The sequence below is a fragment of the Salvelinus sp. IW2-2015 genome, linkage group LG4q.1:29 (genome assembly GCF_002910315.2).
Source record: "Salvelinus sp. IW2-2015 linkage group LG4q.1:29, ASM291031v2, whole genome shotgun sequence".
In the NCBI taxonomy this organism is placed as follows: Eukaryota; Metazoa; Chordata; class Actinopteri; order Salmoniformes; family Salmonidae; genus Salvelinus; species Salvelinus sp. IW2-2015.
The window spans coordinates 59,466,891-59,755,248 of NC_036842.1; the positions used below are offsets into that span (position 1 = coordinate 59,466,891).

The 288,358-nt window shown below is 43.3% G+C and overlaps 5 protein-coding genes and 1 long non-coding RNA gene across 16 annotated transcripts in view; 2 read left to right on the plus strand and 4 right to left on the minus strand.

Annotated features, from left to right (window-relative positions):
* Positions 1–4,633: 4,633 nt before the first annotated feature.
* mespbb (mesoderm posterior bb) lies at positions 4,634–5,521 on the minus strand. Its single transcript, XM_023983250.1, has one exon. It carries the CDS (start codon positions 5,473–5,475, stop codon positions 4,642–4,644), a length of 834 nt encoding a protein of 277 aa, XP_023839018.1. The 5' UTR covers positions 5,476–5,521; the 3' UTR covers positions 4,634–4,641.
* A 3,867-nt stretch (positions 5,522–9,388) lies between these two features.
* On the minus strand, positions 9,389–39,116 carry sv2bb (synaptic vesicle glycoprotein 2Bb). Its single transcript, XM_023985209.2, has 13 exons — positions 38,978–39,116; positions 18,512–19,245; positions 14,816–14,996; positions 13,609–13,760; positions 13,000–13,133; positions 12,705–12,794; positions 12,462–12,575; positions 12,265–12,353; positions 11,900–12,064; positions 11,322–11,455; positions 10,802–11,002; positions 10,310–10,469; positions 9,389–10,143 (listed from the first exon to the last, which is right to left on the minus strand). The coding sequence occupies exons 2-13, from the start codon at positions 18,972–18,974 to the stop codon at positions 9,960–9,962; spliced, it is 2,067 nt and encodes a 688-aa protein (XP_023840977.1). The 5' UTR covers positions 18,975–19,245; positions 38,978–39,116; the 3' UTR covers positions 9,389–9,959.
* An 18,887-nt stretch (positions 39,117–58,003) lies between these two features.
* akap13 (A-kinase anchoring protein 13) lies at positions 58,004–152,018 on the plus strand. 9 transcript variants are annotated; one of them, XM_023985212.3, is made up of 39 exons: positions 58,004–58,355; positions 78,620–78,663; positions 89,510–89,663; positions 93,654–93,977; positions 98,193–98,379; positions 101,349–101,544; positions 101,861–104,177; positions 106,823–106,902; positions 120,484–120,571; positions 124,210–124,334; positions 126,221–126,597; positions 127,358–127,414; positions 128,188–128,247; positions 129,295–129,466; positions 129,652–129,751; positions 132,168–132,278; positions 134,115–134,157; positions 134,280–134,394; positions 136,727–136,883; positions 138,984–139,051; positions 139,368–139,431; positions 139,837–139,990; positions 140,235–140,347; positions 140,720–140,866; positions 141,103–141,356; positions 141,477–141,602; positions 141,816–141,933; positions 142,114–142,365; positions 142,589–142,665; positions 143,189–143,370; positions 143,811–143,893; positions 144,001–144,201; positions 146,680–146,844; positions 146,964–147,034; positions 147,594–147,638; positions 147,868–147,918; positions 148,048–148,512; positions 148,782–149,115; positions 149,251–152,018. In XM_023985212.3, exons 2-39 carry the CDS (start codon positions 78,631–78,633, stop codon positions 149,307–149,309), a joined length of 7,725 nt encoding a protein of 2,574 aa, XP_023840980.1. In that variant the 5' UTR covers positions 58,004–58,355; positions 78,620–78,630; the 3' UTR covers positions 149,310–152,018. The 9 variants fall into 9 exon arrangements, with proteins under 9 accessions (XP_023840980.1, XP_023840982.1, XP_023840983.1 ...); XM_023985214.2 differs by having other exon boundaries at positions 147,871–147,918; XM_023985215.3 differs by having other exon boundaries at positions 139,368–139,425.
* Positions 152,019–169,035: 17,017 nt separating this feature from the next.
* On the minus strand, positions 169,036–184,019 carry LOC111961156 (uncharacterized). 2 transcript variants are annotated; one of them, XR_011476524.1, is made up of 4 exons: positions 183,670–184,019; positions 172,232–172,313; positions 170,266–170,459; positions 169,036–169,621 (listed from the first exon to the last, which is right to left on the minus strand). It is a non-coding gene; the product is annotated as an uncharacterized lncRNA (long non-coding RNA). The 2 variants fall into 2 exon arrangements; XR_002876959.2 differs by lacking the exon at positions 170,266–170,459 and having other exon boundaries at positions 183,670–183,977.
* A 7,322-nt stretch (positions 184,020–191,341) lies between these two features.
* enc2 (ectodermal-neural cortex 2) lies at positions 191,342–234,594 on the minus strand. Of its 2 annotated transcripts, XM_023985219.1 has the most exons (4): positions 234,479–234,594; positions 229,670–229,787; positions 213,831–215,690; positions 191,342–192,359 (listed from the first exon to the last, which is right to left on the minus strand). In XM_023985219.1, exons 2-3 carry the CDS (start codon positions 229,731–229,733, stop codon positions 213,871–213,873), a joined length of 1,884 nt encoding a protein of 627 aa, XP_023840987.1. In that variant the 5' UTR covers positions 229,734–229,787; positions 234,479–234,594; the 3' UTR covers positions 191,342–192,359; positions 213,831–213,870. The 2 variants fall into 2 exon arrangements, with proteins under 2 accessions (XP_023840987.1, XP_023840988.1); XM_023985220.1 differs by lacking the exon at positions 229,670–229,787.
* Positions 234,595–250,446: 15,852 nt separating this feature from the next.
* The window catches only part of LOC111962261 (cytosolic carboxypeptidase 4), a 141,188-nt gene continuing 103,276 nt past the window's right edge, over positions 250,447–288,358 (plus strand). Inside the window, exons 1-9 of the mRNA XM_070442990.1 lie at positions 250,447–250,612; positions 263,711–263,781; positions 267,454–267,517; positions 267,718–267,864; positions 269,350–269,481; positions 271,299–271,392; positions 278,328–278,365; positions 287,345–287,553; positions 287,853–288,012. Coding sequence (XP_070299091.1) covers positions 250,537–250,612; positions 263,711–263,781; positions 267,454–267,517; positions 267,718–267,864; positions 269,350–269,481; positions 271,299–271,392; positions 278,328–278,365; positions 287,345–287,553; positions 287,853–288,012 — 991 coding nt within the window. The 5' untranslated portion in view covers positions 250,447–250,536. The remainder of the gene's footprint in view (positions 250,613–263,710; positions 263,782–267,453; positions 267,518–267,717; positions 267,865–269,349; positions 269,482–271,298; positions 271,393–278,327; positions 278,366–287,344; positions 287,554–287,852; positions 288,013–288,358) is intronic.

Genomic DNA, 288,358 nt, shown 5'->3' on the forward strand with positions numbered 1-288,358 from the left:
AATTGATACTGTTACATATTGATACATAGTTGATACTATACATAGTTGATACATAGTTGAATAATAGTTTGATACATAGTTGATACTCTTAAGTAGTTGATACTGTTAATGTTTGATACATAGTTGAATCATAGATGATACATAGTTGATACCTGTTTACATAGTTGATACATAATTGATACTTGTTACATAGTTGATACATAGTTGATACTGAACAATAGTTGATACATAGTTGATACATTGTTGATACATAGTTGATACATAGTTGATACTAGTTGATACATAGTTGGATAATAGTTATAGATATGTTGATATAGCTAGTATGTATGATACATAGTTGTAACATAGTTTGATACATAGTTGATACTGTTACATAGTTGATACATAAGTTGATACTCATAATTGATCATAGTTGATACATATTGATGCCATAGTTGATAACATAGTTGATACATAGTGAATAAAGAATACATAGTTGATACATAGTTGATGCATAGTTGTACATAGTTGATGCATAGTTGATACATAGTTGATTACATAGTTGATACTGTTACATATGTTTTGATTACATGTATGATACTGATAAATGAGTTGATACATAGTTGATACTGTACATAGTTGATACTGTTACATAGTTGATACATAGTTTGATAGTGTTACATAGTTGATACTGATACATAATTGATACTGTTACATAGTGATACATAGTTGATACTCGTTACATAGTTGATACTGATACATAATTGATACTGTTACATAGTTGATACATAGTTGATACTGTTACATAGTTGATACTGATACATAATTGATACTGTTACATAGTTAACATAGTTGATACTGTTACATAGTTGATACTGATACATAGTTGATACAATACGTTGATACATAGTTGATACATAGTTGATGCATAGTTGATACATAGTTGATACATAGTTCATACTGTTACATAGTTGATACATGGTTGATACTGATAAATAGTTGATACATAGTTGATACTGATACATAGTTGATACTGTTACATAGTTGACTACATAGTTGATACGTAGTTGATACTGATACATAGTTGATACTGTTACATAGTTGATACATAATTGATACTGTTACATAGTTGATACATAGTTGATACCTCTTACATACTTAATTTGGCATACATAGTTTGAATCATAGATGATACATAGTTGATACTGTTTTACATAGTTGATACATAATTGATACTGTTACATAGTTGAACATAGTTGATACTGATACATAGTTAACTATTGATACATGTTGATACATAGTTTGATAAACAGTTATATACATAGTTGATACTCTTACATAGTTGATACTGTTACATAGTTGATACATAGTTGAATCATAGATGATACATAGTTGAATACTGTTACATAGTTGATACATAATTGATACTGTTACATAGTGATACATAGTTTGATACTGATACATAGTTGATACATAGTTATACATTGTTGATACATAGTGATACATAGTTGATACATAGTTGATACATAGTTGATAAATAGTTGATACATAGTTGATACATAGTTGATACATAGTTGATGCATAGTTGATACATAGTTGATGCATAGTTGATACATAGTTGATACTGTTACATAGTTGATACATAGTTGATACATAGTTGATGCATAGTTGATACATAGTTGATACATATTGTAAATAGTTGATACATAGTTGATACATAGTTTGATACATAGTTGATGCATATTGTGATACATAGTTGATGCATACGTTGATACATAGTTGATACAAGTTGATTACTGTTACATAGTTGATACATAGTTGATACATAGCTTGATGCATAGTTGATACATAGTTGATACATAGTTGATACTGTTACATAGTTGATACATGGTTGATACTGATAAATAGTTGATACATAGTTGATACTGATACATAGTTGATACTGTTACATAGTGATACATAGTTGATAGTGTTACATAGTGATACTGATACATAATTGATACTGTTACATAGTTGATACATAGTTGATACTGTTACATAGTTGATACTGATACATAATTGATACTGTTACATAGTTGAACATAGTTGATACTGTTAATAGTTGATACTGATACATAATTGATACTGTTACATAGTTGATACATAGTTATACTGTTACATAGTTGATACTGATACATAGTTGATACATAGTTGATACATAGTTGATACATAGTTGATGCATAGTTGATACATAGTTGATACATAGTTCATACTGTTACATAGTTGATACATGGTTGATACTGATAAATAGTTGATACATAGTTGATACTGATACATAGTTGATACTGTTACATAGTTGATACATAGTTGATACGTAGTTGATACTGTTACATAGTTAATACTGTTACAAGTTGATCATAGTTGATACTGTTACATAGTTGATACATAGTTGATACTGTTACATAGTTGATACTGTTTCAAGTTGATACATAGATGATTAATAGTGATACTGTTTCATAGTTGATACTGTTACATAGTTGATACTGTTACCAAAGCATGATACATAGTTGTTTAGTTGATTACTAGTTGATACTGTTAGCATAGTTGATACATAGTTGATACTGTTACATAGTTGATACGTAGTTGATACATAGTTGATACATAGTTGCTACTTTTACATAGCTGATACATAGTTGATACTGATACATTGCCGAAACATAGCTGATATTGTGACACGTGTGTGGAATGGCAGCACTTCCAGTCTCTGCCACATAGTGGCATACTGACCACGACATGGCACTTGATCCAAGCTTGATCTACCTGTATATCGCTACAATATAGTCAGTTCTACCAACAGGTTACCAGCAACCATGGTTTCAGTCAAAGTTAAAGATTCTAGATAAGTGAAGGAGTTCATTAATTATCCTCCATGCACCTGATTTATGATCCAGGGCAAAAAATAGCTTGTTGTTTACTATTGCCCACCAGGGCTCTAACCAGTACTCTCTCATCCTTGTATTAGCATGGGAGTGCTAAGCTCTTTATCTGGACTAGGATAAGAGGGGTCATTAGAATGCTAATGTCAGAGAGGAGTGTGGGTCCTGACTAATAGCTTCTCTCTGAAAGATAAACAGTGTTCCGAAGTTAAGGAGATTGTGTGGAAGCATACAATAGACCAACGATTGAAGCTTTGGTATGTACAGATGTAGGATCTTAATTTGATCACTCCTTTGTAGCTGAGAGTTTTCCTGCTGAGCAGGAAATGCAAACTTGTAGTGTATTTGAGTTTTAAAAAGTATTCTAACGTTTGTCATTTCCACTTTCAGATGTGATTTGCCCTAACGAAAAATTGATCAACCCCTACAAAAATGTCCATTAATTATAATCCACATAATGATTCACATTTCCTGTTGTTGCAGGATTATTTTCCTGCTGTAGCTCAAATTAAGATCCTACATCTGCATAGTAACTATTTAATGGAGTCAAAAGTTTAGTGAACTTATTGATGGCCTGTGTTTCATAGTCATTCTCGATGATGTTATTCTTTCCTCAGTGTGTGTACTGATGTGGAAGGTATAGGCTACTAATGCATTTAAAATATTGGTTTGAAAATGACGTTTTTGACCAACAGAGCGCTCGCTTTCATTCAATTGGTGCTGTGGTAATGTTAGCTGGCAGCCGGACTGTTTGAGTTTATTTCTATCAAAGCAGTTATAATGCTGGCAAGTCTGCCATGCTGTGTTCCATAATCACAAAATGCACTCCGTGTCATATGCCTCTGTAAATGTCTGGTGGTGTGGGCTGACTTATATGGAGGAAGTAAAACTGTCTAGACAGAAAAAGTACAGAATATTCCATTAATATTTAAATACTGTTACTTACATTTTTAAATGCTTATTTACTTACAAACGTACTACTTTACTTACAAAACCCTTAATAATCAAATACAGGAATAGCCAAAGACACAGTAGTTAGTTATTAGTTCATATTTTATTATACATTTTAGAATACGTTCTGTATTTACAATGATCGTTGTATAAAATCTAGAATTTGAAAGTAAAATAAACTAGCTATATTAACATATAAATACTCTGTAGATTGAAATGTCTATGACTGGACAGTAGATTCTCTTAAAAGTACAGAATATTCCATTAATATTTCAATACTGTTACTTACAAATTAAAATGCTTCTTTACTAACAAACTTACTAATTTACTTACAAAACCCTTACTTTTAAATACAGGAATAGCCAAAGACACATGAGTTAGTTATTAGTTAATATTTTATTAAACATTTTTTTAAAGTTTTGTATTTACAATGATCGTTGTATAAAATCTAGAATTTGGAAGTAATAGAAACGAGTTATATTAACATATAAATACTATGTAGATCAAAGTAAACGCCTATGACTGGACAGTAGATTCTCTTGATGAGGACTTCTGTTACATCCAGAAGTCTTGAGGAATGTTCTGATAGTGGACATCTTTTCTGTATATCTGAAGGAGAAAAAAAATATTTAGTATTTAATATTTAATATTTATAATAGTTCAAACAGATTTTCTAATTTCCTTAAAACCATCAAACTGAAAAATTGCAGTGAGTGATACCAATTATTGTGAGTAAACTAAGTTAACAGCAGTAAAACTTGTCATTGACCAAATAAATTAACAAATATTTGAACATCTAAACACTGTACATTGAATCTGTACATACCTGACATGACTGTGCAGCCTCTGCGTACTCTGGCGATTCCAACAGCGAATCCATACTGGAGTTGAAGCTGTTGTCGTAAGCACACGTGTCCATCTCACTGCTGAGTGGGTGTCTCTCCATTCCAGTGTTGTGGAGCGGGTACGTGGGCGTAGCTGTTTGTAGGATCTGTTCCTGCCCTGCACGTCTCCCCACCTCTGCCTCCTCACCCCAGCAGTACCCTGAGGAGGAGGTGTTGAACTGGCACAGGCCCACAGAGTCTTGTTGAGGTGATACGTGGTGTCCCGACACGTTGAGGTTCAGCTCCTTCCTCTGACACACAGCCTCCTCGCTGAGCTCTAGCTGGGCCGACAGGTGGGAGATGTAGCCGATGGTGAGGCGCAGGGTCTCGATCTTGGTCAGAGTCTGTCCAGCCGGAGCCACAGAGGGGGGCAGGTAGGTCCTGAGGTGGTTGAGGGCTTTGGTCAGGTCTCTCATCCTCAGCTTCTCCTTCTCGCTGGCACTCTGTCTCTGCTTGCTGGGGTTCTTGGAGCGGTTCTTTCTAATCCTCCCTCCGGAGAGTCCTCCCTCGTCGCTGGAGGATGGTGAAGCGGATGCCTTGGCTCCTCCAGAGTGTGTGGACCTGTGAGGTTCTGTGGCGGTCCCCCGAGGCAGGCAGGAGGATGAGAAGTCCATATAGGCAGAAGGGGAGAGGATACAGGTCTCTGGAGAGGAGACGTTATAGAACTCAGAGTCCGAACTGGGATAACTCCAGTGGTACTGAACACCAACACCATAGTTGCTGAGAAGAGGGGCAGAGATATCCATGCTGTCTGTCTGTGTCCTGTCCTGCGTGTTGAGCGGTAGGACTGAACTGAAGAGCTTGGCCTGTGGGCTGGTGAAGAGGAGAGCCCTGGTTTTATGCAGGAGTCGGAGGTGTGAAGTGACACCTCTGCAGGCCCTCTCAGGCCATCAACATGGCTTCCCAGAGCTTCTCAGAGCTTCCCAGAGCTCAGCCCTACTGGACAGAGAGAGGCGCCACCATGCAGTCCTCTGCTGGGAAATAATACAACTACTGCTGCTCAGAGATAGACGTGTCAAATTTGACCCCTGACCAAAACAATAAACATTTTTGCTCTCATAATGTTTTTGCCATTGTGGCCTCAAGTCATCTGGTTTTGTAATCATTTCCATCATGAGATACATCAGCCAATGATTTGAAAAAGGCCACTGTTCATAAGTTATTCATTTAGACCATAGTGGTTCAGAGGCTGAATTTTCAGATTCATTGACTGCCTTAATTTTTCATGAGGTGGGAAATGTTTGCTCCAATCACAATGACTGAAACAAATGTTTATGCATATAGAGCCATTATTACACATTAAATGAAATATTATTTAATATTTATAATAATTGTCAATCAATCCATCACTTGATCATTAATCATTGATATAACATAGGGGAAATTTGAAAGACTGCTGCGTAATATCATTTTTAACAATAAAAGTCAGTTACAGCATACCATCTCCTGGGCATGGCATTATGTGTACATTTTGGTCATCACAGCCCACTATGAAAGGTCCTAATTATGTTTGATTATCTCTTTAGTCCCAGTTACACGTGTGGCGTGACTTTCCATTACTGGTTCACACAGTGGTTGTGTCTTTAGCTGAGCTCATTAGAGGTGCCAAGTGACGCCTTGGCTGTGAGAGAGTCACTCCTGACTCTTCTCTGAACCTCTAAACTGACCATCGGTGTACTCTGTGACCGGTTGACCTGTCATGTTGTGGTTTTAGGTTGCCATAGTAGATATGTACATTCACCCTGAATGACACATCTGTACCCCTCCCATACCAACACACACTCTTATACATTGACATGAATTCAAATATGAGCCAAAGAGAATGTTATTGATAGTTACGCAACCACTAGTAGCACCATCAGCTATGGATGAGTTGCCCACCTGATGCACTGGGACTGAGACTGGGGGAGGTCCATGGGGGTTTTCCTCACACGTTTATGTTTATACTGAAGCCTGGTTTTGTTAACTCGTGAACATCTCCATGGGAAACAGTGCAGGATTAGGAATTACATGACCCATTTTGACCCTTGGTGAACAGGTCAAGATCACTGAATTTCCCTCTGTAGATAGATCAAGTATATAACTGTGAATAGAATGTCTAGATCTGGACATTGTGGGAGAAAAAAATGACCTACAGCACTGTGCTGTACACACAACTTTGCATTTCCTTATGTGACTAAACATTGAATCCAACAAAAGAAAATGTGTTCATTTCATTTGAGAGTTGAGCTACCGGATACTTGAACATGCTTGCCAATCATTCTCAGTCACATTTCTAAGTGGAGCCAGTAGTGTATCTGTATTGCTGAGTTCCATTATTGTACACATTGTACAACGGTTGGCATCCATCCCCATCCCCAGCTGCCCTGGCCCTGAGTGACCCTAGGCTCACCCTGGTCAGGGTGAGAGGGGCCAGTGGGTCTGCGGGGGTGAGGCCAGTGGGCCTGTGGTGGCCTTTGGCACCTCAGAGTTACAGCTAGAGACAGAGCTGGCACCTGTCCTGTCCGCCCCCCACGCAACCAGAAACCTCAGCCTGCCTGACATGGTCCAAGCCTTCCCAGGTGCGCACACTCAGCACTCCACAGTTGTTTAAAGCAGTGAGTCTAGTTTTTGCCTTAGAATCCAGTTTGTGGTTTTAGAGAAGAGCTGTGATGGATTTTCACCAGATTCATATTTGTATAGCAGTTAACCTCTATTATGTCCTGTATAATTGTTTACAATTCCTCATACAATATGCAGACCAAGGAATATGATTGATTCACTGTTAGTATTCTGTCCTGCCCTACCTATAAATATCCACAGCTCCCATTTTTACTCTTGTATTGGACCTGGTGTCCTGATGTTGTCCATGGGGAAGTGAGTTGTTTCACACCTCTGGTAGAGTAAACATCACCACCCACAAATCTACCCCCCCCTTCAATGCTCTCTGTTGAGGACCATCCCCCACGCCTCCAATGTCCCCCCACTCAAAACAGGTGAAATGACGGGAAGCCCTGAATGGGTTCTATGTCTGACTCAAAACATCTCAACCAAGCGTAAAGAGAGCATGTTTGCAACTCAGAATGAATGCGTTATGAGAGTTGTGTAGTTCCTCATGCTCATGTTTTACACCTTTCATATCACTGGAGAAACCTGAACCAACCAGGTCTGTCTATCACCGAGTGACGTATTACAGCCCTTAATGCCAAGTAGAAATCAGACATCGCTCACAGTACACTGATAGATTGATTTAATTTTTTTTCACAGTCAAAAAACGAAACATGTATGTGAAATGAATGTCTTTTACCGTGACAGACAATATTTTGAGATCAAAATAGAAAAATCAAAGAACAAGGCTTTTTCTGTTTTACAATGACGGACACACAAACTAACTCAGGAAAACAAACCGCCTAAGAACTGTATTCATAAGCCGATCCCTTGATAACGGTGGTGATGCAGTTCAAACATATGCTTGAGAAAAAACAAGGTTTATTGAAAACACTGTGTACCTTACGGCTCGACAGAACCATTGCATTCAGGTAAGGCGGGTAACTTCCTGCAGCTCAGTTGATAACAGATCAGTGTATGTTTTCAAGAGAGGTATAACAGGTATTAATTACTACATAATGTATCGGCAATAATGTGATAGTGTCTACCTATGGAGGATGGTACAAGTGCTCGATAGACTAGCTAAAGGAAACCAAAGCTACACTTTGAAGAAGGATAATTCAATATCACCTTCATTCTTGCTTTGTAACTTTCTCTATTTAAAATGTCTTACGTTATTGTGTGAATATAGTGTAGATACAATAACGATAGTCAAATGTAAAATAGTGTTTCAACAGCAAGGCGTGTAACTGTTTGATTGTTAGTATGACAGAAATAATTGGAAAAAGTCTTGTTTTGTATTGGAAAAGAAATGCAATTGGCTCCTCAATACTTGACAAGAAACAGCTTATGAATGCTTAAACTAACTAAAGTGATTGTTAATTCAAGCCGGTACAAGCTACAATCCAGTCAGTTATTTACATTGACACAGACAGCAAACATCATTCAGACTACTTGCTTTTTGAACAACACATGAAAAAGACACAGAAACATTACCTGGTAGGTAGATAACACACACACACACACACATGCAACTCAGTCGACAGTTATCAGTAACAGCACTGTGTGCTTCAGTGAATCCCCCATCCCCAATACAATAAGAGCATTTCCCCCACATATTGTAGAACACATTTTCCTTCATATTTCTATGTGGTACCACTTAAACAGAAAAACTAAAGATGTCGTCGCATAGACAACACAAATAAAGCAGAGCATCATGTGCAGTAACATGGAGGCTGAAACTGATAACATTTACAAGCAAGCACACAAACACACTCTAGGACCAACCAGTTTGCTAAATGAAGTTGCTAGTTAGATTCAATTGTGAAGTTGGACCGCAAAAATCGACAAATAAATTGATTTATTGTGGTTTCCAAGGGCAAATACTGCAGTAAATTTCAGTTCTATGTTGTTTCTCTTGTGGCGACCTACTGATGGACTATAACTTCTTAACACTCAACTAAAGTTAGAAATTCAAAAATACAGTACAGATGTGGTGAAGGATATTTGCTGTTCTCCCACTCCATACTGTAGGTTGATTTTAACACAAGACAAGAACAGGGAGGGAGTGCAACAGTCTACAGAGAGTATACATTTTGGCGAGAAGGTAGAGGGTGTGAGTTGAGAACTATTCATTGAGGCAGGGCCAAGATAAAAAAACGTCATTCTGGCAGAACAAAACAACAGTACGTGAATTCAAAATGGCACTGGAGAAAGATTTCCATGACCAGAAATCTGTTTCTGGTTACCAAAGTCTCCGTCGAGGTTTATACATTTTCAGATTTTTCATCTCGTCTCAGATGTACAGTATCATACATTAGTAGGGCAAATTAGGATTCATAGACTGATACATAAGCGATTGAATTTGAGAAAATGTCCATTTGGTCCCAAGAATAATTTATATACGGAGTAGATTTTAAAGCATTTCACTCCAAACACGTCATAACTGGGGAGACAGAACAGACAATGAAGCACACTGTTAGTTAGCATGTTATTAAAGGTTCTCAATATGTTGCTGGAACAAACTCCTGTCAATTCCTGTTGGTTAAAGCCAATCTTGCTTAATGCCTGTGTGTCTCTCAGAGTAACTCCGCCTGTAAAGGTTGCTCCTGGCACCTTTGACCTTTTGGCCAGTATGACCACCTCACTGGAGGATCTTCTCCCGGGTCTCGGGTAGCTTGAGGGCCACCAGGCCTCCGCACACCAGAGCAGCACAGGAGAGGAGAATGGGGACGACTTTGGTGACCCCCACAAAGGAGGCAAAGATGGAGCTACCCAGGATAGCAGCCAGTTTACACAGGGCATTCAACACCCCAAACGCTGTGGCTCTGTGGGAGGAGGTTAGGGACACAGGTTAAGTAACCACAGGAAACTAACTTTATAACTTTCTAATAATGGGTTGACATAGTTCTAAGAGTATAAAAATCAATCATACGATTTAGTATAATCTAGCTATCTCCAATAGGCCTAATCTAAGAAATTGCTGTACTGTACCTTTTGGAGGCTGGGTAGAGTTCCACTGTGATGACCTCGATGCCGTTCCATGCTGCCACGCTGACCCCACAGAACAGACACTGCCAGGCTATGATGGCCGCCTGACTGAAGCTTAGGAACAGGAAGAAGGTGCACCCAGCTGAGATTAGCATGGAGAGGCCTGCAGAGAGAGGAGCAGAGCGGGCTCACGGTAGAATGTCGCTTAGCTCAGTGGCACGTCGTATGCAGAGGGTGATGTAGCCGTGAGGTGTGCTGTACGATTAATTCACACTTCAATGTTCCTTCATATTTCAAGGCTCACACCCATAGATATAACTCCATAACACATTTCTCATCTGACAATTGCAGAGCAGAATCCCAGGAGGTTCAATAGCTGAGCTGCTGCTCTACACAGTATCTGCACTTGTCCTACCTGTCCATTGTAAGAGCTAATACAGCTAAAATGAAAGGAAGCTTTTACCATTGTACTTTGTCCAATGCAGACCTACTCACCTATGATTTTGACCCTGCCTATCTTCTCCATGAACAGAGCTGATATAATGTTGCCGGGCAGAACAGCCAGGGACCCCAGGAAGCTGACCAGGTAGATAAGCACGTCGTTCTCCTCGTCGATGTCCAGGTGACAGCCCCTCTTGTTGTGGAGGAACGTGGTGTTCTCCAGCTTACAGTCTATGAACTTCTCCTCATACAGGTCTGGAGGAACCGTGACAATGGCATTGATAATACATAAATAGGATACATGGAGCAACATGCATGGCTTTGCAATTCTTAGTCCATTGGTCAATATGTACTGTCTTTTTACAGTGAAACATGGCAATAGTAATTGATGATGCTGGCATGCATTAGATACTGTATGGTCACAATGTTTCATTCATATTGAGCAGGACTTGATTATTGCAAAAGTTCAATCTCCGTTTAACCTTTTCTTCTTTTGGAAACTTTCCAAAGGGTTAAACTTGTTAACAATGTGATGCATTGGTTGGCCTACTGTAACACCTCCAGCGGCCCCCACCTGTGTTATAGAAGACGGTGGATCTGATGGTGCAGTTCTCAAACATTGTTTCAGTGGACTTGATGTCCTCAAAGTAACAATCTTCAAACAGTGAATCCTCAAACTTTACAGACTTCATCTCTATGCTGATGAACCTAAAGGGATGGAACACAAAAGCATGATTCCTGACTTTTTGACCAAGTGGCACACAGCTAACTAATGGTTACATGCTAGAATGGCAGACAGCACTATCCCTCTTCAAAATTGTCTGTCGAATTTTGAAAGAAATGATACGTTCCATCAGGGGCACAACTTTCACTGGGGATGGGGCCCCACATTCTGAAATAGCTTTTTTGCTTTTTAGGCTGTTGGGAGTGTTTATCTGACTGGATAAAAAAAAAAATATTATAATTATAATTATGTCCACCCGACGTCTAAAACCAAAGTTGCGCCCCTGGGCGCCATACTTACATAGAATGATATGTTACATTGTCATATTAAAGAGACATGATAATGAAATGACTGTTGTAATATTACTACCCGTGGTACTGTGATGTAGTAGTGAGAATGGCCAGAAGGGGACGATAGAGGTGACATACTTGTCATTGATGTATTCTCCCTCTCTGTGGATCTGATTCTCCAGGGAGAAGTTGAAGTGGAAGCGTTCTACTCTCTCTCTATGGAACACCTTGACTTTGGACTCATACTCCTCTTGCTGCAGGTATTTGATCATGTCAGGGAACCACACACCCAGTCCATAGTAACTGAAACACAACGGTAACAAGAGTTATTGGACCAATGTAAAAAGGAACATTGACAACCAACGTTAGAATACACATACAGTATTTTTGCATCCTGATTGGATACCATTTGTGATGCAGTCTTGATACATTTACAATCAGCTTCACACACTATATATACACTCTTACCTCTTTGGCATCACATATATTGTACATATATTTACCTGAAGGCCATGGTGAACCAGATGATGGCCATGAACAGTGTACTCAGTCTCAGCTCAGGTCCCAAGAGAGAAGCAACGTTCTTCAGCATCTGCAATGAAAACATGGCATAGTGACACGTCACCTACTAATAGCCTGTTACTGTTAATGTTGGTCTCATTAGGTAACACGTTTGTTTTCAGGACATTTTGGGGCCTACCAGTTTGCACAGAGTGAGGGTTCGAACGGCCCATCGCTGTATAGCCGTCCCTGTGGCACTCTGGATCTCAATGAACTCATCCTCATTGGTCTTAGGAGCCTTGATGTGGGTCACCTGACGGGAATGAAATGATGTTCACTCCTCTAGTTAGGTTTCATTATATTCTGTGATGCTGAGAAACGGCAAAGCAGCCCTTCAAGAGCGTGTTATTTATTGTCAAACTGTTGTCGTGTCTCCACTCACCTGGAAGACCTTCTCAGGCTGGCCCTTAGCCCTCCAGTTGGTGTCATGAACATTCTTCAAGATCATCCAGGCCTCGTCATGTTTGGCATTCTGACAAAGACAATCACATACTCTGAGTGAAACCTTAGGATAGTAGTCCACACACTTTTTATCGATCAGTTTTGTTTTATTTAACAAAATCGGTGTTGATTTATGAACGTAAAAAAATTATCGACACAATATGTTAAACCCAGAGTATGACGTTCCTGAACTGTTCATCTGTGAACAATCATTAATTGGAGAAAACAGATCTTACTTCCAGGAGGAACCTGGGGCTCTCAGGCATGAACATGAGTCCCACAAGGGAGGTGATGGCAGGCAGGGCACAGACCAGCACAAACACCCTCCAGCTGTGGAACTGGAACTCTGTCCCCATGCTGAAGCCCCAGCCTGGAACACAATACAGCCACAACACAATCCTTATTCATTCTCTACGTCTAGACTCAAGAGCCTGGAACACAATACAGCCAAAATCTCTCAATGTGTCTAGAAAACAATCACAGTAAGATATACTAAAAGGGCATTATGATCATTTTCACAATTTCACAGTATTATTCCAACCTCATAGTGTGGAAATATAAAACACAGCAAAATCACATTTTGGACTGCACTGAGATGTATTTCAATGCAAACCTAGAGAGTAAATGACTGGTACTGAAATATATTTTACTGTGCGTTTACAGACTAATATCTTTAAAAGATCTATCAGCCAAGTAATGAACTCAATACATATGCTATAATTTGGTTACATTTACACAACATCCAGTACACGGACCACTGTAGCTAAACTTGCTTATGTCAGCAAGATAATATTGATCCCAGGTCATAGTAAGAGTTTCCTGTGAGTGTTTAGTGTGTACTATACCGTAGCGAGGGATGATGCCCCAGGCAGTGAAGGAGGCGTAGATGCCCCCCACCATCCAGAACATACACAGCCAGCTCAGGTGCTCCCCTCTCTTATCCATCTGCAGGAACTCTGAGAAGTAGGAGTAGACTATGGGGACAGAGCCTCCGATGCTGAAGGGAGAAACACAGGATTAGTATAGGAACTCACCGAGATTGTAGACTACACAACAGATGTGTAATCTTGCAAGTATTATCTTTATTTAATGGTCCAATGCAGCCGTTTTTTGGGTAACAATGAATTACCTTACTGTGATTGTTTTCAATTAAAATGGTCAAAAAGAAAGAGAAATAGCTTCTTAGCAAAGAGCAATTTCTCAAGCAAGAATTTTTGCTAGGACTATATGTGAGTGTCTGAGTGGGAGGGGACAACTGAAAACTGGCGCTTATTGGCAGAGAGGTTTGGAACACTCTTTCTTATTGGTCTATTAAGTAATTGACTGCCTGGTGATGTCACAAGGCAGGCCAGAACTCCATCCCACCATAACAGGCTGAAATTTCAAACAGCTCTTACACTAAAAGGGCATTATCATAATTTTCACAATTTCACAGTATTAGTTCCAACCTCATAGTGTGGAAATATAAAACACAGCAAAATCACATTTTGGACTGCACTGAGATGTATTTCAATGCAAACCTAGAGAGTAAATTACTGGTACTGAAATATCTTTTTGGAGCAGGAGACATAAAGGAAAATAGTATTTTTTTGCAGATTTTTGTCAGTAGTTTGAGCTTCCACAAATATCCAAACATACATGGATACACACGGAACTAATACAGCTTTTCTTTTTACACAACAGCTTTTCTTTTTACACAACACAATGTTTTTGCATACTGTAGCTTTGACCTGATTCTGGAGTCAGTAAGCATAAGCTTACATCCCTGTGGAACAACGCTATTCTGAGACAGCACTGTGCTGCGTTGTTGTAGGAGGAGGAAGGCTCTGAATGTGTTGTCCTGCAGTAACTATTTCTTCTTTGTTGTAGTTCTTTAGAAGCTGTGTAAGCGTCACGTCGTGCGACACATACGTAACATTGTACAGCACACATTTTATCAGGTGGAGAGGATCATGTTCAGGTTAAGCCCCAATCCCAGTGACAACCCAAATTCCTTCGAGTAGCAATTCATCCCTTGTTTCCACTTTCTCTATAGACGGGGGTCTTTCTTACCCGATGCCAGAGAAGAGCCTAAAGAAGAGGAAGAAGCCGTATCCCTGGGCGAAGGAGGAGAGGAAGGCGAAGACACAGTTGACGGTGAGGGCCCAGATCAGACACTTCCGGCGGCCCAGTTTGTCTGCCATTCCACCCCAGATGAACGCCCCAAACATCATGCCCAGGAACACTATCAAACCTGCAGAAGAGAGGCAAGACACAGTCAGAGGCCAGCACAGCTACAGTTCACTAGCAGACATGTATCTAGTGATTTGAACTCTGTGAATAAAGTGAAAGGCAGATTCCACTCAACACACTGTTGAGATGACCATACATTCTGGTTGTGACCATACGTTATGGTTGTGACCATACGTTCTGGTTGTGACCATACGTTCTGGTTGTGACCATACGTTCTGGTTGTGACCATACGTTCTGGTTGTGACCATACGTTCTTGGTTGTGACCATAGATTCTGGTTGTGACCATACGTTCTGGTTGTGACCATACGTTCTGTTTGTGACCATACATTCTGTTTGTGACCATACGTTCTGGTTGTGACCATACGTTCTGGTTGTGACCATACATTCTGGTTGTGACCATACATTCTGTTTGTGACCCTACATTCTGGTTGTGTTTTTATGGATCCCAGCATTGTATTTTAGGGAACATACAATTTACAGAGTTGTTCTTGAATTGCTCAACTACTAAAAGAGCCCAGTAGCCCCAGCACATCGTGATAGCTGGGCATTGGTGACACTTTGATGTTGTCCACCGTGGGGCAGGCTTGTCCATCTCTCCTGAGAGATGACGGCCTAACCCGGCCAAAATGCAGGACAATGTCCTATGGACAGTATTCAGAAATCTCTCATTAATGAAATAATTTGTGTAATAAAAAACATGTTTAGTTGGACACACTCAAACAAAATTCTGTTAGGTGAGAATTATCTGTTAATTGAATGATTAGAATATTCCGCCCTGAAACATATAATTGTATGGAAGTGATTAGAATGTATAAAATCATAATCAATAAATGTGTAGTCCTAGTCAGAATTAGGGTAAAACAATATGTCTTTATGGTATTTTAAACACAGACTGTCTGAGCTTGGTGCCGACCTGACTAGAGATTTGGGAGAGAACGGGGAGTAAGTCTCAAGGACAAGGTCACTAATCTCTGGCGGCTGGGTAGCAGGACATGTGTGTGCGTCTGTGTGTGCGTCTGTTTGTGTGTATGTGTGTATGTATGTGTGTATGTGTATGTGTGTGCGTATGGTTGTGTGAATGTGTGGGCGTGAGAAGTCAGTATAAAATGAATTGTTTTGTATTCTTGATTGGAGAACGTTCCCGTGAATAAACCTTTTTGACTATTTAGCTGGGCCTCCGTCTGTTTCATTCGACCAGGATCTTACAAATTCTGGTTCGCAGACTGAGTAATATAATTAAATTGGGTTATGAACCTGGAGAACAAAATTCTCTTATCACAAACATTTATTGGAATAATTGTACATGTTTATACCCATTTTTTGTACTCTGCATTCTTACTCTCTCAAGGGCTAGGTCAGAGAGGTAAAATTGTGTTTCTAAGGTAACAACAGACTAAGTGTTTTTGGTTAAATTAATAGCCTTGAGTGGTCCTTTGTAAAGCCTTAACAATGGTAACAGGTATGCTATTTAGATGTCATAATGATTTTTTTGTGTTTTTACTTCTCAGTGGGGTGTCTCTTTTTAGAACATACCGTTTAATGTGTACCTTTGTCCTTCTTGCAAAGCTTGGCTGGAACAAGTATTTTTAGCATATAATGAAAGGCTGCGTCAAGTATAATTTTCTTTTAGTTCAAGTAAATGCTGATATTTGATAGAATCCTGTAGTTGGCTGTGTTTGTGCCTCAGCAAGCAAGTACAGTATTTTCAGATAAAGACTATTTAAGCCCCAGATAAGTACCTATAACGTATGTGACCCTTCTAGTACTTTTCTGTGACACTTTTCTATGCACTGTACTGTATATGTACGCCTAAAGCTTCCCTCAGCTTACATGTAGCCTATCAACCATACCCATCTATCACTGGGGAAGAATCTTCCCAAAATAACTAAATGTATCAATGTGCCTAGCGCCAAAGCCTGGTATCACGCTCTGGGCCACGATGTCACTGCAGATGGCACTGCCATGGGGGGTGTGGGTGATGACTGGTGTGAGAGCGAAGGCCCGCCCATCACCGGATAAGGAGAAGACGACCAATCCCCCACCCTCCTTTCCCCGAAGGTTAGTGACACTGCTGCCACTCTGCCTTCTGATTGGACAGCTTCCACCCATTGAGTCAGAATGTATGCTGTGGTGATCACAGTGAAAGTGTGGATTAGAGGCAGCTCATATTTCAGTCCCATTGAAGCTGATTGCTTATAGTTAAGGAGTGAACATATCAACCCTTGAGGAAAAACCAGAGTGCATTCTGTAAATTTGGACTAAAATATGTAGATGAAATTACTGTAAAGAGCAGCATTCATGCCACACCAAAACAGAACATCTGCTAACTTATTCCTTTTAAAAGGAGATGCTACATGAGATGTTTCACTGTGATCAAGCATACCCTGTTTCCTCCGAGTACCTAAAAGTACCCTGAAACCACCATACCTATTCAATGTAATTCAATTCAAAACATTATTTATACTCGAAGTGCCATTACTTTGGGCATGTCAGTCAGTCTGAGATGTGAGGGCTGCAGAATGTACAGTACCGTGAATAAAAGTTGATTGTGATTGTGATTGTGATTGTGATTGCTGCAGCATAAGTTAGCCGAAGGAAAGTGAAGCAGCAGGCGAACAGTACGTATCCTAGACGCAAGGTCAGTAGAGTAGCTATCGATCTCCTCTCCTCAGCTACCTGCTGACTCAGTACTATCAGTACAGCCTGCTTGTGGCCGCTGGGAGGAGGCTGTTGGCTGGAGAGAGGGAGAAAAAAAAAAGCCCTCTCATCCCAGATATTTGTCTCCTTGGACAGCTTCCACCCACAGGCTTCAAAGTGAAGGACTTGTCTTGTATTGTTAACTCTGAATTACTAATTCACCACTGCACTAGAACAATGTGTCCCACTCTTCAAAGATGTCGTATTCTTAACCAAATTTTCCCATGTCCAGTTTGATTTATCTCCGTCAGTTATTTTAGATAGGCCAGTTCTTTTATCAAGCCTTTGAGAAGAAAACCTTGAACATTTGAATGCCCTGTTATGTGTTCAAATATTCTACGTCTGTCTCTGAGAAGAACCGTTCAGAAATGTTGTGAACTCGTCTGATGTGCTTATTTAGCTAGCTGCTGTTGTTAAGGTGGAATGGAAAGAGGGCCCATTTCCCTCAGACATGGACCTGCAAAATGCTGCATGGTCTCAATCAGTGTGATTGGTGGCGTGCCTCAGACCCGTTCCGGTTGCCAAAAATAATGTGTTATTTGCTGTGGGGATACAGATCATAAATTTCCCACCGGCTTCACTAAGCAGGAATATATTGACGTCCAGTAGAGCATGACAAGCAAACAGATTAATCTTGAAATCGACTGTGCCATTAGCTAATTTGAGAGCATTTCTAATTTACGGAGTACTTAAGTACCTGCTGGCTAGTATTGATTGCCAGGCTGCTATTGGCTGGAATCAGTTGACCCAGACATTGTAAACGTGTTAGTATGGGCTGTATGTCTTCTAACAAGTAATGGCATTTATCCATGACTCACCTAGCATGCCTTTCTCTCCATTGGATAAGCACATGTCCTTCTCCGCACTGGGCAGCACGAACCCCACCACAAAACACTCCACCCCGTCAGCCATGAGGGCCAGGCCCAGCACTATAAACAGGGTCCACTGGAACCGTCCATGCCCACAGTCCTCCATGATATCCTCATACTGCTCAGCCAGCTCCTCCAGCTCCGTAGCCCCTGCCTGAGCCTGCCTGGCCTTGGCCCTCGCTGCCCTCTGGGCCGCCTTCACCTCGTCAGGGTGGGGGATCCCCTGGTACTCCCCCTCGTACATCTGGTCCTCGTCATCATGGCCCTCCGTGGCATCGCTGGCTGCGTCCTCCTCCTGAGGGTAGGACTCGCCCTGGTAACCGTAGCCCCCCTGGCCTCCTCCCTCTCCGTAGGTGCCGTAGGGGTCACCTCCTCCTTGGTGGTACACGTTGTTCTGGTAAGGGTCAGCCATGATGCCGCTGAGACGCTACAGCCAAGTTAGCACTGTTGCAGTGAAATCCTTCAGATGATTCTAGACTAGACTGGCATACTCCTGGACACCTTGTTCCGGTGCTTTGCTCCGTGTGTGTTCTTGTATTCCAGATGCAGTTGTTTCTTGTTCCTGTTCTGAGGAGGTTGTTGTTCAACTACTCTTTTTAGCAGTACCTGTATTGGAACAATAGTGTTTTTTGTCGAGTAGCTACTTTCGCCTGTTCAGTTCTTCACAAGGCCTCATGCTGAACCTGAAAGAGAAAGTGTATTCGGTTATGCTGTTCATATTTCTTATGATTGATAACAAAATCAATACTCTGTTGATTTACTCAGAACACTTGGGAATGTTTCATCCATTTTGTATAGATTTGACTGGGAGCTGAAACTAGACATATTGTAGATCATTGGGATCTACTGCATCTATCTACTGTAGGGCCTTTTCCCAGTTCTAATGGACTCAGTACTGAAACAGCTGGATGCAGTTTCAGATTGCATGAAAATGTCACCGGAGGTTCACTGGCATGATAAATGAATTCCTTGAAATGATCCATTTTAATAGGTTCCTTAGAGAATTCCTACCGCTACCTAAACATGTCTGTAGTAATATGCTACCTTAGGCCATTGCCTTGATGTATAATGTCATACCCTCTCAGATCATTCAGCTCACACTACAACACAAATGGAATATTGTAGACAACAATATTAACACACACCACACCCAATGAGACGTAGAATTGTGTAATTATTGAGCGTATAAAAACATATTTTTCTTATTTCTTGGATACGAATCACTTGCTAAATAAATTCTGTTAATTTGTTTCACATGGTGCAGATTGAAATCTAGATTCTAGTTTAAACCTCTAAACCTATAGATCACATCTTGGTAATTCTGTATCAACTCTTTGCCGAGCAAACAATACAATTTGAAGGGTAATTATTTTATTTTTTATTTTGTCTTCTTTTTTCTATTGTTCCATTTCAGATGAAGCAGTTTCACGTCTTTGACAACTCTGATAATGACATAACCAGTCGAACAAATCTCCCCCACTAATCCACCCCATAACAGTTCTCTTTACATCTCTACAGCCTGAGCGTGGTAAAGGAGGGAAGCCACGCTGTCACATTCACAAGTAAGCCTTTTCTTCAGCCCTCTCACACACCAAAGAGCCTGGTAATGCTGAAAATGAGATTTGTCTCGCCCGGGTTAATGCTGCCTGGCTGTCACTAGTCTCTACTGGCTCTCTGGATGCCTCAACTACACCGCATCGCCCCCCCCCCCTCTCTATCACTTACTACCATTGTGTCACTACACTGAGAGGACACTGTGGCTGCTGTTGAGGAAGTGGAGTTACATGGGTATCATAGTTTAATCATTAATCCATTAGAAGGCAAACGTGTCTCACTGAGAATAATCAAAATGTTTAGTTATTCCTTATTCCTCTAAATATTCTATATCAGCCAACCTTTGAGAATGTAATAGCCTACATTCTGTAGTGTAGTAGTATACATTTGGTATTCCTTTGTAGGGATATGATCACACTTAATTTGAGCCAGTTTTTTACAGCAGGAAAATAATCTTGTAGCAACAGGCAATGTGAACTATTATGTGGGTTATAATTGATAAAATTATTATTTTGTTAGGGTAAATCAAGTCTGACATTTTAAAGTGGAAATGAGTAACTTTAGAAGCCTTTTTAAACCTTGAATACACTACAAGTTTGCATTTCCTGTTGTGCAGGAAAATTCTCAGCAACAAAAGAGTGATCAAATTAAGATTTTACATCTGTATACGAGGGACTAAACTTTAATTAACATTCTAATTTGAATCATGGTGTAAAGAGAGACACTGTGAGGGACATTAGCATGTTCTTGGATTCATTAAACAAATAAGGAGACCCAGGAGGTATGCAGCCAAGCCAGGTGCTAGTGTGTGCATGTGTGTGTGTAACTCTCCAGGATCTCTGTCATCTTCTCTGGCATCTCATTAACGCCTCCCAACCTCCTTCACACTCAGCCTGCCTGCCTTCAGCCATACGTCTTCCCAAGACTCCTCCACAGCATACCGCAGCCTTCCCTCGCCAAGTACACTACTTCTGTTGTACACACAGCTCTTACCAAGGGCCTTTTCACTACAAAGATGAAATGGTAATTCATGGTAATTTGGATGAGAACAGGCTGGAAGGTTGTCTTGTGTGACACAATCATCCTGAGTGAATAGATTAGGGGGTCAGGGGAAGAAGACTGTGAATATGCCACAAGGTATGGTATCATTAGTAATGCACGGCTCCTCAAGGCATTGGTCCCACTGCAATCCAGTTTGAAGATGGTTGTCTGAGTAAAATCAATTTGTAATACATTTCAAAGCAGCTGTTCCCCCTGCCTAATTCCATAGCTCTCGGAATGATGTTTGTCCGTCTATGTTAAGATTAAAGAATGCAACACAATCAGCTAGAGTTGTTGAGATGGATTCACAATGGTACAGTACACATCTTCTTTTCTTTCATATTGCAGAGGCAAGACTATTAAAAGCATACGATATGGGCCTTGAAGTTCTGCAGCGATGCTGGTTTTCCTCTTGTCCCGCTAGGTTCTTAAGGGACAGATACAGCGGTCCTGCATGGCTCAGTTGGTATAGCATGGTGCTTGCACCGCCAGGGTTGTGGGTACGATTCCTGGGGCCAACCATACGTAAAATGGATGCACGCATGACTGTAAGTCCCTTTGGATAAAAGCGTCTGCTAAATAAAATATATTTTACCATTGGATGATACTGTACTCTACAGTATGTCTATCAGGTAGAACTGAAAACCAGCAGCTCTGCAGACCTTAAGACCTGCATTTCAATAACCCTGACATCATCTATTTCCCTTCATAAAGTGTGAAAATGCAGCACTTTTGTCCTGAAAGCCGTGACCATGCCTGAAAACTGCTGAACCTGCTCCAGTGCCACTTTTTATATGTTGACTAAGACAAGTGAAGGTCACAGATAGCGTCCATATAGACTTGGCTCAGGGAGGGAATCACTTTCAGCATGTTTACCAACTCAACCTGATACCATGTACTGAGAACCCAGAGACACAATGAGCTCCTTACTGAGACAGAACAGAGTGGGACAGAGAGAGCGAGAAGGAAGTCAGAGAGAAGTATTAACCTATGCTCTGTTTTCCAATTCACTGCTGACCAGTACAACGAGGTGTAAATGGTGGAATTCACTACTGTATAAAGACTGTAGGCTGTGTTTTGCAACATAGTACAGTCAAAACTTTAAGTAATCACAAATGCATGGCATGTTTAACATACAAATATCAAGGCACAAGGCGAGACCCAGATGCAGATGTTTGGAGACTTACAATGTTTAATAATCCAAAGGGGTAGGCAAGAGACTGGTCGTGGACAGGCTAAAAGGTCAAAACCAGATCAGAGTCCAGGAGGTACAGAGTGACAGACAGGCTTGTGGTCAAGGCAGGCGGGTACAAAGTCCAGAAACAGGCAAGGGTCAAAACCGGGAGGACTATAAAAAGAGAATAGAAAAAGGAGTACGGGGAAAAACACACTGGTTGACTTGACTAAACATACAAGACGAACTGGCACAGAGATACAGGAAACACAGGGATAAATACACTGGGGAAAATAAGCGACACCTGGGGGGGGTGGAGACAATCACAGGAATAGGTGAAACAGATCAGGGCGTGACAACAAAAGGCATATAAGGAATTTGATCAGGCATTTCACTCGTGGTTAGAGTATTGGGCCAGTAAGTGAAAGGTTGCTGGATCAAATCCCTGAGCTGACAAGGTAAAAATCTGTCATTCTGCCACTGAACAAGGCAGTTAACCCACTGTTCCTTGGTAGGCCGTCATTGTAAAAAAGAATTTGTGCTTAGCTGACTTGCCTGGTTAAATAAAGGTTACATTTAAAAAATATATATATACTATATGTATGTGTGATAAAGTTGTGGAGGGTCCAGTACTCTAGGTACTGGCCCTTTCCTGTTTTCGTTTGGAGCACCATGCAAAGAAAACTTACATTTCAGGCTTGCCGGAATCTTACCACATAACTACATTCAATCTTAATGAATTCTTCTTTGTTCTAATATTAGTGATGCCGTGATAAAAGGAAGGAACTCTGAAACACCAGGAGAGGATACAGCCCTGGAGGGGTTCCACTAGCAGCACCAGGAGAGGACACAGCCCTGGAGGGGTTCGGCTAGCAGCACCAGGAGAGGATACAGCCCTGGAGGGGTTTCACTAGCAGCACCAGGATAGGATACAGCCCTGTAGGGGTTCGGCTAGCAGCACCAGGAGAGGATACAGCCCTGGAGGGGTTCCACTAGCAGCACCAGGAGAGGACACAGCCCTGGAGGGGTTCCACTAGCAGCACCAGGAGAGGATACAGCCCTGGAGGGGTTCCACTAGCAGTACCAGGAGAGGATACAGCCCTGGAGGGGTTCCATTAGCAGCACCAGGAGAGGATACAGCCCTGGAGGGGTTCCACTAGCAGCACCAGGAGAGGATACAGCCCTGGAGGGGTTCGGCTAGCAGCACCAGGAGAGGACACAGCCCTGGATGGGTTCGGCTAGCAGCACCAGGAGAGGACACAATAGTGTCATAATGTGACAAAGGAAGCTTGACACAGGAGGCTGTCCATGGGAATCGAATCGTTCCTTGAACGAGGTAGAACATTTTGCAGGTAGCATAGAGATGTGCTACTCAAACAGGGATTCCTTTTCACTAACGATACAAAATAAATAGGCTTTATGTTGGAAGCAGCAACATTGTATACATTTACAGAAGGCAGACTAGTAACCACAGTGATGATCAAAACACAGAGTGGTGTATTATTCATTACTGTCCTGTAATTGACCCTGAATGGAGATCTGTTTTTAGGCATATAGACACTATTAAAGAAAAAAGTACATCGTGGTACTTTGAGTTATAGTTCACTGAACATTTCAGTTGCGTGGTCTGCAGTTTCTCCTGCCAGGTCACCAGTGGATATCAGGATTCAGGCTTCCACAGTGGGAATTGTGTAGCGACATCGTAACAATGTGTTCTTCCTTTCCCCTGAAATCATTCCTACTCAACCCTATCTCTCTTCTCTTCTTTCCTCCACTTGTCGGAGAGTGGATGATAATGATACATAGCTTCTTGAATCTTTCATGGTCCACAGCAATAAATTGCAATAAAGATGTGATGAGGAGCAGTGAGCCCACCCAGTCCTGCGCTATTTAGTTGAACGGATGTTTATCAAACTGATCTCACTGCCATTTGCTTTCAAAACATCTGAAGCTCGTTATTTTGAGGCGAGCATGACACGAGAAGTTTCTTTACACAGACATAATTTCACGCATATTAGGCCTCCTTCCAGAAACAGAAGGAAAATGTATTTTCTATAGTGAAGGAGAGTATGGTGGAAAATAAAGGGCCATTGCTGATGACCTTGATGCTGATTACTGTGTACAGTGGGATTGGAAGTCTGGTTCTGCTTCATTAACAGCAACTCAGGAAAGGTGTGTGTGTGTGTGTGGGCGCGTATTCATTGTGTGTGTGTGTGTGTGTGTGCATGTGTAGACAGCAGAGAAGAGAATAAGGAGCTCACTTAGATCATAGGGGAATATCCAGCTAAATGTATTTTCATTTCAGCTTCATGAGTTCTATGCTCATCCATATGAATTCATATAACTCGGTCAGGAGAATTCGAGCGTGAAATATGAGGTTTATTATATATTGTGGTGTCTTCTGACAGAGTAATTCAACGGAGTGAGAGAGGCAGACACTCTCAAGGCTACAGACTAAATATGTATTACTTTTCCTTTTCAGTAAAATCTCAATATTTAACACACATAGGCATAGATTTACTACATTTGACGAAGCTGGCGTAAACAAACAGACAGGGTAAACTCATATAGCCTCCTACAGTATTTCTCCACCAGACATTGTTGTGAAGGCAATTCGATCGAACTGAACTGGACCCGATTACCACTACATTGATGCTTGCCTTGCAACACCATTTTTTTCCTGTCTGTTGTCTGTGAGTGTATGCCAGACCCCCCTGTGTATCCTCATCAGTGAGCACAGCCTCTGTTTCCTGGCACAGTGTGTGGCGTACCCTGACAACACCAGGTAGAGATATCCTGAGGATGGCATTCTGGGCACGAGTCACAACCTGATCTTCAGATCTCTGAGTAACAACGGCGATGCCAATAGTCTCTGCGGCAAGAGCTCCATTTTGTTTGGGCTCTATAACATCGTAACACTGTAATGTTATCAGCTATACTAGATGAGTCACCAGGTTACGCCTGGGCAGTGATTTTGATCAGCTGGCGTCTTGACAAAATGAAAGATGTGTTCTGCCCAATCTGCTCAATCAATCAAGTAATGAGATGATGTAGCGATTTCAGCCTGCATCAGATGCATCTGTAACCATTAGGTTTTACCTTTCTCTACATGTGTAGGGGGGCTGGCTTCTTCATACCAACGTACCTAGGCTATGGACCGTCACTCCCTTGGCATCCGCTCCGCGTAAGCTACATCTAAGGGAAACTGCAGGTGGTTTTGCAGGCATAAATCTGGGTCAACCTGGTAGAAGTGGTCTTTGTTTCTGTAGTCAGGTTTCTCTCGGTTTCGCCTGGATCTGTACATCCGGCCAGCGGTTCATTTTCAGTGCCTTGCATCTGATTGTCTCCCTCAATATAGCTGGTTCTGTGTTTCTAAGGAGTGTATGGTGATGAGGTGGTTATTTCTGAGACGGTAGTACATCATGACTACTTCAGTGATCAAAGGAACAGAGACTGGCATAATGCAGGGGATCCGGTAGAAAGACACAGGAGAACCATTAGGGAGCTAGAGTACGGCGAAGAGCACCAGGGTGCTGCATTAGGCCTGCGGTACACTTACGTAATTGCTGAACCTGTAATAACAGCAACCTCTGTAACAACCCTTCGGTCTGACCTTGACCTGCCACGCTGTTATTCGAGGAAAAGTTTAGGCAGCTAACATAAACCGTGGAAAGCCTAATGTCATACATGACATATTCATGAACAGGGAGAAAGGCGTCACATTTCCTGATAGAATTCTCAGTTTGTAATTATAACGAGCTTCAAAAAGTTAATTTGAGAGGTCAGTTGCTAATTGACAGGCCCAACAGACCCCTATTCAATCAAACCAGGAAGACATGAGAGGCTGTGAGTCATGGTGATTATTGGCATTGCTTGATGGAATACATGTTGAGCAATGAGATCGGCGGTTGGCCGGAACTAAATGACATGCAGTACGTGCTGTGCAGTGTTCAAACACAATGAACAATCTGTAATCCCCTTGCACTGAGATTAAACCTCAACCAGCCCCCCGGCTGATCTGATCTGTGTTCAGGCTGGTCAACAGCACCTCTCCATCTCCATCTCACTCTCTCTATCTCTCTGTATCTCTCTCTCTCTCTCCACAGGGAAGGGCCACACCCTTACACTAATGCAAAGAGGGAGAGCGAGTGTGTAAGAGAGAGAGAGAAATCAGCCATTGAGATCGACTGTCATCATGACAGATGCAAGCCGCAATTTAATCCTGCTTCAGACTGCAGAAATTGCATTCCGTCCAGAGCTGTTCCAAAAGCTTTAGATTACTTTTTCAGCCGGCAGAGAAAAAGGGCCAAATATAAAAAAAATCAGTACTCCATCCTCCCTTGCCCTGTTATAGTACGACCCTCACACAGGACACAGCACTGATAAAGTCAGGATTGAAGGATAGCAGGAGGAGACCTGGCTTTTATTGATGTGTATGAGAAGGAAATGAATGTCTGGCTGAATGAAGAAACCCTCCTCCATTTCCTTGGTTTGCTTTTCTCCGTGTGAGTGAGGAGGCTGGTTTTATGAGACAATGTTGACATCTCTGCTTCTTGACTGGATCTAATCTAGGCATTCGTTGTCTGGAAAGGAGGATAACACAGTATAAATGTAACCTGGGAAATGTGAAAGCTTTCCCTGAAAGGTGACATAGGAGGCCATTCGTAACTTATCTCTAACCATGTGGTCAACTTTGAAAATGTTTCATTGTATATCTCTGAAAACATACAATCGAAACAATGTCTCATATGAACATCCCTCTCGCTCTGGTCAGAGGGCAGCACTTCTCCCATGATCCTGAGGGTTTCAGGTCACTGCCCCACCCATCCTGCCGTGGTTCTCTCTCTCTCGCTCTCTGATGATGTCATGCCCAGCTGTACATAACGCCAGCCTGTACTTCTCACATGGTAAGCACTCTTTCTCAAGCCATATATATCTATATCTATATCTATGGCTCTGACTCTATCTATTACTAGACCATAGAAAAATACTGAGGACACTACATATACTCTACTATTATGACTATGAAGTTTGTTTGGTTCGAAGAGATGCAGTACTTTAATGCTTCCGAAGTTCATTTGAAATGTCTCGCTCAATTGTTAATGACGTCTTGTTATTTTTCACAAGTTGAAAGAGTTCTCTTCACGTCAGAGAGTAACTGGCTGTCTTGTCCTGTCATCTCTTCTCATCCCCTCTTCTCACTAATTGGGGTCTCACTGTGCTCTCTATTAGAGATACGTATCTCTTTATTTTGGTCTTAATTAGGGCTAAATCAAACATCTGGTGTATCAGGTTGAGATCTGATGCTCAAGTAATTCTTATTATAAAGGGAAGATTACCTGCTTTTCAGTGTTGTTACATCATTGTGGGCTTCTTGCGAATAAAGGCAATGACTAATACTCTAGTTAAAAACAGAACTCAAGCCAAAACCAAAATCATTTAACATCTGTTCAAGACACCGAACAGTACAGTGTAGTCTCAGCAAGTGGAATTGGCCCACATGTGTACTGCTTTGTCAATATTGTTTTCAGCTATCACTACATTGCAATGTAGAGGTAACTGCCAAAATAAAGGAAACACCGTATTTTGAAAGCAGGTGCTTCCACACAGGTGTGGTTCCTGAGTTAATTAAGCAATTAATATCCCATCATGCTTTTGGTTATGTATAAAAATACCCAGTTGCCCATTATTTTGGCTATCATGGCTAGAGCGGGCGGTAGGTAGCCTAGTGTGTCGGGCCAGTAACCGAAAGTTTGCTAGATCGAATCCCCGAGCTGACAAGGTAAAAATCTGTTGTTCTGATCCTGAACAAGGCAGTTAACCCACTGTTCCTAGGCCGTCATTGTAAATAAGAATTTGTTCTTTTTTAATTTCTCCCCAATTGGTAGTAGTTACAGTCTTGTCTCATCGCTGCAACTCCCGTACGGACTCAGGAGAGGCGAAGGTCGAGAGCCATGCGTCCTCCGAAACACAACCCAACCAAGCCGCACTGCTTCTTGACACAACGCACATCCAACCCGGAAGCCAGCCGCACCAATGTGTCAGAGGAAACACCGTACACCTGGCGACCTGGTCAGCGTGTACTGCGCCCGGCCCGCCACAGGAGTTGCTAGTGCGCGATGAGACAAGGATATCCATGCCGGCAAAACCCTCCCTAACCCGGACTACGCTGGGCCAATTGTGCACTGCTCCATGGGCCTCCCGGTCGCGGCCAGCTGCGACAGAGCCTGGGCTCGAACCCAGAATCTCTGGTGGCACAGCTGCCTTAGACCACTGCGCCACCCGGGAGGCCCAGAATTTGTTCTTAAATAAAAAATAATAAAAGAAGAGATCTCTGACTTTGAAAGAGGCGTCTCAAAGGAACATAGGGGGTTTAAAAGGTTTCTGTGTCTCAGTCACTAAATCTCAACCCAAATGAACATTTCTGGGAGATTCTAGAGCGGATCCTGAAACAGCGTTTTCCACCACCATCAACAAAACACCAAATGAAGGAATTTCTCATGTAAGAATGGTGTGGCATCCCTCCAATAGAGTTCCAGACACTTGTAGAATCTATGCCAAGGTGCATTGAAGCTGTTCTGTTTATGTTGGCGTTTCCTTTATTTTGTCAGTTACTTGTATTTCATCAACATCTCACATACAAGTAAGATACAGACACATTCTGATACGTCCCTTGAAGATGTCACTGTTTAGGTGGTATAGTAAATATCAGAGATACACTACACGACCAAAAGTGCTCGTCAAACATCTCATTCCAAAATCATGGGCATTAATATGGAGTTGGTCCCCCCTTTGCTGCTGTAACACTCTTCTGGGAAGGCTTTCCACTAGATGTTGGAACATTGCTGCAGGGACTTGATTCCATTCAGCCACAAGAGCATTAGTGAGGTTGGGCGATTAGGCCTGTATCGCAGTCGGCGTTCCAAATCATCCCAAAGGTGTTCGATGGAGTTGAGGTCATAGCTCTGTGCAGGCCAGTCAAGTTCTTCCACACCGATCTCGACAAACCATTTCTGTTTGGACCTTGCTTTGTGCACGGGGGCATTGTCATGCTGAAACAGGAAAGGGCCTTCCCCAAACTGTTGCCACAAAGTTGGAAACAGAATTGTCTAGAATGTCATTGTATGCTATAGTGCTAAGATTTACCTTCACTGGAACTTAGGGGCCCAAACCACGAAAAACAGCCCCAGACCATTATTCCTCCTCCACCAAACTTTACAGTTGGCACTATGCACTCAGGCAGGTAGCGTTCTCCTGGCATCTGCCAAACCCAGATTTGTCTGTCCATCTGCCAGATGGTGAAGCGTGATTCATCACTCCAGAGAACTCGTTTCCACTGCTCCAGAGTCCAACCGCGGCAAGCTTTCCACAACTCCAGCCGACACTAGGCATTGCGCATGGTGATCTTAGGCTTAGGCTTAGGCTGCTCAGCCATGAAAACCCAATTCATGAAGTTCACTACGAACAGTTCTGGTACTGATGTTGCTTTCGTTCTGTGAGCTTGTGTGGCCTACCACTTCGCGGCTGAGCCGTTGTTACTCACTTCACAATAACAGCACTTACAGTTGACCGGGTCTAGCAGGGCATAAATTTGACGAACTGACTTGTTGGAAACCTGGCATCCTATGATGGTGCAATGTTGAAAGTCACTGAGCTCTCCAGTGTGGGCCATTCTACTGCCAATGTTTGTCTATGGAGATTGCATGGCGGTGTGCTCAATTTTATACACCTGTCATCAACGAGTGTGGTTTAAAAAGTCGAATCCACTAATTTGAGGTGGTGTCCACATATTTTTGTATATATAGTATATAAACCAAGCCATCCCTACAGATTTAGGTTCTTTGTTTGTTTAGTTATGGAAACTTGTAGTGTATTCAAGGTTTCACTTAAAAAATGTCAGACTTGATTTGCCCTGATGTAAAATGCATCAACCCCTACGAAAAAGTACATTAACTTTAACTATAATCTACAAAATAATTCACATTATCCTTATAGCTGCAGGATTATTTTCCTGCTGTAGCAAACTCGCTCAAATTAAGATCCTACATCTGTAGGTAGGAGAATATAGCATCTCTTTAAAGGCCTGTCGTGCCAGTCAGGGCCCAGACTGAGGGATGACAGTGTGCTGGCAAATAGAGAGGGATAAATACAAATGAGAGGTCCATTAAATGGAGAGGGGGAGGCCAACATCTAGCACTTGGCCCTGCAGTGAGTACAGCTTTGCTTCAAGGCACATAAAGCAGATCACACATTAGCTTCAAGAATGTTTTGTTATCGATTCCCTCTCTGGCCCCTAGTTATAGCCTGTTGCTCATTGAAACCACTGTTTATTTCCGGGCAGTCTCATCAGTCTCATTCAACAAGTCTCCCAATGACATTGCTGTGTGAACAATGCTTCAGCACAGGAGACAGGATATACAGTACATGTTAACAATGTAGCCAACCAGTCACTTTTTATGTATAAACCCACCTCAACCACTCCAGTACCCCTGCACATTGAACAAGGTAGTGGCACTGACCTGTATATACTCGCAGTATCGTGTTTCTTTAACTCACATCATAGTTCCTGTGTGGTTTTTATTTGTACTTTTATTTTATATTGCACATTTTGTTGGGTTATAGCCTCAATTCAAAATAGATTAAATCGTTTTTTCTCTCACCCATCTACACACAATAACCCATAATGACAAACTGAAAACATGGTTTTAGAATTTTTTACAAATTAAATACAGAAATATCTCATTTGAATGCAGGCTGTAACACAACAAAATGTGTAATAAGTCAAATTAATTATTATTACTCTCGTATTATTACAATCTGAGATAATAGCCTATAACTGTAAGTCGCCGTGACTATTAATATGTTGTCCCACAGCAGCGGCTGTAGGGAGAGATTAATCACTGTGTGCATGTTCAGGCACACAGAGGACATGTCTCCTATGACCAATATGCCTTGGCAGCTAACATTCAAATTGTCGACAATTAAAATCCAACGAATCATTTGGGAAGCCTGAGCTGCGAGACATGTGTTATGAGAAATATGATGGCACGGAACAGCCTTTGTGACCCGAGGAGGGAGAGCAGAGGGTCTGCTGGAAGAGGTTCAGTGATGCCAGCCGAGCCGTCGGTTTACGATGAAGTGGGAGATCTACTGTGTCGTTAGGAGAAGTGCCGCTGTGCTTCTGTAACTCATGTTTAAATATTAAAGCACCCACTGGCATCTGACTTCACATTCTATTTACTGCGTCCTGTAACCATCCATCCTAGAGCAAGAGACACTTTCTCTGAGATGGGTCTCAGGAAGGACATTGCTATGCTATTTTCATTACTGGTATTGTTCTGGAAGACCATTTTGTTGTAATTATGAAAATGTACTTAAATTATGAGAAACATTAGGAATGGTGTCAACAGATAAAATGTAACAACAAAGCCTCAAAAACACACCTTGAGGTGTTCGATATGAGAGAGATAAATGAGAGATGAGGAGATGAGGAGAGAGAGAGAGAGAGAGAGAGAAGAGGAGGGTAGATGAAGATTAGAAGTGAGAGTGAGGATTGACGATGAGCAGGAAGAGAGAAGAGAGACGAGAGATTTGCAGCAGAAGATTAAGAAGAAAAGAAGAAGGAAGAGGGAGAGTAGAGATGGCAACAACGGGCCCAAGAATCGATGAGACCGCAGTAGGACTGGAGATGAGAAGATGAGAGAGAGAGAGAGAGAGGCTTTAAAGTGCAGCATATTAAAGATTCATACCTAGGGACAGTCTGTACAAGAGTATTTTCAGCCGCCAAACCTCTCGGCTGTACAACTAAATAGCATCAATAGACTCTTAAGCAATTAGCATTCGAGTACATTTTCAACCATTTTGAAATGTTTTGATTTAGAGGATAGAGCTCTAATGTATACCATCATTAGTGTATCTTTTTTTTAGTTGTCCGCTTTTCATTGAAAATTGATATTGACCAACTTGCACTTCTTTTCTTGTTACACATGCAATCTTCTGCGTAGATTGCAGGAAGTGATTTTGTATGTGTACAAGCATTAGCATAACATATCAGTCAATTTACTCCCTCTATCAGACACTTACTGTGGGAGGGCCCACTTTAAAAACAAACTACTGGTCCTGGTTCTCAACCCCCAGTATATTGAACTAACCACATAATGCCCCTGGTACATTCAAAAAGCATTGTGTAAGTATTTGGCTTTTAATTCAGCTATTTGTTTATGAACAATCAACAAAATAGATTGACCTGAAATTACCTCTATGAATATTTCATATTCATCTATTTAGTTCTATTTGTTTGTGGTTTTTACTTTATGCCTGAAGTATTCATACCTGATTTTACCATAGTCCTGGTATTTTCACTTTTTAGAATCTACATATTGTCCCTGTATAGACCAACAGTGGAGAAATCGTCAGAGTGAAAGTAGACCTTGGATTGTGTGATTTCCCTTGGGCATCTAAGTTAACTACAGAACTTGTAGCAGCAAAGCATTGATGATTTGTCCTATTGCTCAGTCTGGAGTCTCCAATCAAACTGTCTATTTTGATCTAACATACATTTCCCCGGCCAGACTATGTACTGTATTGGTACAAACCATATAAGCCCTATCTCAAAGCACACCAACCATCCTAGAGATACAATCATCTAAGTGACCCTGTCAACATCTAAAATGTGGAGCTATTGCTCTGGAGGATTTCATGTAGCTGTTACCCACATACTTTTTTTTTATTTTATTTTTATTTAACCTTTATTTAACCAGGTAGGCAAATTGAGAACACGTTCTCATTTACAATTGCGACCTGGCCAAGATAAAGCAAAGCAGTTCGACACATACAACAACACAGAGTTACACATGGAGTAAAACAAACATATAGTCAATAATACAGTGAAAAAAAAATAATAAGTCTATATACAATGTGAGCAAGTGAGGTGAGATAAGGGAGGTGAAGGCAAACAAATATATGTATAAATAAATAAAAATATAAAAGGCCATGGAGGCGAAGTGAGTACAACACAGCAAGTAAAATAAAAACTTTAAAAAAACAATGGAATGGTTGGTTTGCAGTGGAAGAAAGTGCAAAGTAGAGACAGAAATAATGGGGTGCAAAGGAGCAAAATAAATTAATAAATAAATACAGTAGGTAAAGAGGTAGTTGTTTGGGCTAAATTGTAGATGGGTTATGTACAGATGCAGTAATCTATGAGCTGCTCTGACAGCTGGTGCTTAAAGCTAGTGAGGGAGATAGGTGTTTCCAGTTTCAGAGATTTTTGTAGTTCGTTCCAGTCATTGGCAGCAGAGAACTGGAAGGAGAGGCGTCCAAAGGAAGAATTGGTTTTGGGGGTGACTAGAGAGATATACCTACTGGAGCGCGTGCTACAGGTAGGTGCTGCTATGGTGACCAGCGAGCTGAGATAAGGGGGGACTTTACCTAGCAGGGTCTTGTAGATGACCTGGAACCAGTGGGTTTGGCGAGAACGAGTAATGAAGTCGAGGGCCAGCCAACGAGAGTGTACAGGTCGCAGTGGTGGGTAGTTATGGGGCTTTGGTGACAAAACGGATGGCACTGTGATAGACTGCATCCAATTATATTGAGTAGGGTTTTGGAGGCTATTTTGTAAATGACATCACCGAAGTCGAGGATTGGTAGGATGGTCAGTTTTTAACAAGGGTATGTTTGGCAGCATGAGTAAATAGTGCTTTGTTGCGAGAATAGGAAGCCAATCTCTAGATTTGACTTTGAATTGGAGATGTTTTGATGTGAGTCTGGAAGGAGAGTTTAACAGTCTAACCAGACACCTAGGTATTTGTAGGTTCCACATATTCTAAGTCAGAGCCGTTCCAAAGTATTGATGTTGGACGGCGGGCAGAGCAGGCAGCGATCGGTTTGAAGAGCATGCATTTGGTTTATCTTGTATTTAAGAGCAGTTGGAGGCCACGGAAGGAGAGTTGTATGAATTGGAAGCTCGGCCTGGAGGGTTTGTTCACAAGTGTCAAAAGAAGGGCAGAAGATATACAAAAGAGTGTCGTTGCGTAGAGAGGTGGATCAGAGAAATCACCAGCAGCAAGAGCGACATCATATTGATGTAAACGAGAAGAAGAGTCGCGGTCCAAGAATTGAACCCTGTGGCACCCCATAGAGACTCGCCAGAGGCCCGGACAACAGAACCCTCCGATTTGACACACTGAATCGATCAGAGAAGTAGTTGGTGAACCAGGCGAAGCAATCATTAGAGAAACCAAGGCTGTCGAGTCTGCCAATGAGGATGTGGTGATTGACAGAGTCAAAGGCCTTGGCCAGGTCAATGAATACGGCTGCACAGTATTGTTTCCTATCGATGGCGGTTACGATATCGTTTATGCCTTGAGCGTGGCTGAGGTGCACCCATGACCAGCTCTGAAACCAGATTGCATTGCGGAGAAGGTGTGGTGGGATTCGAAATGGTCGGTAATCTGTTGTTGTTGACTTGGCTTTCGAAGACCTTAGAAAGGCAGGGTAGGATAGATATAGGTCTGTAGCAGTTAGGGTCAGGGTGTCCCCCCTTTGAAGAGGGGGATAACCGCAGCTGCTTTCCAATCTTTGGGGATCTCAGACGACACGAAGAGAGGTTGAAGAGGCTAGTAATAGGGGTGGCAACAATTTCAGCAGATAGTTTTAGAAAGAAAGGGTCCAGATTATCTAGCCCGGCTGATTTGTAAGGTCCAGATTTTGCAGCTCATTTAGAACATCAGCTGACTGTATTTGGGAGAAGAGAAATGGGGAAGGCTTGGGCGAGTAGCAGAGGGGAGGGCAGTGCTGTTTGTGCCGAGGTAGGGGTAGCCAGGTGGAAAGCATGGCCAGCCGTAGATGCTTATTGAAATTCTCAATTATAGTGGATTTGTCGGTGGTGACAGTGTTTCCTATCTTCAGAGCGGTTGGAAGCTGGGAGGGGTGTTCTTATTTCCATGGACTTTACGGTGTCCAGAACTTTTTTGAATTTTGTGTTGCAGGAAAGATTTCTGCTGAAAAAGCTAGCCTTGGCTGTTCTAACTGCCTGTGTATATTGGTTTCTGGCTTCCTGAAAAGTTGCATATCACGGGGGCTGTTCGATGCTAATGCAGAACGCCATAGTGATGTTTCTGTTGGTTAAGGGCAGTCAGGTCAGGAGAGAACCAAGGCTATATCTGTTCCTGGTTCTAAATTTCTTGAATGGGGCATGCTTATTCAAGATGTGAGGAAGGCATTTTAAAAATGACCAGGCATCCTCTACTGACGGGATGAGATCAATATCCTCCGGATACCCCGGCACGGTCGATTAGAAAGGCCTGCTCGCTGAAGTGTTCAGGGAGCGTTGACAGTGATGAGTGGAGGTCGTTTGACCGCTGACCCATTACGGATGCAGGCAATGAGGCAGTGGATCGCTGAGATCTTGGTTGAAAACAGCACAGAGGTTGTATTTGGAGGGCAAGTTTGTTAGGATGATATCTATGAGGGTACCCGTGTTTACGGAATGGGGTGGTACCTGGTAGGTTCATTTATAATTTGTGTGAGATTGGAGGCATCAAGCTTAGATTGTAGGGTGGCTGGGGTGTTGAGCATGTTCAAATTTAGGTCGCCTAGCAGACAGAGCTCTGAAGATAGATGGGGGGCAATCAGTTCACATATAGTGTCCAGAGCACAGCTGGGGGCAGAGGGTGGTCTATAGCAGGCGGCAACGGTGAGAGACTTGTTTTTAGAGAGGTGGATTTTTAAAAGTAGAAGTTCAAATTGTTTGGGAACAGACCTGGATAGTATAACAGAACTCTGCAGGCAGTCTTTGCAGTAGATTGCAACACGCCCCCTTTGGCCGTTCTATCTTGTCTGAAAATCTTGTAATTGGGGATGAAATGTCTGAATTTTGGTGGTTTTCTAAGCCAGGATTCAGACACGCTAAAACATCGCGGGTTGGCAGAGTGTGCTAAAGCAGTGACAAAACAACTTAGGGAGGAGGCTTCTAATGTTAACATGCATGAAGCCAAGGCTATTACGGTTACAGAAGTCATTAAAAGAGAGCGCCTGGGAATAGGAGTGGACCAGTTACTGCAGGGCCTGGATTCCCCTCTACATCACCAGAGGAACAGAGGAGGAGTGGATAAGGGTACGGCTAAAAGCTATGAGAATTGGTCGCCTAGAGCTACTAGAGCAGAGAGTAAGGAGGTTTCTGGGGCGATAAAATAGTTTAAAGGAATAATGTACAGACAAAGGTATGGTAGGATGTGAATACAGTGGAGGTAAACCTAGGTATTGAGTGATGATGAGAGAGATATTGTCTCTAGAAACATCATTGAAACAGGTGATGTCATCGCATATTGTGGGTGGTGGAACTGAGAGGTTGGATATGGTATAGAGAGCAGGGCTAGAATCTCTAACAGTGAAATAAGCCAATAAACACTAACCAGAACAGCAATGGACAAGGCATATTTAACATAAGGAGAGGCATGCTAATCGAGTGATCAATAAGGGTCCAGTGAGTAGAGGTTGTTGGGGTCGTGGCGATCCAGACAGCTGGCCGGGTATATGGCTATCGGTAGCAGCATAGGATGGAGGTCTGTTTGTAGATACCTCGTGCGTTTCCGTCGGTAGGTTAGTGGGGTTCCGTGTAGTGGGGTTCCGTGTGGTAGAGGGGATCAATTCCAAATTGGCAAAATAGATATAGTGACCCAAGGAAAAAATAAAATAAATAAATAATAATAGTTGTCCAATATACTTGTTCAAAATAGCAGCCGATAAGACAGCTAACGATTAGCGGGCCTCAGATGAGCGTTCAGGTAACGTCGGGACGGAGGTGCCAGTTGGAATAAATCCTCGGGCAGATAACGTCGGCAGTCAGTCGCGGCAGTCAGTCGTGAAGGCCCGGTGGGGTTCCGTATCTGCAGCAGCAACAAAAGAAACGGGTCCGGATGGTGATGGAACTCCTCAGCTGGCTAGCTCCAGAATGATTAGAGTTTGCTCCGGGGTCGACGTAAGCCAATAGTCACACGGTTTGCAGCTAGCTAGCTGCGAAATCAAGGTCAAGTGTCCAGAGCCTGCGGCTGGAATCCGGGGAAACTGAGAGAAAAAGAGTCCCGGAATGCTCCGGTCCGAGTCGCGTTGCACAAAAGTGCGGTAGATTATCGAGCTAAAGGAATAGCTGATGACCACTAAACGTGGGCAGCTGAAACACAACGCTAGCCAGCAAACCGGCTAATTCGGTGGCAGTACAGATTAGCTTCTGGCTAGCTATCGGAGTAGCTTCTGGTTAGCTTTCAGGCTAGCTTCTGAATTAGCCCCTGGCTAGCTTCCACGATGGATTTTCAGATTGAGGTAAATAATACCCTTTGTAATTGGTGAAGCGGGTTGCAGGAAAGCTTTTGCAGGAAAGCTTTTGTAGTTGAGTTCTTGGATAATAAAATAGATAAAAGATATGCGAAGAAAGGTGTAAATATATATATATACAGGACACGAACAATACGGAACAGAAAAAGACGTCTGAACTGCTAAGCCACCTTGGACGAGCTACCATCTTCTGTCTGATCGTGATCAAGATTCATGTGGAATAGAGACAAAACCTGACTGGATTACCTAAGGACCACTGGGCCCACTGGCCTCTGTGACCTGGCATGGAGAGTCCTTATGATGGGTGTCCCATTCCACTCCCATCTGTCAACACTCTCCTCATGACAGCAGGATAAGATAGAATGGAAGTGGGATCTCTGGCTGTTGTCTCGTTAGGAGGGGGATGACGTGCTAACAGGCCGGTTCTGGCTGTGGGATCTAAAGACAGTAACTCACCGCCACGCTTGGCTTTTGGCTTGCGTAGGCAAGACATTTATTATGGATAAGTACTACATGTTCCTTTCCAGTGCAGCAAGAACCCTGCCCCCTCACACACACTTTCATGCACACTCTCTCACACATACTCTCTAAGTACAGCCCAGCTAAGTAGAGCAGCCGAATCTACACTCATTTAGACGCAGCATCAAATCACTTCTGTGATCTATGTAGCATAGAACACATCAACAAACTACTGGTACATTATTTGACTGTAACATCAAAATGCTCTCATCCATAGCTATTTTTAATGCACACTACAGTGAAAATGAATCGTGCTGGAATCTATGGCAATCCATCTTTCATGAGTATCTTTGTGAAACTACAGTACAAAAAAGGTCAATGGATGTATCTCCCTTTAGACTTTGTTTTCCCATCCTTGCTATTCTGGTCATCATTTCTTACCCTTACAGTGGTATCAAATACATTTTCATCGGCAATGCTACATTGATGCATCAATACATTTCAGGGCAAAGTGTATCTGAAATGTATCTATTGATTGTGTAATATCGCCCGTAATCTATCTTGATGAAATTGGAGTTTCATGCTCGCGTGTTAAAAATGCATGGTCCTCCTCATTCATTTACATTTATATACACTGTTAACTGCATTTGCTTATCTTTTAAGGTTTCTCAAAAACACCCCTGAGATGATTTCTGTTTTGAGACATAAAAAGTTTGCTGAAACGCGCAGGGCTCTTTGAGATAGCATCTTCAGCCTTTTCCTCTGTTTTTTAACGGATGAAAACACCATGAATTATTTTTGTCAGAATCTATTTTAAAATCAAGAGATTAGAATGCAGAAATCTGTTATCTTACCAGAGTTGCCATCAAAACAGTTATTCCTCCTTTTGATAAAGACCAAAGCAACCCATGAAAGGGGTCAAACCCAGGACCGGGGCCTACGGTAGTTAAGTAACACAGAGGATGCCTTCCTCTAGCTCCAGTATACAGCTCAGGAACAGATTAGGGTCTGCGCCTGTTATCCGCCCCACTCATCAAAGGAGGAGCTCCCTATCCCTGATCACGCCCACCCCATCACATTCACAATGGTATGGTAGCATCCACCCAGCCTCTCTGCAACAACAAGCTCCACCCCCCCGGCAGGAGGAAGAGACACACCCCTGCGCTGATCTGCGTGTTTGTGTGTGCGTGATGGAGTGAGAGTGAAAATGAGGCGAGAGCAGAGAGCAGAGATGGGGAGGAAGGATAGAGGCTGGCAGATGGGGGACTTGTGGGGAAGAAGGGTGGGTGGTGGGTAGCCCGCCTCTATGACAGATGCGTTGATTTAGGTCAAAGTGGAAGTGGATGTTGCTGCTGTACTTCTACAATAGACAGCGGGAGGAGAGGCAGCTCAGAGGTGCTGCTGGTCTTTTGACACTTTGAGATGGGTTTTCAGGAGCAGGGACTCCACAGTGTCACACAGGACAGGTGAGTTACTGCAGACTGTCTATGCTGCGCCAGCTCCTCTCAAAGATGGAGTGATTTTACACACAGGAGGATGCAACAGGCAGTGTACTGTCAAATACAACTGTAGGCTTCCACACTCCACTGTACCTTGAATGTTTCACAATAGCACCTAAAAACACTGTAATCTTTGAGCTGTTTGTATGATAAAATGACAGGTAATTGAAGCAACCCTGTCATACTCCTCGTTCATCTTAATTGATGAGAGTTCCTTGGGTGGAATTGTTGAGTGATAAATAACCTGCTATTATAAATGGGATAAAAGTTTGCTGTCAGAATTAGATTGAACAGCCTCGCTCTCCCAAAGATTTCTGTCCAGAACTGTTTACCTTCCCCAAATCAGCAGTGAAGACATGGTTCAACGGCCCTCTATTATCTGCTGTCTGTCTTCCTGAGTGTCTGTTTGTGTGTGTGTTTTATTTCAACTTTATTTAACTAGGCATGTCAGTTAAGAACACATTCTGAATGACGGCCTACCCCGGCCAAACCCTAACGACGCTGGGCCAATTGTGCGTCGCCCTACGGGGCTCCCAATCACAGCCGGATGTGATACAGCCTGTGTGTGTGTGTGGACGTGTTTAACTATACTTGTGGGGACTTCTGGTCCCCACAAGTATTTGACCAACTGGGGACATTTTGTTGGTCCCCATAAGGTTAAATGCTATTTCTAGGGGGTTTAGGGTTAAGGTTAGAATTACTATTAGGGTTATTATTAGGTTTAGGGTTAAGGTTAAGGTAAGAGTTAGGGTTAGGGGTTAAGGAACATAGTATTTTGAATCGGACTGAATTGTAGGTTGGCTGCGCAAGACTGTGTGTGTGTGTGTGCTGGTGCGCGTGTGTGTGTGTGTGGATAAAACACCAAGGGCAGTCCATAAGGAGCACCACCTACTGTGCTCATTAAAAGGCTGGGCACAGGGGGACCCTGGACTTTCACAGACAGATGCTGTGGCTGTTGTTTACTCTGCCAAAGGCACTGTACTGAAAAAGGTGGTTGTCTTCCAAAATTAAAAAAGTTGACTTAATGATATACACTGCTCAAAAAAATAAAGGGAACACTAAAATAACACATCCTAGATCTGAATGAATGAAATATTCTWATTAAATACTTTTTTCTTTACATAGTTGAATGTGCTGACAACAAAAGCACACAAAAATGATCAATGGAAATCAAATTTATCAACCCATGGAGGTCTGGATTTGGAGTCACACTCAAAATTAAAGTGGAAARCCACACTACAGGCTGATCCAACTTTGATGTAATGTCCTTAAAACAAGTCAAAATGAGGCTCAGTAGTGTGTGTGGCCTCCACRTGCCTGTAWGACCTCCCTACAACGCCTGGGCATGCTCCTGATGAGGTGGCGGATGGTCTCCTGAGGGATCTCCTCCCAGACCTGGACTAAAGCATCCGCCAACTCCTGGACAGTCTGTGGTGCAACGTGKCGTTGGTGGATGGAGCGAGACATGWTGTCCCAGATGTGCTCAATTGGATTCAGGTCTGGGGAACGGGCGGGCCAGTCCATAGCATCAATGCCTTCCTCTTGCAGGAACTGCTGACACACTCCAGCCACATGAGGTCTAGCATTGTCTTGCATTAGGAGGAACCCAGGGCCAACAGCACCAGCATATGGTCTCACAAGGGGTCTGAGGATCTCATCTCGGTACCTAATGGCAGTCAGGCTACCTCTGGCGAGCACATGGAGGGCTGTGCGGCCCCCCAAAGAAATGCCACCCCACACCATGACTGACCCACCCCCAAACCGGTCATGCTGGAGGATGTTGCAGGCAGCAGAACGTTCTCCACGGCGTCTCCAGACTCTGTCACGTCTGTCACATGTGCTCAGTGTGAACCTGCTTTCATCTGTGAAGAGCACAGGGCGCCAGTGGCGAATTTGCCAATCTTGGTGTTCTCTGGCAAATGCCAAACGTCCTGCACGGTGTTGGGCTGTAAGCACAACCCCCACCTGTGGACGTCGGGCCCTCATACCACCCTCATGGAGTCTGTTTCTGACCGTTTGAGCAGACACATGCACATTTGTGGYCTGCTGGAGGTCATTTTGCAGGGCTCTGGCAGTGCTCCTCCTTGCACAAAGGCGGAGGTAGCGGTCCTGCTGCTGGGTTGTTGCCCTCCTACGGCCTCCTCCACGTCTCCTGATGTACTGGCCTGTCTCCTGGTAGCGCCTCCATGCTCTGGACACTACGCTGACAGACACAGCAAACCTTCTTGCCACAGCTCGCATTGATGTGCCATCCTGGATGAGCTGCACTACCTGAGCCACTTGTGTGGGTTGTAGACTCCATCTCATGCTCCCACTAGAGTGAAAGCACCGCCAGCATTCAAAAGTGACCAAAACATCAGCCAGGAAGCATAGGGAAGTGGTCTGTGGTCACCACCTGCAGAACCACTCCTTTATTGGGGGTGTCTTGCTAATTGCCTATAATTTCCACCTGTTGTCTATTCCATTTGCACAACAGCATGTGAAATTTATTGTCAATCAGTGTTGCTTCCTAAGTGGACAGTTTGATTTCACAGAAGTGTGATTGACTTGGAGTTACATTGTGTTGTTTAAGTGTTCCCTTAATTTTTTKGAGCAGTGTAGTTTTTCATAAGATGGTCAGTCAGAATGCCAAGTGTTCCAGCAAATTTAGATTACATGATGTACTTTGTTCAATATGAATGGTTTTAGGATGAAATGGCTGTAGTGGCCTTCATCTGTGAGATGAACTGGCCAGTATGTCAGTGCTCACTATCTGTTTCCTATTGCCAGTGACATTTAACTGAACATTTGCCAAAATGATCAAATGGATAGAATGACATTCTCTCTCTGATGAGCCATGAAAAGCGCAGAATTAGGATGAAACTTCTGGTACTTCCTGTCCTCAGACTATCCTCAGATTGCGCATCAATAATTCAAACATCAGTGTTAAAAACCCTCTCTCCTTAACCCTCTCTCTGGCCTTGGGCCCATATATTTATATGTACATATTCTTATTCCATCCCTTTAGATTTGTGTGTACTAGGTAGTTGTTGTGGTATTGTTAGATTACTTGTTAGATATTACTGCACTGTCGGAACTAGAAGCACAAGCATTTCGCTACACTCGCGTTAACATCTGCTAACCATGTATACGTGACCAATAAAATTGGATTTGATTTGATTTGGAAAGACACAAACTTTGGTGCCTTTTACTGCTGAGGTTGGCTACCATCCCCTGCCTCATCAGACCCTATTGTTCAGTGGCATAGGGCACTTCACACCTATGTGTTAGGGACTAGTTTGCTAGGGAACTCAGTCAGCTGACCAAGGCCAGCCAATCACAGGCTCTACCTGCTGGGGGGTAACAGACCACCAGTCCTACTTGTGCTTTCGTTGTTTTCAGGAGGGCAGGTTGAGAAGGTCTCTGTAAACTCCTGTCCTTCATTACAACTCATTACTGGACCTTTCCTGAATAGACAAGCCTTCCTTGGACTTCCCCAACTGTGTGTTAGTGCGTCACTGAACATGTAAGTGGACTTTTTTAGGGGTTAGTGTGCATTTGATCCGTATACATGTTATCAAATCAAATTTTATTGGTCATATACAAATGGTTAGCAGATGTTATTGCGAGTGTAGCGAAATGCTTGTGCTTCTAGTTCCGACAGTGCAGCAATATCGAACAAGTAATATCTAACAATTGCACAACAGATACCTAATACACACAAATCTAAGTAAAGGAATGGAATAAGAATATATAAATATAAATATATGGATGAGCAATGACAGAGCGGCATAGGCTAAGATTCTGATGGCCTTGAGATAGAAGCTGTTTTTCAGTCTCTCGGTCCCAGCTTCAATGCACCTGTGCTGACCTCGCCTTCTGGATGGTAGCGGGGTGAACAGGCAGTGGCCTGGGTGGTTGTTGTGCTTGATGATGTTTTTTGGACTTCCTGTGACATCGGGTGCTGTAGGTTTCCTGGAGGGCAGGTAGTTTGCCCCCGGTGATGCGTTGTGCAGACCGCACCACCCTCTGGAGAGCCTTGCGGTTGTGGGCGGTGCAGTTGCCGTAACAGGCGGTGATACAGCCCGACAGGATGCCCTCAATTGTGCATCTGTAAAAGTTTGTGAGGGTTTTAGGTGACAAGCCAAATTTCTTCAGCCTCCTGAAGTTGAAGAGGCTCTGCTGTGCCTTCTTCACCACACTGTCTGTGAGGGTGGACTATTTCAGTTTGTCCATGATGTGTACACAGAGGAACTTAAGACGTTCCACCTTCTCCACTGCTGTCCCGTCAATGTGAATAAGGGGGTGCTCCCTCTGCTGTGTCCTGAAGTCCACGATCATCTCCCTTGTTTTGTTGACGTTAAGTGAGAGGTTATTTTCCTGACACCACACTCCGAGAGCCCTCACCTCTTCCCTGTAGGCTGTCTCGTCGTTGTTGGTAATCAAGCCTACTACTGTTGTGTCGTCTGCAAACTTGATGATTGAGTTGGAGGCATGCATGGCCACGCAGTCATGGGTGAACAGGGAGTACAGGAGGGGGCTGAGCACACACCCTTGTGGGGCCCCAGTGTTGAGGATCAGTGAAGTGGAGATGTCGTTTTCTACCTTCCCCACCTGGGGACGGCCTGTCAGGAAGTCCAGGACCCAATTGCACAGGGCGGGGTTGAGACCCAGGGTCTCAAGTTTAATGATGAGCTTGAAGGGTACTATGGTGTTGAATGCTGAGCTGTAGTCAATGAACAGCATTCTTACATAGGTATTCCTCTTGTCCAGATGGGATAGGGCAGTGTGCAGTGTGATGGTGATTGCATCGTCTGTGGACCTATTGGGGCGGCAAATTGAAGTAGATCTAGGGTGACAGGTAAGGTGGAGGTGATATGATCCTTGACTAGTCTCTCAAAGCACTTCATGATGACAGAAGTGAGTTCTATGGGGCGATTGTCAACCTTTGCGTTCTTGGGTACAGGAACAATGGTGGCATTGTTCCTTCTATTGTTTTGTTAGTATGCTTATATACTTATATACTGTATGCTTCCTTAAGATGTGTATATGACAGGATTGCCTCCTTCTGTAATCCCATGTTATATACTTCACACAGTTGTCCCTTTAGCATAGGTCTGTGTACCTTTATTTTCAGCCATTAGGGAAAATCTCAGCCCATTGCGTTCTATGAACCAAGATGGCTGCCAGTCATGTCATTGTAGATCCTCACCTAAAATGGCCGACCAGTGACATCATCATGGCCCGGTCACTTCCTGATATGGTCATAGCCACATTAAACATGGCCGCTTGTTAGCATGTTTGCATCCTAACCTTTATAGCCGCCAACACTGATCCTAACTTGCCCTGATGCTAACCTACAGCCTTTGGCCTACTAGCTCTTGGCCTGCTAGTTTAGCATGCTAGCTCCCCCTGTATGTATTGTATACTGTGCTAGTCACTAATTGCAGCCTGGTTTATACTGCCTATGCTATTCTATCCCTTACTACAGTATGCTATCATTTGTGCTATGTGGCTTGTTGCCCTGCATTACTACTCTAGCAGTTTAGCCTCCTAGGCTCTGTGTATTACTGTATATTTATTACCAGCCAATAGTATCACCATACTAGCACCGCTAACGCTACTATAGCCATTACTATTGTGTGTGTGTCTGTCTTGAATGTGGCAATAAACGTGTGTTCTGTGCACCGGTCTCCTACTGGTCATTTCTGTCTTCTTACTGGGAAGTCAGAAGTTTACATACACCTTAGCCAAATACATTTAAACTCAGATTTTCACAATTCCTGACATTTAATCCTAGTAAAAATTCCCTGTCTTAGGTCAGTTAGGATCATCACTTTATTTTAAGAATGTGAAATGTCAGAATAAAAGTAGAGAGAATGATTTATTTCAGCTTTTATTTCTTTCATCACATTCCCAGTGGGTCAGAAGTTTACACTCAATTAGTATTTGGTAGCATTGCCTTTAAATTGTTTAACTTGGGTCAAACGTTTCAGGTAGCCTTCCACAAGCTTCCCACAATAAGTTGGGTGAATTTTGGCCCATTCTTCCTGACAGAGCTGGTGTAACTGAGTCAGGTTTGTAGGCCTCCTTGCTCGCACACGCTTTTTCAGTTCTGCCCACAAATTTTCTATAGGATTGAGGTCAGGCTTTGTTGTCCTTAAGCCATTTTGCCACAACTTTGGGAGTATGCTAGGGGTCATTGTCCATTTGGAAGACCCATTTGCGACCAAGCTTTAACTTCCTGACTGATGTCTTGAGATGTTGCTTCAATATATCCACATACTTTTCCTTCTATGTCATCTATTTTGTGAAGTGCACCAGTCCCTCTGCAGCAAAGCACCCCCACAAGATGATGCTGACACCCCCGTGCTTTACGGTTGGGATGGTGTTCTTTGGCTTGCAAGCCTCCCCCTTTTTCCTCCAAACATAACAATGGTCATATGGCCAAACAGTTCTATTTTGTTTCATCAGACCAGAGGACATTTATCCAAAAAGTCCGATCTTTTTCCCCATGTGCAGTTGCAAACCGTAGTCTGGCTTTTTAATGGCGGTTTTGGAGCAGTGGCATCTTCCTTGCTGACTGGCCTTCAGGTTATGTCGATATAGGACTCGTTTTACTGTGGATATAGATACTTTTTGTACCTGTTTTCCTCCAGCATCTTCACAAGGCTCCGTTGCTGTTGTTCTGGGATTGATTTTCACTTTTCACACCAAAGTATGTTCATCTCTTGGAGACAGAACGCGTCTCCTTCCTGAGCGGTATGACGGCTGCTTGGTCCCATGGTGTTTATACTTGCGTACTATTGTTTGTACAGATGAACGTGGTACCTTCAGGCATTTAGAAATTTCTCCCTAGGATGAACCAGACATGTGGATGTCTACAATTTGTTTTCTGAGGTCTTGGCTGATTTATTTTGATTTTCCCATGATGTCAAGCAGAGGCACTGAGTTTGAAGGTAGGCCTTGAAATACATCCACAGGTACACCTCCAACTGACTCAAATGATGGCAATTAGCCTATCAGAAGCTTCTAAAGCCATGACATGATTTTCTGGAATTTTCCAAGCTGTTTAAAGGCACAGTCAACTTCATGAACATAAACTTCTGACCCACTGGAATTGTGATACAGTGAATTAATAGTGAAATAATTTGTCTGTAAACAATTGTTGGAAAAATTACTTGTGTCATGCACAAAGTAGATGTCCTAACCGACTTGCCAAAACTATAGTTTGTTAACAAGACATTTGTGGAGTGGTTGAAAAACGAGTTTAAATGACTTCATCCTAAGTGTATGTAAACTTCCGACTTCAACTGTATCTAAACCGTTTACGATGTATCTAAACTGTTTACGATGAAATATGTATATGCTTCTCAAATGGTGTAGTAGGATTTCTGCTATAGTCCTAAAATGGAGTTCTGCCCTAACTGCACAGCTGTGACGTGGGTGATTCCCCCTAAGCCCCTCCCTGTGGCCAGGCAGGAGGGCCCACCCCTGGAGAGGGCCAGTTGGTCTGTCCTGCTGCTGTCTGCTAGAACATTTTGGAGAGTAGATGACCCACACAGAACAGTGGGGAAAGATCCCTAATCCCCATGCCATATAATTCTGCTCAAAAGAGGATTACTCCCACAAATAGTCATCAGGCAGAAGAACCATCATCAACTAAATATAGGTCATAGACTATCTGTCTTCATCATCACTGACCATTACTATAGTACCACTTATCCTCCTCCATTCACCAATCCCATTCATATCTGTCTGTTTAAGACTTAAATTAACACACACACCCTTAGAATCCTTGCACTGTGAAGGTTTGGTGACATCAGTAGGCATAACTGAAGCATCCAGTTGTTGTAACCGTCAACACAGGATCGATAAGCTTTGATTCCAACTGACCCAGTGTGTGTGTTTGTGGTTCAGGGAGGAGGCTCTCTGAAGTAGATAGAGCTAGGGCTTCCACTAGGCTCGTGGAATAAAGCTGTGTTTTATCATTGTCTGTGATGTAATTTTGTTGAGTTCAAATCATAAGCCCTGGCTGGTTTATATTTCTCCAGTGGCCATCCAACCTCCTTTGTATGCATAACCACTTTGATTATATCAGTGCGGCTGCATTTCATTAAAGGGCAGCTGAACTGAAACAGCGAATTCTCTGGTTGAAAACGGCAAATGCTTCATCGATAGTCAGAAACATTGATTCTAGTGTAAAAATGGACTACAATGTGTAAATAGACACATTTTGGCCATAAAGTCAGTATCATCCTAAATTGATACTTGCGGGATTTGTGGAAGCTGTTACATTCCTAAAGCTATTGGACATTTGAGGGTTGGGTTTTGGTTACGATCATGCCCACTAACATGGAATGTTAACACCTATGTGAGAAACAGCTGCACTGATTGTGTTCTATTCCGATTGTATGGCAGAACCTACAGACAGTGAGACAGACCAGCCCTTTATGGAGTGGCCACTTGATGATGTGTTTGATAGGGATCACACCAGTCTGCCACTGTTTTGGGCAAAATACAATTTTTGAAAATGCACACTTGTACCCCAAATGCCACCAAAATTCAAAACCCATTGACGAGCATCTTGTGTCCCACCACAACCTGCTTTGTGACATGATTAACATGAAACACTGCCAGACAGACACACACCAGTAAAAGATGGTGAGAAAGTTGTAAAAACAAAAACAACACTGAAGCACTTTAGCACTTTGCTAGTGACTTAAAAAACTGATTTAGCTAACATGGCCTGCCTGCTCAATGTGCCTGCTAGCTACATTGTCAAACACAGAGATGGAGCTTACCAAGCTAGGTCTTTTTGTTACTGATAAACAGTGTATAGCTTCTGCTTTATTTATCATATTTTGACAGCTTGCTGATGAAGTTGTAGACGTGTTCTCAGAAATCAGTCCTGCGCAGCAGCAGCTGACACAATACTGTCTGCAGTGAACTACCCGTTTTCATGCACATTTCTTTACTTGAGAAATACTGGGGAAAAAACACCTTACCTAAATCGAAAATTGCGCAACTAAGACCTCTCCATTACAGATTTCTTGATGTATCTTCATTAATTAACTTGATTCGTTCGGACTATTTTGAGGGCGAGATGTTGCTACCGTGGCTCAAGGGGGGCAAACAACAATAACTGCCTGTGTAAGATATAGTGAACATAACACACCCACATCGAACCATGATGCAAATATTGTTCTTCTTAATGAGCTGCAGAAAAACACGTGGAATCGGTGAGTTCGGCCGATCTTTAAACCTTATATAGATTGCCCTACCCACCACCTCAGGATTTTCTGCCATAGAACAGGGAGTGAATTTCCCATGCGTTTATATGCAGATGAGAAAATGCTGCATTGCTTGAGTGATGGTACCTCTCAGCTCCCTCTATCAGTGACTGGTTGTGCACTGTAAGGGAGGGCCCTGGAAGAATGGGATGGATGGGCCCTCTGGCTCTCTCTTTCCCTCCCTTTCTCTCTCATAAATCAGCCTGGACCCAGAGGAGTGTCTCTCTCCATTTTTCTGCATAGCCTGTCATCTCTCCTGGATCAACCGTCGCTAAACAGGGATAATGTATGCTTTACTACCGTGGGCTGTAGAACACACTCACACAGTGGCACTGTACCTCCTTCCCAACATATGATAATTACCTACAAACAGATGGCAGTTACCAGACAACACAGGCTCATTTGGCATCAACCCCTGAACACAGGATAATTAACACCCACCACAGTATTTATCATTAATTAACACAAGTTCATTAATATCCACGAATAAACGATGACCACTAAACGCAGTACAGACAATTTAGATTACATATCCTACACTATGCTAATAGTGTTTCTCTGCTAGAACACAATTAATTACCTTACCTAACTTTGAATAATTTTCCTGGTTCATAACCCTCTCTGCACACCACAAAAATAATTATCAGGGCTTGTGTCTGCCTCCCCTTGATCTAGCCCAGGGAATAGAGGGGGATGCTTAAAACCCCTAAAGGAGAACAAAGGATAACAGAGAGCTGGGTCATTCCACGAAATGAGTGCCTCTTTGCGTCCCTTTAATATTTTAAACAGAAATTGTGCACCAATATGCATTTTACAACCCTGTTATATTCAATTAAGTGCCCTTTAATATAGATCTCATAGAGAATTCAATAAACACAGATTATTTAGATAATAAAGACTTGCTAAAGAGCCAAAATTCAGCATTTTAACATTTCCCTCCGTGCACCCACTGTGACTTCCAGGAAAATGTAATTGTAAAGCTCTAGTTATGTTGTAGCTTTGACAAAGTAATTTCTGAAGATTATTATTTATTTAATTTGATTAGTGATTCATTTACTGTCTCTCATTCAGGTAAAGGTAAAAAAGGTAAAAAAGAAAACGATGTCCCTAACCTCTACAGGATCGATCCCCCACCCACGGGACGGTGGCTAACATAATATATGATTCAAATAAAACAATTAGGCATATTTGGGCAGTCTTGATACAATATTTTGAACAGATATGAAATGGTTCATTGGATCAGTCTAAAACTTTGCACATACGCTGCTGCATTCTAGTGGTCAACATCTAAATTGCGCCCGGGCTGGAATAATACTTTCTCTTGCATTTCAAAGATGATAGTACAAAAAAATGCATGTTTTTTTCTTTGTATTATCTTTTACCAGATCTAATGTGTTATATTCTCCTACATTCATTTCACATTTTCACAAACTTCAAAGTGTTTCCTTTCAAATGGTAGCAAGAATATGCATATCCTGGTTCTGATCTACAGGCAGTTAGATTTGGGTATGTCATTTTAGGCGAAAATTGAAAAAAAGGGGCATATCCTTAAGGTCAACCCTGTTACGATAACTGAACTCTCATTTTAATATGGTGAAAATATTCCTTTAAAAATATTTTTATGGTTGTTATGGTCAACCCTGTTACTTTATTTGGCACTTAATAGGCACTTACTATAGTCGTTTGTTTATTTAACCTCTTGAGATGGGAAAGCATGTTTTTTATTATGTTAAACGTGCTCTTTATGACGGAATGTTAAAATTAGGTGAAGCCAAAAGTTTTTTTCCCACCAAGTTACACATCTCAAAAGGCACCGAATTGGTGGAACAACCCAGCTACCTGTCTGGCAACCATGATGGAAGCCAGGTGTCGAGGTGTGGGGGCGGAGTGTCTATTCTCCTGCTCTTTACACAGTTGAAAGGCACTGTGGCAGGCAAATGTATGACATCACCCACTGCATTCACTGCAATGGCTACACAGTAAGGGACACCCGCAGTCATTTACCTTCAACCACTACATGTTTAAGTAATGTATAAGTAATCTTTGATATAGTACAATGGCAGCTCTTCCTAATACATATTATGTCATGCTTGTCAAATACTACTAGTACAGTACCAAACGTACTTCTGAAACATGTTAGGAGAAACAGGGAGCACTCTCACAGGCCCTTCATTCTTATATCAAAACCACTTCAAAAACCTATTTTGAATCGTGCCCATGTCACTAGGATCTTGTTATAGCGTTACTCTGATATACATTGAGCATACCAAACATTAGAACAAAGCATCAAAGCTGGGACCGAGAGACTGAAAAACAGCTTCTATCTCAAGGCCATCAGACTGTTAAACAGCCATCACTAACACAGAGCGCCTGCTGCCTACATACAGACCTGAAATCATTGGCCACTTTAACAAATGGATCACTAGTCACTTTAATAATGCCACTTTAATAATGTTTACATATCTTGCATTACTCATCCCATATGTATATACTGTATTTTATACCATCTATTGCATCTTGCCTATGCCGCTCGGTCATTGCTCATCCATATATTTATATGTATATATTCTTATTCCATTCCTTTACTTAGATTTGTGTGTACTAGGTAGTTGTTGTGGAATTATTAGATTACTTGTTAGATATTGCTGTACTGTCGGAACTAGAAGCACAAGCATTTCGCTACACTCGCATTAACTTCTGCTAACCATGTGTACGTGACCAATAACATTTGATTTGATTTGAACCCCTTACTAATATTGAATTGCACTCCCCTACGCCCTTTTGCCTTCAGAACAGCCTCAATTCGTCAGGACATGGACTCTACAAGGTATCGAAAGCGTTCCACAGGGATGCTGGCCCATGTTGACTCCAATGCCTCCCACAGTTGTGTCAAGTTGGCTGGATGTTCTTTGGATGGTGGACCATTCTTGAAAAACCCAGCAGCGTTGCAGTTCTTGACACCTGCTACCATACCCAGGTAGCCTAGTGGTTAGAGTGTAGTTGTTAGAGTGTAGTGGTTAGAGCGTAGTGGTTAGAGCGTAGTGGTTAGAGCTTTGGGCCAGTCACCGAAAGGTTGCTGAATCGAATCCCCGAGCTGACAAGTTAAAATCTGTTGTTCTGCCCCTGAACAAGGCAGTTAACCCACTGTTCCCCGGTAGGCCGTCATTGTAAATAAGAATTTGTTCTTAACTGACTTGCCTAGTTAAATAAAGGTTAAATGTAAAAAATCGAAATATCCCGTTCAAAGGCACTTACATATTTTGTCTTGCCCATTCACCCTCTGAATGGCAGACATACACAATCCATGTCTCAATTGTCTCAAGGCATAAAAATCCTTCTTTAACCTGCCTCCTCCCCTTCATCTACATTGATTGAAGTAGATTTAACAAGTGACATCAATAAGGGATCATAGCTTTTACCTCGATTCACCTGGTCAGTCCATGTCATGGAAAGAGCATGTTTTGTACACTTGGTGTATTCACTGCGCTAAGCATCCTGAGAGCATAACCCTTCATCACTAATGGGATGTAAGGATGGACCACCAGTGCCTGCAGCTCTTGCCCTGTTCTTGATTGGTAATCCCTATAATTATACTTGGCCATATCCCTGGTGATGTTATGGGGCGTGTGTGAGTAATGAAAGCTATGATAATGATGTGCTGCGTATCTGTGAGTCGTGTTAGCTCCCCTGTAGTGTCAGTGCCTTCTGTGTCCCCGTCTTAGCCTTCAGCCCTCATTACTCTGATGAATTACCTTGTACTGACTGACCTAGACCATGGGTAATGGCATCATAGTTACACCTGGGCCAACGTCTGCAGAGAACAGGGAGGGAGGGCGGGCTGGAACTCAATAGACAGTTCTCCCAATTAACTCTAGAAAAACAACTTGGGAACAAATGAATTGTATATTTGTATTATTTGTATATTTGTACAAATATATTTGTATATTTGTATTAGTTTTGTACATCCAAGTGGGTATCATCAATCCATGTCCACACCCTTTGTCAGAATAGTTGGCTGTGGATGGAATATTTTCTTCTGAAAAATGGATATGGTTCATTAATTTTCCTTTGAATAAATGGGAAATTGTGGACGCGCTGAGGAAATGAAGGCTCTAATCACAAACGTCATTATAATCTCAAGGTTACCACACTTCTTTCAATAAATATTATTTTCAGACACCTCTGTAATGTTTAGAGAAAGTGACAAAGAAACTTCACACTGTTTTAGTCTAAGTATTTCCACAATCATGAGATGGTAATGTTATAATGTGAAAATCAACAAACAAAAAAATGATCAAGATTCGTGAAATGCTGAAATACTGCAACCCCAACCCTACTGCATCAGAGCACAACCAACACCACAACTAGATGGAGAGCTTTGCAAGACTGAAAAAAGGACTATTCAAAAATAGAATTAGAATACGAACAGAGAATAGTAACAAATCAAAAGTTGCAATAAGCTACAGGTGCAGCCCCACCGTAGGACGGTCTAAGTAGGAAATTGCTCATCTCATGACCAACTGTAACAGCACCGTCTTTATGTATCATAAAGTCTCCTTTTCGTTAAAAACTAACAATACATTAACATATGTATATAAATACCTGTTCACCTATCAATTTATCACATTATCTTTCTGGGGAGTCAGTGTTAAGTCATTCAGTAATGCTAATAGACTAACAGGACAAGAGGGAAATCTTCAAAGACACTGTATTATGCTGTAGCATGTTTTCCATATAAGTACACTGATATTCCCACAGCAGTTATGTCATGAGGATCCTCTGTAAAATTAGCATGCAGAACTTAGTGTACACCCAGTGAGACCAACAAGTATTGATTTGCTTTTTAAAAACCCCTACAATAATCTCTGAGTTCAGCCAAGTTGTAAAAGCAAGGAAGATGGAATTTTGTTTACCTTCATCCTGGAGACCGGAGGACCCCTGCACGGCATTCCCTTTGTATTGGAGGGTCCTCCCAGTCCAGCAGAATGATGCAGAGAGAGAGAGAGAGAGAGAGAGAGAAAGAGCGCAAGAGAGCGGAAGAGCAAGAGAGAACAAGAGAGAGAGGGAGCAAGACAGAGAGAGAGCGGGCGAGAGAGTGAGTGAGAAAGAGGAGTACGGGAGGGAGTGTGGTGTGGTGTGTGGAGCAGCGGAGTTTCTTGATGCAGTCTGGGTACTAGCTGAATGCTAATCAGATAGTGGAGGCCTTTCCCCAGGAGTGGAGGAGTGCAGAGCAGACTCCCTCCATATATCTTGTCAGGCTCCCTGCAATACCCACTCACAGCCAGGAACCAGCACAATCAGCACTATCCACTAGCTGGATCAGACTATAGACCCACCGCCAGCCTGCCTCTAACTCATGACTGGAGGGGCTGTATGTATCGTATGTTAGGTAGCCAGGCAACCTGCCCCAACAGAGCAAATCCTGCTGTATGGGAACAGACAGGATCCAACCAAAACCATTCACACTTCCATCAGCACACTTATATTTTCAACTAATCTGAAAATGGTATTGTGCAAATGAAAAATAAATACATCTACAGTATATTATCTAACTGTTGTTCTAGTGGACAAACCCATGTTTTGTTGTATTACCACCTCCAGAAACCCATTGTCTCTGACTGCATGCAGTTCACAGCTAAATAATCTACCAATATCGACGTGACATTACACACTGGCTGCTGCCTGTCTAGGCTGGCGTCTGTCATGCATTATTGCAGAGCGCAGCTTGCAGCAGTCCTTTCATATTTTATGCAGCATGGGCAGACATTCCACCCCACACACCACCACCATACTAAAGAATGTAAATATGTGGAAATGTCTGTGGCACACCCCTTATCTTGTAATTTTTTATTATGATTCTTGGGCCAATTTCAACTGGTTTCCTGTTTATTACCATGTTATAGCCACTCTTCTGTAATGTAAAGTGTTATCAAAATAAGTTACATAGTGTAGTCTCTGAAAGAAAGACTGTTGTTTGAGAACAGATTCACTTCATTAACTTAAGGTGTATGCTGCCTTTTACACAAAATATGAAATGTGTGCAGTCTTGTGTAGGCCCTTTTATAGTATTGCAGCAACAAACTATATTAGATTAATTGATCATGGGTTGATCACTTGAATAGAAGCAATATAAAATGCAATGTGGCAAGCCAAAAGATGTAGATTGTGGTTTTTAAATTGCCCTTTGTTCATTCAGCCAATACATCCATTGTAAATGTGTTTTAATTACTATGCCAACAGTGCCCTCTACTTGACAAATGAAGCAATATTATTTCACTGGTAATGGCCCCACCATCTGGATAAACAAAGTTTCATTTTATTTTACATATATCTACTTTGCAATGTCCAAAACTTGACGTATTTATATTGCTTAGAAATACCTCATGTGCATTGGGCTTGAGAGGATTACCACTTCCAGGTCATGCAAAGTCCTAGCAATTGATCAAGTGTGGTCAAAGTAATGCTGATGCTAAAAGATTCCAGGGGAAAGAATCTCATTGTTGTTAGGGTCAGCATATTGTAAATGAACCCACATTATAGATCCTGCAGGATTAGAGCAACTACATTTACATGTTTTCTGACCTCTGTCTGTCAACCTCAGTCGTTACTGCCTATTGGTCTTGGCAGGAATCTCTGTAACACATATCACGGGAGTTCCTTCCCTGTAGGTCTCCTGCCTGGTGGGTCTTTGAAGGTGATATGCAATGGATTCAAGTAAGATGTTTTTCTTAATTATCTGTTGAAAGTACACATTATTGCCTATGTATAAGTACCATACTATAAAATGTATGATTGAAAAAACTACAATGCAATTTTATACACATGTACTCCGTATCAAGATGTAATCTAACCTAAAATCACTGGTGCAGTAACACAGAATCTACTTGTCGCTTATTTGTGTCCTAATGGGTCAGTGGCCCCCTGTGTCTCTCTCTATCCATCCATCCTCCCAGCCAGCCTACAGTAGCAGCGTCCTACAGCACCGCTGTTGTGATTCCCTCCACGCTCCTCCAACCCCAGCATCATGCCGGATGCAGCCCTGGACAAATGTGTTTCAAGCAGCCCAGCGTGACAGAAACCCGAGCTGCACCTCCTCACGCCCAGCCTCCATATTTATCTAACCTCTGGGTTTCTCACTGAAGAAGCAGGCGAGAGAGGAAAAGAGACAGCAGAGCATTCTCAGCCTAGAAAAACATTAGAGTTCTTCAAAGCCCACTGACACGTGGTAGCTATGGAACCAGAATGGACTCCAGGGACCCTGCTCTTATTTTGGGGGGAACGGTGGAGGAGAAGAGGGCGGAGGAGCAGGAAAAGGGGGAGGGAGAAAGGGAAGAAAATGGCAGAAAGAGCAGACCCATTCACCAAAATAATATGACATATTGCATCATACTACAGCACACTAACCTGAGACTCTACACTCTAAGACAAAAAAGTGCTATCTAGAACCTTAAAGGGTTCTTTGGCTGTCCCCATTGGAGGACCTTTTGAAGAACCCTACACAGCGGGTTCTACATGGAACCAAAAAGAGTTCTACCTGGAACCAAAAAGGGTTCTCATACGGGGACAGTCGAAGAACCCGTTTGGAACACCTTTTTCTAAGAGCGTAGACTTTAATTCATGACCTTTTAAACAGTATGCTATAACAGCAGCATCCAACATAGTGCTGCAGTCTTCAAAAGACAGACCTGCTTTCAAGCGGACACCCTGGATGAATAGACAATGGCTAGGAGGTACACTGTACACTGATGTTAGTGTAGTGCTCTTTATATGAACTCAGAGGCCCCAAATCTATTCATCTAACCCTGTTCCTCCTCTCACACTCTCTCCTTCATCCCTAGTGTGCAAGACCAGTGTTCAAAGTTCATCACTCCATATAAAACCTAACCCTGTCTCTACATTATGAAAACCCCAAATATGAACAATGTGCAGTACCCTACCTATACTGAGAGCCTCACTCCCACCTACATGCAGGGTCAGGTCCACACAGATAACAATATTTATTATCTGCTAAACCATTGAGGATGCGTGATCCACTTCCAGTTAGATGGTCCTGGATGGTATGAACAGGTCTCAGCTGAATGAAATTCTTCTAACTCCCAAAACCCAAACATATACTGATGATTATAATGTGGTTATTGTGGCTATGTCTTGTAGCACCCCGGCCGTGTTTGAAATGACTATACGGACGTCTCAAGGAGGATTCACATGAACAGTTATCCCCTATAGGTGATCAAATAGAGGGGGCCAGTGTTCCTGGAGAGCGGGCCTCAATCACCTGTTTTCTGACAGACTGCCACACTTCCTGAGGACATAAAACTGTGGTGTATTCTCAGAGTGACCACCAAGCATTCACACCATCTCTCCGCCACCGGGATGAATGACGTGTGTCACTGTGCACAAGTGGACATCAGTGAATGGTAGTGTGTGTGTGTGTGTGTGTGTGTGTGTGTGTGTGTGTGTGTGTGTGTGTGTGTGTGTGTGTGTGTGTGTGTGTGTGTGTGTGTGTGTGTGTGTGTGGACGGTGTTGTTTTAGCTTGGGAGCAGCTAAGCCTCTGTTTGCCCTCCTCTCCGGTTCCAGGAAAAGGACCAAAGTGCTACTGGGTAGCTTGCACGCGGGCTGCTAAAGACCTCATTCTAGGACCTGCTGCTAGATCTACTGGTCATGCAGAGCAATGCATGGTTGCCATATCAATCACAGTGCTGCTGAGCCTATGTATTAATAAGTTAGAGATATTAGTAAACCATGTCCCTTCGCATAGCCACTAGAGGTCCACCTTACCCACATGAAGTAACCTACATTATTGCCTAATAAAATGCAATGTGTTTTCCCTTAACACATAATGCTCTTTGGTTGCAAAGCATATTCTACTACAGTCTTATGCATTGATGCTGCCAAAAGGGTTTATGTGAAAATGACCAAGTTGACAACTTTATATACAGTTGTTTCATCACCTGTAATGTCTGCATGTCAAAATATGCCTTGCATAGACAGACACCCGTTACAATTCCGACGCCCACCCCATTATCTCAGGGGAAAAACGTCAACACAAACAGAACGTAATATTGTAGGGATGGCTGAGTGACAGCTTGTTGGACCGGTGAGAGAAGACAATGGAACATAGTTCCAACTAAACCTCGTCTCCCAAGTGACGGTATAGCCCGCCCTCTGATGCATGCTTTGTGGACTGATTCGGAAGAATAGAGTTGTTGTCGTGAGCAACAAGTGGGTGCTCTGCGAACTATTTAGTAGGCCTACTGTATTGAGTACTAGCGGCCATTCATTACGCTGAGAAGAAGGGGACTTTATATGAAGATTAGATGCTCAAGTGATCCTCTGGACTTCTCTCTGCAGATCAATTAGTACAGATAGGTGCGGTTTGTGTCCCGATAACTTGTGTTAGACCGAACAGGGGAATGCTTCGGAAAGAGGAAAGCACGCATTAAACACCACAAAGTTCGAGGTAAGATACATTGTAGGCAATAGCACGAGCTGAGTAAAAGGACAGTGTGGTTTTGAAACAACTCTCTTTGGTCTATTTTGTACAAGATACAAAATTACATGTTTCAGATTAGCTATGGCACATTATAGCCGTTTTGAATTATCATCTACGGGTCTGCCCTCATGATAGTAACAATGTAACACATGTTGTAGTGACACGGAGGTGGCCTTGCTGGTTAGAATCCAAAGAATCAAAGCTTATTCCGTGGTAAATAATGCGGCACACCTCGGTAGTGGGTTACCCTGTCCCAGTCACCCCTCTAACTTCGGATCGGATTTAAATCCTAGCGGCCATCAAAAAAACATGGGGGATTGCACACCACTGTTGTGCCACTAAAAATGTGACCGGAATGAATAGAATGACCTCCTAAAAGTCATCCCCAGACCCCTGCCATATTAATAACATGGTTGCTTTGATGTAATTACATGTAATTGTGATGTTAGTTCATGTGGTTATTATTACTTTGGTTCAATAGCTATAAATTACCAAAGTACAGTAGCTATTATTGTTAGGACTAATGGTGCGCTGATTGTGGTCTGAAACAAACAGCCACATTGAATCAACTGTGACGTAATGTAACATTTATTAGTTCATTGCATTAGGGTTGTGATAATAACACATGTTTCTGAACAACATATTGTTCATTATAAGCCATCTGGGTGTTTAGAAAAATACGTTTATACCCAATGTGCAGTTATTAACATGCATACCTAGGCCAAGATATTGCTTTTTGCATGCCGCATCTAAATGGGTGTGGCCAGCGCTACCGACTCCTGTGCGACTTCTCTAAAGGGCTTGTGATTGGTAAAACATGCCAAGGCCTGGGAGCCAGCCTCCGGTACATGTTAACGGGGACTCATGGATTTCCTGTCTTGAGTTTGTTATTGTTTTGAATTTTTCTTTACTTTTAACCCCCCTCTGATTACATACAGCCTTGAGTTTGTTGTTGTTAAGACTAGGAGCAGTGGAATTCCCAATGTATGCTGGGTGTTGGGTCTCCGTTTCCCACTGTAGCACCACCATGCATTAGAGATCACACACAGTTGGACTGGCTGTCTGGCACACATGCATGTTTTGTGTTTCCCCCTCAAGGCTCTATATCTGACTCATTTGCGCTAAGGTCTTGTCCTAAGGGTTTGGCCAATTGTCTGCAAGCTATCATGCCTGTATTCATATAGGACTCAGGTATAGTGGTTCATAAAGACTGATACAGTACTTTGATAATAGTCCTAAAACCAATCGCTGCACTGCATTCTGTAAATAGTGTGTCTTGTGTATGAAGCTCAAAGCAAAGCAGCCATTCTTGTGAAAAACTAAATCAGGGTCACACAGAGTGTTTCTTGGTTTTGAAACAAAAGTATACACCTCACACACATGGTTATGAGCTTAAAAAAAGAAGACACATGTACCATGTCAGATATGGAGTTTAAATGTATTTTTTTGTTTGCATCCCAGTAGTACACTTTATATACATCACAGAAGACTGAAATATAACAAAACTATTTGCCATAGAAACACCAGATTTTTGTCTGTTACATTTTTTTAAATGTTGATTAATTATGAAACTATGCAAGATATGAATAACGTTCCACCCATGAGGCCACTAGTCATTTGACTGCAGGACAGGGCTACATGTGTTTTGCAGCTCTGGAAATAGAACTGTCAAACAGGAGAAAGTGGTGGCTAACATTCCTTACAGTGGAATACTCTGTTTAATGAAACTTAAGTGGGTCCATCTGCCACTTACTGCCTGGGTTGGAATTTCAAATCCTTATGAGAGTGGTTCCTCACAGACCACAGGGCCTGCACAGATTGACCTGAAAGTTATTTCGTTGGGGTAACATTGGGGTATAGGGAATTATCCTGTCTGAGTTTTAGCAATATGTCTTGTTTTCTCGCCGATTTTATCACTCGCTGATCAAAATATGACCTTTTTCTCATTGAAGTGTGATTTTAAGGACTGAGCTGCTAAAGGAAATGGCGTCCTGTCATCTTGTCAGCAGCAGTAGAATAGTAGGTGTCCCCGGGCTGTCTAGAGGACATACAGCATACAAATCAAATCCATGGGAGGTCTTGGCATGTAATGGATGATTGGAGAATGCGTTCACTGCCTGAGTTTCCTCCATTTTCAATGTGGTAAGGCAACATTAAAGACCTCTATGAACATAGTAGTGGGCCCCACAGGCCTTTCTGACTAAACACCCATGACGCACCAACTGGGTAACCTGGTAGAGAGAGGACCAGTGACACAGGAGGGAGACCATACCACGCTTCTGAATCATCACCACCTCTGGGGATAGTTTTTTATATTTCAGTTTTTCAATCTTAATAAACTTTCATCTGTTCCTGTGGCTGTTGGGCTGTTTCACAGGGAAGTGATCTTTTGAGCGCAGAGCTCAGTGGCCTACGCTGTCTTCCCTGCCCAGTGATTCGTTTTCTCTTCACTCCCCTTATATGCCTGTGGTTTTGCTGCTTTGTAAGCATGGTCACAATTCCAATCATTCCTGCTTTTCCGGTTTTAAGCTTCTCTCCGACTTCAGAAGTGGTTTTCCAGTGCCCAACTGTCTCGGTGTGATACGAGGCATGCCTGTCTTAGTGCTAACTGCCCCTCGTGAAAGGTTGCACACAGAACTGTTGTCGCGCCCTCAATCGCAGCGCACATTTCTTCCAACAAAGGGCAGGACAATAGAAGGACAGTACTTCAGATGGAAGCTGTGTTGGAAAATGTTGAAAACATGATGGCAACAGATCTATTCATAGCACTGAGTCAAGTATGGATTTAGCTAACCAAATTAGGCTTTTTTTGTGTTGAGTCATCGTGTCTCACTTGGACTGTACAATGTGTTCTAGTGGAGGACATTGATTGCAAACAGATAGGTCTACCTCGGACATTTTGCTGCGTCGAATTAAACTCTGCACTTCCGGGATCTGCTTGATTACTACAGTATCATCATAATAAACATGAATAACTCTGTCCAGATCCTCTGTATCAATCTTTCATTTCTAGCATTCTAACTACAGCTGGGTTTACAGAAGTGCCCTCAACTGTTCAGAAGGGAGCAGGTGTTAACCAAGCCAAGTCTGCTCCAGAGAAGGCAACCAACAGCACATGTCCCAGACACTCCAGTGCTGTTGACACACCTGCCTGTGGCTGGCCTGCTCTCCCCCTCTCCCCTGTGACATCACAGCATTTATCTCCCCCTCATCACCATCGACATATTTATCCCTTCTGTAAACAGAGTATAGTGCGGCCTGGTCGGCCAAACACTCACATAGGTTCCTCTGGAGTCAGAGCCTGCTTCAAACACTGCCTGGCTTCACTGCCTGGTTCCTTTTTTTGTTTGCTTGTTTAATGGGGAAGTTAAGTCTGCGTTCGATATGTGTATTTCAAATACAGTAATTTCCGTTGAGGTTTTTGTGTAAATGGATGGAAAACAAGTCATGAAAATCACTCACTCAGACTTGCCAGTGGCCAGAGTTTTAAAGTGCAAAGATACTGTCAAAGCAGAACCTTGCCATGAACTTTAGTGACCTTTAGTAACCCCTGAGAGGAAAGGCTCTTCGTCCTCCTTCCCGACTTGTCATCCCTTGTATGAGTTTATCCCACATCTGCACTTATAATGACGATGTGACTGCGTGTGAAGAGAGCAGCAGTGTGCGAGCTGGGCCTGTCCTATCCAGGTCCACATCATTACTGTAGCCTTCACCTCCATCTGCTCAGCCTCTATCCGCCTTTGTCATGCACTGCGGCGGTGGGGAGGGGGGGGAGGGGGGGGGATCTCTGTAGCTAACATGAAACTACTTAGTCCTAATGTAATCATAGGTCATGATATATTTGAGAGAAAATAAAGTCGTGTTGAAAGGGGTTGTTGCTATTAGTTAACAGTGTCCCTTTTGTAGCCAGTGTGCAGTGAACCCCGTAGACATGGCCATGTCTGTTGTGTTATCAGTAATAACACTCATGTTTCTACTTTTCTTAAAGGTTAGGTCAGTAAAGAGCAGTTTCTTTGTTGTCTTTTTGATTTGGTATGATATGAATTCACTACACCCACTTTGTTACTTAATCTGCAGCAACACAATTTCATATTTTTACAGTATAAATATTTGTATTGATTTTGGTGTCTTTTTGGGTATGTCCATTAGAACAGAGGCCATATTTAGCGTTTGGGCGTGGGCATGGGCTTAGTAAGAGATTTCAGATTACTCTCCTCACAGGAAATGGCTATGTGTTGATAATTACTTTTAATTAGCACTATTTCATGGTCCACTGTGCATCATAGTCTCATATCAGGAGTTTGGAGTGTTTAGTCATGTCCTTCTGGGAAGTCAAATCATTCATCCAAATGACCTTTGTACATCCTGTGAACAACATTGGAGTTAACTACTGATGTGGACTATAAATGGATGTTTAAGCCTTGGTTAACTAGTAGTGAAGATACAGTGTAAATACCGTGGCAGGTTTGTACAATAGGCCTTTTCAGGGCCTGATAGGCTGGTTTGATAAGATGAACCAGCAGCAGGTGATAAAACATCCTCTCCTCTCGTTAAAGATGTAAGACTGCCCTCTACCCCAGCCTTCAGGTATTATGGTCTCAGTCAGGACCCGTAATAGAAGATTGACCTCTAATAGAACATCTTTCTTTCTTTAGCCTCTCTTTCCCACATCTCATTAAGCCACATTTAAGAAGGCAGACAGACAGGCAGACAGACAGGCAGACAGACAGACAGGCAGACAGACAGGCAGCCAGGGCTCAGTTTGGGGCACCATGTTATGGCTGGCTGACACTTGTATCAGTTACTAGAAGCTTTTAAATTCTGATACCAATGTTTTATTTTTGACCTCAGACTGATGACAGTCAGTGTAGAGAGGTGGATGGGGATTGTCAATCCGGCCCCCTGCCTGCATGTCTGTGCTTCTCTGTCTGTCTGTGAATGAGCTGCAGCTCTCTGTCTTTCTGCCAGAGTGTTGCCTATGGAGCGGCCTAGCTGCCTGGGACTGACTGGGAGGAGTGTCATTGTGTTATCAGGCTGGGTTTGTTTACAGACAATACTGCACTAAGCCCTGTCTCTAAACCCTCACTACTCACACTCCGGGTCGGCCCGCTGTGCACATTGATTTGGTTCCCTAATATCTGGTTGTTGTGCTGCAGTGTGATGGTGTTACTGTCATAGTTGTGGTGGATGGAGCTGAAGGACCCTTTCTCCTGCTAGAACCAGTGGTTATACACATCCTGGTGGGGAGCTGCCGTTCCTGGGAAATGATCTAGCAAAATGTCATTCCTGTGTAGAAAGTGATAATGAAGTTATGACGTTGTTTACCGCACTTTGACCGGACAGGTACTTTTTAACAAGGCATTTGAGATTTTACAACTAGGCTATATGCAAATGAAGAGCTTTGTTTTTCACAAACAACAGGCCATATTCTGATTTAGTTCACTACTTCTTTTCAATAGGCCAGTCTTCCTGCTTGGCTAAATGTATCGCTCTTGGGACAGGGTTTTCCTCTGTGTTTATCGGAGCAGAATGGTTGCTAAGAGCAAGGCTCAAGTTAAAGCCTGGAAGTTTAGTTTCAGGGAAAAATGTGTCTCTCCCTCGTGTCCTAAATTTTCTCATCCACAAATGTTTTGATTTCCTGCTGTGGAGGGAGTCTCCTGATGGGGGGGTTGTTTTGTGCAGACTGCAGAGAAAGGCTGTGTCAGCTTCACATAACTGCTCATTATAACAAGTTGTGTAAACCTGGACCCCCCCTCTGGGTCTGTGAGTTGTTCTGGCTCTGCTTGTCGGTCACAGCTGTATCTGTGGAGGCCAGGTAAAATGTTGTGGTATATATCCTGATATCTATTAAAGCAGGGCACAGGCAGGCTGATCCTCTCATCCAATAGCAAACCTCTATTGCTCCTCGGTCCTGCCGTGAGGAAAACCGCTGAGTGTTACAGCAGGAGAGCTATGTTTTGGATTGTTTAAACTGCAGTTTAAATCAGGGGCTGATTCTTGTCTTAGTTCCCCCACCTCCTCTAGCTTCCCCAGAGTCTCGCTTTCTTTAGTGCTCCTCACATGCATGAAAACCTCTCAACAGGCTCTTAGCAATCTCTGTATTTGGGCACCGCCATCTTCAGGGCCAAGCTGTTATCAGGCCCCTTAAATGCTCAGTCTGCTCTGAGTGTTCTCCATCCTTGGTATGCATTCCACCAGAACCTTTCACTGGTTCAGAGCAGCCACTCAAATGCCAAACCCTTTTAAGAAGGTTTACTTCAAAAGATGTCTCAGTTTATTTTTACAGCACGTTATAAACTAAAATTGTTTTTTAATTTTTTTACACTGAATGCCCGCCATATAAACATGAATCTTTAGAGATAAGGTGAGCCGTTGAGGGGAGCATTAACCGGGCCTCTGGTTAAACTTCCACTCGATCATACCACCCTCCTGACCTGAACACATGCCTGTACCCCACCCCCATCAGAACACACACAGTCACACACAGTCCCTCACCCCAAACTGAGAAGGCTTGTTTAGACAGATTTAGACAGATTTAAACGCAGCGAGCGTGGGGCTATTTCTGCTCGACTCTTATCTCCGTGGTAACTGGCTGTTTCGTGTTTTTATGGGGCTATTGATGTGAGGACTGATTAGACACTATTGTTTTACAAAACGCACTCACAGCGCAGCGAGATGAATTACCAGTTGTTGGGTAATTTTGAAGACATTTAATGTATCTGAAACCACTCTTGGCCTTTCTACATCATAATACCAACCCAGCTGTAGCCATAAGATATTCCCTTCTGATTTGCCAGCAGTTCAGTTCCCTAACCCTCGGAATGACTTGAGCTCCAATTAGAAATCCCGGGGATTGACTTGCAGCAGGGATCTCCAAACAGTCAGTTATAATGTCCGAGCTGTTTTTGTTTGTCTGTCGGCATGGAGACTTCAACAATGAGACAGCTGATTGGTTGAGCTCCATGATAAGTGAAGTGCAATGTTCCCTCTAAGCTGCGGACTGCCACACAGAAGAAATATCAACCCGTGCAGAGAAGCACGAGATTGAACTTCACTCAATTTTCTAGAGTTTTCCCCTTTAGTTAACACCATCAACGTTTCGCTCAACTGTGGGAATTGTGCTCGAATTAACGCAATATTAGCCACTTTCAATGAAACATTCCGAAACAAAATGAATTATTCAAGATTTAGTATGCAAAGCTAACTGTGCGTGAGATTTTCTTGTAGGCAAAGCGCATTGGAGTAGGATTCTTTTGCATTGACAGGCAGGACTCAGGCCCGTACTCTACACAGGCCGGTGTGCCATAACCAATTAGAGCTGCAGTAGGCCTTTATGCTAATAGCCGTTGCCATATATGGATCTATGCCATTCACTTTGAACTGGACTGTGTTTATAGCGGGAGTATGTGAGCAGAGTTGAGTGATCAGAAATCCCGCTCAAGCGGTGTTTGCGCAAATGCTCAGGCCAACTGCTCCACTAAAAACCACTCCACGCTCACAGGGGAAAAAACTGCCGCTCAAAATTGAGATTAAAAAGTATTTGAATAAACTTGAAAAGGTGAATGTAAGAAGCGCTCATCAATTCAAATAGGATACATGTTATATTAAACAGCATATTAACAATCTAAATAGACAGGGAGCCTAAGAAGGAACTACAATATTTTAGGCTATATTATTTCAATTATTTCAATGCTATAGCCTACAAAGAAATGCATTGTGAAATACATTGGCGAGTGCAACACACTAGGCTGGTAGGGAGTCAGGGACATTAAGCGCTCAGCATTTCAACAACATTTTGTTGTATTAAATCATTATAGTCTATAACTTGCGCACATAGGCTGTGACTTACTTAAGCAGTAAGGCACGAGGGGGCGTAGTATATGTCCAATATACCACGTCTAAGGGTTATTCTTATGCACGATGCGAAGCGGAGTGCCCAGCCCTTAGCTGTGGTATGTTGGCCATATACCACAAACCCCCAAGGTGCCTTATTGCTACTATAAACTGGTTACCAACGTAATTAGAGCAGTAAAAATAAATGTTTTGTCATACCTGTGGTATACGGTCTGATATACCATGGCTGTCAGCCAATCAGCATTCAGGGCTCGAACCACCCAGTTTATAATTACAATTAAATACAAATTAAACAAAAACATCCTTATTAGGTTCAGTATACAGTGCCTTTGAATACTTAAAAAAAAAAAAAGTGTTTTGCCAGAGTCTGTAGCTTCAGGCTCATGCGATGGTGCCTGGAGAGCAGGCCAGCAGCAGAGAATATCCTCTCCGCACCTGCAGAGCCACTGGGGATGCTAAACACCCTTTTGGTCACTCTTGCCAGGCTGGGCAGGGATGCAGAGTTGTTATTTCTTCTATACGTAGGCCTTAAGGTTTTTAGGCAAAATAACCCATTCAAAACAGAAAGCTCCTTGAAAGTTGGAAAATGCCAGGCCTATTGGGCCAAAATCAATTATGGCTTATTGTATAGATAATATAACAAACATGAAGGAAACTTTTAAGAGATCTAATTTTTTGTTTATAAAAACTTTGCAACAATGACACACTTAGTTATCTACCCACCTCGTTCCTTTCTTTTAGCATGTGCATGCAGTAAGTACACCATCATGCTTTGGGGATAGGTGTTTTTTCAGATTCCACAATGATTCTTTAGTTGTGGACTCTACATCACTGCACTCCCTCTCTTGCTCTTGGTCCTCCTCACCTTTGTAGGTCACCTTGATTTTGCACCTGTGTGTTCTATCAGTTTCTCTCTGAAAATATTTATATTGGAGTGGGCGAGAAGGCCGACGCATCAGCCTTCGGGAATCTCGCTCCAGCTCCGATCCTTGTCACATACTCTGATTTTTAAGCATTAGTGGTCGCAAATAGATGTGCATGTTTTGATATCAAAGCCAGAGCTGCATCTACCCACCTGTGCACATTTGTTCATATTCTTTGCTAGTTAGTGAGTTATTAGCCCAGTTATAGGTCGTTTCTAGTCAACAATTAGGGAGTGGTTGCTTCCTGCAAGAGCGCAAAATGTGTGTATTTCTAGTCATCTTTGAAAAGCGAGTCAGGTAAAGAGCTTTTTTTTAATGTCTTATGGAATGTAGGCCTACATTGAACAACACACATTTGCTGCCTCTAACAGAACAGCTATTTCCATGTTAAAATGTTATGGGATTAATTTATCTCCATAGTTTTTTATTTTAGTTCACTCTGGTAGTCCTACATGATGATCAAATAGTCACAGCAGCCTACTTGGCCACTGTTAACCTCTACAGGACCCCCCCCCCCCCCCCCCCCCCCCACCACTGCGCGGGATGGTTAAGCTAACGTAGGCTAATGTGATTAGCATGAGATTGTTAGTAACAAGAACATTTCCCAGAACATAGACAAATCTGATATGGGCAGAAAGTTTAAATTCTTGTTAATCTAACTGCACTGTCCAATTTTCAGTAGCTATTACAGTGAAAGAATACCATGCTATTGTTTGAGGAGAGCGCACAGTTATGAACTTGAAAATGTATTAATAAACCAATTAGGCACATTTGGGCAGTCTTGATACAACATTTTGACCAGAAATGCAATGGTTCATTGAATCAGTCTAAAACTTTGCACATACACTGCTGCCATCTAGTGGACAAAATCCAAATTGCGCCTAACCTGGAATATTACATTTTGGCCTTTCTCTTCTATTTCCAAGATGCTAAAAAAAAATTGAGATGTTTTTTTCTTTGTATTATCTTTTACCAGATCTAATGTGTTATATTCTCCTACATTAATTTCACATTTCCACAAACTTCAAAGTGTTTCCTTTCAAGTGGAATCAAGAATATGCATATTCTTGCTTCAGGTCCTGAGCTACATACAGCAGTTAGATTTGTCATTTTAGGTGAAAAAAAAAGAGAAAAAAAAGGGTTCGATCCTCAGGAGGTGTATAAAACTGTAACTTAAAATGGGTACAGCCACAATGTTCACAGTAAACACATTTTCACAATAATCAAGTTTGCGCTCGGCAAACCTGAAATTTGCTCAGTGCTCCAAAAGATTTGAGGAAACTTTGGTGACATGCAGTCTCTGTCCTGTCATAATTTAATCAAAATAGCTGTTATGAAAAGCCAAATTTCACAATGTTCACAGTAAACACATTTTCACAATAATCAAGTTTGCGCTCGGCAAACCTGAAATTTGCTCAGTGCTCCAAAAGATTTGAGGAAACTTTGGTGACATGCAGTCTCTGTCCTGTCATAATTTAATCAAAATAGCTGTTATGAAAAGCCAAATAAAAAAGAAAATGATATATAAATGTTAAATAGTTTTTTCCTCAATGATTCTGGTGGTCGGTATGCTCAAAATCCCCATATTTGCTAAAACTGCATCAAAACCTCAGGAGGGGCAACAGGCAACATTGCCGATTGCCGTATGCAGTGCCTACCTTCCCCTTCATTGAAATGCATAAAAATAGTTGGTGCACATGCACATTCCTGACTCCTACATTCATTTAATTGAGCGATTTCATATTTTGCGCATGCGTGTAGCCTTAAAAAGGTTGGTCGTCAGAGATACTCGGCTCTTCCTCTCAGTGGTCATGGGCGTCTCTACATAGTTTGACGCTGGCATCCCCTGAGTGTCAACTAACATTAACGAAGCTAGCTTCCCACTGGGCAAACACTGGTTGCACCAACGTTGTTTCCACGTAATTTCAACAACAACAAAAAAATAGATCAAATGACTTTGAATCAACGTGGAAAACGGATTGGATTTGCAAAAAGTCATCAACGTAAAGGAATTTGGTATTTTTTTTCACGCGACTTTGAACATAAATCCAATAACATGGTGAAATGTTTTGTTGATTTCACGTTGAATTCACGTTAGCTGAACCAAATGTAAATCAAAACTAGAGGTTGAAATGACGTCTGTGCCCAGTTGATATTTGTGCCCAAAAAATCTGTGCCCAAAATTGATATTTGCACCTCAAACAATTTCCCCTTCATCCAGAAAAGTAGACGAATGGATTTAATTTACATTTGCAATTAGCAGGTCACAGGTGAATGAACATGAGAATAACTGGTTTATTACAAATGTGTAAAACATATGTAACTTGCTCTGTCATTAACAGGACCACAAAATACACATTTAAGCTCTGTATACTGTAGAAAAGAGAAGATGTTAAGCTTCGTAACGATATCCAAACTCTCTGATCAGCTGCTAAGAGAGAATCACAGAAGTTTGCCGTCATTTTTCAGCCCGGCGCCGTTTGCATGCTGCTTGCAGCAACGCAAGTGCCACTGTAGAATACATTGTATGTCTGTCTGTTACTTGGTGCGTGTGCGTGTTAGAAAGATGACCTTGCTATTACCTGGGTCACAGTGGTGCCAGTGGTATCAGGTAAGGCTAGGGAGTCTACTTTCCGAACATGAAAGTTTACATGAACTGTTAGCTGCTTCAATATCTCTTTGAGTGACAGACAGACGCTAGTATAGCATTAAGGAGACTGTGAATCCCACAGTCTATGGTAAACAAGTGTAATAGATAAAAAAGTTATTGAATGCATGAAACATTATTTGCCAAAATTGGAAACTTGTCATAGTAGAGTAGATAAGCTGGAGAGCTATGAAGATGTTCAGTTCAGCTGGTATTTCCCTAGTGAATGGTTCCTTAATGTAACCATTACGTAACTTAATGGTGTGTTCCTACCGCATGACTGCTTGTTCATAGAGACACATCCAGGCTTTGATTAAGAAAAACACAAATAGCCCATATCCTTTGTCATGCCTGTTTTCCTTCATATTGGTATAAGCTACGTAACCAGTTGTGTAATGCTGCTATCTATCTGCCTTCAGGGGATGACCTTAGCTGCACATGACCCCTGACCTCTCAGAGGGCCTGACTGGCCAGTACAAAGGCTTTCTCATGTTCCAGGGGGAAGTCCCTTAGAGACTGTCCCACATGCTACATCCTGTTGGTGCCACAAGGGGTGTGTGTGTGTGTGTGTACGCGCACCAGCCCTCCATGTACTGTTATCCCTCTGAGTCAGCTCTGTAGCCACACACACACACACACACACACACACACACACACACACACACACACACACACACACACACACACACACAACACCACACACACACACACACACACACACACACACACACACAGAGTTCAAAACCACCAGGAAGGGGACATTGACATCCAAACTATTTCTGCAGGCCCTTGTGAATGAGCATCAGCCCCTGTAGCTCAGATTGTTCACGCATTCCTCCACCGTGACGGAGGCATGCACATATAACAGCATGAGAGTCTCCACCAGGGCTCCAGCCTTGCTCTGACACCAGGATACCTCATAGCTGCCATGCTTTTCATATAATTACTACGTGTGCAGATGACGGAGGGTTAAAGCTAATCAAATGCAATGTAATGAATGGGTTAGCATTAGCCAGCTAATCCGTAATCACCTTATCCTATTTCAGGCTTCATGTCATTCATGGTGCAGTCTTAGCATCATCCACATCCACACAATAATATCCTTCCCTGGTAATTGTGTGGTGCAACAGGGAATTGGCTTACCTAGGCTGGAACTACACTACATTAATGCTGTCTCTTCTCTCTAGACTTACTACTAGGGTCCTCCCTCGCCTTTGATTTGCGGTATGTTAGTTGTGAGCCAGAACTGTTGTGCTTGATGATTTTATTAAGAGGAGACAGTTTAAGTGCAGTTAATTCCCCCCTAACAGAGACCAGAGAGCCGAGGTAGAGCTGAAGAGTGTGTTTTGACGAATTTACTCAGACTAAGCAAATGGGTGTTTGGCTCTGGCCTTAGCTGCTGAACTCACAGTTCTCCACACGTTCTGCGATTGACCATAGTTCTCCATTTTTGTTTAGTGGAACACTCTACTTCTAGGTTTCTAACCTGACAGACTTTGCAACCTGCCCAAACAATCCGTGTTGCTGCTTTGTATTTCAGCAGATAGCTAAAGGAAGTTGAACTCACTGACCTAGTTCTTGTTGCGGACCAGCTATTCTTTCTACCACACTGAGGTATGTGTCCTCTGTTTACTGATTACCCATCCAGTTCACCACCACCACCACAGTCCATCAAACTAAAGTTCTTATGAGGCCATTGAGGCTGTGGTTGCAGAGCAAATCAACTCCACACACACGCCTCTCATCCACACAGACTGAGACAACAACCCGAGGATGTACACAAACACAGAGTTAATATGTTAGTTGTGTCGGGGTTTGTCAGACTGCCCGCTCCTTGTCGTCATTATCACCAATAAGCACTCTCTAGCCTTTTGCTAAAATGTTTTCGAACGCAGAACGAGTCACTGGTCCTTTTTTAATGCCGTCGCTAATTTTTGGGATGAGAGACTGCAAAACCAAAAGTACAAGCATAATTGTTGTGTTGACAAAAGCATTGCTTGCATAACTGTAGCAGCCATTTTGATTGAAAACAGTACTGGTTTGCTTGGGCTAAAGGCTTCTGTGTTCTGTGGTCTATTGCGCAAAAACTGCAGCCCGTTGCCCAGCCAGGCCCTCTCCCCTCTCTCCCTTTGAAGATCAGAGGATGTTGTTGCTTAATAATGGGTATTTTTCTAGATATGTAGAATAATCCCCAGGCAGTGCTCCGTCATGCACCATAGGTACCCTGGCCTGTTTTTAAGGATTAATCAGGGGACATACGACTAATGTGAAACATGTTACAGTGTTTCTTGATACAGTGGAAATCGTGCTGCTATTGTACGCTATCATCACACTCTTGTTCTAGCTATACTGTATGTGCTATTTTGACGTAGTTTTAACTTCAGGATTTTTTAACAAAAAGATTCTGCATGGTACACTCTTAGGAAAAAAAAGGTGCCATCTAGAACCTAAAATGGTTCTTCGGCTGTCCTCATAGGAGAACCATTTGAAGAACCTTTTTTGGTTACAGATAGAACTCTTTTGCATTCCATGAAGAACCCTTTTCTCAGAGGGTTCTTCATGGAACCCAACAGGGTTCTACCTGGAACCAAAAAGGGTTCTCCTATGGGGACAGCCAAAGAACACTTTTGGAATCCTTTTTTCTAAGCATGTAGAGTGTGAAATTCTGAAAGACACGCTTGGCTAGCATCTCCTTTCCTCACAGCTTTTTGACAGCCAGGGGATGTCCAGATGCTTTATAGGTCAGAGTTCAAGCTCTTTGTGGGAGTCAGTCAGTCGGTATATAGGGCTGTGTGTGTCCGTCCCTCTGTCTGGCTGTGAGGACTTAGAGCGTCAGGGTGAGATCAGTGTGTATAATTAGAGGCAGTTGATTATCCCTCTCCCGTCTGTATGTCTGACTCCAACAGTAGCCCATTTACTGAGGAAATAACTAGAAACTGATCCAGGAATAGAGAGCATGACCTGCCCCATGATGGATTCCCCCTTACTCCTCCTGATTTATTCATGATGCTGAGCTGACTCTGAGCTTCCTGTTGTCCATACCCCCTATTTGGACCCCCACTTCCTGTTCTGTCCTGTCCTCTCCCCAATTAGAATAGTGTTTTTTTGTGGGGGTTTTGGAGCCGACCAAATGTACAGGTCGAGTTTCAGCGGTACCAAAGAGCTAGCCAAGGCACACAAATCCCCCCCCCCTTTTTTGTGAATGCCTTAAGAAATTGATATGGTGTGGAAAACCTCAACCGTAATGCTGATTCTGCAGTTCGCTGCTACAGTCGCTCTCCTGGCCCATCCTAGAGGTTTTTTTTGTCCCTTTTTGCTTTTTCTTTTCCTTCGTCATTCTCAATCTCCCCTCTGTAGCCATGTTCAGCAGTACACTGTTCACCACTCTGCCTTCCTTCCACCCTCTGTCCCTGCCTGGTCCTGGCTGCTGGTAGAGATTGAGATGCTCCTCGCTAATGGTGATCACTTCACTGCTCAGTAGGTGGAGAAGATGATGATGTATTTGGACCAAGTTACATGTTAAACCAGCACCTGCTTAGTGTGAGGCCAGCAGCAGCAGGCCAGGCTGTCTGGTTTCTGTCTGGGGCTGATGGTTGGCCTGGCGCTGAGGCTGGGGATGAAGTTGGAGCCTAGAGCTGGGGATAGAGCTGGGGCTAGAGCTGGGGCTAGAGCTGGGGCTAGAGCTGGGGTTGAGGCTGGGGCTAGAGCTGGGCTTGAGGCTGGGGCTTGAGGCTGGGGCTAGAGCTGGGGCTAGAGCTGGGCTTGGGGCTGGAACTGGGGCTGAGGCAGAGCCTGGGACTCAGGGTGGTTGGGGTTAAGCTAGGACTGGGATGTGAGCTTTGACGAGAGCAGGGGTAGAGTGGGGCTGGGGCTTGAGCTGCAGAAGTGGCTTATAGAGTGGGGGTTGGGCAGAGTTATGGTCTGTGTAGTTGTGCTGGTGGTTGTTGAAGGGAATTATAGCTGGAACTTTGACTTCACAGTGCAGGATTAGCGAGCCCCTCTATGTGACTGACCGGCACCTGCAAGACTGCAATTCAGTTTAAAGTCTGTTTAAATCCGTTTTTCATTTTGTTGGTGGACATGGGTACACCGTGTGACTTGAGACTCAATAATCAGATTGCCTCTTTAAACTCCCCCCTGCAGAATGTGACTTGAAGCTGATTTCTAAACAATAGTGGGGGTGGATTATCATCTTAAGCAGACAGAAGGTGGACAAGATAACAATAAGTAGGATGGGTTTTCTATTTACTCAGCTCTAGGCTCCCATTGAGCGGTTGCTTCACAGATGAAATGGACGCTGTAATGGATTGACAAGGGCGGACATTTTCCCCAATGACACAATAAAGAGGTTAGTTGTGACTAGTTCATTGTTGTTGTTGGAGTCTGAGTAAGGCCTAGTGTGTGGTGCCGAGATGTTTTAATGCCCGGGTAGAGCTGGTTAGACCCCAACGCCCTGTTACAGGTGGGTATCACGCTCGGCAGCTCTCGGGAGATTCTCCAGCATGGCAAGGGCGAGCGTTGGGCCAGAGCGTTGGGCCAGAGCTTTGGGCCAGAGCGTTGGGCCAGAGCGTTGGGCCAGAGCGTTGGGCCAGAGTGTTGGGCCAGAGCGTTGGGCCAGAGCGTTGGGCCAGAGCGTTGGGCCAGAGCGTTGGGCCAGAGCGTTGGGCCAGTAAACGAAAGGTTGCTGGTTTGAATACCCGAGCCGATAAGGTTAAAAATTGGTCGAATGGCCATTGAGTAAGGCACGTAACCCTCATTTGCTCCATGGGCACCATACTACTGTGGCTTAGCCTGTAAAACACATTTCACTGCACCTACCTGGTGTATGTGACAATAAAACAAATAGGACACTGTCTCAGACCTGCTCTGTTCTCTCAAAACATAAACCTGTGGTGAGGCGTGTTTCTGCGTCACTCTGCACAAAAGCAGGCAGCCTCAAGCGTGTTTGTGTGGTTTTATGCATTGATCAAAGATAAAATAATAACAAGTTCAAAGTGAGTTCACAGTACATGATGAAATAAAGTTAAAGAGGAAGTAAGTATTGCAGTTGGAAAAGTAATGTGACTGTCTCCTTAGAAGATATTCATTGCTCACTGTAGCAACATTGTCTGTTGTGCTCAGTGTCCCTGCACAGTTGCTCTGCCTGTCTTCCTGTTCATATCTATGGGACTCTACTTGTAATGCAAAGTGACGTGTTTGGGATGAATGGCAGGGCTCATGCCAGCCAGGACTGTTAGGCCTTTCTGTTCACTTCTCAGTGGAGACACTTCCTGTTGCTGCTTTGAACAGAGCCACATCACACAGACCAGCTGACTTTGGATCAGGGTATTACATGATTAACGGTGATGATTTTGTTTTCATTTTACACTTCAGTCAGGCCCATAATTATTTGCACCAATGATAACGATGAGCAAAAAAGATTAAAATAAATAATACACATACTGAGCAATATTATATGATTGAAAAAAGTATATTTTATATTTTTGATCACATTTTTGTAGCATACAGTATAGATCAGTAGTTGTATTATTTATTTAATAGTCTTTTTTGGTCATCTTTATCAAGGGTGCCAATCATTTTGGATCTGAGATTTTACAAGAAACTTAGGCAAAGGAATCGGCTGCTCAAAGGAGTGAAGTTCCACCACATCTACACAGACATTTTTTAAACCTCCAGTCCATGAAAACAGTAGCCTGACGACTCACACTAAATTCTTCCGCTGCTCTGTCGTTCGCTACATTCACTACATGACCAAAAATATGTGGACACCTGCTTGTCAAACATCTGTCCAAAATCATGGGCATTAATATGGAGTTGGTCCCCCCTTCACTGCTATAACAGCCTCCATTCTTCTGGGAAGGCTTTCCACTAGATGTTGGAACGTTGCTGCGGCGACTTGCATCCATTCAGCCACAAGAGTATTAGTGAGGTCGGGCACTGCTGTTGGGCGAAAAATGCCTGGCTCCAGGCATTCATCCCAAAGGTGCTTGATGGGGTTGAGATCAGGGCTTTGAGCAGGCTAGTCAAGTTCTTCCACAACGATCTCGAGAAACCATTTCTGTATGGACCTCGCTTTGTGCACGGAGGTATTGTCTTGCTGTAACAGCAAAGGGCCTTCCCCAAACTCTTCTCACAGAGTTGGAAGCACAAAATTGTCTAGAATGTCATTGTATGCTGTAGCATTAAGATGTCCCTTCACTGGAACTAAGGGGCCTAGCCCAAACCATGAAAAACAGCCCCAGACCATTATTCCTCCTCCACCAAACTTTACAGTTGGCACTATGCAGTCAGGCAGGTAGTGTTCTCCTGGCATCTGCCAATCCCAGATTTGTACATCGGACTGCCAGATGGTGAAGCGTGATTCATCACTCCAGAGACCGCGTTTCCACTACTCCAGAGTCCAATGGTGGTGAGCTTAACACCACTCCAGCTGACACTTGGCATTGCACATGGTGATCTTAGGCTTGTGTGCGGCTGCTCGGCCATGGAAACCCATTTCATGAAGTTCCCGATGAACAGTTCTTGTGCTGACGTTGCTTCCAGAGGCAGTTTGGAACTCAGTGGTGAGTGTTGCTACAGAGGACAGACGATTTTTACGCGCTTCAGCACTCTGCAGTCCCGTTCTGTGAGCTTGTGTGGCCAACCAATTCCACTTCACAATAACAGCACTTACAGTTGACTGGGGCAGCTCTAGCAGGGCAGAAATGTGAACAAACTGACTTGTTGGAAAGTTGTTATCCTATGACGGTGCAACACTGAAAGTCACTCAGCTCTTCTGTAAGGCCAATCTACTGCCAATGTTTGTCTATGGAGATTGCATGGCGGTGTGCTCGATTTTATACACCTGTCAGCAATGGGTGTGGTCCACTCATTTGAAGGGGTGTCCACATACTTTTGTATATATAGTGTACTTTAGTCTGAGAGTGCCAGCCTTGAAGTTGTGTGTGCTGACGAGGGGCGTTGTAGAAAACAAAGTCATCATCGATTGGATCATCTCTAACCTATCAAAGCCATTGACACATTTTCAAACCACTGCTTTACCCTTGTGTGTTTTGCTCTGGCCCAACCCATCGTTTTCTGGACCAATCAGATGGCCCAGAAAGTGTTCACATTCGGTGAAGGGTCGGGAGGTACTCAGATCCAGACTTATTGCCGGAGAAGAAACTAACGTCCGTGGGCGCAGTGTAGTGTTTGGCCGGAGCAAGGAGTCTGGATAGCCAGGCAATAAAAACAGCACAGAAATCAACAACAAAAGCCCATACCTCAGGAGTTGTCTCTCTCTCATTCTGCAGCGTTCTACACAGAGAAAGAAAGCAGGGTCGTTCCATATGATTTCATTTACTTTCTGACTGCACCCCTTTTGATTTGAATTAAACCTTTCATACGTTTGCTCAGTGGTAGAAGTGGTCAGGAATGGACTTTTTGGACCTGAATGCCAAAACATTCAGGAGATGGAGAGCCTCAATGGACCCATTTTGCATAAAACCCACCCCACATATGACGTCCATGTTACGTCGTCTGAGGTGTTTGTGTTGTGACCGTCAGCGGTTGAGACGCAGCATACTCTTGAATTCAAGGTGTCATTTCAGTCTTAGAAATGTAAATCTTAGAATGGCCCTATCCCTTCAGACCACTGCAATTTTGCTGGTACACCATTGAAATATAAATTGAATTTTACATTTACATTTAAGTCATTTAGCAGACGCTCTTATCCAGAGCGACTTACAAATTGGAATTGAAACTTTTACTTCCAATTACTACCGGAAAGATGGCCGCTGGTCCATCCACCATCAAATGCCAAATTGAATGGAAATGTCTATTCTATTATCTATATTTCTGTGATTTCAATACGGTTCCTGTGGAGGAGGGACGGTTTGATTTAGAAACAATGGATATTCCCACTTGAGTCAACATTCTCTGATGTGTGGACCTCCAACCATCTTTGTGGTACCATTTGAAAGTTGAAACGTTTATTCACATGTTAGTACATTTATCAGCCAATACATGACACCCACCTTGTATTCAAGAGTATGCTGTGTCTCAACCGATGGAAGGCACAACACAAACACCTCAGATTATGTAAAATAGGGTCTTAGCCACAACATGCTAATTATGAATCATTTTATTTATTTTTAGATAATTTACGTTAAAGCTTTAAAAAATTACACAATATTCATTAAAACAATTTATTTTTCAATAAATCATCAAATAGTTTGACAACCCTGTTTGTAAGCTTTCAAATTGATATCAGACTCAACCGTTTATCTTTTTCTGTGGTGAAGACATGGATGTCTAATGGTGGGGTGGGTTTTATGCAACATGGCCTAACTTTGAGCACCTCAATCTCCTGAATGTTTTAGCAGTTAGGTTCAAAAAGTAACTTTCTGACCACTTCTACCATGGTCAAACATGTATGGATGGTTTTGTTTCGAATCAAAAGGGGTGCAGTCAGAAAGTGATTGAAATCATATGAAACGACCCACCAGCTAGATGCCTTAGTTTAGAGAAAAGGGAAAAAGGAGAAACAGGGTGGCCATTAAAGGCCCAGGCAACTAAGTTACTGTAATGTGCTCTTAATTATGGTTATTAGGCCTGATTTTTGTCTGTTAAATGCCTCGTCTGATCCCAAGCCTGGTGTTGCTGCAGGCCAAACCGCTATCCGTGGTCTGACTCAGCCTGTTGTGTGGACTGATACAGAGAAGTGGTAGTGTGAGGCTGTATAATGGCTGCTTACCTCACGCTGCCCTCTGCTTCTGGGTTTACTACTGCATTTATTAACGCTGATGCTCTCTCTCCTCTCTCCACAGTGTCCAGTGTCATGAAACTAAATCCACAGCAAGCTCCGCTATATGTAAGTACTCCACTTTAATCCCAAATCTGTCTGGTGCATCTGAGGAAATGGATTCAAAGCATCAAAACATATTATGGCTATTTTCCATTGCTAATTAAAAGTTTTATTTTGGTGACATGTAAATTATATAGTGTTGTTGAAATATTTGGATGAAAGGAACCTAAGAATAAAAGAGAGAATTGCATTCATTATATAGATAGATAGTACATCGGATGTATGTGTACATAACATTGGGTTGAGTGAGTGATAGATAGAGGCCTGTCTGTTCTCTGTGACGGTGAGGGTGGGTTGTAGGGCTGTGCTGGATAATTGCATGTTGGTGCTTTGTTTGGGTTCGAGCATGTTTCATTCGATTTACACAGGGTATGAGGCGCCCACGTGTCACAAGGGTGGCTGGGCTGGAGACATAACACTGTTACTAGATTATGTGGCAAACCTGTTAGACACTGTTTAAACATGCAGGCGGTACCTCCCGGTAAAGCTGGTTGTCCATGTTCACCCTGTGTGTTAAACTAGACCATCTGGTTTATCTGAACATGGATATATAACGGCCATGTGTGCCTGTGCTGGTGGCGAGGTCCTCGCCCTATCGTCTTAGTGATACCAAGTCTGCTTTGTAAACATAGTTTAGTATTGCTGCTCATATCCTAGAACCGAATGTGTGGGTTAAATAAGTTAAAGATTTGCTTTGACTTTGTTAAGTTGCTCTTTTTATTTTTTTTAAATGACAAAACATGTTGATGCATCCAGGCAGGGAGTGAAATGTGACATGTGAACCATCTCTGTAAAGTAACCAGTGCTTGACTTGGACTGAAATAGGTGCCGGTACTCATTTTGGGTGCTGTTTATATTTAGGTGCAGGAACCCCACAATACGTTTGAGCTATTATTCTATAAGAGGTGCAGGAACTCAAGAAGTAGAACATTTGAGGTGCCAGTACTCAGTTCCCGGTAAGCTCCTGCCCAAGTCAGGCACTGAAAGTAATTCCTAAGTGGGCCTTAAAACTGTAAACAAAACACTTTGTGACCCTTTGACTTGGCAGTGCGACACCATTTTTAGGGTGCCAGTGAATGTTTTTAGCTGGTCATGTTCGTTTTTGCTTCACAATTAGCTTTTTGAAAGTGTATTATTATCGAGGTTTATTCAAAAAACAATGGGTATGCAACAATGGGTGTGGTGTGCAAACCAGGTATTCAGAAAGTTGGTTGAATATTTGCGATGCGCAATTTAGTCATCATACTCTGTTTGAAAGAACGTTTCTGAAGGCTTTCCCAGAAAACCTTCCCAATGAAATGTTGACCAAAAAGTAGGACTACCCAACACAATGATATCATGATGATTTGAACCAATCGCGGGAGGCATTTGTTTCGCAAACTCTGCCATCATATGTAACCTACGCTGTACATTGTACAGTACAGCTAGCCAAACACAACAGTCTCTTACTAGGTGAGCAATTGAGTGTAAAGGGCAACTACACCCTCCAATTTCTTATGATGATTGTTCCCAGACCTCAAAAGTGGTCTTCTGATGTGGGCGTTGTGGATTTAGAATGTCCCATTTTTTGACATTGCGCAAATGTTACATTTTTTTTCTCCCTCCAAACAATCAAGGTAAATATGATATTGTTAAGTTAATTCAAATGTAATTATTTGTATATGGAGGGTAGGCTATTATAGGCTGTAGGCTACTTGCTCATTCCGCAAATGAAAGATAACGTTTAAATGTTGCGGACATCATCCATTTCCCGGGCATGCTAATTTAAAAGACGGCTAGTCATAAATTAGCCTGGTTCTGTATGGAATGCGGGTACGTTATGGGACACAGGTCAGGTCATTATTGCTGCGCAGCGCCGGGAAAAATTGGTGCCACCAAATCCTGCTGGTGCCATCAACTGAAAAAGTTGGTCTAGAACCCTGCTCATAAGTGGAGTCAATGGACAATGTTATCTGTGTGACAATCTGGGTGATGAGAATGGGAGGCCTGCGTGAGTTATATATCTCAACCATCTCCGTGGCCTATTGTTAGTGTGTAGCATGAGTTAGCTCTAGAGGCCTGTAACTGGGGGAGTGGGAGTGGCTTTGGATGGGGCCTGGCTTCAAGTTGCCATTGGATCCCTGAGCTGAGCTTTCAGCTCGGCCTGTGGAGCGGAAGCGGGTAGACTAAAGAGACGGGGAAGGAGGGGGTTGTTGCTGTGTGATGTGTGGCCCGGCAGCGTCTGATTTCAGTGAGCAGCCGCATGAAGAAGGGGATCAGCTGGGCTCAGTGCACACAGCTAGGTCTGGGCTCTCCTCTCCTCCCGGCAGAGCCTTCTGAGCATGCTCAGTACACAAACAGGAAACCCAGGGCCATCAGACATATAGTAGGAGCAGGCTCCAGTCTTCCTCTGACAGCCAGGGGTTTTAATTGGGCAGAGGCAGGAGACGTCTGTGTCAAATCAGCACTCTAGATGAGGTTTAGGAAGGAGACGCCGTTTATACAATATGTGCTGATTCATCCTCATTAACAGGGAGGAAGGCAGAACCTGATCACTCTGAGGATCCGATCCCAGCCCTCCTCTCCACCACAGATATTCTGCTCTCAGACACAAGATCAGCTATTACGACTCTGATCTAATACATTCATACAGTCCTTAGCTAGCCTCAGATCTATGGCCTGCTGTATTACCAGGGCTGGAAAGAGTACTGAAGTATTGTTACTTTAATTACATTTTATTCAAGTAGAAGTAAAATTACTGGAGTAAAAAAATTACTAAAGTAAAAGTAAAAAGTAGCATTTAAAAAGTACTCAGGGTAAAAGTAATTGAGTTACTTTTAAAATAAAAACATTGACCTTGATAATTAGCTAATTTCGCTAAGGTTACCTGAATGTTGTTACACGTGATCTTTTCCATACATTCAACTGAAAAGGAAGAGAGGAAATTAATGTGCAGTACTAATTTCACAAACTCCCTCTTTCACTCACTCACCAGGAGTGGAAAGCCTACTGAAATATCCTCATCAAGTAGAGGTACTGTTACTTCAATTACATTTGACTCAAGTAGAGGTACTGTTAATTCAATTACATTTGACTCAAGTAGAGGTACTGTTAATTCAATGACATTTTACTCAAGTGAAGTAAAATTACTAATTTGGAAAAATACTCAAAAAGGTACTCGGAAAAGCTACTCAGTTACAGTTACAGTAGTTACAGTAGTTGTAATTAGTACTTTACACCTCTGCGTATTTCCTCGTTTTGCAGCTCAGCACTTGCTTTAAAACTCTACTTGGCTGATTTACTGACGTCAATCAAGACTGACGTGTATCTCGTGACTAAAACAGTGTTCTCTGGAAGCATGCGACCTATCCCTTTTTGTGCCTGTTGTGGTGGGCCATGCTAACTAGAGGATTCTGTCAGGAGAGGGGAACTCTTAACATATTGTCTAGGAGTACCTCTCCTACACTCAGCCAGGTGTTGTCTTACCTTCCTCAGAACTAGAAAGCTGCAGATCAACGTGACTGAGATGTGCTGCGGTCTGTGATTACGTTTTTTGCTACCTTCCTGCCTGTGTGTCTGCTGTTTCCTGTGCATTACGTGACGCCTGCCACCTTTCTGTTCTAAATATTGAACAGGGAACATTAAAAAAACAAGTAGCAACTGAACTCAAGTAACCTCTTGTTCTAAAAGAACACATTATACGTTAAGTGGTTTGAGAGCAGTTGATACGCTTTGAAACACATGGCTGGTTAGGCCCTGGGGGTTGCAGAACGAGAGAGGGAGTGACTAACTACACACATGGAGAAGTTCATTCCTTTTCCTCTGTTGGTCTCACTCTCTCTTTCTCCATCTGTTCCTGTCTCCTCACCTTAGACAATGAGACGGTGAGCTCAGAGTTTGCCCCCTGGCCCTATGGTCCCCTCGCGCTGGGTGTGGTGTGAGTAGAGAGTCAGGAATGTAACAGGGCTGGGGCAAACCTCAGCATGTCGGCCACTCGTGACAGTGACTCATTCACATGTGCGAGGTGCGCTAGTGTGGCTGGGTTGTGTCTGTACAGGGACCCATTTCAGCAAGGGATCCTGCACATACAAGCTCAAGAAAAAGCTGTTTTGTTCACCTGATAAGTGTGTTGTAACTTGTTTCATTTGAAGGCTCTGATTTTCAGCCGTCAGGGACAACTCTGGTCATGGCCTTGGTTAAGTACTAAATAAGTTAAGTGCTAAATAAGCAGGGGAACAGTGTGGCTAATTCAATCAGATGCCCTGCCCTCCGTGGATTTGATGTAATTGTTCCAGCCAAGAGAACAAATGTTGGAATACAGAGTCTGTGTCCTGCCCTTCTAGAAAGCCTGGGTGTGTGCTGTCGGGATACTTTATGCCCTTGGAGTAATACAGCTGTCTCTGAAGAGGAGGAAACACACACGCACGCACGCACGCACGCACGCACGCACGCACGCACGCACGCACGCACGCACGCACGGTGCACGCACGCGCACGCGACACACGCACATCACACACACGACACACACACACACACCACACACACAACAACACACACACCACACACACACACACACACACACACACACACACACACACACACACACACACACACACACACACACACACACACACAGAGAGAGAGAGGGTGGCTACACTGGGTCCGAGAGCCACCCAGTTTGTTTTGGTGCGAGTGGTGTCAAGGTCAGTCTGTCATTAGAGTACCTCAGTAGCAGCCAGGCAGGATGAGCTCCTCCTTGGACTGTCTCTCTCTGGGGTTATTTCCAGTCAGGAGCTCCTCCCTGGACTGTCTCTCTCTGGGGTTATTTCCAGTCAGGAGCTCCTCCCTGGACTGTCTCTCTCTGGGGTTATTTCCAGTCAGGAGCTCCTCCTTGGACTGTCTCTCTGGGGTTATTTCCAGTCAGCATTTAGAACTACCTCTGATGTAGATCTCTGGAACAGCATCACAAACAACCCAAGAATGCCTAAGAACATTTTAGACTAGAGGCAAACCACTCCAGACCCAAGAGCAGTGGAACCGTTGCAATCTTAATGGAATGGTTGGAACATTTGTTCTGTGAACTTATCTTTCAAACTTCTGGTATGCATGTAGTTTACATAATTTGGAACTCATAATCACGTTTTCAAATACATCAAATGTATATAAAAAGGAGGAAGGGAAGCTCTGCTAAGGTACACAATAGTAGATTTTGGTAGACACAAGGTGCTCTTTGGTTAACAAAGTTTAAAAACACCTACGGGTTTCGCCTGCATGGAGTACGCCCTGACGAAGGCCATGCAACCGAAACGCGTCAGAGTTTTTAAACTTTGTTTCCATTCCATACAAATAAAGGCCTTTTAATGAAGAGTGCCTTGGTCCTCCTTTCTTTTTGATACATAAAAAGTATATTTCACAAACCCCTGCAGGGTGGTCTGTTGGCAAATGTTTTGGTTTAGTTCTCTTTTTGCTCTTGCTCGCTTTCTTTCGGCTTCAACACCTGTTGTCTATATTGGGCTTTTACAGTAGAAGTGGCCCAAGGCCCAGTTTACCATTAGTGTGCATGCTCTTGCTCCTGAACAGCACTGCATTTTACTCTCATGTTGTGATTCATTCTTTTTTCCAACTAGTCTTTTTGTTGTCTTCAGCCTTTTGTCATTGTTGAGAAGCACTTCATGGTTTCACTTTGTATTGCTTGGATTTGTTTTAGACTGTGACCTTTTGATTGCTTGAAATAAAATATTTGTCCTCAGAGGCTTTCCGATTGCCTTTATATTGCTGATGACAGTCCTAAATCCTTTTCCAAACAAGTCATACTGGCTGCTCAAATGATTTAATAGCTTTGTGTCACAGGATTTTGTCATTCGACCTCGGTCTAAAACCTGTCTAACTCCCTAGCCACTTTTACATAATGGAAAAACCTTTTGACTGTTCTAAATGAGAAAAATGAAAATGAAGTCTACTTCTTTCTCCCTCATCACGCCCAACTAGCATCTCCAAATAGAAGCCTCTGTTCAGAGTACAGGCTCCAGTAACCCAATCAGCAAGCCACATCTGCCACCCTAGGGCCATGTCAACACCACGGAGTAGGACACATTAAGGAGGTGTGTCCTCCACATCAATCAGAGCCGAGTCGAACACAAGACAGTAGCAGGGAGGGAGGGAGCTGCAGACAGACATGCTAGCTCCCCTCCTCTTTTTGTGTTGCCGTCGGCTACTCATGTAGAAAATGGCTGCTGCAGTTACAGTAGAAAGATACCATTACTAATCTCTTACTGTAAAACAAGGGTCTTTCTTTCAGATGATCTGCTCTACCACATAGACAAAAACAGACTTTTAAGATACATACATGAAGGTAAAGAGCTCCAGGCCAAATACGTTTTGCACCTACACTATATATTCAAAAGTATGTGGACACTCCTTCAAATTAGTGGATTCGGCTATTTCAGTAACACCCTTTGCTGACAGGTGTATAAAATCGAGCACACAGCCATGCAATCTCCATAGACAAACATTGGCAGTAGAATGGCCTCACTGAAAAGCTCAGTGACTTTCAACAGGGCACCATCATAGGATGCCATCTTTCCAACAAGTCTGTTCATAAAATGTCTGCCCTGCTAGAGCTGCCCCTGTCAACTGTAAGTGCTGTTATTGTGAAGTGGAATTGGTAGGCCACACAAGCTCACAGAACGGGACCGCCGTGCTAAAGCGTGTAGCGAGTAAAAAATTGTCTGTCCTTGGTTGCAACACACACTACCGAGTTCCAAACTGCCTCTGGAAGCAATTTCAGCACAAGAACTGTTAGTCGGGAGTTTCATGAAATAGGTTTCCATGGCCGAGTAGCCGCACACAAGCCTAAGATCACCACGCACAATGCCAAGCGTTGGCTGGAGTAGTGTAAAGCTCACTGCCATTGGACTCAGGAGCAGTGGAAACTTCTCTGGAGGGATGAATCACGCTGCACCATCTGGCAGTCCAACGGACGAATCTGGGTTTGGCGGATGCCAGGAGAACGCTACCTGCCCGAATGCATAGTGCTAACTGTAAAGTTTGGTGGCGGAGGAATAGTGGTCTGGGGCTTATTTTCATGGTTTGGGCCCCTTAGTTCCAGTGAAGGGAAATCTTCATGTTACAGCATACAATGACATTCTAGATTATTCTGTGCTTCCAACTTTGTGGCAACAGTTTGGGGAAGGCCCTTTCCTGTTTCAGCATGACAATGCCCCAGTGCTCAAAGCACGATCCATTCAGAAAGAGTTTGTCGAGATTGGTGTGGAAGAACTTGACTGGCCTGCTCAGAGACCTGACCTCAACCCCATCGAACACCTTTGGGATTAATTGAAACATTGACTGGGAGCCAGGCCTTATCGCCCAACATCAGTGCCGACCTCACTAATGCTCTTGTGGCTGAATGGAAGCAAGTCCCCGCAACAATGTTCCAACATCTAGTGGAAAGCCGTCCCAGAAAAGTGGAGGCTGTTATAGCAGCAAAGGGGGACCAACTCCATATTAATGCCCATGATTTTGGAATGAGATGTTCTACAAACAGGTGTCCACATACATTTGGTCGTGTGGTGTATAGAAGATGAACCATAGGATGGCTGGGGGGGTTTCTGTCCTCAGGCAGTTGGTTCTAAGCACAGCTGTATGTTAAACAGTGCTAGCATACACGGTGCAAGAGTTTTCCCGTTGATTCTAAGCATAGCTTTATGTTAAAGTAAGTGCTGCAGTGTTAGCCTATATGGTGAGAGAGCCTCCTCTAACCGCTTGGCATCAGCCACAGACAGACCAGCTGACTGGCATTCAGCACTGAAGGATGTGGATTTTACAGTCTGTCCAAAGTCAACAGTCGTGTCTACATACGCCCACTGTACGTCATTGAACACCCACTATACTAAGCTAGCTAGCTAGCCGCCCCAAAGGCTACAATTGGTAGCTCCGGACACGTTGCGTGTATTTGGGAATAGTTTTTTTGCGTGTGACTGAGTAAGCTATGCATTCTTCTTACCCATGACATCTATGTTTCCCACATGCATTTTCTATCTTCAGTGTTTATTTCTGTATGAAAAAATCCTGCCACTGAAGGAGAGAGAGGGGTTATTTGGACTAGTCAGTACCTTTCTGTCCCCCTATCTGTTATTCCTGCTGCATGTGATAAGGTGGATATGATGTGGACCTGTGAGGGAAACAACAGAGGGCAGGCAGACAGCTCCAGCAGTACAGTGCTTTGTACCGGTACACGGGTAACCTAGAATTAAGGAAACAGGAAACACAGTCGTCCTCCAATCTTACCTTCTTCCTCTCAGGCTGAGGGTCTTGCTATGTGCAGCTGGCTGTCACACTGGACCATGCGCTGGGTGAAGCAGAATGACAGGTAGTCATGTGTTTACACTGGGTCCCTCAATATAACAGACCTGTCAGAGAACTGCGAACAGCCTGGTTGTAACCCCAGGCTGGGGGCTCTATCAATTTGAAGAGTTCTTAGTATAAAGAGGTCTCTAAAATAATTATCATTCATTATAACACACACCGATGCAAGAAGACACACACACACACACACACACACACACACACACACACACACACACACACACACACACACACACACACTTGTGCAATACACTGTAATTAAATAAGGCGGGGTAATTATTGTTTTAGCAGGGTTTGTTTTTATGTATTCAGTAGAGTATTCCACCCTACATTATGGGTTGATAGTGCTATAATAAAACACAGCCTCTTCCTACCGTGATAGACAGGTGTTGATACCTGCCCGTGGGTCTTTTTGTTCTCCTATATTTCTGTGTTGGTTTCTCCTCTGGTTTAGAATAAGAATGGGGGCGAATCAATACAGTAGAGCAGTGTTTCCACTGGAAAATGTGTTAGCTGTGGGGGACAGTTAGGGGTTGCGGGGTCCTCCCCCCCCAAAACAAAATATGTATAAATACTGAAAAACTCAAATAAACCATCTAAAATATAATTTCCACCCCCAGAAATGAGCTCAATAACGTATCAGTAAAATTATTATAGTATACAGTCTGCAATTTAAGGTTGAGTGTTGCAGCTATCTAAAGAAACACAACAGAGACCTTTCTGAAATAATAAAGTTTATCTTGACAAAATTAACAGAGGAACATTTGACTGAACATGAATTAGAGCCCACTAATTCATGTTCATCACAAAAGGAGAGCGTTGGAAATGTCTTTTCAAGTTCTGACAAAAGCCTTTGTCAGAGCACTTTATTCTTCTGGGCTTTTGGAAAAAGATTTCCAACGCCCTCCTGTAATTGAGCTCCTTGATGGGGGGGGGGGGGTTGTTGATGGAGAGCCGGCTGGATGCTCTCCCTGCAGTCTGTTCCTCAAGTCTGTTTTGACCTGCAATAACAAAAATAAAAATAAGAGAAGGGAGAAGGACAAAGAGAATCGATCAACTTTCACATTTAAATGTTCTTACTCGTTTCATTGCAGAGAAGTCCCTCTCAAAATTAACAGAATACACTGATATAGTCAGGGGTAGACTGCTCCCACTCATCAAACTGCGAGGCCAGCTTTATCATTGCCGTCAGCTGGTCCAACCCCTAAAATACAGGTGTTTATCCTCTCACTAGAGAACGCAGCCTGAGGTCCCAACACACCCCCGAATCTCCAGGGGTTGAAACCTCCGGTCTAGGCTGTCTTGGAGCCCAACAAGATATGGATCCATGACCTAATTAGTTTATCCAACACACATGATGTAACATTGGTTTCATCACAGCATTTGAAAACACACCTCCTCTCTGAACCAAGCCCAGAACTGCTCCCTGGTCTTGATCGTCTCCACCTGGCCTCTCTCTCTCTCTCGCTCTCTCTCTCTCCTCCGCCTCCTTGATGTTGAATGCGCCCAGACCCATTGGGTCGAGGTCCTGGTGGAGTTAGCTCAGAAATAAACACATAATGCTGTAGACTAGTACAGACTAAATATGCACCATTGTTTTTTAGCCCTTAGCCCCTAGCTAGCTAACATTAGTCAAACAAACAAGCTAACGTACCTTTCTTGCAATTTCTCACGCAGGAGCACTCTGAGGTGATTCAAGTGAATTGTGTTTCGCGCCGCAGAGCGTCTGTATAGAGCACTGGTCACAGGCGCGCTGTGTTTCTTGGGTTGCAGGCTGCCTGCAACAGCTCACAGAGCTAAATAACCTTCAGAACTGTGTTGAACCCAGAATGGATTATCTATTTACTAAGAAAAGAGAATGTGCTTTACAGAACTTTATTGAAACTATGTTTGGTAGAAATATATTATGTTTCTTTTGGTGTAGCAGGAATGACTCTGCCGTGGTGCAGCGCCACACTTAAATGAACGCAGAGGAAACACTGCAGTAGAGTATCGCAATATAATCTTTGCCGATTTTATATCGATACTGTGACTCCCAAGTATCGATATGTGAAATCCCAAAAATAAAAACCATACTTTGTTTTAGCTAGCGCTAGTCAGTTATAACTATAGGTTATCCTCCATCTTATTTTGAAATGTTTTAAAGAGTGTGCCAACATGTTTTGAGCACTTTTATCCCCAAAACTGATTTCCTCACGCTCTCGTCTTTCTGCCGCAGACATATACAGAGCAATATGTTTGGAACATCGAATCACAATCAAATCGCAGTACTGAATTGCAATACATATAGAATCGCAATACATATCGTATCAGCACCTATGTATCGTGATAATATCGTGTCATGAGGTCATGAGGGCTGGCATTTCCCAGCCCTAGTTTAGAGAGGTCATGTTCTTTGCCATTCTGCTGCGAGCTCTGACAATGTAAAAGTTCAACCTATGTCAATCAAACTATGTGGCTCAAATGTATAGTATAACTGTATTTCCATTTGTCTGTCTTTTTCCAGGGTGAGTGTCTTCTGACGGTGCAGCTTGGTGATGAAGATAATTTGGAGGATGAGGAGGATGTAGAGTTCTACCTGCTGTTTGCTGGCACCAACCAGAGGCACCTGACCAGCACCTTGAGGATCAGCCATGTCACCCTGCAGGCCGTGTGCCCAGGTAAGTCCCACAATGCACCACAGGGCGTAAAGGTCCCAAACATTCCATTGAACTGGCCAATGGAAAGTACAGTAGTACTGCCACACTGCAGGCCGTCTGTCTTCACAATACTTAGAGTCGTATTCTATCCGTTGCCACACTGTACACCACACATGGCTACTCAAGCTCACGCAATCCCACACACCCGCAGCCCAATGACTTACCATACCACCAGGAGTCCTGGGAATATGACTGGCATTTCTCAAAGTGTTCCAGATTGAAACTAGACTAATAATTCACTCTGAGACAGTCAAACACACACTGCACTTATGGTTAGAGACCTCTAATTGCTGTTGATGTTCGGAGACATTCCATCTTAATGTAACGGATGTCGGAAGTGGAGGAAAAGCTGACAAGGCTTTAGAGAAGTAAACACAGATATATTCAGCTCCTGAAAGCCTTGCCCCGAGCGTGCGTGCATATTGACCCTAGGTACCTGTATAAGGACATGTATTTCCACTCCTTTCCCTTAGTATTAAACAGAATGGAATAACTCAATCCTAATCTCTAAAATCCCTTTTCCCAAAGTAGTAAACACACCTTAGCCTAATAAATACCTCCACAAGCCTTGCTATCATCAGTCAGCCTTACAGTGTGTGTCCGCGTGCCAATCCAGTAAGCCATTTTCCCCCAATGTCGGGATACCTTATCTAGCCTATCTACAGTACGGTTCATCCCTGCTGTCGCAGCGCTAAATTAGGTGGAACTGGATGTGCTGCAGACTGTTTTTAAAGTATTCCCTCTGTGTGGTTTAGTGGCTATGATGTCATCTACATAATATAAAATGACCTCACAGCGTAGCTACGGTACATTTCTTCGTTCCTGTGGAAATAGCCACAGCAACAGTAACCGTGTGGTTGACTTGTTGATATACACACAACTCCACGGCTCAGTGCGGTGCCAGACAATTAGGGAAGACACGGCGTGAAAGTGAAATGAATGTCTGTGCGTTCTGACAGATGGACGGCTAGTTGACGGAGAGGGTCCTAATGAGGCCGGAGGAGGGGAATAGAGCGGGGTGGAAGATTCCAGTGGAATGGCTCCATGTGCGTCCCAAATGGCACCCTATTCTCTATTTACAGTGGTGCACTACTTTTGACCACGGCCCACAGTATAGGCAGTATGGTGCTGTTTGGGACAATCTGACTGTAACACATGCCACTGTGCAGCAGCAGCTCCTTGGCACGGCCTGTGTAATCATTCCAGTGTAAGAACACTTAAAGGATTTTGGCCAGTGCATCAAGACCTTCAAATGAAGAAGAGCTTCAGAAAGCTCTGTCATTCTCCTCAGGTGCACTTCTGTCTCCCTCACAGAGCTCTGCCGCCGCCGGTGGTCCCGGCTCTTGTTTTAGTGAAACTGATGGTTGCTAGGACGTTTTTATCAACAGGAATGACACATTGACGTTTTTTTTTTTACCCCACGGGACAGTCAGACGAGAGATGGGGTTTTAAACAACATTCTGGTGCTGGATGGTGGTACTGGTTGTGTGTTTGTCCGTTTGTCTGTGTGGCAGATCCGTTTGGATTAACCAAGTCTTTTATAGTTACACGAACGCACGCACACACATACACGCACACACATACACCACTCTTCATGGGCAAATAGAGACATTGTACATGGATTTTCAGCTAATGATGTTTGCTTTTTGCTTCCACTGAAATGGGACAAGCCTCTTGGCAGCTGACACAGGAATGTTGCCTTTGTTTATGACTGCTTCTCTGCTACATGTACACCACTCTCCCAGTCCTTGGAAATACATTGTCACAATGTGAGAACTTTGCTCCATAATTATATCTGTCTCAGTCCAGTCATTGGTAGTAAACCATGTTTTCATCCCCCGGGTGTTTATGTCTAGGCAGCCTTACCAGAAGATGTCCTAGAGATAAATCCAAAATATATTTTTGTCTGACAGAAAAGTTGTTTTTATATTTAACCCCGGCTTCAGTTATCATCCTGATCACCATGCATGGTCCGTGTAAAAACATGGCTGACATGTGGCATATTGATGATGGCGTGATGGCTGCCCCAGCTCGGATGTATCTGTGTTTGTGTTGTGTGTATGGACGTCAGCAGAGCCATGAATAGGAGTGGGTGGGCCTCCTGAATGTTTGCGTGCTGTCCCCCCTGTCCTGTGTCATGACTAATATGAGCTGTCAATAAAATATGGCTCTCACGTGGCCTTTTGCTGTGGAGTCCATTCATTTTCAGAACAGGGAGGGACATAGTAAAGGAACAGAACAGTACATCATGTCACTAGGCCATGTCTTAACCCTTTACACTCGTGGGAATTGGCCTATACGTATGGGGCTACATGGAAATGTTTCTTACAGAAGAAATAGGAAAAGCATAGCCATGATAGCAATTGAACGTTTGGGAAAATGATTAGACCAAAGTTGAGGACACAGCAGTTCACCTGACTCAAGACTGAATCCAAACATTACACTGTTGATTTTACATTTACTGTACTTTTCGCCACATTCTGAAAATACTCTGGATACATACAGTTACATGATACGACTATTCCTGGAAAATGTGGGGTCAGTTAAACATAAGACCAAGAAATGCTAAGGATTTGAGTGAGAGGACTAACTGGTGTCACCACGTGGCTACACAGGCGCACACCTCTCCAAAGTGTGCACAGTTCCAAAGTCATTTCAATGCACTTTTGTGACTCAACATAGAGTCTTCAACTACAGTATAAGGTGCCTATTTTTTTATCTCCTAGCTGTGCCGTTGAGGAACTAGAGCAAGCACACTTGCCACTGTTTTGATTGGAACACAGCCCTGCATCACACAATCACTGTTGTTTACACAGTCCAGAAAACGGACCATTATAAATGTTCTATTGCCAACATGACCAGCTAAGTTCTAAAATACGATATTACAGTGTTAGGCCTTCACAGTGCAATTCAGAGAAACAGATCGTACTGTTGGTGCGCATGGAAAGGAGTGGTGTACATTCAGGTGGTTGTTTTCTTCACAGTAGACAACCAGGCTCATTCTGTTCAGGACAACCCGGGGTATGACGCCATGTCATCTTGTAACTGTTCATCAAACAGTGATCATAAACGTCGACACTGTATATGACATGAGTTTTATGATATGGAAATGTGAAGTGTTTGGCTTGCTCGCATGACATCAAAGCAGTATTTATTATAATCCTCACCGTCTCATCTTTCAGAATACATCGAGTCCTCTTAATTTACAGCATTTCCCTCACTCAGACAACAAAACATTTGCAAAAGTTGCACTATTACCAGGAGGGATTTTCAAGCCGTATACGGGTACGAGTGTAAAGGGCTAGACACTTTTCATAGATGCTAACAGGTTTTGATGGTTATTACCCCTGTTTGCGACACCTGTAGCTAATGGATATTCCTCTGATTGTGAGAATAGCATATTTACCTGTTGGTTCACAGGCTTCTTCAATAATACACCTTTAAATATAAAAAAAATGTCTGTTTAAAGGTCCACTGGGAGGGAGGGTAGATTCATGTTAGTCCACTCTGAAACCTGTTGACACCAGCCAAGTTATTTGGGCAAGCTAAGTGGTATTTCGCTTGCTCTGTCACTTCTACCCGTATTAGCTGACGAGAGACTTAAACGCTGAATGTTTCCTTTTCATTCCTCTGGGGTTTTTAAAACTATTCATTGTCAAAGAGGGTTTCATGTTTGGACCTTGAGCATCTTAGCAACCAGAGAGGTCACAGAAATCTCACGCCTGCATTGCAGCGGGACAGTGGAGCTTATGCCTCTATTTTTCTGTTCTTTTTTCTAGGCTCAACTGAACTGTATAGGCCGATACACGCTGTAAACTCACCCTGTAAACTCACACTGTAAAGTATTTTGGCATGTCTGAAGCATGTGTATGTACAGTAACAAACGGGTCCCTCAGCCCATGCTTGTATGTAAAAAGTAAACTAACCCCTTCTCCTCCTTCTCTTTCCTAGCCCATGACTGCTCTGAGTCGGTGCAGGTCACGCTGTGCTCGGCGCGGCCCGGTGGCTCCGTGGATCCCGTGGCTGAGGAGCGCTTCCAGTTCGTCCAGGACCTGGCCTTTGACATGGCCCAGTTCCTGGTGAGCGCTGCGGGGCAGGCCGACGGTCTGGAGGGGGCGCTGCTGCTGGACGAGTGCCAGATCCCGCTGCAGGAGTGTGAGCGGCTGGACGACAGCCTCTCCCTGGCCCTCAGACACCTGGCCCTGCCCCAGGGGTGGAGCGTCCTGGGTACCAACATGGGCACACCACCAGGTACCAACCTGGACAACAGCATAGGTGAGTTAGGGATAGGGTCTCCGCTTTGTGCGTCACTGTGGACCTATTTTTGAGTGCTTCTCACGGTGTAGTCTGCTTTATTCCCTCTTAATGTGCCTGTATATTTCATACAGTGTGTGCTGCTGTGTTCGGTTCACGCCTCAGTGAGGTAATTAAGTAGACTGAGAAACATTTGTTCCTTTCCTCCCGAGCTGAGAGATGATTTGGCCGGGTTCCCGTTCTACTGAATGAGTAGTGGAGCGCGCCCACCGGGTGGTTCACTAACGATACTCCAGCTCCGCCTCCCGGGCATAAAATCTGCTCCAGCCACTCACGGCCTCCGGAGAAAGAGCCGGTCGTGGTAACGACCAATCAGAGGTCACTTTGTTGCCTTGTGTTTTTTTGGGGGGGGGGGGGCTCTGACATTTCAATCCCACTGCAGTGATTCTGTTAATTGGCACACAGGAATCCTGACAGTGAGAGGAGTGAGAGTCTGACCAGAGAGGTCTGCACTAGTGAGGAGAGGAAGGGCTCTATCTGAGAGAGGGAGGTTGCGTAGCCATGATAGCAATTGAACGTTTGGGGAAATGATTAGACCAAAGTTGAGGACACAGCAGTTCACCTGACTCAAGACCTTCACATGGCAATTCAGAGAAACAGATCGTACTGTTGGTGCGCATGGAAAGGAGTGGTGTACATTCAGGTGGTTGTTTTCTTCACAGTAGACAACCATAGGCTCATTCTGTTCAGGACAACCCGGTGAGAGGTGTGAGAGTCTGACCAGAGAGGTCTGCCTAGTGAAGAGAGGAAGGGCTCTATCTGAGAGAGGGAGGTTGCCATCATGCCCCAGTGTCCCCTGGGATAGCTCCAGTCCTCCCTCCTGATGTTCTTGGCTGGACTCTCCGGCTGAGTTTAGATCCACTTTATTTCCTCCTGTGTGTTTCTGTTTTCTGCTCCTATTGGGTCGTCATAAGTCAGGAACGCAATGTCAGATATGCTAAAAACAAACATTCCCACCCAATGAAGAAGTGGGCAGTAACCAACAGTGTTTATTTGGTCTATTAACCAGAGCCTGGGACTTGTTCTGGAGCTCAAAGGGGATTGTTGGGATACATGTCGGGGGCTCTGGTCACAGCTGACTGATGCTTGTTACATTTGGAGCCTGTACGCCTGTTCTTGTCAGTAGAGTGTTAGTGTGCTCCCCCCCACACCCCGCTCTCTCACACTTTCTCTCTCTGTCTCTCACTTTCTCTCTCTCTCGCGCTCTCTCTCTGCACCGGGAATTAAAGACTGTATGAATTAAGTTTCATACAGTCATGGTAGAGGTCATGAACCCACTTGAGGCAGACCAGACAGACAGACAGCACATTCAGCCACTTGAAAGATCGGTTGGAATGTATGGCCCTATAGAGCCATTTAATAGTACAGGACCCATAGGTCATCATGAAAACTATAGGCTCCTGCAGGTCATTTGGAACACCAAATTGAAGGAAACAGATTTGAACAGGACATTTCTGTTTTCCTTGAGGCATTGTTTTCACTAGACCATTCCGTTTACCACTGCTTACCAATTCTAACCCATCGTCTATAGTTGATTAAGAATGTAAATGCTGGGCTGATTTGATAGTTACAGAAATACTAAATCAGGCCATATGCAGGACTGTTCAGTCATCTTTGCCTCAGGTCCCCTTTGAGTAGTCTGTTGTTGAAACATACGGTCTCATTCCAACTCACTGAAATCTAGAACCCACATGCTTTTTATGCATGTCTGCGTCTAGGCGTCTACTGTCTTTGTATTTTGCTTTGACTGATGACAGATTGTCATACTAACAGAATGTGTTTAATGCTTTAATGTTAGTTACACATCGTGCATGCTGTCAGAATGTGGAGGATGGAGGCCATGCTGAGCCACTGACGGCTGTTATGGCTAGCAGATGTCCTGTTGTGATGTTACCATGTGCCTCTGTCAGGCATAGATAAGAGGAACACAAAAAATGCTGAGCTTAAAGACTGAGAGTGCCCCTCCCTCAGCCTTTAAAACATTTTAAAATCCTATCAGCCTCTTTAAAGGACTACTTGATCTTGGCCTCTCAGTGAAAGATATATCCTATTAAACCTTTTGGGATCTTTAGTATCTCAATGACGTCTGTCCCTTTTTGCTCAGGGATTGAGCTTGTAAGAGCTCAGTGATTTGGCAGAGATATCTGCCCAGCAACAATGTACAGAACTAGCCAACAATGTATGGCGAGCTAGAAACACCTGTCAGATTGACTGGTTTATATGTTTCAAGTGGTTCTGGGCCTGACGTGCACTCAGATGAAAGCACTGCAGTCCTTTATGAGGTGGGACATGTGACTCTGTGCTTATTTCCTCTGTGCTTCGCATCTCCTCCGGTTCCACTGTTACCTGAGGCCCCTGATAATATTTGATTCCAAAACTCTCTGATGTTTGAAAAAGGGGGGGGGGGTCTGTTAGAATAGATGATCCTGCAGCCAGGTTAAATTCCTCCCCCCAACGGTTGAGTGGGCCAGCTGTGTAATGCCTTCTCCAGCCCTGGCATTTCCTGAAGCTGGTCCCGGGTACCTGGACGACAGGCGGTGAGCCCTGGAACTAGCGGGCCTTAGGTCCAGAGGCTCTCTCTCTCTACTGGCTCTGCTGGCACTGCCCGGCCCCAGTGCCCAGCCCCAGCCCCAGCCAACAACTCATTCTGGTTGAAATAAAGCACAGAGGGCCATTATTATCATGAAAAAATGCAGTAAAACTCCTAAAGGCATATTTTATCCCTTGTCACATCGACTGCCAACACTCTAAATGCCAACAGAGGATCTGCTAGCATTCCAGCGCTTCGCGTAGCAGTTATACTGAGGGTTTGTGGGAGAGAGGCAGCCATGAGAATCCAGCGCTGGTGGAAAATCTGATTTGTTAGGGTCTCTCCCTACTCCTGTAAGTGGCTGTTGGAGTGAGTACGCTGAGTCCTACCATAGAATGTGGCTGACAGAGAGGAAATGGCGGCCCATGCTCATATTGTCTCCGTGTTTCTACAAATCAGATGCACTGAACTGAGTCTAGTAGAGGTCAGGACAAGGGTTGATTTTCCTTTTCACATTGGATAGTTTCCCATCAATGTTACAAACCAGCTAACCTGCCATTGTATGCACGTTTTGTATTGTATTGAGTATGTCTGTCAGTGTGATGCAATAGAGTACGTGTTTCTTCTTTTAGTTCCTTTTTCTCTGACAGCATTTCACAGGAAAATGAGACAAGAAAACCTTCTACTCTGGTCTGCTCTGATGTGCAGCAGTCATTCAAATGATCTGCTTCAAACATAGACTCCTGGTGTCAGACCTGGTGCAAACGGTGTTAAATTAGCACCCTCAGCTCCGCTACGACTTAATCCCCAACTCCTCAGTACCGGATTACGTTTCTAGTAGGACTCCTTTTTGTGCAACACCTCTTTTTATGGGGGCTCCAAATTGGTTTGTTGAATTCCCAGTGGGCCGTTGAAACCAGGGCAGTCTCTTTCCCAGCCTCTCATTAACCAAAGTAGAACAATCCTCCCACTGTGTGTCCTCGTACTGCTGGGATAGTAATGGCGACCGCCCGGTCGACAAGGCTCTCTGCTCTCAGAATAGAGCCTTCTGTAACATTGCAGATCATCTCCTAATACACCATTGTGAGTTGTCTTGCGTTGGGAGAAAGTCTCCATACGACTTAATTACCCACACTGAAATGGGACTGTAGCTGTATGGTTTGTAGTAAAAGACACACCTCCATGTCAGGCCTTCCTGCTGGTTCAGTGTGTATTGAAGCAGAGGATCAGCAGTCTGACCAGTGGGAGGGGTGAGAGGGAAATAGGGGGCGGGGTTATTAGACACATGACTCAGACAGGACGGTGGGTCACACAGGTTAGGAGGGCGGGACTCTGACAGGGCTATCACTTCAGGCTTATAGCAAAGGTGGGAGGAGTTAGGGAGAGGGGAGAGAGGGAGGCGCTCGGCCCGTGCATGCCTGAAAATGCACTTAGGGATTTACACGTGAACATACTGCACTGCCAAACAGGTTACTGATCACAGAGTGGCAGAGTAAACACGTCGGCTATTAAGCAGAAGCTGGAGTGTTGTTGGATGCCTGCTGGCAGCACATCGTTGCATGTGTGCCGTGTTCTAGTGAGAGGACTGGAACTGTTGACCGTCGCTGAGCCCAGTGTAAACCTCCCTCCCTGTCTGTCGTGTCCAGCTGAGCCCGGTCCACACGAGACCCTCCTGCACTTTGCGGCTCGGCGCGGGCTGCGGAAGGTGGCCTTGTTCCTTCTCCAGCAGCCAGGAGGTAGAGAGGCTCTCAGACTGCCCAACAAGCAGGGCTCTACACCAGTCAGCGTGGCAGAGAAGAGGGGCCACGACCAGCTACAGCAGCTCTTCACTGGGTAAGTACTCACCTGGGTCCCATCCTATATACTTCACACAGGGCCTACATATGAACAACCTTTACTACAGTAGTGATAACCTTCAGATACACGATTATTATGCTTCTATAGGAGTAAGCTAGCTAGCCAGTCATTTCTACTACCTCGGGGACGTGTGAAAGAAAAGCAGAAACCGTGTCTTCATAATATATTCTGCTGTTTTCAGAATGTTATCTGTGAATGAAATGCACAACCCTCTCCACAGCATTTAATTGCTCTCAACATGGTCACGTCGTTAGGTAGCTCTTCGCCGCCCTTTTCGTTAACACATACCCTTGCATTCCTACAGATGAATAGGCAAGAATTTCCTGCGAGCTCATTAGGATTTGGGATCCAAACCAGCGAGAGGTGTCTTTATGTAACCGTGGGAATGGGAACAGCTCTGGTTAGTTAGGAGCTGGGGATGTTGAAATGTGTTTGGAGTGTTTGGGGAACACAGAGACAAGCAGACAGACCAAGGATGAACTCTGCAGCTTCGCTCCGAACTGCTGCTGTCAGCACAGAGTCCAACGCTATATGCACTTTGTTAAGTACGTCAAGCCAGACCAGTATGGCTCGTCTTCCTGGGACAAAAATCACAAAATGTACCTAGCTGGCGCCTCACGATGGCATACATTTGACGTCCGTTTTTTAAATTTGTACTGTTTTAGAATCAGGAGGGAATGTTAACGTGTTAGATGACAGCTCGTATGCTACTCTGTGTTCTCACAGGCTGTACCAGCTGTATTGGATTGGTTACCAGTGCTCTCACACATCTGAGCTATAAAATAACACAAGAAAAAAAATCGCCCAGCCAACATTTTGGTTTCAAAACTATACCAATGTTAACTCAGCAGCCCCAGTAGGTTACTTCCCCCAAACACAGATGACAGATTTACCACTGAAAAAGTCGTAGTAAAGATGGTGGGAAACAGTGGTTTCATGGAACTACTATACAATCTGCATTTCCAGTTTATCTAATAGAGATAATTTGCTCCCAGCCACAGCCTCAACTAGCACCTCACCAAACGAGTTTGCTTACCTGCTTACCATCAGTGTCGTCCGTGACACAGTGGTGATTTGTTCTCCATCTGAGCGCATACGGTTGACCTCATTACAGAGTTCACCAGAGGTCACTTATCACTCTCTATGACATTGAGGTTCAGATGTCACCCAGTCCCAGACAGGGACATGCGTGGAACAGTAGTGACCGGGTCATAGGGACACTCTCAGGCCCCAACACCGCATGGTGTCTCTCTGTCTGCGTCACACAGACTGCTTTGCTGTCCCCTAGGTCAACGCTCTGTCGGGTCTCTTTCGGCCTGGTTTGGTGGAGGCTTTGACACCCGATCACCGTCAGAGAGAGAGAGAGAGAGAGCAGCACTGGCGGGAGCTCCTCAGAGGCACTGTGTGTGTTACAGAGGAGAACAAAGCAACTGTTTTCACTAGACTAGACCAGGGATTTCTCCTTACCCACTCTTCCTGCTCTTCCTCGTCTGAATGTAACAGTTAGACCAGTCACATAGACACCAACCCTGTTGTTGTTGTTCGGTGTAGTTTTCGGGAGTGTATTTAAAGATTCCTGAAATGAGTTAAGCTGGGAGTGGAGAGATTGAGTCACCTGGCTTCTGACGTTAAATGCTCTGAGACAGGATTAGTTCAGGTCAGGGACAGCCGGCGGTTTATTTGGCACAGGAGAACAGTTAGGTGTCATGGCTGAATCCCAACAGCATAGTTGTGTACATTCCACCCGCTGGCTGTAGAAATAAGCTGGTTAGGTCATATACCATTAATAAAGAAAAAAATAAATTATAGTACAGTTATCTTCATGGCAACTGTGTGTTGTTAAAAGCTCTCTCCCCTGGCTCCTGAGATTGAGGCTGGGTCCTGGCTGCATTCAGGTTCCCTACTCAGGTCCCACAACGTGGCTCTGTTCTGTTCTTCCTCCGTGCCGCCTTTCATTCCCCAGTGAATGATGTTAGGATGTTGCCATGGAGACCCATTCAGCCCTGTGCTGGCACCGAGCGCCAAGAGGCAGGTGAGAACAGCCTCTGATCTCATCGCTCCTGCAGACCAAGGCTCAAATACTATTTCCAACCATTGAGTTTTTGCTCTAGCCTGCTTGGAGTGGGATATGGAGCAGGGTTTTGGAACTATTCTATTGGTCCGTTAAGCCAGGCAAGCTCAATCAAGCACGGCATAAAGTATTGGAAATGATTTCAAATAGTATTTGAACCCAGGTCTGCACTCCTGTCCCAGGGGCTGCATGGGGCTAGAGGGGTACGATCTTACTCATCCCATCCATTTACTGAATGACTCCCTCATGCCCTTTGTTTCCATCAGATTGTTTTGGTTTTGTGTCCTTCTCACCGGAGCTTACCAGTGGTGACATCATCACCCCTGAGTCGATTAGAGTCAGTTCCACTCATTGTGAGAGAGTAGAACAGATGACTCAACCCAGGCAGAGAGAGACTCACACCCAGAGCCAGCTCAACAGGACAGTACACTACTAAAGTCCCTCCCAGGATGTTGCCATTACAAGAGGCGTTTAGAATAGGTTCATGCAGAAAACGTCATTTTAGCACGGCTATGATTGATCTCTTTGTTTTTTGTTCCTCTTTGTAACTCAGTAGAACTGGTTTCACTGGTGGAGGAGATTAGAAAGGGAGAAGTGGTGTTTACTTTTTCAATTCCACCGATATCATAGAACAATTCATTAAATACCAGTTCTCTGATTGAGATAGAAGTAGCAATGAAGCTGACCAGCTTGGTGGTGAGGTCGGCGGTGGAATGGTGAAAGGTTGGTCTCCGGTGCCTACCCTGGGAATGAACCTGTGGGTCACAATAGCTGATATAATATGGGCGTAGGTAGTGCTGCTGAATGCTGAGTCAGTGCTGAGTGCTTTGGCTACCTCCGCTCTGACCAGGTGTGTTCTGTTTGTGTTGAGCAGGGTTGAGACCTCGCCGGACACCCGGATAAAGGCAGAGGAGAGGCAGTGTTACCCAGGAGGCCGAGCGCTGCAGCACCACCCTAGACTGAACACCTACACCCTGACGGTGGACACGGTGCCAGGGAAAACTCCGCCCAGCCTGCAGGGAGAGGTGGAGGAGCTACAGAAACTCATCCGCTCACACAGAGACAACAAGGTGAGCTATAGAACTCTGCATTTAACTCCGTCTGCTTTCAACTCTGTCTGCTGTCTCACTTTGTTGCTTTGAACTATGACTTACTTGCCGTATTCTCATACACTAAGTAATCTCAGAACCCAGAATCAAATCTTCTGGCCAGCTAGCTAGCCTATTGTAAGTTACCTGTGGGTTTTGTTTGCTCTGAACATTTTGTGCATGTCTTATCTTGACATGAAGTGAAGATCTCTGTGTGTAATGTGTGATGTATAATGTGTGTATTTGACGTTTAATTAATGGGACAATTATTCACCCTGCATTTCTGTTTGTACTGTAGGGAGATCATGTGTTCCAGCAGCAGTCACCAGACGAGCTAAACAGTACAGCAGGATCCAGCGACATCAGCAACACGTCAGCGCACACAGCTTTACACCCCCAACACAGCCATGCCCACCTCGCGGGAGGGGCGTGGCCTTGTCCGAACGGCCAGCCAGAGGAAGGGGAGGCGGGCCCTGCTCAGGCAGCAGTAAAGGACTCTGTGAAGGCGTTAGATAAAAGAAGTGAAGCTGCAGCACAGCGGCGGAAGAGGGAGGGTGAGACTCAAGCTTTCAGCACACCGTCCTGTGGAAACCAGCAGGAGGAAGCTGATAGAGAGAGGACAGGCGTAATCACTGCCAGGCAGAGCAGCAAGGCAGGGCGCCGTAAAAGGAACAAGGAAGAGAGAGAGAAGAGGAGAGCAGAGACTGAGACGGGCGATAAGGCTGCTGCTTTTCCGACGACGGTTACGCCAGCCATGGGCCACGCACAGTCCCAGGAACACCCGGAACACCCGGAAGCCAAGCATTGGCCCCTGGAGACTGGGGAGAGTACAGGCAACAGCAGTAGCAGCTGTGGGGACACGAGGGCTCAAAAGACTATGGAAAGGCAGGGGGAGCCTGACAACATCGAGGAGATGGATTGTAGAGCACCCTGGGCTCAGATAGTGGCTGAGGCTCCTGTGGAGAACGGGCAGCACGGCGGACATGGCGGCGAGCTGGAGGTGGAGTACGCGGAAGCCGCCTCTGAATGTACTCTGCAGACAATGACAGGAGCTGTGAGCCGCCATCAGGCACAGGCTGCACAGTCACAAGACCCCGAACAAAGACAGGAAATCACCACAGCGCTGACGAGTTATTCTGAGGAGCAGGATTTGGCCAATAACAGGAGCCAGACCCGGGGGTCTGAGACTGAAAGAGGTGGTGATTGTGGCGGTACACACGAGAGAAAGAGAGAGGCAGGAAACCCCGGCCAACAGACTAACTGTAGCACTGAGTCAGCCAGCAGCCGAAGTGGAGAGACTGACACAAACAGCATGAAGCAGAGCCCCAGTATGACAGAGGGAGAAAGCGAGAGCAGCCGTTCACACGGACCCAGTAGCGTTACAGCACCAGAGCCCAGTGAGCAGGTCCTGGATCAGACGGCGGAGGGCACAGTGGAGGTAGTGGTACCACCACCACAGCATAACCAGGACGGTGCCCACAGCCAGGGCCACGAGGCTGTGCAGGAATGGGAGGAACAGGCGTCCACCGACTCAGCCAGAAGGACAGCTGAGGTTGTAGAGAGGCCGAGCGTAGAGAAGTGGACCATGGGGCCACAACACTCTGATGATGTCACAGACCTCACACCCTCTTGTGAGGAGGAGGAACTCGTCCAGTCGGATAGTTGCTCCGCAGACAAACTGTCTGAAGAGGGGACAGTCACAGGAGAGGAGACCCCTGCAAAGAAGAAGGTGTCTGTACAGTGGGCATCGTTAGAAGAGGCAGACTCTCTGCCGTGTAGGGAGGAGATAGCAGCTGCAGCTGTAGCAGTGGTGGCCATAGCAGTAGCAGCTGCTGTAGCAAACATAGAACAATGCAACTCCAACTCAATGCTGGAGGCAAGCCGTGTACCGGAGGCTGTTGACAGCCAGAGTGAGCATCAGACTGGACCCAAAGACACTGCACCAAGGTCAGCGGTCACTGTGTCTGAGGCCACTGAGACCCTTACCTTGGACGGGGGTCCTATTGTCTCACCTGGAGAGTTACAGGGGGATGCGATGGACAAGAACCCCTCAAAGGGAGAGGATGAGCCTCATCTTCTACAAGGAGAGGAGAGCAGTCCGAAGCTATCCGAAGCCAGACCTGGGAATGAGAATGAAGTTGAGGCCAGACTAGCAGGCCTGAGTCTGACCCAGGGAGAGAGTGTAGAAGCCAGCAGAGAGTGTGGAGACTCCCACCCTCAGACAGACATGTTGTTACATGATGAAAGGGCTGTGGGCAGACAGAGCGATGAGGTCATCACATCCTCCTCCACTATCTCCCCAGAGAGATCCTCAGAGCTGACACATCAGGAGGCTATTCCAGAGAGACCGGCCACACCTGCAGATTTACATACAGCCAGTGACTCTGACAGTGGTACGGCCCAGAGTCCAGAGCTGACTTCCCTCTCGGAGCTAGACAGTAAAACAGGCCCGGGTGAGGAGAAGCACAGCTTCACAGTGGAAGTAGACGGTGGATTGTCCTTGGGCCTGCAGTCCCCAGACACACTGGCCAGCCTGGATGGAGTGAGTGAGAGAATGCTGGATACTAAAGTGGAGTGTTCTGAAGCTTTGAGACCACTTGACAAGTCTGTGAAAGGTAAGGCCACACAATGATAAAACAATGGTAACTGCCCATGGCCCTTTTATAGCTTGATGTTGCTATGCTTTTGCTTTGCTCACCCGTAGATTCTTTAATATAGATGATGAAGAAGAAACCATTTATTTGAAACATTTCATTCAAGGATTCATAAGTAGGCATTTCACAGTAAGGTCTATAGACCTGTTGTATTCGGCGCATGTGACAAATACACTTTGATTTGATGAGTTAGTAGAGTTGGGACGAAAAAATGAAAATTGCAGACATCGACACTGCCTTCTTCCTACCGAAGCATTTCGCTTATGTCGGGGATTTCGCTACACAATGCTCCTGTGGATTGTTCTAAAACCATTATTTGGTCAACGGTAATAGCCTATGCATTATGTCGACTCATGTTCTGAAAGTATCTGTCCCAGTTCAGCTGTCGGAGGAGGGGAGAAGCTCAAGCATATGACCGTTACTCAAAATACAATTGCGGGAAAAATACCGTTTTCAAAAGCAGCTACTGTTGTTCTAGTTTTTTTTCCCCCACAAGGAAACTGGTTAGGGGATTGTGGATCTGTTTCCGTCCGTTAGTACGTTAGCATGTTTGTACGTTAGCCACAGACAACATCTCAGACAACACAGGGCCGATTTTGTTAAAATTTAGGTGAATGACGTGTCGTGCCATAGAGAGCCGGCATTTACAAAATGATACTGCTTGGCCCAAGGGGGGCGCTGCATCATTCGTGGGAGATAACATGTTTACTGTTGTTAATTTATCATTATCGCCAAAGAATTTTCAATTTATCCATTTTTTGGGTTCATATCGTCCAGCTGCACTAGTTAGTACAAGCTCAAATTCAAGTAGATTTGGGTCATGAGGAAAATCTGAAGCTCACTTTTCATGTACATAAACCCTTTACTATATATCCTCTACTTTATATCCCAGCTGCTAAATTCAGGCCTGGTGTGCATGTTTGGCTTCTTTCTTAACTGTACCGTCTTTTCTGTGTGAGCACACTGTCGTATGATTCTGAGCATGTGACCATTAGTTCAGCTATGCCTGAGCTTTTACTGTTGCTAAAAGGGGATAGGCTGTCATTTGTCATGGCATTCTGTGGAGGTTGAACCACAGAATATTTACCTCAAAACAGAATGTAGATTATATTGAAATGTAACTTTTAACACATTTTGTCAGCTACACCATGTAAATTATAGAAGCTTGATTTTCAGGAGAAACATTATATGAGACTCTCTGGCTAGGCTTGGGCAGTATCCAGATTGTCATACCTTCATACAGACCTTGTGCCATACCGGGATATTCCGTAATACCTGCACTGAACAAAAGGGGCGTTATTTTCAAACAACACTTAGCGTCTGTATTCCGAAGGTTAGCAATGCTAACAAGTACATGTAGAATTACATAGAGGATGCTAACTAAATGCTAACGAGCGCAATGTGAACATTTTATACAGTCTCTGACCTAAACTAATTGCAGGACAGACATCCCAACTCATAAAGTTTTACAGTGAGCTCAGAAATGCTACTCGCAGTTTACTCCAAGCACAAAACAAATATTAGACAGCAAGGCTCTTGATCCAGGAGGGGATTTTCTGCTGTTAGGATTGTGGAAGAAGCTAACCAACCACTTAGCTAGATAGCTAACTAGATACTAAATTAGCGAACAAAATGCACAACTGCCGAGCATTTAGCACATTTTAACCCGTTAACTTAATAGTTATAAGATATCTAGCTGGCAAACATTTAGTTGTGAATTCCATACGTAAGTAGTTCACCTGCCGTGTGCTGCACAACAGTGAGAGACTCACAAGGCTCCGGTCTTTCGTCGTTGTGTCATTAAAGAAACACCACATGACTGGGGATTACCGGTAAACTTCATAATGAAAGATTATGTGGTAGATGTACATTAAGATTGCGATCTTCTTTATTTCCTAACCTATATAACAAGTTGACTGAAGGGATTTACTTTAAGTACAGTAGCTTTAAATATGAGAATTTATTCAAAAACTTCAGAGAAATTGTTTAAACGGTATTGAAAAAACATCCTGTGGCTATTTCCAAATACCCCGGTATATATGGTATACCACCCAAGCCTATCTCTGGCCTCTCGTCCCTGAGTCAGTCTGAAAAGGTCAAAGGCTCCATGTCAGTCATCTAGAGAGCTGTGTGATTGTGAATGGGGTTGTGTGTGTGTATTTACGTATCCAAGCAGCAGTACAATGATCTCACCAGACCTTACAGTAGGCTCTGAAAATAAAGGTATCCTTCCACTCAGAGCCTTCCCTGTCTTGGCAGTCTGTGAGCACATGGCTACACCCAGGCCTTTTCCTGTCTGGATGGGAATATGGAGCAGAATAGATCCTCTGATTCTACACTGATGTAGTATAAATAGAGATCATTGTCCTCTCTTCATGCATGACAGCTTGTTTATTGTTGCTTTTCTAACGGTTGTCAAGGCATATACTGTTTATACATTAGATACTACTGGTATGATTCATTATTTTGAGTTCATATTTTGAACTTGAGTTGAAATGAAGTTTTCATTTACGGAGAGGATTCTGTGTTAGTTTGTTCATAGGGTCAAAGGGTTAGGTTCCGTATTTGTCTGTGTCATACCTGTGTCATACTGTATCACTCCCCAGACAAAGACACGGTCTGTCCAGCCCAAGGAGAAGAGAAGGGAAAGAAGGAATCTCTCGAATACACGGAAGACTCTACACTGGTGAGTTAACGTTTCAAGTGTCAAAGTTTATTCTCCACGTGCACACGTGGAAAACAGTACAGGGAAGTTGATACTTTGAGAGCTCATTGTCAACAATGCAGTGATAGTAATAATAGTATAGACAATAATAGAAAAAATATAAAATATATAAAAATTAAGACATAAATTAACAGACGCCTCACAAGTCCTCAACTGGAAGCTTCATTAAATAGTACCCTCAAAACATCAGTCTCAAAGGTTAACAGTGAAGAGGTGACTCCGGGACGCTGGCCTTTTAGGCAGAGTTGCAAAGAAAAAGCCATATCTCAGACTGGCCAATAAAAAGAAAAGATTAAGATGGGCAAAAGAACACAGACACTGGACAGAGGAACTCTGCCTAGAAGGCCAGTATCCCGGAGTCGCCTCTTCACTGTTGACGTTGGTGTTTTGCGGGTACTTTTTAATGAAGCTGCCAGTTGAGGACTTGTGAGGCGTCTGTTCCTCAAACTAGACACTCTAATGTACTTGTCCTCTTGCTCAGTTGTGCACCGGGGCCTCCCACTCCTTTTTCTATTCTGGTTAGAGACAGTTTGCGCTGTTCTGTGAAGGGAGTAGTACACAACGTTGTACGATATCTTCAGTTTCTTGGCAATTTCTCACATGGAATAGCCTTCATTTCTCAGAACAAGAACAGACTGACGAGTTTCAGAAGAAAGTTCTTTGTTTCTGGCCATTTTGAACCTGTAATCGGACCCACAAGTGCTGATGCTCCAGATACTCAACTGGTCTAAAAAAGGCCAGTTTTATTGCTTCTTTAATCAGCATTACAGTTTTCAGCTGTGCTAACGTAATTGAAAAATGGTTTCCTAATGATCAATTAGCCTTTTAAAATGATGAACTTGGATTAGCTAACACAACGTGCCATTGGAACACAGGAGTGATGGTTGCTGATAATGGACCTCTGTACGTCTATGTAGATATTCCATTCAAAATCAGCCGTTTCCAGCCTAAATAGTCATTTACAACATTAACAATGTATTTCTGATCAATTTGATGTTATTTTAATGGACAAAAAATTTGCTTTTCTTTCAAAAACAAGGACATTTCTAAGTGACCCCAAACTTTTGAACGGTGGTGTAGATGTAAACAGGAGTAGTAGTGACCAGTAGCAGAATAAATAAATATATACTAAATGTAAAAGCAATCCATAATCAATGAACAGCAGCGTAATGGTAGTAATACACCTAGTCAATAATCATTATTATCATTATATCACGTTTATGTTTTTATCAATTTACAGATCGAAAAACTCTTGGTACTCTAATGATTTGAAACAGAAGTAAAACTCTGACTCCTGTCCCCACAAATCAGTTGAAGTCACATATAGTCTGATTAATGTAACATTTTTCATGACAGGGAGATCATTTGTTTCTGGGAAGCGATTATCTTATCGCTGTTCCATGCCAAGCATTCCCACCTGACCTCACTAAATAAACCCTTTTTTTTTCATGTTGTTAGCGTTCACTTTTGGGAAAGTCCGTACAAACATGACGCACTTCTCGGCCTGACAAGCTGAACTCTGCCTTCTAAAGGTCAGGTGGGCAGATATGGGAAAGCTGTGGCCGTGTGTGTGTGTGTGTGTGTGTGTGTGTGTGTGTGTGTGTGTGTGTGTGTGTGTGTGTGTGTGTGTGTGTGTGTGTGTGTGTGTGTGTGTGTGTGTGTGTGTGTGTGTGTGTGTGTGTGTGTGTGTGTGTGTGTGTGTGTGTGTGTGTGTGTGTGTGTGTGTGCGCGTGTGCGTGCGTGTGCGCGCGTGCGCCCTACCTTGTTTAACCAGGAGGAGAGAAAAATAAAAGATGACCTCACCGTCTCTTCTCTCCCCTGAGAGGAGTGATATGAGGGGTGAGAAACAAGCCGTAGAGAGGGAGGCAGAGATAACACAGTCCCACTGACAGTAGCTGCAGCAGCAGTGTGAAGACAGAGAGGAAGGAAGGAAGTGTCTGATTAGCAGCAGGAGACATCCACACCAGCAGGTCAGGGCACTGCTCTCCCACGCATCTCTAGAAGCCCACCTTTTCCAATGGGAAGCCATATTGTTTCCTACCGTTGTCATTCTCTGTTTCTGACTACCTGGTTCTGAAAGGTGACCTTCTATTGTATAGTAGGTCTTGTGTTATGGTGAGGGACTGACCGTGCAGTTGTGGGCAGGCATCCTCTGTGATTTTCTTTGTGATTCTCTATAATTTTCTTGGGTTGTTTTGTGTGGTGCGGAATTGTCAGCATAGTCCACAGGGCCTATGTGACTGAGATGATGTCATACTGTATGCTTCAGCCATGTCATATCTCTGTTGCGATCACGCCGCAATCTGCAGGCAACTTTCTTCTGGTATGATAATTGTCTTCATGCAAGAAGGATTAGGTGTATTGTTCAGCGGTGATTTAGTTCTGCAATTCACCCCCCTCTTGTGAATGTGGCTAAGCTGTGCTGCTTATCTGGAGAGTGGCATGTAGACAGGGCCACTGTCACCGCTCTCTCTTGGCCAGACTCCCTCTGTACTTCATTGTTAGCCTTTGAGAGGAATTACACTGTAACTCTGGAGGACTGTCTTATAAGAAGCTCACCAGGTAAAACACAACAGCCAGCCAGACAGCCTGCCAGCCTGCCAGCCATCCAGCCAGAAGTCTGTGGCACGTAAACCACATACGTCTCAGAGGAGAAGAATGTTTCAAAACTCTTTTATGAAGATCTTTTTCAGCGTACTGAGTCTAGTTTCAGTTAGAGAATTAAGAGGCAATGTAGTGTACTCTTTGAATGTCTATCAGAGTCAGACACTGGATGGAACCAAGGCTGTGGGTACCACAACACTTAGTACGAGGATCAGGGTACATCTGATTTTTAATGTCAGTTAGAAAATAGAAACAGAGTTTGTAGACATGATGTATACAGTAACTGACTGATTGGCTCTGAAAAGCCAACTGACATTTACTCCTGAGGTGCTGACCTGTTGCACCCTCGACAACCACTGTGATTATTATTATCTGACCCTGCTGGTCATCTGAGCGTTTGAACATCTTGGCCATGTTCTGTTATAATCTCCACTTGGCACAGCCAGAAGAGGACTGGCCACCCCTCAGAGCCTGGTTCCTCTCTAGGTTTCTTCCTAGGTTCTGGCCTTTCATGGGAGTTTGTCCTAGCCACTGTGATTCTACATCTGCATTGCTTGCTGTTTGGGGTTTTAGGCTGGGTTTCTGTACAGCACTTTGTGACATCGGCTGATGTGAAAAAGGGCTTTAGAAATAAATGCGATTGACCATGAGACAGCTGAAGATTGGGTGCAGTGCAGGACTCATTCATGTCTTCCTATTAGCAGCTGTTGAAGGTCCATGCCGGGGCCTGCTCCGCTCAGTGGTCTTCCACCTGAAACAAATATCTGCCAGTGCCAGCCAGTGAGAGTGAAAGCAGATGCCATTTCTCAGATCCTTTCAGTCTAATTCAGTTTGCTCCAGCAGTGTTCCTCATTGTTCTGTTGATGGAATCACGTCATTGATGTCCGCCTCGCTGATTATGACAACCTGTCAGAGAGACAACCTGTGAGCTGTTACAGAGTGGAGGAGCTGCATGGAATAATAATTTGGTGCTAACGTTAGTCGCCAGGAGAGGGCAGTCTAACATCAACTGGAGCCGCATTTTGGTCGACGGACTCCACACCAGAGGTCTGTTTGAACGTGTTTGATGGCCGAAGTTTTCAACGATAAATAGAGAATGTATACAAAACAACGTAGAGCACTACAGTTCAGAATTAGCCTCGACATTACATTGCTATAAAGTGTGATGCAGAATGTTTGGTTAATTGATTTGTATGAATGCAACACAGCTTTTAGTGTCAATGAGTTTGTGTGAGGTACAGTTGAGTAATCTTCGTAAAACAACTGCGAGTACTGCAGAGAGCAGCCAGGAAAGGAGGAAGTCCTGACAGACTGTGCTGCTGCTGCCTGCCAAAACCATAATGAATGTTCCTGCCAGCTCTGTGTGTCCTCAGGCACCCTCTAGTGTTGTGTTCTGGTATAACTACCTCCCGATGTGTACTGCATTTCAAACGGTTAACAAGAAAAATACAGATTTGGTTTGGTTCAGTAATATATTGCCTGTCTTAATCTTGCAGAGGCATGCTTAACAGCCTGCATTCTAGTCAGGTATTGTGATGGTTTATGATTTTTGAGTTTTCACAGGTTACCAAACCAAGCATGATGAGACTGTTATAAATCTGCCACTCCTACCTACTGCAGTGGAATGGGCTGCCTGGGCACTGTAGGTCCTGAGGCTGCTCGGTGCATAAAAGGAAGGATATTTTCCTCCATATTGTTTGGTTTGGGGGAAAGCAGGGGGTAGCTAGTTGCGGTGAATTCTTCAGTGAGTCTGTTCATCGCTCACTGAATCTGACTAGGGTGGGTCTGGCTGTCTGTGTGTCGCTTTACCCACGTCCCTATTCTTTCCCATTCATCCTCCTCTCTGGTATCTCTTCCCCTCCCTCTGTAGTTGTACAGCAGGATATGAGGACACACGCAACCGTGCAGTTTGTTCCTCTCTCTCTCTCTACCTAGGTGCTGTTGACTACAGGTCCGATACCAGCCCAGAACTCCATAGGTGCCCAGTCTCAGACCCTCTGTGTATGAGAATAGAAGCCAGTCCTTTGTTAGCACAAAGAGAGGCTGGAAGAAATCATAAAGTATTGATCAAACCACCCCCCCCCGCCCCTCCGTAGTGGTTTTAACCAATGAGAATTGCCATTCTAGAAAAGTCCCTAACACATGATTAGCATGTCACGTATCTGGGTCTGTTGTTTTCCTCCCATAATGTTACAAGCCGTGTGCCCTGGGGAATAAGGAATTGGGGCAAGTTGCTCTTGTTTCCAGGGGTTGTGTTTCGTTCCACTCAGCTGCCAGACGTGTTAAGACCGAGGAGCCCCAACCCTCTCTTTCTCTCTCTCTCTCTCTGTCCTCTCTCGTCCCCCCCCCTTCTCTCTCTCTCTCCCTCTCTTCTCTCTCTCTCTGTCTCTGTCTCTCGCTCCCCCCCCCCTCTCTCTCCCCCCTCTCTCTCTCTCTGTGTGTGTGTGTGCGCGTCATGTGGACAGTTTGTAATGGTTGCCATGGTTCCAACTGTTTGTCCGTTCCATTGATGACTGTCTGCAGATGTGGAGTTTTTTTTCCCTGCTCAAGTGTTTCACACAGAGGACACTTCTGCTTTCTCCTCAGCTTCGGCACCCAGGGTTTGAGAACATGTTACACGCATTGAGATTCCAATTCTAAGTGATACGCTTGGGGTGTTTTTGATCACGAGGACCATGTTTGTACTTGAATAAAGATAGAAAACATATGATTTTAATTCCTAAAGATATTGTCCTTATTAGCAGTGTTATTACATCAAACCTATGGGACAAGCTACAGCAGTTGACTATGTCTCTAGTTATAGTTTATCTTATCTGTTCCTCCTCACTGCACAGTATGTAGGAGAGCATCCCTCTTCTGGAGCCAGCCAGTATGCAGGTCATGCATCACAGTGGCTTCTCTCGTGGCTGGCTGCCTTATCAGCCTGTTTCCATAGACACTCTCTCCCTGCCGCTCAGCATCACAGCACCCACTGGGTACAGCTGTTCAACTCGTCGCCACACGGAGAAACGGGGGGGAGAGGAAATAGATGCAGATTGACGAGAGGATAAGAGGAGTTGAAATTTAAGAATTGGAAAATGGAAAAGAGATGAATAGGGGAAAGGAGAGAGAAAAAACGGCAGTGAAAGAGAGGAGAGGAGGGAGGAGTGTGTGTGAGAGAGGGAGAAGGAAAAGAAGGGAGGGTCAGACTGAGGGGCTGGTTCTGCGAGCAGATGTGGGAAGAGTTGCTCATTTCCCCCAAACTTCACAAAGGACTCCACAAGCCTGAGCTTCATGTTGGAATCTAGCGCCTTTCTGTTAATAACCACTACTTTTCACTGCCTGGAAAGATGTACGAGCGACACAAGCGGAGGTATAGTCTGCGTGGAAAGGGGGAGAGAACAGTGGATGTCGTTTTGATAAAGGTACGAATGGACAGAGAATCTTTTTACTTGCCACATGTGTGAGAGAGCGCTCTACGCCTGTGGATGTGGTCATGGAAGAGAGAAAAAATACAGGCTGTAGGTTTTCTTAGCAAATTTCATGACGTGTTTTCATCTAGCCTTTCTTCTCTGCTGTATCCGCGTGGTAACAACTGAGATTTCACATCTACACTGGGAAGATGACTGTCACCTTTCGTGTCACGGGAGAGTAATTTACTCTCTTTGTGTGTGTTAGTATTTGTCCGGATGTGTCTAATTTTTAGCCGTTCTTCAGTGTGTGTTCAAGAGGTGTGGAGTGTTTGTGAGCCGTTATTAGGTGGGCTCACTGACAGCCTTGAGGAGTGTGCTCTCAGGGTGGACTTTGTCTTTGGATGGAGAATGAAGGCCTGCTGGCCAGATCTCAGGAAGTGGTCCATGCTCTTCTCTTTCTCTCTCTCTCTTTCTTTCTTTCTCGCTCTCCCTCTCTCTATCTTTCTCTCTCTCTTTCTCCCTCTCTCTTTCTTTCTCTTTCTCCTCTCGCTCCCTCCTCCTCTCAATCTCTTTCTCTCTCTGTTTACTTTGGATGACACTTCGTCTGTGTGCAAAGTGTGAGTCACGGCATACAATGCTAGGATTCTGAATGTGATGCATATTCTGCTGTCTGTGCGTGTCGGGATTGTATATAATTTATGTAAACTTTGTGTAAATTCCTCTGTCTGTGTTCTGTCTCCAAATGTTGTCTATTACTAGTGGCACCATATCTGATTTTGATCGGTTTTGCCTCAAGTATCACGTCAAAGCCTGCCTCATCTAGCTCAACAGATTCATTCGATCAGATCCTGTTTTTCCACAAAGACACACAGCTACAAGCTCCGAACTCAGGAAAACCCTGAATTTGTGTTCTGCGAAACACAATGGCACGGCGGTGCTTTCAGCATAAGGCAAGGGAGGTGTATCAGTGACGTGACAAATCAGTGCTCCACCAAACCGCTCAGGTTTAAGTCATATTTTCAGCATCTCTTCACCACCACTTTGAGCATCTCTCTGTACTTTAGCTTGGTGGGACTGGGAACAGCGCTGTAATTCCAGTGGAATGTGGCATGTGGGCTCTGGGTTGGTGAATATATATATATATTTATGTACTGGTAAGGAAGGACACTGTATCTATCTGAGAGAGCCCAGACCAAAGCAGAACAGCAGAGCATGTTGGAGCGCTTGGACAGAGTAGAGTGGCCTGTGGATTTGAGGTTTGTGATAAGAGGCCAGGCTGCATCTCTGGGGCCAGGCGTCAGGCTCTATCTTTGGGCATGGGACCTGGGAATTCTCCCCTCGGCTCTCCATCATCTCTTGGTGTCAGAACCCAGGCCAGACTAGTTTTGGACAGGCATGAGGCTGGACTAGATTGGGATGGCTTCAATACAGAGGGGAAGAGATCTGCTTAGGAGATGACTTCTTCCTAAAGGATGTCATTATGCACAGGTTTGTTATATTTCAAAGGGAATAGACAAGATGGTCCATATTAGATGGCCCTATTGCAATTCCACCCCAAAAATGAAGATGAATTGTGGTCAGATCAAATCTCCCCTTCCTTAGCCTTGGTCCTCCCTCTCAGGCTGTGTGTTGTGTTCCCTGAAGGGCGAGGAGGGCAGAGTGAACTTGGTGACAGATAGACCAGGGTAGAGCGTCTTTCGAGTCCAACTCCTTGGAGAAAACATGTCTGAAATGTTTTTCTCCAGTTATGTCTCTGCTTCAGAATAACTCCACCTATTCCAAGGGCGTGTATTGATTGTTTGGGCCTAAACTAAGCTTGGCAGTGTTGTTGTTTCTGTCTGCACTGTAAGTACTGTAGCAAAGCACTTAAATATAGCTCTCTCCAAGGACATTCCTCTCCCTTGCTGTGCCTCTGAGTCATGCCAGACATTGGCTGTCACTGTGGAAAGTGCAAGTCTGAAGTCTGCCATTCGTTATATTGGGTTTATTTTCACCAGGGACTTCCTTCTCAACCCACATGTATCCATTTATAGCTGATCATCTCCTTTTCCCAGGCAGCGCAGGAGACTGATCTACTAGGCAGCGCAGGAGACTGATCTACTAGGCAGCGCAGGAGACTGATCTACTAGGCAGCGCAGGAGACTGTTATTCTACTAGGTAGCGCAGGAGACTGATCTACTAGGCCGCGTAGGAGACTGATCTACTAGGCAGCGCAGGAGACTGATCTACTAGGCAGCGCAGGAGACTGATCTACTAGGTAGCGCAGGAGACTGATCTACTAGGCAGTGCATGAGACTGATCTACTATACAGCGGCAGGAGACTGATTCACTAGGCAGCGCAGGAGACTGATCTACTAGGCAGCGCAGGAGACTGATCTACTAGGCAGCGCAGGAGACTGATCTACTAGGCAGCGCAGAAGACTGATCTACTAGGCAGCGCAGGAACTGGAGACTGATCTACTAGACAGCGCAGGAGACTGATCTACTAGGCAGCGCAGCAGACGGATCTACTAGGCAGCGCAGGAGACTGATCTACTAGGCAGCGCAGGAGACTGATACTACTAGGCAGCGCAGGAAGACTGGAGACTGATCTACTAGGCAGCGCAGGAGACTGATCTACTAGGCAGCGCAGGAGACTGGAGACTGATCTACTAGGCAGCGCAGGAGACTGGAGACTGATCTACTAGGCAGCGCAGGAGACAGGAGACTGATCTACTAGGCAGCGCAGGAGACTGATCTACAATATAAATGCATGCGCTCATCTACGTTTGTACCAGTGACAATTGTAGAATAGAATAAAATAGATTCGAACAAAAACAAACTATTATCCATTGTTGGATAAGAAGGGAAATGTGTCCATACCTGAACATGTTGTGTACGATATGTACACGTGTTCTATATTGTACGTTACATGTGTTTGTCTGGTGTGTGTGTCTGCTGGGCTTCTGGAGGATAAGAGTGTAGTGTTCTCCCTCCGCCCAGCGCTGCAGGGCACACAGAGGCGGCTCAGTGCTGCACTGGGCTGTAGGCAGGCCCATCAATGAGGCCTTGTGCATTGTCCACTAGCCACTTTAAGACTGTACAGAACCCTGGTAAAGAAGCCCCCTGCCCCCACATTCTACTAGTGGGGGAAAGACAATTAACCACAAGCCTGGGGAAATCCACATGTTTTCACATTCCCTACAGAGGAGACACATGTACACATAGACTTTGTTCTCTCACCCACTCCTTCTCTTTCCCACTCCTCCCTCTCTCTCTCTCTCTCTCTCTCTTACACACACATAACAAAAATGCGTATGGTCTTTAATGAGTTTAATGCTTTTAAATATAATGAACTTTTACAAGTTTTACAAGACTCAATCAGTTCTGCCATCAAGTCAGTTGTCACTAATAATGAACGTCAGTGCACTTGTCTTTATTGCTCAAGAAAGCAGTGGAATTACTCCATAACTTAATCGTCAAGTCATAAATCAAAGTAACCAATGGATCCTTTGTTCAGGGTTTCTTAATAGTTCCATTGTACTGTCTGTTTTATTCTCCGGCCACTCTGTCTGCTAAACCGTTTAGTCCAGACAGATAACTGACTGACTGATATATTTCCACTATAACAAAAAGATCCCAACCTTCTTGAGCTTTCCTTTCTTGGTGGTGGAAACCAAATAGACAATGAACTAGAATTTTCTACTTCATCATGTTTGACCCCGTAACCTACAAGTCTGTCCTTTTTGAGAATGTACTGTATGGTGTCTGTTTGAGCCTTCGGAGCGGAGATATACTGAGCTACCTCTGAGGTTTATGTATTCTGTATTCGATATCTCTTGATTACCGTCACTCTGAAAATTAGCACAAACTAATTGCAAAATCACGTGTACGCTGTTAGCTAAATGCTAACGAGATTAAAAACAAACATTGCAAAGACAGGCAAATCCATCTCATAAAGTTATATATAAGCGTAGCTTGTAGCTACCGAATGTAATTTTCGGTGAGTGGGGACATTTACAAGCGAAAGTGAAATTGTGCAAAGTTGTGATGTAAGCTTTTCTGAAGGAAAAAAACACGAAGAAAGCACAGGGAAAAAATGGCAACTGTAGAGAGAACTGATCCAGAGGTCTTTGACTTCTGGCAGAAAGCCATTATAAGACATCTGATGGCAAACATTTAGTTGTGAATTGCATACAGCACAATTGTAACTTCATCACCTTCTGCGCTCTGCACAAGAGACTCGCCAATAGATATAGAACGCTATGGACGTTCTCCCGTTGTGCTAACGCTTTCTCCCGTTGTGCTAATGCTTTCTCCTGTTGTGCTAACGTGTTCTCCATAACGTGTTCTCCAGTTGTGCTAACGCTTTCTCCCGTTGTGCAAACGTGTTCTCCAGTTGTGCTAATACTAATGCTTTCTCCCGTTGTGCTATTTACAAACAAACACGTGACTGGCTCAACTGGGGAACTACAGTAAGCTTCATAATATTTGTGACAGGTGAAATGAAGAACGAAATCTGCTTTATCTCCTAAGAAATTGCACAAGTTGACTGCTGGTAATAACTTAAAAAGTAGCTACAAATATTCAAATGTATTAAAAAACTTAAAATAAATAGTTTTGACGCTATTTACATTTTTCCAAATAACCCGGTATACGGTATATACAGTATACCTCCCCAAGCCTAGTCAACACTAAGGCCATCTATAGGTGATAAAGGAATGGTAAAGGCCTTAAAGTATCCTCTGTTTTGTGATAAACTATACTTATGTCCTGACGTGATCTGTAAGTGATAAAAACATGTTAAGGAGAATACAAGATCTGACTGTAGGCCATCTGTAAGTGATAAAAACATGTTGAGATGTGACCGTGGGTGGTCTGTCTATCTGACCATGGGTTGTGTATTGTGATAAAGCCATTGTGTGGTCTGAGAGGACAGTATCTCTAGGTCACTTGTCCTTATTGTCCCCCTGGTCTGGTTCTGAGCAGCAGCAGCTGTGTGATTGGACGGACACAGAGAGGGGCGACGCCCACACACCCTTGTGTCACGACACTGAGACCCTGTCCCCCTGAGCAGGGGCGGAACAATAAGGCCCTGTATCAGCAGCCGTGTGTGTGAGGGGAGAATTTCCTGGATACACACACAAACACCTCAACATACACACACACACACACATGCAGTCACACTTGCATGCACGAGTACATTCGCATATGCACTCATGTAAACACACTCGCACACACACACGCAAGCAGGCACACACACATTTATTACAAACACACGTACATGAACACATGTACAAGGCATGGGGAGATTGGCTCTGTAGTTGGCGACCTGATCACATGATGAATGGTCTGCCAATGGGTGTGATGTCTGGGGCTGATGATGGATGATGAGGAACAGACGGTGAGCTGTATGAATCTACTCTCTGTCCTCATGGAAGTCTCCATGGCCAAGTTCTCAATAAACCCCTCCCTGGAGAAGTGTAAATGTTGTTGTTAGAGAAGTGTCGTTGTTGTAGTTAGAGAAGTGTAGTTGTTGTAGTTAGAGAAGTGTAAATGTTGTTGTTAGAGAAGTGTAAATGTTGTTAGAGAAGTGTAAATGTTGTTGTAGTTAGAGAAGTGTTGTAGTTGGAGAAGTGTCGTTGTTGTAATTAGAGAAGTGTAAGTTGTTGTAGTTAGAGAAGTGTAAATGTTGTTTGTTAGAGAAGTGTCGTTGTGTAGTTGGAGAAGTGTCCGTTGTTGTAATTAGAGAAGTGTAGTTGTTGTTAGTTAGAGAAAGTGTGGTTTTGTAGTTAGAAGAGTGTAAACGTTGTTGTTGTTAGAGAGTGTCGTTGGTTGTAGTTGGAGAGTGTCGTTTGTTGTAAGTTAGAGAAGTGGTCGTTGTTGTAGTTAGAGAGTGTCGTTGTTGTAGTTGGAGAAGTGTCGATTGTTGTAGTTGGAGAAGTGTCGTTGTTGTAATTAGAGAAGTGTCGTTGTTGTAATTAGAGAAGTGTAGTTGGTTGTAGTTGAGAAGTGTAGTTGTTGTAGTTGGAGAAGTGACGTTGTTGTTGTTAGAGAAGTGTCGTTGTTGTAGTTAGAGAAGTGTCGTTGTTGTAGTTAGAGGAAGTGTCGTTGGTTTTGTACTTAGAGAAGCAGTGTTGAGTTGGAAGTGTTGTTTAGTTGAGAAGTGTAGTTGTTGTAGTTGGAGAAGTGTCGTTGTTGTAGTTGGAGAAGTGTCGTTGTTGTAGTTGGAGAAGTGTCGTTGTTGTAGTTAGAGAAGTGTGGTTGTTGTAGTTAGAGAAGTGTGGTTGTTGTAGTTAGAGAAGTGCGGCTGTTGTTGTTAGAGAGGTGTAGTTGTTGTAGTTAGAGACGTGTAGTTGTTGTAGTTAGAGACGTGTAGTTGTTGTAGTTACCATATTGTAACTCTTGAAATCTTCAACTAATGTATTTTGGTTTTAATAAGGGCATCTACTAGAAAAAGTAATAGTTCTTCTCTGTTCACTCTCTTTGTTTTAATCTGAGGGTTGGGTGGTGTTCTTCCTCCTCCATTCTGTTCTTACTGCCATCTGAACAGTGAACACTGATCATGAGGCGGCAGGTAGCCCAGCGGTCAGAGAGGCGAGCCAGCAACCTGAGGGTTGCCAGTTTGAATCCTGGGTCCGCCTAGATGCCATTGCCTGCTGTTGTACCCTTGAGCAAGGCACTTAAGCCCCCACAACAACCGCTCCCTGGGTGCCCAGTGTGGCCTAGAGCCTCAGACTGCTAGCAGCTGTCAGCTGAATGTCAATCAGGCCTGATGTTTACATGTGGGCAGAATTCCTCTCCGACTCCCGGTCCAAATTCCCAGCAGCAGCACGTATGGTAAGCAGCAGCTAGAGCTCAACACAGCCAGTTCCAGACACAGAGAGAGAGAGCCTACTGAAGGCTGACTGTAGCAGATCTGGGCCCAGGGGATAGGCCAGATGTGGGCCTATTGAGTCAGATCGAGGCACAGTCCCAATGTTTATGGTCTTTCATTCACTTGATTAGATTCTCTCTACCTGTAGGAATGTATTTTCTTCTCCTATGCAAAGCTGTGTTCTGTGGTAGGTCTTCTGTGTTCTGCGGTAGGTCTTCTGTGTTCTGCGGTAGGTCTGCTGTGTTCTGCGGTAGGTCTGCTGTGTTCTGTGGTAGGTCTGCTGTGTTCTGTGGTAGGTCTGCTGTGTTCTGTGGTAGGTCTTGTATGGTAGGTCTTCTGTGTTCTGTGGTAGGTCTTCTGTGTTCTGTGTTAGGTTTTCTGTGGTAGGTCTTCTGTGTTCTGTGGTAGGTTTGGGTCTTCCAAAGTAAAGGCCATCAATATTAATGTCCTGAGACTAATACTGTTGTATATCTGTCTGACTGTTCTATAACACCAACCTGCCAAGACAGCATGGTTGAGAATACTAGGAATTCTTCTCGGATTCTTAGGTTTTTGAAGATAAAAAAATACTGTGTATATTCAGTAGTAATTTTGTTTCTCCACCCCAAAAATATGCTTACCGCTACTTTACTAAAGACATCTGTTGTATAAGTTCGGTCTTGTTGATCCCAAATGTATTTTTGTTTCTAGATCCACAGAGAGAAGGAGACATTCTACCCTGTCCAGCCCTGCACTGATCCTACATTACAGGTGAAGACCACCATAACAGAATCCACAGGTAAGTCAAAATATGATGATGAAAAAAGGTGCTATCTAGAACCTAAAAGGCTTTCTCAATAGGAGCACCCTTTGAAGAACCATTTTCTGTTCTGTACCCTTGTGGTTCCAGGTAGAACCCTTTTGGGTTCCAATTGAACCCTTTCCACAGAGTATTCTACATGGAACCCCAAAGGGTTCAATCTGGAACCAAAAAGGGTTCTCCTATGGGGACAGCAGAGTAAAATAACTATTCAGAATAATTTGCATTGACCAATACCAGGCATGGCATGGCCAATGCTGAGTTTATTTCTGCCAGGCAGTCAGTTATCATACAGGTTATATGAGATAGAGAAGAGCAGAAATGAAGATTAGGAGGGTTGTCAGGGGTATGGAGGTCCTTGCTTAGATCATGGAAGAGCACTTGTCAGAATATATTTTGATTTCTGGAAGATCTCAGTTGGAAAGACCAGGTTGTAACTTAATTTCAGAGGATTGAGATGTACTGTAGAGAAGAGAGCAGCGCTCTGTAAGAGTAGTGAAAGGCTTAAAATGGTAAGGTCATTGATTCAGATAAGATGGGGATGGCATGGACCTGCTTTCATCTGAACTTCTATCCCTACTGTACCATGTGTCCCCATAGTATCAATCAATGTATCTCGTACATGTAGACTAGGTTAGCATGTTGTGCAACCTACCACCTTTGATGTCTGAAGAAGATAGTGTTCACATCTGTGCAGAGATCAGTTTGAAGAAAATACCTTATGTCATAGGAATTAGACTAGTGTTCACATCTGTGCAGAGATCAGTTGCCATCATAGCTTAAAAAGGTATCCATATCACTGCATTGTCCTTAGCATCTCTGTATCTTTGTCCCCTCCCTTTGAGACGCTTCCAGTCCCACCGTTCTGGTTGCTAGGCCAAACAATGACAAAACAGCAACCCACTCATAAACAATAAAATCCTTCTTGTCAAAATAAAAAAAGAGCTTATCATTTTTTCTGCATCTGACGTCATCAACATCATACCCAAGAGGACCGCAACTATCAATGCAACACAGCTTTGCAGCACGTTTTTCTTCCTGATCATGTGAAAGGAAGACAGGGAAAAATGTTAGACTCCAGCCACCCAAGCCATAGACTGTTCTCTCTGCTGCCGCACAGCAAGCGATACCGGTGCATCAAGTCTGACACCAACAGGCCCCTGAACAGCTTCTATCCCTAACTTAATAGCTAACAAAATGGCTACACGGACAATTTGAGTTGACCCTATTTTTCACTGTCTTTATGCAGTCAAACTCCATGTGACCGTTTAGTCACGGTAATAAGGCTTCTCCAAGCTCTGATGCTGCATTAGTAGCCTACCAAACTTGCTAACTGCCTGGTACTCAGCACTCTATTGTCCCTCTAATCACTCTGATATCAATGCAAATGTAATCAGAAAATCTAATCAAACACTTCATGAGAGCCCATGAGCTCATGTTGCGCAAGGTTTCTGTCGGCTGTGCAATTGCGTGAGAAAACAGAGTGATGGCCTCTACTAAAAAGAGGAAAATCCCATCAGCTTTCTATAGGCTAGATTTATTTCTCAACTTTCCTAATATTAAGCACATTGCTTCTCTTTACAACAGGAGTGTAGCCTACCTGGCTGGCATGAAAATTAACCACAGGAAAAGCGTCCTCCATTCGCTATTTAAGTGCATAGATTACATTTATGTTTCCGCTGCTCCTGTTTCGATACAGGTGAATGATAATGGTCCATTCTAAATCATAAAAAAATGTTTACACATATATTATTTAGTATATGTAAAGACAAGATTAAATCAATAATAGTTTGATGGGTGACAATATTAGCCTATCAATTGTGAATTATATATTATCACTTATGAATGATGCCCAGCATAAGAAAATGCCTTTTTTTGCGACTTTTTCTAATCATAGTCACACACCTCATGTAGCCTAGCCCATAGGCCTATACGTTTTGATAAGGTTTGTATCTAAAGTAACTAAAGTGGCCAAATAACTTCTTAAAATGAAGCCTAAAAGAGCCTAACTGGCATTTATAAGCAGCGCATGAGTTAAGTTTGGGGAAGATCATTTTCACCATTAAAATGCACCTTTTATAATAAAAGCATTACAAGAATAATCGCATTTGCGGTCACTTTTGATAATGGTGTTTTCCTGCTAATGGAACATTCGCGCTTATAGCCTACTACCATATGCGCATTGCTGCGCTTATAATGTGAAGAAATAGTCTAATAGTTTATCAACATTTTAAGCTAAACGTTCTGATATGTTGCGTCAGCTACATTGCGTAAAAAAAATGTTTGGGATGCTCGTGGTTGTATTAATTTGGGATCTATCGCATCCCATAACTGTCCCAGACTATGTTTTTAATATTTATTTCTCTCAGAGAACAGAATAGGTTGATTTTTGTGCTATGGGGGATAGTAGATTGACATAGGCTAGTGCTTTTGCTGTTCGTTAGGCCTACTCATCTTGTTGGCTGACGAAAGTAAATGTGGACAGTTCTTCCAATTTCTTCAATATGCGCCTCAGAATTGGATTAGGATGCGCTCAGTTGCGTAACCGATGTGTCTGTCTTCACTTGTAGCCTGTGAGAAAGACATGATCACGTGACGGAGAGCCATGTGAGTGAGAGGTGATTCGGAGGGCACAACGGGTGCAAAAGGCAAAGAGTTTCTTTAGGGCACATTATGGCCACACACAGGGGATGCCGGCGTGAAACTGTAGGCATCATCAAGTGCTTGTCAAATTGTGAATGAGTGACTGATGTAGTGTGTACAGCCTGTGAAAAAACAAAGCAGAGCTCATGCCTTTCAAGCGACATTTTTCAAATCATCATTGGAGTCTCATCATGCAGCCTTAGAATGTATTAAAAATCAAAACATATAGCCCACCATTTGTAGAACAACTAAAGTTACATTAATAACTTAAATTAAGTATATAGGAGTACCTATTTTCTATTAACTGCTCAACACAGGATAGCCACATTCCCTCAAATCATTTGGAGAAAATATCCTTTCTATTTTATTCAGCTTTGTTCAGTTGTATTCTTCATAATATAAAATAATGCCACGGAACTCTAAGCAAATCTTGTCTGCTTAATGACCTAGTGTAGCCCACAGCCATATGGCATAGCAAGATCAGGGCCTAACATAAGGACAACTCATAGTATGCTATTCTGTTCTTCTGAAATAGACTACATTTTCTTCATATCATGTTTCTTTAGAACTGTCTAAAATAAATCATGGATTCATTGTGATGGTGTAGGCTATATTACATGGATTTATTATACTTTTTAATATGTAGATGTTCCAAAGGTCTGCATCAGTGGCTTGTAGGCTGTGCGTTGAAGCCAGGAGATGCTAAATGTGTTTGTTAATTAACGGTAATTTCCCGTGAGACAGACAGTTATTTGCTTGACAATCACCGGCTGATGAATTTTCAGTGACCGCCACAGCCCTACACACAAACACACACACTGACACTCCAACACACACACTCACACACACACACACACACACACACACACACACACACACACACACACACACTGACACACACACACTGACACACAAACAAGGCAAGGCCATGGTGAATATCTGACGCTCATCTTGATACCCCTTTTCTCTCACAGAATTCCCTGTGTCCCCGTGCTCTGAGAGCTCTGAGAGTGTTGGAGGCTCTTTGTCGACCACTGGTGCCCTGAGAGACTCAATCAGTGATGTGGACAGTCTGGGAGAGGACAGTGTCTTCAGAAAGGTGAGCACAGCACACTGGACTGGACCCAGACACTCGCTTTTAGTCACAATACCATGGAAGAACAGGAGTAGGTGTCTTCATCGGCTATGACATGATAGCATATGAGTACATTATAAGTCAGTTCTAGAAAACAAGCAACACGGTCTATGTCTTCCCTGTTGTATGTTTTTGGTGATGTAGTTCCATTGATTTCCCAGCTAGTCTGTTTGTTAATGCATATTCAGACCACAGCAGACTGGTTAGCTTCCTCTACCATGTGACATCAGCAGGCTCCCATGAGCCCTCCTTCCTGGGCCAGCAAACCCCATTATGACCTCATCCCCCTCATTTTCTCCTTTACCGCCCTTCCTTCCCTGCCCTGTCCCCCACCCTTCTTTCATAGTGTACACTCAGTGGAGGGCGGTTGAGGCATAACGGCACTCCAAAGCTGTTTTTCCACTACAGCCTTGGTCCTCATTTCTTTGGTTTCAACAGGCTTTGGTTTCTCTGCCCTCATGAGGTCCTTTCCTCTCCGGGCATCTACTTAGCACTCAACCACACATGCACATGCACACTCTAACTTCAACTCAGTCTGTAGGCTACATGGTTTATTTCATTAGGTTTTCATGTTGGTATGTAGAAAAAAAAAAAAAAAAAAAAAGAGTAAGTTAATGAGTCAAATGTAAGAAACGTTAACAAATGTTTTCTTCCTGAGAAGCTACACAAGTCCCTTCTAACTGCTCCTCCGCCTCCCTTCTTGAGGTTTGTCATTACGCAACAGGTTTTGAAACTTCGGGTGACCTCAGCACTTTGGACAGAGACAGGCAGGCAGTGACCAAAAAAGGACCTGAATAACATGACTCAATTCTACTAGTCTTTTCATTCCTCGAAGGCTCTTTTAAAACGATCCTATTCCAAGTCCAATTTTCTCTAGAGCATATTTTCGAAATGTGCGTTTGTGTGTGTACGTGACTGCGTCACTGCGTGTGATTAGTGTAGGTGTGTGTTTGTGTAGAGAGTGTTAGCTGGCTGACTGCTTCCCTGCTGCGTGATCTCAGGCAGGCTGAGTCATTTGTTCTGGAAGTTAATTTTCCATAGCCTTCTCCTCATAAAGAGGCCTGTATGGTTATTATGCTCCGAGCCACTGCGGCCGACCGTTAGCTTAACACCCGCCCAGCGCTGGCACTGCTAGAGAATGTGAAAACTAATGATACACTCCCAATGAAGATCATCTGCAGCCTGCCTCCCTAAAGGGTGTGTGTTTCAGTTGTTATGTAACCTTTATTGGGCTGGAAAAAACTCTCTCCCATCAGCATGTCTCTCTCCCTGCCTTGCCCTTTCCTCTCGCCAGTCTGAAGCCCGCAGTAAGCTCAGACTAATGGCAGCTCTGATCAGTCATCATCAGGCCTAACCTCCCAGGCCTGGCATGTGTGAGAAACAGCCTGAGAGACAATGAGACAGGACATTTTTGTTTTGACATTTAGGGACACATTTGGCATCATGCTTACCATACATGTTAGATTAGGTTATAATGTGCAATTCCAGCTAAAATAAGTCTGTTCCAGCAAAAAAGTCCCCTACAGACTTTCCCAACCTTAATATATAATATATTGTGCACACTGAAGATCTGTGAGTCGTGACATGTTGGTCCGTTTTATTTTTGAATTGCAATATCCTCTAAAATAAAGTTACCTTGGATGGTTTTGAAGTATGATGTTTTCACACAGCTACTACTTAATTGTGTCACTAAGTCATACCCCGTTCTCCCATGACCACCTCTCTTTGTCTTCATACTTGATGCAAAAGAAGCTCTCCCTCTTTTTTGCACCCAAATATAATGCCTTTGAGTTGTGTTGACTTTTACTCCAGTGGTTAACAGGGTCTCTCTGGGTCCTCTCTGTCCCCAGGCTGTGGATGGGCCAAGGGATAGCACCAGCGGGGTGTCAGTGTCCTTCTCCTCCATAGACGACGTGGCCAGTGTGGGTCCCCTCAGTGCCAGCTCTCAGGGCAGTGTAGGTCCCCTAAGTGTCTCCTCCCTGGGCAGCGTGGGCCCTCCTTGGGCCGTGGCGGGGGCGGTGGGAACTCGGACCAGCTGGAGCTCTGGAGACACCTGGCAGACGACAGGGAAGGGAGGAGAGGAGGAGGAGAGGAAAGACAAGCTGACAGAGGTGCCTGTATGCTCTGCCGTCATGCGCCCGTGTATCCGTTCGCTCTCTCCGTTCCGCCGGCACAGCTGGGGCCCGGGGAAGAATCCTGAAGGAGAAACGGATGTGAACCAACGCAGGTGAGTCCTCTTAGACCCAGACACTGACCTCTTACATGTACCCCACACACACTCACATAAACATACAGTACTCCCCAGGAAGGATAGCTATGGTGGTAAAACGTCATCATCTGTGTGAACCATACACCGCCAACTCCTACAGTATTCTGACTAGTCCTCAGTATGATTATATCTATTGTGGAGTCACTTGAGACTCTGGTAGCCTGGGAAGTACAGTGTACAGGGATGAGACTAGGACAGAGACTGGCTCCCAGAGGAGTGGTCCTCATACGGCCGTGTGTGTGTGTGTGTGTGTGTGTGTGTGTGTGTGTGTGTGTGTGTGTGTGTGTGTGTGTTGGTGTTGTGTGTGTGTGTGTGTGTGTTGATGTTTATGTCTTTGTGATCTGTGCTTGTCCCTCAGAGGGCCTGTGTACAGTATAGTCAGCCTGGAGGCTCCTCTGTGTAAGTGGACTTTGTGGGAAAGACCTGGTCCCAGTCAAAGGTTAAACACTGACCTCTGACCTCTTTCAACAGCTGCGCGAGCTGTTTGCGAAGTACTGTACCATCACTCCTCTGACATCATCACTCATTCTGCTCAATGTTTCAGTCTGCGAGACACTATCCAGAGGCTTGCCTTGAATAGCCTTTGTTTTTATTGCTACCAATTCCTTCTTACTCATTTTCACCCATTTGGTCATGTATTGTACTGTCAGTGCTCCCATCACTCTCTGTCCGTCCCACCTTTCATGTCTTCTGATCATCTCTCCATTCATCTTCTCAGTTCGTTGCGAAGTCAAGGGGAGGGGAAGCCTCGAAAGCCAACGTTTCATAGGAGAAGGTACCACACAGTTATTTCTCAATGTTTCCATTCTGACTCTCCCCGGTGTGTTGCAATTACGGGAAGAAAATGCTAAACCTACTTTTACCTTTATCACACGTATGCTATGGAAAAGTCATTTCTAAAACGGTATGAGAGTACTGTCAAGTTATGTCTGGAGAGAGTGGAAACCAAGCAAAATAGTATTTTCCTCCAATAAAATACTTTATCAAACCACTTCAATAGGGGGGAAAAAGCCTACATTTTACTGCAGTGGGCTAAATCATTGTCATTGTAAATAAGAATTTGTTCTTAACTGACTTGCCTAGTTAAATAAAGGTTAAATAAAAAAATAAAAAATATTAATCAGGGTCACAGAGTTTTTCTTGGTAGTCTTAAACAAATCTACTTTGAAACAAAAGTCTACACCTCACACACATGGTTGTGGGCTTAAAAAGAAGACACCTGTACCATGTCAGATATAGAGTTGAAATATATTCCATTTTGAGTTTGCATCCCAATATTATACTTTATATACATCACAGAAGACTGAAATATAACAAAACCTTTTGACATAGAAGAAACATCAGATTTTTGGTGTAAAAAAAAAGAAAATAATGTTTATTAATAATGAACAATATTAATAACATCCGACTGCAGGATTAATCGTTAACCCACCACTTTCACCTTTGACCCCCCCTTCACCCTGTAATAACGTCACCCTGTTTCTCCTCCCTTTGTCCACCCATCTCTCCTGTCCCTCTCCATCCCTCTCCCTGGCATCTCCCTGTCAGTATGAGCTGGTGTCCCTCCAACGTCCCCCCTCCCCACCCGGAACAGATTGATAGCAGAAGGTATGCCATCACTGTGTGTCAACTAACTGCCTAGGGAGAGAAATAAAGATGGAAAGAATGCACTGACAGTATAGGAGGATTAACAAGATGAGAAATAAAAAAGAGAGAGGAGCCCCTGCATGTTCTGTGCTCTGTGCGGGATGTACTGTATCTGGCTTGGTGTGCGCTTTGTCACTGCTGCTTTCACTGTGGTCTCTTTGTCTTTGTCACTTTGTTGGTCGGTCGTGGTCGACCTCAGGGATGCAGTCACTTCTCTTCTGCCTCTCTCTCTCTCTCTGAGACAAGGAAGCTAGAATTTAGAGAGGAAGCATCATGCATCTTTAGAACAATCATATTTTACTGCTACACTGCTAGTTAACTATGGCAAAGCTTAAAACAACCAATATAAGCATCGTCATCAGTGAGCCATACATGTGAGTTATGGTTTTACTTCAGTTACCTCGCTTGGCAGCTTCAGTGAGAGGACCGATCAATACACAGCCGGGAACGAGGTGCAAGTTATTTTGTACACCAATACTGAATGCTGATTTCTTATACATTCATGATCTCAAGTGTGTTATTTGATAGTTGTTATTTAACATGAATTGTTCTGTTGTCTTAAATGTTCTACATCTTTTTAATCAACTAAACTTTAGGTTGCCAACCTGAAATTGAAGCTTTGGGGGGGGGGAAATATTTATTATACTTCAGTTATTTCCCCTTTATATTATGTTTAGGTTTGCATGTATGTGCTCCTTCCTGTTTGTGCTGGTGTTCATTTATTCCTCTTTGGCTATACATGCTTTCCTTCCTTCCTCCCATCATCTCCTCACTGCCGTCCTGCAGGGATCTAGTTCAGTGTCTACATGTGCATGTACTTGTGCGCTACATGTGTCTGGTTTCAGTTTTGAGCCAGCTGATTGATCATCTGCCTGGAGCATGAGGATCTGCTGGGTGTGAGTTCACTGCCTGCCTCTGGTTTAAACATCTCTCGGGGCGTTAGTATCTATTGTCCCGAAGCAAAATGCTTTCAGTAACTCACACAGTTTTGTTGTGTTGTGGCTGCAGTTACAGTTTGGAGGGCCTGGCTGGAGAGGAGGATGCTGGGAAGGCTTCCGCCAACGTGGGGAGCGCTGGACGTGTGACACGCCTGGACAGTGAGGAGAGAGGCTCGCTTCTGTCCCTGACAGAGGAGCAGGAGTCAGACCTTGGCGACTACTGCAGCAGCCTCGACAGCCAGGTATGTGTCCAGGCTTATCTTTACCATATGGGTCCTGTGTCTTGCTTGCGCAAAGACTTGCGCAATCGCCGAATCTTTGTAACTTCCCGTGTAGAGTGGCTCTCTGTATGCACAGTAGTTGAGTGATTCGTGTTTTATTTGATTGCAGACAGCTCACTGATCACGCTCTCTCTCCTCTATTTCAGCTATCAGGGAGAGTTATGCCTGTGAGACGTCCCCTCATACCTCACCAAGTGCTCACCAAGTCGGTGTCCATGCTGGCCATCAGTCACAGAGACCTGGACGGTGAGGCTCACTCTAACACGTTAACACTTTCTCTGGGTTCCCCTCTACAGCACACGTGTCAAACTCATTCCACGGAGGGCCGGGTGTATGCGAGTTTTCGCTCCACCCTTGTACTTAAGGTCACTGATTAGTAAGGAACTCCCCTCACCTTGTACTGCAGTGGGCTACATCAGTGTCACGCCCAGTGTTTCTTGGTAGTCTTAAAGAAATCTACTTAACTTCTCTGGGATAAGTGGGACGGTAGCGTCCCACTTGGCCAAAATCCAGAAAAAATGTAGCGCTATACTATAAAAATCAATCTTTCATGAAATCACACATGAATGACACCAAATTAAAGCTACACATGTTGTGAATCCAGCCAACATGTCTGATTTCAAAAAGGATTTACGGGGAAAGCACACCAAACAATTATGTTAGCTCAGTACATAGCCACAGAAAAACACAGCCATTTTCCCAGCAAAAGATAGTAGTCACAAAAACAGAAATAGAGATAAAATTAATCACTAACCTTTGATGATCTTCATCAGATGACACTCATAGGACATCATGTTACACAATACAWTTWTGTTTTGTTCGATAATGTGCATATTTATATCCACAAATCTCGGTTTACATTGGCGCCATGTTCAGAAATGCCTCTAAAATATCCGGAGTAATTGCAGAGAGCCACGTCAAATAACAGAAATACTCATCATAAACTTTGATGAAAGATACATGTTTTACACAGAATTATAGATACACTTGTTCTTAATGCAACCGCTGCCTCAGATTATTTATTTTTTTATTACGTAAAAAGCACACCATGCAATAATCTGAGACGGCGCTCAGATATAACAACATTTCTCCGCCATGTTGGAGTCAACAGAAATACGAAATTACATCATAAATATTCCCTTACCTTTGATTATGTTCATCAGAATGCACTGCCAGGAGTCCTAGTTCCACAATAAATGTTTGTTTTGTTCGATAATTTCCATTACTTATGTCCAATTAGATACTTTTGCTAGCATGTGTAGTACACGTGTCCAAACGCTCGCGCAGGTGCAGGCAAACGTCGGACGAATACTTCAAAAAGTTATATTACAAGTCGAATAAACTGGTCAAACTAAGTAGAGAATCAATCTTCAGGATGTTGTTATAATATATATCCAATAACGTTCCAACCGGAGAATTCCTTCATGTCTGTATAAGTAATGGAACGCAAGGCGATATCATGAGGAAAACGCGTGAGCAAGAACTGTCAATCTGCCAGACCAATGACTGAAACACCTCCCATCCAGCCCCAGATCACACTAGAGGCTTCATTCAGCGTTCTACAGACTGTTGACATCTAGTGGAAGGCGTAGGAAGTGCAAACAGATCCATATATTACAGGGAATTGAATAGGCGATGACTTTAACATCGACCAGTCTCAGAATTCTCACTTCCTGTTTGGATTTTTTCTCTGGTTTTTGCCTGCCATATGAGTTCTGTTATACTCACAGACATCATTCAAACAGTTTTAGAAACTTCAGAGTGTTTTCTATCCAATAGTAATAATAATATGCATATATTAGCATCTGGGACAGAGTAGGAAGCAGTTCACTGTGGGCACGCAATTCATCCAAAAGTGAAAATGCTGCCCCCTATATCAAGAAGTTAAAAACAAAAGTATACACCACACACACATGGTTATGGGCTTAAAATAAGATGTTGAAATGTATTCAATTTTGAGTTTGAATTGCAATATTACACTTTATATACATCACAGAAGACTGAAATATGACAAAACCTTTTGACATAGAAACACAGGATTTTCAGTGTTAAAAAAAACGAAGTTGATTAGTTATACAATTATGAAAAATATTAATAACGTTCCACCCATGAGGCCACTAGAGGGCGATTTGGTCAATTGACTGCAGGAAAGGGAAACATTTTTATACCTGTAGACCCTGCCCTCCGTGGAATGAGTTTGACCCCCCTGCACTACAGCCTTCTCTCTGTCTGTGGTGGCATGGTGGCACAAAAGGCCAGGCCTCTATCTATCCAACAATCAAGTCTCCTGTCATCTGCTGTTTCCAACCTCGTCCTTCAGGTCCATTTTCCCTCTGTACCTCTGCTGTGCATTTTCCAGACAGTTGACAGGAACAGCATCCAATCAGGTGGTTAGTTCACCCCTCTCAATCCCAATCTCCTCTGGGGCTAACCGAGGCTACTGTTACAGCTTCTCCTCACTATCACTGGGGTGGTGATTTCTCCCTTCTCTGGTTTCCCTGTCCCTTTGTGTGGGGTGTCACTCATTCAATCACTTGGAAGGGAATGAGGTCAAGTCTGTGTAGGGCTCACTTGATCACTTTGAAGGCATTGAGGTTCCACCCAGGTTCTTGTGCTCATTTAACGCGTGATTTGATGTCTTTTGTACCCTTGAACTGGATAGCGAGCGGACGGACTCGACCAAAGAGACGCATCTCCTTCTCCTTCAGCATCCCCAAATCTAGAACATTATTTTCTATTGGCTCTTCCTCCAGTGATGAGGAGGAGGTTGTGAGTAAGTACTGTACAGCTCCCAGAATGCCCTGAGTGCCCACCTAGCCCCTGGCTGCTTCCTGTGTAGTGTGCCTCTTCTTCTGCCCGTGTCACTAAACGGACGTCACATCCCGCTAAACTCTAAATCCAACCCTAATCTCTGTTTGGTCCCCTCCCCTTAACAGGGTCAATGTCTCTGAAGTTGTAGACAGGTCATTTGGTTTGAGAGAAATTCAACATGTACATAGCTTTGTTTTCAAACAAGTAGGTTCTCATCTGCAGTCACCAAAACTGAACAGGTGATCAAATATGCACTGGTAATGAAAGTCGATTTAGTGAAAATTCAAGCAAAGTGTTTATGAATAGAATAAGGCAATTGCTTCCACATAGACTATTAGTCTTGTAAATTGGGCGAGTCTGACCAGTGCACTAATTGTGTCTGTTGAGTTATTGTGCTCTATGTTATTTTCTGACTATTGCTTCATCTATTTTATGAAAGCAATGCCTACAGCTTAGTTCTGAAAATCTTGGTTACCATGACAAGAACTGAAGAAGAATGAAAGGATTATGCCAAACCATGTCCATGTTTTTCATTTCAGTCTAATTCAAAATAAATTTAAAAAATCCGCCAAGATGTTCACATATTTATTAAATGTTCATGAAACAGTCAAGGACAAGATTGACTCTTTTGTCCTTTTAAGAGCGTTGTATTTATGAACGATTTGTACATTGCTGAAAACCTAGCAACAGCAGCAGACTCAATGAGATCTTTTATAAGAATAAAAACTGCAGCTTCAGAGTAGAAAGCCCTCTGCAGTCCAGTCAGCCATCTGGAATCATCATCATCATTGATTCTGCCCTTATTGAATATCTGCAGGAGACGCCCATGACCCCACAATCTATTTCCCACTATTGGTATCGAACTGAGACTAAAGAATCAGCTTTCTCCTAGCACAGATTTCCCCAGGTCCCCAAGTAGCCCTTTTCCTATTGTATTTGACATGGCTGCCATGCATATTATGTCCCTCCTGTGAGTTTTCCACATATTTCTTCCCCTTTTTCTTTCCATCACTTCTATTTATTCCCCCTAGCCTCCATTCTTTGAAATCCACATAAACACATTTCAAAGTGTTCCTTTTGGGCTTCACAGCTGCTAAAAAGGATTGAGTTTCCTTTAGGAAATTTCACTGCTGCTTTCACACTCCTTTGAGCCTCGTAAGAACGGCTTGTATATTATTTTGGGGGCGAACGATAGGAAGAAAATCCCTGGCCGTTACTGGGGGATGACGTTTCAGAGGGCTTTCGCTGCTCTAGCATTTCAGAGCTACATTAAGAGCTGTAAGAGATGTTGCATGGCAGTTTTTGAAAGTGTCTCTGTGTTTGTCACGTGATGTGTGCCTTATTGAGCTTTGCTGGAGGACTGTGTTTGGGCCCTAGTAACTTTCTTTATTACTGTCCGCCCATGACTACTACTGGAAATATATGATGTCTTATGTTCACATTCCTTAGTGTATGTATTTTTTATGTTAATTGGCTATGTCCTTAACCATATTACCCAGTGTGCAATTCCACATGTAACCCGTCCTACCAAGTACCCACTGGTTCAGTTGGATGTTTGTACAAACGTGTTATGTGATATCACCTTTGCTTGGAAATGTCTTGTAATGATTATGTAATATGTCATTTATACATGTACTGAACCACAATTCTGATAAAAATATGACAAGCCTGTTTCATGGTTATATACTGTAAGTCTATGATTTTATACAGAGGAATTCCAGTCTGTAATTTCAACATGTTATTTTAACATGCTTCCATTGGTCCAGCTCATCACCCCCTCTCTCTATTTCTACCGTAGGATTGGGATCCTACTCCAGCACCTCTGGATCACTAGAGTACAGGTACGACAGAGACTTTCTTTTCAATGGGGCTGTTCTTACAATGTGTACTATGATTGCTATTTCTCCAGCAGAACAAGTGTAAATGGCCGTATGTTCAGTGCATTTTTCCTTGTCTGGTTCAGCATCTCTGAGGAGGACCCGGGTCCCCTGCGGAGTTACACTGAGGGGAGACAAGGGACCAAGGTCAGCCGCACTTTCAGTTACCTCAAGAGCAAAATGAGTACTAAGAAGAACAAGGTGAGTCTGTCCATTCAGCATTTCCACCTCTCCTCCTCCTGCTTCTCTTCCTTTCCTCCTCCATTTCCTCCTCTCCTCCTCCTCCTGCTTCTCTTCCTTTCTTCCTCCATTTCCTCCTCTCCTCCTCCTGCTTCTCTTCCTTTCCTCCTCTCCCTCCTCCCTGCTTCCTTTTCTTTGCCTCCATTTCTTCCTCTCCTCCTCCTGCTTCTCTTCCTTTCCTCCTCCTCCGACTCCATTTCCTCCTCTCCTCCTCCTGCTTCTCTTCCTTTCCTCCTCCATTTCCTCCTCTCCTCCTCCTCCTGCTTCTCTTCCTTTCCTCCTCCTCCTCCTCCTCCATTTCCTCCTCTCCTCCACTTCCTGCACTAGCAGAGCACAGGGACTGGCTCAGAATTGTATGTGAGAGGATAAATCAAGTTGTATTGGTTAATTGAATTGAAGAAGCCCCAGTAGTACATTTTCACTCTGACCCTAGCGCTATTGTTCCCTCTTGGTCTTTCTGACGTTAAATCAAATGGATTATTAGGTGTTCAAAGGCTTCTCAATACATACAGTTCTATGGATACATTTATACAGAGTACATGTATTCAGAAGGGATTTAGAGTATCTTTCTGTTAGGTAAGTGTATCCGTCTGTGAGTTGTGAGTAGCAGAGCGAGGCGCCTGTTCTGCACGCAGTAGGGAAGTCAAACAGGAAACAGAGGCATGCTGTGGTCTTTCTCAAAAAGCCGTCTGTATGGCATCACTGCTTCTGCGAAAACAAACCACTCTCTTAGGTTTAATTCAACAAAGAAAATCAAAATAAAATTTATTTATATAGCCCTTCGTACATCAGCTGATATCTCAAAGTGCCGTACAGAAACCCAGCCTAAAACCCCAAACAGCAATCAATGCAGGTGTAGAAGCACGGTGGCTAGGAAAAACTCCCTAGAAAGGCCAAAACCTAGGAAGAAACCTAGAGAGGAACCAGACTATGAGGGATGGCCAGTCCTCTTCTGGCTGTGCCGGGTGGAGATTATAACAGAACATGGCCAAGATGTTCAAATGTTCATAAATGACCAGCATGGTCAAATAATAAACATCACAGTAGTTGTTCTCCCATGTTTCCTGATAACATTACAGTAAAAAACAGTAACGCCCAGACCATGCATCAGCACAGTTCTCATGTGATTTTATTTCCCTGTGATTGTATCCCCAAAAATATATTTTATTTTCATTAAGACATGTTCATACTTGAAGTATGTACAGTGTACATACTGTAGAAAAATTTGCTGAGATTGCGAGCTAGAGGCCGGAAGCTGCAGTGGGGCGGGTGTGTAACAGAGACGGCAGACTACAGCAGTGCAGAGGCACAGATCCTACCTCCACCACCCCCCTCATCCTACACATGGTATCTCACTTCCTCCTGTTGAGCTGATGGCTGGCGTCATGGGAACGCCAGTGTTCTGTCTGTAGAGGCTGTAGCGCCTGTTGTTCCAGACCAGCGAACAGACTGTTACTGTAATGTTGTGTAGACGTCTCCTGGCACACGGTCGCTCCCTGAAGCTGAGGGCTGAGGCAGGACAGGATGAGGTAGGGGATATTGGTCATTTGGGAATTCTGGGAAGAAACTGGGAGTTGTTAGTCACCATAATGTACTTAGTCACTAACTACTGCATGTCGAAGGTGTGCCTCGCACTTTCCCAATGTAACTTTGTACTGTATTTGTTTATCATATCTACTAGTTTATTTCTATGACGTCGAACGGTGTGGAGTCTTCGTTGGCAGCCTGTGACTTGTGTTTTGATGAGAAGTGAAGAAGTGTCTCCAGCTTCGTTGTTTAGAGTTGACTAGTGCCTGGCTCACGGCACAGCGCTCAGATGGGAACACACCATGATACTCTTCTCACCACACATTCTTCCCTCTTTCAGGAGAATTGATTTTAGCATCGTATTTAGGTTGAGTCAGAATCGTAGGATATTGGTTGTTTCCTGTACCCATCAACAATTAGTGTCTCTGTACAATACACCTGATTGTGTGTTTTCTGTCAGCCCGGTGTATTGTCTGTGGTTACGTTGATATACTGTAACCTTTTGTCTGAATTAAGTTTCTGTTTGTGAATGAGACTTCTAGATCGGAAATATTAGGAAGGGGTTTTTGACTAGTGGTCAATGATGTCGGCATACTTCCTCAGTATATCTTTGTGCAAGTGACTCATGCATCTCGTCTTTGGCTAACTATTATCCAAGCGTGAGATCTATTTGTAAGACCTTGATTGCTTAACTACCGAAAGCATCACTGTGCTTTGACTCAGATAATTGATGGCGGTTTTTCTTTGTGTCTCTAACCCCTTGCAGGAGAAAGACAAAGATAAGGGTCAGGGTAAGGAGAAAGACACCAAGGAGAAGAAGACCCTGAACGGTCATCTCTTCAGCTCTGTGAACCCAGCCCCCTCCACAACCTGCCACCAGTGCAACAAACCCATCAACACTAAAGAAGCGTTCCTCTGTACCAGTAAGACACCCCCTCCTCTTCTGTAAACCACTTCCTCCTCCTCCTCTTCTTCCTCCTCCTCTGTCAACCAGCCCACGTCAGGTGTTATGAGAGAGCAGATTCCACAGTACACAACTATTCATTTTTGTTCCAGGGTAGGAGACAGGGCTCTAGTTTTATTAACCCCTCAAAACCCCTATTTCTTTACATGGTGGTTATATAGGCCTATGATTGGTGCTGCTCTGGACAATTACTTTGGGTTTCTACCTGTAGGTTTTCAGGGGCCCACGCTGTGTTTGCAGTCATTGTGTAATGTCTGGTGATGGAACGTCTTACTTTGGTTCCAAGCCATGTGACAAAATGGTGACTACTTACTATATTCAGTTCCCTGAAACGGCCTAGTCAGCTTGTCTAGTTGAGAAAGTCCATACTAAGCAAAACACAGGAAATCCTACATGGCGAGGGTCTGTCTGAGGAGAACTTAAGAGGATGTTGTTTATTTTGGGGCCAACAGAAGTGGACGTATAGAACCTCTCTGTCACGGCAGTATGTACATTCCTCCCACCATCTTTGTATGGACAGCAGCTTGCATTAGAACAGCAGAGTAGCCTACTCCCAAGCCTAGTTCTCAAACTCTTTTGTTTGTTGTCAGTCTGTCTGAAGCGTGATGGACTGGGTGGGTCTGTCCCAGTGAAGAGGGGGTGGGTGGTTAGATGGAACCAGGGACGGGACGGATGTGGCCCCCGGCCCAGCCAGTCCACTCAGTCCCCTCAGTCTTTCACTGAGTTGCATCACCCTGCCCCTGACACAGCTGGGAGACGTCAGCTCTGCTCTTACAGCTCGGTTCTGTCTCTCTGCACTTTGCTGTGTGGAGACGAACATCCTGCCTCTCTCTCTCTGTCTGTCTGTCTCTCGGTCTGTCTGTCTGTCTGTCTGTCTCACACACACTAGCGGAGGATCTTGTACTGTAAGCCCTAAGTTAGGTTTCCGTGGCACATTTCTTAGAAGTGACGTAGTTATAGACACGCAGTGTTTCACAGCATTGCGGCCCACATAGGGTTTGACGAGCACGGACCTAGATTTGAAACAAGCCCTTAGTTTTGACAATTTACCTAGTTATTCAGAGGTACCTTGATCAGTGACTGATCCTTATCTCTCTCCTAGCTAGAAAGTCAAATAGGGCTTTGTGGAGAGTGAGGGAGTTTTGTCTGAAATATAAACGAATAGTGTTTATTCTAATGGACACCTGCCTCCTCTCTCTGTTCTCTCAGCTTAACTTTGAGAGATTCAGTCTGTCAGGATCTGTGTTTGACACACAATCAAAACAACTCCCACAAGCTGGCCACGGAAAAATTGAAGGGCACACACCCTGTTGCACAACACAATCCCCTCTCCCTGTTTAAAACCTCCATCTGGGAGAGCGCAACAGCCTGTTCATTGTTGTCTTCCTTCCCTTCTGTTCCCTCCCTGAAGTGTTGTTGTGTTTGTTGGATGGGCTTGACTGGAGGTGCAGAGGAACTCTTTGAACTCAATGGCCTTTTCATACTCCACATTAATCCCTGATTCTTCTGTTAGTCATTGTGTTGCTTTTATGTGGTTAGATGAGCAGTTTTTTGATGGCGCCTGCATTTTCTCCGCGTTTTCAGATGAGAGTTTCCTGTTTCTATAGTTTAGGGTGGTTCAAAGAAGCAGTGTTGATTTGGTATGAGTCACGTGATGCAGGTAAACGAAGCAGTGTTGATTTGGTATGAGTCACGTGATGCAGGTGAACGAAGCTGTGTTGACTTGGTATGAGTCACGTGATGCAGGTGAACGAAGCTGTGTTGATTTGGTATGAGTCACGTGATGCAGGTAAACGAAGCTGTGTTGACTTGGTATGAGTCATGTGATGCAGGTGAACGAAGCTGTGTTGACTTGGTATGAGTCACGTGATGCAGGTGAACGAAGCTGTGTTGACTTGGTATGAGTCACGTGATGCAGGTATAAGGTTGTATTTTTTCTACTTACATTAGAATCACAGTATTCTGTCCTGTGAGATGAGTGGAAGCTTTTTCTGCAGTGTTTGACCGATTGTTCGACCAACTCTTTGTCCTAATGTTGTTTTTCTTCTGATTGTTTCAGACTGCAATGCACAGGTCCATAAGGGCTGCAGAGACAGTCTTCCTGTGTGTGTCCAGGTCAAAATGAAGGTAACGTTTGGCTCTGCTCTGTCTGTCCGCTGTCTACAATGCGTCTTCACTCACATCTACAATGCGTCTTCACTCACATCTACAATGCGTCTTCACTCACACACACAGGAACAGAATGTGCCTGTCCTGTTGGAGCTAGAAACACAAGCATTTCGCTACACCCGCAATAACATCTGCTAAACATGCGCATGTGACCAATACAATTTGATTTGATTTGATCGGTCTCTGTCTAAAGTGTGAATGAATGGGTAACAGGCTTGTTATTGGCATTGATTTAGCGTAATATGTGATACTGCATTTCCGTTGTGTTTTTCAGCAGCAGAAGCAGCAGACCGTGGTAGATTCTGCGTCCGTGTCCGGAGTCATGTTGAGAAGTAAATGTAATACATTCTTCTCTGTCCACTAATTCCATGTCTGTCATTCTGAGCAAACCTGTGTCTGTCTGTTTCTATCTATGCAAATGTGTTCTGGCTCCTGAGGGGAGGACGGCTCACAATAATGGCCGGAATGCGGTTAATGGAATGGTATGAAACGTGTGGTTTTCATGTGTTTGATACCATTCCATTCAGTCCATTACGAGCCGTCCTCCCTTCAGCAGCCTCCACTGATTCTCAAGTACTGCATGTATGTATTCTCAAGTACTGCATGTATGTATTCTCAACTACTGCATGTATATTTGTAAGTACAGTACGTTTGTGTCCATGTGCAGTAGGCTGCCTGTGCATTTATGTGCACCCACACCTCTACGAAATATACTATATACTAATTTCTGTGTTTGTGATCAGCCACGTCGGCGGCGTCTCGGGAGCGTCCGTGGTCTGCCATCTCGCCCCCTGACGACCAGGCCATGGTCATGGTGGCGCCGGTGGTGCCTCGCAGGAATACCAGCATCCTCTCCAGCAACCTGTCCAAGAGCATCTCCATCAGCAACATCGCAGGGTGAGACACAACACCACTCAACCAGCAACCAGCTCACCATCGCCCCCTTCACATACTCAGCTTGTACATTCTCATGCCGACGCGCTCATCAACACTACTGGACCTGTTGTATCACAAGTGTCGTGTCCAATGCATTGTACCGCAATTGTGCAGCCGGAGTGTGTACGGGACTTATGTTTTCACTCTAATAGCCCCTCCTTCACTAACTCTGTTTCTCTCTCACCCTGTCTGTCTGTCCGTGCAGGCCATTGATGGACGAGATGCCTCTGAAGGGCCTGAAGTACCTGTCCCAGTCCACAGACTCACTACACAAGATCTCCAAGGTCAACGAGTCCACTGAGTCTCTCACCGATGAAGGTGAGTTACCCTGAGAGACCTCAAGTCACAGAGCCTGTATTGTCTAATCATATTCCCCCATCATTGCCTGTATTGTCTAATCATGTTCCCCCATCATTGCCTGTATTGTCTAATCATGTTCCCCCATCATTGCCTGTATTGTCTAATCATGTTCCCCCATCATTGTAGGGCTTGCTTCAAATGAGTGAGCAAATGTAAAACCCATTCAACATGTTCAGATTGCCTCCGATGTTTTCAGCTGTTTTATTTCAATGTTTTAATGTATTGTATTGATCCTCGCTCAATAATGAACAGTGTATGTGTAGGAGCGTGCTCGTCTGCTCACGGTGTATACGGTACAGCAAGCCCTCATGCTCCTGTCTGTTGCCGTAGGGACTGAAATGATGGACAGCCAGCTGATGGGGGAGTTTGAGGCGGAGTCTAAGGATCTGGAGGCGGACTCCTGGACCTTCACTGTGGACAAGAAGTATGTGAAGGGGCTCAAGAAGGAGGTGGTCAAGAGACAGGACGTTATCTACGGTAGGAGGACACTGTCGCGCTACCACTCATGCCATTACACTGGGATATACTTGGTTTCGTTCGAGCAATTTATTTGAGATGTTATCATATCATCAGTATTGCGGGTTAGGATATCGGTTACTCAGTACAAACACAATAGTAGGGTGCTGTTTAATGGGAATTCACTTTATAACCCCTCATCTGTAACCATATATCCTTTTTATAACACTATAACCATTCCCCATGCCTCTCTCCAGAGCTGGTCCAGACAGAGATGCACCACGTGCGAACGCTGAGGATCATGTCTGAGGTGTACAGTAAGGGCCTGCAGAAGGAGGTGCAACTGGATACCCAGGTGGTGGAGCGAGTGTTCCCCATGCTGGACGAGCTCCTGGAACTACACACACACTTCTTCGCACACCTCCTGGAACTCAAGCGGGAATCCTCCATCGAGGGCCGGGACGACGGTAGCTTCCTCATCCGCAAGATAGGAGACGTGCTCGTCTCACAGGTCAGCATGGGGGAGACTCGGGGTTTAGAGAACGTTGTGGAAATGTTGTAGAAATGTTGATTATTAGGCAAATCGGTTTGTTGGTAGTAATCTCACGGGATTTTCTTGTGTGGTGTTCAGTTCTCAGGTCCCAATGCCGACCGCATGAAGAAAGTCTACGGGAAATTCTGCAGCCGCCACAACGAGGCGGTCAACTTCTATAAGGAGCTTCACACCAAAGACAAACGCTTCCAAGCTTTTATCAAGGTATGGTGTCAGCATGATGTTTGTTTACCCATCCTAGTCTCACCATTATAAAGTATGGAAAATAATCCCTCTCTCCACCAGGGGGTGCCAACACTCTGGTGTGATTTTTTGTTGTTGTTGTCGCATTTAAACACACATTGACATCTGCTAAAGTCGTCATTAAGACATTGTATGAAGGACTATATGAGTATCTCTATTTTATTTGTTTTTCAGAAAAAGATGAGCAGCACAATCGTCCGAAGACTAGGCATCCCAGAGTGCATCTTGTTAGTGACACAGCGAATAACCAAGTACCCTGTGTTACTACAGAGGATACTGCAGCACACAAAAGGTGAGAGACACCTCCTGTGAGACTTATAACTGCACCTCTACTGAGTACTGTTATATAGTCTTATTCTGTATGCTTTGAATGGCACTTGGTAGCAGAAAGAACCGCGATGGAGATTGTTGGGAAGTCTTGACCTCTGTACAATATGTGTTGAAGTGACATGCTGATCTTTGACATGTGCAGAGAACGAGGAGGACCATGACGATATAACCCAGGCTCTGAGGCTGGTGAAGGAGATTCTAAATGCAGTGGACAGCAAGGTGAACGAACACGACAAGAAGAAACGGTTGAAAGAGGTGTACAGTCGTACGGACAGCAAGTCCATTCAGAGGATGAAGAGCGGCCAGATGTTTGCACGGGAGGACCTGGTGCGAGGCCGGCGGCTGCTGCATGATGGACCGCTGCAGCTCAAGAACTCTGCAGGCAGGCTAAAGGGTACGGCACCAGCCTCATTTATCACTGTCTCACTCTCTTGCTTTCTCCTGTCTATCCTCTCAATCTGTTTCTCTTTCTCCATCTCCTCTCTTTCGCATCCTCTCCTCTCTCCCCCTCTATTTCTATATTTTTCCTGCCCTTCTCTCCCTCTCTTTCTCTCTCTACTTCCCCTCCATCTCCCCCTTCTCTCCTCCACTGATCCTGACTCTGTTATTTTCCACAGATGTCCAGGCCATGCTGCTGTCTGACGTGTTTGTGTTCCTCCAGGAGAAAGACCAGAAATATGTCTTTGCCTCACTGGTATGTTATGTTTTGTTATTCCCAGCACATTGTTCCCTATGATGCCACACTGTAGTATTCCTACCTCTAAGAATTCATTAAAAAACATGTTTTTTTTTACAATACAGAGCTATCAAGTATTAGTTTACTGCAAGATTAGCTTGCTCTGCTGTTACAATACAGGTATATCTATGTTTTTCCAGCTAAATTGTGTAAGGCTATTGTATGGTAGATTTTCATTAAAACATTACGTTTTAATGAACCAGTGACATTGGCATAGTTACACTCTTGGCAGAATTTTGCTATCCTCCAGTTTTTTTAATCATTCAGTGGAGATTGGAGTTTTCATTCAGTTCCCTTTTCCTTGGGCTAAACATTGCATTTCCCCAAAGTATCTTCCATAGAAACCTCCCACTGGTCTATACATCCTTCAATAGAAATCTGGTCTAAACATCCTTTCACCTCCTTCCCTCTCTCTCTTCCCGCCTCTCCCTCCATTCCTCCCTCTGTCTTTCCCCTCCACCCCCTCTCTCCCATCCCTCAGGACCAGCGGTCGACGGTGATCTCCCTGCAGAAGCTGATTGTGCGGGAGGTGGCTAACGAGGAGAGGGGTCTCTTCCTGATCACAGCAGGCATAGAGAAACCAGAGATGGTGGAGGTATTGGCCAGCACCAAGGAGGAACGCAACACCTGGATGCAGCTCATACAGGACGCCATGCACTCCATGTGAGTCAGTTAGACAGGAACACACATAGATATAGAAATACTTGAATGGGAGAAGCCCCTCAGACCACAGCAATTCTATTAATTTTGAATATGTCATTCTATGTATATGGGAACACACACATTGTATATCCACAGATACAGTATAGAGCATATTAGCTTGACATTACATTTACGTTGACATTTTAGTCATTTAGCAGATGCTCTTATCCCGAGTGAATTACAGTTAGTGCATTCATCTTAAGATAGCTAGGTGGCAGAACCACATATCACAGTCATAGTAAGTACATTTCTCCTCAATAAAGAAACTATCAGCAAAGTCACAGTGCTAGTAGGGAAAAAAGTAAAGACGTGAGTGTTAGTTCACAAAAAAAGAGTTTTTTTACATTGTTTTTTCCCCATGCAGTGTAAATGGTTTGATTGATAACTGTGTATGTGAACAGAGAGAAGGATGACGATGAGGGAATCCCCAGTGAGACAGAGGAAGACAAGAGACTGCTGGAGACCAAAGCGCGGGAGATGAGAGGTAAAACCTGTTCTCTTTTGTTCTGCTAACCATTTGTCCCAAAGTGGTGGTCGGTGGTGTGAAAGATGGGTAATAACCACACAACACTCTCTGTCTGTTCCTCTCAGAGCTGCTGAGGAAGAAGGACGAGCAGATCGTGTGTCTGTTGGAGGAGAAGGTGAAGGTGTTCAGGGAAATGTGTGAGGGTGGCAGCAGACCAGCAGAGGAGACCAGACCAACCCAGTCTATCAGGACCAGAATGCTGTTTAGAGCCACCCCAGATGACATCACCAAGGGAGAGCCCATCATGAAGGATGCCCTGAGGGAAGGTGAGTCAAGAGTGGACGGTCGGCGGCCCAGAGACCACACACACAACACAGGTGACCCTTTATCCAATCACTGGTGACCTATTGAATTACTTGGTCACATGGCCCAACCAGTGATTTCCCCCTGAAGACACACAGAACCAATCAGAAGTAATAAGGGAATTACCTGAAAATCCCCTTTATATAATATAATGCTAGTAGCAGCTGAAAGACCAGGGCAGAGAGATTACAGAATACTGCTGAAAACACGTTTTTGACCTAAGTCAGAGTGATATATGGTTACTTGTCATAGTTATTTATATCCTTGTTTTTCCTCTGTAGACAGGGATGGAATCAATGCATAAGTGTAATCTGATTCAGCTGTGTAGAAAGAAAACAAATGGATTGCTTTAATGCTGCAGGTTGAGTAATGGGCCAGATATTGATATTTTCCTCCTTTTCTCCTCCCTTAGTAACCCAGTTTATGTAGGTCTGACCGGGTTGCTTCAGCTGATAGAGTAGTGTGTGTAGTAGTCTTTACTGAAATCGTACAGTACGATGTGTGTGTATGTGTATGTGTGTGCATGTGTATGTGTGTGCGTGTGTATGTGTGTGCGTGTGTATGTGTGTGCTTACATGTAACCAGGCAATGGTCACGATGCCTGGCAAATAGCAATGATAAACAACACATGATTTTATGTCACGGCACTGCAAGAATACAGCACCAGAGTAGAGAGGTCTGCGCTGGACTGATTTCTTCCTCCCGCACCCGCCGCACCCACAGCTTTTCATACCGCACCCGCCCGCTCCCTCCTGCTGGCTGTCCAACTCCCATCCGCTCCCGCAGGAACTTGTCGCGAACCCAACCGCTGTCTCGCAATGTTATTTTTGGCGTATGTGACGCAGCTCACTTATATATAAAATATATACAAAATATGCAAAAACAAAAAGTGGAAAAATAACCAAAGAAATAGGTTAAATTACCAGAGATTCTCACGTATTCTATTATATTGGGCTATCGGTATTACTGGGCTATATCAGCCAATATGCTAGGCATAGATTTGGAGAGAGAGTGGAAACGTGCACTTTCTCTTGAGCTACGTCTTATAGCCTACCTTTTAGGAGCGGAGTGATTTTCAGACGGGAACAAATATGGGTTATTAATATGTATGTCTAGGCAATGTAGTAAACTATAGGCAAATCATATTTAGGAAGTTAATGTCATTGGAAAGATAACTGCCCGGTGCTTCTCCACGCATGCATAGGCTATAGCCTACTCTAGGCTATTTAATTGAGACCACACGCGCACCAGATCTCGCATGTACTGTACGGCTACTGAACTTGAAGCAGCAAGACTGTTAAGGACGGGACACTTGCGCTTTGTCTTGAGCTACGTTTTGCATATTTGGATATAGCCTACCGATTTGCAGACAAAGACAAATAAATGAGTAACCAAAATTTATTGAAAAGGCTCAATGCTCATTCACCATGGTAGCCCATATGCATGCTTTGCGCACAGCTCCTCCTGAGCTGTTCTTGTCTATTAATGTTCTGTATTAGTTCATGTTTTCTGTGAACCCCAGGAGGAGTAGCTACTGTTTTCGCAACAGCTAATGGAGATCCTAATAAAATACCAAAATACACTCAAGAAAAACTCAAATTGCTGAAATAAGTCAATGAAATCAATGATGAGAGAATAATCAGATGAACTGAACTCCCACTTGCAGAAAAACCACATGAATTGGATGATCAAATGTTCTGACTGCAGCTCGACTCACTTTGGTTGAGCGCCGTCCACTTCTTTCCGTTATCAATATTTATTTACAGACACTGTAGTAAACTATAGCCTAATCATAGTTAAGTTCATATCCTTGGAAAGATAACCACCACATGATTCTCAGCCCATGCATATGTAACAGTATAGCTTCCGTCCCTCTCCTCGCCTCGAACCAGGGACCCTCTGCACACATCAACCAGTCACTCACGAAGCATCGTTACCCATCGCGCCACAAAAGCCACGGCCCTTGCAGAGCAAGGGGAACAACTACTTCTAGGTCTCAGAGCGAGTGATGTCACCGATTGAAACACTATTAGCGCGCACCACCGCTAACTAGCTAGCCATTTCACATCGGCCGCACATAGGCAGCCTACTCTATTTCATTGAGACCACACATATACTAGGCACACTTGATCTCACATGCCACGCTAGGAGAGGAGAGGTAGGCTACTGAAGTTGAAGCAGCGAATTCTGAGAGTGTATGAATAATGTGAAACATTTTATTTTAATATAATATGTAGGCTAACGCATACAAGGCAGAAAGACTATCGTTTCCAAATATTCTGCACCAATTTTTTTTAAATTAATCCCGCAGTTGTCTGACCGCCTGCCCTCTCCCGCCCTCAGCATGAAAAATGCAAACCACGCCGCAATGATCTCTGTAGCCCTCTACACCAGAGCGCAGGACCTATCTTCACGGGTGTGGTTTGTTTGTTTCGTTTCAGTGGAGACTCTCCATGTGCTGGTGAATGGCAGTCTGGGCGGGGCCGTGGGGCAGCAGGTGTCCAGTACCCAGGATGCATCAGGGGGCAGTGTGGGGCCGGTGTGTCTGCCTCGTCGCGCTGAGACCTTCGGAGGCTTCGACAGCCACCAGATGAACATCTCCAAGAGTAAGAACACATCCCTCTCTCCCGATGTACCCTGACTGGCTGTCGTACTGCAGCTGACTGTCATTTACTCTAGCTGTGGGCTAAAGGTGTCCTCTTTTTCATTCCATTTTTCATTCCAGACGGAGAGAAAGAAGAGGGGGAGGACTCATTAGACCTTCGGAGGACTGAGTCAGACAGTGTGTTGAAGAAGGTAATTACAGTAACTAAGCTCAGAGATGTGTGTGTGTGAGCCACAGCAAAGGATGCACGCACGCACACACACACCCACCACAACGCACATGCACACACACCACACCATACACATACACATACACACACACACACCACGCACACACACAGTGCACTTTGTGCATGAACTTTACATTATTTTTAACTCTCCTAACCCATGCCATCAGGAGGGATTTAAACTGAGCTGTGTCTCAGTAGGCCTGCTTCTGCCCATCACCACCACTGACATTAACAGACAGACATTAGCCCAGCCCTGGGCCCTGGACTGAGGTCTGAGCTAAGCTGAGGAAGTCCATATCGTTAAGGCTCCATTAGGCTAGGTGATGCCCCTGGGCTGGGCTGTGTGGGAGCAGCCCTGTGCTTTGAACGCCTATAATCTCCTCTGCTCAGGCCCAGGCCTCTCCGGCAGGCAGGTGGGATCAAGCGCTTCCTCCAAGGAGGTGATTAACATGGCCCCTCGCCTCAGTAGCGCTGTTAATATCTCAGTAACTAACTGCAGCTGTGCTTGTCTTCATCCACAGGGGGGCAACAACAACCTACTGCTGCTGCTCAAGAGGAACAGTGAGGTAGGTCTGGCTCCCACGCTATGTTAGGCGTCCAGCATACTGTACATCCCTGACTGACTAACTGGCTGTGTGAGAGAGGCATCACTACTTGCTCCCACGCCTCTCTAGTCTCTGCTGGACAGTGCTATGCAGTAGGTTATTTCATAGGAAGTATTTTATTGTATATGTACCTACTGTGTAACCATATGCAGAAGTTAAGTGTTTTATCATCTCTCTTCCTGACTAATAGCAGGTCCTCCATAGTGTCACACATCTCCATGATCTCCTCAACACGCTGCAGGTACAGACACTCTTCCTCACATCTCCTCTCTGGTTAGAACACAAAGAGCTGCTAACCAAGCACACAGACACACACGCGATCCATTAGTTTTTGGGGATAAAACTGTTTACATCCGTGTGTGCTCTGCAGGCAGTGGTGGTTCAGCAGGACACCTTCATCGAGGACCAGCGTCATGCTCTGGCTGAGCGGCCAGCCTCCCGCCACTCCTCCACCTCCTCCCTGTCCTCCTCCTCCTCGCGGCCCAACTCCCTGATCGAGCAGGAGAAGCAGCGCAGTCTGGAGAAGCAGAGGCAGGAGGTGGCCAACCTGCAGCGCCAGCAGGCAGCCCACGCCGACGAGAGGAGGAGGAGGGAGAGGGAGTGGGAGGTGAGGGAGTCGGGGCTGAGCGACAGGGAGGCGCAGGTGAAAGAGCAGGACGAGGAGACATTGAGGAGGCGCGGGCAGCTGGAGGAGGAGAGGCAGGAGCTGCAGAAGAGGAAGGAGGAGTACCAGAAGGATCTGGAGAGGCTGAGGGACGCCCAGAGGAAGCTGGACAGAGACAGGGAGACGCTGCGGCGGGAGGCTGAGATGGTGGAGCAGATGAAAAAGGCTGAGGTGAGCTAGAACAGTTGGTTCTGCAATCCCACAGTGCTGCTCATTGCTCTCTGTCTGCTACCTTATGCTACTGCGCCCCAGAAAGGACGTAACTGCTATTATGTAACAGCGTTTTACCACAAATGACTACACATACATTATTTAGTGATGCCCTTAGAATGAATAACCCTTTTACTGCTTACCCTAACCTCCACCTGGGCTCAAGCCTGAGCTTCTAATCCTAAAGCAAACTATTTTTCTCGTTGCGTGGTGTTTGATTTGATCGGTAGGCAGAGCAGGCACACAGGACCCAGCGGACGCCCTCCTCCACCTCAGAAGAGTCCATGAAGTTCCAGAGTTCCACCTCTCTGGATAAAGAGCCTGGAGGAGGGGAGGCAGAGCTGCCCTCCTCCTCCGCCACCAAAGACCCCTTCCTCAGGATGGGCTCCAAGAGGAAAGGGAAGAACCTGAACCCCTTCTCCTCTTCCTCCAACGCCAGCTCTAAGGCCCAGAGCAGCACAGAGGGCCAGAACCAAATCCCCAACCGCCTGATGCAGCTGGCCAAGACCAAGGACAAGAAGGAGAAGAAGAAGAAGAAGGGGAAGGGACAGCAATCACAGCCAGGTACAACTAGCAGCACACATCTTTGTAAGGAAAATAGAGCCATGGTAAAAGTCTACTTACCTGTGCTAGACACTGAGGGATGTTGTTACAGTGTAGTCTTAAACTCAATTATGCCTCCATCTTTCTTCTCCACAGATCCCCAGAACACTGGGGTCACAGAGCTTCAGGCCGATGGAGAGATCTTCTTCTGCTGATTTCTTGGTCCTCCACTATCCCACAATGCCCCACACTCACAGCATCACAGTGACTGCATCAGCTGACTGCCCAGACGCTGTACTAGCGTGGGAAGATAGATATGCACCCCATTGACATCCTGTACCTTACCGAATGACCTGAAGGGGATGGGCGTGGACAGGAAGTACGACAAGAGCATTTCCTGTGACCTTTATAGGGAAACATGCAGACACTTCCCAGTTGCAATTCTGAAGTGTCGAGGTGTGACTTTTGGATGAACAGAATTAGGATTCTGCAAGTCTGATGTGGCATGGATTGGCTTGCATGGGTTGGTTGCCTTGGCTTTGATAGTGTTCAGATATGATTTGGACAGTTTCAGGAGTTATACCGTGGCTAGAGGAAGTTTTATCATTCATGAAGTATACAGTAGCTAACATTCATTTTCTATCTGAAGGGAAGACCTGCTGGTGCCGTGGGACCTGTTATAGAATGTTCTGCATTTTGCAAATTCAAGTATACCCTAATAGCCAAAATGACAAAAGAGAGCATACACACTATTTAACAACTCCAGTTGAGTGAGTCAAGCTTATACAATGGTGTTTCTTGTCATACTTGTCAAGGTATTGCTTAACACTGGGCCCCATAATGCTTCATTCCCGCCTGTAAGGAACTAGAGGCTAATTTCTCCCATCAACTCTACATCAGAAGTTATGCAATGTAATCACTCAAATGGGTGGCAGGTAGCCTAGTGGTTAAGAGCATTGGGCCAGTAACCGAAAAGTTGCTGGTTTGAATCCCTGAGCTGCCTAGGTGAAAATCTGTTCTTTTTGCCCTTGAGCAAGGCACTTAACCCTAATTGCTCCTGTAAGTTGCTCTGGATAAGAGCGTCTGCTAAATGACTAGAAGGTAACATTTTAGAAGTTCTAAAGAAAAGCGACTCAAGGTCAGGGCAGAGGAAACATGACTGACTCAGAGTTATGAGAGGAGGATGAATGAGTCTGGGAGAAATGGAAGACAAGCAAAGAGAAAGAATAGCTTGGAGGAGAGGAGAGAAAGATGAGCATGTCTCAGAGAGATGGAGAGAGCCAAATGAGGAAGAGAGTCTGTGTAAGGGAGATAATTGTCCACTTTGCAATTGAATGTAATGATGAAAACTGTTTGTTACGGTTCCAGCAGACTGAATGGGTAGAAGAAACATTTGCGGTACTTGTTGTATTCCTCCACTGCACACTTGAATTTGTGAACCATTTTATTTGTCAATCACTGCAATGCAATACTGGCACACACGGTTTGAAGGTGATGAGCACTTTAGATTATATTCACTCTGTTACAAGAGAAGAGACTTTCTCCTTGACATTGAGTGACAATCATTCAAATGACCCAGACTGAGTCGAAACTAAGGAATAGCTATCTTACAAGAATGGACCGAAATAATGATTTTCTTCCCCTAGTAATATTTGAATGCTGATATTGGAATATATTAATCTAGACCTGACCAACCATTCCCTTTGTTAATCCCATTGGAATTACACTGATATATCAGCCTGCAGGACAGGCTGTTCTTTTATTAAAACCAAACCTTTACTCTGGACACAACCCCATATTTCCCCTGCAGTCTGCTCTTGTATTGATAGACTGTGGTGCCATAAACTCTCTTGTGCCTCTCAAATGGTCCAGAATAATTAATGTCCCTGGATTTTATTCATGGATTTTTCCCCATCCACGTTCCAGTTTCGGGTTTTGATTCGTATAACCAGAGCTGCATAAAGTCTAATATTTCAGCAGAGATATGTTCTTTCTCTTTTCTGCCGATGAGCAGAATTGAAAGCGAAAGCACAGAAAGACCATCCTCTCCTGACTGTAAAACTGAAATATGGTGCTGATCACTAACTCATAACTGTTCTGCTTACTTTTTTCTGCCTTGGCTAATCTTGCCTTTTTTTGACCATCACATAGAGCTTTGTCAATTTTCCCACCACTATTCACTCTGTGGCATTTGTCGTCTTGATATCTCACAACAATGCCCCCTGGGCATATATATAAAACGTGAATCACCACGTTAACATGGTGTATTATGGCCTTGCTTAGTGATTTTAGAAAAGTGAAAGCATAGGAAGGGATCATTGGCATTTTGATTGATTGGTTCATTCACACACTGACTTGCATTAATAGACAGATTCCACTTTTGACAGGTGTGAACGCACCTACAGTAGATCCTACCCTACCACTTTATATTCCTCCAGGAATACATGCTAATTATCCCGTCAACATGAACTGTCATGGCCGTCTATGGTATAGAAGTTGAGCAGTGCTACAGTAGCTCTGAAATGTTGTACATGACGCATTGTGTACATGACGCAAATGCAAAGATATTATGCTCAAATTGAAATGCACTATTAACCAGCATCTGTGAGGGGTTGGAGTGTGTTTGACAGTGATACTGTAAACCAGTGCTTTTAAGGTAATATGTTGTTTGTACTAAAAAGGTACAATTTTTATTTTCTTGCTGAATTCCATGTAAAAAATAAAATTAAAAAAAGGGCAAAGCAACAATTATGTAAATATGTGTCATGTACAAATTAAACTTTTAAAGTATTGATTGTGGATTTTTGGATCAATTTAAGCTTTTTATAATGAGGCTTTATTTATCAGTGTCCTCCCTGTTTTGGAGGCATAAAATGTACATTCATTTTCCCCTTAATAAATAACTATTATTGTTTGTCAACTGAGATGTGTGTGTGTCTATTTTCTACCCTTGTCTTCGTGTGTTAATAGCTTGTACTAGAATAGAATGGCTTTGGTGTACCTCTGGACCACACATAATGGCCAGTCAGTCAGGACAGGATTGTGTTTCACAGTTATTGGGTGAATGTATGCCTTAATTGACTGACTGATGACAACTGTACGGAGGGTATGTTTAATTTAGCCACCTGTTGTTACTCTCTCTCTCTCTCTCTGCCGTTCTTCTTTGCAGGGGACGTTGTCTGTCTTTGAGCTGGTGCGTTCCACTCCATTGACATGATAGAAATATGCTGTTTTTTCTCACTGTAGCATGCTTCTTCATCCAGCTCACTGCTAGCTCTTTGGGCTGACAGTGGCTTCAGCAGGGATTCTGTGGGAGAGGATGTGGCGGAGCCCACTTCTGGACGTGACTAGCTCTGCCTTTGTCCGTGACAAGTGACCCTGCCCAGCTGGCCTGCACCATACCGCACTGCGCAGAGGAGGAACACAGGACTTTAAGGTAAGAGGAGGGGAAGAAGATAAGAAAATGGTTTGTAATCAGATCCAATCTTCATCTTATCCCAAGTCTTGACAGAAGAATGTGCACTCATTTTTCTCAAGTTTGTCATAAAAAGAACGGTTCATCCAAATATGTTTTTAAACTCATGAAAATACCAGTGGTATAACTAACCCATTAACCACCCTTAGTTTCTGTGTTACTGAATTTTATGTTGTCCAAATTAGTATCCATATTTGACTTTTAAAGTCAGATTGATAATGGTATTTGGATAAGGATTACAGACCGCTGTCTTTGGCTGTAATGAGCATTCTCTGGCAGATTCTCTGAAATGTCACACACGGGTCCAGATCTATTTAATTCCGAAAGCCCCCCGAGCTCCAGCCTACAAGATGTCTGCCATTATAACTTCACCTAACCACATATTCATCTTTGCTAGTATGACCTTTTCAAAGTGTTTCCAAATCCCCTGGCCCTACCTCCCTCCCTCCCTCTCTCTCTCCCTCCACTGCAGTGGAAGAATGACTGGGCGACCTGTCACACCATTAGAATGTGAGCAGAGCAGATCAGCAAAGATTTGGCTTGTGAAGGATGATATTATCATGCATTGCTCACAGTCAGTAGTGACCTTTCTCCAGCTCCTGGTGCAGATTGGTGTGTAATGTGAAAGAGCCAAGCCATTCTGCTCCATCTGGGGGAAGAAAGGAAAGGGACAAACAATCAAAAGAAACCTGAGCCTTTGTTGTGTTGCGTGACGATGAGCACATACATATTGTCCGTATGTTCGCTAGAACAATAGTGGCAGCCTGGTGATATGAGTCATTATTCTCCTTTTACATACAGTATTATAGGACAAACCTCAATGAGCTGCTCTGTGTGATAGTAAACATAGTGGAGAGCTGGAGATAATTTTTTTGCATTCAGCATCACTCCGTCAAGGGAAATATAGTATTATTTCTAATAAAGACATCTACATCTATTTCAGGATGTTGTATATCCCTGGAAATAATCAGCATTCATGTAAACATTACATTCCTTTACAACATTACAAACGTAGCTTGTCCAAAAAAAGTGGTCTTTTGGCACAACTTATCCACTTATCAACTTAAGGTATGGGGTAAGTTGAGCCATCTACAAATTTCTGTACTGAATGAAATATTACCACTACCTTTTTAACACCATGTCTAGTTCCAAAACACAATTCAACACAATCACAATCACTTTTGTCTTTTAATCATTTTCAGCATCTTTTAACACATGCTTCACACCTAACAAAAACGTAGTACTTTTTTAATTACACTTTTAACACAGTTGTTGCCTCATATCCCAGTGATAATGCCTTGCATTACGCCTGGGAAGAAAACATGTCATTTTGCTCAACTTGCCATTGTCTCAACCATTGGCTCAACTTACCCCAAGGTAAACATTTTGACTGTACTAGCCCATACAGCTACAAGGATGCACTTTCATGCTAGGTTTCGAACCTCATATTGAAACTTATAGAGACCAAAACTGATGTATAAAACAATCTTAAAATGATCTACTTTGGTTTAGATACAAGCATCATGAAACCTCAAACACAAATTAATTTGACTTTGTGAAAATCATTTTCTATGTGGTTTCTTTCTTCACGGACTCATGAAATGATGAACTGTTCCTTAATATTTGGTCAAATTTTTTATTTTGTGTATGGTTCCCTAGAAACAAGGGTGGCTCAACTTACCCCACTCTCCCCTACAGTGTTTTATGATTTGCCTCAGTAGAGTATAGGCCCATAGCCTACATGACTTGGGAAACACCTTGATACCGGATAAAGCATATCCTCCTGCTATTAGAAAATGTAGAGGCATCATCAATGAAAGACTATCAAATATTAAGATATATCATACGTAGACTGTAAGAGGCCAGCCTGTCTGGTATAGAGTCTGCTGATGACAACATTGATGAGACGGGCAGTCCTCAGATGGATGGCTGCCTGATGTCTGTTTTATGATGAAAGCTGTAGAACTGGCCAGCCTGGGTTTATACAAGCCTGTGCCGCTCACAGGTCTCACGTTCTTTTTTTCATTCTGTATATTTCACCTTGGAAGCACCACAGTTCAGTGGCTCACACTACCTCCCTGCCTCTCCCCTCCCCCCCACGCACCACGCAGGCAGCACCCTGCCTCTCCCCTCCCCCGCACCACGCAGGCAGCACCCTCCTCTCCCTCCCCCCCATCGCACACACAGCGGCAGCAACCCTGCCTCTCCCCTCCCCCCCACCACCACGCAGGCAGCACCCTGCCTTCCCCCCCCCCACCACCACGCAGGGCCCACACCCCTGCCTCTCCCCTCCCCCCACGCCACCACGCAGGCAGCCACCTCGCTCCTCCCCTCCCCCGCACCACGCAGGCAGCACCCTGCCTCTCCCCTCCCCCCCACGCACCACGCAGGCAGCACCCTGCCTATGGGTTCATATTGAACTCAGTCACTGTCTGATGGAAATGGCAGGCAGAGGGACTGAAGCCATTTCCATCAATCTCAGGACCTCCTCTCCCTGGGGGTGGGTATGATGAGGGGGCTGCGCTGTGGTTCATAATTTACCCCGTTAGTGGTTCCCATCATTGGCAAATCATATTTCACCTGGACTCTTAAAGGTTCAGAACTAGGCTGCTTCCGCTCTGCAGCACTCTCTCTCCTTCTCTTCTTGTTTTTCTCCCTCTTTTTCTCCCTTCCCCACCATTCCTCCCTCCGCTTTTTCAATCTCCATTTCTGCTAATTGATTCTCTATCCCTGATGTGCTGAATAGGCCATTTTTTCGAGCCTTTTACATTACTCGTAAATTATGGCATTAGGGCTGTATTGATCCCAGTAGAGGCAGAGACCCAGAAAACCTGAGTCTACTCCTTCACTATGGTGAATCAATAAAACAATACACTACGGAAAAAGAAGGAACAGCAGGTCAGAAATCAGCTCAATGGAATGGAAGAATCCATAGAATTGGAACACACTAAACAAACTACACGAAAAGTTATCTATCCAAAACGGAGATGTATGGATTAACCACTTCTCCAATCTTTTCTGGCTCTATAACAAAGAACAAACAGCAAAAACATATACAGTACCAGTCAAAAGTTTGGACACATACTCATTCCAGGGTTTTTCTTTATTTTTACTATGTTTTACATTGTAGAATAATAGTGAAGACATCAAAACTATGAAATAACACATATGGAATAATGTAGTAAGCAAAAAAGTGTTAAATCAAAATATATTTTATATTTGAGATTCTTCAAAGTAGCCACCCTTTGCCTTGATGACAGGTTTGCGCACTCTTGGCATTCTCTCAACCAGCTTCATGAGGTAGTCACCTGGAATGCATTTCAATTAACAGGTGTGCCTTGTTAAAAGTTAATTTGTGGAATTTCTTTCCTTCTTAATGCATTTGAGCCAATCAGGTAAATTGTGACATTGTAGGGGAGGTATACAGAAGATAGCCCTATTTGGTAAAATACCAAGTCCATATTATGGCAAAAACAGCTCAAATAACGAAAGAGAAACAACAGTCCATCATTACTTCAAGACAAGAAGGACAGTCAATCCATACATTTTCACGAACTTTCAAAGTTTCTTTAAGTGCAGTAGCAAAAACCATCAAGCGCTATGATGAAACTGGCTCTCATGAGGACCGCCACAGGAAAGGAAGACCCAGAGTTACCTCTGCTGCAGATAAGTTCATTAGAGTTAACTGCACCTCAGATTGCAGCCCAAATAAATGCTTCACAGAGTTCAAGTAACAGGCACATTTCAACATAATCTGTTCAGAGGAGACTGCGTGAATCAGGCCTTCATGGTCGAATTGCTGCAGAGAAATCACTACTAAAGGACACCAATAATAAGAAGAGACTTGCTTGGGCCAAGAAACACGAGCAATGGGCATTAGACTGGTGGAAATCTGTCCTTTGGTCTGATGAGTCCAAATTTGACATTTTTGGTTCCAACCGTGTCTTTGTGAGACGTGGAGTAGGTGAACGGATGATCTCCGCATGTGTGGCATGGAGGAGGTGTGATGGTGTGGGGGTGCTTTGCTGGTGACACTGTCTGTGATGTATTTACAATTCAAGGCACACTTAACCAGCATGGCTACCACAGCATTCTGCAGCAATACGCCATCCCATCTGGTTTACGCTTAGTGGGACTATCATTTGTTTTTCAACAGGACAATGACCCGACACACCTCCAGGCTGTGTAAGGGCTATTTGACCAAGAAGGAGAGTGATGGAGTGCTGCGTCAGATGACCTGGCATCCACAATCACCCGACCTCAACCCAATTGAGATGGTTTTGGGATGAGTTGGACCGCAGAGTGAAGAAAAGCATTCCTCATGAAGCTGGTTGAGAGAATGCCAAGAGTGTGCAAAGCCGTCATCAAGGCAAAGGGTGGCTACTTTTAAGACTCTCTATTATAAAATATATATACCTAGATCTCCTACACAGATAAATGTCAGACATGGGCCCTGAGAGTAAATCTCAGTAAGACAAAAATAATATAATGGTGTTCCAAAAGAAGATCCAGTCGCCAGGACCACAAATACAAATTCAATCTAGACACCGTTTCCGTAGAGCACACAAAAAACTATACATATCTCAGCCTAAACATCAGCGCCACAGGTAACTTCCACGAAGCTGTGAACGATCTGAGAGACAAGGCAAGAAGGGGCTTCTATGCCATCAAAAGGAACATAAAATCAGTTATAAGGTGGGTGGGCGTATAAGTTATAAGTAAGGTGGGTGGGCGTATAACGTAAACGTCTAACAACCCAAAGGTTGTGTTTGAATCTCATCACGGACAAGTTTAGTATTTTAGCTAATTAGCAACTTTTCAACTACTTAGCATGTTAGCTAACCCTTCCCGTAACCCTAACGCTAACCTTAACCCTTTTAGCTAACCCTTCCCCTAACCATTTAACCTAACTTAACCCTACCCTTCCCCTAACCATTTAACCTAACTTAACTCCTAGCCTAACTAACGTTAGCCACCTAGCTAACATTTGCAACAAAACAGTTGAATTCGTAACATATCATATGTTTGCAAATTCATAACATATTGTAAGTTTTTCAAATTCATATAGTGCATTACGAAAATATTCAGACCCCTTGACTTTTTCTACATTTTGTTAAGTTACAGCCTTATTCTAAAATGGATTAAATCGTTTTTTCCCCCTCATCAATCTACACACAATACCCCATAATGACAAAGCAAAAACAGTTTAGAATTTTTTACAAATGTACATAAAAAAACACTGAAATATCACATTTAGCTAAGTATTCAGACCCTTTACTAAGTACTTTGTTGAAGCACCTTTGGTAGAAATTAAAGCCTCGAGTCTTCTTGGGTATGATGCTACAAGCTTATCACACCTGTATTTGGGGAGTTTTTCACATTCTTCTCTGCAGATCCTCAAAATCTCTGTCAGGTTGGATGGGGAGCGTCACTGCACAGCTATTTTCAGGTCTCTCCAGAGATGTTCGATCGGGTTCATGTCTGGGCTCTGGCTGGGCCACTCAAGGACATTCAGAGACTTGTCCCGAAGCCACTCATGCATTGTCTTAGCTGTGTGCTTAGGGTCCTGTTGGAAGGTGAACCTTCACCCCAGTCTGAGATCCTGAGGGCTCTGGAGCATGTTATCATCAAGGATCTGTCTGTACTTTGCACCATTCATCTTTCCCTCGATCCTGACTAGTCTCCCAGTCCCTGCCGCTGAAAAACATACCCACAGCATGATATTGCCACCACCATGCTTCACCGTAGGGATGGTGCCAGGTTTCCACCAGACGTGACGCTTGTCATTCAGGCCAAAGAGTTCAATCTTGGTTTCATCAGACCAGAGAATCTTGTTTCTCATGGTCTCAGTGTCTTTAGGTTCATTTTGGCAAACTCCAAGCGGGCTGTCATGTGCCTTTTACTGAGGAGTGGCTTTCGTCTGGCCACTCTACCATAAAGGCCTGATTGGTGGAGTGCTGCAGAGATGGTTGTCCTTCTGGAATGTTCCCCCACTCCACAGAGGAACTCTGGAGCTCTGTCAGCGTGACCATTGTGTTCTTGGTCACCTCCCCGACCAAGGCCCTTGCTCAGTTTGGCCAGGCGGCCAGCTCTAGGAAGAGTCTTGATGGTTGCAAACTTCCTTCCATTTAAGAATGATGGAGGCCACTGTGTTCTTGGGGACCTTCAATGCTGCATACATTTTTTGGTACCCTTCCGCAGATCTGTGCCTCGACACATTGCTGTCTCGGAGCTCTAAATCAAATCGAGAGAATTATTTTGACCTCATGGCTTGGTTTTTGCTCTGAAATGCACTGTCAACTATGGGACCTTATGTAGATATGTGTGCCTATCCAGATCATGTCCAATCAATTGAATTTACCACAGGTGGACTCGAATCAAGTTGTAGAAACATCCCAAGGTTGATCAATGGAAACAGGATGTACCTGAGCTCAATTTTGTGTCTCATAGCAAACGGTCTGAATACATACGTAAATAAGGAATTTCAGTTTTTTATTTGTAATAAATGTGCAAAGATTTTGAAAAACCTGTTTTCTCTTTGTCGTTATGGGGTTGTATGTATAGATTGATGAGGATCCATTTTAGAATAAGGCTGTAACGTAACAAAATGTGGAAAAAGTCAATGAGTCTAAATTCTTTCTGAATGCACTGTATCATACAAATTCTAATTCGTAAACATATCATATGAAATGGATGATGTAAATCCTCAAATTGATACATACCAATACGAAACATATAATATTAAATGGAGAACGTAACATATAATATTAAATGGAGTGTCAAATTTTTGTATAGAAAAGTACGAAATGCTCTGAGACTAGGTTGGGCAGGCATGCATTTGGGGGGTGCGGTCATCATCTTCTGTGCTCCAGTAAATGCTGCCCCTCACAGCATGCTCTGTCATTTGGCTGTTATTTTCTCCACCACTGCCTTCTACTCACCAGCCTACCACGACTAGGCTCTCTCCTAATTCTCCTCCAACATCGCCTAGCTTTGAGGCGGCAACTACAAAGGGAGAGAGGGAGAACATGGTGGGGGAGGGGAGTGAAATTTAAAAGAGCATCTTCTTCACCCTCCCCAAAATTGGAGGCTGGGAATATTACGCAAGATTCACAGACACAGGCCACTATAGGACCTATGGGTTGTAGCCGCAGCTGACGCAATTAAATCATTTTTGCTCCATTATGGATGTCAACAAGTGTCTTTTAATGTGCCCGTTCACTGGGAGCTTAGCGCTCACGCGGCCGTTGGCGCTAGACTAGTGGAAGGTTCTGGGCTGATTGTGTGTGCTTTCATTAGCACTAGGCTGACCAGGCCCAGCAGCCAGCTAGTGGTGAGCAGGCAGGAAATCGCTCTGGCAGAACAATAGATCAAAGGGTCCGCCAGGCCGGGTGAAAATGTGAGAGTCCAATGGGCTCATGCTTTACTTGCTCTGTGAGAGAGAGAGGATGACTTCATCGCATGCCGACCATCGGGCTTGGGGCTCCACCATGCTCTGCTCTGGACAGACCAAACGGACCGTTTATTGATCTGACTGGGCCTCCTGGGGTCGCTGCACCACACAGCCCACTGAGTGTCCTCTATCCAATTACTACAGCCCTCTGTGTCTGTCTGTATGTAAATATACAGTATTTTGAGGAAGTGCTCATGCCTGTTACAGTATAGTATGTTGTATCGGTTGGTAGGTGTTTCTGTGATATTAAAAGATTGTTGGTGCCATTGAAGCCAAACCACAGAGTAGGGGAGAGTGGGGTATGTTGAGTTATTATTTTTACATTCAGCATCACTACATCAAGGGAAATATAGTATTCTTTCTAACAAAGATATCCACATTCAGGATGTTGTGTATCCCTGGATCAGAATGCATGTAAACATAACAGTTTTGAAAACATAGCTTGTCCTAAAAAAGTGGTCTCTTGGCACAACTTAGCCAGGGTTAGGGTAAGTTGAGCATAGGGACAGGGTAAGTTGAGCCACCTTGGGGTAAGTGGGTGATGGTGCTGGTAGGTCAAAGTTTAATTCATGGAATGGGGGTGTGGTATATTTTACATCTTAAATGTATGCCTACATTCAGATCTAGACAACTCTGTTCAATATCACTTACCCTTCCATTTCTTGACCAGTTGACTGGGACAGGGTTATTGTGTCAATGTGCCAATTCGTATTTATTTGCAGTTGAGACTACTAAGCCCATGAAACTGGTGTGCAAGATTGTTAATATGTTTAGCAAGCTAGACTCCATGTCATCAGATAAGACCGTGTGTGCCTCTGCTACTCTACCATAGCCTCTCTTTCGCACAGTTCCATTACATCTTTTGTCAATATACCTCTTCAGTGTCATTGTCTAATTGTTCCTCCCTTGCTGCTGCTCTAATGGTTTCCTTCCCTTCTCTCACTTCCTTGGCTGCTCTTTCAAGAACCTCAAGGCGGGGCATAGCCAGAATCCTTTTTTTTGATAGGCCTAGAAAAATTCAGATAGACATTTTTTCTACTTGTTTATTACATTTATTTTGCGATGTGCACAGTATATTATTTCGTAATACAATTGTTTTATACTAGTGCATAGTACATGGAGCAACCTCGTTACATATACAAATAATTACATATCCCAGCATATTAAAATAAGACAGTAACTTTAGACCAGTTGCCAACTTGCCAACAACATAACACTCATCTTCAGGCGCATTTTAATCTCGATGGGCAAATAAGCCTATATTTGATGTTACCATGTACAGTTGAAGTCGGAAGTTTACATACACCTTAGCCAAATACATTTAAACTCAGTTTCACAATTCCTGACATTTAATCCTAGTAAATATTCCCTGTGTTAGGTCAGTTAGGATCACCACTTTATTTTAAGAATGTGAAATGTCAGAATAATAGTAGAGAGAAATATTTATTTCAGCTTTTATTTCTTTCATCACATTCCCAGTGGGTCAGAAGTTTGCATACACTCAATTAGTATTTGGCAGCATTGCCTTTAAATTGTTTAACTTGGGTCAAACGTTTCGGGTAGCCTTCCCCAAGCGTCCCACAATAAGTTGGGTGACAGAGCTGGTGAGCTGGTGTAACTGAGTCAGGTTGGTAGGACTCCTTGCTCGCACACACTTTTTCAGTTCTGCCTACAAATTTTCTGTATGATCTAGGTCAGGGCTTTGTGATGGCCACTCCCAATACCTTGACTTTGTTGTCCTTAGGCCATTTTGCCACAACTTTGGAAGTATGCTTGGGGTCATTGTCCATTTGGAAGACCCATTTGCGACCAAGCTTTAACTTCCTGACTGGTGTCTTGAGATGTTGCTTCATTATATCCACATCATTTTCCTGCCTCATGATGCCATCTATTTTGTGAAGTGCACCAGTCCCTCCTGCAGCAAAGCACCCCCACAACATGATGCTGACACCCCCGTGCTTCACGGTTGGGATGGTGTTCCTCTGCTTGCAAGCGTCCCCTTTTTCCCCCAAACATAAGGATGGTCATTATGGCCAAACAGTTCTATTTTTGTTTCATCAGACCAGAGGACATTTGTCCAAAAAGTACGATCTTTGTCCCCATGTGCAGTTGGCTTCTTCCTTGCTGAGGGGCCTTTCAGGTTATTTTGATATAGGACTCGTTTTACTGTGGATATAGATACTTTTGTACCTGTTTCCTCCAGCATCTTCACAAGGTCCTTTTCTGTTGTTTTGGGATTGATTTGCACTTTTCGCACCAAAGTACGTTCATCTCTAGGAGACAGAACGCGTCTCCTTCCTGAGCGGTATGACGGCTGTGTGGTCCCATGGTGTTTATACTTGCTTACTATTATTTGTACAGATGAACGTGGTACCTTCAGGTGTTTGGGAATTGCTCCCAAGGATGAACCAGACTTGTGGAGGTCTACAATTCTTTTTCCTGAGGTTTTGGCTGATTTCTTTTGATTTTCCCATGATGTCAAGCAAAGAGGCACTGAGTTTGAAGGTAGGCCTTGAAATACATCCACAGGTACACCTCCAATTGACTCAAATTATGTCAATTAGCCTATCAGAAGCTTCTAAAGCCATGAAATCATTTTCTGGAATTTTCCAAGCTGTTTAAAGGCACAGTCAACTTAGTGTATGTAAACTTCTGACCCACTGGAATTGTGATACAGTGAATTATAAGTGAAATAATATGTCTGTAAACAATTGCTGGAAAAATGACTTGTGTCATGCACAAAGTAGATGTCCTAACCGACTTTCCAAAACTATAGTTAGTTAACAAGAACTTTGTGGAGTGGTTGAAAAACAAGTTTTAATGACTCCAACTTAAGTGTATGTAAACTTCCGACTTCAACTGTATACCACGGCGGGCAGTAGTACTATAAAAAGGTACCTTACCTTTAGTAGACGTGTCATAAGGCGTGACCTACATCACAAGGCGCAGACGGCGAGGCTTTGAGTTGAATATGGTGATGATTTCATCATAATCCAATGTATCTGTCAGTCCACGCTCAAAAGACAGCAAACTGAAGTGGTTCAGCCGGGCGCTTGTCATTGATGTGCGAAGACGATTTTTATCCTAGTTGGTGTTGAGAAAAGTCTCTCCACACTGCATGATGTCATTGGAAGTGTGACAGTGATCCTTAACATAGTTTATATTAGGGAAAATATCATCAGGGCAGCTGTCAAGTACACTCATTATTGAGGAAAAGTCACTCTTTCCCATGTTCATTTTGCGACTCAACTGCTGAATAAAAACAGTGAATTCAGCATCCTCAATTGATATTGCATAATGATCGCATGTGGTCTTCAGCTGCTCTTTAAGGCCRCAGGTTTGGRATTCTTTGGAAAAKGAGGCTGCCRCTTGCATKATCCMATATGTGTCTTKTTGAAATMTTGAGTTTAACTCAGYAATCTGTSTGTCTAGAATATTGTTCCAAAGTTGCCTCAGGTCACAGTCACTCTTGATGCTGGATGTTTTCCCTAATGAAGTTGTGACTACACCGTCTGACAATTTTACAGGCAGTTTTCGCTGCCGTGATGCGCTCACATCCCAACTACTAATATCACGCTTAAGCATCATCTCTTCAGTTAGCTTGAGAACTTTATCAAAGTCTCCCCCTGAGTTCTCTGAACGTAGAAAAGCTGCTTTTGAGGATTTCAATTAAACCAATACAGTCCGTCACAGATAATGTAGAGCTTTGTAATCCCTTCGTAGAAAAATCACTAGTGTCAAACAATTTACTAAACGTGACTAACAGGAATAAAAACGTATTGTTCTGGATTTGTTGTAAGAGGGCATCAGCTTCTAATTTGGTTTGTCCACAATCCTCTGAAAAATCTGCAAGAACCTCTAAAATGACATCTAGCAGGAACAGCAGTTTACTCACTGACCCTGATTTTGAACTCCAACGTACATCCGTGGATCTTTCTAGCTCGATACATGGTCTATCGGGATGCAACTCTTTCTGTACTTCTATGAATAGAGCATGTCTGTGGGATCCACTCATAAATGTGTGCAGCTGGTTTACTGTGTCAAAAAAAAGTACTGACGTCTCCCGATACCTTTGCCGCGATGCACAGAACCAAATTCAAACGGTGGGAGTTGCAATGCACATATACCGCTTGCTTAAATGTTTGCTTTAGTAGGACATGTACCCCTCTGTTCCCTGACATGACTGAAGCGCCATCGAAACAAAAACCCACACACAGAGTGGGATCCAACTCCAGGGGTTGCAACACTTGAAGTATTTCTCCAGAAATTCCTTGTGCAGACAAATCAGCAGTTTCCATAAACCCAACATCTATTTCTTTAATCATTTTAGCATGAATGTATCGGATGCACACAGCAATAAGTTCTCGTTTAGATTGATCTTTATATTCATCTGCTAGTATGGCGAAATAAGTGGAAGGAGCAGAATGAACTTCATCTTTTATCCTGCACAGTAACAATGACGCTGCACACTCCAGCAACTCGTTCTGAATTTCAGGGCTCATAAGCGTGGCATTGCGAGATAGAAATACAAAACAGGCTTAATGAGCTGAGTCATGCTTTGAGATTGAAGATTTCTAGTTAGCTAGCATGTAATTTGCTATTCTTGTGTTTGCAGCAAGCATTTCTTGTGAGTGTCCAGTTCTTAAATCCATCTCGTACAAATCTGAATTCGACATTTGCCCCAAGAAAGGGCCTACAAAACTTACAATGAATTGCATCTTTTGCTTTTCTTGACCTCAATCCACACGAACTGGTCATACCACCTTGAAGAGAAGCAGCGTGATTTGCCATTTATCATACTTGAAGGGAACTTTGCTAGCTTTGGTTGACAGGCTGGCTCATCAATGGCAGAGAAATCTGTCGGTGGACCTACTGCAGGTTCACCCCCGCCCGCAGCATCAAGAACGAGAGGAGACGGTGGGGTAGGCAAGTATGCCTGGCTCAACATGGTATTGGTGGTTGTGATGGCAATTGCGGTTGTTTCTATCCTGGCGCCACCTGTTAAATGTCTCATTCTGGAAGATATCGGTAGATTGATCCAAATAATTTTCTGACACCCACTCTTTTTCCTCCAGACGTCTTTTTTTGAAAAACCTAGAGATCGTCATTTGGTTTGCCATTGCTAGAACTATTAAATTACCTTAGCTGGTGAGTCATTTCGAGTAAGCTAGCGTGGTAGAGCTTGCTAGCTTATGCGCTACAAAGTTTATCCAGGTGACGTTGCCAGGTTGTTCAGGTAAACCACCGTATGTTAAATGTAACCAATAGTTGGAAGCCAACTTGATTGTCGTGGACTATTTCTTTATTACATTATATTAAAATTACCCATAGAAAATACATCTCACATGCATTTCTTTTAAAAATGTAATAAAATAAATACATTTTTATTTGTATATTGAATAATAATAACTTTTTATTATTACAGGCCTACCCGTGGGTACGCCGCTGCCTCAAGGGGGCTGGAACCCTGCTTGTTTTACATTTGTATACACTGGCATGATGGTGTCGGCTCTGTAACAATAACAATTCAATATCTTGAGTTCATATGCATGACACATTGTAAAAATATTATGCATAAAACTGACAAAATGTAATAATCATTTGTATGGGGTATTGTGGCCATAGGCTCAACCTACCCCATTGCTATTAGCTCAACTTACCCCAAGGCAAGCGTTTTGACTATATTAGCCCACACAGCTACAAGGATGAACTTTCATTCTAGGTTTAGGACCTCATATTGTAGCTTATATAAAATGATCTACATTGGTTTAGATACAAGCATCATGAAACCTCTAACTTGCTTATCCCTTTTTCCATGTGGTTTCTTCCTTCAGACTCCATGAAATGTAGACCTCTTTCTAAATATTTGGTCACATGATTCATTTTGTGTATGGTTTCCTAGAAACAAGGGGTGGCAAAAATACCACTTGCTTCAACTTACCCCACTCTACCCTAATAGTTGTTTTTTTGCTACTGTGCTGCACTGGCTTCAGTAATGGGTTTGTGGATTAATGCAGATGTATAGAAACCCCTAGAATGCTAAATATAGAGTAGCGAACGCCACAGTCCATGGACTGAGTACAAAAACAACTGTGCAGCAAACGCTGTAGTCAGCTTTTTCACCCCCACTCATAGGACATTGTTTGTAATCTAATTATGTGAAAGTATTTTTTTCCACCAGTTTGTTGATGTAGTACTATGAAGAAACTCCTCTGTCTAGACGTGTTATACTGAACAAAAATAAACACAACATGTAATATCTTGGTCCCATGTTTCATGAGCTGAAATAGAAGATCCCTGAATTTTCCATAAGCAGAAAAAGCTTATTTCTCTCAAATGTTGTGCACACATTTGTTTACATCCCTATTAGTGAGCATTTCTCCTTTGCCAAGATAATCCGTCCACCTGCCAGGTGTGGCATATCAAAAAGCTGATTAAACAGCATGATCATTACACAGGTGCACCTTGTGCTGGGGACAAAAGGCCACTCTAAAATGTGCAGTTTTGTCACACAACACAATGCCACAGACGTCTCAAGTTAAGGGACCATGCAATTGGCATGCTGACTGAAAGAATGTCCACCAGAGCTCTTGCCAGAGAAATGAATGCTAATTTCTCTACCATAAACTATCAAGTAGTTTTAGAGAATTTGGCCTTACGTCCAACCGGCCTCACAACTGCAGACCACGTATAACCACGCCAGCCCAGGACTTACGCATCCGCCTTCTTCACCTGCGGGATCGTCTGAGACCAGCCAACCAGGCAGCTCATGAAACTGTGGGTTTACACAACTGAAGAATTTCTGCACAAACTGTCAGAAATCATCTCAGGGAAGCTCATCTGCGTGCTCGTCATACTCACCAGGGTCTTGACCTGACTGCAATTTGGCATCATAACCAACTTCAGAGGGCAAATGTTCACCTTCGTTGGAGAAGTGTGCTCTTCGTGGATGAATCCTGGTTTCAGCTGTACCGGGCAGATAGCAGACAGCGTGTGTGGCGTTGTGTGCGAGCAGTTTGCTGATCAACATTGTGAATAGAGTGCTCCATGGTGGCAGTGGGGTTATGGTATGGGCAGGCAAAAGCTATGGACAACGAACACAACTGCATTTTATCGATGGCATTTTGAATGCACAGAGATACCGGGATGAGATCCTGGGCCCATTGTCATGCCATTCATCTGCCGCCATCACTTTATGTTTCAGCATGATAATGCACAGCCTCACGTCACAAAGATCTGTACACAATTCCTTGAAGCTGAAAATGTCCCAGTTCTTCCATGGCCTGCATACACAACAGACATGTTGAGCATGTTTGGGATGTTCTGGATTGACGCGTACGACAGCGTGTTCCAGTTCCTGCCAATATCCATGAACTTTGCAGAGCCATTGAAGAGTAGGACAACATTCCACAGGCCACAATCAACAGCCTGATCAATTCTATGAGGAGATGTGTCGCGCTGCATGAGGCAAATGGTGGTCACACCAGATACTGACTGGTTCTGATCCACACCCCTACCTTTAAAGGTATTTGTGACCAAGAGATGCACATCTGTATTCCCAGTCATGTGAAATCCATAGATTAGGGTCTAATGAATTTACTTCAATTGACTGATTTCCTTACATGAACTGTAACTCAGTAAAATCTTTGAAAATGTTGCGTATATAATTTTTGTTCAGTGTAAGTAGGGCCTCTCTCTAAAACAAACATTTGTCGACCACAGCCAAAAGTGGTGAATGTGAATATTATGTAGGCTGTGATTCAGATGCTTCCTATTGGGCATACCTCCATGGTTACAAGGCTGTCGACACACAACGGCCGACATCTCCTCAGTGACAGCTGCTTGGCAAATACCGCCCTGTAATGAGAAAGAAGACATGTAGCTTGGGGGAATCTTGGCTGGAGGCCAGAGCCATAGTCAGGGTAGGGCACCTTGACTAGTCGGTTGGAATTTCATGGTCTGACCACTCGAGACAACTCATCATGAGGCATTCGACCAGAAAAAAAGTGTTTAGCCTACTTTGAAAGGGGTAGAGAAATTTTGTCTTCTGCACGTCAGGTTACCACACAAAAAAATGAACTAGTGGGATTGTTCATTATATTAATTCTAACAGTATACACTGGTAGTCTCCCCTTTCTCTTTCAAGAAATATATTTTCTCATGCTCAATAATTGCAGTTAGGATCCCCGACAAACTATCTTGAAATTCAAAGTGAAACCTGTTGATTAATGTGTGGGTACTATACAGTATGTAGTGACAGGTAGATGAAGTAATGCACAGAGAGGCCTTGGCCCCTGCTCTATATAATAGGGATGAATAAGGTTAGTGAGACTGACTGACAAAAGGCCCTTTTCAGCCACCCTCAAAGGCTGAGGCAGGAGAATAGTTTGGCTGTGAGAGAAACCTCTGCTTCTCACCACCCGGCAAAGTTCTCCTAGCTTTCCCCTCCTCGGCCCTAGCCTCCTCCAGCTCTTTCAAATGCTAATCTAGAGGAGAAAAAAACCCACTTGGCCCTGCTTTGAGAGCATCAGTTCTAGTGTGCTCCCTGACTGACTGGTAATCTTTCTGAGGCCCTTTCTGGGGGCAAAAAAATAGGGTTAAAAGCTGCTCTTGGTTCAAGCCAATCAGTGTCCACTTTGCTGAACTTCACAGTTGAATGCTTTGGAATGGAATGCAGGGAGGAGAGGAGTCACCTTCACTGGGGGAGCTGTGGGAGGAAGCTGGGGCTCTGATGTCTCAATGTGACGTCCCAACTCAGTCTATGCCAGAGTTCCAGACAGGAACTTTAATGACCAGCTACCACCACTATGGACAGGGCTATCCATTGGGCTAGGAGTGTTTCTTTGATGTGAAAACTAACCAGAAAAAAACTCTGTGACCTAGTTATAGCCTTAGATAATCATTCAAAACTAGCTGTAACATTTTACTACAGTGGGATAAATCAGGGCCACACAGAGTGTTTCTTGGTAGTCTTAAACAAAATCTACTTTGAAACAAAAGTATACACCGCACACACATGGTTATGGGCTTACAAAAAAGACACCTGTACCATGTCATATAGAGTTGAAATGTATTCAATTTTTGAGTTTGCATCCCAATATTACACTTTATATACATCACAGAAGACTGAGCTAAAACAAAACCGTTTGACATAGAAACACAGGATTATCTGCAGGTAAAAAAAAAAAAAGAAGCTTAAAATGATAAAAGGCTGAAAAATATGAATAACATTCCACCCATAGGTAATTTGACTGCAGGAAAGGGCTACAAGTTGTTTCTGTTATGTAAGTCTCGTAGTCATTAAAAACTGTCCCTATAAGGTACACTGCTCCTGCTATATCCCCCTCCTTTCAGTGAACCCTATGGCATGCAGAGTGCATATCTTGAAACAGTTTGATAAAGTAATCAGTCCCAGTGGGCTGCAGGGTTCTTGTGAGTTTTCAGACAGCTGAAGTGCTTGTGCTCAGAACGGACAACTCCTGGGTCTTGGCTGGCTGAAAATAGCTCCTCCGCTCCGTTCCTGCACCCATTCCACTTGACTGGAACTCTTGCGACTTAGCCTCACAGGAATGCTTTTAAAAACGAAGATGTGGTTTCTCCTGTGAGTTTAGAAACTACATTATTAGTTACATCAGACATTTATAGACACAGCAACCTACAGACAAGATGGAGTCCTCATATATAATGTATAGGGCAATGATTATTTGGACTCCTGAAAGGGTTTGGTGAACTAATATTCTGCCCGAAGCTCCAAAAGTTCCCTCAGGCCTGTGTTTCAGAACTTGTGCCTGAGGCTGTAGATCTGTAGGTAATTGTCACGTCTACTCCCGTTACCCCTCTCCGGCGCTCGCAGGTCTACTAACCACCAGTCCTGGCAACCCATCATTACGCACACCTGGCAAACTTCATTACGCACACCTGTGCCTCATCATTAGACACACCTGGACTTCATCACTTCCCTGATTACTCCCCCTTTGTCTAGCACTCCTTTGTTATCACCCATCGGAGAGTATTGTTTCTGTTCATATGCTACGCTTATCCGTGTATTCACGCTTATGGAACTCACTGTCTGCGTCTGTTACAGTAATACACTGAACAGAAATATAAATGCAACAATTTCAAAGATTTTACTGAGTTTCAGTTCATATAAGGAAATCAGTCAATTGAAATACATTAATTAGGCCCTAATCTATGGATTTCACATGACTGGGAATACAGATATGCATCTGTTGGTCACAAATACCTTTTTTAAAAAGGTAGGGGTGTGGATCAGAAAACCAGTCAGTGTCTGGTGTGACCACCATTTGCCTCCCGCAGTGCGACACATCTCCTTCGCATATAGTTGATCAGGTTGTTGATGGTGGCCTGTGGAATGTTGTCCCACTCTTCTTCAATGGCTGTGCAAAGTTGCTGGATATTGGCGAGAACTGGAACACACTGTCATACAAGTTGATCCAGAGCATCCCAAACATGGTCATTTTTAAAAATGTCTTTTACTAGGCAAGTCAGTTAAGAGCTAATTATTATTTTCAATGACGGCCTAGGAACAGTGGGTTAACTGCCTTGTTCAGGGGCAGAACAACAGATTTTTACCTTGTCAGCTCTGGGATTCAATCTTGCAACCTTTTGGTTACTAGTCCAACGCTCTAACCACTAGGCTACGTGCCACCCCAATGGGTGACATGTCTGAGTATGCAGGTCATAGAAGAACTGGGACATTTTCAGCTTCCAGGAATTGTGCACAGATCTTTGCGACATGGGGCTGTGCATTATCATGCTGAAACATGAGGTAATAGCGGCAGATGAATGACATGACAACGAGCCTCAGGATCTTGTCACGGTATCTCTGTGCTTTCAAATTGCCATCAAGAAAATGCAATTGTGTTCGTTGTACATAGCTTATGACTGCCCATACCATAACCACCATGGAGCACTCTGTTCACAACGTTGACATCAGCAAATTGCTCGCCCACACAACGCTGTCTGCCATCTGCCCAGTACAGGTGAAACCTGGATTCATCCGTGAAGAGCACACTTCTCCAACGTGCCAGTGGCCATCAAACATGACCATTGTTGCAGTCAGCATGTCAATTGCACGCTCCCTCAAATCTATGTGACAAAAATGCACACAATAAAACAGCCTTTTATTTTCCCCAGCACAAGGTGCACCTTTGTAATGATCATGCTGTTTAATCAGCTTCTTGATATGCCACACTGTCAGGTGGATGGATTATCTTTGTAACGATTGTCGTAAGGAGAAGAGGACCAAGGTGCAGCGTGGTAAGTGTCCACTTTTAACTTTTAATAAATACTAATGCTTGAACAAAAAACAACAAAGCAACAAACGAACAGTTCTGCAAGGTGCAATACACTAAACAGAAAACAACTACCCACCAAGCACAGGTGGGAATGAGGCTACCTAAGTATGGTTCTCAATCCGAGACAACGATAAACAGCTGCCTCTGATTGAGAGCCACACCAGGCCAAACACCTAGAATTACAAAACATAGAACAAAACATAGAATGCCCACCCCAACTCACGCCCTGACCAAACCAAAATAGAGACATAAAAAAGGAACTAAGGTCAGGGCGTGACAATCTTGGCAAAGGAGAAATGCTCACTAACAGGGATGCAAACACATTTGTGCACAAAATTTGAGAGAAATAAGCTTTTTGTGCTTCACGAAAATGTTGGGGATCTTTTAATTCAACTCATGAAACACTTTATATGTTGCGTTCATATTTTTGTTCATTATAGATCTGTGGTGGAAACAGATTTATCTTTTGGCTATAGTGATCCAGACAGACACAGGCTATGAGGGTTCCAACCCTGCCCACTGTCCAGTCCAATACTATACCACAACTACCGACTGAAACCCTTATTGGTCTGAGGCCAGAGCTGGCTGTAATTACCAGACAGTAATACATGTACATGCTATAATGTGCTCTATATATAAGCTATGGTTCACCACAGAGGTGGAAGACAAGTCGTTATAGCTCCTGCAGCAGCTCAGAATCAAACGTTGTATTTGAGAGAGTTTATTATTAGTGAGTCCGTTGCATATACTGTAGTCATTGAAATGCATCTGACACCATATATCTAGTACGTGATCATCTACAACACATGCAAACCCCCATGATGCTCTACAGCACACTTGGGAACGTGTGGAGATGCAACAGCTATGTAGACATAAAATGTAGGAATGCACCTGGTTGATCAGTCTGGTCACACAGCCATTAAAGCCAGTCCTTTCCCATCCCAGGCTGTGTCCAGAGCGTGATGGATTACACCTGGGAGACAGGAGTAATTAAGCCAGTTAAAATGATGTGACTATTGAAGAAGAGAGTTCATTCTGGAGAGCCTTTCACTACTAAACAATGGCATTCTCTTACTGCTTCACTTTTGTCTCTTCGTTTTGGGTGCCTTTGTGATTACGGATGTGTTTCCATTCCCTTAATTACTTCTTGGACTGTAAATCCAGATAGAGAGTGTGTCTCAGTACAAACAGAGAACAGAACAGAGAACAGAGAATCAAAACGCTATGCTTAATTATGGTCAGCCTTTGATTTCCCCGAGTCCTTTTTTTTAATGCTGGATGTTGATAAAGATGAAACACTTTTCCCATGTCACAGTGGAAGGATTACTGTATTTCCTAGATTGTTGTTGTTCCTCCAAAATGATTGTACCATGCTCATCAACCCCTCTCTCTCTCCCCCGACCTGCTCTCCTTACAGTCCCTGGCACAGAAGGAAGTTGGCAGGTGAGTAATAGAAAGCAGGGTGTAATTACACTGAGCACTGGAGTGTGGAGAGGGGAACCTCAAAACATCAAATACGGGCCCAACATTTGCTGTCAGGTCATGTTTGTGTGTTCCAATCAGGCTGTCATGCTGCCAGGCAGCATCAAAATAACTCTTTAGATGTGCCATTGACCTTGTAAGAGTCAAGGCAGTGACTTATGACTGATGTGAGTGATACACAGCTGTGTGGTTGAATAGTTCAACCAGCTGTCCTCTTCCTGGCAGCTTTGGTTACCCCCACACCTGTTTTCAGGTCTCTCCGTTGGTTCTCTTTACCTCGTTAGGCTTAGGTAAATGCATTTCATTCATTAAAGAGGGTATACTTTCATTGCTTGTAGTTTAATTATGTTATTTGTCCATGTTCGTCTGAGAGAAGTGCTATTAACGTCTAATTCTTCTCTTAATAATTACATTGTACGTGAGGTTGCAGGCTAATCTGCTCTGCAGGAAATGTGACGAGATCGAATATATAGTAGGCCATAATCGTTCTGGTTCCACATACTGTCCAGGCTGCTGTAGGCTACAGTAAGTGCTTGAACATACTTATTTTCCTGTGGTTGTGTGAAGAATTCATCCTAATGGCAGCCACTCGGATAGATAGCGATCTGCTGTTTTTCACAGAACAGCAGATCCAGCTATCAACCTGATTTTGGACGGAATTACTTGGTATCACCTGGAACGCTTCCTACACCCAAGGATTATTATTCCCAAGCTATACAGCAAATGTTCTGGCAAACAAACAGAAACCTGAAAACACCATCCAACCTGGAATTTTTTACTTTCAAAAGCCAAGAAGAAAAATACATTACAATGATACATTTTACTTTATAAGGACTGAATGCTAAGGCTACCAAGCTTGCTAGGACAAAAATATACAACTTAAATTAGCACTGACGTGTGAAGCGAGAGGTGTCAAAGCCCTTGAGCCCAACAATGGCAGGAGAGCCCCAACCAAATGGAGAGGCCTTAGAAGCTGCCTCCCGCTGTTCAGAGGTAATTGACATACAGTACCCTCTGTATGTAAAGAATAATAAGACACAAAACGAATACAAAAATCAATTGACACTTTTTGCTGACTATTATAAAAATGGGAACATAAGCAACCTTATCTTCCACACACACCATCCCCTGGCATGGCACAGTGCTATATTAGCACACCAGCCCTCTGTAAGAGGGGGGGTGTTACCGATTGGTGGCAACTCAGGATACTAGACAACGAGGACTCTGAGCCAGCTAATATAAATCTCGATAAGTCTGGAACAGTATTGGTACAGGGCAACCACAAACAGTTTCAGCTGGACTTTCCCCTAATCAAATAAATAGCTCAGCAGGAGAAAGATAGAAAAGAGAGAAAGATACCCTTGAGAAAGATACCCCCACCCCGAGCGGGTAAGACCAGACTTTTCATTATATAACCCCACAGACGAGCAACCCCAAGCGGAAAATCAACCTCCCAGCACAGGGTACTACTCCCTCATTGAAATGAATGATAAATTCACCCAGCTGGAGTTAAGGCGGGTGGAGCTGGAACAGGTGTTTACACTCCAGTCACCACAGACCCAGACAACAGTCCAGCACAACAACACCCCCTTAACTAGACCTGGAGAACTGGCGGTGGAAAGAGATATATCTGCACTCTGGACTGTAGTGAGACAACATCAACAAGAGAAAGAGCAGGAGCAGGAGAAGAACAGAGCACTAGAGGAGAGGATCAGAGTGCTGGAGGAGAGGGTGAGGGGGATGACGTGTGACAGAGAACAACCCATTAGAGAGGTGGCCACCCCCACAGAGAAGCCAGCAGAACAGCCCACCTCAGCTCCCGAAAAAAAGTCTCGACACCACAGCAGAACAGTCCACCCCAGACCCTAACCAGACAAATGAAAAACCCCAAGCCCAGGGGATCCCACCCCCCCTGTCAGCCACCCTGATGGCCCTCCTGACAACCCCCCCACACCCACTGAGGACATACACAAGACAGATTGTACTCCTTATGGACTCAAATGGGAAATATATACAAGAAAATAAACTTTTCCCCAAACACAGAGTGTCTAAACTCTGGTGTCCAAACACCCAGCGTGCCCTAGACCTTCTGTCTGAGGACCAACTAGGGTCACCCAGGCACATAATAATACACACAGGCACAAACGACCCGAGAGCACAGCAGGAAAGGGTGGCCACAGCACTCAAGGGAGTGATTGAAAAATATTATTCTACTTTCCCCAACGCACAAGTGGTTATCTCCACCCTGCTACCACGAACAGACTTCCACCCTACTACCATACAGCAGGTAAACACAAGTATTTCCCGTGACTGTGCCTCAAAACCAAATGTTTACCTGGCCCACCACTCCACCCTGGACTTGAACAGCCTTTATGACCAGGTCTACCTATACAAGGCAGCAGCGCCCACCTTTGCCCGGACTCTAAAGGATATCGCTCTTAAACGCAGCCCCAACACTTCACACGGGTGCAACAGATTAACAAACCCCCCCGCCCAGACCAGCAAGACACTCTCCCAGACCTGTGGGACCTCCCTCTGGACCTACACGCAGAGGACCAACGCCCAGAGGACCTGCATCCAGACCACAACACCACCAGTCACATCCATACCCCCACCCCAATCAATCAACACCCTCCTCCAAGTCAACCATGCCTACACCCCATGTAGGCCCCCCCAGATCAGACATATGTTTCAGGCCAGTAAGTGTGAGCAGAGCCAGCTGAGCATCTGGTACATGCCATTGGCTTGGTCTAGTGTAAGAGTGGGGGCAACTCAAACATACGCCCAGTCCGTGAGCAGGCAAACAGGCCCAACCCCCACTCTTACACTAGACCAAGCCAATGGCATGTACCAGATGCTCAGCTGGCTCTGCTCACACTTACTGGCCTGAGGCCAAACCACACGACCAACAACATTGGACATTTTATGGAACACAAAGCCTTCACTATCTCATCCTGGAATATCCAAGGACTGAGGTCATCTGCCTTTGGCCTAAAGAGCAGGAACCTGGACTTCACCAAATAAATCGGAAATACAGACATGGTCATCCTACAAGAAACCTGGTATAGAGGAGACAGACCCACTGGTTGCCCTCCAGGTTACAGAGAGATGGTAGTCCCATCCACCAAACTACCAGGTGTGAAACAGGGAAGGGACTCAGGGGGTATGCTAATTTGATATAGAGCAGACCTAACTCACAAATTAATCAAAACAGGAACATTTTACATTTGGCTAGAAATTCAAAAGGAAATGATCTTAACAGAGAAAAATGTCCTCCTGTGTGCTACCTATATCCCCTCACTAGAATCCCCATACTTTGATGAAGACAGCTTCTCCATCCTGGAGGGGAAAATCAATAGTTTCCAGGCCCAGGGACATGTACTAATCTGTGGCGCCCTAAATGCCAGAACCGGACAAGAACCTGACACCCTCAGCACACAGGGGGGGACAAACACCTGCCTGGAGGTGACAGCATTCCCTCCCCCATATGCCCCACTAGGCACAACTATGACAACATAACCAACATTAAAGGGGTCACAAATCCTGCAGCTCTGTCACACGCTGGGTATGTACATAGTCAATGGTAGGCTTCGAGGGGACTCCTATGGTAGGTACACCTATAGCTCATCTCTTGGCAGTAGTACTGTAGTCTCTTAGAGTGTTCACAGTCAGCCCACTGACACCCCTATCAGATCACAGTCTATTTGAACAGAGCAATACTCAATTATGAGGCATCAAAGCCAAAGGAACTCATTAATATTAAGAAATGCTACAGATGGAAGGAACGTAGTGTGGAAACCTACCAAAAAACAATTAGGCAACAACAAATTCAATCCCTTTTAGACAACTTCCTGGACAAAACGCTCCACTGTAATAGTGAATGTGTAAACTTGGCAGTAGAAAATCTTAACAGTATATTTGACCTCTCAGCTTCCCTATCAAATCTAAAAATTTCAAACAGAAAACCGAAGAAAATTAACAATGACAAACGGTTTGATGAAGAATGCAAAAACCTAAGAAAGAAATTGAGAAACCTGTCCAACCGAAAACATAGAGACCCAGAAAACCTGAGTCTACGCCTTCACTATGGTGAATCACTAAAACAATACAGAAATACACCACGGAAAAAGAAGGAACAGCACGTCAGAAATCAGCTCAATGTAATTGAAGAATCCATAGACTCTAACCACTTCTGGGAAAATTGGAAAACACTAAACAACAACACGAAGAGTTATCTATCCAAAATGGAGATGCATGGGTAAACCCCTTCTCCAATCTTTTTGTCTCTATAACAAAGAACAAACAGCAAAAACATATACATGATCAAATAAAAATCTTAGAATCAACTATTAAACACTACCAGAACCCACTGGATTCTCCAGTTACCTTGAATGAACTACAGGACAAAATAAAAACCCTCCAACACAAAAAGGCCTGTGGTGTTGATAGTATCCCGAATGAAATGATAAAATATACAAACAACAAATTACAATTGACTAAACTCTTTAACATCATCCTTAGCTCTGGCATCTTCCCGAATATTTGGAACCAAGGACTGATCACCCCAATCCACAAATGTGGAGACAAATTTGACCCCAATAACTACCGTGGGATATGCGTCAACAGCAACCTTGGGAAAATCCTCTGCATTATCATTAACAGCAGACTTGTACATTTCCTCAGTGAAAACAGTGTACTGAGCAAATGTCAAATTGGCTTTTTACCAAATTATCGTACGACAGACCACATATTGACCCTGCACACCCTAATTAACAAACAAACCATAACAAAGGCAAAGTCTTCTCACGCTTTGTTGATTTCAAAAAAGCCTTTGACTCAATTTGGTATGAGGGTCTGCTATACAAATTGATGGAAAGTGGTGTTGGGGGAAAAACATACGACATTATAAAATCCATGTACACAAACATGTCTGTGGTTAAAATTGGCAAAAAAAACACATTTCTTTCCACAGGGCTGTGGGGTGAGACTGGGATGAAGCTTAAGCCACACCCTCTTCAACAGATATATCAACGAATTGGCGAGGGCACTTGAACAGTCTGCAGCACCCGGCCTCACCCTACTAGAATCTGAAGTCAAATGTCTACTGTTTGCTGATGATCTGGTGCTTCTGTCACCAACCAAGGAGGGCCTACAGCAGCACCTAGATCTTCTGCACAGATTCTGCCAGACCTGGCAGTAAATCTCAGTAAGACAAAAATAATCGTGTTCCAAATAAGGTCCAGTCGCCAGGACCCCAAATACAAATTCCACCTAGACACTGTTGCCCTAGTGCACACAAAAAACTATACATACTTTGGAAGTTACCTGTGGTGCTGATGTTTAGGCCACAAAGCTGTGAACGATCTGAGAGACAAGGCAAGAAGGGCATTCTATGCCATCAAAAGGAACATAAAATTCAACATACCAATTAGGATCTGGCTAAAAATACTTGAATCAGCTATAGAACCCATTGCACTTTATGGTTGTGAGGTCTGGGGTCCGCTCACCAACCACGAATTCACAAAATGGGACAAATACCAAATTGAGACCCTGCATGCAGAATTCTGCAAAAATATCCTCCATGTACAATGTAAAACACCAAATAATGCATGCAGAGCAGAATTAGGTCGATACCCGCTAATGATCAAATTCCAGAAAAGAGCCGTTAAAGTCTACAACAACCTAAAAGGAAGCGATTCCCAAACTTTCCATAACAAAGCCATCACCTACAGGTAGATGAACCTGGAGAAGAGTCCCCTAAGCAAGCTGGTCCTGGGGCTTTGTTCACAAACACAAACAGACCCCACAGAGCCCCAGGACAGCAACACAATTAGACCCAAACAAATCATGGGAAAACAAAAAGATAATTACTTGACATATTGGAATGAATTCACAAAAAAACTGAGCAAACTAGAATGCTATTTGGCCCTAACAGAGAGTACACAATGGCAGAATACCTGACCACTGTGACTGACCCAAACTTAAGGAAAGCTTTGACTATGTACAGACTCAGTGAGCATAGCCTCGCTATTGAGAAAGGCTGCCGTAGGCAGACCTGGCTCTCAAGAGAAGACAGGCTATGTGCACACTGCCCACAAAATGAGGGGGAAACTGAGCTGGACTTCCTAATCTCCTGCCAAATGTATGACCATATTAGAGACACAGATTTCCCTCAGATCACATAGATGCACAAAGAATTTGAAAACAAACCCAATTTTGATAAACTCCCATATCTACTGGGTGTAATACCAAGGTGTGCTATCACAGCAGCAAGATTTGTGACCTGTTGCCACAAGAAAAGGGCAACCAGTGAAGAACAAACACCTTTTGTACTTTAACCATTTGCACATTATTTTGGAGTGTAATGTTTACTGTTAATTTCTATTGTTTATTAACATCACTTGCTTTGGCAATGTAACATATGAGAGAGAGAGAGAGAGAGAGAGAGGACCCATACGGTGCCACCCCTTCTTCATTCTTTATCCATCTTTCTGATGGTCATTTATGACCTATTGGAGATCAATAAGGATCACTGATAGGTTCAATGGTTGGGCTCAAGGCTAACCTGACAGTCATTCTCAGTCTGTTGCATATGATATTATTGATTTGGTTTATAATAGTGATGGAACACTCACCACATATATACAGCACAGTTTGGCTGTTTCTATCTGTATGTTTAGCATTATGTTTAGCTACCATGTTGTGCTGCTGCCATGTTGTGTTGCTACCATGCTGTGTTGTTGTCTTATGTCTCTCTTTATGTAGTGTTGTGGTTTCTCTCGTGTCGAGATGTGTGTTTTGTCCTATATTTTTATTTTTAATAACAGACCCAGTCCCCGCAGGAGGCCTTTTGCCTTCTGGTAGGCCATCATTGTTAATAAGAATTTGTTATTAACTGACTTGCCTAGTTAAATTAAGGTTAAATAAATACAACATAAAAGCATTGTCTTCCTTTTCAGACCCCTGCTCAAACAGTTTACATGTCACGTTGTCAATTTGATTGTAGTACTGACGCAAATATGTTTTTGGTCATACGTTAACGACCATTTAAAATATACAGTAGGCTACACAACCACTCTTATACAGTCAGTGTGACACATTAAAGCGTGCTCTTTTCTCTGCCGATTATAATTGCCGCACATGAATGTTCCATCCATCTTTCAGATCTGACTGCTTCTTAATGATACTGTCATGGTACTTTAGATTTCTGCTGGAATGGTAACAGCTGATGGATGGCACTGAATTAATGAAGAATTAGTGGTACTATGATAGAATGACAGGAATCTTTTATATCCATCATATATACTCTTCTGATCCCCATGGATAAAAGATGGTAAGCTTAGAGGGAGGACAGAATTTCATTGTGTTACATGACCTTTGAGTAACCTTTGAGGGAATCTAACATCCATGCCAGACCAGTAATACAGTATCTTTGATGTGTATACAGGTTTATGGTGAATCCTTCACCTTGTTTCTCCCTCCCTCTGACAGTACAGCGTGTTCTCTCGCTCTCTGATTTAATCGGGAAGCTGTGAAATGGGATTTGTAACACCCTGGCTGAAATCCTCAACACCTAACTTGTGAAACGACAGAAAGTCTCTACTAGAAAGTGTCCTCTTAGCGATCTTATTTTGTCACTCAATGTTTGCTTGTGCCTATCCTATGTTCTCTCCTTTTCTCATGAGAATTTGTCATATATTTAACCCAACACCTGCCCAAACACCTTCCTTTGCCCTTCATGGAAACCTAATATCTCAGCCTTGGCTGTGATTACTGTCATTGTCATTCACTAGCTTCTACAAGACCAAAATTACAGCTTGCACCGCCTCAGGGGGATTACTCTCTCAGACATAAGTGATGGTTACCCCTCTAAACATTGGGTTTATACCCTTTTCCACCCCCACCTAGTCACAGTGCCCTAAGAGTGTCACACAAACATACAGCAACAAGGTGACTCCCAGGCAACAGGAGCATGTGGCGGAGCCCCCTCCCTGACCGCCTGAGCCCATCCCACCCCCACCCTGTCACTCCCCTTGGCCCCAGCAGCTGGCCCTGCCAGCCTATATAACCTACTGCAGGAGGGAGGTAAGGAGCAGCTGTATTTACCCTGCACACCGCAGGAGACAATGCGACAGGGTGGAAAGTTGAGCCAGAGTAACGTGTTCCACTGCAGTACTGTAAGTGGAAACCAGGGTTAGGTGTTCCACTGCAGTACGATTGTCAGGGGAGAACACAGGGTGTAGGTGTTTTCCACTGCAGTACTGTTCATGGGAAACCAGGGGTTGATGTTCCAGTGCAATACTGCGGGAAACCAGGGTTAGGTGTTCCAGTGCAGTACTGTCAGGGGAAACCAGGGTTAAGGGTTCCAGTGCAATACTGTAAGGGGAAACCAGGGTTAAGGGTTCCAGTGCAATACTGTAAGGGGAACCAGGGTTAGGTGTTCCAGTGCAGTAAAGTCAGGGGAAACCAGGGTTAGGTGTCCACTGCAGTACAGTCAGGGAAAACCAGAGAATGTGTCCCACTGCAGTCCTGTCAGGGTAAACCAGGGTTATGTGTTTATTGCAGTATAGTCAGGGGAAACCAGGGTTAGATGTTCCAGTGCAGTACTGTCATGAGAAACCAGGGTTAGATGTCAGTGCAGTACTGTCAGGGAAACCAGGGTTAGGTGTTCCACTGCAGTACTGTCAGGGGAAACCAGAGTAAAGTGGTCCACTGCAGTAGTGTCAGGGGAAACCAGGGTTAGGTGTTCCACTGCAGTACTGTCAGGGGAAACCAGGGTTAGGTGTTCCACTGCAGTACTGTCAGGGGAAACCAGGGTTAGGTGTTCCACTGCAGTACTGTCAGGGGGAAACCAGGGTTAGGTGTTCCACTGCAATACTGTCAGGGGAAACCAGGGTTAGGTGTTCCACTGCAGTACTGTCAGGGGAAACCAGGGTTAGGTGTTCCACTGCAGTAATGTCAGGGATACCAGATTTATGTGTTCCACTGCAGTACTGTCAGGGGAAGCCAGAGTAAAGTGTTCACTGCAGTACTGTCAGGGGAAACCAGAGTCATGTGTTCCACTGCAGTACTGTCAGGGTAAACCAGAGTCATATGTTCCACTGCAGTACTGTCAGGGGAAACCAGGGTTAGGTGTTCCACTGCAGTACTGTCAGGGGAAACCAGGGTTAGGTGTTCCACTGCAGTACTGTCATGGGAAACCAGGGTTAGATGTTCCAGTCAATACTGTCCGCGGGAAACCAGGGTTAGGTGTTCCAGTGCAGTACTGTCAGGGAACCAGGGTTAAGGGTTCCAGTGCAATACTGTAAGGGGAAACCAGGGTTAAGGGTTCCAGTGCAATACTGTAAGGGAAACCAGGGTTAGGTGTTCCAGTGCAGTAAAGTCAGGGGAAACCAGGGTTAGGTGTTCCACTGCAGTACAGTCAGGGAAAAACCAGAGTAATGTGTCCCACTGCAGTCCTGTCAGGGTAAACCAGGGTTATGTGTTTATTGCAGTATAGTCAGGGGAAACCAGGGTTAGATGTTCCAGTGCAGTACTGTCATGAGAAACCAGGGTTAGATGTTCCAGTGCAGTACTGTCAGGGAAACCAGGGTTAGGTGTTCCACTGCAGTACTGTCAGGGAAACCAGAGTAAAGTGTTCCACTGCAGTAGTGTCAGGGGAAACCAGGGTAGGTGTTCCACTGCAGTACTTGTCAGGGGAAACCAGGGTTAGGTGTTCCACTGCAGTACTGTCAGGGGAAACCAGGGTTAGGTGTTCCACTGCAGTACTGTCAGGGAAACCAGGGTTAGGTGTTCCACTGCAGTACTGTCAGGGGAAACCAGGGTTAGGTGTTCCACTGCAGTAATGTCAGGGGATACCAGATTTATGGTTCCACTGCAGTACTGTCAGGGGAAGCCAGAGTAAAGTGTTCCACTGCAGTACTGTCAGGAGGGAAACCAGAGTCATGTGTTCCACTGCATACTGTCAGGGTAAACCAGAGTCATATGTTCCACTGCAGTACTGTCAGGGAAACCAGGGTTAGGTGTTCCACTGCAGTACTGTCAGGGGAAACCAGGGTTAGGTGTTCCACTGCAGTACTGTCAGGGGAAACCAGGGTTAGGTGTTCCACTGCAGTACTGTCAGGGGAAACCAGGGTTAGGTGTTCCACTGCAGTACTGTCAGGGGAAACCAGGTTAGGTGTTCCACTGCAGTACTGTCAGGGGAAACCAGGGTTAGGTGTTCACTGCAGTACTGTCAGGGGAAACCAGGGTAGGTGTTCCAGTGCAGTACTTCAGGGGAAACCAGAGTCATATGTTCCACTGCAGTCCTGTCAGGTAAACCAGGGGTATGTGTTTCTTGCAGTACTGTCAGGGGAATCCAGGGAGAGAGGAGAGGCCACTCAGAGAAGAGGAGAGAGAAGACTAGACTAGAGAATAACAGCAGTTTGGCTGCTATGCTATCTGGGTATAATATCAGGGCAACTAGATTACTATGCACCAACCGTACCTTTTATAATTGAAGAGTTTTATTCTGAAACTCTACATATCCATTTTCATAAATGTTGGTAAATGAGCTTTTATTGTTTAAAGAACTTCTGAAAGAGATTGGTGTGCTTTTTTCACCATCTAATCATGTTATGGGGTTATTCGATGACAGACATGTATTTGTTTGAAATCTGTCACTTGATTGTTTCATTTCAGAAAGTTTGTTGCAAAGAACTGTTTCAAATGTATTAAATCAATACAGTAATATGAGATCTGTATGTATAAATATTTGTAATTTAGCAGATAATCTTATCCAGAGCGACTTACTTTCCATTTCCTAATAATTGCTCCCACAGTTGATTTCTTCAAACCAAGCTGCTTACCTATTGCAGATTCAGTCTTCCCAGCCTGGTGCAGGTCTACAATTTTGTTTCTGGTGTCCTTTGACAGCTCTTTGGTCTTGGCCATAGTGGAGTTTGGAGTGTGACTGTTTGAGGTTGTGGACAGGTATCTTTTATACTGATAATAAGTTCAAACAGGTGCCATTAATACAGGTAACGAGTGGAGGACAGAGTAGCCTCTTAAAGAAGAAGTTACAGGTCTGTGAGAGCCAGAAATCTTGCTTGTTTGTAGGTGACCAAATACTTATTTTCCACCATAATTTGCAAATAAATTCATAAAAAATTCTACAATGTGATTTTCAGGATTTTTTTTTCTCATTTTGTCTGTCATAGTTGAAGTGTACCTATGATGAAAATTACAGGCCTCTCTCATCTTTTTAAGTGGGAGAACTTGCACAATTGGTGGCTGACTAAATACTTTTTTGCCCCACTGTATATTGTATTATGACCCAGTATCCTACTGTATTAATGGGCATGGTGCCTTTAATCTTCTGTGCAGCAGAGTGATTCAGCATATAGCAGGGTAGCAGGGTTGGGTTCTAAAGTGCAGAGTGATTCGATAAAGGACCGGAGTGCCAGGTAAGGTCCATTATACTGCACATCCTGTCTCTGACTCACACTGCCTGTGCTTTGACCCCATGGCTGCCTGCTATTGATTTCCAGAGAGGTAGAGCGACTCCTCTCAGAGAGGAGACAGGTAGATGCTCTTCTCCTCTCCTCTCTTCACTGCTCCGTACACCAGAGATCTCCCTCCAACAGGCCAGGACTCCAGCATCACACAGGCTGTTAATTGTACTGTTAAAAATGGATGAGCCCTGGGTGGGAGGAATCATCTGTCCAGGGGACCACACCTCTCTCCTCTCCTCCACTCTACTGTCTTGACCACATCTGTACGTAGGGCCCCTGGGAGCCCCGGTGCTCTACCTGGTGCCTGCTCCCTGCACCGCACTGTACACTTGTACCTCTTGAGACTAACAACGGGCCCTGCCACACCAATGTCGCCAGGAATGGAAGCGGTGGGAGGCCTTTGACCTTCCATTCACCTTAGTGTATCTAGAGAAAATATTTCACAGTGATATATTTACTATGGAACAGCAAAGTATTACAATTGCATCAGTATAAAATGTGTTGGGGGAATCTATAGAACAAGATTACAGTATAAAAGGAACAATACAAATAAATGATGACTGATGCCATGTTATCTGTATAGTATTCCTCTGGGGGGTAGAAAGACAGCAGGCTGTGCTGCTACAGGTTATGCTCTCTCTGAGTATTAGGAGGACCCATAAAACCCCCCGCTGTGCCCCATTCACACGCCTGACATGATTGCCTCCAAAATAGCTTTCTTCCATGTGGCGTGAGGATAGAAACTACTCCCCACTCCAACCCTCCTCCCTCCTGCAATCTTTACATCCCCCCTCTCCCCGTCTTTCAACAGTGAACATAATTGCGTAATGTGCCTCTCACATCCGAGACAATGGAAGCAGCAACGCAAACAATGACAACAAACAAACAGGGTCCTACTTTGAAAGACAGTGCAGCAAAGTGGCTAAATCCCTGTGCTCAGATTCATTCCTCTGTGTGCTGTAGACATGTGAACACTGCTCTCCCCTGGCGTGCTGCTTCCTCCACTCAGCTGCAGGAAATGTGCATTAGAAGATTATCTCTCAAGGATTGGCAAAGATTAAAGAGTTGTACAGTGGCTTACGAAAGTATTCACCCCCCTTGGCATTTTTCCTATTTTGTTGCCTTACAACCTGGAATTAAAATAGATTTTTGGGGGGTTTGTATCATTTGATTTACACAGCATGCATACCTTTGAAGACGCTAAATATTTTTTATTGTGACAACAAACAAGAAATAAGACAAAATACTGAAAACTTGAGCATGCATAACTATTCACCCCGCCAAAGTCAATACTTTGTAGAGCCACCTTTTGCAGCAATTACAGCTGCTCTTGGGGTATGTCTCTATAAGTTTGACATATCTAGCCACTGGGATTTTTGCCCATTCTGCTCCAGCTCCTTGAAGTTGGATGGGTTCCACTTTAAGTCATACCACAGATTCTCAATTGGATTGAGTTCTGGGCTTTCCAAGACATCTAAATGTTTCCCCTTAAACCACTCGAGTGTTGCTTTAGCAGTATGCTTAGTGTCAATGTCCTGCTGGAAGGTGAAACAGGTTTCCCTCAAGAATTTCCCCGTATTTAGCTCCATCCATCATTCGTTCAATTCTGACCAGTTTCCCAGTTCCGGCCGATGAAAAACATCCCCACAGCATGATGCTGCCACCACCATGCTTCACTGTGGGGATGGTGTTCTTGGGGTGATGAGAGGTGTTGCGTTTGCGCCAGACATAGCGTTTTCCTTGATGGCCAAAAAGCTCAATTTTAGTCTCATCTGACCAGAGTACCTTCTTCCATATGTTTGGGGAGTCTCCCACATGCCTTTTGGCAAACACCAAACATATTTGCTTATTTTTTTCTTTAAGCAATGGCTTTTTTTTGGCCACTCTTCCGTAAAGCCCAGCCCTGTGGGGTGTACGGCTTAAAGTAGTCCAATGGACAGATACTCCAATTTCCGCTGAGGAGCTTTGCAGCTCCTTCAGGGTTATCGTTGGTCTCTTTGTTGCCTCTCTGATTAATACCCTCCTTGCCTGGTCCGTGAGTTTTGGTGGGCAGCCCTCTCTTGGTAGGTTTGTTGTGGTGCCATATTTTTTAAATTTTTTAATAATGGATTTGATGGTGCTCCATGGGATGTTCAAAGTTTCAGATATTTTTTTATAACCCAACCCTGATCTGTACTTCTCCACAACTTTGTCCCTGACCTGTTTGGAGAGCTCCTTGATCTTCATGGTGCCGCTTACTTGGTGGTGCCCCTTGCTTAGTGGTGTTGCAGACTCTGGGGCCTTTCAGAACATGTGTGTATATATACGGAGATCATGTGACACTTAGATTGCACACAAGTGGACTTTATTTAACTAATTATGTGACTTCTGAAGGTAATTGGTTGCACCAGATCTTATTTAGGGGCTTCATAGCAAAGGGGGTGAATACATTTTTTTGAAACCATAATTTTTTTTCATTCACTTCACCAATGGACTATTTTATGTATGTCCATTACATGAAATACAAATAAAAATCCATTTAAATTACAGGTTGTAACGCAACAAAATAGGAAAAATGCCAAGGGGGAAGAATACTTTTGCAAGGCACTGTATATTGTAGTGTGTGTGTGTGCATCTGTTCGTGCACGTGTGTGTATGTGCGGGATTGTGTGCATACGCGTGGCTTATGAGTGTGTGTGTGTCTGTGGCATCCAGCACAAGCTTTGTTGTCATTGCCAAGTTTTTCACTGCTGCTGCAGCTAACATGTTTCAGCACTGCTCTGGGAGGTCACCTCCGATTTTACAGTAGCCTTTTTCACATAGTTCTTCCTACACTTGGCACATGTACTACCAGACAGACAGAAAGATGACATCACCCCAGAGTAATGCAGACAGAGCACCTGGGTTGGCGAGCCCTGGGCTTACCTGTACTGCAGCTCCAGACTCCTGTTATGTAAACTTAAAATCTTAAGGAGTCGGGCTTTCCATAGAACCTAGGTGGAGGGTCTCAGCTTGACCGGAAAGCACACACATTTCTGTAGAATTATAATATTCTCTCCTACATTCCCCTCTTTTTGGAATTAAACAGTACAGCATTAGTCAGTTGAGGATGTTCTCAGCAGGTTTACATAAAATGATTCACATAACCGTAAATAATATGATAAAATGATTCGCTGAACAGGTGCAGGTGTAGGATCTTAATTTGACCACCCTGTTGTTGCAGGAAATTTCCTTTAAAAAGGATTCTAAAGTTTGTAATATCTACTTTAAAATGTCTGAGTTGATTTGCCCTAAATAAAAATGTATCAACCCCTACACAAATGTCCATTTATAGCTGGAATCTGCATTAAGTGAAAAAACACCACTGTTTGACCCAGCACATTTGTTATTGTTTTTGTTTTGTTTGAGGCGCATCCAGCACTGTGAGAAAATACATTCACAAAACATACTCTGCTGTTCTATCGCTCGTGCAGTGTGGGGCTTCACGGATGCCCATCGCTCTTCACTTGACATATCATAATTCCATTCTCAAGCTTGATTGGGTTGTTTTGAAGGTGATCTCAGTCATCCATCCACTAGACATTCCCCTCTCCATTCCTCTGCATGAATAGCTACTAGGATCAAAATTCCAATATCACATTCCTGATCCTAAATTTAATAAGACAATCATGAAAATTGGATATGTGAAAACCTGCAAATAGGAAGTAATGAATAAATTCAGCTTTTTGGAAAACTATGGACCTGGCTCAGCTCATCTCGCAAATTTGTCAGAATCTAGAATCTAAAACCATGGCTGCTATACATTATTTAAAATRKGGGGGGGGGGGGGGGGGGGCAACAGTTGTGTCCTTAAGGAAACTTTGACTGGGTTTATAATATTTAGTTCTGAATTCCAGCTCAGCTTAAAGTCCATGGATTGTTGAAAAAGATTGCACAATTGTATTTTCAAACGCTTTTCAACCTTATGCAGCCCACCTTTTTTTCTCAATCTTTAAATTTTTTATTTTACCCATTGGGAACTTGTTACCTGTAGGTTGAGGACATTTAAGATAAACTCTTATAATAGCTATATAATACACTATAATTGTAGAACTGTTCATAGTGGAGGTGTGTTGTAGTTCCTGTTTATCAGCTGTCTGTCCCAGTGGTGCAGTCAGGCCAGTCCAATCCTGCTGCTCTCTTCTCCACAATGACAGAAACACCAGCCACCCCTTACACACAATACGGCTGCAGCCAACCATCAGCTTGACCTCTGACCTCTCAACCCCCAGGAGAGTCTGTGTATCCAAGGCATTCAGAGAGAAGGTCGATAAGACTTCCTGCAGAACAGAACTGCATGCTAAGCAATTGAGGTTAAGAGCAGCAGACCACTGTCAATCCCATCGATGGGGAGGAAGATGAGCTGCTCATGTTGTTGACCTATTTTGACACAGACTTACTGGGCTAATGGAACTTGTTTTTTTCACGTCTGTTAATCAGCGGTAAATAAAAGATGAGCTGGTGGAGCATCAGACAGGCCCTGATCTATGATTGGCATTACAGCGTGAAGTGAGTGTGAATGACTCTCTCTGTGCTCTTAATGTGATGATTTTCTGACCATCATGCATTACTCCTCCACTCAACTGTACTGTGTCCATGACCTCTCTGGGAAGCTGCCAGGTTATTAGCCTTCTATATGTACAGTATAGCTCACAGTATGGTGGTCACACAGTATACGTCAGATGCTTTTCCTTGTTCATTGAGAGATACTCCAAAGTTTACAGAAAGCAAAAGCCTTTTAAAACACCAAAACATTTCAGAAATTCAATAGCTGTAGTTGACAGTCAGAGTTCCAGAGTTGTGAACAGCTTCATGGAGCTTGCAGGGGTAAGGGATTGTGCATGTTCAAGCCTTATGTACAGTATCATTTCAGAAGAGATTTACTAGCTGTCAAATATCTCAAAGTGATGCACATGGCAACACTAAAGGAGAGACAAGAGAGAACTTATTTGGATGAATGTTCCAACATAATTGGACATCGAGAGATATGTATTCATTGCTAGCTGGTTCTTTTATTGTTGGGGATGTACTGTCACATGTAGTGATTGTGTAAATGCAGAAAATGCAAGAAATGAGCTTGAAAAAACAAGGCATTCTTTATTCTCTTTTTGGGAACAGTAAAAAAACTGTTGGCTAAAGGATATTTAGTTATTAAAAACAGTAGACAAAAAGACTTCAATGTATTATGTAATAGCCTTTCATGAAAATAGAATTGTTGCACTTCATTGCACTTTGAACTCCTGTGAAGTTTAGCAAGATTTAAGTATTGCTTGAGGGATGTTGTGAACTGGGAAGAGAGGAGTGGATTTGCTCAAATATACATGAGCAAGGATGCTCCAAGATTGCTCAATTATGAAGCAGCTAACGAAAAAAACCAGAACAACTCTGCTGCTGCATTTCAATGAGAGTCAGCTCCCTGTGAATGCTAGCATGCTATTAGGGTCATACACAGACTATCCCATTAGGAGTTTGGAGGTGCTGCAGCCTGAAAGCAGTTAGGTGGAGTAGCTCATTATGTAGTACAGTGATACACCTCTGCCATAATCTTAGAATGGAAAACAGCATAGGCCTATACTGGCAAATTCTTTGTTTTCTCAGTGAAATAAGTATGGAAAAGCAACTCATATTTTTGGGGGGGGGGGGGGGGGATCAGTTCCATCCCAATTCAACACCTGGCTGTAGTTCCCATGCAGAACAAGCCCAGAAATCTACTAGATCATTGAAAACATACAATCTTAACTGGTCATAATGAAAAAGGAGTGTGATGGTAGCAGTCCCTCGTAGAACCCTAAGGGCATTGTATGTGTGTTGTAAGGAGGGCGATCTTGGATGATATGTGATATCAGTGATGACAAAGGGCAGCAGGTGGTCTGTCCAGACGGCTGAGAGGCAGGTCGGATAGTCTCCTGGCAGAGGACTCACCTTCCACCTGCCCAGGGGGCTTGCTATGCTGCCTGGCGACGCCTGCCTGTGCCCTTGGCTGCCTTTGGAACTCCTGCTAAAGCTTCTGGGCTGACAGCCACACAGGCTGATTAGAGGGGAGGGGTAAATATGTCTGTAATGGGCTATAAACAGCAACGCAACAACCTTGTGGCCATACTGTCACTGATTGGTGAATGGGTGGTTGACTAAATGACTTTGGGTGGTTGTTATTTGGACGAACATAAGGATGAGTGAACGTCTAAAGGAATATACCCTTTAAACTTTTTTTATGGCTGGAGCCTAGGGATTAGACTTGTTCCTTTCAGCAAAAAAAAAAAGCTGAGAGAATCAAGTGTGTGTTTCTTTACCCTGAGGGGCCAGGAAGAGGCAGGAAACATCACTGATGTGGTCTGCGTCCACACCAGTCACTCCCATCCTAATGTGTCGTGCTAATAGCTTCTCACTGTAGCAGTGCAAACATTACAGGATAAGACCCTTGTATCCTGGGGAGGAGAGGATTGTTAGGCAAACAGTTATGAATAAAACCTTAAATCATTCATTTACGCAGACAATGTATTCAGCAGGCAGAGCCAGGCTAACTTACCGTTGCCTTCGCTAGGTTTATCTCAGGGTCTTTATATTGGTGCTCATAAAGGACTGATTGTATATACACGTGAAAATACAGGAGAAGTCATTTGAGGTTGCATACTGCAATAGTTCGTGTTTTCCTATAGCAAAATAAAATATGGACTGAAGTGTGCTTCCAAAAAACCTTGCATTAAATAATTCATCATGAGAACATTATTTGCATTGTTGAAGTGAGCTTACTACCATTTCTACCATTTGGCTAACTTAGGTCACTCAGAAGTGTTCTGCTAACATTCTCATCAGAGTAACCACGTCAGAAAAGGGATGAAATTCTGGAATAAATCCCCACTGGTTTTAAGCCAACTCAAATTATTATCATAAGCTGATTTTCTCTACTTCAAAGCCCTCTGGAATGTCTGCATTAGAGTTGTCACACAAATCAAGACAAGCTGAGGCACTTATTTAAGCCGTTTCCCTGTACTTATGGAACCAGTCAACATGCATGAAATAGTCATTTATTCAAACACTTCAGAGTGAAATGACAAACCTTCCTGCCAGTATTAGGCACAAGGAATTCAGTTCACAAGGAGGCCTTATTACAGTCCTTGAAGGCACCCCTCACATGGAAAACTGCAGTTTAAAAGTGAGTCCTTATCATTAAAAATCATTAAAAGTTCCTGTTAAGTTCTCCTTCCTATCAGGGACTGCTGGAAAAAAAGGTTGTTGCTTCCGTGCGGCTGTCATCCCACAAACTAACTCCAGAAATAAACACAATTCACAGAAGAAAAAAGTCTTAGTATCAAAAGGTTAGTACCCTCATTGACCCATTATCAACCCACCGAGCAAAAACTGGTTGAATCAATGTTGTTTCCATGTAAAAAAAAAACACAATTTCCTCTGAAAGGTCAATGATACAATGTGTTTCTTTGATATATCTCATTGTTTTATAAAGTTGACTTGCACTGTAGGCTATTTGTTGGATATGAGCGTTTGCCGAGTTCATAAATCCTGTGTGCTGAGAGCCTACAGCACTACCTATGATGGAACGGATAGTGTTCCTGCTTACTGTAGTTTATCAATTGTCATTTACAAAAACACATCAGCCCTTGAGGCTATTTCGCCCGGGTTGAGAGGTGGAATGATCTAGTAGTGGATCCCTCAAAAGAAGAACACGTTTCAAAAATAGCCTCAGTCAAAAATACTGAGCAATATACCCAAGTCAGTGGTCTGTCAATAAAGTGTCTCTCTCTCTCTCCATGGTCATGGATAAGACTGTTTGGAAGCATGGTGTGGATGTCTCTTTGTGCTATAAAGGAGTAGAGCCAGCTGATGACATCCCTCTTGGAGGACCTTGTGTTCAGATCGTCTGGAACGGGGGAGGTGGGTTTGGAGGAGCAGGAATGGGCGACGCTGGCGGAGCCACATCCGTCACCCGATGGACACACGTCACGCTGTGCTGCGGGCAGGCAAGCCCTAGCAAGCCTCTGCCAGTCACTACGGTCAGAAACATGTGACACCTGTGAACAGAAAGGGTGAAAAAAATACATGTGAAACCCAAGACTCAGGAGGGAGAAAACGGCAACCGACAAAACAGCTCCAATGAGAAATACAGACTCAAGCGATCTCAGTTCTGGATTGTGTAAGCGCAAGATGATTACTGTACATTCATGTCGTGCAAAATATTGATTCACAGTAAGACTACTGTATAATCATGCAGTTCAACAGTTGTTTTTCAAGCAGATCCTCGTCATGTAAATGTATCCCCCCCCCCCCACAAACAATGTGTACGGAATTGACAGAGGCATGACTTCTCTTGGGAAAAAGGGCGCACACAGTTTGTACATCTGCTGTTGTATTCCTCTGGTTTTGGCTTTGAGTCAACCTCTTTTCCTCTCTCCCCCCCTCCCAGCAACCAACCCCCCTGTTGTCAGCATTCCATATATTGTGCAAATGATCCTGCACGTAGCATGATCAGCGTTGGAAGTACCTGCAGCCCTGGAGCACAGGCAACAATGGGCCAGTGAGCTCCATAGCCACCGAGCCATACATGGCACAGATCAAAATAACAAGGGAGGAGGACTGCTAACAGATTTAAAGAAGATTTAAAGAAGCAATAAAACTGGCCGTCTTTAGACTAGTTGAGTATTTGGAGCATCAGCATGTGTGGTTTCGATTACAGGTAAAAAATGGCCAGAAAGAAATAACTTTCTTTTGGAACTCGTCAGTTTATTCATGTTCTGAGAAATGAAGGCTATTCCACGCGAGAAATTGCCAAGAAACTGAAGATCTTGTACAACGCTGTGTACTACTCCCTTCACAGAACAGCACAAACTGGCCCTAACCAGAATAGAAAGAGGAGTGGGAGGCCCCGTTGCACAACTGAGCAAGAGGACAAGTACATTAGAGTGTCAAGTTTGAGAAACAGAAGACTCACAAGTCCTCAACTGGCAGCTTCATTAAATAGTACACACAAAACACCAGTCTCAACGTCAACAGTGAAGAGGCGACTCAGGGATGCTGGCCTTCTAGGCAGAGTTCCTCTGTCCAGTGTGTGTTCTTTTTTGCACATCTTAATCTTTTATTGGCCAGTCTGAGATATGGCTTTTTCTTTGCAACTCTGCCTAGAAGGCCAGCATCCCAGAGTCGCCTCTTCACTGTTGATGTTGAGACTGGTGTTTTGCGGGTATTATTTAATGAAGCTGCCAGTTGAGGACTCGAGGACATTTTGAGCCTGTAATCGAACCCACAAATGCTGATGCTCCTTAATCAGAACAACAGTTTTCAGCTGTGCTAACAATTGCAAAGGGGTTTTCTAATGATCAATTAGCCTTTTAAAATTATAAACTTGGATTAGCTAACACAACGTGCCATTGGAACACAGGAGTGATGGTTGCTGATAATGGGCCTCTGTACACCTATGTAACTTATTCCATAAAAAATCTGCTGTTTCCAGCTACAACATTAACAATGTCTACACTGCATTTCTGACCTATTTTATTTTATTGGACCAAAAATGTGCTTTACTTTCAAAAACAAGGACATTTCTAAGTGACCCCCACATTTTTGAACGGCAGTGTATATACCGTGGGGAAAAGAAGTATTTCATACACTGCCGATTTTGCAGGTTTTCCTACTAACAAAGCATGTAGAGGTCTGTAATTTTGACATGGCATAAGTATTTGATCACCTACCAACCAGTAAGAATTCCGGCTCTCACAGACCTGTTAGTTTTTGTTTAAGAAGCCCTCCTGTTCTCCACTCATTACCTGTATTAACTGCACCTGTTTGAACTCGTTACCTGTATAAAAGACACCTGTCCACAAACTCAATCAAACAGACTCCAACCTCTCCACAATGGCCAAGACCAGGGAGCTGTGTAAGGACATCAGGGATAAAATTGTAGACCTGCACAAGGCTGGGATGRGCTACAGGACAATAGGCAAGCAGCTTGGTGAGAAGGCAACAACTGTCGGCGCAATTATTAGAAAATGGAAGAAGTTCAAGATGACGGTCAATCACCCTCGGTCTGGGGCTCCATGCAAGATCTCACCTCTGGGGCATCAATGATCATGAGGAAGGTGAGGGATCAGCCCAGAACTACACGGCAGGACCTGGTCAATGACCGAAGAGAGCTGGGCACAGTCTCAAAGAAAACCATTAGTAACACACACGCCGTCATGGATTAAAATCCTGCAGCGCACGCAAGGTCCCCTGCTCAAGCCAGCGCATGTTCAGCCCGTCTGAAGTTTGCCAATGACATCTGGATGATCCAGAGGAGTATGGGAGAAGGTCATGTGGTCTGATGAGACAAAAATAGAGCTTTTTGGTCTAAACTCCATCGCCGTGTTTGGAGGAAGAAGAAGGATGAGTACAACCCAAGAACACCATCCCAACCGTGAAGCATGGAGGTGGAAACATCATTTTTTGGGATGCTTTTCTGCAAAGGGACAGGACGACTGCACCGTATTGAGGGGAGGATGGATGGGGCCATGTATCACGAGATCTTGGCCAACAACCTCCTTCCCTCAGTAAGAGCATTGAAGATGGGTCATGGCTGGGTCTTCCAGCATGACAACGACCCGAAACACACAGCCAGGGCAACTAAGGAGTGGCTCCGTAAGAAGCATCTCAAGGTTCTGGAGTGGCCAGCCAGTCTCCAGACCTGAACCCAATAGAAAATCTTTGGAGGGAGCTGAAAGTCCGTATTGCCCAGAGACAGCCCCGAAACCTGAAGGATCTGGAGAAGGTCTGCATGGAGGAGTGGGCCAAAATCCCTGCTGCAGTGTGTGCAAACCTGGTCAAGAACTACAAGAAACGGATGATCTCTGTAATTGCAAACAAAGGTTTCTGTACCAAATATTAAGTTCTCCTTTTCTATTGTATCAAATACTTATGTCATGCAATAAAATGCAAATTATTTACTATTAAAATGATCAAATTGATTTTCTGGATTTTGTTTTAGATTCCGTCCTCACAGTTGAAGTGTACCTATGATAAAAAATTACAGACCTCTACATGCTTTGTAAGTAGAAAACCTGCAAAATCAGCAGTGTATCCAATACTTGTCTCCCCAATGTATATACACTGCTCAAAAAAATAAAGGGAACACTAAAATAAACACATCCTAGATCTGAATGAATGAAAATATTCTTATTAAATACTTTTTCTTTACATAGTTGAATAGTGCTGACAACAAAATCACACAAAAATTATCAATGGAAATCAATTTATCAACCCATGGAGGTCTGGATTTGGAGTCACACTCAAAAATTAAGTGGAAAACCCACACACAGGCTGATCCAACTTTGATGTAATGTCCTTAAAACAAGTCAAAATGAGGCTCAGTAGTGTGTGTGGCCTCCACGTGCCTGTATGACCTCCTACAACGCCTGGGCATGCTCCTGATGAGGTGGCGGATGGTCTCCTGAGGGATCTCCTCCCAGACCTGGACTAAAGCATCCGCCAACTCCTGACAGTCTGTGGTGCAACGGGGCGTTGGTGGATGGAGCGAGACATGATGTCCCAGATGTGCTCAATTGGATCAGGTCTGGGAACGGCGGGCCAGTCCATAGCATCAATGCCTTCCTCTTGCAGGAACTGCTGACACACTCCAGCCACATGAGGTCTAGCATTGTCTTGCATTAGGAGGAACCCAGGCCAACCGCACCAGCATATGGTCTCACAAGGGGTCTGAGGATCTCATCTCGACCTAATGGCAGTCAGGCTACCTCTGGCGAGCACATGGAGGGCTGTGCGGCGCCCCCAAAGAAATGCCACCCCACACCATGACTGACCCACCGCCAAACCGGTCATGCTGGAGAGTTGCAGGCAGCAGAACGTTCTCCACGGCGTCTCCAGACTCTGTCACATGTGCGTGTGAACCTGCTTTCATCTGTGAAGAGAGCACAGGCGCCAGTGGCGAATTTGCCAATCTTGGTGTTCTCTGCAAATGCCAAACGTCCTGCACGGTGTTGGGCTGTAAGCACAACCCCCACCTGTGGACGTCGGGCCCTCATTCCACCCTCATGAGTCTGTTTCTGACCGTTTGAGCAGACACATGCACATTTGTGGCCTGCTGGAGGTCATTTTGCTCTGGCAGTGCTCCTCCTGCTCCTCCTTGCACAAAGGCGGAGGTAGCGGTCCTGCTGCTGGGTTGTTGCCCTCCTACGGCCTCCTCCACGTCTCCTGATGTACTGGCCTGTCTCCGGGAGCGCCTCCATGCTCTGGACACTACGCTGACAGACACAGCAAACCTTCTTGCCACAGCTCGCATTGATGTGCCATCCTGGATGAGCTGCACTACCTGAGCCACTTGTGGGTTGTAGACTCCGTCTCATGCTACCACTAAGATGAAAGCACCGCAGCATTCAAAAGTGACCAAAACATCAGCCAGGAAGCATAGAACTGAGAAGTGGTCGTGGTCACCAACCTGCAGAACCACTCCTTTATTGGGGGTGTCTTGCTAATTGCCTATAATTTCCACCTTTTGTCTATTCCATTTGCACAACAGCATGTGAAATTTATTGTCAATCAGTGTTGCTTCCTAAGTGGACAGTTTGATTTCACAGAAGTGTGATTGACTTGGAGTTACATTGTGTTGTTTAAGTGTTCCCTTTATTTTTTTGAGCAGTATATATATATATATATATAATTAAAAAAAATACAAAAGGAGTTACTGCAGTTACTATAGGTCAGGTATCACATCCCTTTTCATGGGCAATGTCAACTCCCAGCGGTAGGATAAACCAAACGGGTGTGGAAACATGCTTACCGTGTTAACTGATGCGTGACATGGTTTTACATGATTTACATTATGGAGACTCCTGAGGACAGGCAGCATGGCTGCTCAGTGCTTACATTAAACAGGTATTAGAACTAGGCCATGCGTACAGTTTCTAATTCAAGTTTGGCCTACACACTTCCGGCAAGGCTGAGAAATCCCACTAGAGAAGTAGAACTGGTTTCAAAATCCCCCAGCGAGATTTTTTATTTTTTTTGCATTTAGAATTAGAATGCATCTGGATTAAATGAGATGGTGAGAGCCTTTCCTTTGAGCCTCTCTCTTTCTCCTGGTCCTATAGAGTGAGGCAGGGATTTGAAGTTAAGCTTTCTTTACGTTTCCCTTCCTCTGCTCCTCTGTGATCTGCTCTCGGCAGTAGCAGCCCGCCGCGAGCAGAGTGTTTACCCAGAGGATTTAGAGAAGAGAAACCCCTCGTCCCACCTCTGAGGCCCTCCGAGCTAAGCACCGTTAATCCTCTCCTCGTCACCTTGACATGTTTTCACTGCACTCCAATTTAATGCTAATCCTTTCCCTTTGAGAGTGCAGAGGCATTAAATAGCAGCAATCAAACAATTTCAGAACATACCGGTGTACTGGATATTATGGGCGCATCCAGGTAGCAAGGGAAAAGATAAATTCACAGTGCACTGCTGTGCTTACACATCTCTTTGATCATCACTACAGAAGTCACTAAATCACATAGTATAGATAACATTTTAATGTAATTCACATCTGTTCACTGGGACTCATGAATAAAGCAATAAGGTTTCTCTCTCAGGTTTGCATATTTATTGGACAACAGCAGCATAACATGCTGCATGTTGCATGAAGCTTTAAAAGTGAGTTTTTAAGAGTTCCCCCTCCTATCAGGGGCAGCTGGGGAAAAAAAGGTTTTAGCTTCTGTGCGGCATCCAACAAGCACACTCTAGAAATAAACCAAATTCAGAGAAAAAAAATACTGTTGTAGAAAATGTTATGATCCATGTGGAATGAAATGAAATTCCAGGAATCTTGGAAGTCGTTTTAATTACGTACAAAATTGCTGCTGCATTAAGAAGCTTAAAAAGGCAGCTAAAATGACAGTCTACGATGACAGTTTTGCTTCGCTGGTAATGAAAGGGGTTAAAACACTTTAAACAGGGAATAATATTTATGAGTAATCCTGCAGTATCAACCTTCAAAGCCTGTAAAGGACTCTACTAACAAATGAGTAAAGGGAGAAGACAGACAATTAAGCCCAATTATATTTTAATTCCTTCTGCATCAGCCTACGATTGTGTCGCTTTTAGACAAGATGCAACAAGCCCTGGAAGTGGAGACCAACAAGGCTCCATTAAGTCTACCAAACCTTTGTGTTGGCAACATCTCTGCACATCCTGCTCTTACACACCATACAGAGTGTCTTAACCCTTTCCACTCGTGGGAATTGGCCTATGGATAGGGCTACATTTCATTGTTTCTTACAGAAGAAATATGAAAAGCATAACCATGATAGCAATTGAAAGTTTGGGAAAATTATTAGACCAAAGTTGAGGACACAACAGTTCACCTGACAAGACTGAATCCAAACATTACACTGTTGATTTTACATTTACTGTACTTCTCGCCACATTTTGTTGATGATAAAATCTGAAAACACTCTGGACACATTCAGTAACATAAGATTATTCCTGGAAAATGTAGGGTCGGTGCAACATAAGAAAAAAACATTGCAAGGGTTTGAGTGAGACTACTAACTGGTGTCTTAAAGTGGCACAAACCTATCCAGTGTCCACAGTACCTAAGCAATTTCAATGCACTTTTATGACTCAAAGAAGAGTCTTCCACTTTAAGGTACTTTTTGAGCTCTACTAGCTGGTCAGGAACTAGAGCAAGCACACTAATAGTTTCATTTGGAACACAACCCTGCATCCCTGCCAGCACACAATGACTGCCGTTGTTAATGCAATCCAAAAACGGTTCATTATAAAATCGCAATCTGGGTCAGGTGGGCATGATTTGAAAGCTTGTTCTATTGCAAACATGACTAGCTAAGTTATAAAATACGACTTTACAGTGTTGGCTTTCACAAGACTATTCAGAGAAACAGATTGTAATGGGGATAGGAGTCATGATTGCATTCAGGTGTGTGTGTGCCCTGGTGAATTGTGAATCAAATCAAACTGTATATATACACAAAAGTATGTGGACAACACTTCAAAATAAGTGGATTCAGCTATTTCAGCCACACCCATTGCTGACGGGTGTATAAAAAAATTGAGCACACCGCAATGCAATCTCCATAGAAAAACATTGGCAGTAAAATGGCCTTACTGAAGAGCTCAGTGACTTTCAACGTGGCACCGTCATAGGTCATCATAGGATGACACCTTTCCAACAAGTCAGTTCGTCAAATATCTGTCCTGATACAGTTGACCTAGGCAGCTCTAAGTGCTGTTATTGTGAAGTGGAAATGTCTAGGAGCAACAACGGCTCAGCCGCGAAGTGGTAGGCCACACAAGCTCACAGAACGGGACCGCCTAGTGCTGAAGCGCGTAAAAATCATCTGTTCTCGGTTGCAACACTCACTACCGCTACTTTCTCTGGAAGCAACATCAGCACAACAACTGCTTGTCAGGAGCTTCATGAAATGGGTTTCCACGGCCGAGCAGCCACACACAAGCCTAAGATCACCATGCGCAATGCAAAGCGTCAGTTGGAGTGGTGTAAAGCTTGCCGCAGTTGGACTCTGGAGCAGTGGAAATGCATTCTCTGGAGTGATGAATCACGCATTACCATCTGGCAGTCCGATGTACAAATCTGGGTTTGGAGGATGCCAGGAGAACGGTACCCGCCCGAATGCATATTGCCAACTGTAAAGTTTGGTGGAGGAGGAATAATGGTCTGGGGCTGTTTTTCATGGTTCGGGCTAGGCCCCTTAGCTCCAGTGAAGGGAAATCTTAATGCTACAGCATACAATGACATTCTAAACAATTCTGTGCTTCCAACTTTGTGGCAACAGTTTGGGAAGGCCATTTCCTGTTTCAGCATGACATTGCCTCCGTGCATAAAGCGAGGTCCATACAGAAATGGTTTATCGAGACTGGTGTGGAAGAACTTGACTGGCCTGAACAAAGCCTTGACCTCAACCCCATCAAACACCTTTTGGAATGAATTGGAATGCCGACTGCGAGCCAGGCCTAATCGCCCAACATCAGTGCCCGACATCACTAATGCTCTCGTGGCTGAATGTAAGCAAGTCCTCGCAGCAATGTTCCAACATCTAATGGAAAGCCTTCCCAGAAGAGTGTTATAGCAGCAAAGGGGGGGCCAACTCCATATCAATGCCCATGATTTTGGAATAAGATGTCCGACGAACAGGTGTCCATATACTTTTGGTCATGCAGTGTATATATAGCACATTTCATATATGGATGCAACGCAATGCTCTTCACAGGAGAAAACAAACAAAAACAATGAAAAACTGAATGAGTTACCACACAACAAAGAGGATCATTTTTTTTAAGAATAACAAAAACTGAAAGACCCCGAAGGTACCTTAAGGAAAAGCACATCTAAAAAGATTGGTTAAAGATTTCCACAGTTTCAGCCCCCCTCAAGTTCTCTGGCAGGCTATTCCAAAGGCTGGGGGTATAGTATTTAAAGGCTGCCTCTCCATGCCTCTTGGTCCTAGGCTTTGGGATAGTTAAAAAGGCCAGTGCCAGAGGACCTGAGGGACCTACTGTGTACATAACTAAAAAGCATGTCTGACAATGGTGTGCACAATCGTGGATTGTGAAGTGCACATTTGGACTCATGGGTGTTTGGCTTGCTTGTTTTACATCAAAGCGGTATTTATTCTAACCCTCAATATATCATCTTTCAAAATGCTTCCTCTTGAGTCCTCTTAAACTTACAGCAATTCCCTGAGGAAAATAACCAAAAATGGGCAAAAGTTGCCCAATTACTGGGAGGAATGTGGGCAACTTCTTATCGCGTGCTGTGTTTATGTTCAGAGCGGTACGTATTGTGATTTTGGGGTTACGGTACAGCGGGAAAATGAAATGCCAACAGTTGCTGTAGTTACTATTTTTTATTGGTTAAAAGACGCTAAATTAATAATCACCCTACTTGTGGCCTAAGTCCAGCTTCTGTGACAACATTCACAATGTTCCTGGCACTGTCTGTTGTGACAAGGATTGTTATGTTGGGCCTTACGTAGAAGCCTTCACAGGTCCAAAAAGTATGACCAGTTTCGTATAGACCTCGTTGGATCCAGCCCAGGTCCGATTCAAGGGAGGGAAGCAGCAGAAAAGTCAATCTGTAAGCTACCTACTTTATTAACCAGAGTTGATAAAGTACAAGGGAGAAAGAAGTGCTGCTTTGGGAGATCATGGCGGAAGTGGATGTCGAGAGTGAAACAAGAAGAGTGTCGAGTGGAGTTGGAGAAGAGGAATGGAGAACAGTAGTATCAAAGAATGGAATTAAAATGATAAAGTGTTGAAAACTGAAAGGGATGATAAGCGGATGTTCCTTGTTGGGATGGGATTTTTTTGATAAGGATGTGTATCTGGGAGATCCGTTTGGGGTCTCACTGCCTACTACTCAGGCCCAGAAGCTAGGATATGCATATTATTAGTAGATTTGGATAGAAAACACTCAGAAGTTTCTAAAACTGTTTGAATGATGTCTGTGAGTACAACAGAACTTATTTAGCAGGCGAAACCCCGAGGACAAACCATCCAGGAAAAAATGTTTGAGGTCACTCTTTTCAATGGGTTTTCTATGTGGATCTAGATTTTAAGGCACTTGCTTGCAGTTCCTATCGCTTCCACTGGATGTCAACAGTCTTTAGAAATTGGTTGATGTTTTTCCTTTGGGAAATGAAGAAGTAGGGCTGTTCAGAACGAGGGTCGAATCTAGTGTATTGTTGTGGTTGGGGCGCACAACCTAAAAGCTCGCTCCACTTTGTTTTTAATCCGCTATTGAACGCAGTATATCCCGTCTTAAATTTGATAGATTATTTACGATAAAAAATAGCTAAAGTTGTATTAGGAAAGTTGTTTGAAATGTTTGGACAAAGATTACAGGTAACTTATTAGATATTTTGTAGTCATGTTGCGCGAGTTGGAACCGGTGTTTTTCTGGATCAAACGCGCCAAATAAAATGGACATTGGAGATATAACGACGGAATTAATCCAACAAAAGGACCATTTGTGATGTTTATGGGACATATTGGAGTGCCAACAGAAGAAGCACTTCAAAAGGTAAGGCATGAATTATATCGTTATTTCTGAGTTTTGTGTCGCGCCTGGCGGGATGAAATATGATTGTCTGTGTTTGTTTGATGGGGTGCTGTTCTCAGAAAATCGCATGGTTTGCTTTCGCCGTAAAGCCTTTTTGAAATCTGACACCGTGGCTGGATTAACAAGAAGTTAAGCTTTATTTTGACATATTGCATGTCTATTTTCAAGAATGTTAAATATTTACAATTCTGTAGTTTGAATATGGCGCCCTGCACTTTCACTGGATGTTGGTTAGCCTAGAGAGGTTAAGGCCCATCACCTGACACATCTAAAGTGTACACACACACACAACTGTAAAGGATTTGGTCACGTTTCAAATGTGTGCAGACGGAAGGAGCATATGGAAGATCAGAGCGAAGAAAGGCCATGTTGGTATTGTGTGTGTGTGTGGGGGGGGGGGGGGGATCATGTCCCAGAGTTTGTGGAGTATCCTGTCCGAGGTTGAGGTGGCTAAAGTTAGGGCGGTCCATCTGATCTCCTATACGGAGGCGATCAAAATAATTGATTTTGGATGCACCACAGTCCATGGTGAAGGTTTGTCAACTAAGAGAACCAGACATGCTGTATGTAAAGAAAGTGGATTTTGTGGCGTTCATTGCAACTGTGATAAACTGCACGGCTCAAGTAGCAATGAAGTCAAAGAAATTGGACATCATTGTGACTGCGGTAGGAAAGTATCTGATGCTTCAGGAATTCACAGTGGAAGAGCTGCAAGGGTTATTGGTGACGGAAGATGTGCCACCGTCCCAGGCTCCTGAGCCTGTGTAGGAGTCAGACATGGATTATTGCTTTTAACAGTAGAAGAGCATGTTGAGTGACTTTCTGGTGGTCAGTATGAGTTAGGCATGGGTGACATACCGTATAGTTGGGTATTTCGAAATACCGTTATGATTTTCAATACTGCGGTGCTACACTGCTTATAACTATAAATCTAAGATGTCTCAAATAAATTATATCCAGCTGAGCATTTGGTTTGCTAACTAGCTATGTGGCTAGATGTCAATATCACGCTTCTTGGTTACAGCAGAGATCAAGATCCATGTTGCCCAAATAGTTTTGAGCGTCAAAATAAAATGTGCCGCGTGTGCACTTCCGGTAATACTGTATACCCCGGTATGGTACAGAAACGGTATGACAATCTGGATACCGCTCAACGCTAGTAGGAACGCACGCGACGCGAGCGTTACAAAATACATTTCAAAATGTATGTTATTCAATTATTGCACCTACACTGCCAAGGGCTAAAATAGAACTCCTTTCTATTTGTGACGCAGATCGCGCTGCAAGTCCTGCCTCTCCTCAGTGGTTTATAGAATCACGTACCATCTCCTCATTGGTTATACCTACGTGGGTGATTGAAACTAACTGTGTTGCCGGTCGGTGTAGTAATACTATGAAAGTTTAGATGCCAATCACCATATAAGTTCAAAGATGAAAAAGCCTGGAAGGAGGAGAGATGACTAGAAACGACTCGGTTGACAAATTAGCTAGCAAGTGCAAGCTAACTAGCTAAATTGCCATAAATGTTTAATGCTTTCGACCTGTTCCCCATTTAATGTAATTGGTTCAGAGTTTGTTTTGATATTTTAACCTGCATGTCGTGATCGCATTTGGTGTAGGGGGACAAAATAAAATGTATGCACGATGGCGCACGCACACAGCTGGTTTGGGTTCCGTGTTACTAGCTAGCTTGTCATAGCTAGATTATTTGTCATCAATATGATATCTGTAGTACTGGTCTTGACTGCATCAAATCGAGAGAAGCTAGTTAGCTAAGCTAGCTAACATAGCTAGGTAGGCTAGTTGAGGCTGCATGAGCTTTCTCCGTGTCCTACAGTCAAATAACAACTCCATTCAGATTATTAAGTAGCAGCCACCTGTTGGCTGTTAGTCGTTGTAGCCTATCCTTCTCATTTAACTTTTAAATCCATGATTTTAATTCTAAATCTCCTAACTTTTTTGCCACACACAAGGAGGCTCTATGACAACAAGCTACACGTTCCACTCTGCATAGGCTATTGTTGAGCAGTGGCGACATACTGTTAAAATTTTATCCACAACTGCCTTGTCTGTCGCGGTTGTAATCTACTGTGAAGCCAAAATGTTCCCAAACTGGAGATTTAAGCGATAATCATCCAATTCTGGTTTATCGATTCCACCACTCGCTATCGTACAGAACTAGTGACCGACTGCGCCTCACAAAAAAATATAGATTGTTTGAAATGAGCCAGTTAAGATTTTAATTCATAAACGTGCGCATAAACTCTAGCTAGTTGTTAACGGAATAGCCTACAATGGGTTTTTTTCAGCTAAAATTTACTCAGGAGGCAATGGCATACAACGCAGCGTAGGCATCTCCTATAGGCCTAGTGTTTTTATTAGGGATGTTAAATGGTTAACCGTTAATTGGTTAGCTGCCGAAAATAACATTTGCCAGGTCATGCTTATCAGTCTAAGTTAATTTGCGGAATTAAATTGGCGCGTTTGTATTTGTCAGTAGTCGTGTATCTTATTTATCACAAGTTTCTAATGGAGATTCATCTCTGGCACAACTGCTCGCATTTGGTTTAAAACAGTGTTTTCCAGCTAATTGTATTTTGGCAAAATGTTTGAAAATGACGTTATTCCCTGATTTATTAAAGGAGTTGCATGCAGGTAGCCTAGTGGTTAAAGCGTTGGGCCAGTAACCGAAAGGTTGCTAGATCGAATCCCCGAGCTGACAAGGTAAAAATCTGTCGTTCTGCCCCTGAACAACGCCGTTAACCCACTGTTCCTAGGCCATCATTGTAAATAAGAATTTGTTCTTAACTGACTTGCCTAGTTAAAAAAATAAAAAATAAAAACTTTTATTTAAGTTCAATAATAGGCTATATATTTTGACTAACACAATAGGCTTGCCATTGTTGTACGTTTCTATTAAGCTCTTAATGAAAAATGTCCGGTCCGTGTATGTATGCAGCGAGAGCTTTCACCCTCTCCAAAATCTGTCCAAACCATGCCCAATGTGTTTCTATGTCGCCTGCCTTCCAGCCTTGGGACGACTACCACTGTTAGGGATGAGAAATAAACTTCTCGTCATTATATAAAGATCTCTGATAGTAGTTTCTGTTGGCCACGTAATTTTACAGTTTTCATTTAATGTTATACCATTTGTTAACCGGTTAATGAGGGTCAGTTAGTCAGCAGCAAAATTTTACAAAATTGAATAGTTTTTGTAAATATATTTATGTATTAATTCGGATTCACAGTACGGACCGAAATGAGGTTCCCATACCGAATGGTTTGGTATGAATAAGTGTACCGTTACACCCCTAAGCTGTCAGTCAAAACCCATACAGCGCTGTGAAGGCAGAGCCAGAGCGCTGACGTCACGTATAGCATTTTACTGTTCAGCCACTACGTCCCAATTTAGGTGATTATTATTTAGGTGATTATTAGTGCCCCAATCTGATCTGCCGTACAAGGGCATGAATGGAAAGGGCTGAAACTAGATTTCCGAGTGGAAAAGTAATAGCTAAGTGTGAAAGCCAATTTTATTTGCAGAAAAAACAAGAGGAGAAAGCACAATAGCATATCACCCTGTTCCTGGGAATTGTATGATAGAAGCCAGATTTTTTAATTACAGTGTGCTGTATAACAGCTCATGATATTCTTATCTACACGAGACACCAGTCTAGACTGGAGCAGAATGAACATAGCTTTGCGGCCTAATGCGATGATGATAAAGTTGGACATTTCAGGGCGGATAGAGATAGCAATGAGCCAGTAGATTCCAGGAAAGGGAAGTCCAGTGCAATGCTATGTCAGAATGTTGCTTAAATCCACTGCCAATTTACACAGGGCAGGCCGAACAAGCAAAGCTTAGCCCTACTATTCTGGGGAGAGGAAGCTGTGTGTTTATATGTAGTCTGTGTGAATATGTTTCTCTGTTGTGAGGGAGAGAGAGAGAGAGAGAGACTGCTCGATCTGTGATTCACTGTGTCTAGCTATCAGGTAAAAAGCACTGCTTTACAGTTGTCTCTCCAGTACATTGGGCCAAAACGCCATGTTTCCTGCGACAGTACCATGTACTGTGCCAAAAAGTGAGATCAGATTAATATCCACACAATCCAATTTAGTGCCTCTGCAACATTGACACAATTAGCTGGTTTAGTCTTTCTGGAAGCAGGGGGTGGTGGTTGGCATGGGGTCAGGACTGTTCCAACTGTTGGCAAATTACCTGGATTACCGAGGCACAGTCGAATGCAGCTGCTCAACACAACCCCTCTGGACTGGAGGCAAGAGAAGGAGTAACATCCAGTGTACCCAACTCAAAAACAATGTCATGTGTTGGGACACACAAGCTGCAATTACTTTAACTGGCAAAGCTCTGCCAGTGCCATGAGTAAAATATCAGACAAATATATCATGATGGCTATTTATTACCAAAATGCCACACACCCAGACTCTTTATCTTCAGCCATAACATAGGCAAAGCTGAACGTAATACTTTTCAAAAGGCCATGATGAATTTTTAATGGATGGCTATGAAAACATTCACAGTATTGTCAGAGTTTATTGACCAATTGATACTTGTCATTGTAGAGCTTGTAAAAGCAGAAGTCGCCCCAGTTCTAACATCTCCACAACTAAAATGAGAGGTCAGACCAACGAGAGGTCAAACCAACGATTGACGAGAGGTCAAACCAACGAGAGGTCAAACCAGGGACAACGGCAGGGAATAATGCCATCCTTGTATGCACAGCAGAGTTAGTATCTAGTAAATCCAAATGTCGACCTAAGGAAATGTTTTCTTTCCCCACCTCTGAGGCGTTGCCCGTTGTGTAAAAATGATTCAAATTACATATGTCACCAGGGCTTGGAGGCTAAAGCAATGAGGTCTCATGGATTCAGTTGCCTGGATCGCGCTCCATCTAGATTAGGCTACATAGTCAACATTCGCTAGAGTGGTATAAAACAGCACAACATTGTTTCTCAGAGACCACCCATTGTATCTGATAAATGGTTACAGTAAAACACCCAGGCCGTTAGCATTAGGCCTACATTCCCTTCTAAAGCAGAGGAAATGGTCATGTCTAACATTCCCCATTTACTACACCCATTAAGGCTTGTCTACAATGTTGCAGTTTCAGATGGAAAGTTCTGGTGAGCGAGCAGGCAGACTGTAGCCTGAGGTGTGTAGCAGCCTGGCAGGCTCCCTCTCTCTGGCCCATTGACTGTGGTGTAGCTCAGATGTTGTCTTTGATAGGAGACCCCTGGCACCCAGACAGTCACACATCTCTGCTGCCACTTTGCCAAATTGCCCAGGGTATTGCTGGGTAGCTCACAGGCTCGTTCATTATAGAAAGACACCATTACTGTATTTCTGTTCAGAATGTTATGGTCAACCATCATTACATTGACGCCTCTGGGTCTGATGGGTTCATAAAAACATGCTATAAAATATAATAGCATAGGATGGGAGCAGAAGACCTTCAGTGCAGTGACTTGATTCATACTGAATCTAGGCTAACATTCGGTTTGCTGACAGAGTGAAAGATCATGATGTTACAGTAGTATGTTCTTATTTTCTGCTTGGGCATAATTCAATTAAACCTGAAGTCACTGTATAACAGAGCAGGAAAACTCCCCGTCTCCAAGCAAGCCAAGACACACATCTTTTCTCTTCATTGCCTGGACTCTTCCTCTCCTCTTCCTCCCACAACCAACCGCTGTCCTACTTCATATTGTACAGGAGTCAGCTGTAAGCCACACTCAAGCCTATTATAAAATCATCGCAGCTCACGTCAGCCACTGCAAACAGTGTTGAGCGGAGCTGTGTGCTGCTGTAAGTAGGGTCTCATTAAGGCCTTGCAAAACAGTGAGGAGTGTGGGCAGGGGGAGAAGATGGCCAGCAGATATGGAAGGAAGGTCTCTCTCAAGGAGCAGTGAAGGGGCATTCCTCCTCTGACTGCATTCCTCCAGACCACAACAGCAGCTCGGACACAATGAATCGGCTCAATGTGGAGTTTTTACTGTGTCCTCTGACACTCCACCTATCCTGTTGACACAACACAGCCCCACGGCCAACAGATTATTCCATAACAGAGCCTGAGCGGGAGAAAAGTCCCTGTGTGTGACTGTGTTGTCAACAAACAAATGTCAGGAGTGAGCAGAGTCACCCCTGGGACACAGCTGATTAGAGGCATGACGCTGTGCCAAGAGAGCTTTCCAATAGGCCGACACCTCCCTTTGGACATTCATTAAAGCCAAAACGACAGCTTTGAGAGGGCAAAGCCCGTGAGACCAACATTGTAGAAACACTGTATAAAAACTGTCTGCCGTACTGATATGATTAATTTGTCCTGCTTGAATGTGACGGCGTGAAAAACGCCATAAATGTATATAATGGACCAGATGATTCTAAATGCAATGAATTATACTTCAGAAAACAGTCGTCGTACTGGATTGGATTAGCCTAATAAGCCTGACTATTCGACCACCCATATCCATCCACATTGTAACCCTAATCCTCCTCGTGGGCTGGCCAGGAGTCAGGGGAACAACGAGGTTAGATAAGGTTATTGCTAAGCCCCCATTAAATGTGTTAGCTTGTGAAACACAAGCTCTGAGATCTGATAGGTGTATGAGGCTAATGCCCAGCTTTAGGCTAATGGCCAGAGGAGCTTGGGATGCCCTTTTAAAGTACTCAAATATGTCTCTGATAAGAGGAACCAGACTTTTTTTATTATTACTCCATTGGAGTCTAAAATGATAAGGATACACATGCCTGACATAAAATGTACCGACTGACGTGATCATTTGTTCACTGTTGACATAATAATAATCCTATTTTTATCATATTAAATAATTATAATAATCCTATTATTATATTAAATAATTGTCTATGATAGTGTTTAGTTATTGATGTATTGATGTGAATAGCAATGTGTACATTGATGTGTATACAGGGCTCATCTGTAAAAGAGACCTTGGTCTCAGCAGGACTCCCTGTCAAAAGAAAGGTTATATAAATATTGCCTGGGAGCTGTGGTAAAGTTCAGAGAGATCCTTGAAAAACAGGTTGAGTGTGAAAGGCTGCAGTCAGGTAGTCCCTCTCTCTCTTTCTCTCTCCCTTCCCTTTCGCCTGCTGCAGTTGTTTAAAAATGTATGGGCTAAAACAGGATTCCCAGCCGCTGCATCCTCCAGCCGGGGAGGGAGGAAGGGCAGCCACCCTGGGGATCTAGCCTCTGTAGCCTGGCCCGCAGGAGCTAATTATGAAGCTGGGCCACCTGCTCCTCTGTGAAATGGAGCCCTGTGATGTTGGCTTTGAGGTGGGTGCTAATGATTACACACAGGAACAGTCATTAACCCTATCAGTCCCAAGACCCCAGCAAAAATCGTCTTTTCATTTGTTCAGCCCTTATATTTAGCCTCACAACGAAGTGTTTTACCATTTACTTATCAGGACAACTAGAGCTACAAGTAGAACACAAAACTACTTGACAAACAGTTCATGTGTTTTATTGACGAATGTCAATAACAAAAAATGTCAGCCAAAGCAACAACAACAAAATAAATATGAATTTATATGAACGCTGGAAGTACAGAAATTGTTTGCATCACTAGTCGGTGACAACAGTGTGGAGTTTGACAGGAACAATGTGAGAGTATAACAGACACTATGTCCTGGGATTTCCTATGATCTATGTATTAGAACGCCGTTATCTTCTAACAACTCTTGTCTAGCATGTGAGCGTCATAGAACAAAACATGTTACGTGCTTGTTTGTAAGTCTCCGCTCTTCATAGATAACTATTCATAGTTTGTAGCTGAAACCATTCGGACTCAGACGTTTTTTGTAAAAAGACCAGGCCCCTTAGGGAATCCACCCTCATCTCACAAACACTGCTCTAGCTAAGCCCCCGTTAAATCACAGACTATTGTTAGGTCTGTAGCTCAAACACACAATGTTTAAAAAAGTCCAAAACGCACTTCAGAGGAAGGGAGACTTTACCTCTGGGCTGTGATCTGAGGTTGTGTCTCTGAACTTATATATGTCTGCTACTCTCACCAGCCTAGTGGCTGATGCCTGGACACGGACTTGAGCCTCCCTGTTCCCCGCAGCAACATCTTCCAAGCAATACCCCAACCCCCTTTATAGTAGCTCAGCTCCAGCAAACACACTCTCAGATAAGATAACCATAGATTATAGGAAACCAAACGCTATGTTCAATAACATTGAACAATTGAGGCACAAGCATAACCTTAAAATGCCTGCATTGGGCTTATCTGGTCATTATTTATTCATGATAAAAACAGGACATGTCAACAGTTTAGGAAACCATTACAGTGTACTTTAGACTCTATATAAATGTAATGGGTAACGAACGGTACATTTGGGACCTCCTGGCTTTCACAACGCAACCCCATTAGAGTAGCTCTCTGTGGTCTCTGTTCAGTCTCTGTGTAATTACACAGATTGAGCCCCAGTGTGTTCTCCAGCTTGTGTGCTAATAGCCAATTGACTGGAAAACCTCTGTAATGCAGAACACAAATCAATGTCTGAGTGGCTTACCACTGTACTGCACCACTGGGTGGGATGTGTCACTTTGATCCCGACAGAGACAGGGATTTCCCCCAGATAAACTTTACTGTAGCTACCACTCCCAGAAGCCACCATGAGAGGTCCTGCAGTGTTTGTGCTTTTCTTTGTTGCCACTTCTAGATGGTTTCTCCGGGTATTATTATTATTATTATTGAGTAGCCCCACCACACACACTTCAAACAGCAGGACCTAGACAAGATTAGCTGTCAGTTTTTACTTTGATACTGATACCAGGTTTAGTATTACGATACTCGATACCACCATGATGCTCAATTCCAAAACGATACCAAAGCAAAAAAAATAAGGCGTATTAGCCAAAGTCAGAGAATGGCACTTGACCCAGACAGATCTTTTGAGTTCCATATTATTACATTTATGTCCATTTTTCAGATAGCCATGTATAAATTAATGAATCTAATCATACAATGAATTTGACTTTGTTGATAAAATAATGGTAATCATTTATTTTTGCTTTGTTTGGGGGGGGGGGGGGGGGGGGTATTGGTACAGGTAGCAATCTCTTCTTTCATAAGTGTGCACTGTCTCTTTAAGACCTAATGACATCAAACACACACAGTGAGCACGGTTACAGGCACACAATAATGCAATTATTGTGGATCGTCAGGTTAATATAATAGTTTGATTTAAACGTTCACATGCTGTGCAAGAAGAGCGATTTCCCTAATAATCCTGTTTAAATGGACACATCTGAAATCAGGCTACTTGATGCAGAAAATCGACAATCACAATAAATGTTCTACCACAGCGACCATGTTATTTTTGGGAAGCATATTTGATTTGGAGTTCGGACATAAAGTTTGCATGTGAAAACTACTTCTAAAACGCATACGTTCAGGTGTTCCGAACTCACTTCACTTGCGCTAAAGAGGGAGGCTGGCTCGGCTGGTGCTAGCACATACACAGATCGAATACACTGTTGGAACGCTGATGAAGGTGTTTACTTGTCCTAATAATAATATGAAACATTTCGCAGAAAAGCAAGTGTTTTAATCGGCATATGCTTACTTCAATTTTGACCTAACGCCGATTAAGATAAGCAGAGTAAGGTGTTCACGAGGGCTGTTGCGGTGATCGTATTACCGCAGTCAAATTCCACGTGACTCACCGTGATCTCCTCTTATGCACTCTGGACATGGGTTGGAAGTGACTGTCAGGTCGCCAATGGCCTGGTACTCAGTTCTCCATTGTCTGGTATTGATGGACAGACCGGTTTGGGTTTTTACTTTACCTTCTATAACAGTATTTGAATGTGTGGTTTGTTAAATGTGATATGCTGTGTGTAACGTCCATTTTTATAGTTTACCTCGCTACTCGAGTCATCTTTCGCTGCTCTCTCTCCATGCTGCTTTCTACACAGACCTAGCTCCGCCCCCTGTCACTCAAGGAGCGCATTTGTTGTTGCATGGTCAATGCAGCACATGCAACAATGTTGATGGCAACAATGTTGATGGCAACAATGTTGATGACAACAATGCCGTTTTCACTTTGCTTCTGTAAGAACCTGCTTCCTCTGGGTAGTCCCAGAGCTACTCCGCTGCTGTCTTTCCAGGCAGCCCAGCCGCTGCATCTCCCAGCCGTGGAGGGAGGTAGGGCAGCCACCCTGGGGATCCAGCATCTGTAGCCTGATTTCTAAGATATTCTAATAGGTGTGTATCATTCACTAAAGTTGCCAAATAACTCAAAATCTAGCTAGCCACTTCATATGCACACTCGCTCCGGAATGGGAAAAGTTAAATTATATTCTTCTTACTATAAAGTCATATTATGTAAAATAATGGCATGGGACTTATCTTGTCTGCTAAATTAACTAGCCAAATAGCACACAGTAGACCAACTCATATTATGTTATACTGGAATACATTTTCTTCATATCATAATGTTTCTTTAGACCTGCCTAAAATAAATCATTGGTTTATTGCGATGGTGTATATTAAATTGATTTAATAGACTTTTAAATGTAGATATTCCAAAAGGTGCGCATCAGTGGCTTGTATGCTTCGAGGCCTGGAGATGGTAAATGTGTTTGTTAATTAACGGTCAATTACCATGAGACCGGCAGTCATTAGCATGACAATAACGAGCGGACAAATTGTCATGACCACCACAGCCCTATAGGGTAGTGAATTGATGTTAGCTCCAGCTGTAAGCTAGCAAGGAAAGTTAGCCTACAAAGCTGAAAGCTACCGGTATCTTCTTTCATTGTAAAGTGTTCTAGCCTCTAATGGACATTGTTTTGTGAACAGTAATTAACAGTTGCAACTTTTCCACATAACGTGTTCCATTATTCAAATGTGTGAGTGGGGGAGCTAACATGATGCAGCCCAGACTGAGTGAGTGCAGTGGTTCCTTAGTACAGGCTAGAGCTAGCATTGAGTAAGTGTAATTGAGTAAGTAAGCACGGTGCGTTCGCGCTATAAGGGGACATCGGCTGCGTTGATAGACTTGATGCTCTCTAATATCAGTAGACAACGCGAGTCACATTTGCCAGAAGTACCAAAAGTAACAACAATTATAGTACCAAACCGTTTTTTCATGTTCTAGTACCGAAAAAGTACAGAAGTTTCGGTACTGGGCAACAAGTCTGCTGAGTGTGTACGTCAAAAGCTATCAGACTTCTGAGGCTCTTTCACTTGAAAGCATTTGAGTGAGAAAAGAGTCAAGTGTTTGGGGAATTGTAGGACATGTTATGTAAAGTGCTCTATTAATATTGTCAAAGGATGTACACGGTGAACGTGCTTGCGTAGGAATTCTTACAAATATGACATTTCTTACCAACATCTATTACTAGGATAAAACAATATGCTTATTGCTCACCCAGTTCTGGAGACCTCTCCTTATTCTTGTAGAGAGGCAGCTATGCTGGTAGATGTTTCCAGGTGCTTACGAACGCAGTAGGAATTAGTGAGTAAGGCACTGTGGTTATACTGTTCCAGCTATCGGACGTGGGGTCATAACAGTCTAGCGTCTTGCAGCGCTGCGTCCCAAAGTAGCCCCCCACCACGTACAGTTTGTTTCCAGAGGCCACAGCATGGCAGCTCATTCTTTTAGAAGTCATGTCCCCAACACGAGACCACTGGTTGGTCTCACAGTCAAAGCGGTAGGCAGAGGCGGCGGTGAACTCAGTGTCTCCACCCATGATGAAGATCTGACTGCCTAGAACAGCGGCGGCCGTGTATCTCCACGGCTGCGGACACTCTGCTGCGATGGCCCAACGGTTCCCTAGAGGGTCATAGCACTGCACCTTGGAGGCCTTGTCTCTGTGGATGGTGGTGCCACCAAAGACAAACAGCTTCAGCTTGGCGCTGACCACGGCTGCATTGCTAACACCGTCTCTAAGCGGCGCCATCATGGTCCATTTGTTGGTAAGCGGGTCATACCGCTCTACCTGTTTGAGGGAGACTGAGGGGGAGGCAGGGAAGACGCCTGCTATGGCAGTGTGGCCGCCCACCACATACAGGCAGTTCTCCAGTTCAGCAGAGCCATGGCCGAAACGTGCTATCAACATGGGTGCTCCTTTAGACCACTCCTCGTGGACCGTGTCATAGATCCAAACATCCTTAGACACCCCGTTCTCAGAACCCCTCCCCCCAGTCACATAGACCTTACAGCCGATGGCACAGGCACTGAACTCCTTCCTGGGGCTGGGCAGGTCTGACTTGGGGATGATCTCCTTGGCTTTGTGGTCCACCTGGTAGATCTTATCACACATGAAGGTCTGTCCTCCCAGGATGAGCAGCGTGTGGCCTGCCTTGCGGGGTCGGGCACAGGGGCTGGTGACCACCCCATCGTTCTGCAGAATTTTCTTCTTGCACTGCATGGCCTCCTCCACAATCTGCCGGCTCCTCTTGTCTGACATCACCAGCTCCTCGCAGGCCACCGCCTCGATCAGACACTCAGAGGGCAGCAGGGCCAGGCGGATGCCCCGCAGCAGCTCAGGGAGGTAGTCTCTGCGGCCATCCAGGTCGTATCGCACCCAGCGCATTACAGCGTTGAACACGATCTGCTCATCCTCGATCTCCAGCTCGTCACTGAGGATCAGGTCCAGCAGCTTGTCCTTGTTGAGGCCGTAGAAGTCCTCCGTGTCCCGCACCGCCTCAAAGTGCACCAGGCACATCCTCCAGGAGAGCTCATATAGCCGTTTGCACTGGTGGGCGTCGGACAGCAGCATCATGCCGAGGCAGTTGGACGAGTGGAGGTTCTTCTCCAGGAACTCTGCGGCAGCGTCTCGGATGTCGTGGAACTGCAGCATGTCTCCCGCCTCGAGTAACGACTCTGCGTTCTCCTCATTGATGATGACGCGGGATGAGTAGGCAAAGTCAAGCAGCAGCTCCAGCACCTCTGGATGCACACTGTCTCTGAAGTTCACCTCGTTGTCCAGGCTCTCCCTCAAGCCTCCGCTGAACATGGCCTCAAAGTAGCGGCTGCATGCAGCCAGTACGGCCCGATGGCAGGGGAAGGAGCGTTCCCCCGCCCACAGTGTCACATCAGTGAACATGCATTGCTTTCGGAGGGTGTTGAGGTGGGTGAGCACACTGTCTGGATGCGAGGGCTTATGGAACAGAGAGATGTTCATGGAGCCCGTGCTGGTCCGGGACTTTCGGTTCTCGTGGACGCTGACTGACATGGTTTCAGAGATCTCCAGACCCAGGGAGTCGCTCGTCTCAATTTCTCCAACTAAAGAAAAAACAAAAACAGAAAAATAAATGAGATATGGAACTAACTGCTTGATGTTTTTCCCCAGATATATACTACCATTCAAAATGTTGTGGTCACTTAGCTTTTCTTTCAAAAATAAGGAAAGTTCAATTTTTTTGTCCATTAAAATAACATCAAATTGATCAGAAATACAGTGTAGACATTGTTAATGTTGTAAATAACTGTTGTAGCTGGAAACGGCAGATTTTTTATGGAATATCTACATAGGCGTACAGAGGCCCATTATCAGCAACCATAACTCCTGTGTTCCAATGGCACGTTGTGTTAGCTAATCCAAGTTTATCATTTTAAAAGGCTAATTGATCATTAGAAAACCCTTTTGCAATTACGTTAGAACAGCTGAAAACTGCTGTGCTCATTAAAGAAGCAATACAACTGGCCTTCTTTAGACTAGTTGAGTATCTGGAGCATCAGCATTTCTGGGTTCGATAAAATGGCCAGAAACAAATAACTTTCTTTTGGAACTTGTCAGTCTATTCTTGTTCTGAGAAATGAAGGCTATTCCATGCAAGAAATTGCCAAGAAACGCAAGATCTCGTACAACTCTGTGTACTACTTCCTTCACAGAACAGCACAAACTGGCCCTAACCAGAATAGAAAGAGGAGTGGGAGGCCCCGGTGCACAGCTGAGCAAGAGGACAAGTACATTAGTGTCAAGTTTGAGAAACAGACGCCTCAAGTCCTCAACTGGCAGCTTCATTAAATAGTACCCACAAAACACCAGTCTCAACATCAACAGTGAAGAGGCGACTCCGGGATGCTGGCCTTCTAGGCAGAGTTCCTCTGTCCAGTGTCTGTGTTCTTCTGCCCATCTTAATATTTTCTGTTTTTTTCTTTGCAACTGTGCCAGCATCCCGGAGTCGCCTCTTCACTGTTGATGTTGAGACGGGCACTTCCACTGCGTACTACGTTCGTACATATTTTGAAGCATGCATCGATGCATTTTCAACGGAAAGTATGCAAAGAAATATGACGCAACCATGTAAAAAAGGATGCACATTTTCAAGAAATCAATGGCAGACATTATTTGAGCTGAAGCAAGAGAAAATAAACTCCAACTTCAGAATAAAATGTTGCCTATTCACATCTCATGTTGCCTGTCTACAATATTTGATCTTGATGCATTCATACATATTTTTTTTTAAATTTCACCTTTATTTAATCAGGTAGGCCAGTTGAGAACAAGTTCTCATTTACAACTGCGACCTGGCTAAGATAAAGCAAAGTGACACAAACAACAACAGAGTTACACATGGAATAAACAAACATACAGTCAATAATACAATAGAAAAAGGGTGGCAAGCCCATTGTAAGTCAATAGAGCTAACTGGCTAACTACTACTGTTAGCTAGCTAGATAGCCACAAAGAATTGTTAGCTAGCTACCCACGAAGAATTTACATCTACTCTACCTTGCATTACATTAGTTTTAGGTCATTTTTGCCTATTTATCGAGCTAGATTACAATGATTCACATATCTAGCTGATAATTATGAAGTAAAATGTTTGCTTTGTGTATATTTTGTTTCATCTCTATTGTTGCCATTGTCCTGGCTGGAGATGTAGCGTAAGGTCATACAGTAGGGGGAGTGCGAGTGCTTCTCAAATGTAATGTTTTATGCATTGTCCACACTCAAGAGAACGTCCTCAGAGAATGCACTTGGAGCATGAGAGTGGGGATCACGGTATTACAGTGCATTCGGAAAGAATAAGAATTCAGACCCCTTTACTTTTCCCACTTTGTTACGTTACAGCCTTACTCTAAAATGGATTTTAAAAATCCTCAATCTACACACAATACGCCATAATGACAAAGCGAAAACAGGTTTAGAAATTTTTGCTAATTTATTACAAATAAAAAACAGAAATACCTTATTCACATAAGTACTCAGACCCTTTGCTAGGAGACTCAAAATTGCATTGTTTCCATTTATCAACCTTGAGATGTTTCTACAACTTAATTGGAGTCCACCTGTGGTCAATTCAATTGATTGGACATGATTTGGAAAGACACACACCTGTCTATATAAGGTCCCACAGTTGACAGTGCATGTCAGAGCAAAGACCAAGCCATGAGGAAGAAGAAATTGTCCATAGATCTCCGATACATGATTGTGTCGAAGGAACAGATCTGGGGAAGGGTACCAAAACAATGTTTGCTGCATTGAAAATCCCCAAGAACACAGTGGCCCAGATTATTCTTAAATGGAAGTCTCCATCATTCTCTTGGAACCACTAAGACTATTCATAGAGCTGGCCGCCCGGCCACACTGAGCAATCGGGGGAGTAGGGCCTTAGAGAGGTTACCAAGAACCCGATGGTTTCTCTGACAGAGCTCCTCTTTGAGATGGGAGAACCTTCCAGAAGGACAACTCTCTGCAGCACTCCACCAATCAGGCCTGTATGGAGTGGCCAGACGAAAGCCACTCACTCCTCAGTAAAAGGCACGACAGCACGCTTGGAGTTTGCCAAAAGGCACCTAAAAGGACTCTGACCATGAGAAACAAGATTCTCTGGTCTGATGAAACCAAGATTGAACTCTTTGGCATGAATGCCAAGCTTCAATGTCTGGAGGAAACCTGGCACCATCTCTACGGTGAAGTATGGTGGTGGAAGCATCATGATGTGGGGATATTTTTCAGAGGCAGGGACTGGGAGACTAGTCAAGATTGAGGGAAAGATGAACGGCGCAAAGTACAGAGAGACCCTTGATAAAAGCCTGCTCCAGAGTGCTCAGGACCTCAGAATTGGGCGAAGGTTCACCTTCCAACAGGACAACGACGCTAAGCACACAGCCAAGACAATGCAGAAGTGGCTTCGGGACAAGTCTCCAAATGTCCTTCAAATCGAACATCTCTGGAGAGACCTGAAAATAGGTGTGCAGCGATGCTCTCCATCCAACCTGACAGAGCTTGAGAGGATCTGCAGAGAAGACTGGGAAAAACTCAAAATACAGGTGTGCCAAGCTTGTAGCGTCATACCCAAGAAGACTCGAGGCTGTAATCGCTGCCAAAGGTGCGTCAACAAAGCACTGAGTCGGAACATTTACGTAAATGTGATTTCATTTTTTTATACATTGACTAAAATTTTAAAAACTTTTGCTTTGTCATTTATGAGGTATTGTGTGTAGAATGATGAGGGAAAAACATTAATCAATTTTAGAATAACAAAATGTGGAAAAAGTGAAGGGGTCTGAATACTTTCCGAATGCACACTGAGAAACAACCCATGTTGTGGGCCGTTTTAAACTAATCCAGGGTTGCTAATTGGTTTGATAACAAACAACTTTGTTCAGTCACATTACCAAGCTAACAACTTGACAGTAGGTTTAGGCAAATTTGATTGGCACAGGACCAAAGGGTCTGCTACTCATGAGATGTGCTTCAAAAAGGTAGGATTCATATAGGCCTAATGTAAGCTTAAAATTAGTGATGCACGATATATCGGTGAACATATCGGAATTGGCCGAAATTAGCTAAAAATGCCAACATCGGTATCGGCCCGATGTCTAGTTTAACGCCGATGTTAAAAACCGACGTCAAAGCTGACGTGCATACCTATATAAACGTAGGGACATGACGCAAAATATTGCGCAACACAGCATTCCTAACCTAGCCCACAATGTTGACTGCTCGATCCACACAGCAGACAAGTCCAGCAGTCATTTGAAAGAGTTTTGAACATTTCAGCGAGGCAACTCAAAAGCGAAATACATTAAAGCCAAGATAATGGAATTCATTGCCCTTGACAATCAACCGTTCTCTGTCGTGGGTGATGTTGGCTTTCGCCGACTGGTCAAGCACCAGTACACACACTACCAAGTGCGCTATTTTTCAGATGTTGCTCTACTGGAGTTACACAGTAATAGTGTCACTGCTATTAGCTTCACGATATACATACTATGGAACGCCATTTGGGTCTTTGCGTGTCAAAACAAAATACAGTAGCACTGTCAAAGCTGTACAAAAGAAAAGTCTGCAAACAAGCATACACCGGGCCACGAGCGATGTGTTTACAATACCGAGTTGATAATAAAGCATAATTTGTTCAACCGCAACTTCCGGGGTAGCTAGCTTTAGCTTGGTACCTAGCTATCACCAATACAACCTGCCTGAAAACAATGACCAGAATCCTTGAGTAAGTATTAGCAAACAATGACCAGAATCCTTGAGTAAGTATTAGCAATTACTGGAATCCTTGAGTAAGTATTAGCTAGGTTGCCACTTGTTGTTCAGTTCATGAAAATAAATATCTAGCGAGCTATTTAACCCTGTTGCCCAAAGCTAACGTTATAAGCAGCCAGCTAGCTTCATCTAGTGATGCTCGACCAGACCAGGTTATGTGTTGTGAAGCTAGCCACAATAAGAATTATGCACAACAGTGGAATTTGCAGTTTGCCTTCAAAATAAGTGTGTCATTGACAGTGACGCAAATGATTACAAATAGTAGAATTATGCCATACTTTTATTTTTAAAGCTAACCGCAAAGTCCACTATTGTGCCTAATCCTTCGGTTTTGATTATGTCTGGATTCGAACCAGGGACTGTAGTGACGCCTCTTGCACCGAGATGCAGTGCCTTAGACCGCTGTGTCCATGTGTGTGTGTTAACTATTTAACTGTACTAGAATGCTTTAAAGGCCGCCAAAATACTTTTTTTGGGGGCAAGGAATATATCTGATATCGGTATCGGCCAAAAATGTAAAATCGGTGCATCAACTAGTTAAAATCTATTTATTTCTGGTGCCCTTTAATTCTGTTTGGTGCCTAAAGTTTTAAAAGTTGGGAGCAGTGTTTGTGGGAGAGCGAGAGTAGTGTGTGTGTTTGAGAGGGAGACAGAGTGTGTGAGGAAGGGAGGGAGAGTGTTAACTAAAGACTGAAACAGGTTTCGTGCAGTGTTTTCCCCTTAACGACACAATGATATGCAGAACATTATGCATGTATATCATAGGAGGTTGGTGGCACCTTAACTGGGGAGGATGGACTTGTGGTAATGGCTGGAGCGGAATGCTATGTGCTGTATTGAGTAGAAGTGTGAATTCAATGACAGGTTTTTGGAGAACGTTTAGAAAACGTGAACAAGCTTCCGGGGGACGGGGCGAACTGGATGCTAGGCCACTGAATTTTTCCACTGTGGTATCTCGATACTACTCTGTATTGTGATACTTGTCCTGGTAATGTATCGTTTGTAAAATGTTGGTATTGTGACAAGCCTAGCAGAAACTGATACTCAGCTATTCTGTGCTATCAATCCACTTGATGAATCTCCTTCATAAAGCACAGCCTTGTGAAGACTGTGGGGGGGGCTTGAAAGTAGCCTTATCCTATTCATTCAATTGTAGTAGATACATTATCTAGCCTATTTAATGTCTCATCTATGGCCTCCAAGCATATTAAATGATATTGAGCTAACTCCTTGGCACTTGCTTCAGAGCATATCAGCAAACCTAGAGTTTTGAGACAGTTGATTAATGGTCAACAGTTAGTATCCCTTTTAAAACTGTGGTTCTCTCCCTTGCCCTCAACGTCCACCATGCAGTAGAACATTCATTCATACAAACCGGAGCTTTCAAACCATTATTATACCACAGAGCATTCAATTATTGAGGTCATTCTAATACGAGACAAGCAGATATTGCATTCAATATTCATTAGAATGGGTTGCTTTTCCTCCTGTAGCCTAACGGAGGGGAAATCTTGTGGGGTGCACACTGCTTCTCACTCTGTTAGTACTTCTACCTCATTGCGACGCTCAAATCCCCACAGGATCAAGTGTTATTTTAACTAAAGGCCCTGGAAACAAACATCAGACAACAAAGAGTATATAAAAGCCCCGTTTCAGCAACTTAATTTCATAGCAGCAGCGCAGTGTGTGTGTGTTACTGCTGCACAATTAATTGAATTCAGATAGAATGTGCAATATCCATATTGCAAGAGGCTGAGATTTTCTTCTTTAATACAACACAAACTAGACTAAGGTACATCCACATAGAATGCTGACCAATCACAAGCAGGCACTTTCACTATCTGCATGGCATGCTGGTCAATCAGAATCGTCACTGCTTAGAGCGTGCAGTTAGATTGCCAACCCCTCCAGTGACTTATTGGTAAAAATGTAGCTACTTTTTTTTGCTACCCCAGCGACTTTTGGTTGATTTAGCGACTTCCATGGTTGTGTGTGTGCCTGCTCGGCTGAGCCTAGCTGTGCTGTTCTCTGCATTCTGCTCCCGGTCCACAGCTCCGCCTCCTTGCTTTGGACAATTTCTCATTGTATGAGAGACTGAAAGCTAGCATAAGTATAAAAATATATATTTGTTAATGCGCAAATTAACGTTATGACGTTACTATGTCATGAAAGGGCTTCTAGCGACAAATGGAGCAACCAACAGCTACTTTACTTGAAAAATGGTTGGCAACACTGGCTTCACAGACTGTCGGAAACATGAGTGCTGTTAGTGCTAATGAGAACGTCGATTTGGTGCCAAAGGGCGCAATTCCGGTGCTATGGCAGTATTTGGCTACAGGTATAGAATAACTATCTTCAAAGTAATGACTCGACGTCGGGTTTGATATGAAAGCTTCTTTTAGTAATAATACTTGTTCTCGTTACATTTAACAACTTTAGATTCTACAGAGCAATGCAAGCAAGATGCTAGCGGAAAGGTCAGTTTAATCACTTTGCACCTGCACATAACTGGCGCGTTATCTCTCTCATTCCTGTCGCAAGGCATTCTGGAACTTGCAGTCAAAAGCGTAATTCAATACTAACCAATACAATTACATATGTAAATAACTAAAGAAATATCTTTAGATCCAGCTCAATGAATTAACTTAAACATTAACTCTGTAACACATTAAAGTTACAACAACAGGCAAACCAATATCGACCAAATACAAGTGTTGTGCAAAAAGTGCCTCAGAGTCATCGCAACAAGACACATTTATTGATTCATTTGATGAACCATCCACTACTTTACAACAATTGCATGGTGAAAATAAATAAAGCACCCAACAGCATCAAAGACCGTCAGCCATAGCAGCCACCTATGTTAAGCAGGCATTGATTACCAATGCATTTAAGTGCGAAAAAACATCCCATAGACACAGATTGATTTCTATCAGGCTATCACCTATCACATAGCTAAGACGACTTCAAGAAGATGATAAACAAGCTGTAGTGTCCCATCACTGTATAACAAAATGAAGGGATTAGCTAAAACCGAGCTCACACATGTTGATTATTACGCGACTACAACAGACCTTTGGTCTAGTAGAACAACCGAGCCCTACATTCGTTTGAAAGTACACTTTATTGATGAGAAGTTTCAACTGAAAGATCGGTGCTTGCAACATCAACATCACTTCCCCTGGGATCAAAACGGGAGAAAACATTGCTCTGGGTTGAGAGAAGCTTTAGCCGCCTGGAACCTGAATGGCGCAAACGTGGAAAAGCTTCCTATTCCATCTGCAGCCTAAGGCTGCCTGAATAAATAATTAACTTAGGTTATTTAAGAACTCAAAAAGGTAAGAAAGGAAATATGAACTCATGCTATGAATTAATTAATTAAGCGTACCCATTAAGCCCACTTCCATCTTTGGATTCAAATAAAAAATATTTATGCTGTTTAACGTTTCAACTAATTCATCTGGTTATTATATCCATAAGTTTTTATTCTAAGCCAATCAGATGTTTTATTATTAAGTTACACAACTGTCTAAGTTCCCACTAGTGACCAATTTCAAAGCGGCAAAAAGAATTTCAGCCAGAAACTCAGATAAACACATTTTCCAGATATTTTTTGGACCTTCTCAGATAAGTAAAAATACTTTATTGTACTGATATATGGACATGCAAGCATATTTCATGGGCATTAATGACTATTTCTTGCAAATTAAAAAGGTGTTTTTCACACTAGCAGTTGTGCCTGCATGTCACAGTTAGGGCTGTGGCAGTCATGAAATTGTCAGCCGGTGATTGTCAAGCAAATAACTGCCGGTCTCATGGTAATTGACCGTTAATTAACAAACACGTTTAGCATCTCCTGGCTTCCACGCACAGCCTACAAGCCACTGATGCAGACCTTTGGAACATCTACATTTTAAAAAGTCTAATAAATTCATGTAATATAGCCTACACCATCACAATGAATCCATGATTTATTTTAGACAGGTCTAAAGAAACATGATATGAAGAAAAGGAAAAGAAAGAGGAACAGAAAAGCATACTCTGCGTTGTCCTTATGTTAGGTCCTGATCTGGCTATGCCATATGGCTGTGGGCTACACTAGCTCATTTTGCAGACAAGATTTTCTTAGAATTCCGTGGCATTCTTTTATAGTACGAGGAATACTAGTTGAACAAATATAAATTATATTTTCTCCAAACGATTTGAGGCAGTGTGCACATGCAGCAATTCTTTGAGCGATTAAGAAACAGCTACTCCTTAATGCTAAATTTAGAGTTATTTATCTAAAATTAGTTGTGATACAAATGTTGAGCTATATGTTTTGATTTTTAATACATTCTAAGGCTGCATGATGCGACTAATGATGATTACAAAGTCACATGAAAGGCATGAGCTCTGCTTTGTTTTTTTTGCACAGGCTGTACACACTTCAGTCTCTCACTCACAATTTGTCAAGCACTTGATAATGCCTCGAATTTCCCGGCTGCATCTCCTTTGTGAGGCCATAACCCATCTAAATAAAAAAGCACCTCTCACTCACATGGCTCTCAGTCACGTGATCAGGTCTAACAGGCTACAAGACACACATCCGGGACGCAACTACACGTATTCTTATCCATTTCCGAGGCGCATATTGAAGAAATTGGAAGAACTGTCCACATTTACTTTATCAGCCAACAAGCTGAGTAGGCCTAACGAAACGCAAAAGCACTAGCCTATGTCAATCTACTATCCCCCATAGTACAAAAGTCAACCTATTCTATTCCGTGCAATAAATAAATATTCCAAACATAGTCTGGGACAGTTGTGGGATGCGATAGATGCCAAATTAATACAACCACTTGCATCAAAAAACCTGCTTTAAGCAATGCGCCTGATGCAACAGAGAACATTTAGCTTAAAATGTTGATAGACTATTTCTTCACATTATAAGCGCAGCAATGCGCACACGGCAGAAGGCTATAAGTGTGAATGTTCTATTAGCAGGAAAACACCCTTCTCAAAAGTGACCACAATTGGGATTTTGCTAGTACTGCTTTTATTATAAAAGGTGCATTTTTATTATGAAAATGATCTTCCCCAAACTTGAAACTGACTTGCTGCGAATGTATTAGAGGTCGACCGATTATGATTTTTCAACGCCGATACCGATTATTGGAGGACCAAAAAAAGCCGATACCGATTAAAATCGGCCATTTTTTTTGTTGCGTTTGTAATAATGACAATTACAACAATACTAAATGAACACTTATTTTAACTTAATATAATACATAAATAAAATCAATTTAGCCTCAAATAAATAATGAAACATGTTCAATTTGGTTTAAATAATGCAAAAACAAAGTGTTGGAGAAGAAAGTAAAAGTGCAATATGTGCCATGTAAGAAAGCTAATGTTTAAGTTCCTTGCTCAGAACATGAGCATATGAAAGCTGGTGGTTCCTTTTAACATGAGTCTTCAATATTCCCAGGTAAGAAGTTTTAGGTTGTAGTTATTATAGGAATTATAGGACTATTTCTCTCTGTACCATTTGTATTGTTAGCTAGCTAATTATATCGCTTGGTGTCATCATCTAAAATAACCCTAGTTTATAAGACAGTTCTTATTTGATTAATGTTGGTCGGACCCATCTATGTGAAGCTAGCCACAATAAGCATTAGCAACAATAGTGGACTTTGCGGTTAGCCTTCAAAATAAAAGTATGGCATTGACAGTGATGCAAATGAATACAAATAGTAGAATTATGCCATGCTTTTATTTTGAAGGCAAACCGCAAATTCCACTGTTGTGCTTAATCCTTATTGTGGCTAGCGTCACAACATAACCTGGTCCGGTCGAGCATCACTAGCCAGATGAAGTTAGCTGGCTGCTTATAAGGTTAGCTTTGGGCAACAGGGTTAAGTAGCTGGCTAGCTATTTATTTTCATGAACTGAAGTTCAATTTCAATAGGTGAACAACAAGTGGCAACCTAGCTAATACTTACAAGGATTCCTAAATCATTGCTAAGAATAATGAAAATGACTGCAGTTTCTACTGGTCAGGCTGGTTGTATTGGTGCTAGCTAGGTACCAAGCTAAAGCTAGCTACCCCAGAAGTTGTGGTCGAACAAATTATGCTTCATTATCAATGCGGTATTGTAAACATCTTTCGTGGCCGGTGTTTTCTTGTTTACAGACTTTTTTTTGACACGCAAAATAGTATGTATATCGTGAAGCTAATAGCAGTGACACTATTACTGTGTAACTCCAGTAGAGCAACATCTGAAAAATAGCGCACTTAGTAAGTTAGTGTGTACCGGTGCTCGACCAGTCGGCGAAAGCCAACATCACCCACGACAGAGAACGGTTGATTGTCAAGGGCAATGAATTCCATTATCTTGGCTTTAATGGTTTTCCCCTTTGAGTTGTCTCGGTGAAAATGTTGTTACTCTTTCAAATGACTGTTGGACTTGTTGACTGCTCAATCCACACAGCAGACATTGTGGGCTAGTTTAAGAATGTTGTGATGCACATCTAGCGCAAATTTTACATGGTGTCATTAACCTACGTTATATAGATATGCACGTCAGCCTTGACATCGGTTTTGCACATCGGCATTAAACTAGACAGACATCGGGCCGATACCGATGTTGGAATTTTTAGCTAATATCGGCCGATTCCGATACGTTCACCGATATATATCGTGCATCCCTACTTAACATATACATCTGAAATTTGTTTGGATTTAGAGTGGATCATTATCATGCACCCGACTCAAAACAGGGGCAGCGGGGAAAAATACATGTTATCTATGCACTTAAATAGCGAATGAAGGACGCTTTTCCTGTGGTTCATTTTCATGCCAGCCAGGTAGGCTATATTCCTGTTTTAAAGAGAAGCAACGTGCTTAATATTAGGAAGGTTGAAAATAAATATAGTAGGCCTAGCCTATAGAAAGCTGATGGGATCCTCTTTTCAAGAGGCCATCACTCTGTTCTCACACAATTGCATAGCCCAGTGGTACTCAATCCTTTTAGGTTTTGCCCTACCACTACACACCTGATTCAAATCAACAACTCCTTCGGTGATTGAATCAGGTGTGTAGTGCTAGGGCAAAATCTAAAATGTGCACCCCTTTGGGTCCCCAGGACCAGGATTGAGAACCACTACACATCCTATAGAAATGTTGCGCAACATGAGCTCATGGGCTCTCATTAAGTGTTTGATTAGATTTTTGATTACATTTACATTGATGTCAGAGTGATTAGAGGGACAATAGGGTGCTGAGTACCAGGCAGTTAGCAAGTTTGGTAGGCTACTAATGCAGCATCAGAGCTTGGAGAAGCCTAATTACTGTTCAAATGGAATTTGACTGCCATCATGACTCCTGACCGCCGTTGTGGCGGTAATATGGTCCCCGTAACACCCCTAGTCAGTCACACAGTAGCATCATAACTTGGTGAACTACAACAAGATAATAGATTTCAGGCATTCATAGCTAACATTAAATATATTGTCTTATTTTACTGTTAAATGAACCTTGCATTGTTATATAGATTACACTTATTTCAGGTGGGCTTAAAGGGTACAGTAGCACAAAAACCACTCCCTCTATACTGAATGTAAATGACAATAAATAAACATTGTTCAATATGACCACAACTAACTGTGCATAATATTGTAGTCTGTAGTGTTTATGTATACCCCAAAACATTGTATCCCAAATACTTTAGGAGTAGACTTTGCTATTCACCACAGTCACAGTTGTTCCTATCAGGCCTAGTATGCTCCTATTAGGCCTGGTTTGTATTGAAACAAATTGGGAAAGTGTGTTGATATCCCTAATATTCAATGATCAAGAGCATCGTTTTGTTGTTCAGATTTATGTTGATTAAAAACACAAACTACAGCGACACATATTATGCATCTAGCTATGGTGCCATTACCAAGATAGAAACCTCTGTACTCTCTCCAAGACATTTGGGGTGGACAGGTAGTCCTTGATGCAGAGAGAGAAGAATAAGATCAGGGTTGAGGGATAGAAGACCTACAAGAGGTGGACAAAAATGCAAACAAATGAGGGACAAGAGGATGTCTATTGGGTGACTGCTCATGCACTTCTGGGTGGGGGCATTGTCATATTGTTGTCCTTTATTCATTCAGCTGATCCTGTTTTTTGGTCCACCAGCTGTCCATTTGTAATACAGTAGAGGGAGGTTTGAAACGGTCTTCAGATAGGCTTTAAGAAGACAAGCTGTACTAATTAACAAGAATAGCAGTACCAATTAAGCCCAGTCCAAACTTTTTATATATTTAATATTATAAAAGGTTAATTAAAGTCAAAAAACTTTGAGAGATTCATCTATTATTTTACCTAGAATTTATTTTATAGAGGGCAGTACATGTTAGAAATGTCTAAACTTAGATTTTGGTGGGCTTAATAGGTACACTGACCCAATACTTCCATGTTCATGTTAAAAATGAATGTTTGGTAATACACTACATAACAAAACGTATGTAGACACCTGCTCACAAGAATCATGGGCATTAATATGGAGTTAGTCCTCCCTTTGCTGCTATAACAGCCTCCACTCTTCTGGGAGGCTTTCCACTAGATGTTGGAACATTGCTGCGGGGACTTGCGTCCATTCAGCTACAAGAGCATTAGTGAGGAAATTTGACGAACTGAGTTGTTGGAAAGGTGGCATACTATATGACAGTGTCACTTTGAAAATCACTGAGCTCTTCAGTAAGGCCATTCTACTGCCAATGTTTGTCTATGGTGATTGCATGGCTGTGTACTCGATTTTATACACCCATCAGCAACAGCTGTGGCTGAAATAGACAAATCCATTCCCTGACGAAGGCCATGCAGCCTTTAAAAAAAAGAATGTTAAACTTTTTTTCCATTGAACATGCCATACAAATAAAGGCTTTTTAAAATTAATTAATTATATGAAGAGTGCCTTGGTCCTCCTTTCTTTTTGATGACCAATTTACCACTTTTACCAAAGAACACCTTGTGTCTACCAAGATCTACTATTGTGTACCTTAGCAGCGCTTCTCTTCCTCCTCTTTTTTTCTACAAGCCAAATCCACTCATTTGAAGGGGTGTCCACATACATACTCATATATATATATATATATATATATATATATATATTATATATATATATAAAAGTAGGTGTAATAACCTTATCTATCATCATATGTATAACAAAGTTGGAAAAAATGTGTTTAATTTGGTTTTGTATTCAGTTAGCACAGTATGTAGGCCTATTAATTCATATGATCTCATTTTAAGTGATGTACTCTACCCTGACATGTTTAAACCATGTCTGATGGAATTACCAAGTTTTCACCCAATTGTTTGAAAATGGCAATTCATAAAATCGTAACTGCAATATCTGAAAATAAATAAATAAATGCATCTAAATATTTTGTCCAAATCGTGCAGCCTTAGTGTGTGTGGCGTGTCGATGTGCTGACATGCAGTTTGAATTCCGCAGCGGAGAGGGGTTTGGGGTCAGTTGTGGCAGGTTGGGGGGGCGCAGGCAGGCATACATACATATATCAGCAGGGTGATTCACAATGTCAGGTTGACAGGAAACACAATGCATGGGTCAGTCACAAAAGATGGGGCACACAGAAAGCCGTGCAGATGCAGAGGGGAGGGAGGGGGCGCATGGAACAGTGGGGTGGACAGTTGGGGTTTGCCAAAATCAAGTGGGGCTGGAAGAGGGGGTCGTGCGGCCAATTGTCCTGTACCACTTACGCCGGCAAAAGTTGCTGACCCAGGTGCAGGCACTGACAGTGAGGATCTGAGGGGGGGTCTGCATCGGTCCCAAAAAGTGGTCCCTCTAGAGGCCGAGCTGATAGAGCTGCTGTGACGTCTGAGGGGTGATAAAAAAAAAAAAAAAAAAAAGATTTATAAAAAATAAAAACACATGATTTCCATTGTGCTTTTCCTTTGTGGGGTTGCCTGACTGGCTTCTCGTCTGTCTATTCAACCTCAGAAAAGTAATTTTCTAACAGAAGGTAAAATAAATCAATATCACATTAAGGATAACTGCAATACAGGTGTATATTGGCAGATTTCAGCTTACTTCCAACACAGGTGGCAGTTTCCTTGTGATATACATTTATGCCCATATCGTCCAGTTGTAACAGAGTAAACAAATCATTTTAAGTCAAAGGAGAAAAAGCAATACAGCTTGTGTTCGGACATAACTTAGGCCGGGGAACCATAAAATGGCCAAAGGAGTTCTTGTGGTGGTTGATGTTATTGCCAATAGTAACTGTCAGTCAACCCCAGCGGGATCGGGACGGTGCTGAATCATTCACTGTGAGACTAGACCTAACCTCCAGGACATTCACACATGAATGGGACCTTTAAATTACATTGCCACTAGGCAACCTGGAAACAAAGGTCCCTATTTTCCATCCTGTTTCTTCCCTCCGTACACATCTCAGCCCTTCTGACTGAATGCCTTTCCAGGATCTTTTCACATAGAGTGTTGGTATTCCAGTGCTACTCCTCCATGTCAGACACAGGGAGGATGGAGGAGGACGGGGGGCTTTTTCAGGGCGAGTCAGAAGCTGGCAACTTGTCTCTGCGTTAGTAATGCTGAATGGATCACCAGCTGGCTTGCAGTCTGTCCTAATAACCAAGAGCTTCTATCAATCCGAAGGGACTCGACCAGGAACCAACGGCACATTGGGAAATGGCTGGTATCTGTGCAACTGAGGCCATGTGGGTTCAAACCCTCACGCTACTTTGACAGCCAGTGAGTGAGTCTAATGAAAATGTGTTTGAAATAATGTCTCCAGGGAGTCAGGGACATTCAAGCCAGCAGCTTTCAAAAATGAGATTCTCCTCTGAGTAGAATAGAGGTGATCTTTGGGGGTGGGGGTATGAGGAGTTGGGAGGGACTTAATCCTTCAAGGCTGAAAAACAATCGTTATAGAGGCCACTTTGCCCTCCTTGTTCCCAATGGACCAGAGAGAAAAGCCGAACACTAAAAGCAAAAAGAGACTAGAGCAGGATATTAGCGGCACTTACAATCTAAAACAGAAATAATTATATTCTGGACTGAATCTCCTATCTAAAGTGGTACCAACTTAATAATGGGTCTGCGATCTTGTGCGACTGGGAAAATCCCTGTCCCAAGTCATGTTGTCAATGCCATTGCAAATGAAACAATTTTCTACAACTAATGAGGCTATTTAGTTTTACTGCAGCACTAATATTAGCTTTAGTTTCTGAGTCTCCAAGGTCCCAGTTCGCTCCAAGTCTATTATTCTGTAGCCCTGGAATTATGCAGTAGGGGGCCAAATAACATCTATTTTTCTTCTTAGAACAAGTTATTTACGTAAATAAATGATTATTATTAAACAGAGACCTTAAATGACATCCCTATATGCTAGCCAGCAAGATGTAGCTAGGCTGATGAATCATCTTCAAAGCCTGGGTGGTTGGCAGCTAGCCTAACTTCCCATCCAAACATAGCTAGCAGATTGTAACGGGCTAATGTGATGCTCCATTAGCCGGTACAGGTTAGCAATACAAAGATCTACACCCATGCAAAAACATGGTACAAAACATGGATTTAAAGTAGAACTGACAGTATTTTAGCCAAACGAAATCTTAACTTGTTCATATACACTCCCAGGTAGAAAAAAACACTAACATTTTCTGACAAGCGAGCACATAGATAAACTATAACTGCAAAGGTATGTGGACACCCCTTCAAAATGTGTGGATTTGGCCATTTCAGCCAAATCCGTTGCTGACAGGTCTATAAAAATCGAGCACACAGCCATGCAATTTCCATAGATAAACATTGGCAGTAGAATGTCCTTACTGAAGAGCTCAGTAACTTTCAATGTGGCACCATCATAGGATGCCACCTTTCCAACAAGTCAGTTTGTCAAATTTCTTCCCTGCTAGAGCTGCTCCGGTCAACTGTAAGTGATGTTATTGTGAAGTGGAAGCATCGAGGAGCAACAACAAGCCACGAGGTGGTAGGCCACCTCAAAGAAAACGACCGCCGAAGTTCGTAGTGAGTAAAAACTGTCTGTCCTCGGTTGCAACACTCACTACCGAGTTCCAAACTGCCTCTGGAAGCAATGTCAGCACAAGAACTGTTTGTCGGGAGCTTTGTGAAATTGGTTTCCATGGCCGAGCAGCTGCACACAAGCCTAAGATCACCATGTGCAAATCCAAGCGTCGACTGGAATGGTGTAAAGCTCACCACCATTGGACTCTGGAGCAGTGGAAATGTGTTCTCTGGAGCAACGAAGCACGCTTCACCATCTGGCAGTCCGACGGACAAATCTGGGTTTGGTGGATTCCAGGAGAACGCTACCTGCCCAAATGCATAGTGCCAACTGTAAAGTTTGGTGGAGGAGGAATAATGGTCTGGGGCTGTTTCTCATGGTACGGGCCTACCCTTAGTTCCAGTGGAGGGAAATCTTAACGCTACAGCATACAATGACATTCTAGCCAATTCTGTGCTTCCAACTTTGTGGGTCCAACAGTTTGTGGAAGGTCCTTTCCTGTTTCAGCATGACAATGCCCCCGTGCACAAAGCGATGTCCATACAGAAATGATTTGTCGAGATCGGCGTGGAAGAACTTGACTGGCCTGAACAGAGCCCTGACCTCAACCCCATCAAACACCTTTGGAATGAATTGGAACGCAGACTGTGAGTCAGGCATAATCACCCAACATCAGTGCCTGACCTCACTAATGCTCTTTTTAGCTGAATGGAAGCAAGTCCCCGCAGCAATGTTCCAACGTCTAGCGGAAAGCCTTCCCAGAAGAGTGGCTGTAATAGCAGGACACTCTGGCCGAGGAGTAGGGTTGTTCCTCACTATTGGCAGTCAAGCACCCAAGCTAACTGGCTAGCTACTTCCAGACACACATGAGAGAGCACCTCACTCTGACCATTTTACTCGCCCTAGCCGAGCTGGTTAGGCTGTTTTCATGTTATGTAGAATGTTAGTGACTAACTGTGCTGCTGGCAACAATTGTATTACTTTCTTTGCTGACGTTTACTGACACAGGTCATTTTCAGCAGGTGTTGCATGTCCGTAAACTCATCAGTTAATCTGCACTCTGGTACACTCAGACGTTAGTGCTCTAAAATCGGAGTAGATAGGCGGAGTGAATTTACAAACACAAGAGATATGCTAACTGTGGAGAACAGTCGTTCAAGTTCAGCATAGCTAGCTAGCAAAGCGATTCACATTTTTTGCTAGCTAACCAAATGATAGCTGCATCTAGCTGTAGCCACCAAAAAAAGTTAGTCACTCAATCACTTACTCCTGCAATGACATGTCATCCTCCCAGCAGCTAGCTAGCTAACGTTAAGCTCTGTGTTTAACTTGTTAAATAAATAGCTACACTAGCCTATTAGCCACATTATGACTGACTTGTGATCATTTCCTTTGCTAGTTTGATTGTATTGACATTCCCTGCCTTAATTACATTTGTCCATTTTTGTCCAAAATATTGAGTCATTTCAACTGAAACAGTGCATCCATTATGGGTGGAGGCAGCAAACAATGTACCAGACCAGCTGTGATTTACAACCTGACAGCAATATTTTTTTGACTACCAAGAAATGTATTGGTGAATTATATTAATCATGCATTGAACTGCATCCATCTATTCTACCATCAATGCCTTACTCTGTCATGGAATTTTGAATCAAATATAATCTATTTTAAAACCTCTTATAAAAGTTGTTTTTGTAGCATAAACTGTGAATGTGATATTATGATTGTGTGTGTTTCATATCTGCAGATAGTATCTCCAAAGACATCACAAGGAGCATCACATTAGCTCGTTACAATCTGCTAGCTAACAAAACGTTAGATGCTAATGGTATTTCAGTTTTGTTATTGAGTAGAAAGCTTCCACATGCTATTTGACCGAACTGACAGAACTGTAGAGCCTGTAGTGCCAATGATTTAATTGAAACGATCGAACACAAGCCACATGTGACCATCAAAGCTGGGCATTCCTATACGTTGCACTGAAGGCTAGCTTATGAACAGTCTGATTATGATTGCAAAAGCTCACATTTGTAAGGCAAGTTAACCAGGCTCTGACACAGCCATAGCCACGGCCAAACATCGTTTTAATTTGAAAATATAAAAACTGTGGTCTGCGCTTTCACGATGGTTTTGTAAATGAGTAACGTTAGCCAGCTAGCTAACGTAATCTACCTAACCGCTTTGCTTTGCAAGCTAACTACAGTAGCCTGTTATATTAGCTAGCTAGTTTGTTAGGGGGGGGCTCTAGTCTAGAGTGACCACAAAGTGGCACCAAGGAAACAAGTGTAACCCTGTTCTAGCTGTCTATCTAGCTAGCTAGTTACTTATACTATGCAAATAAGTTATTCAACAGCCTAACCAGCCACTTCGCTAGGCTAACAGTTAGCAAGCTAGCAAACAACCAAACTTTAGCTAGCTAAATGTTACCCCTGTTCTGTCAAGACTTTAGTCAGACAAGCTAGCAAACATTATCCACATAAACGAACATTTGTAAAGTAATAACGCTTGACTGTATACTCACATAAATATGGTTGTTAAACGGGAACCCAAGAGGTGTACAGTTTCTGGTCAATTGCTAAAACCATTATTTAAATTTCACTCTAGTAGTTGAGGTCCTTTCAAGCCACTTTGTCTGGAACTGAGTTCTGTCTGAGGTGGGAAATCAGAAAAATTCATATCCAGTGGTCTCGCTTGCAAGTGATTGACGTCTCCTCACCCAATCGCGTTGACCTATTTCATGCAAATCAGAACAGCAGCCAATAAAAGTAGACGTTCTGGAAATGGGCGCGATTTTGATAACTAATACACCAATCGAATTGAACGATGAAGTGGGTTCCGCCCTCTTCCTCTTGACAGTAACAGCAAAACAATAGCACGCCCGTCGACAATTAATTACAGTACAGAGATACAGTAATTTGCAAGAACGCTCGCCACAACCTCTATAATTTGTCTTAAATTACTGTTTTTCTCATGTCTTCCCACAAATGTTAGGGCACTCTCTCCCTAGCCATGATATTATTCGAAAAACAAGGCTTTTTACAAAATATGCCACATCAACTCAAAAATGAAAAGGAACAAGTTAAACCATCTAACAAGGAAAAATACAACATGTTACTTAATCTGGTAGGTATTTTTATTCGGTTCATGTTTTGCACTGCGACTTGATATAGCCTTTTTTTGTCGTGTGGGTTCGTCTATCATTTTGCATTTATCTAGTGTAGAGTTCCCTCTAGTGGAACTAGGCCTACAACTGTACCCCGCTGCATACATTTTTGCATATAGTGTAAATAAAACGTCACTGTCCACAGAAAAGCCATTTTCAAGGGAATTAATAAATCACTTACAAAAGGAGGTATAAGCAAGCAAGGTACATTATGCAGTCCAATAGAGATAGGCATAGAGAATAAACTCTAATGCCGTTTTAGGAGGAACTAGTATAGAATTAAAATAAAACAGTATCTATTGAATGCAAGAGGGCAACAGAGAAACATAACTAATACTGGTGCTTGCTAATTAAGTACACTTGAGATTTGTACAGTGCCTTCATTTAATTGTCTTTTTTTGTCAACAATCAACACAAAATACTCTGTACTTTCAAAGTGTAAGAAAAATGCTAACATTTGTAAAAAAAATAAAAAATAAAATGTAACACTAGTATATCTTGATTATATAAATATTCAACCCCCTGAGTCAACACATGTTAGAATCACCTTTGGTAGCGATTACAGCTTTGAGTCTTTCTGGGTAAGTCTCTAAGACCTTTGCACACCTGGATTGTACAATATTTTTAAAAACATTTCAAGCTTAAATTAAATAATCATGTTAAACTACATTTGTACTCCTGAACTTTAAGCTTGCCATAACAAACGGTTTGAATATTTTTTGACTCAAGATATTTCAGCTTTGAATTTTTTATTAATTTGTAAAAATGTCTAAAAACATAATTCCACTTTGACATTACAGGGTATTGTGTGTAAATTCAGGCTGTAACACAACAAAATGTGGAAAAACTGAAGGGGTATGAATACTTTCTGAACTGTATGTTGTTGAGATTCCTCATCTGAAAATATATTGGTTTGTCAGCAGTTCTATAATGAAGCTCTTCAACATCAGTATTATAAGCTAGGGAAATATGAAAACTGAAAACTGACACATACAACCAAGCCATTTTCAAACCTCAGTGGTTGTTTGGCCATTATAGCATGACAAAAACAGAGATTGAGGATACATTTGAGGACATCGAGACAAAGTATGTTAGCCAGTCCCAAATCAGACATTAGCCCATTCACTTGGCCCCAACTCTTTATTGTTGGCAGATCTGATGAAACTGCTAGAGGGAGGTGGGAGCAACAACACAAGACATGTTCTGAAGGATCAGACTGAGGTGTGCTCCCATACTGTATCAGGTTAGGTTAGTTAAGCTGAGTAGGCTGTCTCTCACAGTTGATAGTAAATTAGCAAATGTCAGGTCATTGAGCTCGTTGTGGTTTTGCAGCAGCCCCATATTTAGATGTCTGATAGCTATCAGTGAAACTGAATAATGTGTTGAGAACAGCCTGTGATCTGGCACCAGATGGATTATTAAAATACATCTATGGAAGTAGGCAGAGATTTGAACAGCTGGGAGTGGTATTTGCACCTTCAGTTGCTTGTTTGCCATATTATACAGCCGATTTGGCACCAACATTTTTTTTTGCAGAACAGAATGTTTATTGCGTAAAGGCTTCATGACACGGCTCATGGTTTGTGAGCAGATTAGTGAGCAGATTCTCATATGTGTGATTGACAATGGCGTTCTGGTTATCCATGATTATTCTGTACAATATGTTGACTCTGCCTTATCAACACATTTTGTTTAGCAGTATATTATTATTTTGGTTAAATACACACAGGGACAATATCCCTTTACCAATCTATTCAGTAGACTAGATGGTAGTTATCCCTGCAAACATACTTATCCCAGCAAACGTGCTCATCTTGATCGTCTCTTGAATAAGATATATACAGTCTTGTGTAGTATTAAACAGTAACATGTAAATGTGACTGTATGTTTGAACTGCTTTATGATTTCATGTGGTTTACCTGGAATTCACGTGAAACGATTTGGTGATAACAGTCTAATTACATTATTATCACCTATGAAATAAAAAGTGTGGTGAAAGTAATCTATTGAAAGGCAGTGCATCTGATGTTAAATTATTGTACATTAACAACGTTGCTAGTGCTGAAAAGTCAGAAAGATGAGAAGCGTGGCTTTTTGGAGGTTTAAACACACCATTGGAGCAGTGGAATTTAAATTCAGACTGGTGGATTCTGTATCCATCTGGTGCTGTTTATGTTGCTCTGTATCCTGCTATCTGGTGTTGTTTATGTTGCTCTGTATCCTGCCATCTGGTGCTGTTATGCTTTGCTCTGTATCCTGCCATCTGGTGTTGTTTATGTTGCTCTGTACCTGCATCCTGTGTTGTTTATGTGCTCTGTATCCTGCCATCTGGCGCTGTTTATGTTGTCTGTATCCTGCCATCTGGCGGCTGTTTTATGTTGCTCTGTATCCTGCTATCTGGTGTTGTTTTATGTTGCTCTGTATCCTGCCATCTGGCGCTGTTTATGTTTCTCTGTATCCTGCCATCTGTCTGTTTATGTTGCTCTTTTCCTGCCATCTGGTCTGTTTTATGTTGCTCTGTATCCTGCTATCTGGTGTTGTTTATGTTGCTCTGTATCCTGCCATCTGGGCTGTTTATGTTGCACTGTATCCTGCCATCTTGTACTGTTTATGTTGCTCTGTATCCTGCCATCTGGTGTTGTTTAGTCTCTGTATCCTGCCATCTGTTGTTTTTTATGTTGCTCTGTATCCTGCCATCTGGTGCTGTTTATGTTTCTCTGTATCCTGCCATCTGGTGTTGTTTATGTTGCTCTGTATCCTGCATCTGGTGCTGTTTATGATGCTCTGTATCCTGCCATCTAGTGCTGTTTATGTTTCTCTGTATCCTGCCATCTGCGCTGTTTATGATGCTCTGTATCCTGCCATCTAGTGCTGTTTATGTTGCTCTGTATCCTGCCATCTGGTGTTGTTTATGTTGCTCTGTATCCTGCCATCTGGTGTTGTTTATGTTTCTCTGTATCCTGCCATCCGGTGTTGTTTATGTTTCTCTGTATCCTGCCATCCGGTGTTGTTTATGTTGCTCTGTCCCTTAAGAAAAGTAGAGAAAGGTTGGGGTAAAAGATGTGTGGCATTGAGACAGTTACTCTGAAAATGTGAAGAATCATCATAGATGACCACTGAAAATGTGTCCAGCTGCATTGCACACCTTTGACCTTTTTCTAAGTACATCCTTTCCTTTAATGGTTGTATAACAAGGGTCACTTTCCCCCTTTGGATTTGGACCTTCCTACCAATGAGTAAGACATGAAGGGGGAAAAAACAGTATACAGTATCAGTTGTTTATATTTGAGAAGTAGTATGAAGTAGTGGCTATAAGTAGTATGAAGCTGTGGCTTGTAGTATTGCTTCTCCATACTATGTAATGTATTCCCTGTGAATCTGGAGATGTTTTTTCCCCTGTTCAGAGAAATGAGTCACTGAAAAGTAGTATGAAAGTAATTGTCTGGTCATCCTCACAATTCAAGCCAATCCTCCATGAAAGCAATTAAATTTGTCCTTCTCTTAGCAACCTAATGCTTCAACCCAACTCTCCTTAAATAGTCCAACAAGTGGCAGCTCTCTGAGAGGGCTATCCATATGGTGCAATTCTCACATGAAGACTCACATGAAGACTTTTACCACAAGCCCAAAACGTTGATGGAGAAATGGGCTTGGGACTAAAATGTTATGACAACTCTAATAGAACCCAATGTCATTACTATTGCAAAACACTATACAGTGTGTGTTTGGGACTTTTACCATTGAAGACCATTAGAGACCATAACATTGCAACCATTAGAACTACTGTAGCCTAATGGTTTGCTTGTTCAGTAACTAATCTAGACCCTTTTTTAAGGGAATAAACCACACACAAGGGGGATATTTCATGGACACAATGAAGAACTGGCTTGAATTGTGAGGATGACCACACAATGTATTTTCATCATGAGCCAAATCTATTGATTTTCTACCGCAAGTTGCAAATTAAATGTTGTGATTTATTTAATAAACACAAGAGACCAGCACAATTGTCACGTCTACTCCCGCTCTTCCCCTCTGGCGTTCGACGTCGCTGGTCTACTAACCATCTGTCACGCCCTGACCTTAGAGATCCTTATTTATTCTCTATGTTTGGTTAGGTCAGGGTGTGACTCGGGTGGGAGAATCTATGTTTTCTATTTCTTTGTTGTTTTTGCCTAGTGTGGTTCCCAATCAGAGGCAGCTGTCTATCGTTGTCTCTGATTGGGGATCATATAATAGTTGTCATTTTCTGTTTGGGTTTTGTGGGGTGTTGTTTTCCGTTTAGTATCTGTGCCTGACGGAACTGTTCGCTTTCGTTTTGTATCGGTTATTTTTGTTTGAGTGATTCTTGACAATAAAGATCATGAACACTTTCCACGCTGCGCTTTGGTCTCATTCCGACGACAGCCGTTACACCATCGGTCCTGGCAACCACCATTACGCACACCTGCATCACGTCAGTCACACCTGGCCCTCATTACTCCTTGATTTACCCTTCTCATAGCACTCTTCTGTTAGTAGTAGTTAGGCAGTATTGTTTGTGTTTCATGTCAGACACTTCTCTTCTTTTGTATCGTTCCATGTTCATTGTTTTTAAACTCACTAACTGCACCTGCTTTCTGACTCCCTGTGTCAATGTTACAAAAGTGGATTAAAAAATCAATGCTTATGTCATGACTTCCACCGAAGTCGTTTCCTCTCCTTGTTCGGCGGTCGGCGTCACCGGTCTTCTAGCCATCGTCGATCCACTTTTCATTTTCCATTAGTTTTTTCTTGTTTTCCTACACACCTGGTTTCCATTTCCCTCATTAAGTGTTGTGTATTTAACCCTCTGTTCCCCCCATGTCCTTGTGTGGAATTGTTTGTTTGTAAGTGCTTGTGCACGATGTCACTGGTGCGCGTCGGGTTTTGTACCCATGTAGGCTCTTTTTTATTTGCAGAGAGAGCAGTCTATGAATAGCGTGGATGGAGTCTTTGGCAATTTTTATGGACTTCCTCTGACATCGCCTGGTATAGAGGTCCTGGATGGCAGGAAGATTTGCCCCAGTGATGTACTGGGCTGTATGCATTACCCTCTGTAGTGCCTTGCAGTCGGAGGCAGAGCAGTTGCCATACCGGGCAGGGATGCAACCAGTCAGGATGCTCTCGATGGTGCAGCTGTAGGATCTGAGGACCCATGCCAAATCTTTTCAATCTCCTGAGGGGGAATAGGCATTGTCGTGCCCTCTTCACAACTGTCTTGGTGTGTTTGGACCATGACAGTTCGTTGGTGATGTGGACACCAAGGAACTTGAAGCTCTCAGCCTACTCCACTGCAGCCCCGTCGATGAGAATGGGGGCGTGCTCGGCTCTCCTTTTCCTGTAGTCCATGATGATCTCCTTTGTCTTAATCACGTTGAGGGAGAGGTTATTATCCTGGCACCATACTGCCAGGTCTCTGACCTCCTCCCTATAGGCCAGGGGTGTCAAAGTCAAATGGACGGAGGGCCAAATAAAAAATTTAGCTACAAGCCGAGGGCCGGACTGTTCGAATGTTCATTGAAAATTTTTTAAATGACGCATATAGTCTAGTGAACCTAATTGAACCTACTGAAAACCTAACAAATACCTTGTGATTTGGCTTTTTTGAACAGAGCCTGTCGAGATTTGAGGCCTCGTTTTAATTCCTCTGCCTTTTGTAGCCTTTGTTCCATGTCCATATTCTTGTTTTTGTCCGCGTGTTTCGTTTCATAATGTCGTCTCAGATTATACTCTTTCAGTACCGCCACACTTTCTCCACACAGAAGACACACAGGTTTTCCAGCTACCTCCGTGAACATATACTCCGACTCCCACCTTGTTTGAAACCCCCGGTTCTCAGTGTCCACCTTCCGTTTTGCCATTTTTGATGGGTATCTGAAAGTTAATTTTACTGTGATGCTGACGACTGCTGTGCCAATAAATATTGAAATGAAGCAGCCTACTGCTCGGTGCGTCACCGTTGCATTGTGGGAAATGTAGTATTGGTGCGTGTAAAAGATCTGCGGGCTGCCGGCTTGCTGCGGTCTGCGGGCCGGTTCTAATAATAAATCAAGATCATCCCAGGGGCCGTAAAAAACCTTCTCGCGGGCCGGATGTGGCCCGCGGGCCTTGACTCTGACATATGTGCTATAGGCTGTCTCATCATTGTCAGTGATCAGGCCTACCATTGTTGTGTTGTCGGCAAACTTAATGATGTTGTTGGAGTCTTGCTTGGCCATGCAGTCATGGGTGAACAGTACAAGAGGGGACTGAGCACTCAACCCTGGAGGCCCCCGTGTTGAAGATCAGCGTGGCAGATGTGTTGCTACCTACCCTTACCACCTGTGGACGGCCCGTCAGGATCCAGTTGCAGAGGAAGGTGTTTAGTCCCAGCATCCTTAGCTTAGCGATGAGCTTTGAAGGCACTATGGTGTTGAACGCTGAGCTGTAGTCAATGAATAGCATTCTCACGTAGGTGTTCTTTTTTTCCAGGTGGGAAAGGGCAGTGTGGTGTGCAATAGAGATTGCGTCATCTGTGGATCTGTTGGGACAGTATAAAAATTGGAGTGGGTTTCGGGGATAATAGTGTTGATGTGAGCCATGACCAGCCTTTCAAAGCACTTCATGACTACAGGCGTGAGTTGTACAGGACGGTAGTCATTTAGGCACGTTACCTTGGTGTCTTTGGGCACAGGGACTATCGTGGTCTGCTTGAAACTTGTTGGTATTACAGACTCGGTCAGGGACAGGTTGAAAATATCAGTGAAGACACTTGCTAGTTCGTCAGGGCATGCTCGGAGTACACGTCCTGGTAATCCGTCAGGTCCTGTAGCCTTGTGAATGATGACCTGTTTAAAGGTCTTACTCACATCGGCTACGGAGAGTGTGATTACACAGTCGTCAGGAACAGCTGGTGCGCTCATGCATGCTTCAGTGTTGCTTGCCTTGAAGTGCGCATAGAAGTCATTTAGCTCGTCTGATAGGCTCGTGTCACTGGGCAGGAAGGCTGTGCTTCCCTTTGCAGTCCGTAATAGTTTGCAAGCCCTGCCACATCCGATGAGCATCGGAGCCAGTGTAGTAGGATTCAATCTTAGTCCTGTATTGACGCTTTGCCTGTTTGATGGTTCGTCAGAGGGCATAGCGGGATTTCTTATAAGCGTCCGGGTTAGGGTCCCCTCCTTGAAAGCGGAAGCTGTGCCCTTTAGCTCAGTGTGGATAATGCCTGTAATCCATGGCTTCTGGTTGGGTATGTACGTACGGTCACTGTGGGGACGACGTCATCGATGCACTTATTGATGAAGCCAGTGACTGATGTGGTGTACTCCGCAATGCCATCGGAAGAATCCCGGAACATATTCCAGTCTGTGTTAGCAAAACAGCCTTGTAGCTTAGCATCTACGTCATCTGACCACTTCCGTATTGAGCGAGTCACTAGTGTTTTCTGCTTTAGTATTTGCTTGTAAAGAGGGAATCAAGAGGATAGAGTTATGGTCAGATTTGCCAAATGGAGGGCGAGGGAGAGCTTTGTTCGCGTCTCTGTGTGTGGAGTAAAGGTGGTCTAGAGTTTTTTTCCCCCTCTGGTTGCACATGTAACATGCTGGTAGAAATGAGGTAAAATGTATTTAAGTTTCCCTGCATTAAAGTCCCCGGCCACTAGGAGTGCCGCTTCTGGATGAGCCTTTTCTTTGCTTATGGCCTTATACAGCTTGTTGAGTGTGGTCTTAGTTCCAGCATTGGTTTGTGGTGTTAAATAGACAGCAACGAAAAATATAGATGAAAACTCTCTTGGTTAATATTGTGGTCTACAACTTATCATGAGATAATTTACCTCAGGCGAGTAAAACCTCGAGACATCATTCATGTTAGATTTTGTGCACCAGCTGTGTAGCGATGTAGAAAAGTGTAGCAATTTAGCAGGAAACCTGGCACTTCCACACTACTCTATAGTAAATAATGCAAGTGACTTCAATTATTAATTTCTTTGAACAGGGAAAATAACCACCGCCAGATTCACAGGGAATCTGTTTCTAACTACAGAAACTTCAGAACAATCTGAGATGGTGGGTTGCTGAAATGACATGGGGATCGACTTTTGTATTCAGCAGGAAATATATACAGCATTAGTTTCCCTTCTGCTGTGTTTAGTGTAGTGCAAATCCAATACGTGGTGCGTGTTTCTGACTTGAGCCAAGAGTTGTGATATGCCAGCCAAGCCATGCTATTCATGCACATCTGTGACTTTGAGACCCTGCATGTCTTAACGCTCTATAGCTGCAGAATCAGAGTAAATAATACCTGTAAAACACTTGATGACAGAAAAGCTGAAATTAAATCTTCATGAACTATTCTAATTGCTTGGTCAGTGTTCATTTAAAGAATGTGTCTCCAATATCCCAATAAATGAGTATCACTTTAATATGGTCTATTATTTCATGCCTTATGGTCTAGCACAGGGATGGGCAACTTTGATGGGGGTGGGGGTCACAAAAAATCTGAACTCATCATGAGGGGCTGCAGTGGCTCAGGGGTTTGCGTACACACATCCCTACCCACACATGCAGTCAGATCTGGCCCTAGCCTTTAGGGGGCCCAAGTGAAATTTTGCCATAGGGTGGAGAGAAGATTTAGAAAATGTTTAACTAACTTCATGCATTTCTACATATTTTGCCATAGGGTTGAGAGAAATTATTGCAGTTTTTAATATGATATCTTCTTGAGCGTGACTAACAAAATCAATGGTGCTCATAGTCGGTAATTCGACCATTATTACTACTAGTTTAGATAGCTGGCTAGACTGGGCTAGTTGAGCGACTGACAGTCACTGACAAGAGAGAAACTGCACAACCAAATTTCAACAAAGGGCCGCCAGTTGCCCATCCCTTGAATAGATCATATGGTACATGTGATTTCGATTTGAAAACAATGGCTAACTAACCGATTTAGCTCATGTGAATGAAACCATTTCTAAATATTGCAACTGATATGACATCGATTTTAATCCTTCTATTTAACCTATTTGAATCCTGAGTGCTTATACTGTAGAATCTTGTGTATACCATTACATTGCTCTCAAATCATGCATTATTTAAAAAAAATGAGTTTAGAGTTCACGCTTTAAAAAAAAAAGAAAGCAATTCCTGTTTAAATGTTATCAAATTATATCAAATGACATTACCAATGCTCTGGAATATCAGATTCCTCTATGAACAGGTGTGCACCTACGATACTCTTCATAAAGTGGCCTGAGAGAGGGTGTCATTTCAGTGGCTCTGTGTGTTTTCAGTCCTCGCTGCACATGTTCCAAAGTTTGTGTGAGGTGGAGTATGTGTGTGTGTGTGTGTGTGTGAAATAGTTGTGGGTGTAGAGGGGTGGTGTGGGGGAAGATTGCAGGGGGGGAGGGAAGGGTGCAGTGCGCCAGAGGAGCATTTGGCCCAGCGCCTAGAGAGTGGTTGGATTTCATGGCCCTCTCTTCATGCCTTATGGAAAATGCTATTTCAGCCATCCTGAGCATGCCAAGTCCTCTGTTGGGCCGATTGCTCACGTTACAATCCCGGGTGATGAACAGCTCTGAACGTCAGAATACAGGGCTGCCTAAACCCCTCCACCCCTCCATAAATCTCCTCTCTCTTCCATGGAAAAAACAGAGCAGAGCCATTACCCCGACCATCACAAGCTCCGGTTACAAGGGTAATGAAACTGAAGGTACATAGACCATTCTGGGTGGCTGATGGGGGAAAAAGATGGCCCTAATTCTATAACCTCGTACAACCATCCGGACGTCTCGCGAGCTGACATTCTGTTATCGAGGCTACCAATTCTCCTAATGGTAACTTGAAATAATAAAACGTCCCATAACAGTTTGATAGAGAAGTGCTGTTGAGGCCCTTTGTCAACTAGGAGCTAAAAAGGAATACATCCAATCAAATCATTCCAAATGAAAACAGAGGAGTTTTTCTTACTGTCTCCAGTGCAAAGGGACAGTAGGCAGGAATGGACTTGAGATCAGATGGGCTGTCCTGCCCATCCTAGCACACACTGTCATTTTCACTTCATTATCAGCAACAGAAACGTTGTTCTAACACATTGGACTTAATTGGACTTTGGATTTATAAAATGAGTAAAGGAAGATGTGGCTTTTATTTCAGAAAGCCCTCCCAAACAAAAGCACTGAGAGCGGTTGAAATCCTTTAATCCAGCAGGTCATGCATTCATGGCATACCAAGGTTATCTTTCGCTAAGCTCAAGGGTTGACAAGTATGCCCTCTCAAGGATCTCAGTATCCTTTCTGTGCTATGGGGAAAGTGTCGTAAGTGTTGTGCTTCTACACCTGCATTGCTTGCTGTTTGGGGTTTTAGGCTGGGTTTCTGTACAGCACTTTGAGATATCAGCTGATTTAAAAAGGGCTATATAAATACATTTGATTTGATTGTAACACAGTATAAAAACAGGCCTCAAAATGTGAATTAACAACATTGTTATCCTCACCAGTTACCTCTAGTCACTGGTGTAATGTACTTAAACCTTGTGTTGTCTTAAGGGTAAAGAATGACCCACCCCTATGTTTAACAGCAGAGAAAATTTCAACTTGAAATTTCATGACTTTTCCTAGAGTGACCCCAACATTTGAAAAAGTGAAACATTGCCTTTGTTCATATTTCCATGAAAGCTGTACACCACCAGAGTACAACGATTGTCTTAGGGTCACTTTTGACCCGGCAGTTATGAAATCATTTACACACTACAAAGACACACACACATACGCACACAATGAGAAATTGAGATTATGTGTGCTACTGATTGAACTCAGCCAGCAGCTCCTGAAGAGGAAGATCTCTATGGTTGGCACAGTTAGAAAGAACAAGCCTGAGCTCCCCCCTGCACTCCTCACAACAAGGGGGAGAGAAGCCTTCTCATCAAAGTTTGCCTTCACCTCCACCACCACTCTAGTTTCTTACCTCTCAAAGAGGAACAATAATGTGGTCCTCCTGAGCACACTGCACAAAACGGCTGAGATCAATGATCGTGAGGACAGGAAGCTAGCCATCATCCTGGACTACAACCACAACAAAGGAGGCGTGGACAACCTGGACAAGGTGATTGGAACTTACAGCTGCAGGAGGATGACTGGCCCCTGGTCATCTTCCATAACATCATTGATGTGTCCTAATACAATGCCTTCGTGATATTGAACAAGATCAACCCTACCTGGATGCCTGATAAGTGGAACAAGAGGAAGGTGTTCCTGGAGCAGCTGGAAAAGGCACTTGTAACCCCACACATTCAAAGAAGGGAGCGCCTCCCCTGCACAGCAGCCTCTTCAGTGCTTGTGAAAGCTGTTCTGGGGGCTGAATCTTGTCCTGATCCACCTGAGGCTGCAGCTGGGGCAAGCAAGAGGAGGAGATGCCAATTCTGCCCCCCACTCCCCCAAAGAAGAACTGTAAAATAAATACTATGTGCTGCACATGTGAGAAATACATCTGCAAAGTCCATGCACACACACTTGCATACTGTCCAAATTGTGCTAATTAGTGTTGATTGATTTATGTTCATCACGTTTTTTTTTTTTTTTTAATCTATTATTTTATTCTTATTTATTGTTGTTGTTTATACACCTTGTRGGTGGGGGCAATGGTTTAAAAAATGGGAGAAGACTAGTATTTTGTAGTTGAATTCCTCATTGTGCAATATATAAGAATATATCACTATGTTGACAAAAAAGTTCAAGACTGTTATTGTTTCCCTTCAATAAAATGCATTCAAAACTACTTTCTGCACATTTATGCTACTTTCTTGGGCTATACAAGTGCTATCTCTTGCTAAAAATTGTATGTAGTACCTTTAGCACTAATAATAATAATAAAAACCTCAGGTGACAGGTGTGTTGTAATAAAAACGAGTGGTGTCCACTGATTAAATGTGGTCTTTCTGCATTGTGAAGAGAGAAAACCCAGATATTCACAAAGTTTGTGATGAATGACAGGTTGTTTCTTCATGCAAAATAGATTTGGGGTTTAAAATTCAATTAAGCTGCTTTATTTTAGGGGTTTAGTGAAGCCGGGTCATTTTTTACCTTTAGGACAAGGGGAGTATACAGAATGTTAAGACTACACAAGGGTTAAGTAAAAATACTTTAAAGTACTACTTAATTCGTTTTTACTGTACTTTACTATTTATATTTTTGCCAACTCTTACTTTTACTTCACTACATTCATAAAGAAAAGTATGTAATTTTTACTCCATACATTTTCCATGACACCCAAAAGTACTCATTACATTTCAGACAGGAAAATTGTCCAATTCTCACACTTATCAAGAGAACATCCCTGGTCATCCCTACTGCCTCTGATCTGGCGGACTCACTAATCACAAATGCTTCATTTGAAAATTATGTCTGAGTGTTGCTGTGCCCCTGGCTATCCGTCATTTTCTTTTGAAACTTAAGTACATTTAAAACCAAATACTTTCAGACTTTTAATCAAGTAGTATTTTACTGGGTGACTTTCACTTTTACTTTAGTCATTTTCTATTAAGGTATCTTTACTTTTACACAAGTATGACAATTGAGTACTTTTCCCACCATTGCCTCTAGTTTAGTTCTAGACAGAGAAATAAGCCCAGCCATTTATGTCTCCCCACATTCAGCCATTGCAATTAGCTTGTGAAGGCCTTTAAATACAAAGTTACAGTATGTTTGTCTGTCAGGATGTGGTTTGTCCATGAGGACACAGCAATACAAGTATTACTTTGATACAACGCTTGTCAAAGATTTCAAATGGTGTTTGAATGTCCTTGCATCGATTTACCATTCATTCGCTGCTGTTCCTGCTTACTGTTTGTATAACAGATGGAACTGGTCTCTGTTGTATTTTTAACCATAAAGCATTTCCCCTATAGGAGGTTGATGATTGTTATTTCTGTAGTTATGCTGCTACTGATTTATGAAAGTTAAAGCTGGATAATTCGTAGTGCAACATGAGAGTTGTGTATAGCCTTCCCACGGCCTTGCACACTCACACTTTATATATGAAGAGTGCTGGTGCTTGGTATGAGGATTTAGCCTCTCAAGCCGGCCTGATCTCGCCAGCTTAGTACTGTAGAATATGAGTGTATTTGGCTATTTAACCTTATACTGAAGTGGGCTACATCAGGGTCACACAGAGTGTTTCTTGGTAGTCTTAAACAAATCTACTTTGAAACAAAAGTCTACACCTCACACACATGGTTGTGGCCTTAAAAAAAAAGAAGACACCTGTACCATGTCAGATATAGTTGAATGTAGTTGAATGTATAATATTCTGAGTTTGCATCCCAATACTACAATTTATATACATCCCAGAAGACTGAAATATAACAAAACCGTTTGAAATAGAAACGCCAGATTTTCAGAAAAAAATAAAATAATGTTTATTAATTATGAAATGATGAAAAAATATGAATGTCATTCCACCATGAGGCCAAATGCAGGAGGTACACAGTGTAACCAAACATCCATGGCTAGCTAGAAGTTTAATCTGTCTGGAAGGCTAGTAGCATTGGGTGTAAAAGGGATATCCTGGAGGACATGATTACACATGGGCATCCATCCATCGCTCTGCTCTGCCTCTCTGCAGCAGGGATTAAACTGTTTACAGGTTCCCTACTGGCACCTGACTAGGGCCAGGAGCCTTATTAACCTTCAGGGCTAAGGACAGCCTTACGTCCTAGCATACAGTATGTCATCTGAAAGGACAACTCAACCTTGTTTGCTACAGCGGAGGTCTGTAACATCATGGGTCATCAGCCTGACCTGCTGTATGGTACTACTTAATAACATTCAGTCTAGGAGGAAAACCTGCTCCAATTATACAGATCAAAGAATTTTGGGCTAATAAATTTAATGTGATTGAAATCGAGAGAGAGAGAATGATGTAAATAGCGAGAGAGATTTGGTTCCTTTCATGGCATCCATGTCAGTCAGTCCCAGTCATTCTAAGGATGTAAAGTGTTAATTAACAGGTTGAGAGACAGCCGGCCAGTCGTAAATCTGTGGTCCGAGGTCTCTCGGTAAAGATATACTGCTCAGCTCTCTGACTTCAGGACATGCAGTTGTTTGTAACACTTTGCCCATAGTTAAAGTAGCTAGAGCTGCAATGTTGTCCTGCTTTAGACCTCTCGGTCAAGGTATTCTCATTACATTTACTGAATGACTATTGTTTTTGCTCTGCGTTACATTCCCAGCATTGTTGTCAGTGGTTCCTGGCACCTAGTCTGACCGTAATGAAGGTTTGTGGTATGGCAGTGAGTTATGATCTATGTCTGTGTCTGTTTAGTCACTGAGGCAGCACTGCTTTAAAAATTCACTTCATTCACACTGAGGGCTGATTCCATCCTACACTCTTAGAAAAAAATGATGCTATCTACAACCTAAAAGGGTTCTTCGACTCTCCCCATAGGAGAACCCTTTGAAGAACTACAGTATTGAATAGTTTTGCGTTCCGGGTAGAACCCGGAACCCAGGGCATATGGGACCAAAATGTAGAACCCTTTCCACAGAGGGTTCTACATGGAACCCAAAAGACTTCTACCTGGAACCAAAAAGATTCAAAAGGGTTCTCCTATGGGGACAGCCAAATAACCCTTTTGGAATCCTTTTTTCAAAGAGTGTAGATGTATTCTGAATGGAACAGGCCCATGGTCTTCTTCGATCACCCTGCTGGTTATGGAAAGTTCAGGACAAATAGATTGGTACATTAGTGTCGTGTTTGTTTTGATTGTTGTCATGGTTATATCCTTTGCAAGCTGCCACAATTCACTGGTATAGATAGACCTAATCAACAAACTGCATATGCATTGGATAGAATACGCTTACATGATGATTGATGGAAATTGTACAAATATTTACAACATCTATTCTAAACAGCTCGAGTTCAAAGGAAACATTTGTTGCCTGTCTACTCATATTGCATACGAGAAATAATAGAAATCTCACCAAACACACACACACACACACACACACACACACACACACACACACACACACACAACACACACACACACACACACACACACCACACACCACACACACACACACACACACACACACACACACACACACACACTGAGGCTCCGTAGCAGTGTGCTACAACCTGGGACCCACAAGCTGATCTTGATGACAAGGGAGTGCTGGGGTGATTTACACTCTAGAGTTCACTTATCCATGTCACTGTTTGACGCACAAGAGGTCCAATGGGAGAGTTAACGGACAAGGGCGTTTTAAAACACAGCCAGGCACATTCCTCCAGTCAGAGCTCAACGGGTGGGCTGCCCCTGAGAAACACACTCAGGGGACAGACACTAGTGAGAGGAAGGAGAGCTGACCGAGCCCCCCTTGTACATGTATCTTTTATTCCCCTTCTGGGTTAGACACAGCGCAAACCATGCACCACTACAGCAAACGCAGTAACTTTACCTGGAACGGAACCCTGAAAGAGCTGGGTAACTACTCCTGCAGTGGTAAGCAGGATATGCATCCTTGATACAGTATGCATCCTTGATATGTCTTGAATGTGCTTTTGAAATCCCTCACTTGGCGCAGGTCTCGAATCATTCATTGAGAAGTGGTGAGAGTCAGGGCTTGACTTACACATGCAAAGCTCTCGGTTTATGCAATAATATTGCATGCATATCCTTTTTGTTAACACTGTACAGTGTTACCTTATTTTTCTATGTCAGAGACATGATTATTTTTAGTATCAGTGCAAACATGGATCCCAGCATAGATTAGAATTTCACTTGCGTGCTACTTTTTTAGAGGCTGTGATTCTAATTCATGCATGAGTTCAGTTTTATTACTCGGCATCCCATTGCCTCTCCCCCTTCTGTCTCCACAATGAAAAACCACCACTGGTCTTGCAAAAATATATTTACCTTACTGATATCTAGCCTAGTAGTTTCAATGAAAATCTCGTCAATTAGAGTTGATTACCTAATTACTATTGTGTGTTGAAGTTAAAATACAAAAATGCCTCCTTCTTTCTGCCACATTACAAATGCTTCATCTGAATAATGGTGGTGCAGGCAGGCAGGATGATACAGGATCCTCCAAGCTAATACCAAGATATGTCCAATGCAGCAAAGTTGTGCTTCAACATCCTTTCTGTTACCTATAGGAACCGATACATACATTGCAGTATATATACGGTATGGTGTCGGCTATTAGGCCTACTTGGAAATATTTATTGTAACACCTTCTACTTGATTAACTTGGTGGAACCCAATACGATAGCACAACAGCAGTATCATGGTGTGTTGCTATTAGGAGATACACTTGGGACTGTATACAGAATCTCCGTTTTGCTCGCTTCGGTGTACTGGATTTGTATAGAAATGTATGTCATCTTGTCCGGTGTCTTTACAGGCCCATGCATTAAGGAGGCTTCTGTGAACTCATTTCACCGGGAACTCCGTTTTTAGATGCACCTGAGTAGCAAGCTGACAATGTCAAGCATTGCTATACAAATGCCCTTACTTCTCCTTTCCACCCAGTCATTTCTATGGCGCTATCCCTTTCATTATCAGATAATGTTATATTCGATGGTTATATCTGTTTCCATATTGTATGTTGTAAAGTCACAAATAGGTTATACTAGGTTAAACGGTATGAGTCAAGTATATTAAAACAGTGTTTAGGAGCAGTTGAACATATTGTGTGGGGATCAAGAGAGAGAAAGATATCAGCAGAGAGAGAGGCGACTCAGCAGAGAAAGTGAGAAAGAGAGAGAGAGGGTGGGGGAGAGAGAGAGAGAGAGAGAGATGCCAAGAACTACATGTCCCACAGGTGAAGGTCATAACTCCTAGACCATGTATGTGTGTGGATTAGGGAGGGAATTTAGTTCTGTTGTGACAGGCAGTCACCTTGCTTAATTCGCTAGGCTGTAGGGATGAGAGCTATATAAAATGGTAGCAAGTTGTGCGTGTGTGTGTGTCTGTCAGTAAAACACCTTGAACTTAACACTGAATCTTCAACAACAGATCTTCATTTCATATTAGAAATACATCAATTGCATCTAGCCTTGACAGCAGACATGTTTTGAGATTTTAATTATCTCAGCAATTCAGTTTTAAATTCACATTAATTTTGGTGTTTTGCTTGAAGCTGCTACTACAAAAAACATATGAGAAGGGGAAAAATTGGTTTGATACCTTCTAGGTACGTATCTTTTCATGATTAGAGCATAGCACTGGTAGAGTGGTAATTTTAGCTCTGACTGAGTAGTGAGTCATTTGAATACATGACTGTTGTTCTTGTGCCACAGAGGGATTTAGGTAGCTTTAGTGTAAAAGCCAAAAGGCAGTATGTGTCACCAACGCTGACCACCAGTGCTGGGGTAATTCAACTCCAGGGTGAAATTGTTTCTTATTAATAGCAACTTATTCACAGAGCCATAGTTATCCCTCTGTGTCGTTCTGAGAGGAATCTGTTTGATGAAAGATGCCTTCAGTCTCATCATCCTATCCCACTGCGAACGAGCCATTTGAGTCCTGGTTTACCCTGTGATGTGCTAATTAGCTACGATTTAGGTTACCTCTAATTCATGCACCTTAACTGGACAAAGATGTCGCTCTGTTGTGGCTCTGCAGATTATCAATGTGATAGCGCTTCTTTGCAACTGTGGACTAATAGGACTAATAGCCCTGGCTCGTGCTTCTGTGAGGAAAGATTTGTCTCCACAGGCTGGAGGTGGTTTCTAATTTTCCTCTGAAGTTCAACGTCAAATTTACCGTCTTCATCCTCCTTGAGTTATTTTCAACAACGGACTAGTCACCTAAGAAAACAATGCTTTAAAGGGGCAAATTACTTTCTTGCTTCTGAAATATTAGTAAGGTTATCTTGGAGTGTTGATATTCTCTGATATTGGACCTGTCAGAGAGCCAGTGAAACTTAATGAAGGCTCCCATAATGCCACGGCATTCGTCCTCAGCTTTGTTTTATGACATACTAGGTTTCAATCTCCCACCTAAATATAGCTGCTGGAGCCAAAACAAGAAATGACCATCTGGTCACCTTGTCATCAGTTGACATTTTGACCTGAGGAACTGGATGTTTAACCCCTATTTTATAGTCATCCAATACTAAACATACAGGACATCGTTCAGCAATTTCTGAAGCAGTAAGCAGTCATTTGACGTTTACAGCCACAACCCCCCGCGCAAATTCTTACAAGATCTCAGCCACAGGTTGTAGGTTCGATTTAGGAGTGGACATCCTTTATGATTTGACACCTGTCTTTTTAGGGGTTTATTTTAACAAATCAAATTCTATGCACTGGCGGTAGTGCTATAGGTTTGTGGGTCTACTATTTTCACAACCAGAATTATGGGCGCAGTAGCTGGTGATAGCACGAAAGTGCTGGGTTTTGATGAAAAAACAATTTGAAAGTGTGTTGACCCCTCACTGGCCAATCAGAATGTGCACCATGGCTAAATATGTGGTTGCTTCAAGTTGTGTATTTATGGTCTTTTATGTATCACATTATCATCAACTCCAATTCAAATGTTACTCTGTTATAGCCTAGTTTGTTAAATAGCCTACAGTACCAAAATACCAAAATGTAAGCCTATCCCATATTTGTTAAATATGTTGAACTTGTTTTTGAACTCTAATTACATGGCTTCAATATATTGTTAACATAGCATTTGCACTGATATAGGCCTAGGCCTACTGTAAAATGTGTTATGTCTGAGCCATGGACAAGCCAAACATTGTCAATAAGCAAGATTAAATTCACTATTGATAAGGCCTAAAAAGATTCTAATAAAATAAACTTGTTTTAAATAGGATATGTCTAAATACAGTTACAGGCACCATAATTGCTCCCTGTGGGCATATCATATTAGGCCTAAGACAACGTAGACTATGGAGGGTTTTACGCACATCCAAACTTTCCACAGGAGCTGGAAAAATATCCAATATAATGAGAAAGGGGAATGTCCACTCACCATTACTGCTCCCAAATATATATAGCTATAGCCTACCATCGCCGTTGACATGGCCACTAGTGACGTTGCCACGTAAAAGGTGAACAAACAAACAGGCAAATATAGCCTACAAGTGGATTCAGCACCATGGGCAGCCATCGGAATTCCTGTGATTTGACAGTTAGGTCCAACAGAGGTAAGTGGAAGATTCCTTTTTGAAAAAGTGATAAATGAAAAACAATAAGCAATCTTTAAAACAATTAAATGTTCCTTAGCAGGCTTCCTACAGTTACTGACACCTTTTATGCAATGTGTATTGCACATAATGAGTCCAAATGTTTCACAGAAGCTGTACAAAAATAATGTTCAATAGAAATAAAAAGGGGAATGAGTGGTTTGCTGCTTGTAATATTTTAATAATACATTGGCAATGTACACAAGGCTACTTCTACTAATACCATAACCAACTGCGATACAGCTAAGACCAGCTTTTGGACGGTCTTAAATATATATTTGTGCACATTGAAATTGGCATATTGGTGCAGGTCTTTAAGGAATTGCAAACAAAATTGCAAACTATCGGCGTTTGACACTTGCGCCTCCTTACCGCCACCCGAAAATAGAGCCCTTAGTGTGTTATGTCCATCGTTAAGAAACATTAGTGTGATTTAAGTCTTAGCTGTTATTGTAGAGTGTATACCGATGATGGTTGAAATGGGACATTTGGATGTAATGGCCACCAAGATGTGTTTCACAGCAAAAAGGGAGTAGCCCAGGAGATGGTGTAACCTTTCAGACCGTAACTTTTCAGATGACGAGACAACCTACACACCGGAAGGCAATGAGGGCAGAGGGACTATCTGAACGCTAGCATCCTAAAACGCTAACTGGGCTACGACTATTACATGGCTCAAAATGATGTTAAATATTAGGCTTCATACTTTAGCTGGACAACATTATTTTATTGTGAGGCATGAATAAAGCTTTATAGGGACAACTTGGCTCTACAGTCTATTACATGTTTGAATTTTACAGCTCATCAGGGCCGTTTCTATACATAACCAACGTAAGCGGTTGCTTAGGGCCCCACGGCCACTAGGCCAGATTTGAACGGCAGTTTTCCTCATGTTTTGTCAATCACTGCCATTCAGTCACTCAATTGATAGCTAAGTTAGCTAGCCAGCTATTTAAACCTTGTAATTGTTACAAGTTTTAGAAAGCTGGCTAGACTAACTTACCTCATGGCTAAATTACTTACTGGGCACTCAAGGCACATGCCAAGTGGCCCTGACCTCCAGGGGCCCCCATTAATTGATATCATATGAAGATGGCATAAGTCATTGCAAAATGTGTAGAACTGCAGGGAATTAGCCTTAAAACTGAAAAATCTTACATCCATCCAAAATGGCAAAATGTGTAGAACTGCAAGAAATGTGCTCGCTTTTCTCTCACCCCCCCACCCTCCAATTTTTGTTTTTTGAATCGCAGAAAATGTGCTTTAAAACAGCAACATTTTCTCTACGCCCCATGGAAAAATGTGTAGATTTGCAGGACATTTACTTAAAAGCTGTACATTTTTCTCTCTGCTGTCAATTGCAGGTCCACTAAAACGTTTTGCCCACAAGGTGGGGGGGCCCCCAACCAAATCTTGCTTAGGGCCCCCAAAACTTCTATGCAACTCATGTAACCATTATATTGTATTGCATGCATATACAGTACTTGATGACTGTATTCAATGTCCTTTAGTGTAAGGGGGATAAAGACGAATTTCATTCACACATTTCACAGGCCAAACTGTAATCGGAGCACATCTTGATGTCTACATATAAAGTTCTCATGTTTTGTTGAAATGTTAGGGTCATCCATTTGGTGCATGACCACAAATTGGCTGCCCACTGTAGCAAAGAAAACGAATAATAATTGTCAGACTATAATGTTTAATCTTAACACAACAAATCCTTGCACCTGTGTCAGTAACCGATAGAGCACTGGGGCAAAGGTACACTTTTTCCTCTCTTTCATAAACTACTATTCTGTTAGATACGCTGAATATCTTTTCTTTTTTCAAACGTCTGAAGACTTGATGGCTAAATTATGCCCTTAGATTTAGAAGGCGTAAGAACACACTTCATGGATAAGAGCACACCACTTATTTAGTGTACGTCCAATACCACTATCACAGCAGATTATCTTTTCGTTGAATCCCCCTGTTATCTCATGTCTATTTTTAATGTAATTGTCTCCCTTCGAATATCAGATGTAATTTGGCAAAGAATAGCTTCATTTCAATCTGCTTCCTCATTTTAATTATACAGTATGTTACCCCATAGGCTACACTGTGCAGCCTTCTCGTTACAGCCCCCCTCACGTTCATTGTAGGCTCATACAAGTCCATTGTAGATTTGGCCTCCTTGGTCCCCTTGACGTGAGAAAAAGTGTACCTGGTCCGTACTCTGAAGGCTGCGGTGTAATAAGGTTATATCTGGTCCTAGCAGCTGGCTGCTCTCCTCTCTGGTTCCATCTCGGGCCAGTTTCATCTCCCTGCCAGCCTGGCCTGTGTCGTCAGGAGGAGGGTCAGGGTGAAACATGGTTGACTTCTCAACCCAACTGGCGTCTCCATTCTGACGCCACCAACACGTACAGGAGGCCTATACATCAAGCACATATAGGCTATACACTTAAATCACCTGCACACACACACACACACACACACACACACACACACACACAACACACCCACACACACACACACACACACACACACACACACACACACACACACACACACACACACACACACACGCAAAACACCCGCTCTTTCTCTTGCTCTCTTCCACTCTCCCTCAGATCGACACATTCTGGAGCCGGTCTTTCTCTGGCTCATTTGGCGTTAGGCAGTGGCTCATTTATTTTCCATCTGTTTGCTTTCATTAAGTTATTTCTGATTTATTGCTGCATTTGCAAGTCAATGGCTAGCAAGGTTACGTCCCTGCACCTTTCACTATACAGCAGAAAGGTATATGAACTCTATTGCATGATTTGCTGTTGTGTTAACCGTTTATGTTTAAAAAAAGCTTACAGCTAGATCATTTTTCAAAAAATGTTATTTGGTTATTGAATATGCTATATTAAGATGAATGGATTCTATTTACAGTATAGGAAGTGTTTTATGTACAGTAGAGTTGTATCCAGACTGTATTGCCTGTATTGCCTGTGGGATCATAGCACTTTGACTAGACAACAACAGAGGAGAGGGAAAGTCTAAACACAGGGTGTTTCTTTGGGGGGGGGGGGGGGGGGGGGGGGGGGGGGGTGAGGGTGTGGGGGTTGAAATCAAGCCATGTGTCCTGTCCTTCAGCCAAACCCCTTGTGGTCTGTGGAGCCTTGGCTCTCCGCTGGTTCCCTTTGCCACCTTAATCCTCACTGTCACCCACCTGCCTTACTGCCAAACTCTTTAGCCCATGAACTTCACAGTGCCCTTTGCATCCCCGTTAAATTCACAGTGGTAATCCCAAACTGACATCATTCAACCCATTCTGTTCTGCCGAAGGATTCCCCTCTGTCCGAGTTTGTCTGCTGAGCACCCTGCTACAGGTCCAACAGGCAGTTGGGATTGGTCTCTGAAGACCGTCAACACATGGACGTGGCTTAGCATAGCGGAGAGAGTATTTTAGGTGTGTGAATAATGATCTCTGTCCCCTCAGCAGCAGGTCAACAGCATGTTGGATTTAGGGCGCTATCTTTGGTTGGATAGTTGAATGGTTCAAAAGAAGAAGGGGGGTGTTGTGGGGTATCCGTTGTCTTTGGGACGAGTGTAAAAGGGGGTTAATGCAGGAGGTGGTGGGGGAGCTGTATACCCAACCCAGCCGACCCCAGCAAGATCAGGCATGTCTCTGTATAGTCCACTACTCTGCAGGGAAGTCAATTCCCAACCATGGAATCACTCATCCTCACTAGGCTCAGTCAACAGTATTTTCACTAAACTTAATCGTATTAACACAGTCATTTGCCCTGTCTGTTTTATCAGAGCAAAATGCCTTTTACAGATAGTTTTATAATCTGTATAACTTTTATCAGCTGGGTAATGAGCCAGTCAGATTGACTATGACTTCATCAAATGTTAAATTGAAACTCTCTTACGATGACAGAAATACTCATACTTATTTAAGTGTCCAAATTGTGATGTCTTGTAAAATCTGTGTTGTTAACAATATAATCGCTGTAGTCCTGCAAACATTATTCCACAGATATTGCTATTAGCACCCACTTTGAACAGAGCTCTCTGACAGGTGGTCCCTTAAAGTACACAATGTTTATTTTGGTGTACACACATGAACACACTTACAAAACAAATACATCCCAAGTTGGCCATGTTGGATAATGGTACACACTTTTTTGTAACAAAGTTGGTATAATCTGTACACAACACTTCTATAGCATTACCAGTTTATTACCCCCATGATTTGATTAAGCAAGGAAAGGTATACCCCCCTCTAGTGTTTAGATTGGGCTGCGTGCACCATATGCAATTTATATACTGAACAAAAATATAAACTCAACATGTAAAGTGTTGGTCCCATGTTTCATGAGCTGAAGTAAACAATCCCAGAAATGTTCCACACGCACAAAAAGCTTATTTCTCTCAAATGTTGTGCACAAATTTGTTTACATCCCTGTTCGTGAGCATTTCTCCTTTGCCAAGTTAATCCATCCACCTGACAGCTGTGGCATATCAATAAGCTGATTAAACAGCATGATCATTACACAGGTGCACCTTGTGCTGGGGACAATAAAAGGCCATGGTATGGGTTATGGTATGGGCAGGCATAAGCTATGGACAACGAACACAATTGCATTTTATCGATACCGTGACGAGATTCTGATGCCCATTGTCGTGCCATTCACCCACCGCCATCGCCTAATGTTTCAGCATGATAATGCATGGTCTCATATCGCAAGGATCTGTACACAATTCCTGGAAGCTGAAAATGTCCCAGACATGTCACCCATTGAGCATGTTTGGGATGCTCTGGATCGACACGTACAACAGCGTGTTACAGTTCCAATATCCAACCAATATCCAACAACTTCGCACAGCCATTGAAGAGGAGTGGGACACCATTCAAAGAGGCCACAATCAACAACCTGATCAACTCTATGTGAACTCTGTGAAAGAGACTTGACTGGTTTTCTGATCTATGCCTCTACTTTTTTTAAGGTATCTGTGACCAACAGATGCATATCTGTTTTCCCAGACATGTGAAACCATTAGATTAGGGCCTAATTAATTGATTTCAATTGACTGATATCGTTATATGAACTGTTATTCAGTAACATCTTTGATATTGTTGCATGTTGCATTTATATTTTTGTTCCGTGTACATTAGGGACCATATGGGCAAGCCATACGAGCATTCCAAGCCCCCCACTGTGAAACTATGCAAAGTGTTCCCAAGACATGACATGTCTTTTAAATGGAAAATGGATATGAAAGTTTATACGCCTCCTGAAATACTATAAATACTACCTGTCCACAGTTTGATAATTTACATAATTTACATAAATTCGTATTCGTTTCCTAAGTTAAGCAGCTAAAGTTCTGTATATATTATAGAAAAAACTGTAAACCCAAGAAGAGACTCTCTTCAGGACATTATCATAAGGCTTGACATGCTAACAACAGGTTTTTAGACTCTGATTTATTCTATTGATATCTAATGCCAATACAAAAAAGTAGCCCACCAAAATTCAAAGTGGTCCATCAAAGACTATTAAACATTGACCATAATGACTGACATTATTGGTTCGAGTCTAATTTTAGCTCAATAACAAGCAACCTCTAAGGAAATGTACCCACTTATGAACAGCTGAAATCCATATGGCGTTATAGAACATCTTAGCCATTCGTCACTCATCTTTGGTGAGGATGGGTAAGCTAAGCCTCCCCGTTTTATCAGCCAGCGTCATACACATCCTCTAGCCTTGAGTTGGATCTCGGCCACCGCTATCAGAGCACACACCACCTTGTTTCCCTAGACGTCGGTCTGTCTGGACGATGTCTTCTAGGAGATCATGACTGTGCTGTGTACTGTAGTGGTTGTTACAGTAGCTCTGAAAAAACCTCAAGTCTGGACGTAGAGGTTGACTTTTAATGTTACAGTGGTCATAGAAAAACTATTCTAAAGCCAGTTAAACAACTGAGATAAAAGCAGTTGATTTAACAGTTGGTTTTTTGTGTGATTCCTATTTAGATGTGTCCATATTCATAAATGAATGTAAGAAAATTGTTAGTGAAATCAAAATACTACTCATGTTACAGAGCAAGCTTCATATGACACCAATACTTACTTTGTAGCACCTACAGTACATATGAAACATTATGAAGTCTTGAAGGAAGCCTGGGTAATGCCAAAATGTCAGAAATATTCTAACTTCAATGAATTATTTCCCAATTATGATTTTAGATACACATGTCAAGTATATGTCAGCAATCCTTCCTCCACAGGACCATTCTATGGATTAAATCATGGTCCTTTTTATGGTCTATGGATTAAATCATGGTCCTGGTTTCGTGAAGAATCAACCTATGGGTTGTTAGATGCTCAAAGAATCAAAGGCCTTATACTCAATAAAGGCTAAATACTATGCTCTAAGACCTCTCTCAACACTCAATATGATGTGAAAACCGGGGCACTGAAAGGTGGAGAGAGAGTGGAGATGGTGACATCACAGTACGTTTGAAAGTTTACGTGCCGCTCGTTGTGTCACATTTCATAATTTACAGTCAGGGCCGGCTCTAAGATGATAAATCCTTGTGGGCAGTAAGACATTTTTTGTCTGTTTCAAGCTTGGTTACTGCAACATGACATTTTGGGTGGGCAATGCCCAACCCTGAACCCCCTAGAACCGGCCTTGTTTACGGTTCTGTTCTGTTCTGGTTGTGTTTGTGTCCTAGGACTGGTGAGTGGGTTTCCCTAAACTAACAGCAGATCAGTATTATCCTCAGTATTGCATATATTCCTTCAGAGCGAACACCATGTTCCATTCATCCGTTAGTGCCAGAAAGTTCCTCTTGACATACCCTGCTGTCATCGCTCATAATTTACAGCCTCTCCTGTCCATCCTTTCTCTAATCCACATGGTAAAAATAGCTCAGCTCATACATACTCCTCTGTTCTCCATAGCCATACACTGATGGGGTTTTGAGGAGGAATAGGACCCATTACAGTGTTGTCATATGATTTGATGAAACACCATCGTTATATGACATTTTAATGAGCTCTATAAAGATGATCCAGGGCTTGGGGAGGATGGCCAATGTCATAGGGAAAGAATTCTCTTCCTGTGGGCCTTTAAAGGGAGTTTTTTTTAGAAGAAGGCGGTGTGTACAATTTGAGGCGATGATTTCTCTGTCAGCCCACCAACTGCGCTTGAGTTTGCCTTATTGGCTCCATTGTCGCTCCCCTCCCCTCGTTCTACCCAGACACCGCCCTCTTCACAAGGGCATGAGCCAAAGACGTGTCAATCCCAACCACTGTAAACGTAAGGGAAACCTACAGAAGAAGAGTATCAGTTTTCAAAAGCAAGGACACTTCACCTTTGTATGATCTATCTCATGAGAACGTGTCCAGCTTGGGCTTTTGTAACAGTATCTTCACTGAGGGCCCAGCTGGCCCTGCTGGCCCACTTGTGGAACAGCATTTAGCACTGAATGTGTTGCTTGCAACATTTCTTAAAGCAGAAAGTTCTCAGTCTATTTCTGTATGTCACTGTATGTGTCCCTTTAACATTGACATAAATGATCATGGGAAAATATACATACTGTACTGTATCCGTCACGCACATTTCTGTTAAAGAGTTAGGTATGCAGAGACCTTGCATTATGTGGATAATCATAAATAGGTTGACATCAGCAGATCAAATTTGAATCAGGTAAAATTAATCTAACACAGCAATGGAAAACAATATTGAGGAATCATTTTCCTTCATTGTTGATTTCCCTTACCTAACAACTATCTCCAATTTAAGCGAATTATTTGTTTAATAAACTATCTGCTACTGTAATGTGTCCTTGTTGTTTGCTGTGGTTAGCTCGACCACTCTATCCCCATGACGCCATTCACACTACATAATATTTCCCAAACACAAATAATCCTACGCCAATCACACTTTGCCTGTGGAAGATTTTAAATGACACTATTCATGTGAGACATTTAGCCCCTGTACGTGTGAATAGACTAGGCATTAAAAGCAGTTAAATACCGTGTGGTGTTTGTATCTCCTATGACACCTCAATGTGTTGGTTGTGTGCTGTTTATTAAATAGTTGTTACCACTGGATGTGTGTGACCTATTGTTCATTAGTGTTGCAAAATGGAAAACAAAACTGAAGCTTTTACCATAGGTTCAAAGTGAAAGGGTAGGTGTAATGTCTTTCATGTTCTCATTGTGTCATTCTTGTTCGCTTCAATAGAGCCCCACAGTGGAGTTGTCATAATACCCATAAAACCTAGCGGTCAAACAGGGAAATAAATCTCTCTCGGACAAAGTGACTTTTATCAATATATTCAGCTCATTGACTCTCAGATTCAAAAATACTAATTTGCATCAAAGTAGACATCATGAAAAACTACAATCCCTGCAAGCTCATGCACGTCATCTCTATCTGACAACTTTGCTAACAGGAATTGGGTCAATTTAAAACTTGCACAGGTCAGTTCACAGAATGGTCCATTTAATGAAATGTAGCTAATTTATACATTACTACATGTAGCTAACATTAGATAGTTAATCCAGAGATTCTTACCTTTGCCTCGATTCAGCAGTCTTGTCCAGATCATCATGGCATTTGTAGTTCTTTCTGATAGCCACATTAACAGCTAATTAGCATTTCGTTTTTTGCGGCGTCAATACAGCCGAATATGTTGATAAAAGTCACCTTGTACGAGAGAGATTTGCATGGTTATCAAAACATCATGCCTACACGAAACACAGCCTTTATTTGAAGTTTTTCTAAAATCCCTTATGGGAAATGTTAATGGTGGAAAAACGATTGGAACCATTTCCCTGTTAGACTGCCAGGTTTTATGGGTATTATGACTCTGTGGTACTCTATAGTTATTAACCAACACCCTGAAAGTTTTTAAATGCATCTGATGAAACACTAACTACTAACATGGATGATAGACAGTTGTGTTATGTTTTGTTTCCCATTTGTCCGGCCAAGCTCCCCCCTCCAGCCACCACACACACCCCCCTCCACCCAAACATAATAACGACACACACACTCCTCTCTCTAGCTCCTGTGTGTTTTCCTAAACTAGGGCGGCCTCCTGTGGAATGCAGGGCTCTGTTTAATCCCTGAGTCTTGTCAGGCCCTTTTTATAGGAAACTCATCTCAACGTCCAGCAACAAATGGAGCGCAGGGATTTATCCGTGGAGATAGAGTTTCAGCCTGCAGCTGAACACCCCTCTCTCACAGCTCCACTAGGCTTCCTTGTTAAGTTAAGCCACAAGGAGACTGTGTATCGCTGCTGCTGCTGCTGCTAGTCTCCTTGGCTGGGTCTGTGTGTGTGTGTGAGGTGGGCTTGATTCTAGCCTGATCTTCCTTTCTGTTTCCCCTGTGTACCTTCAGAGCGAGTACGGGCCAGCATGGCAGCCCCCGGCAGCTCCAGCGGACTAGAGGTTCTCCTGTCTACTCTGCAGGTAGGAACACACTGGGTCTGGGACTGTGTATGTGTGTGCCTGTCACGGTGTGTGACTGTGTCTCTGTTTACCCACGGTCGCTGATATGGCAGTCTAAAGTGGAACGCTCCAAATAAAGTGGGCAGGGGATCTGCTGACGGACGGGAAAGGGACGCTAGGCTAGCAACAGGCACTTTCTCCGTAGAGCTGAAAGAGGAAGATAAATGGAGAGCTTGGGACTATAAGGTTCTATCTGCATTTTTGTCAAAATGTAGTTATTGACATAGCCTTGTTCTGTTCAATGTTCTCTAACTACTGTATATAGTACTCTTCATGTTATTAAGTTCAAAAGAATACTAAATACAAATCACTGATACCATTCAAACCAATGAGGGTTCGGACCATTAAGGCCAATTATCTCAGAATCCTATTTTTGCAGATAGAACCTTATAGTTCCAAGGTCTCAGAATGGGGATCATAAGCATCAACACCCAGAAAATATTACCTGGAAACATGTTCACAACTTTCACTTGCCAAACAGCTACTGTTCGTACAAATTAGCACAGGGCATAGTTCACTCTAGTATTACAGCTAATAATGTAGCTTACTGTGTATCTTCTATAAATGTAAGTTTCAATTTAGGTTGTGTTCAAATAATTTTTATGAGATGGTAAACATATTGCCATTTAAATGTTAGTATATTGTATAGTAGTAGTATTTTAGTGTACTCTTAGTCAGTGTCGAGAATACTGTAATTTATACACTCCTAACTGAATTAAATAAATGGTGAAAAATATTTTCCAATATTGGTTTGTGCCCACTTTATTTAAAGTAGCTAAACTAGTTCATAAATCAGTTTGTGTAGTTTACATGACATTAACTTGTGTATGAAAAAGCTTGTGAAGTGAAATGCATGACCAGCTGTATGAAGGCCGGCAGAAGGCTGGCGGGCAGATGTCAGTGGGGATAGCTAGCTATACTGTAGCTGTTCTGGTGGGAGAGGAGCAGAGGATTACAATATAGAACGGATGGTGTGTGAGATATTATCTACAGCCCAGTGAATGCAGCTGATCCCTCAGTACTGCGGTTGTCAGGATCCACATTTAAAACCAGTTTCATAATGTTATGTTGTTGGTGCTGTTGATGCATTTGGTTCTGTTGAACCACAGTTGTCAAGCATGTTGGTAGACTATTCTTTTTTTTCACGAGTTTTGTTTTGTATATATTTGTAAAATACAACTTTGTATTTTTTAAATATTACATTTTTTACCATGCTTGTTGGTAGAAACAGTATTTGAATTTTGTCCTGGGAGGGCATAGGCCCACCCACTGGGGAGCCAGGCCCAGCCAATCAGAATGAGTTTTTCCCCACAAAAGGGCTTTATTACAGACAGAAATACTCAGTTTCATCAGCTGGCAACAGCACTGGTGGACATTCCTGCAGTCAACATGCGAATTGCACGCTCCCTCAAAACCTGAGACATCTGTGGCATTGTGTTGTGTGACAAAACTTCACATTTTAGAGTGGCCTTTTATTGTCCCCAGCACAATAAATTATCTTGGCAAAGGAGAAATGCTCACTAACAGGGATGTAAACAAATTTGTGCACAAAATATGAGAGAAATAAGCTTTTTGTGTGTACAGTATGAAACATTTCTGGGATATTTTATTTCAGCTCATGAAACATGGGACCAACACTTTACATGTTGTGTTTATATTCTTGTTCAGTAATAGTATCAAGGATCAAGGTAAGACCCAGATGCAGACTGTCAAAGTAGCACTGTTTATTGTAGCAAACAGGTGCAGACAAAGACAGGTCAAGGCAGGCAGGGGACGAAAATCCAGGGTAGGCAAAGGTACATGAAGGCAGGCGGACTCAGGGTCAGGGACAGGCAGGGTTCAGTAATCCAGAGGTGGAGCAAAGGTACAGGACGGCAGGCAGACTCAGGGTCAGGCAGAGGGTCAGGACATGCAAAGGTCAAAACCGGGAGGAACAGCAAAGAAAGGCTGGGAAACAATAGGACCTGACAGGAAAACGCTGGTAAGCTTGAACGAACAAGAGAAACTGGCAACAAACAGACAGAGAACACAGGTATAAATACACAGGGGATAAAAGGGAAGATGGGCAACACCTGGAGGGGGGTGGAGACAAGCACAAGGACAGGTGAAACACTGCATCTCAATGCTAAAGTTGTCACTACAGACCCTTGTTTAATTCCAGTCTGAATCACAACCGGTGGTGAGCGGGAGTCCCATAGGGTGGCTCAGTGTTGTCTGGGTTAGGGTTTGGCCAGGGTAGGCCATCATTGTAAATAAGAATTTGTTCTTAACTGACTTGCCTAGTTAAATAAAGGTAAAACAAATGATTGTCTGATCTGATGTGATAGAGACATGGAGAGTAACAGTATGCCAATGTCAGTAGTTCTTAATGAAACCAATGGCCACCAACCATCAATTCTAATGTCTTCTGAAGTGCATGTGACAGAAAGACATGGCTCTGCACAGCTACACCTTATGTCAGCTCAGCTGTAATAGATCACCTCTGTTGGGTGTTGGGTCCTGTCTCTTATTCCCTCTGTGACAACACCTGTCATAGAGTATGCACACAGAAAGGCCAACAGAGAATCTATCTTCTGCACTGTTAAATGTCAAGGTCATTGTAGTAGTTTCCCTAGATCATTTCATATGTTCTGTTATTGTTTTCCCTTGTAGTTTTTCAGAAATGCTGTACTCACAGAGTGTTTATTTTCTGAGTATTTTACTTACGTTATTTGTTTTCATTTCTTTCGGGTTCTGTACTTTTAAAGATGTGCGTAAATACTGTACAATCCTTCAATAATGTCTCCCTTTGCATATCTCTCTCCCAGTGGTTTATTGGAGAACCAGCGTTTCAGCCTTCTTTACGGTTCTTAGATTTTTCCAGTTTACTGTGTGGTCCGTCAGTCTGCACCTCGTCAACTATTAAGCTTTAAGTCCGCAGATTCTACCTTATCCCTTTCCATATCTAAAATCATCCCAATCAAATAATAATACTGTCACCTGTCTAACAAAGTTAGCCCTTTTCAGCACATTCGGTACAGGCCGATATTTTCCCTGCTTGTTATCATACAGGAATTCTCTCAGCTATAAATGTCAAAGTCCGGGCCTGGATCGTGTAGGTGATCCATTCGCACCTAATCACCATGTCTGTTTAGGTGCTGTCTGTCTACAGAGATACCAAATAGCACCTTATTCCCTATGTAGTGCACTACCAGGGCCCATAGTAGTGCACTATATAATGAAAGGGTAAGATTTGGGACTTCTCTCTGGGGATTAGTGCCCCCCGTACAGAAAGGCTGTCATCTGCTGCTGCTTTTAAACACAGCACCACAGCCCCTGCTGGGCCCGGAGCATTCGGTTTCCTGCACCTGGGCTTGCTGCAGTATTTGGGACCCACACTGTGTTGTTGTGACCTAAGTGATCTCACCACCTAATTCATCCTCAAAATTAGACGTCAGAGTCAAAGCTCCCCAGCTGGGTCTTGGGAAATGCATTTGCGTTGCCAGTCGAGAGCATGGTCACATAGTTAAATATAACAACAATGCCAATGACAGTTCTCTCGTTCAAGTTGCCACTCTACAGCCAACACTACAGAAAACAACAGCAGCATCCTGGCTGAGGTTTTGACATAGTGTTGATCTCTTCTCCCCACAGAATGCAGGGGACATTGAGAGCACCCTCAATATCCTCAATGTGCTGGATGAGCTGCTTTCAGCTGGTGAGTCTCTGTTGTTGATTCAGATTCATAGTAATTCCATGCAGATAAAATGCTACGGTACGTCTACTCTGCCTAGAGAGCTACAGTCTACTACCCTTCTTTGGTTTAGTCGTCTGTGTGTGTGTGTGTGTGTGTGTGTGTGTGTGTGTTTGTCTGTGTGTGTGTGTTTGTCTGTGTTTGTCTGTGTGTGTGTGTTCCAGGCACAGACAGACGGATCACCTACATGATCTCGAAGGGGGGCAGCGAGGCCCTCCTAAGCGCCCTGGTGACCACAGCCAGGACCTTCTCCCCCAACTTCACCATCCTCCTCCCCCTGCTGCACCTCCTGGCCAAGGTCGGACACAGAGGTGAGGCTCCAACTGACAGATCGGAGTGGAAATATAGTTTACAAGAACGTGAAGTGATACAATATTTGGAGATATCATAAAGTGTGTCATTATTTAGCGGTTGTCATGAAAGTCCATGGCTATTTGTCTCAGTTATACTGCATGTTGTCGTAAGAGGTTGTCAAATCTCAATCTGTCTGTAGATCTCAACCTTTCAACACAGTGGGTAGCTTGATGATTTTCTTAGTTACCATCTTAGAATGTCAACAGGAAGTGAGTCCACATCAAATAATGGAGATATCATGGCTTTCTCCTCCTTGGCCGAGGTGTCCGTCAGCTTTTAATAGAAAGGCCGACAGTTCCATCTGACTGTTATCCGTGTTATCCATTATGTGACAAAGCTTCACTGACATGGATGCATACCTTCATATCTTCACAAGTGGCATGTGGGCCACTTGTATGAGTAGGATAAGCTTTCTCCATTCATATACATTGCAATGTTTATTGTCACCCAAGCTAATGAAGGATTTATGGTAACCGGTATCAGCATCATCAACTGGTTTCTAAAAACCCATTTTGGTCTCAAGCTATTTTGACAAGAATGAGAAGCAATGGTCAATTTATATGGTGCTATGCAATATAATTGATCAATGTGATTGTATTACTACTTGAATTAGATCCCACAACTCTTTACTTTCACATCTGTTTCATGATGTTATTGCTAAACAGCGCATCTAGTTGTATTGGTCTCATCTGCATTCCAGTAAAAGCAAAGCTTTGCCCTGTACTTCAGGGCCCGATGAGCCTTTTCTCTCTTCTCTACAGAACATAGTACAGTCAGTCATCTAATGGGTGCCTTTGACTGGACTCTTCACATTTAACGGGTGTCCTCCGATCACTAAAATGCCAGCTTTGAATACTGATGCCATATCCAATAAAGCCAGTGACGCGTTTGAACGTTGGTCTAAGTGGTTTTTCCACTGTAATCGCTGTAATATTGTATCATAAACTAGGATTTGTGTGCCTGGTTAAGCATTGTTGTGTGTCAGTGATTAGTAGAAAATCATACCAGATCTATTCCACTCCACAAACCGTCAGGCAATTCACACGTGTAAAAGCAGTGAGAAATCATTCAAGCAGATAGACAATCTAATAGCATATTTGGATTGCATATCATTCAGTGAAAATATTGTCCTCATGCGCCCAAGCAGCTTTTATTCATGAATTCATTTCATTATGGTGATTCTCAATGAGAAGTGTTTTCTTGTTTTTTTAAGTGGCGGATAAAATAAGCAAACCACATAGGCCTGCAACTGTTTTAATTATACTAATCAAATCTTTATCTTCATTTTATCTGTTGTTCTACCTCATAGAATGTTTCATTTTCTCTGAAAAATAACTGTGCAAACATTTGCCCTGGTGTAAACAGTGTCAGTGGGTGGTCAGTTATCATTAGATCTGGGGGTTACTGATTGCTGTCTGTGGTGTTATGTGTGTCTCGATCAGACCGTCGTATTGGGATGAAGGCAGAGAAGGCGGAGGCTGTGCTGCCAACTCTGACTCTGCTGAAACAGAATGTAAAACACACCAGGAGGACGGCAGCCTGCCTTTGGGTCCTCCAGGTTTTCTGCTCCTCTGGTAGGTCAATAACCCAGTAAAGCTTCAATCACACTTCACTGCTTTGTCTGTTTTGTGATTTACTCTCAATGTCAACAGTATCCAGAATTAATACAAATATCTCTATGGGACTCTGTGAGTTCAGGGAGTATGGAGGAGGTCTACATTCTGAAGAGGCGCCACACATTTGACTTGAGTGCAGATGTGCTGGTGCCCTTCATTTAGGATAGTAATTACGATTTAATGAAACCATACTGTATCTAAATATTGACCAGTGAAATGATTAAACAACATGGTCACAAGGTCTGATAATTTTTATGATGACTGTAAACTGTCAGTGAGTCGCTTATACAGTCACTGGTGAAAGTCCAGACTCTCCACAATCTTCCAATTTTGCTGCCTTAAAATGTAATTATGAAAGGGATTCAATTAGATTTTTTCCCCTATCGATCTTCCCAGCCTAATCCAAAGTGAAAGAAAAATTATAGGACATTTTCCAAATTACTACAATATACAGAGGAGGATGTATTGATTGTGTGTGTCTTCACACCCCAGTGTTAAGATTTGGTGGAAGCACCTTTGGCAGCCATTATAGCTGTGAGTCATTTTGAATTGGACTCTTGTTAGAATTGGACTCTTGTTAGAATTGGACTCTTAAGGCAACACATGTCCTTTTATTTCATCAAAATTGCTCAAGCTCAGTACATTTAGTTGGGAAGTTCATGATGAATATATGTATTTTTTAAGTATTATGGTGGCAGCATCATGTTACGGGTATGCTTGTCATTGGCAGGGACTGGGGAGCTTGTCATGATCTAAATAAATATGGAAGGAGCAAAGCCCAGGAAAAAGATAAAGGAAAACCAGCCTCAGTCTTCTGAAACCCTGGGATGGAGTTGTATTTTTCAGCAAGACAATTACACAAATGTCCATGCCAAAGACACACCAGAATGGCTTTCCAAGAGGTGTTGAGCTTTCCTGAGTGGTCTCATCTCAGTCCTGACTTAAATTTGCTTGAAAATCAGAGACAAGGTTTGCTGCCCATCGCTGATTCCCAACCAAATGTACAGAGCTTGAGCAATTTTGCAAAACAATGGACATATGTTGCCCTAAGAGTCTCACTCAGGAGAGGCTGTAGTGTCTTCCTAGTACTGCTAAAGTGCATAGGCCTACAGAATGAATCCCAGCTGTAATGGCTGCCAAAGGTGCTACCACCAAGTATTAACTCTGGGCTGTGAAAACATGCATCCTCATTTTGTATTTTTTAATCATTTGGAAACATCATATCATTTTTCTTTCAGTTTGAAAATGTGGGCTGGGTTGTGTAGATTGATAGGAAAAAACAAAACCATTTAATCTATTTTTTGATAACATTTTAAGGCAGCAAATGTGAACACACTCGGCAAAAACTGGTTGAATCAACGTTGTTGGTAGATTCTGCAAGGGGTGTGTAGACAATGTGATTATGTTGAACCAACTTGTAACCTAAATCCAATGGCGAGGTGAAATTTTTTGTTGATTTCACTTTGAATTCACGTTTGTCGACAACCAAATGTAAATCCAAACTGGACGATGAACTGACATCTGTGCCCAGTGGGAAGATTCTGCAAGGGGTGTGTAGACTTTCAATAGGCGCTGTAAATAGAAAAGTTTTGTCAGTAAGCAAACCTAAATTATGTGGTGGAAGTTAGAATTTTGGTTGAAGTTGAAGTCTCTTGAAATTCCCATGAAGCCAGTAGATTTCCACTCTGGACTCGTAAGGATTGGACAGGGAGAAACGTCATCAATTAGCACTAGCCATTGAATGCAATTATCAATGGCATTTCTATATCTTTCAGTCACCACAGCTACGCTGCTGGGACAAAACCGAGGCCTGGACGTTATATTCAGACTGATACCCCCTCACACTACGAGGCACAAACGCACCGTCAAGTGAGTATCGTATATCATGTCCACCTGTCATTGGCTGTGCCAGAGACATGCCACAGCTACAGCCAGAGCTCTACAGTATACCCACCGTTGCATTCTCTAAGCACTACACATATCACGGACGGATCAGATCGCACTGAAAATGAGACTAACCAAGTGCTGGGTGAATCAAATACTGCCTCTATATGATTTATAGCCCAAGATTTAAACACAAGTTCTGCTGAAGTGCTGTAAATTGTTCTCTGTGGTTAGGCAATATTTAACAATCTTAGTGTCCTTATCAATAGGCTTTGGCCTAATAAATGATTGTCGCACGAGAGGTGTAATGTTTATTGAAGATTTACTGAAGGTAAAAGTTTATTAATAATATCAAAGAATTTGGCATTCTATTTATAGGGCTAATGGTAACTACTTTTAATCTTCCAAAGATCCAATCAACCATGGATGAATGACAGTAAATCAGATGTCAACGTAGCTTTCATAAATCCAACTTCATTCCAAATGTACTTTCACATGTAGATTGTTTAAGAAAAGTTATAGGAAGTACTTTAAATGATTCAATTTTATTTAGGTAGTATATGCAAAATTGTATGGAAGCTAATCAATGTCTAAATGTGCTGACATGATAGCTCAGCTGAATCGAGCACAGTTTGTTTCCAAAGCTGAGCATGGTACTTGCTTCAGGTCCTTAGAAAACTATGCAGTTATTTGTTTTTTTAATGTATTATGTCTTAAATTGTTAGCCCAGAAAATCTCAAGTGTTATTACATACAGCCAGGGAAAACTATTGGATATAAAAGCGATGTCAACTTACCATCATTACGAACAGGAATACGTTTTTCCTGAAGTGGATCCTTTGTTCGGACCTCCACCCTGGACATGCGATCTTATTCCAGACCCCAATCCAAAACAATGCCGTCGCTGCAGGAGACCTACTGGTCAGACTCAGAAGGCGAGCACACCATCCACCGATTCATAGCATATTACTGTCCAATCTCTAATAACAAGATGCACGAAATTAGGGCACGAGTTGCCTTCCAGAGAGACATCAGAGATTGTAACATTCTCTGTTTCACGGAAACATGGCTCACTCGGTATATGTTGTCAGTACAGTCGGTACAGCCACCCGGTTTCTTCACAGATCGCACCGTCAGAAACAAACATCTCTCTGGTAAGAAGAAGGGAGGGGGAGTATGCCTTATGATTAACGACTCATGGTGTAATCACAACAACATACCGGAACTCAAGTCCTTTTGTTCACGCAACCTAGAATTCCTTACAATCAAATGCTGACCGCATTATCTTCCAAGAGAATTCTCTTTGATTATAGTCACAGCTGTGTATATCCCCCCCAAGCAGACCCCTCGTCGGCCCTGAAAGAACTTCACTAGATTCTATGTAAACTGGAAACCATACATCCTGAGGCTGCATTATTGTAGCTGGGGATTTTAACAAAGCTAACCTAAGAACCATACTTCCTAAATTCTATCAGCATATCGAATGCGTGACAAGGGCTGGTAGCTTTCTGGATCATTGCTACTCGAACTTCCGCGATGCATACAAAGCCCTCCCCCGCCCTGCCTTCGGCAAATCTGACCATGACTGATTTTGTTGCTCCCAGCCTATAGACAGAAACTAAAACAGGAAACTCCCCCTGGTCAGGTCAATACAACGCTGGTCTGACCAATCGGATTCCATGCTTCAAGATTTCTTCGATCATGTGGACTGGGATATGTTCCGGATAGCCTAAGACACTAACATTGACGTATACGCTGACTTGGTGAGCGAGTCTATTAAAAAGTGCATTGGAGATGTCGTACCCTCTGTGACCATTAAAACCTTCCCTAAACAGAAACCGTGGATTGATGGCAGCATTCGTACAAAACTGAAAGTGCAAACCACCGCTTTTAATCATGGCAAGGCAACTGTAAACAGGACCGAATACAAACAGTGCAGCTATTCCCTCTGCAAGGCAATCAAACAAGCAAACCGTCAGTATAGAGCCAAAGTAGAGTCGCAATTCAACGGCTAAAACACAGCATGTATGTGGCAGGGTCTACAGTCAATCACGGATTACAAAAAGAAAACCAGCCCCGTCGCGGACACTGACGTCTTGCTCCCAGACAAATTAAACAACTTATTTGCTTGCTTTGAGGACAATACAGTGTCACTGACACAGCCCGCTACCAAAGCCTGTGGGCTCTCCTTCTCAGTGGCCAACGTGAGTAAAACATTTAAACGTGTTAACCCTCGCAAAGGCTGCCGGCCCAGACGGCATATATAGCTGCATCCACAGAACATACGTAGACCAGCTGGCTGGTGTGTTTACGGACATATTCAACCAAACCCTATCCCAGTCTGTTTTCCCCACATGCTTCAAGATTGCCACCATTGTTCCTGTACCCAATAAAGCTAAGGTAACTGAACTAAATGACTATCGCCCCATTGCACTCACTTTTGTCATCAAGAAGTGAAGTGCTTTGAGAGACTAGTCAAGGACCATATCACCTCCACCCTACCTGATACCCTAGACCCAATCCAATTTGCTTACCGCCCCAATAGGTCCACAGACGATGCAATCGCCATCATACTGCACACTGCCCTATCCCATCTGGACAAGAGGAATACCTATGTAAGAATGCTGTTCATTGACTACAGCTCAGCATTTAACACCATAGTACCCTCCAAACTCGTCATTAAGCTCGAGACCCTGGTTCTCAACCCCGCCCTGTGCAACTGGGTCCTGGACTTTCTGACGGGCCGCCCCCAGGTGGTGAAGGTAGGAAACAACATCTCCACCCGCTGATCCTCAACACTGAAACAGCAGAGGGAGCACCCCCCCCATCCACATCGACGGGACAGCAGTAGAGAAGGTGGAACGCTTTAAGTTCCTCTGCGTACACATCACGGACAAAGTGAAATGGTCCACCCACACAGACAGTGTGGTGAAGAAGGCGCAACAGCACCGCTTCAACCTCAGGAGGCTGAAGAAATTTGACACTTAAAACACTCACAAACTTTTACAGATGCACAATTGAGGGCATCCTGTCGGGCTGTATCACTGCCTGGTATGGCAATTGCACCGCCCTCAACCTCAAGGCTCTCCAGAGGGTAGAATGACTGCACAACACATCACCGGGGGCAAACTACCTACCCTCCAGGACACCTACAGCAACCGACTTCACAGGAAGTCCAAAAAGATCATCAAGGACAACAGCCACCCGAGCCACTGCCTGTTCACCCCGCTATCATCCAGAAGGCGAGGTCAGTACAGGTGCATCAAAGCTGGGACCGAGAGGCTGAAAAACTGCTTCTATCTCAAGGCCATCAGACTGTTAAACAGCCATCACTAACATAGAGGCTGCTGCCAACATACAGACTCAAATCTCTGGCCACTTAAATAAACAAACTTAATAAAGGTATCACTAGTCACTTTAAATAACACCACTTTAATATTGTTTGCATATCCTACATTACTCATCTCATATGTATATACTGTATTCTACACCATATACTGCATCTTGCCTATGCAGCACGCCATCACTCATCAATATATTTATATGTACATATTCTTATTCATCCCCTTACATTTGCGTGTATTTGTGTGTATAAGGTAGTTGTTGTGAATTTGTTAGATTACTTGTTAGATTTTACTGCATAGTCGGAACTAGAAGCGAAAGTATTTCGCTACACTCGCATTAACATCTGCTAACCATGTGTAGGTGACCAATAACATTTGATTTGATTTGATACGTAGAGGTGGGCATCTGGATGGTAGACTTGTTCTCACAGCAGTGTATTACCCTTCGTATACCAGTAGGAGTCACTGTTCAGGCAGGAATCTATCGACACTTTTTATTACTTACTTCAATCTTTATTTGGGTTCATGGCATGATGTTGAAACAATGCTGTTGATTCAAAAATACTGTTTTACTGTCAGCATTGAACCGAGGTCAAATAAAATATGCCTAATCAAATATGAAATTCAAAATAATTTCAATCACCCAATATACACTGAGGGTACAAAACATTAGGAACACCTTGCTAATATTGAGTTGCAGCCCTTTTGCCCTCAGAACAGGCTCAACTCGTTGGGGCATGGAATCTACAAAGTGTTAAAAGCATTCCACAGGGATGCTGGCCGTGTTGACTCCAATGCTTCCCACAGTTATGTCAAGTTGGCTGGATGTCTTTTGGGTGGTGGATCCTTCTTGCTACACATGGGAAACTGTTGAGTGTGAAAAACCCAGCACCTTTGCAGTTCTTAACACACTCAAACCGGTGCGCCTGTTACCTACTACCATACCCAGTTCAAAGGAACTTAAATCTTTTGTTTTAAATCTTTTGTCCATTCACCCTTTGATTGGCAAAGATACACAACCTACGTCTCAACTGTCTCAATGCTTAAAAATCCTTCTTTATCCTGTCTCCTCCCCTTCATCTACATCTACGGTACCGGAGCGCTAAGTCTAGGACCAAAAGGCTCCTTAACAAATCCAATGTATTTTCATGTTATCCAGAATGACTTAACAATAGTAATTAGGGTTAAGTGCCTTGTCCAAGGGGATATCTGCAGATATTTTACCTAGTCTGCTCAGGGATTCAAACCAGCAACCTTCCACTTACTGGCCCAACACTCTTAACCACTAGCCTACCTGCTGCCCCACGTCACAATATGTTGACAAATTACGTTGAAACAACATTGATTAAACCAGTGTGTGCCCAGTGGGTTTAGTTCACAGATACTGCTATAAAATCACTCACTCTGTCATCACTCTGCATGATTGCAGACTATGGACCACCACTCAATTTCAACATGAACTTGAGTACTATACATACGTTTGAGTATAGTATACCTGGACAGTTCAATTCATAATTTATCTAAGCTAACTGTGTCTTATGAGTTAACAAAGTATAGACTCGCTTAGGAGAGGCTGTAGTGTCTTCCTAGTACTGCTAAAGTGCATGGGCCTGCTGTCGTGCCACCGTGAAGCCAAGAGCCCAAAACAGAAGGTGTGTTGTTGCTTATAGATTCAGACATTATTTTTGTCTTATATCAAAAATAGTTTTACCCTCTACGAGCAAGAGAGGTTTTACATTTTCTAAAACTGAATCCTTGAAAAAGCGAAACGTTTTTCGTGTCTGCACAAATTGAACAATTTGCATAAGTTTGCCTGGCTCAGGTTTGTAATTAAATGTGTGCCTTAAAGCTAGAGTCCGCCGGGCAGAGGAGGAACTTGCTGAACCTGCATTCATCAAAACTTTCCACAGCAGCTCATTTAAAGGGAAGTAGGTTACTCATGTTTAATGGAGTTGGATCACGGCAGGGAGCATATGTATTGGCAGTTTCTTTCTGTGCAAAGTAAAATGGAAAGTAAATTGTTACCGCCTTTGGCTGCAGGGGGGAGTTTGAACACCTGACGTTCTCACTCAATTTGACATAATGTTATAATACTTTGCAAACACTAACGCACACAATCGAACACATACACATGCAAGCGAACACACGCAGGCCAAGCACACACACAGGCACACAAGCGACAGCCACACACACCCAGACACACACACATTTGTTAGTAGTGCCTGATATCAACAGTCCAGCACCAGAGATCCCTGCTCCCAGCTTGGATTCTAATGGGAATTCTGACACATGTAATTATTTGTTCACATGTTGGAATAGGAAGAGGCTTATCAGTCAAGTATGTAGTGAACTGGGCCTTCATAGCCTTTCCCCAACATGGTATTGAAAACGCAATACATCCAGATTTCCCTTTTTGTTGCCTATAGTGTTGACTGTACACCATAAGCACTTATTGCCCATAGGGAGAGCCCCAATGCTGTATGGCTGCATGGCAACCACATTACTGAGGGCTGACAATGTCACAGTCAGCTTGGTTTCAACTCAACAAGCTGTAGTCGATGAGAGGCGATCCGCAGGGCTAACCTTTGGCTATGAGCTAAGCCTTAATATGACCAAGAAGCTTTTCAAGGACATAATTAACAAGACTCTCTCCCCCTCTGAGGATCTCCTCTGTGTGTGAGAGTGTGTGTGTGTGTGTGATCATGGATCTGTCCAGAGGCATGTTGTATTCCCCGTAGAAACAACAACAGCCACAGCTGTGAGGAACAACTTTATTATGACCCCTGTTCAAACAGGCTGAAATTAGTCCCATTTTTCATGTGATTTCGAGGTAGAAGAAATCGTCCGGATAATTTGTTTTCACCGCTCCGATCAGATATCCCCATGGGCTCTTTTATATACAGCACTGCTAGGTGCCTGTGTTAAACTGTTTCAGTTTGAGTCTGAGACAGGGAGACGGTGTGGCGTATTAGGAAAACTGAGAGCATGGTAACTGATTCATTTAATAGGCTACATATGGTACACTGTGTGAATGGTATTGATGTGGACTCATCAGAGGGGAAGCACACACTGCTGATCCTTAATAATGGAACATGTCACAGGAGACGTGTCCTCTTAATATGGATCAAAGACAATCAACAGACAACAATTCACTGGCATGACATTTCCTGTGTTCCAGCGACTGCATGCAACACTGTTTTTTGTTTGGCTTGTTTATGCCCTTCACCTCAGCTCTAGATCAACAGAACACACTACTGCATCATCCTAATTCAGGAGGCAAAGTTAGGATTTATGTGGATGTAGAGAGAACCACATTCATAATTAATCTATGTTCACACTGTTGTGGCAGAATATATGTCTGCAACCCTGAATCAGCAGTTATGTTGCTGGTAATAAATGCTTATGATTGCAGTGACAGGGATTTCGACATTACTAAAGCAGGTGCCTCTGTGCTTATGTAAACTATAAAATGCTGACTGGGACATTGGAGAGGTGCCCATCTTCTTGGTTTTATTCTGCAGAAGGAGAGCTCCTTAATCACTGTTGTATGTAAAATGACTTCTCTTTTCTTTCGCAGGGCAGCAATCGATGCACTGGCAGCACTTTTATGTTCAAGTAAGTATTCTTCAGCCCCTCTTACTCATACCTTTCCCCCTTTATAAACTCTTACCTTCCATACTAGGAGTCTGGAATAGTTCTATCCCAATCGACTGTGCCATTGGCTGTCTCAGATGATCTAGTTCAAGGCCATGAGAGTAATCAGGATCATAATGGGGAGGAATATTGAGTGGCATTTTGTGTTGGATAGCCTCGACTCCAGCCGGGTAATGTGTCAGATGGTCTGTGCCACAGGCTTTGTTTTGACCACACAATGAATCTATTCTCTCGATATCATTCCCCTTAATTAACTGGTCAAACGTGGTCATTTTATCGAGTCTGTTGACGAGCCATTGTTGTTTTATAACTATTAATATTATGCAAGCATGGAAGCGTATACACAAAATATGGTTTAGTGATATAGGGAAGCCAGCTGTGAATTAGCTCAGTGCCATTTTGTACATAATTGTGATAATATTCCAGGCAATTTACTTTTTCAAATGAGCACACAGGAGACTGTTCTTCTGTAGTACCCTAGAAGTTGTTTTGTGACCGGGGCTTGAATATGGATATGAAATGTATAGTAATGCCAGGTTTAGCAATTCTGCTAGCAGAGGCATTGGTGAAATATGCATATATGACAAGCAATGCTATTGGGATTAAAATGAAGTCTTTTTCATTTTTACTTAGCTCACATCTTCTTGGGTGATAATAGTGCACATCTAATCTCCATGTCTGTGTTAGCCCTCAGAGTGATCATCTTCATGAAATGATTGAATTGATTTGTTGTCTTGCACCCCTTCCCAGTCGGATTCACTCAGTTGAAACACAATCACAGTCAGTATAACATGATTACACAGAGGTTCTCCACAACTTTACAGCTTGTCAGACAATGATTTAATATCACATCTCCCTCACTGGATATTTGCTCATAACTCAAGCTATATTAGCTATTGATATTGTAGTAAATGTTAAAAATCACTTTAATATTACTCCCTGTGTGCTTTAACAGAACCGTTTTTTCCTTTAATCATCGAGGGAAGCATTTTTTTCCTCCAACAAAATGAAGTTTCTGTTTTCTTCGGGCATTCAAAATGCGTAAAGGCATGAAAAACACACAAGCTCAGCTATTAATCTGCCAGGGAGAGGTTGCTCAGCTCTGAGCTGTTATAACAGCCAGGGAGAGGTGTTCTGGTCTACCTGTGGGTGGCAGTGTGACTCTGTGCCTTACTCAGCTCCTCAGCTCTCTCTTTGTGTATACAGGCTCTGCACCTGTTGATGCACTGCAGTTGCTGAACGATTCTACTTGTGAATAACATTAGGCTCCTGGTTCTCTCTGAAGCCTATTTTAAAGATGTGCGCCTAGGCGGGGATGGTGCAATTAATTCTCTTTCATTCAGCAGCAATTTCCAGTGCAGTCGCTGCTCTTTGTCTATGCAGTCCACAGGGAGCTTTATTACGCTTTCTGGTGTTTTTTTGACTTTCCTGGTTTCCTGTTCTCTCAAGGGGGATGTGAGTCAGAGGTAGTCGATAACCATCGAACAATTCACCTCCTTCTTCCTTGTATGGTTTGACGATCAGTTAGTTGTGCATTTTAATTCAGTGCTACACATTTAGTTGTCGTAGGCTAGATGATGTTTCTGTATCAAGCTGCTCAGACGGCAGCTTCAAAAGATGGCTTGACATGTGAAAAGGAAGGTCCCAGATACATATTTTTTTCAGCTTTATTTTCAATGTTTTACCATTTCAACTAGGCTTGAGCTGCTTCCACTCTTACGCACAGTCCATGTGTTGATGCAGTATTTCTGGGCAGCTGTTATGACACAGTATCTCAATCCAAATTATACTCTCCCCATAGGATTAGAAAACCAAACCTTTTATAAACCTTTCTAGGATAATGAGATAGGCCTACAGCAAGACGTATTGCTTGCATACATACCTGTCCCTGTGGCTGTGATTGGAGTTATGTGAATTAGCTTTGTAGTATGCAGTACCTACCTATCCGCTCCTATACATCTGCATGCATTTCACCTCAAGTTGATCTCTTGTCCGATGGGAGAGCAAAGAAAAAACATTTCAGAAAGCTGTGTTTGGCAGAGGGCTAGATCTAGGTGATAGGAGGGGGAGAGAGCTGGACAGGGGATACCTAGTCAGTTGCACAACTGAAATGTGTCTTCCACATTTAACCCAACCCCTCTGAATCAGAGAGGTGTGAAGCCTGCCTTACTCTACATCATTTTCACCCAGGGAGCAGTTGTTGTTCAGGGTTAGCTGCCTTGCTCAAGGGCAGAACAGAACATTTGTCCACCTTTGCTGGCTTAGGGATTTGAACCCGCAACCTTTTGGTTACTTTCCCAAAGCTCTTAGCTGCTAGGCTACCTGCTAGCCAGAGTGAGATACAGAGAGAGGGAGAGGGGAGCACTTGAACTAGTGAGAATCCCCAGTCCTTTCTCATTTGTTTCCATACTCACGCAACACTCCATCTCCTGTGATCTACTGTCAGACACTGTAGTGGGGAGATGCACTTGAGCACTTCCCATGCTGCCCCAGTCCAGCATACGTCACAGTACCCATGTCAGGTTGACCTTCAACGCTAGCTCAGTCCTCTGTGGACTACTGCAGTGGCACCGTAGATTCTCTATCAGTGTAGCTCTGGCTCTGGCATTGGTATTGGCCAAGCCCCAGTTTCCTCATCAGATACAAGGATGCGTTCTGTTATAAGATCAGCAAGCTGTGTCAATGGGAGTATACACATTGTCCTCCCCTTCACTGAACAGTAGAAAGGCTCACGGCCATTGTGAATAGTAGATGTACTTACGCTTCTGTTTATACCATCCAGACTGAACACGCAGCTAGCTACAGTAACTAAACAAAGCCAGAGTATTGCTATATAGCTAGTGCCTTTAAACTTAGATTACTAATAAAATGTTCATTCCACAAGTGCTGGCTAGACTAACAGTCTTTCCTTCAATTATGTAGCCGTTGTAGCACTCACTAGACCTTAATTATCATACCAGTTGGACTTCTTACCATATTCTTCATCTTAACAAGTTGTTCTGCCCAGTGCTATCGTCATGGAGCCTACATGCATTGTAACACAAACTGCCCTCATCTCATTGAGTTTCTCATCTCATCCCTTTTGAAGCAGTCTTCCTGCATTTCACATCTATTCTCCCAAAAATGCGTCATTATGATATCGAATGCCATGTGTTTTTATCTGACTTCGACACTTCAGTTCATTATAGTATTGTTTATTTGGCCTCTCAGTGCCAAGATGATGCGTGCTCTTATTGTGTTATTTGAATGAAATGCACAGTGAAGCATGGCACGGAGGAAAAAAGCGCCAGCCGGCATCAATTTGAATATGAATAGCTAATACAGCTGCTTGTAGTGAACATTTACCCAGACCCAGAGAGTAAACAGACAAGAGACGAATGGAAATGCAACACAGCTTTTTCTATAACACTAAGGTGGTGGCTAATAATTAAACTGATGCAAAGGTCACGTGCGAATAAATATTTGAAAAAGGTTTTCAAACTCCCTCAATACTTTGAATTCATTTAGCAGTCAAGCCTATCTGGAGGACATATGATGGATACTAAGTTTTGCCTTCTGTTAGGCCTTGCCAAATTATAACTGAAGAGAAGTAGAGGGGCTTCAGAGAGGTAGTTAAGTGATGCCAACAGGAGAAAGTGCTTCACGTTTCAAGTTTATTTCATTCTGTTGTGTTTCATTGTAATGAGGCTGGAAATGAGGACACTTGGGTGTTTCTACTGCTATTAAACCAGGTAGAAAAATGTTGCTGTCTCTAGAGAGCTGTGATAAAAGCTTACCCTGCAGATACTGAATGCAATAGTATGTATTTCTCCAACCATGACATCTCACGCTGTGTGTTATGCAGTATTCTACATCTTCCAAGAAAGACAGCTCTCTATGTCAAAGTAATAACACTCATTGACCATAGGAACAAGATCCTTGACATTACCGCTGTGGGCTTGATAAATTGGCCAAGAATGCATTGTTAAGCATAGCTGCTCAATAAATATATACTATAGTACAACTACAGTGCATTTGGAAAGTATTCAGACCTCTTGACTTTTTCCACATTTTGTTACGTTACAGCATTATTCTGAAATGGATTAAATTGTTTTCCCCCCTCATCAATCTACACACAATACCCCATAATTACATTTTTGCAAATGTTTAAAATAAAAACCCAGAAATATCACATTTACATAAGTATTCAGACGCTTTACCCAGAACTTTGTTGAAGCACCTTTGGCAGCGATTACAGCCTTGACTCTTCTCGGGTATGACGCTACAAGCTTGGCACAACCATATTTGGGGAGTTTCTCCCATTCTTCTCTGCAGATTCTCTCAAGCTCTGTCAGGTTGGATGGGGAGCGTTGCTGAACAGCTAGTTTCAGGTCTCTCCAGAGATGTTTTATCGGGTTCAAGTCCGAGCTCTGGCTGGGCCATTCAAGGACATTCAGAGACTTGTCCCGAAGCCACTCCTGCGTTGTCTTGTCTTTGTGCTTAGGGTCGTTGTCCTGTTGGAAGGTGAACTTTCGCCCCAGTCTGAGGTCCTGAGCGCTCTGGATCAGGTTTTCATCAAGGATCTCTCTGTACTTTGTTCCGTTCATCTTTCCCTCGATCCTGACTAGTCTCCCAGTCCCTGCCTCTGAAAAACATCCCCACAGCATGATGCTGCCACCACCATGCTTCACCATAGGAATGGTGCCAGATTTCAGGCCTGGCATTCAGCCCAAAGAGTTCAATCTTGGTTTCATCAGACCAGAGAATCTTGTTTCTCATGGTCTGAGAAAGTTTAGGTGCCTTTTGGCAAACTCCAAGCGGGCTGTCATGTGCCTTTTACTGAGGAGTGGCTTCCGTCTGGCCACTCTACCTTAAAGGCCTGATTGGTGGAGTGCTGCAGAGATGGTTATCCTTCTGGAAGGTTCTCCCATCTCCACAGAGGAACTCTGGAGCTCTGTCAGAGTGACCATTGTGTTCTTGGTCACCTCCCTGACCAAGGCCCTTCTCCCCCGATTGCTCAGTTTGGACGGGCGACCAGATCTAGGAAGAGTTTGGTGGTTCCAAACTTCTTGCATTTAATAATGATGGAGGCCACTGTGTTCGTGGGTACCGTCAATGCTGCAGATCTGTGCCTCGACACATTGCTGTCTCGGAGGTCTACTGACAATTCCTTCAACCTCATGGCTTGGTTTTTGTCTCTGACATGCACTGTCAACTGTAGGACCTTATATAGACAGGTGTGTGCCTTTCCAAATCATGTCCAATCAATTGAATTTACCACAGGTGGACTCCAATCAAGTTGTAGAAACACCTCAAGGATGATCAATGGAAACAGGATGCACCTGAGCTCAATTTCGAGTCTCATAGCAAAGGGTCTGAATACTTATGTAAACAAGGTATTTCATTTTTTTTTTTTTTATACATTTGCAAAAAAATCTACCAACCTGTTTTCGCTTTGTTATTATCTGGTATTGTGCGTAGAATGATGAAGGAAAAAAAATATTTATCCATTTTATAAAAAGGCTGTAACCTAATAAAATGTGGAAAAAGGGAAGGGGTCTGAATACTTTCCGAATGCACTGTATTTAAATAAATCAAATCAAATCAAAATGTATTGGTCGCGTACACAGATTTGCAGACGTCATCGCATGTCCAGCGAAATGCTTGTGTTTCTAGCTCCAACAGTACACTAATATCAAGCAATACAATAACAATACACACGTAAGAAATATCAGAATGAGCAATGTCAGAGTCCGGAGTATACACTGCACAAAACATTAAGAACACCTTCCTAATATTGAGTTGCACCCCCTCCTTTCGCCCTCAGAACAGTCTCAATTCGTCAGGGCATGGACTCTACAAGGTGTCGAAAATTTTCCACATGGATGCTGGTCATGTTGACTCTAATACTTCCCACAGTTGTGTCAAGTTGGCTGGATGCCCTTTGGGTGGTGGACCATTCTTGATACACACGGGAAACTGTTGAGCGTGAAAAACCTAGCAGTGTTGCAGTTCTTGACACAAACCGGTGCGCCTGGCACTTACTACCATGCCCCGTTCAAAGGTAGTTCAATCTTTTGTCCTGCCCAGTCACCCTCTGAATGGCACACATACACAATCCATGTCTCAATTGTTTCAAGGCTTAAAAATCCTTCTTTAACTTGTCTCCTCTCCTTCATCTACACTGATCATAGTTTTTAATTTATTTAACAGGTGACATCCGTAAGGCATCATAGCTTTCACCTGGTCAGTTTATGTCATGGAAAGAGTTCTTGTGTGTGTGTGTGTGTGTGTGTGTGTGTGTTGTGTGGTGTGTGTGTGTGTGTGTGTGTGTGTGTGTGTGTGTGGTGTGTGGTGTGTGTGTGTGTGTGTGTGTGTGTGTGTGTGTGTGTGTGTGGTGTGTGTGTGTGTGTGTGCGTGTATATATATATTATATTTAATTAGAAGTGTAAAGACATTATGGACAGTATATGAATAGAAAAGGTGTGTACAGCAGTAGTTATATAGGATTAGCCATGACTAGAATACAGTATATACATATAAAGCGGGTAATACAGAATGTAAACATTATTAAAGTGAGCCCCCACAAAAAGGCCCTTAATAATAAAGCCATAATAACATTTGCGATGTGGCATAGGCTACAGTTGAGCAGAAGCGTTTTTAGCATTTCCACACATGGGGAACATTGTCATGACAGAAAGCATTAGCTGAATCTTCTTTATTACAACATAGTGACCGGAATGAGTGGCTACACTGACGCTGACAAACTGAGTTCAATCTGGTCTTGAATTCAAACAAACAACAGCCCAGGCCAATGAGGTGACATACAGATTGTAGAATATTTGGAGGTAATATATATATTATAGGCTACAGTAGGCTAATAAATACAAGTTCCAGTGGCACACTGATTCACCCAACAATGAAGATGAAGCCATACTGCAGGATACTAATCACGGTGATGGCCGATGCGCTCCTCTTGGCAATAGCCTATTTCACGGTGAGCTACTTTGAAAAACAGTGCTGCTGTTCACCAAAAATGTCTCTATTTAAACATTTGCAAAAGGCAAACAGACAGCCGCAATCAACCATAGAAAAATAATGTATAGATGACAATTCCCATTGAAGTTAGGACTGGCAGCTATTGCTAGCATACCCATGAGTTTATCACTCAAACTGTCAGAGTGAGAGGTTCTAAAATCCTTCTATGGATTATATGTCTATGGGCACAATGCTACAAGCTGTATATTTGGCGCGCATGCTGCCCAAATTGCGGCCTTCCTGACTATAGGCAACCGGTAACTGACAAAATAAAGAATAATACAAATAATAATAAAAATACACTATATATACAAAAGTATGTGGACACCCCTTCAAATTAGTTGATTTGGCTATTCTTGTTGCTGACAGGTGTATAAAATCTTTCCTGAAACAGGAAAGGGCCTTCCCCAAACTGTTGCCATAAAGTTCGAAGCACAGAATCGTCCATAATGTCATTGTATGCTGTAGCATTAAGATGTCCCTTCACTGGAACCAAGGGGCCTAGCCTGAACCATGAAAACAGCCCCAGACCATTATTCCTCCTCCACCAAACGTTACAGTTGGCACTATGCATTCAGGCAGGTAGTGTTCTCCTGACATCCGCTAAACCCAAATTAGTCTGTCAGATGGTCAGATGGTCAAGCATGATTCATCATTCCAGAGAATGCGTTTTCACTGCTCCAGAGTCCAATTCCGGCGAGCTTTACACCATTCCAGCCGACATTTCGCATTGCGCTTGGGGATCTTAGGATTGTGTGCGGCTGCTTGGCCATGGAAACCCATTTCGGGAAGGTCCCGACTAACTGTTCTTGTGCTAATGTTGCTTCCAGAGGCAGTTTGGAACCTCGGTAGTGAGTGTTGCAACCGAGGAACTCTGCCTAGAAGTCGCCTCTTCACCGTTGACTTGGAGACTGGCACTATTTAATGAAGCTGCCAGTTGAGGACTTGTGAGGCGTCTGTTTCTCAAACTAGACACTCTAATGTACTTGTCCTCTTGCTCAGTTGTGCACCGGGGCCTCCCACTCCTTTTTCTATTCTGGTTAGAGAGTCAGTTTGCGCTGTTCTGTGAAGGGAGTAGTGCACAGCGTTGTACGAGATCTTCAGTTTCTTGTCAATTTCTCGCATGGAATAGCCTTCATTTCTCAGAACAAGAATGGACTGACGAGTTTCAGAAGAAAGTTATTTGTTTCTGGCCATTTTGAGCCTGTAATCAAACCCACAAATGCTGATGCTCCAGATACTCAACTAGTCTAAAGAAGGCCAGTTTTATTGCTTCTTTAATCAGGATAACAGTTTTCAGCTGTGCTAACATAATTGCAAAAGGGTTTTCTAATGATCAATTAGCCTTTAAAATGATAAACTTGGATTAGCTAACACAAAGTGACATTGGAAGACAGGAGTGATGGTTGCTGATCATGGGCCTCTGTACGCCTATGTAGATATTCCATAAAAAATCAGCCGTTTCCAGCTACAATAGTAATTTACAACATTAACAATGTCTACACTGTATTTCTGATCAATTTGATGTTATTTTAATGGGGGAAAAGTGTCCCCAAACTTTTAATGGTAGTGTATACTTAATTCTTTTCAAATGTGCTTTCTCTTGGGCACCCCACTGCTCTGGGCCCAGGGGCTTTAGCCCCGGTAAGCTCCCACATTCATCCGGCCCTGGGTAGAGTACCTAGTGGTGATGACTATTTCAATGTCCACAAAGCAGTAGTTATATAGCAGGGCAGAGACATAACCCTTGGCCACAGCAGTGATCTCTAAGGAAAGGTAGGTCGAGCCACAGCCTGTTCAACCCGCTACCATCCAGAAGGCGAGGTCAGTACAGGTGCATCAACGCTGGGACCGAGAGACTGAAAAACAGCTTTTATCTCCAGGCCATCAGACTGTTAAACCATTTTCATATCTTTCTTTCAGAGGCCAATGTCAGGGCCGCTGTGGCCAAGGGTTACGTGTCTGCCCTGTTGAAGCTGTATGAGGACTGGCACAACAAGGACCCGGACCATGAGACCATCCCCATCCGCCTGGCCCTGCTCCATTGCCTGCACCAGACCACCCACTGCAGCGCTGGCCGGGTCGCTCTGGTGGCACAGGGGGGCATCAGCCTCCTCTACCACACCACACAGGTATACCCACACATAGCTTTACGTGCTACCAGTCACTGTTATAAGCAATAACTAATATCCCTTACTTTAATTGCTTTTTTTTAACTCCTTTGTAATTTCTCAGATCTAATTGCTTTAATGATAATGGTTTTTTATAATTGGAGTTGGTATTGCCTGGCAATTCTGATTGCCCTCGCCAAGTTATTTGCGTATAATACAGAGCTTGATTGTAATGCTGGATAATGCATGCTAATGTGGGTAAAAAAACCTAAATACATGTAGGAGGTGGCTGTGTTTCTGTTTGTGTTGCTGTTTTGAAGACCTGCCTGGCCAGTAACGGTCTGGAATATCTGGTGGAGTATGCTGTCCAGCTGATGAGGAAGTGCTATCCTAAATGTCCCCTGCCTCTGACCTCGGATCAGAGTGTTTATACCTTCCCCCTGCCTGGGAGGCCTGCTGACACTGCTCCAGGACCCCAAGGTATTGTTTGCCTATCTCTATTTTCATCAGCCTCTCTCCCTCGTACACTTTCTCCCTTTCCTTCTCTCTCTCTCTCCCCCTCTCCCTCCCTTTCTCTCTCCCTCTCTCTCTCTCTCTCTCTCTCCCTCTCTCTCTCTCGACGTCTCTGTCTTTCTCTCTTTCTCTCTTCGCTTCTGTTTCTCTCTCTGTCTCACACTCTCTCGGATACTATACTGGGAGGCGTGTGATGTTTAAAATGTTGATGTAACTGCGAGAATATGATGAGCGACATTATCCCACTGTGAACACACTGGCAGTGGTCGGCAGTGATAAAGTCTTCCTGCCATGTTTGTCATTCAGCGAGCAT

What these genes read in the sequence shown, in the direction of transcription:
- mespbb (XM_023983250.1), bottom strand. Translation starts at nt 5,475, where the DNA reads ATGGATATCTCTGCCCCTCTTCTCAGCAACTATGGTGTTGGTGTTCAG.
- sv2bb (XM_023985209.2), bottom strand. Translation starts at nt 18,974, where the DNA reads ATGGCTGACCCTTACCAGAACAACGTGTACCACCAAGGAGGAGGTGAC. An exon ending in AGGCTCTTCTCTGGCATCGG is followed by an intron (nt 13,761 to 14,815) that starts GTAAGAAAGACC and finishes TTCTCCCTTCAG; the next exon opens with CATCGGAGGCTCTGTCCCCA. An exon ending in GGAGAATACATCAATGACAA is followed by an intron (nt 11,456 to 11,899) that starts GTATGTCACCTC and finishes CCATCCCTTTAG; the next exon opens with GTTCATCAGCATAGAGATGA.
- akap13 (XM_023985212.3), top strand. Translation starts at nt 78,631, where the DNA reads ATGAAACTAAATCCACAGCAAGCTCCGCTATAT. An exon ending in GTGTCCAGGTCAAAATGAAG is followed by an intron (nt 139,052 to 139,367) that starts GTAACGTTTGGC and finishes TGTGTTTTTCAG; the next exon opens with CAGCAGAAGCAGCAGACCGT. An exon ending in TGCTCAAGAGGAACAGTGAG is followed by an intron (nt 147,639 to 147,867) that starts GTAGGTCTGGCT and finishes CCTGACTAATAG; the next exon opens with CAGGTCCTCCATAGTGTCAC.
- enc2 (XM_023985219.1), bottom strand. Translation starts at nt 229,733, where the DNA reads ATGCAGACCCCCCCTCAGATCCTCACTGTCAGTGCCTGCACCTGGGTC. An exon ending in GGTCAGCAACTTTTGCCGGC is followed by an intron (nt 215,691 to 229,669) that starts GTAAGTGGTACA and finishes TTTTTTCTTTAG; the next exon opens with TTGGAGAAATTGAGACGAGC.